We start from the raw sequence: 287,691 nt of genomic DNA on the forward strand, positions 1-287,691 counted from the left end.
ATTAGGTAAGTTTGCCTTTAAATGCTAACAGAATCAAATTTCTCTCCCCCCCCCCCCATCTCTACAAACCTGCACATAGGTTTTTGTGCAAGGAGATCAAGGGGTGAATGCTCAATAAACAAACATCTGAAGGAGCCCTTTGACTTTCAAACCTTACCTTCACAGGTCTTTTTTCTTTCCTTTTTACTCTCTTAGGTAGTGAATCCCAAAAAGAAAATGAAGAAAAAGAAATACAATAACTCAGGAACAGTGAGTAACATTGTTTTAATCTTGGCTTTATGTCACTAAAAAAATGTAAAGCTGAACAGTTTTAGGCTTCCCCTGAAGAACCCTGGGAAATGCTGTTTGTTAAGGAGAGTTGCTTAGAAGCCCCTGTTCCCGCACAGAGCTACAATTCCCAGAGTTCTCTGGGAAGAGGGGTTGATTGCTAAAGTACTCTGGGAATTGTAGCTTTTTGTGGGAAATAGGCGCCTCCGAACAACCCTCACGACTGTTAACAAACTACAGTTCTCAGGGTTATTTGGGGAAAGCTATGATTGTTAAAGTGGTAGCATAGCCCATTAAATATAGATTGTGGGTGGGGCCTCCTGTGTCCTGGCTATGTTTGTTGCGAACATATCACATATCTTTAGGCACCAAGCAAAAACATGTCTCTTCTCCCAGGCCTTTGGCAAATTAAACAGTCTATGGCCTTTTAAACTGTGGTGGGTATCACTTTTGTTTGTCACCATGTTACATATTTTTTTGTTTTTATATTGTAAACCTCCCTGTGCTCCTCGGACGTTCACTTCATGTTACATTCTTTCAGGTTACATCCCGCGGCGACCCGGAAGTACCAGAAAGGGTTACTTCTGGGTTTCACCACTCGCACATGCGCAGACGCACAAACTGACGTCATGCGCATGCGCAGAAGTGGCAAATCGCAATCTGCGCATGCGCAGATGTGTCGCTGCGGGTTGCGCTCTTTTCATGTTGTGAACGGGCCTCTGGAGCGGATCCTGTTCGCAACCAGAGGTACCACTGTAATGAATAATACCTTATTCACACCAGTTCTCTGCCTAAGAGCAGGGCCAGCCCCACCCATTGTTGAGGGTTGTAGCTCAGTTGTGGAGCACATGCTTAAAATATAGAAGGCCCTTGGTTGACCCAAGATATTGCTGCCTGAGGCAGCAAGATGACACTTCCCTCTCTCATTCAATGTATAGAAACTGTGTACAAGATTAGCAAGAGACTCCTAATGGCAGGGCTGTGGGTTCGAGTCCCATGTTGGGCAAAAGGTTCCTGCATTGCGGGTGGTTGGGCTTGATGTTCCTTGCTGTCCCTTCCAGCTCTATGATTCCATGATAGTTAAATCTTATTTAAACACTGATGATAAGAAAGCACCCTCCACCACACCTGAGAGCATCAAGTTAGCTTAGGGGGCACAGATCAGACCACGAGCCACACACAACTCTGACCTCCAACACCTCACTTCTACCACTCACAACCTACCGGGATCTGCTGCCTGAGGCAGCTGTCTCACTCTGCCTAACTACAGGGCCAACTCTGCCAGGTTTAGTCTTTGGCATCTCCAGCTTAGACCGAAAAAGAGTCCTGTCCAAAACCCTGGAGAGCCCCTGCAATTCAACCTAGATAATACTGAGCAAGATGGACCAACAGTCTGACTTTGTGCAAGGCAGTTTTCTACACCCAACTTCCTCTGCCTCGTATGTAACGCCCCAGCTTACTATTGCAACTGTGGGACAGGAAATAGGCAGGAGAGAGAGGCTATGGTTTCCCAGTTCAGCATCAGCACATTTTCAAAGCTGTGAGACAATTCTCCAAGTGATCTGGCAACTTTATAAAACGCGATTTGTTCTCCCTGAATTTAAGAAATTGATTTCCCATGGCAAAGGGTGGTGAACGTTGGTTTCAAACTTTTGAAAATAAGGCTACAGAATCCTCCTGGAAATGGGAGTTGTTTGGGGCTGGAAAAATCAAGGCACTCGCGATGTGGCCCCATGCTCACCAGTATCACCCTCCTGCCTGTAACTACTTCGTTGTTTCCTGTATAACAGCATCCCCATTTTTTTACTTTCAAGGTGACGTTGCTCTCGTTTGCTACAGAATCAGAGCACACGTTTCTAGACTATATCAAAGGAGGGTGAGTAGATTCTCTTTCTGCACACATTGGGTGTTTGGGAGGGGATACATGCAAGCAGAGGGCCACTGGCTGTTTCTACGCTGAACAAAACCGAGTGTCTTCAAGAGGAGTGTCAGGTCTGAGTGTCCTGTTTCACTCTAGAGATGCTGTACCCGCAGGATGTAAAACTATTTGCACACAGCAGACTGGGGATGAGGGAGAGATTCAATTCAGTTTGCATTTGAAGGCGAATGTATCAAATTTGCACTTTCTGAAACCATAGGCAAAGGGAAACACAGCTATCTTTTTAAATTTGCACTTCTCCAAATGCTGTGGTGCAGTTCTCCAGCCAAGCAATATTTACAAAAATAATAATAAATGCTATATATTTGGAGCTAGTGTGCATAAAAAGCAATACGCTAGCAAAAATAACATACAGAAATGGATTATATTAGGGGGGTCTGCTTGCAAAAATGTGTATGTTAGCCATTACTGCACATAAAGTGTGTTTATTACAAGAAATTGTCATAAACAATTAGTGATGAATTTTTGAGTGTGTTTTTTTAATGAAAAAAACACAAATTGCTGCAGAAACATGGTGAACCAAATTTTAGATACCAAAAATGAGATGCTTAAAGAACTGAAATTGACAGGTCCTTCTATTCCTATTGAAGACTGAACACTATGTATTATTCATGCTCTTTAATGTCATGATAAATTTTTCAGATTTTCAGAACACAGACTCTCGATTTTGAGCTGTGAATTTTTAAAGTGAATTCAAATTTCTATCTCAGAAGTGTTTCCATTAGAATCAAAGTACCCAGCAAATTGTACAAGCAGAGCAATCCTGAGCATGTCTACCACTAAGCAAGTCCTACCAACTTCAGTGGAGCTTTACTCCCAAGTAACAATGTATAGGATTGTAGCCTAACAAAATTTAATATATGTCTGTTCTTTCTGAAGAACAAAAGCTCATGTACTAAAAAAAAATACACTTCTTTGGACTATTTGGTGCTCAAAAGCAGAGAAATTATATTTGAATTCCCCAAACCACTTTTTGACTAAAACACAAGTCTTGCTGCTGATACCCAAACGTAGTGTACACAAACTGAAAACAGATTTTTAGCTGTTGATTTATTTCCACGTGTAAATTTCTCCCAATGTAACCTGTTTCAATGGGCTGTAGTGAGATCAAAATGGAGGATAAACAATGTACACAACCCTTAGTGACTTGGTGGAAAGGCAAAATAAAGGTAAAGGTACCCCTGCCCGTACGGGCCAGTCTTGACAGACTCTAGGGTTGTGCGCCCATCTCACTCAAGAGGCCGGGGGCCAGCGCTGTCCGCAGACACTTCCGGGTCACATGGCCAGCGTGACATCGCTGCTCTGGCGAGCCAGAGCCGCACACGGAAACGCCGTTTACCTTCCCGCCAGTAAGTGGTCCCTATTTATCTACTTGCACCCGGGGGTGCTTTCGAACTGCTAGGTTGGCAGGCGCTGGGACCGAACGACGGGAGCGCACCCCGCCGCGGGGATTCGAACCGCCGACCTTTCGATCAGCAAGCCCTAGGCGCTGAGGCTTTTACCCACAGCGCCACCCGCGTCCCACGGAAAGGCAAAATAGAAGTGGTATAAAGAACTATAGCTCCTCCTTCCCATGAAAAATAAATTAAATTGAGAGATTGCAACTAACACAAGCGAGCTTCACCAGTGGCGTAGCGTGGGGGGGTGCAGGGGGGGCCGGCCGCACCGGGCGCAACATCTGGGGGTTAGGGTTAGGGGGCGTAAATCCACGGGTTAGGGGGTGCAAATTATTTGCCTTGCCCCGGGTGCTGACAACCCACGCTACGCCACTGAGCTTCACCGCAGTGAGGTTTTGAACCCAGTTCTCCTCAGTTCTCCTCCTCAGATGGTTCTCTGAGCCATCACAGTGACATCTTCTTCTGTAACAGCAGTGTGAACTTTTAGTATCATGCCAGTAAATGTAAATAACCCTTCTACAAGCAGGTGCATTTTATATTCTCATGAGGTTAGGTGGAAACTTCTAGGGATTTGACCAAAAACCTAAAGGAAAGTGCACAGCCTGCAGAGCCAGGAAGTATATAAAATGCATCACAAAGTTCCACTGATGGAGTCTTTGCTAACAGATAAAATTCAACTGATCTCCCAAAAGAAATATGTTAATCTCCTGGGATGACAACCTTCTATGGGGGAACCAGAGTGGCCTGTAATAGAGAAACCAAAGCACATCGAAAATAAAGTCAACTGCTGCCGAAATCCCATAATGGAGAAGAATGAAAGATGGTTAACAATATCAATGTGCTGGGAGGGAAGGTATCTGTACTTGGGAAGATGCATGGGGAACAAAAACAGAGTCAGCCACCCATTACCTAAACATGTTGGTAATCTGGAAACTTGCTGCAAATAAGAAGGGCATCCTGGTCTGGAAAAGACCTTTAAGAGTAGAAGGCATGGCTGATGATTAGATCAGCAGAGATTGGGTCAGTACTATTTTCTGATTTCATCTTAGAGGATAGAGCCAAACTATTTACACCAAAAACGGCTGCTTGACGTAAGCTTCTCAGAATGAAAAGAAAAGAAAAATCTCGAACCAATTTTACAGCACTGTCAGACTCCTGGTGACCGTCTGTCGTGTCAACAATTCTGTTTGCCCATCCCTGACAAGTTCCCACATATTTTGAGTATTAGGAATTATGATTTCCAGGCAGAGCCGAGCACTGGTTTCTATTTAGACATTAGGCACTGGACGTGATGCTCGCCTTCAGATATGGGCATTTGTGTTGGCTTTGCCTGTTCCAGCCACCCCAGAGTTACACTAGTTCAGCATCCTCCTCGTGCGAGAAAGCAACACTGTCCAGTCACAAAAGATTCTGCCAGAGATCAATTTGCTCCTCTTGAGTGGCAACAGACTCTCGGAATCAATACAAGTTCATTCAGAGCACTTAACAACAATCAGGTTGTTAGGCCTTTATTAACTTGTCAGAAGAATTCCTAAAAGAACAAGATTTAGATTTGATTAAAAAAGAAAAGAAAAAAGCTTAAAGGTCACAGAGATTTCTACAGTTTATTCCGTAACGAAGCAGAGTCAGAATTGTTCATCAGCAAGCAAACACACGTTCCTTGAATTACAGAGCATGGCATTCCCATCCGTTGAAGGCCAGGGCTCTATTACCTCTCCCAAACAAGGAATTAAATGTGTTTCCTCTCATAACATTTTTATGGGCCGGAATTCCATCAATTACATCTCAAAATAAGGTATTTAATTATGCACCAGTTTCATAGCTTGTTAATTATTCCTTTCCTTTCTTGAGTTATCCGCCCTCTCACTTAGTGGGGGTGAACTGGGATTCCCAACAGGACTATTTTACCAAGCTTGTTTCATATATATATATATTTATGATTAGTATATACATTGCAGTAGTAGTTTAACAGTAAATCAAACATTTCAAAACTCGACTTCCTCCTCTTTCTGCAGTTCATTAATTTTTTTATCATAATTCCCTACATATATAAAGTTATATTAAATCCTTCTTTTATTCATCTATTTTCATATATCTATATTTTAAAAACTGCAGGTTATTACAATAGTCCTGCCAGTGTTTTTATCTGTCTGCAATTTGAGTGTAAATATTCAATATATTTCCATTCCTTTATAAAAAGTTTGTTATCCTAGTTTCTTATTCTTCTGGTAAGTTTTGCCATTTCTGCATGATCCATAAATTACCGGTAAGCTTGTTTCATTCACAGACTAGTGCTGGAGAGCCATTAGCCAGCTAGGCAAAGATTCGTTTTCTTTATTACTTCTTTTGCAATACTTTAATGATAGAGGGTATTTTTTTTATTATTAGTATTGAATTTACACTTAGGTCCAGCAATATGTCTATCAATGCCTGTGAGCCCGGTTCAGAGGTATTTATGCAGAGAAACAGTTGGAGGAGTTGCCTTCAAGTCCTGCTTTTGGACTTCCCAGTAACTTCTTAACAGACAATGTAGGAAACAGGACGATGGACAACATGGAGCCTTGCAAAAGCTGGGTTCTTATGTCCCTGTGTTCTTATCCTCAAATCTCCAAGGAAATACCATACCGTTGCCATTTAACTCCAACCTTCTTAAACACACACACACACCCTTTTATGCCCATGTTGCCTGTATGTGTGTGTGCCTGTGTATTATATATAGTGGCAGATGAGGATCACACTCCATGTATCTGCACTAGTTCTGGTACCCCAATGGATCTCAGCAACAAAACAAAAAGTCCTTTCCCACTGGCCTTGTCTCTGCCTATCTAACCAGAAGTTTAAAATGTTATCTTCCATTGACAGCCGCATTCTTTCATTACGGTGGTTGCACAACATCTGAAGGAAGGGTCTGTCATGGGAGCAGCTGATATTGACTGAGGGTAGGAGATGACAGGCTTGGAATCTCATCTGCGAAGGCTGCCAGAGAAATGTCTGCAGGCAGCTTTTTCAATCATCCCTTTTATCAGCACTAATGTTAGCTGTCCTCTAAACCACTGTTCTTCATCCACTGGGATGGAGCCCAGAAATGGGACTTGCTTCATACCAGTCCTAGTAAGACAAAGAAAACATAATGTATAACTGATGTGCTGTGCTGTTGACACAGTCACCTGACATTTATAACTATTGGTTTATCATCAGTTATTGAAGACAATGTAATGCAGCAACAGTGGAATCCTAAGCTGGCAACTCTGTACATGGTGGCAAACTAAGGCCCAGGGGCTGGATCCGGCACAATTGCCTTCTAAATCCGGCATGCAGACGGTCCGGGAATCAGCGTGTTTTTACATGAGTAGAATGTGTCCGTTTATGTAAAATGCATCTCTGGGTTATTTGTGGGGACTGCCTGGTGATTTTACATGAGTAGAATTGTGCTTTTGCAGTCATACCTCGGGATAAATGTGCTTCAAGTTAAGTATTTAACTATATTACTTCCGGGTTTCGCCACACGCGCATGCACAGACAGTCAAAATGGCATCACGCGCATGCGTGGAAGCGGCAAAACGCGACCCGCACATGCGCAGATGCGGGTTGCGTTCGCTTCAGGATGCGAACGGGGCTCCGAAAAAGATCCCGTTTGCATCCCGAGGTATCACTGTATTTAAAATGCATCTCTGGGTTACTTGTGGGGCATAGGAATTCGTTCATTCCCCCCCCAAAAAAAAAATTTAGTCTGGCCCCCCACAAGGTCTGAGGGACAGTGGACCGGCCCCCTGCTGAAAAAGTTTGCTGACCTGTACCCCATGGGCCAGCAACATGGCAGCCACGGGTACAAAAGTGTCAACAAAGGTTTTCCCTGGTGACCATCCCCACCTGCCTCCCACCACAAAATGAGCTTGAAAGAAGCCTTATTTAACCAGTAGAACAGTTACTTCAAGCCTATGTGGAATCCAAAGAAGGTTACATTGGGGAAGGGAGAGGTGTGGTGCCCACAACAACATATCCATTTTGCAAATGTGTCCACACCCCCACCCCCAAAAAAGGTTGGTGATCCTAGGTGAATACACTTAGGAGCCTAAAGCCCCATAGTACTCGGTTCCAGGGGCATAGCTAAGGGTTGGTGAGTTTGGCACCCAGCGATGGCACAGGGCCAGGGGCCCTCCAAAATAAACACCTTTCCACTCTGGCCCTGAGTAACTAGGAGCCTGCCTGCCCATCTGCATGTTCCCTAGGCCGCTCCTCTGGGCAGCTGGGCACATCTCCTCTCCTAGAGTGCAAGGGACAGGAGGTGCCAATACAGCTCCTTGCCACGGGCACAAGGGAGCCTAGGTACACCTCCGCTCAGAACACAGAACCATGTTGATGTGTGAGGATTTAGGCTACAGGTTCCTTAACAGTGAGCCATCACCCGGAAAAGAAGAATTTCATCTTTTTCAGCATTATGCTGTGCCTCTGAAGAAGATAAAGTGGCTGGGCTGTGGTGCGTACTGCATTCATGCCCTAGTTTTAAAATAGGCTCTGGGGAATAACTGAATTAAAAGAAAGATGTTACAAGGGAGCCTCTCAGCCTACTGACTTCCTGCAATGAAAAGCAGCATGTTTGGTCTGTGTATTAATTGGGGGTATTTTACCAACCCTCCCTTCTCATATGTCAAGAGCAACGGCACTCTAGCCAAGGTCCAGTGGCTCCAGCAGAGGACTTAGAGAGTTCAGTTTTGTTTAACCTTGGTCAAGTCAACGAGAACCCAGGCAGCCCAGCTTGCCTGATTATGGTTTATCATTTGGGGTATAAAATGTGTGTTGTAATGCCAGCTGAAAAGATGGCAGGATTTGGTCTAATTAGCCAAAAACTGTCCAGCAATGGTAGCTTTACTCACAGCTTCAGAAGTTTCTGGGACTTGGAGCTGTTGCAGTTGGGAGAAAGGGAAGCAGCTGAGAAATGTGCAATCCTCTTACTCTGGGTGGCCTAGAAGAATCGAGGCTCCACATCTTAAAAATTCCCATTTGGCTTCTGCTGAACTGATAAAATGGAAGTGTAGAGAACAGCTTGCCATGCGATTAGCTCCTTTGTTTCCCCCTGGAAAGATGGGATTATGTATGAAGAAACAGACTTCTGTTTTTCAACCTGAACGGTAGTAAAGTCACAGGGTTAGGGAGCAATCCCAAGCAGATGTAGTTATGGGGGGGGGTGCTGGATGAATCCCCCAGGTGCCAATAAGTGGATGCTCACTTTCTTTGCCTGCTGCATTCCTCCCCATAGCCTTTCTCCCCACTGCATCTAGCTCTAGCTATAAATTAACCCAGCTATGGAAAAAAGCTGAGGGTGGGAGGGTTAGGAGGAATAGGAAGAGGATGGATGGTTCAGCACCCCCATCCCTGTAATGATACTTTACTGTTTTGTGGTGATGACACATTTTCAAAGGCAAGAGCCTGCTGTTCTCACATATATTTGAGAGAAACCACATGTTGGCACAGATTCCTGAGAAGAAACATATCTGACACCACATGGCCGTGTCAAACATGTTTCTTCCCAGGAATCTGTACCAACGTGCAGGAACTGTTTTAACACCCAGTCTTGTGTATGTTTACTCAGAAGTAAGCCCCCACTATGTCCAGTGGGCTTTGCTCTCCAGTACAGTGCAAAAACCTAAACATTGTCTACATAGGCTGTTGAGGATCCCAAGGAATATGATGCCACTATCTGTTGTGTGTGCCTGTTATTTGGGTTGAATCCAGTATTAGTTCTGCTCAGAATAGACCCATTTATATTGATGGGCAATATTAACTTTTGTATATTAATTCCAGGGAGTCGTCTCTGAGTGGAACTTAGTTGGTTAAAACCTTGTGGTTTTATTTTTGAACTGTTTTGTTGTTTTAATAAAGAACTTTGTCCAGGTTGCCTTCGGGACCCCCCCCCCCACCTGACAGTGTGGGGTATTAGGTGGAGTCTGTGAATAAAATAAATAATATAGAAACATTGGTTGCTCACAAAGTATCTGCCAATTGCTGTGGCCAAGTGTGTGTAGAAGGCACATGGCGGCATAACCTGTCCTTTTGCATCTTCTCTCGACTCTAAAGAGAGAGATTCAAAAACTGAATCCAACTCTGAATGATTACAAAACGCAAGGTTTGTGGGAGACAGATGGACAGAGAAAGGAGCCAGGAAAGAGATGGACAAGGGGTGTTCTAGACACTCACTTGGGTTGGTCATTCCACTCAAAGGTTCTGAGCTAATCGAAATGCTTATAGATTTATCAGTCTAAGTAATGTGATGTGACATTTTTTCAGGACGCAGATCAATTTCACAGTGGCCATTGACTTCACAGCTTCCAATGGTAAGTTTTTTTACAGCAGATGTCTCGCAGAGCTGCTGTTAAGTTTTTGTTCACTTGATTTCCCAATGTTTAAATCATTCTTTTTGGAGATGCACGTATTTATTGAAGTTGTTAAATCTACAGTGCAATCTACAGCATGTTTTCTCAAAAGTGTTCATTGTATTCAATTGTACGTCTGCGTAGGACTGTAGCCTAGACGCATAATACCATATGTGCCTAGTCAGAAATAAGTTATATCAGTTTTGCTGCAGTTTACCTCTGAGTAAGTGTATTGTATCTTCAACTTTGGAAGGTGGGATACATCTTAGGAGCTTCCTCTGTTCCTAAGGCTTCATGCAGACCTCATGAATGCCACACTACAGCCTACCAGACAGTGAAGCAACTACTATTCATTCTCTCTCTCTCTCTTTGGCAGGGAATCCCTCTCAGTCTACTTCCCTTCACTACATGAATCCATACCAGCTCAATGCCTATGCAATGGCACTGAAGGCTGTTGGCGAGATAATCCAGGACTATGACAGTGACAAAATGTTCCCAGCACTTGGGTTTGGAGCCAAAATTCCTCCGGATGGGCGTGTGTCTCATGAGTTCCCCTTGGTATTGACAACCTTCCTTGGAATCAGCACTCAGAAACACCTTCTTATACTTTGCCTCAAATTGAATCCAGTGGCAGGCAAACGGGACCCATCTGCCAACATTCCCTGATGAAGGAAAAATCCCCATGTTCTCCTTCAGCAGGAACTTTTCACCAATAGCAGAATCCTTAAATCTTTTAGACTAAAATCCTATACACATTTGCTTGGGAGAAAGCATCATTAAACATAGTAGGACTTACTCCTGAGCAAACATGAATAGGTTTGCACTATACACCTTTGCTTTCTCATGTGATGGTCTCATCCTCGAAGGCTTACCTGGCAAGGAACATTTGAGAGTCCTGGGGCTGACTTAGATAAGTTTGGGGCTGGTTTCTTTCTCTCTTTTTGAAAAGTTGACATGAGCTTCAGATGCAAAGAAGAATCATCATTTTCATTTGCTGTTGCTGCCCCTCTAAATCCCAAGAGGCAGCTCCCTTTGCATCAGCGTAATATCTGATTGGTGACATTTATTGCACTCCCTTAGCTAGCAGTTCCTCTAGCCAGTGTATTGATCTCTGCCGATGGGCATCCACCAGCTGAGCCAAACACTGAGAATGGGGTGGACAGTGGTAGAGAAAGGGGGATGCAATGGGGGCAGTCCGCCCCGGGTGTCATCCCAGGGGGGTGACAAAATCCCCCCCCCCCGGGCATATCACTGCCCCACCAATCGCCCCCCGGGCGGATCACCCAGCCCCGTGGGCAGATCGCCCTGCCCCCTGGGTGGATTGCCCCGCCCCCGGGTGCACAGCATGTGCGCCACTCCAGGTGCCTGAGCGGCTAGCTCTGCTGCTGGGGTGGGGAATCCCAAAAGGGCAAGGATTCAGCCACTCTGCCTGGGGAAATTTCACCCTAATTGTCTCTCCCTTTCTCTCCTGCAGAATGGCAATGTTGACAATCCTCATTGTAGTGGAATAGAAGGTATCCTTGAAGCCTATCACCAGAGCCTCAAGACCGTCCAGCTCTATGGTCCAACTAACTTTGCACCGGTGGTTAACCACGTGGCTAGGTATGTCTCATCAGTGCACGGTATCGTCACAAAGCATGACAAGTGCTATCTGTGGTTGGAAATGACCCGCAGGTACTGAGAATGCAACTCCCATTCTTATCGGCATATTTGGATGGCTGATGACATTCTGGTAGCTTCTTACAAACCATAAAGCGAGATAACCAGCATAGCCGAATGAAAATGTGGGTTGGTAAAATTCTCCTTACTTCATAACCATGCTATTTTAAGCATCCTTTTCAATTCATTATATATCATTTCCCAGTAAGCTTTAACCTTACTACAAGACCATATGTCTTTCAGAATGTGGAGTGTTTAGTTCAGAATTCAGACCACTCTGACAACACTCCTGCCTCTGTTCCTAAATTCTCATGATCTCCTCCCAAAACTCAGGTACGCTGCAGCTGTGCAGGACGGTTCCCAATATTTCGTTTTGCTCATCATCACTGATGGCGTGATATCGGACATGGCCCAGACAAAAGAAGCTATTGTCAACGTGAGTAGCACAGGTTGGGGGTGTTGTCCCAGGAGTTAAGATCTGCCAACAAACAAAAGTGTAACTGCACCTGCCAGGATGGGGAGTAAAATAGTTTCAGGTAGGCAATGTAATATGCTAGAGAGTTAAGATCCTGGGATTTATTACAAGCCATGGGGGGGGGGGAATGTAGCCACAGCACAGATCCATTTTCCCACTGCAAAAAGGTCAAACATTCACTATCCTCACAGGAACTCCACATAGGAACACTAAATAGTATTTTTTAAAAAATTCTGTTCCTTCTTTACCTTGTAGCCATTTTCTGCCCTCATGTTAGCAACATGACTGATACAGCACTTCTAATTAGATTTAGAACTCGCATAGTGCTTAACTTAATTAGTAACCCCTGCACAAGCCTATAAAGTAGACCCCCATTTTAAAGATGAGGAGAACCAAATCTAGCACTAAGCCTAAAGCTTGGGTCTTTACAACTCACTCTTTTAACCACTGTGTGCCATCCTCTGTTATCTCCTGCCTGATCAAAACAGCTGATGAAAGATTAAGGGTGAGAGAAAATGACTTGCCCAAGGCTAATTTGCCCATTGCTCAGGCAGGCTTTGAACTCAGGCCTCCCAGGCAACTTTGAGTATCAGCTGGACCACATGAACTCACAGCAGCTTCCTATTTGCACCATAATTGCTTTAAGCATCCAATCACTTCTCTGGGCAATTTTCCTTTTATCTCCTCCTACCCATGCAGCCATTTTGACACTTCCATGTCCTGTGTTGTGGATGAGGGGTGCTCATTATTAAACTGTTCCAGCCTGGCCAGAGATCAGCCCCAGCAAAGAACACACTGATGATTACACCGTCTGCGTTTTTAACAACTAAATACAATCAGTGATTGCTGATGGGGAAGAGGAGGAAGCTTGATAATTGGATAAAAAGACAGAGTGTGTGTGTGTGTGTTAACAACAACAACAACAAAAGAGTTCCTGAAGGTGTTTGGCAGGCAAGCAGAATGGAAAGCACAAAGCGTATCACTGTGATTTCTTTAAATAACACAATGGCAAAGCCCATTAGCAAGTAGGAGAGCATTAGGGTCAGGGAGAGGTCTCAGAAAAGGTTGTTTCTATAAGCAAACAGAAGGGCTTAGCCTATTAAAATTGGAAGAGGCGGCTAAATAAATGAGGTGAATCTGCTCCCTTTTTCTATGGAAGCAGCAGTTCCTTGATAAATCAGTTGTGACAATGAGTTAATTCTGATTCCATGACTATGTTAGTTTAGCACCATGGAGTGTGAATTGGCTCCCGCCCCATCTCCCCCATGGCAATATTCTCAAAATATTTTGCTACCCATATAAGGATGAAGTGGCATTTTGTGCTTTTTAAAAGATCCAAAGTCTGCACGTATAAAGTGTGATCAGAGTTAAATATACAAATATGCTGCAAATGAGTGGGGGGTAGGGCTAGACTGGCAATATGCCATTACAACCAGCAGCAAACTTAGCAATGCATTTAAAAAGACAAATCTCTCTTCATTGTTCATACGGAATATGGGGAGCGGGGGAACTCAAAGTCCCAGTTCTGCTCCCCCTGGTGTAGTTATTGTGGCGATCACACAGGGTCACAGGACATTTCACCGTCTATTGATCCCTGTGCCACCACTTTATTTCTCGCTGCCACTACCCAGGCCCTACCTGGTACAATACTGAGTCCAATCAGGGTTAAATTGGAACATAAACTTCTATTTATTGCAGTTTAACAAGCGTTTGGTTTCATAAACGGTCTCAATGACAATCATTGGGTGCCTATCCAGACCTATAACTTCTGCTGCCTGCTCTCACTCACTAAACCACCTCTCAGATTTTACTTGTCTTCCCAGCTCCTAACTGTTCCTGACTCAGCTTATTTCGCTACCCTAACTCAACCTCCCCACAGACTCTATCCCAATTCACTCCCACTCCAACCAACCTCCCAACGAACTCTCCCCTTCACCCCTCCTAGAGCTGGTTTTATAGTCCCTCTGACTCCACCCTCCTGGGTTCTGATTGGGTAACCTGTTTAACTATTTCACCTCCAGCACTCTCATATGTTAACATCACAGTTATCACAAAAACTGATTTTTGTGAATCGCACATGAGGATCATGTTCTCAATATGGCTAAGAGTTGCACTGCCATGGCTTGCTGGACACCCCACTACTCAAGTTCCACATGTGAACATGTCATTGGGCATTTGAAATTCCACCAGTCATTATATAAATCAGATGTGGGAAAACCTTTTCCCCTCCAGATGTCACTTAACTACAACTCCCCGCATTCTTGGCCATTGGCCATGCTTGCTTGGACTGATGGAAGTTCTAGCTCAGCAGCATCTTTAGGGCCAAAGGTTCTCCTGCCTGATACAAATGAATAACTATAAAATTATTACACATATGTCTTTAAAAGGCCTAGATCACCATCATCTTCCACTTATAATTAGGACTGGCTTTGGTTCTAGCTTTCTTATATTTCTGTGCCAAAGGCAAGCAACAGCTGCTCTGTTCCCACTTCCCAATATTATTTACCTTTCGTGCAAATATTCATAACCAAGCAGTGCTAAAGCTAGCCCAGGGGTAGGGAATCTGGGACTTCCCAGATGTTGTTGCATCCCTGACCACTGGCTGTGCTTGCAACAGACTCCCCATCCCATCTCTGCCCCACACAATCTATGTCCTTTGCAGCTTTCTGTTTTGAATTCACGCTCTTGTTTTCTCTCATCCTCTCCTTCCCATATCAACCCCAACCCCCTGCCACACTCATCTTCCTTCCTTCTTTCCTGTTGACTCTCAGGCTGCCAAGCTTCCTATGTCCATAATCATTGTAGGAGTTGGACAGGCTGAATTTGACGGTAAGAACTTTTGGGCAAACAGTCATGAAATATGATGACTTTCAAATGCTTTGGCTGAAAGGCTGAATCCTATGCTCCTGCTACAATGGCAGCTGCTATCCCAGAGGTTAAGGCCAGTATGAGATACCGTTTTTTTCACTCTATAAGATGCACCAGACCATAAGACACACCTAGTTTTTGGAGGAGGACAACAAGAAAAAAATGTTCTGAATCTCAGAAGCCAGAATGACAAGAGGGACCACTGCGCAGCGAAAGCAGTGATCCTTCTTGCTGTTCTGGCTTCTGGGATAGCTGCGCAGCCTGCATTCGCTCCATAAGACGCACACACATTTCCCCTTACTTTTTAGGAGGGAAAAGGTGAGTCTTATAGAGCAAAAAAAACTGTTGTTGCGATCTATGCTTAGCCAGCAGCAAAACCAACAGAACCATGTCCAGCAACAGGCACTAATATAGCAGTGCTGACAGAAACACCCATAGCAACTCTGGTATCACCCACCCACTGCAGCTTTGGATACTAGCGGTGACACTAGATTAGCCATTCTCAGAAAGCAGAAAAACATATATTGTAAATAATACATTGATACCATCCAACCAGATCCTTATCTCCCCCATCTGGCTGAGTTTGGCTGGTGAGTGGGGCCACACACCTGTCAGTCACCTGACATCAGTTAATCCAATTTTGCCCACACGGTTTGGAATCAAGCCATGCAGGCAAAGGCACGGTGCTTTGCAAGCCCTGGCGTGGTGCTTGCATAGTGCTGTGTGGCATATTTTGCTCTGCATGGGGGAATGACAGTGCCTGCCAACCCCCTTTAGCCCCAACTGCATCTCCACCTGCAGAGGGTAAGTGGGCATGGTGCCAGTGGCAGAGGAAGCCTCTTGGGCACCTGGGGCGGGGCACCCAGGTGCAGGGTGAATCGACCATAGGTCAGAGGGCATGGCACCCTTAGTAGGGACAGAGCATGCAGTGCCCTTAGGGAAGGACGGAATGGGGGCACCCTACAGCTGGGGGGAGGCAGCAGGTGGACATTGTGGAGCCTGCAGGCACCTGAGATGCATGGCTCTGGCGCGCTGCAGGCCCTGCTGTGAGTGCCGCCTACCATTTTGTCACCCCCCCCCCCAGTGAGGGCACCTGGGGTGGGCCGCACCTTCCGCACTCACCCTTGCTACGCCCCTGCATGGTGCTCCTTTGCAAGCAACATCCATGCAGAAAAACCACTTGAAAAGAAGGGTGCTCCTTTGGGTGCAAAGGAGAGCCAGAAGAATTAACTCCACTTCTCTTTGTCAGGGGGACGTAGAGCAAAATTTCCTCCCCACCCTCCTGCTCCTGGCTGAATGCCCATCCCCAAAACTACTTTAGTTCTACAGGTGGTCCCCAGGTTAGCTCAGGGCAGGTGACCCTGATTCGGGACCCCTGCATCCATGACACGGGGCAGATAGGGGCAGCTGTGCCCTATAGTCACTATAGATTTGCAAATATTCCCATAGGCATTGAATGATGCATGATTAACCCAGTGTACCTTGGAAGTTGAACAGAATCCATTCCGGTTCAACTTCCAAAACATTTGGAAATCAAAGCTCAGCTTCTGATTGGCTGCAGAAGCATCCAAAAGCATGCAAAAGGCTGAAAGGCTGTATAATGAAATCAACGGGTAGAATGGTAAAGGTAAAGGTACCCCTGCCCGTACGGGCCAGTCGTGTCCGACTCTAGGGTTGTGCGCCCATCTCACTTAAGAGGCCGGGGGCCAGCGCTGTCCGAAGACACTTCCAGGTCACGTGGCCAGCGTGACGAAGCTGCTCTGGCGAGCCAGCGCAGCACACGGAAACGCCGTTTACCTTCCTGCTATAAAGCGGTACCTATTTATATACTTGCACTTAGGGGTGCTTTCGAACTGCTAGGTTGGCAGGCACTGGGGCCGAATGACGGGAGCTCACCCCGCCGTGGGGATTCGAACCGCCGACCATACGATTGGCAAGTTTTACCCACAGCGCCACAGAATATAACAGATTAATTATATCTTGCAGTGAGCAATGAGAAACAGACATTGATAGGGCCATCAGTAGAGCAAATTACAATACTCGAAATGAAAATTGAAGGTGGTTTTCCTGCTCTGAAAGAAGATAGTGGAGCTCTTTGCTCAAATTGCCTTTTTCAGATAATGCAACAGCTTATCAGTCATGGCATAGAGGAGTTTTGTTGGCCTCCTGCAGTCTTTTACTCCTTTGCACCCTTACTCATGCTATGTATTATTAACCCACCTTCCTTCCTTCCTTCCATTCATCCCTCCCCACAATGGACAGCCATGGTGGAGCTGGATGGAGATGACATTCGAATCTCGTCCCGTGGAAAGATTGCAGAACGTGACATTGTCCAGGTATGTTTTTTAATTAAAAATAATAATAAACCACAATCTGCCTTGTGTGCCAGTCTTGTTGCAGAACAGGCAAGAGCTGAAGAGCCTCCGTGCTTCAAAGCTGACTTGTGTTAGTCAGTGTGGGGGTTTTCAGCTCACTTTCAGGGTGTCAGGAGACCCAACAGCAGCTGTTACTCTGCTTTCCTGGCAGGCAGTGGAGACTTGTCCAGTGGAAGGAATGGCGTGCTGCCCCACCAATCTTGAATGTGCCCTCAGCCCACCCCCACCTGCCTGCCTGCCTGCCTGCCTGCCTGCCTGCTTACAACCAACCCAGGGGGTGGCACTGCCCGCCAGCTTCCTTCTTCATCTCAGGGTTGCCAGAACTCAACCAGGAGGAGGAAAACTAGGACAAAACCAGGGCAAGTTGGCTCTGCCTGTGGTTGGCTCTGGCTGGACCTACTGTTGCACTCCCCTACCTTCCAGCTCATGAGTCCTAATGGGACACCAGTCACCACTACCAGCAAGGTGGGTCTCTATTGCTTGCTGGGAGGGTGAGGTTGGTGTGGTGTGAACACACTAGCAGAGCCAGTCTGGCATCTTTGCACTGCACTGACTTCCCTGCCCATCCTAGTAAGCAAGAGCAACCCACCTGCTGGCAAGCTAGTATAATGGTTCGACTGCACCAGGCAAACCATTTCTGATCCTCACTGAACTGAATGTGCCAAGACAGGGTTCTCTGAGTTACATGGTTCCCTAGCTCCAGTTGTCTTGCATCACTCTGAATATGCACCTGGGTAGAAGAAAGAAAACAAGGCTGTCAGGGATGGGTGAGAGCTATTGCCAGGGCAACAGCTCAGTGACGGGGCATGTCCTCACATGCAGAACGTGCCAGGCTCAATATTTGGCATCTTCAGTTAAAAGGATGATAGGATAGCAAGGTGCCATGAAAGACCTCTCAGGTACATACTCCAGAGAGCTGCTGCCAGTCAGCCTACACTGGCCCAGATGCAATAATAGTGTATCTTGATACAAGGCAACTACCTGTTGGACTATGCTGAAATGGCAAAGCTGACCAGAAAGCTCAGAAACCAAGAAGACAAAAACCTCCCATTCAAGGAAGAATGGGGGGAAATTATAGTTTATTTAGGAGACCATTGTAAGCAGATGAAAACATTAGCAGGATTTGAATAACACTTATAATGTAACAAACACTATGGACAATATATATAGACAGAGAGATGTGAAATAATATGCACTTGAAAATGTTGACAGTAGGACCCATGGAAGTCTGGAGATTCAGAGAAATCTCTAAATATGATGATCTATATGGTATTGTTATAACTTTACTTTTGTAAAATCAAATAAACGTGTGTGGGGGTTTTTTAAAAAAAGATACAAGGCAACTTCCTATATTTTCTAATATGCATTTAATTCTGTAGCCCACCCCATCCTGAAGATCTGAGGTGAGTAACAATTAAAAGGCATAGCCTATCAAAAGAGTTTAACTTACCAGAGAGCAGCAAATTCCATTGCAAACTTGCTTCCCTGTCAAAGCTGGGGAGGTTTTGGCATGATCTCTGCCTGGCAAACTGCTCGAGTTTTGCCACCTGTGATCTTTTTATACTAATGCGGTCCAGCCTTCCTGGATGAGGGAAGTCTCTGTTGTAAGGCTATATATTGCCTTTTGAATGATTTGCCTTTCATGCCTTCGATATACTGTTCTCTCTCCCAGTTTGTCCCATTCCGAGATTACATTGACCGCACAGGAAACCACGTCCTGAGTATGGCTCGGCTGGCTAAGGACGTTCTTGCTGAGATTCCCGACCAATTCATCTCCTACATGAAGGGACGCGGCATCAAACCCAACCCAGCTCCACCTCCATACACCCCCACAGGCCACACCCTCCAGACAGAAATCTGAACGCCAGGAGAGGAAAGCAGCACTTGAGGGCAGGTGCCTACAAAACAGAAGTCACTGTCTTGGATCAGCTCTCAACTTTCTGCGGGCAGACTGACATCCGGGCAGTGACCACACCACAAAATGAAAATCTACAGTGTACTCTTTTCTGCAAAAAAATAATAATAATCCTCTCTGAGAGCTGGTTTACTGCTGCCATTCTGGCACACCAATGTGCATCGTTGGAAGAACGGACCAGCCGTGAAACCTGGGGGGGAAATAAGGGTTTTCATTTCATTTTGTTAAAGGACAAGCCCTGTTGTTGGCAAGTTTCCTCGTTTCCTATTTGGAGAGATCACCATGGTGAGAGAAATCCAGCCTGTCTTGGTAGGCCTCATAAGGAGGCACAGATCATTCATTTCTCTATGGTTTGTGTGATGAAGCAGCCCCTTTTTCCATGCATCTTCCCTTGCCCCACCCCTTAGAGCTGAATGATTTGGGGTCTTCTTCTTTTTTAAGCCCATGTATAGTCCAGCTGCCACCTCAAGTCTTCTGACACTTCTTCCTCGCTTTGTAATGGCTCAGCTTATGGATTGACCTGGCAGGCTGAATATTGTGATCAAGTGACCGTGTGATGTCGTCTCTTAATGCTGCTGGTGTTGCTGCTGTTCTTTGTACTGCATCCAGTCCCTAAATTGCTTAACCCCACCCCCTTATTCTTTGTAAATCTACTTTGACAAATATTTGTGCAGGCCTGGATTGTTTGTTCCCTTGCTTGTTTGGTTTTTGTGACTCTGTTAAGTCCCTTTTGCATTTTTTAACCCCTGGTTTTCAGCAAATTGCTGTCTAGATTTGATATCTGAGAAGGTATTATTGTGCAGGGCATGAGAGAGAGAGAGAGAGAGAGAGAGAGAGAGAGAGAGAGAGAGAGAGAATGGGCCTCATTTTTTACCTCTTCGCACTTCTGCCCATCAGAGTGATAACTTACAAGTGGTATCCTCAGTCAGGATGATCTTGAAGTTTGGGCTTCATAGAGTGTGTTCATAGAGTGACAGGAAAAGTTGCTTCCAAGGGTTATGTAGGAATGGGCATAGCTCCTGTGTTGCACTTTGGTATGTCCTTTCTTCATTTCAGCCTTTGCAGAACTTGGACCTGCTATATAAAAACTCCAGCTTGGCATGGATCAGAAAAGCTGCCTATAACTCTGAAAGCTGCTTTCCCCACCTGGAGCTCTCCAGATGTTTTGAGCTGCAATTCCCATCAGCTCCAGGCAGCACCCAATGAGGCTTGTAACTCAAAACATCTGGCAGGCAGCAATTTGGGGGAGGCTGTTCTAAAGCAGTGGTGACCTACCAGATGTTGCTGGACTCAGCTCCCATCATCCCTGACCATGCTGACTGGAGCTGACAGGAGTTGGATTCCAACATGATCTGGAGGACCACAAGGTCTCCTGCTGTGCTCTGACACAAAACCATACTCAGACTCCTAGAATTTTCCAGACTCTCCCCTGGAAAGCCCCTGGAAAGGTTAGTGGGGGTTTGTGTGTGTGTTAAAAAAATTGTTTATGTACATATTTATTTCAGTTTATACCCCGTCCTCAACTCAGGGCAACTCAGCTGAATTTAAAAGTACCGTACCTCCCATTAAGCCAAGCAGATCTTTCAATCATATCCCTTTTAAAACCAGAAATTCTAGACAAGTGCCCTTTTCTGATTCAATCATGGATGAAGCCCTCACCCATTCATTCATTCATTCATTCATTTCATTTATTTATTTCATTTATTTATTTCATTTATTTATTATTTCATTTATTTATTTCATTTATTTATTATTTCATTTATTTATTTCATTTATTTATTTATTTATTTATTTATTTTATTTGTATACCTCCCTTCACCACAAGATCTCAGGGCAGGTCGCAGAATAAAAATACAAGTAAATAATTAAAACAAAAACAAAATAACGCGCGCCCTCCCTTCCCACAGACACATTTAGAAAGCTGTAGAAAACTAATCAGCCAAAAGTCTGGTTGAAGATAAATGCTTTTGCCTGGTGCCCTAAAGTATATAATGAAGGTGCCAGGAGAACCTCCCTGGGGAGAGCATTCCATAGACGGGGAGCCACTGCAGATAAGGCTGGTTCTCGTGTTGCCACACTCCGGGCCTCACATGGAAGAGGCACACGAAGGCAAGAGTCCTGCCCATCAACTGCCCCACCTGCAGGTGTCAAAGAGAAGTAGAGCTGTGTGTCATCAGCATATTGCTGGCATATTGCCCTTTGCCACTTCCTCCTTATTCCACCACCCCTTCACCTGCATTGTCTCTCAGTATTCCAGATCCACTTCCCTTACCCCAATCACTAACCAACCGTACTACCAGGGTATTTCGTTCTCTCTTGCATATCCACCTTCCAGAGCAGCACTGATTCCCAAGGGTACGTCGGGCAGCTGCCACTCCTATGTGATGATAGGTAAGGAGCTCCTGGAAGCTATTCACAAATCTCCAGGGCAAAAATGGGGAACCTGTGGCCCTCCAGATGTTGTTAGACTACAGCTACCATCGTGCTTCACCACTGGCCATTTAGAGGACCCCTGGTTCCCTGCCTCTGGAGAAAGAAAGGTGCTGGGGAAGAAGATTGATCGCCAGTGAGATCCTGCTTCCAAGGCTAACTGCTAAATCATAGAACTGTAGACTTCGAAGGGACCCCAAGGGTCATCTAGTCCAACGCCCTGCAATGCAGGAATCTTTTGCCCAATGTGGGGCTCAAACCCACAAACCTGAGATTAAGAGCCTCATGCTCTACTCACTGAGCTGTTCTTGTTTATTAAGCTGAAGCTCTTAAGGATTCGAAGGGCTTTTTTTTATGTAGGCCAACAAAAATATGCTCCAGCTTCCATTTTCAAGTTTCAATCCTTATTTGGCAAGGTTTTTAAACCACGGGTTTCATGCATTTGTAAAATCACAAACTGCTTTCCCTCCTTCCCCCCCCCCCCCTTTAGCTGGTTGCTTGAGGTGTTCCAGGGATGTCTTAACTCACAGGGAGCCAGATCCCCAAACCTTTCTTAGCTATTAGGGATCGGATCTGCTCTGGGGCTGGACAGCTCTTTTGCTAACTGGAATAATGATGAAAGATGCACTTAGAAGTAGCCTAGCTAGTACTCTCCCCTCCCTACTTAAGAAGTTGTTGGGGAGCATACTAGGCACTTGCTAAGCACTTTCCAAATTATTCTTCTTATTGAGAATAGATAAATGCTGGCGGTAGCATGATGTGAAAGGAAGCACACTGCTTATGTGAGATCCTTAGATTTTATATTCCCTATCACCTTCCCCTTTCCTAGACTAACAGATGACTACACAATAGAAGTCAACAAGACTCTGGACAGCTGGTCAATGACTGCTTGCCAAACCTAGGCTCATATGTTGAAAATATTCCAAGTGAAATAAGGGGGAAATTTCCACTCTAAACAGACACACCACCGGGATCCTGCAGTACACTTTTAAAAACCAAGGTGCTGTATAGTATAGTATTTCCTCCAAGTGGCTCTCTAACCCACCTTTGTAACTATCAGGCAAAATTGGGACAAGATTCAGGTCAGTTTGGTGACTAGAATGGAAGGATAAATTTATGTATGAGAGCAAAGAATGATTCATTGTTTACCTTCAGGGCACCTTAAGCACTTCATGGGGCTTAGGGTTGTACTCAATGATAGTCCTATGCATAGTAGGCCCATTGAAATTAATGAACATGACAAACTGAGGTCCATTGACCTCAGTGGGTTTAGCCTGAGTAAAACTTAGCTGAATACAACCCCTACAAAGTTGTCGTCTTCTTCCTCACCACTTTAGCTACATTGGATTCTGTCTAAGTGGCCACTTCTAGCTACTTTTGAGATGAAGTCTTGGTTGGTTGGCTGGCTTGGCTCATGAACTGTTACAGAGCCAGTCAGCCAGCAAGTTTTCTAATACTCACCTGAGCTCAGTGGTGGGTTTCTGTTGGTCTTTGAGGAACTTCAGCTTTGCCAGTTGATAGTAAGTGACACTTAGTCTCCCTCTCTGGGACAGATCCTGTGCTGATGCAGAGTCAGCATCACCTATAACTCAACCAGAAATGATCACTTTTGGGGATGGCGTTGCTGTATTAAATTACTTTTCCCACATGATGAATAGCACAGACTCGGGGCAATCCTGCACTGGCGATGATCAATGGGAGCTTTGCCATTGCCTTTGCTTTGGGATGTGGATTATACTCTAAAACTGCAACCTCGAAGAGCGTATTGTCTTCCAATTTCCAAAAGAAGTAAGCGAGTGAGAATACTGTTTCTCTGCCTCTTTTGTCTTAGCAGTATTAATACATTTACCCCAGAAGCAGAAGCCTCCATACAGGAGACAGTGGGAGGCACATCTAATACGCTGTCTAGTTCTGCAGGAGCAGAGGTACCACTGAGCAGTGTTTGCCTGTGCTAATTTGTACCCCATCTGTCTGTAAATTATCACATCATCCCAAGAGTGACTGGGGAAGTGCTACATAAGCTATGGATTTGTGCACCATATCTCTGCCCACCCGTTGGGTGAAGCATGGCGCTGAAACTGCCCTGTTCCCAAGTTTATATGAGTGGATCAGCACGATGTATATACAGCATGCAAATGTGTGCCTACGGATGGAAGGGGCTGGCGAACATCTTGGGCACAAACACATTTAAAGATCAGGTAGTGGGTTGGGCATACCTGTTGAATCCCAGGCCTATTGACTAGGTCTTAGGTGGTGGAAACAGCAGGAATTCTCCAGGTGACCTAGTTTGAAGCCTGTTGTATGTACAGTCTATTCCCAAATCCAAATTTTCTCTGGCTTCTGGAGTTTCTTACAGCCACCCAGCATGTTCCATTTCCCCTCCTCCCTTCACGACTGTTTTTTATTTGCATGGCAATGGCCTTTCTCTCTTTTATGCTACCGTTTCCTGCGTTGAATGTCTGATGTAATATAGTTCCTATTGGACTGCCTTAAACTGAAATAAATGATTCCTTTTATTAAAGCACTGTGTGAGCTTTTATCTCGTGGCACAAATGATTTATTCAGGCTATTATCTGATGTCCCTAAATTAGGAGGACAACCTTGGGGGGGGGGAATCACTCTCAGGATGAAGAAATGTAGACTGTAATGTTGTTACATATATGCTGAAAAAGGAATGAAGTAATGGAAACTTTTAGAAACAAAATCTTTACCGATGAAAGATTGTATTCTCTTTCCCTATGTGAGTAACTGGGTTGTATAATTTATATATATACCCACACAACTTGTAACTTAGCAGTAATTGCTACAAAATACATGCACTCATTAAACGCACTCAGCTACATAAAGGTTACAAAAAGCAAGTACAGGCTACATCATTACAGAAGTGCATTCAAGCAGATCTTGAATCAAAATCCTAAAACCAAGAAACCATTAGCAGCATTTTTACAAGAACCACAAGAAGGGGTAGGGACTACTGGCGTGATTTAGACAGATGTAGCAGCCCCAGCTCCTTCCTACTCAGATTTCATTGAGTATGAACATCCTATGAAGGTCTACTCAGAAATAGATCCTACTGGGACTTAGGATTGTGTGCTTAGGATTGCAGCCTTGGTATCTAAATTTCAAATTCATTGCATTCCAGAATAATTTCCTACAAGAACTTGCTTTTGGCAGAGTTCTCAAGACTAAAGAAAATGTGGAGAAGATAGAAGACACAAAAAAGGGGGAGGAGCTTTGCTATAGAAATCTGATCGTCACAAAAACTTCAGATTCTGTTATCATTCACTACAGAAACAGCCTGTGTAGACATGTCAGTCCAAGTGTGCAAAGTACAATAAAAACCCTTTCAAGTCCTCATCTCCTTTTAATTGCATAATTAAATTTGGGGAGGGAAGTAGGCTGTATGCTGAGACCCTTCTACGTTCTGGGTCCGGAAAGTGCCAAATTTTAAACAAGGATTCAAATTCCTGGAATAGCTAGGCTTGCTTCCTAGTGAGGCGATAGCCTAGACCATTGAGGGAACAAAGGGGGTGGCTCTGTGCCAGACACCAAATGGATGGGGTCCCCTCCCTTGACTCACTGGTAAAGGTAAAGGTACCCCTGCCCGTACGGGCCAGTCTTGCCAGACTCTAGGGTTGTGCGCTCATCTCACTCTATAGGCCGGGAGCCAGCGCTGTCTGCAGACACTTCCAGGTCACATGGCCAGCGTGACAAGCTGCATCTGGCGAGCCAGCGCAGCACACGGAACGCCGTTTACCTTCCCGCTAGTAAGCGGTCCCTATTTATCTACTTGCACCCGGGGGTGCTTTCGAACTGCTAGGTTGGCAGGCGCTGGGACCGAACGACGGGAGCGCACCCCACCGCGGGGATTCGAACCGCCGACCTTTCGATCGGCAAGTCCTAGGTGCTGAGGCTTTAACCCACAGCGCCACCTGCGTCCCTGACTCACTGGTAGTTAGTTTAAAAAGAAAAAAAGCCAGAGTTGAGAGGGGAGAATTGAGCTGGAAGCTAGAATCAGGAAGCTGGGAAAGCAGAGGGAGACAGCCATGCCTGATTTCTGCTGGAATCCAAAGCTGTGGCTATGGGGGAAGCAAGACCTTCATGCTCCATCATAGGCTCAGGTTGTATGTGCAAATAAATCATGTATCATAAAGATATCACCGCTCCCTTATTCCAGAGGAAACCTGAACCCTGGGTAAGTGCCTAGGGCCCTTGGAAACTCGAACAGATCAGAGATTGAGGTGGCGTCATGGGTGTAGCCAGGGGGGGGGGCAGGGAGGGGCAGCCTCCGCCCCAATCAATAAAAATCACTAAAAATACATAGCAAACTGAGGTTCTGCCCAACCCCCAACAAAAACCCTGGCTATGCCCATGGATGACATACCACAGCTCCTTAGTGCGCTAATTATCAAACTGAAAACAGAAGTTGCAACATAAGCGCTCAAAATAATTTAAAAACTTGATTCCTTCATTCATCAGAAGACAATCCAAATGTCTGTTGTGAGGCTAGTCAGTTGTTCCAGCTCATATATGCTTATTCGTGATAAGCATACTGATTTTCAAAAACTGACCAATAGGTGAATTCTTTTTCATATGCAGACAAACAGTGGGAATATAACCTGCAAATATGTGGAGAGGAATCCTGCCCTTCATCCTAGTATGGATACTTAGAGTGGTTCATAAACTGAAAAGGATGAGGTGATAGAAATGCTTTGGGCATCCACCCCCAAGCAAAGTTAACATGGTGGAACCATACTGCTTTAAAAATCGATGCACCAAATTTGTTTGTACACTATAGCTAAGCATTTAAATGCTTTGGAGTCTTTCACTATGAAATTGAAAGCCATCGGTGGTTTTTGTGATTAGTGTGGCATGCCTAAGACAACTGACACTATATTGAATTCACACAGGCAAATGTGTAATTAACATTCAAAAGGCCTGTGGCTGCTGGCAAAGTGTTGTGTTCCAAATACTGTTCCTTGTCGTGCATAAAAAGTCATCTATTTTTCTCTCTGTTCTGTCTTTGCAGAATGCTAATTCATGCCATAAGAAGTGTACACCCCATTATAGTACTGGGAGGGAAGATGCTGAGCTCCTGCAGCCCATGGGAGCATGGAAAGGATAGGAAACAATCGATAAGGGCAATCATTGTCAGCTAATATCTGAAGCAAAGTCCTTTTCTTGGCATTCAAAATACCATCCACTGTTCTTCTCCCAGTAGAGAGCTGGGGATTCCTAAACTCATACTAATAGGGGCTTAATATTTCAGGTCTTGCATGATTTATTTAATGAGCATTCAGAAAGATCAAGGATTGCTTCCAACCACAGCATAATGTCATTATGTGCCAGATCAAGTATGATCTGCTGGAAACATCATGACCCTTTAATTGGTCCCAATCCACGGGGTTCCATGGGGAGCTTAGTGCATCTGTGCATCACCAGAAAAGCAGTCCACTTCTCCAAAATTCAGGGAGTGCTGTGTTAGTAGCTCTTGCAGAAGAAAACTAAATCAGAGAGTTCAGTAGAGCCCAGCCTTTAACCAAGTGCCAGGAAAATAGTTGTCCCTTAGTAGTGAAGGACCAATTAGAGTGGATTCACAGAACGAGGATTTCCTTGCCTTAAGCAACATGTTGCAGGCATCTTCTTCCAGGTTTGGTTCCCATTGAAATTGTAGGTCAACAGAAGGCTGGCAGAGCTGAAGCCTTTCACTATAAACAGAAACATTTAAAATCAAGGTGAAGTGGATGTGTGGCTGAAAGCAAACCCCACTGACTTCAGCGAGGCAGGCTCCCAAGTAAAGTGTGTGTAGGTTTGCAGCCTTAATCTCACCAACTGTGATTACATAAAGCTGGTTCCATCCTCAGCTTTCAAAGGCGTAAAGATTAATATGATAGTAATGATGATGAGATGGGGTGAGCTCCCGGACGGGGTGAGCTCCCGTTGCTCGGTCCCTGCTCCTGCCAAGCTAGCAGTTCGAAAGCACATCAAAGTGCAAGTAGATAAATATGTACCACTCCGGCGGGAAGGTAAACGGTGTTTCCGTGCACTGCTCTGGTTCGCCAGAAGCAACTTAGTCCTGCTGGCCACATGACCCGGAAGCTGTATGCCAGCTCCCTCGGCCAGTAAAGCAAGATGAGCGCCGCAACCCCAGAGTCGGCCACGACTGGACCTAATGGTCAGGGGTCCCCTTTACCTTTTTTAATGATGATGATGATTTTTTAAAAGTCGACCTACATGGTGGTCCTTAACAGAGGAGCCCACAACCAAGAGAGCTGATTAGGAACTGTAGCTTGGAGAAACTCTTCTCTTCAGCTGGATGTCCTCCAAGTCCCAGGAAACAGATATCTCTTCCCTGAGCATAGAAGAAGCAACAGTGGTGCAGCATCCCTTCATCCTGAGGTCCCAACCATTATAAACAATGCTAAAAAAACAGTATTTACAATCCCAGAACAAGGTGGGTCCTTATTTCATAGAAATCTAATGTAAAGAGATTAAATCTCTGGACATGCTAGGATGGGTCACCTTTTTCTGACCTCATTCTCCATCTCCCAGCTGAAGAGGGGAACATGCAGGCTGCCCAAGACACATCTGAAGAACAGGCAGCAGTCTTGGCAGTTTGACAGTGGAAGCAGATGCCAAGCTAGGCCACACCTCCTCCCTCACCAATATGCTGATTTTTGAGACTGGCCACACCCACTTCCGGAATGCAGGTTCCAATGGCTTTTCACCCAGTCCTTTTTTTATGCTTTGTGCATCCGCATCTAATCTTGACCCTTTCTATATATATATATATAAAATACTGATGTGTGCTTTTCTTTTTATAAATCTGCCAAAGAATAAAATCAAATAAGGATTAAGGGGTTTTCTCAGGACAGTGGAGGGCATGTGTGCTGCGACCCATTGGTGGTGGCACTTGCCCTTCGGCAGGAGGGGAGGACCAAAAATTGGGGGTTGAGGAGGGTCAGTCGCAGGGTGTGAGAAACATCCTTATTTTCATCTGAGAAGTGTTGGAGGTACAGCAATCCAACCACTGCCGCCACCCACTCTGATCTTGCTAAATCTGGTAGTAAATGATATCAGCAGAGTATTGTCACAGCTCTGTGGCTCTTATGTTCTGAGTGGTGCAAGAAGCATCACTGAATGCGCAAATGTGCCTTTCCTTTCCTTCCGAAGCGAGATGGGAAATGATGAAAAGTCAATCAAAATCATGTTGGCGTGCCGCTTGCTTACGTCAAGCAGATTCCTGCAGCGTTTCTTAAAAATGGCCCCTCTGCTGCTCTGCTTTGTGGCGTTCTGATTTATTATTTACGCCGAACAATGGGGATTGGATCAGAACAATTCAACTTGCTGGGGAAATTGCTGTGTAGTTATTGCTTCATTATTAGATTCTCTTGGTGATTAGGAGTATTGAGGCAGCCCCTGGGGCAGGTTGCAAAAAGCACTGCTTCGGAAAGGAAGGAAAACATGGCTGGGGATTTATATATTTAAATGCTAGCAGCCCATTTAAAAGCAGGAAAAGATGAAAAGCTACTGGAAAGAGGTGCGATAAAATAAAATAAATCTACAGTGAAAGTGCTGCTTTGTGCTTGGTCTTCCTCTGCATTTCCATAACTGTTTTCCATTTACAGCAATGAGCTCGCGAAGGAATTTTAAAAATGCAACAGCGACATCTACGGGACAGAGACTGACTCAGCACCATGTTTTTCAGCCCCAGGGAGAACCCCTGATAGCATGCAGAAGCCCTGTGGGTCTTTCAGTAGAGACTCACGAACAGGTGACTCAGTGGATTCCTATTAAGGGACCAAACGGTATGGCTGCCCCGTAATAATAAAATGTTATGCTATTTTTTTATTATTGGTTGTTTTTACAGATCTATTATAATGGATGATAAAGCTAAGCAAGATTACACAGGAGATTCTGACTAAGCATTAGGAAGCACTTTCTGATGGCAAGAGCTGTTCAGCAGTGGAAAAGACCACCTCTTCTTCCTTGGAGGTTTTTAAGCAGAGGTTGGATGGCCATCTGTCATGGATTCTGGAGCTGTGACTCCTGTATTGCAAGGGCTTGCGCTAGATAAGCCATTGGGTCCCTTCCAACTCTGCAATTCTATGATTTGCAATTAGGGTTCTTATACTTGTTCTACAGAGTAGCATATAATGCATGTCATCAGTGCTGTTCTTCAAAGCACAGTGAGTCCACATTGGTGTTTTGTTTTGTTTTGAAATGACAAAGTGCTTGGTCTGATTGAGTAGCCTAAGTTTGCCTCTAGCTCCCTCTTAGAGGCTGTTGACGTAGTTATTTGGGTCCAATCAACTCTGCCCATGGTCCTGGGGTTACCTGAGACCTCGTCGGCAAAGCAACTTTTTCAGGCTAGCCTGAAACTGATCAGAAAGGGAAAAGCAAATGAGGGGGCTTACGGAGCAGTTTGAATAAGCCAGAATGCTAGATAAGCCGGAGGCTACAAATCCTGCAGGAGTTTGTGGGAGGCTGTGGGTGGCCGAGAGGTATATCACCACTGAGCATGGTATCCACATCAGGATGAAAACCGCCAATACGGTCAGGATCATGACAGTTGCTTTCCTGTTGAGCCGAATGCTTGAGGATGAGTGGACCACCACCATCTTCCTGAACCAGAGGGAATGGACGATTCTGGAATAGCACAGGACCAAGAGAAGCACAAAGGGGAAGAAGGCAACCCCACCAAAGAGAACAAAATACAGGTATGTTTGCCTCGGCGTCATCAAAAGCGTACAGTATCGAGCATCTTCAAGTACGACGACTCCTTGGTGTATCCAGTTGGGGACAGACACAGTGAAGCCCATGAGCCACATGACCATGCAGAGAAGAAACCTCTGGAGCCAATTTGCTGGGAAGGAGCAGGTGGGATGAACAACTGCCAGGTATCTCAGGATGGAGGTGACCACCATGCTATAGAAGCTGCAGAACATGGTCCACATGGAAAAGCTCTGGCTGCTGACACACACAGCCAAGCCCATCTCCCAGTCCTCATAGACAAATGTGAGCAGCAGCACGGTGACATTGTAGAGGAGGAAGATCAGGTCAGAGATGGTGATGTTGACCATGAGAGTGTTGGTCATGGCAGAGATGGAGTTGGTGCTCCTGCTGCTCCGGAAGCCCTCAATCAGGACCAGCAGCATGAAGAGGTTGCCAGCAAAGCCAACCAACAAGATGAGGCCACAGAAAGAAGCAAATATGTATCTCAGCTGTGTCACTGTCAGGCCACCAAAGCTGTCGTCTGTCCCATGAGAAGAGGCGTTGAAAGTCTTGTTGGAAGCATGAAAGAAATCTTCGCTGGTTGTTGTGAGCTCCATTATTCCAGTGCGAGGATGAAACTGAGAAAATATGAATCTACAACAACAACAACAACAACATATCATTGTCCTGGCCCCTGAGTAATGTGTATATGTATATCAAAATTTGCCATATTAATGCATTAAACACAAATCACAGCAATAATAACAAAAATGATAGGCTTTCAGATGTATGTTTTAGATTCTGCACCGAGCAGGCAGTTGTATGAGATGAAGTGCCCTTACAAGTCCATGAGTCTCTGTTCAAGCACTGCTTTCCATTCATGCCCCTGAGTGGGTCAGCATCCCCATACTCCGCTGAATCTGAGCATCTCAGAAGAAGCGTTGGGAGTGTGGACAAGGTAGAGACTTCCTTCCAAACATGAGCCAGCATAAGGGCACATCTCCTACAATCCATTGTGATCATAAAGGTCACCACATGTCTCCACTCACCAGCTTAACCCATGGTTTGCACTGCAAAGGGACAGCAGAAGGTTAGCTTTGACACCAGTCACTGCCGAATCAAAAGATCAATCCCTCCCCACTACCACCACAAAGCAAAAGGAAACAGCTTTCCCCTTGAGTAAAATGTTCCTCCCAGTTCATTTAACAAGGCTCTAGGTACAGTATTCAGCTGCAATTGCTAAAGGGTGAAAGCTTACCAAGCCATTGTGTTTTATGGACAGACATCAGAGAGGGCACCAATTCACTTGTAAATCATTGCAGCTGGGTTGAGATAGAGATCAGTTCTGCAATTCCCCATATCTGTTCCCAGCAGATGGTGACTTATATTACTTTGCCTGGCCTGTGGGGATAAGATGTGTTCTCTCTCCCCCTCCCTTGTAGTCATTGTGGAGAAGGAGGCGGGGCTTGCAGAACAGAGACACAATATTCACATGTCGCAGCATGTGGGTGATCTATGGGTAAAGAGGGAGGGAAACAAAGAAGATATTTTAAGCTCTCCGGCAATACACAGAAATCTATCCCCCATGAAGATGCATGGTCCTTAGATATCTCTCCGGTATGGTCTGCAAGGGAGGTGGATATTAAAGCTACAGCCAAGACAAACCCACGTTCAGGAGATAAGCGTAGGTCTCCTGTACTTCTCTTTACCCACAGTATATGTTTGCATGTTCCGTGACTATCCCTGGTCTTCCTGGGTGGTGGAAATGGTGTAGGTAGACCCTAGTGTAGTCAATGTTTGCCACATGGTGTTGCACTACAACTTCCATCAGCCCCAGCCTACATGGCCAATGGTCAGGAATGATGGGAGTTGCAGTCCAATAACATCTAGAGGACACAAGGGTTACTAACATGTCACCTGTGGGCACTCTTGTTCCCTCAGGGTTTCCCCCCCCCCAAACCCTAAGAGTAGAGCACTTGACAATAGGGCATCCCTAACGCCCAGAGACACGATTTTTACATTGTGAGCGAATCATAGCAATTAACCTGAGTACTCTCTAAACAAGTTACCTAGGAACTGAACCTGCTTTAAGGAGATCTTGAATAATAATACAGTGCTCAAATAAAGGAATGTGGAAGCCACATCCCAGGCATGTGGAAGAGTGCTTCATGATCTTGTACTTACACTGTGAAAGAGGCATACACATCTCTCAGCTTTGTCAATGTTAGGTAAGCAAGGCCGGCCCTACCATTAGGCAGAAGGAGGTAACAGACTGATCTGTGTGTACCATGCAGCCTGCTTTGTGTCCCTTAACCTAGCCTTCTGCCCTCAGATGCAAAGGAGGATGCTTTCCTGTTACTAGTTTTGAAGTAAAAAACACAAAAACCTGGTGATCTGGGTAGCTGTTGTACATGGGATTGGGAGAAGTGCCAGGTGTAGTGGTTAGAGAGTTTCGGACTAGGAGCTGGGAAACCAGGTTTCAAGGGCCCACATAACCAGGAATATCACTTGGCTGACCTTGGGCAAGCCAGTATCTCTTACCCTAACCAGCCTTGCAGGGTTGTTGTGAAGTGAAAACAGCGAAGGTGAGATATAAAAATAAATAAATACTGTCCTGTGCTTCAGGCAGCAAAATGTCATGAGCTGGTCCTGGGTATGAGGACTCAGAGACTGACTGGGAGACTATGCAGTGACTATTTCACTTGTTGCAGTAACCACTAGCTAAATTTGCAAACCAAAAGAGTGTGGGAGTGCTGCCTTGCTTCAGGAAGCAACTGAAAACATTAACTTATCCCTTCCTTTGATTGTAGCCTTTGATTTTCAAAGTCCTCATACTTCACAGAAACTGTCGATTCCACTGAAGACTCTTCCAAAAGAGCATTTTTATTCAATGTTGTGATATGTGAACATGATACATCATTGGATAAATAATTGGACAGAGCTAGGCAGATAATCAGATATAAATATCTTTAATGGGTTTGACAGCCCCTTGTACTACTCCTCTGTAGACACAATTTTTGGGTCAAGTGATGATCAGAGAGTTTTTGGTTGCAACACACACCATATATTAAAATAACTCTTATACCACGTTAGCAGTCATGGCTTCTCCCAAAGAATCCTGGGAACTTAAGAAGTTAAGAGTGCTGGGAAATGTAGTCCTTTGAGGGGTTTCCTAACAACTCCCAATACTCTTCTGAGATAATTCCGGGAGGTCTCTTCTTCCACAAACTTCAGCATGAAATCTTACGAAGAGGGGTTGTTCCTCTCTCCAGGGAAGCTCACTGAAAAGAAATGGCTATTCACTTTTCCCATGAACAGCAATTTCAATTGTGTTGAGTTTGGCTCCTGCCCACACCAGCTCTATGCTCCAAGCTGAAGAGCTTCTATGGCAGACTTCTCAAAAGTAAGTCTCACCGAGTTCAGTGGGGATTACTCCCTGGTTAAGTGTGTATAAGAATGCAATCGAAACATGTCTGCCTAAGAGACAGCAAGCAGAAATATGTTTTAAAAACATGATTCCCTTTCCCCCATTTTTTTGTGAGAAATATAGAATTGGTTAGCAACCTTTGTAGGACTTTTGTGTTAGTTCAGAGTCTGATTAGTTAGTTCTCATTGATGTATTTACTATTGCATTTGTCTGGAATTTTTAACAGAAGAATTGTAAAAATAATTGTGCAGATTGTTGCTTTTTGAGGATGCTGATCATCTTCCTTAAATGCCTGTTATGCCCTTACAGAATCAAGGTACCCAGAGTTCATAGCTAGAAGCAATGACAGGTTTGAAATGCAAAATTGTAGTCTACCCACACACAAGCAATTTCTCTCCAAGCTCTGCCTATACATGAAATCCATTACAGCATAGAACAGCCTTCCCCAAACTGGTGCCCTCCAGATGTTGTTGAACTACAGCTCCACCCATCACGTCCAATGGTTAGAGATGATGGGAACTGTAGTCCAACAAAATCTGGAGGGCATCAGGTTGAGGAAGGCTTGGATAGAAGGTATAACCATTTGATACTTTGTATTGTAATGGACGCGGGTGGCGCTGTGGGTAAAACCTCAGCGCCTAGGACTTGCTGATCGCATAGTCGGCGGTTCGAATCCCCGTGGCAGGGTGCGCTCCCGTCGTTCAGTCCCAGTGCCTGCCAACCTAGCAGTTCGAAAGCACCCCCGGGTGCAAGTAGATAAATAGGGACCGCTTACCAGTGGGAAGGTAAACGGCGTTCCATGTGCTGCGCTGGCTCACCAGATGCAGCTTGTCACACTGGCCACGTGACCCGGAAGTGTCTGTGGACAGCGCTGGCTCCCGGCCTATAGAGTGAGATGAGCGCACAACCCTAGAGTCTGGCAAGACTGGCCCATACGGGCAGGGGTACCTTTACCTTTTTACTTTCTATTGTATTGAATAGGGTACTGGCATTTTTTATTTCTCCGTAACACCAAGAAGACAATCATTGTTGAATTGTCATAGGATATGCCATATTCTGGCATATAGTACAGAAGAGAGACAATGTGGTGTGGTTGTTAGAGAGTTGGACTAGGACCTTGGAGACCAGGGTTCAAATCCCCACTCAGCCATGAAACTCACTGGTTGACCTTGGGCCAGTCACAGTCTCTGAGCCTAACCTACCTCACAGGGTTGTTGTAAGGATTCAATGAGGTTGGGGAGAACCAGTGGTTTTTTTCTAGAAAAAGAGGTGCCAGAACTCACCATAAATGCCTCCTTTGTATAATGGCAATGGCACCCACCTGAGGGGTGTCGGAACTGAGTTCCAGGGAGTTTTGGCTGAAAAAAGCCCTGGGGACAACCATGTATGCCACCTTGTCCTCTGCAAAGAAAAAGGTGGGATATAAAGGCAATGGAAAAAAGAATAATGATAAGTTTTAAGAGAAGCTTGGTGTGGGAAGAAAAAGAGCTATATCTTCTTCACATTAGGGAGCTTCAGGTAATTATGCTGTATAGGATAATTTGGCTGTTAATGGTAGAGGAAAAATGAACCACACTCTTGTTTCTCACCGAGACCTCATTAGCCTATTCTACAAGTCAATAGATTTCTCAGCTCAAATATTAAAGGTTATTTCAGGGACTCTTAATTCCCAGCCCGGAAGCTTCAGCACAATTAATGTTCTCTCCAGTGACCCCTGTCTGTTGCTGCTACTAGAACCATTTCAGGTAAACGAACATGCAGTATTCCTTGGGAATGAATCTATGTCCAATTAATGGCACAAACAAGTCAGAAATCACCAATTCAAAGGTGTCGTTTGGTAGTCCAAACAGAAGGCAGCCCTTCTCTGCATGGATACGAGCTGAGTATCAGCTTCAAGTTATAGTTACAATATGTTATTGGCAGAAAGGAACTGATCAATAATGTGAATCAATAATGCAACATCAAAAATGCCTTCATAAGGAATTTTAGGAAAGGAAGCCCCTAGACAGGATTTAACATAAACTAAAGTTCTCCTGGGGTTACCATTTTTTTTTCTAGAAGTAGATTCAAATATTTTAAATGAGTGCAACTAATTAAGTTCCCACATATGATTTTCTCCTTATGGGCTCTGTGTATGTCACATAAAGCAGGGACAGGGAATCGGTGGCCCTCCAGTGCTGACATAAGGGATCCTTCAGGCAGGCTACAGGACAGGAAATAATAAATTCTTGTTCCACACAACTTTAGCAAAGCGTATTGTACACCTTAGTCACGTGCTACCTAACACTTCTATCTTACCCAAATGGATAGGACCTACTTGGCGAATTCCCTTTCCTACCCTCCTAAAGAGGTTCCTCAGCCTGGCCTGGAACTGGAAAGAAAGGCAGAAGCAGATCATGGGGTTAATGCAGCGGTTGGCAAAGGCCAGGAGAGAAGTCAGGTGATAAGCCAGGTACATAGGGGCTGTGGTTAGCAACTGGTCGTACTTGATAAAGAAAATCACCAGCCAATAGGGGAGCCACATGACGACCAGGGTCACCATGGTGACCAAAGCCATCACTGAAGCTCGCCAGTTCACTTGCAGGCTGGAGGCTGTGTGCATAGAGAGCCCCCTCCTAACCTTGAGGGCACAGATGATCCTCAAGTAGCAGAAAACCATCAGCAATGTGGGAGGCAGGAAGCCCACCCCTCCCAGGAGCTGCAGGTAAAGGTTGACTTCCTTCCTTGCCATTTGGTTCACGCAATAGGTCTGCCCCTCCACGTGAATGATCTCATAATTAATCCAGAGCGGAGTGGAGAATATAAGGCAGGTCACCCAGATGAGCCCGCAAGCGAGAACTATCTGCTTTTGGGAAATGGGCATCACTCTCATGGGGTGGAGGATCGCCGTATAGCGAAGCAGCGCGGTGGCCAGCATGCTATAGAAGGCAGCAAAGGAGACCCACATGGAGAAGCTGTGGTTGGTGACGCACAGCAGGCGGCCCAGGCGCCAGTCCCTGAAAAGGATGTTGCCAAACATCACAGGGGCATTGCAGAGGAGGAAGAGGAGGTCCAGGACCACAATGTTGAGGAAGAGAGGCTCCGTCAGGCGTGAGATGTGGCTGCCGCTCTTTCTTTGGAGACCTCGGAAAAGGATCCAGAGCAGCAAGCCGTTTCCGGGCATGCCCAGGAGGAAGAGGAGGACATAGAGGACAGCAAACACATTTCTGCTATAAAGGAGGAAAAGGTCGCTTAAGCCAGAGCTGGTGACATTCCCTGCACTGGAATTGGAGTCCATGGTAGCATCAGTTCCTTATTTAGTCTGTGCCATAGAATTTTCTAGCAGTCTGCCAGTCTTTCTTCTGTTCCCTGGAAACAAAGATATGACTTTCAATGCACTCTGAAATGCAGCATTTGGGATAATCATGGAAATGATAGTCTTGTTCAAAGCAATCTGCACTATTAAGAATGAGGAAGGAGCAAGGAAGGTGATAGGAGAAACCTGACTTTCTACTTACGGCTTGCACAGGAAGAAGAAAGTCTGCATGAATTATTTGAATGTCAGTGTGTGCCAACAGAGTCTTTCCATTTGTACTTTGTCTCTGCCCAGTGTTCCTTATTTAAAGTGCTCAGCAGAGTTCAGATTTATGGTGGGAGTCTTGCTTGTCAACTGTACTTGACCAAAGGGATACACACACACACTTACAGTCTGTCTCCTCCAAAGTTATGTGTATTGTGTGCCTTTGACACATAGGGAGGCATTCACTGCAATATATAAGCCATGCAGCATGCACAGCTGACCACAGCACACACACACACACCCAAGCAAATGGGCTTCTCCCGGGGTTTCTGTTTGTCAGAGGGGCATTTAAGTCTGCTTCCTTTGTGTTTGAACAAGGCACAGAGCATTTTTAATCTCAATACATTAACATTAGATGGGACAAAGAAACAAGTACCACAGTGACCAAAATAAATCAATAGATTGCATGGTGTTTATTTTTCCATAGGCTCTTTTGTTTGTTTTCAAACAGAAAATTCTGTCTTGGCACGTATGCCCACTTCAGTGGATCAGTTTTTGCTGGAAATGTTTTACTCCATCCTGTTACATTGGCTAGGACAAAAAAGCACCCCAATATAAAATTTAATTGGTTTTCTTGGGTTGTTGTTGTTGTCTCAGGGTTGTTTTGTATTACTTTGTGTGTGTGCAGGAAGATGCTATTTCCATTGCACAAGGGAAAAAAGCGGCTTTAACTACAACCCAGAATTTATGATTGTGCAAAGGACAGTGTCCTAGGAGGACTATGGTGCAAGTCTACTTCAATGTATAGCCTGCAGTGAAAAGTGCATAGGATTCACACCCCAATGTCTGGTTTAGGGGCCGGAATAACAAACATGGATAAATGAGCTCCTACTCAAGTCTCTTTTAGATCACCAGACACCTGCATTGCTAGCAGTGACCCAGTATAAGTGCTTTCCTCCATGGAAATACACCCATAAAGAATTTACATGAAAAGTGAAATGAAGAATCATGTGGGTCTTGCAGGAAAGGATCACAAGAAGAAGTCTAGATACAGGTTCAACAAAACATACCAGGACTGTGTATTCTGGGGACAGAGGAGCTATTTGCTATGCCTGAAGCTTGTAAGGCTAGTTATCAGAACAGACTTTGGTTTCACAACAGAGCCTCCATACAAACAGTCTTTACTTGAATTTTTATCCATGTAGTAAGATACAGAACAGGGGGTTTCACTGAGATCTTTGTAATTTATTGTAAAGTGTGCAAAGGACTTTCATTACTGGATTCTATAGAAATGTGAAAAATAAATATATAAAATGCTCAGATTATAACTGCCCTCCCCCTCAAAAACAGACTCCTGCATCATCATACTTTGAAAGTACAAGAACCTGGACCCAATCTCTGTCCAACAGATTTTCAAATCCAACATTTTTTTAAAAATATCAGATTCATTTCTGTGTCACCAATAGCATGTTGAGATCATCTTCTTTCTTTCCCGCAAAGAAATGCATCCTCTGTAGGACACATATGAAATGGCCCAGTGTGAACAATGCATCTGATCTCTACTGTTAAACATGTTTAGGATGGAGGGACAAGTTCAACAATCCGGAAGGGAAACTTTAAAACTAAGGATTTAACAATGAGAGGATCTGTGGAAGCAAAGGATCATACCTCACTGTTGATGTCTGAACCGGATACCACTTAGAGAACAAAGCAAGTGGATGTGTAAATTACGCTGGAGTCTGGAGCATTTTCCTTTTGCCTTGTCTTCCGTCTCTTTTCAGAACCTCTGCAGACTGACTTAGGCACACAAACACATACACCCCAAGTGGTTCGGATGCTCTCTTACTGATGCTGCCACTAAAGAAGACCTGCCTATCAGCACTCTTTCATCTGAGCACCAAAGGCAGCCAGCTCACTCAGAGAGAATCATTTGCCTCATCACATTGGAGCAGAAATCAACCTAGGATTAAGTGAGCCATTCTACCCCTCCATCTCTGCTGGCAAAACTTAACTTCTTGAAAATGAACTATTACTATTAGAATTAGTTTAGGGACCATCCCTTTGGGAACAGATTGATAAAAGGGCGAGGGTTCAGGGGCTTCTGCTGAGCAGACATGCACCATCACCAAGCATTTAAAGGCATCTAGGAATGGGGGAAGTAGCTGGAAAAAATATTAAATTCAGAGCCAAGTACCTTCAGGTATGTATATTTTTTTATACATGTAGTTGATGGAATAACCACATGTAAGCTGCCATTAGTTCTTTCTACAGAAGAACTTAGTACAGGATAGTACAGAAATGCAGTGGTTACGTAGAACAACTCACAATACAAGAAAGTACTGGAAAAACAAGTGGCAATGTGGGTTTGGGGATTACAGCCCCCCAAATGGTTTAATCACACTTGATCCTGTGTAGCCAATGAGCTCATCCTTATAATTTGGATCTGGCATTTGTTAATTCAACAGTGTCCACTTTTAAGGGGGGGGAGTGTGTGTGCCAAAAAGAGGTGCTATACTTTGGGGTGTACTTCATTTTTCCTTATGGAAAAGAAGGTCATTGGTAGGGCTGTGTGACGTAACCATTGCAGTACACATGAGCAATTTCCCATTCATTCTTTTGGTGCCATATTCTGTCCTTTAGAATAAAAAGAAACTCTGAAAAGGGCATCCTTTTAAAGTGGAAAACAACAGGCAGATTGCAGGAAGCAAACTTGCACTGTTGTGATAGAAGAGTGAGTTAGGGGATGGAAGAGGCATTGCAAAAAGCCGCTCAATCTTTCCCTCTCCCCTTAATATGGACCAGTTGCATAGCTTTTTTTCAGCCAGAACTTGCCAGAACTCAGTTTCTGCACCTCTCAAGTGGCCTCCATTGCCATTACAAGAGAACAAGGGAGGTGTTCATGGTGAGTTCCAGCACCTCTTTTTCTAGAAAAGTAGCACTGACCAGCTGTGTTCTGTTTAAATGTTTGCCTATCAAACATTTACAGTGCATGTGCAGCCAAAGGATTATGAGAATGCTTGTGATGGGTCCCCAAGTCTTGACCCCACATGGGCCACAAGATTTTAAAGGAGACGTTCTCAAATTACTCTTCCATTTTTCAAGTAGATCTATTTCTGTATTATATTTCAAGTCACACAGTTTTTGACATTATTAGTCACAAGATGTCTTGGAGGGCTGGCAGGTGGAAAGCAAGTCATGACATGACCCAGCCTGTTCCAGCCACTGGAGAGGTGCTAATGAAGGTCTTGCTGCCTGTTTTTGTTTCAGAGTGGATGTCTTCAAGGCTCACACCTTTTGCTTTTCCCCATGCACATGGCATGCTCTGAGCAAAGGTAAACTTGTTATGCTAACTTCACTCTCCTAGTGAAGTGTGCAAGTTTGTTTCAAACAAACTATCCAGGCAGGGTGTGTGTGTGTGTGTGTGTGTGATATAGTTTAGATACATAGACAGACAGATACATAGTTTAGTTTAGATACATAGACAGACAGACAGATAATAGGCAGGCAGATATAAATATAAATAAAAATCAGGTCTAAGTTTCAGGCACACAAAAAATATCTATTTTGTACATACAGCACAAAATGAAGATGGGGGGGCGGCGAGGAAGAACACCAGATAGATAAGAAAAATCAGAGCCAAGAATAAAACAAAAACAGCACATAAAAAGTGGGGACTGGCGAGTGGTTGGGTGGCTTGATCCTCAGAATGAGATAAGACATTAAGTAGCAAATATGGGTCTGGAATCCTTGGGGAGGCCTAACTTGCAAGGGAAAAGTAGCAGCTGCGGAAGGAATTAAAAATCTTCCCCACGTAGTGAAGTTTCCAACTTGATTTGTGGCATGCACACCTCTAAGAACCCTGACTGGGTGGCGTGGGGAGCTGAACAATATCCCCAGGATGTGTCACCCTTTCTCCACTGCTTCTCTTTGCATTGAAAAGCAGCAGCCCAGGTCCCCAGTTCCTCATTTGCCACTTTCTGATTCATTCTTAATACTCTGTATACCAGCAAACATATTCTTAGCACAGTACAAGCAACTGCTGTGCTACTGCAGAAATAGGTTAGGGTCTTGAGGTAAATGAAGGGCATGCCATGCCCTTAAGGTGCATCTGATGCCAGGAATTCACAGGTGCCTGTGCTGGGTGTGGGAAGTGGGTGTCTGGGGCGGGGGAAGAGAAAGTACCAGAGTCTTTTCTTAGCCCTCCTATCTGTGTAGGAAAACATGGAGCTAAGCTTTGAGTCGATGTTGCCAGCCCTTACTGTGGAAGAGTCTACAGATTCCAAAGCTTTGCCATTGAAATGGTCAGCAGCAGCTTTTACTTTACGCCCAAGAAAATAATTTCATGGCAGATCATCTTACTAAAACAGGTTGTAGAGTCAGGGAAAATGAAACTCTGCAAGGTTCAAAAGCACACCCTAGAGATATACCCAGGGCTGAATGGTCAAACACACACACCTTCCAACCTCTAGAACTATCTGGGAAATTGTAATGCAGATGAAACACTGCAGGCTGTTCACATGGGAAAGAGAACTGCAATATCTCCAACAGGGTAGCTGTTCGAGTGAAGGACAGCCAAGCATAAGGTGGCAAGACAGTCTTCTCACTGCCTCTGCTTTTCCCATCCATAGCCAGGGCAGAAAAGGCAGTGCTAGAAACCATAGAGACAGACAGGGGTTGCCTATCCCATTTTATTGTCAGAGACGGAAAAGGGAAGGACCAGCCTGCACACGCAAAGCCATTGAAGCCTTGCTTACTGGGGTTGCACAGTGACTTACATGTTCCGGCAAGATTTCACAGGACTGTTTGTGAGATCTCACTGGAACCCCAAACCCGCCACTTCGCAATTCTGCAGTAGCAGCAGTGGGTAGGTGGGGTACCTGCAGTGAGGCTTCGAGATCTTGCCAGAACCCATCGCGGCCACTCTTTGGGAGATGGTAGGATGCCCACAGCAGCGCTGCACCTTGGATTCTGCCACCCGAGGCAGCTGCTTTAGTCTGCCACATGAACAGGCCAGTCCTAGAGGCAAAACTACACCTTTACTTCTTATGTTTATCTCAGGATAAGATTAACCTATGGAACTCACTCCCACAGGAGGTAGTGAAAGTCTTTAAAAGAGAGTCAGAAAAAACTCATGGAGGGTAAGACTATCAGAGGCTACAAGCCATGATGGTTGTGCTCTGCCTGCAGTCAGAGGGAGAAATTCTTTTGAAAACGTTGCTGGAAACTATTCCAGTTCTGCTTGAGAGTTTCCCAGAGTCATCTTGTTGGCCACTTTGAATTTGATGAGCCATTGGCCTGATCCAGCAGGCTCTTAAGTTGCTCAGTGCTGAGCAGCAGACCTGAAAAAATGGCTAAATGATGTACGTTGCTCCTTATGATCCGTGTTTCAGCAAGGTTTCACACTCACAAGAGTAAAGGCAGACCACATAAAAGCCCAATTTTTGTCTTTATTTCTAACCCAAATATTGCAAATATACAGAAAAATACCAGTACAAATTTATAATATAGCCAGGCTTATTTACAAACTCTATACATGGCTCCTTTATTTTTCTTCTGCACCTTGCCTCAGACTGTACATCTTAAGAAATTATGGGTAGAGGAGTGTATTAGCTATGGCTTTTTGTTATGTTATATTTTACAGCCATTATGCACATGGTCTGGTCTGGTCTGCCTTACAGACACATCAGGGAGACAATGATACTTCAAAGCTCATGCAATGGTAACATTTCCAGGACTGCTTTGTCACTTAGGCAGCACCCTTAGAGCAGTGACGAAGATGCAGTGTCACCTACATACTCAACACTATGGAGGACAAGGCTACTGTTGTGTAGGGCAGCAAGTGTGTGACAGTTACAAGGACCTGGTTAGTTTATTGAGGTTTCTAGTTCCTTGAATGCTCTCACTTTATAAGCCAATGTGCCACAATGTATAGTGTCTTATGAGAGGGGAACCAACGGAAATGGAGCAATAGAACAGGTCATGCCCAGTAATGAACTCCCTTACCTAACCACCCTTCCAGAGATGCTTTAATAAACATAGAAAATAGGACATATAATAGGAAGAGTAAGTAGTCAGATTATGTTCTCAGTGAAATGGAAAAGGTCTTCACCAGCTACATTACAGGCTTTCCATCACAATCCCAGCCCAGCACTTAAAAGAGTTTCAACCACATCACATGGATAGTAAAGCGATTTGAACCTGGCTCTGCACAGAACAGATGTACACAAGAAGTTCAAATATGTTAAGAGCAGGGGTTTGGGAGCAGCTGTCAGACACAAGGTTATTGAGCCCCCTTCAGTTCCTGGTTGAGTTACTCTTATTTACATGCAAGTGTGCTTCTGTACCAGGTTTAAATGGAGTGAGAATAGACAAGAAGTGGAATAAGCTACAAGTGTCTTCCAGGGACAAATGTTCCTCCTTGCCATGTGTTCCTCGTTGGTACCTTCTGCAAGGGACAAAATAATTTTATACCAAGGAAGACAATGACACCCTGAGATATAATCAAATGATGCAGTGATGTAAGGGAGGAAGTAAGGGCCCAATAAAAAAGCACAGTAAAGCCAAAGTAACTGTGGGAAAAACAAATCCAGGACAGACACTTTATTTCATGTTTCTGACTCTCATTATTGCCAAAAAGAGGGGTGGAAAGCTCTGTGACTTTAGCAACATGTCCTAACCACTAGGGCATAATTGATAGCCACTGAATATCTAACAAATCCTGCTTCTTTGAAGAAAGGCAAGTTAAACTGATTAATGGTGGAAATACCCAACAGTCAATGCCTCCTGAAAAATTATGAAGCGTGGCATTCAAAGGGTAGATGCCACTATGGAGAAGGACCACTTCCAGACTGTCGCTGGATGACACTCAGCAGGTTGCAGCATTACCAGCAAGTTTTCCTCTGATAATCTTAGGGAAGTACTGGGGCTGGGTAAGGGGAAGGTGGTCCTTAAGCATCACACACACCAGAGACCCTGGGGAAAATATACTATGTGTCCCAGGGCTCCTCGTGTCTGGATGCATGTCCTAGCACCACAAGGGAGCAAAGGCAGCCTCAGCCTGAAGCCTCCAGTGAGACCTTCCTGGTAGTGCTGCCTCACCAGCAGGAACACTTGGGGAATAAAAGCAGAGTGGGGCAAGTTCCAGTATAGGCGTTCATAGCAAGATTAAGGGTACAGGTGGTATGTGGAAGGTATTCATACCCTGCCACGCTCCCAACGCAGGTGAGTGGGGAAACATATTTTGTCTAGGGGCTTATCCACACTTCCTCTTGTCCTGCTGTTTTCCTCCAGGGAAAACCACTCTTTAGCAATAGATCTTAACAAATGGCAACCCAACCCGAATTGCCATTTGTTGCGATCAAGCACAAAAGAGTGGTTTTCCCTGGGGAAATGCAGCAGGAAGTGTGGACAAATTGTGACTAATCACTCACCTATGCTGGAATAGAACAAAGTCCTAAGATAAATGTAAAAAGTACCACTGGGGACCAAAATTCAAGAAAACACATTACTGAATGTTATGAAGGTCTTTCAAGTTCAAACATGTCTCTCCAAGCATCTCAGTCCCTTCAAAGTAACAGAAGCCGAATATTACCTATGCCACGCACTGGCTCAATACTTTGTGTTTCTATGGATTCCCATAGTAAGAACCCCTTGGTTCTTACTATAATAGCTACTGGAGTGGGATGCCTCCGTCGCCAATTCACATCCCAACAGGCCAACTTTTAGCTACTGAGTTCAAGAAACTTAACTTACTACCTTCTCCAGGTTCAATTCATAATACCCTCTGTGAACCCAAAAAATATTGAGAAATAGTTATGATTCCACATGGCACATAACAGTCAAACTGTGTTGTTGAACAGAAGTCAGAAAAACATAGTAGCAAAGCGGTGCATGTGTAGCAACCACTGAACTACGTATAATCTAAAAATATAATGAAAATTAGAAACACTTAATAACATCATGGTGCTGCCGGTAGCGCAACAAAACTTTCCTTCAAGAACCTGATTTAAAGCAAACAATTTCTGTTCCTTCATAACATTCTAAACAAGTCATATTTCTGGAATATCTGTATACTTAGTCTTACAGTTGATAAATTTACCCCCACCCCCACCCCCATGCTTTTACTTTTTAGATTTATGGCAACACACATGCCGATTTCACAGTTTAGTTCCTTGGAATCGGAGAGCCACAGAGTTGCTTCTAGCCTTGGAATAATCTCTGCTTTGCACAGCACACATCTGCCCGGTTGATTACACTTTAGTGAAAACGAAAAGCAACCCTGTTTTGGCACACAGCCCCGGGATGCTGGTTAGCTTTCTCAGTCCCTGCCATAGCATCTCATTGCCCTGCTTGCTAGGAGAAGTGCTGCTTACACTGCAACAGCTTCAAAGCAGTGTCATCACAGTGTTGGAGTGGAACATGTCCCCCACCCAGGGATTTGGAGCCTTCTCCTAGTAGCAAGGTATGCTGTACCTAGTAATGCTAATATTTCATGAAATGTTGCTTTCACATTCCTATTTAGTTTTCCTTTAAGAGTTGGAAAAAGAAATCTGATTAAAACAAAGTTACATTTTTTTTAAAAAAAGGTTTCCCTTCTTCCTTTTTCAGAGCTGCAGTATCTCCCCCTTCTACACCCACCCACCCAAAGCAGTTCTTGCAGCCTTCTTGGTTTTAGACAGTTTGATGGAAGCAGTAGGAACACAAAATCCCTTGGATACGGAAAAGGCATTCAAATTAGAAGTAAAATGAACCGTCTGCATTCGTGCCCTTCTGTAGCAGCATCTAAATCCATGTGAATCCAATTCTAGTTAGATCTGCAATATCACTATTCCAGAAGGTCCTGGGAAGAAAAGAGGGATAGATAATACTTCTTGTTAACATTTGATGATCATGATTCTTTGCGGTTTTGCTGTGGCAAATACAACCCACTTAGCCCCCCAGAGATATACAGCTGTTTCTTTTTCAAAGTGACATAAGCCAAAATCACATGCTTGGGGTTCTAATTTATCTTTCTAACCCAACATGTACTGCTCAGAAAGATGCATGGTGTGCACACATACACATCAGTTACAATCACTTGCCTCATCAGAATCATCATGGTAGCCCGTTTTATTGGCCTCTGGTGTGTCAACGCCATCAAAGCCGTTCGCTTCCGCATGCTGCTGCAGGACAGAGTATCGGTGAACCAGAAACCTAGGGGCATGACAAACACACATGAAATGAACTTGGCCCTATGGGCAAGCATTCTTTGAACGGAAGTGAATATAACGTCCAGAGACTTTTGGAAGAACTTTCTATCAGTTGCTGCTGAGACACCATTTCTCTGGCTGTTTTATCTGGTCTAAGCAAATAAACATTGGGTATCTTTAGAACCTATATAGGATTTAAAACAAAAAACAAAAAAAAAACCTGGCAGTGCAACAATGCTACATGAATCCGTCTGTCATTTTGGGCTAAAGTGTCGTAGGTATGCAGCTGGCATGTAGTTTTATCTCTCCTAGCAAAGTTGTGGAACAGGTATTGGGATGGATGAGGGATGAAGGCAAGAATATAAGAGCCTGCTGGATCAGGCCAATGGCCCATCTAGTTCAGCATCCTCTTCTCACAGTAGCCAACTTGATGTCTATGGGAAGCTCAAAATCGGGCAAGACAGAGGTACTGTGGGCAGGCAAGCCTGCTGATCTAGGAATGTGTGACCAGGGTTGCCATGATCACGTTTGCAGTTTGGGGGTTCTCCTGGACTCAGAGCAGTTTATGGAGGTATCCATGACATCAGTTGTCAGGCACTCCTTATGGGCTGTGGTCAATTTGCCAGTGGCATTCCTTTGTGAAGAAAGTGGATCTGACTATGGTAATTCACGCCCTGGTTACATCAGATTGGGTTATAATGTGCTGTACATGGGTCTGCTTTTAAAGCCATTTTTGAAGTGCCAGCTGGTGCAGACTGCTTGGCCCCCATAAACAGCTGTAGTCTGATATAAAGCCTTATCTGTACTAACTACAGTGGTTGCCAATGTATTTTCAGGTCCAATCTAAAGCACTGGTTGTTAGTTTTAAAGTCCTAAAGCATTTGGGATCTGGTAATTTGAACAATTGCTTACACTTCTGTTTGGGCTCCAAGACCAGCCACGAAGACCTACCACTAAGATCTATCAGGTCGACAAACATAAGAGCACCTTTCAGGATGGCCCTGTCCCTGTGGAACTCCTTCCCACAGAAGCCTCTCTGGCTTGTTTTAAATGGGCCTTACTGACTTCACTATCCCAATCTGCTTTTAACTGAATAAGGTTGGTGATTTTATAGTTACAACTCCTGCTGTTTTATGTATGTGTTATGTTACATGGCTACTGTTTTTCTATTTTGAATTGGTTTCATGCTCTTAATTCTGTGATGGGAGAGTCTCTGGCACTGAAAGGCAGCATAAAAATAACTGAATGATAGTTAAAAGTAAGAATGATCTTGCCAATCCCTTCCCAAGGCTCACCTTCCTCCACAAACGTATTTCTTAATGATGACTACTCCAGCTACAGCAGTCATAAGCATCAAGCCTATTACAGCCAGGATGACTGGAGTGGAGTTGGAGGAAGTAGACTGTAGAAAGAAAAGAGAGAGATGCATTAAGATTTTATGACAAATTATTAGATCACTTCAATTACCGAGTCATTTCTATAATGATTCTCCTAGGATATTCTCCATACCTCAAGAACTTACTCTCTTGTCCTGCATGGATCACAGGAGGATTATAAAGATTTGGGGAGAGAGAATGAAACAGCTGATTTTGGAAAGGGTGAAATTTGACTACTTAGTCAAATACCAAACCACAGCTTCAGCAGCCAATTTGGAAAGCTCATTCATTTTACTGCTTGAACAGAGTCAAGGTTAATATTGGCAAAGCATTTTAAGAAAATCTGCTTCTCAAATATTAACTACAAATGGGCTGTTTTTCAAGCACTCTTTTTACATTGGTTAGATTACTCTCTTTCTCCCGCTCATATATATGGGCAGCCAGCCGCCTTTGAACTATATGCAGCCCCCAGCCCAATTTCAATTGACCCCCTGCATGTCATCACCGCAGGCCTCTGACAAGAGTGATCTGTCACTCTAGCACATTGGGGATGAAAAAGAGAAGGGGGTTCAGAGAGAGAAAAAGGGAAGATTCCACTCACCAGTGGTCTTCCCCTGCCAGCATGTGGCCTCACACAGAATAACCCAAGGATATATGGCCCTTGACAGGAGAAAAAGGTTGCCCACCCTTCCGCTATCTCTTTGCCCCACTACAGTTCTTTCTGCATTTTTAAAAACTTACCAGCTGGCTTGAGTTCAAGTAGTTGCTAGTGCATTTTTTCTTCAGGTCAGTCTCTTCACGGATGGGATTTTCCCCGCCAACACATTTGTCTCCTGGGATCTTCCGATATCTGAAATTCAACAAGAGTCTCAATAATCTATTATTGTGAAGCTTCTTTTATTAGTGACAGCTCTCAAAGCCACCTAAAATTAGCTAACCGCTTCATGTCCAAGCATCAGTAGGAAGTCGAGAACATGGTTTCACCATTGCCAGGCTGGGTATCCTCAAATCACCTCTCCAACATTCCCCAAAGCCATGATTCTTTCAGGGCTGGGCACCTAGAGGGGTATGCATGTCAAGTCTATAGGGCTGCTGTGGACTCCAAGAAAACATGGAAGTCACATGACATGAAAGTCAAGAATCCTCAAACAATAAATGCACATGTCATGCTAAATTATTTCAGCTGCTTCTGGTCCACAGAATTTATAAGCCAAGATAGTTCTATCTAGAGAACTATCTCCCCACCCAATACAGAATGAATCATCTTAAATGTATTACAGATGGCTATACTACATCTTCTACTGGGAGATATAGTGCCATGGTCACAACAGCAAGGGGCATATTTTGATTCTAAGGGAGATTCTTACTGTTCCAGAAACACAGCGTGTTCAGAGAGAGGAAGAGAATAATTTTATAGCGTATTTGCAGGGCATCAGAATATAGTCCTCTTCCCAGTAGACTACATATATCTGTTTTATAAAAACAAGTACACACAGGACCAAGCCATCTCCTCCATCTATTATAATCATAGAAAATTACCCGCTGGTCTTTAGCCGCTCTCGCTTCCCATATAGACAAAATTCTAGGTCATGCCCCTTCAGCTCTGGCTGCTCCACACACTTGGAATGGTTTTCTGGGCGGTAGTAGCCAAAATCACTGCATCACAAATCCCAAGAGTAGGAAGACAGACGTTAACAACCCACACACAGTATGAGTATCGACTCATGCATCACTTCATTATTGCTGCAACTAAAAGACCTAGTATGTGGTTGCTCAAACTAGAATTATACATTTTTGATGGTTATTCGGGAATTTGGTGATAATACTTCACATGCCTAGTTGTATCACTGGCCCATTATACTGACAGAACATTCAGGAGGAGAAACTACCCTATGATGAAGCATCCAGTTTCTTCAGGGGTGGCAAATACATTTCAGCCCAATAGATGCATTGAGGGTTAGCCATACTGCCAAGAGCCACATGCCAGCAGTGAGTGTGGTTGAAGTGGGTATAGCCAACACACACACACCAAACAGACAAGAAGACAAATGCTGATTAAGTTGGGGCTGCAGGGAGGAGAATTCCCTGTGTTTTTTCCTCCCATTGCTAGCTTGGGGGCTTTCCTTCTACCCTAGTGCTGTAATAGCAAGGAAAAGAAAAATGTCTTCAGGGTCTTAACTCTGAATGACACTGAACCATTGGAATACATGGTTCCCATGTTAGAAGACATTAGAAGAAAGAGAAAAGGCTTTAGAAGACTTTTCTGTTTCCTTCCTGCAGGAGCTCCTAAAAAAGGCACTGCACCAGAGGGAGATGTGGAGCATTTCAAAAAATTAAAAAGAGGTGCCAGAAGAAAAAAAGAGGGTTGTGGGTCACCAAAAATGGCAGGCCACAGGTTCGCCAACCCTGAATTATTTCCTACCAAGCATTAGCAATCTAATTTGCACGTATCCATGGCAATGAATGTGGCCCGGAATGGAAAGCAGATTCAGTGTCAACAATGAACCCATGCAAACTGAAAAATTAGAACAGAAACCCATTTCAGTGCTGCTTGATAAACTGGCTGTGAATGAAAATGTTTTTTTAAATATTCAAAAACCAACAGCAGGTGGGAGAAGATGATAGAGATATTGGGTGCTGATTCCTTCTAGGGCCCTCTAAAACAACCCCACAACCAGACTGACATCAATGTTATTACTGGTTTTGTACAGCCTCAAAATCTATTGTGAGAAATCCAGATTGATCTCTCCATTTCCCCAGCACTCAAAAACCAGTGCTAGGCTAAAACTTGTCCTCCAATTTTGCAAGGTCATTTGCCCTTTTGCAAACTGGGGAGCTGTTTTCTGCACCTTTCATCACTGCTACGTTTGTAGAAATTTGTGTGTGTGCGCATTGCTTGTCTTATTCAACCATATGAGGTGGCTAAGGAACCCTCTTTTCCCCATTGAGCTCACTTGAAGTAGTTCAGAACTTACACTGGCTTCCATTTCAACAAAACATCCTGGAACACCCACATAACTATGTGATGTCAGCAGCCATATGGGTATACCAGGAAGTACTGCTGGGATGTAAGCCAGCATACAGAAAGCTTTCCATGGCTGCAAGTGTGCACAAAATTTCAGCTTTTAAAAACAGCTTCTTAAAGCTTGGGTGTTCCAGGAAGTCCTGCCAAGCTGGAAACCAAAATGAGGTCCATGTTGCTGTGAGTGTGATGCTTTTGTTTACACAACATTTCAAGAGAAAAGCAAGGTGCTTTAGCCATCTAATAAGGTGGTGGTAGTGGAAATATCTGCTTATTCCCACCTTGCTCTTTTTGAAGGCATGCTCAGTTCACACATACACCGCCCCCTTGAGTGGTTTAAAAAAGAAGCCACTCAGGTTTGAGTCCAGCACTGTTCAAGACACACATTTCTTGCAGTAATTTGTGTACTCTGGAATATGGCTCTGCAAGTTGAAGGGATGCAAAGGCCATGTTCAGTCTCATTATTTTCAGGTATGAATTAATCATATACCAGCAAATTCAGTTTGTGCAGTTAAAGTGAATTTGGCACTCTTGCACAATAAACCTGCTTACAACCCCCCCCCACCCTGCAAAACATCCTGGGATTTTTCTGGTAACAAAAGGGATGGGGAAATGCACTGGAAAGTGTGAGATGCTGATGTAGTGCAGCATTATATCTGTGCAAATAAATCAGGATGAATGCTCAGTTAAACAGGTCATCAGAATGAGCCAGTACATGCTAGAGTCCAGTAGAACAAGCTACCAGCAACACAGTTCTGCTCCCTAATGTCTGCACTATTTTCCGTCTTCTTAAATTACACTCCACCCTTTTCGTTGTTCATTTTTCCACAGCTGAATGCTCCCCACAGAAGTTATTGTGAGGGCCTTTTAAAAGCAGCACACACAAGGAAAGCTGAACATCAAATATGACTATTTACTCCAAAACCTAGTGGCTTAAATGAGAAGCCATTGAGATGCAGCTTATTTTCATGATCAGTTCCCAGCCTGAGACTACAAGGGAAAAAATGAACAAGCAAGCAGCATCTGCTTAATACCCTGAACCACAAGAAGTCTCAGTAGGAACTTTAGGTCTAAAGCTATGTGCGCACCATACATTTAAAGGACATGACTTCCCCTAAAGAATCCTGGGAGTTGTAGTTTGTTATGGGTGCTGGAAACTGCAGCTCTGTGAAGGGTAAATCACAGTCACCAGGATTCTCAGGGGGAAGTCATGTGCTTTAAATGTATGGTGTGTACACAGCCCAAGTGTGGGATATGTTTATTGTCCCTGATGCTGCCCCTCTTCCAACACCCCAGTTCCTGTCCGAGAACTTCAGATCCTGCCAAAGCCAGATTTTGGATCTGAACAAACAATGAGTTTGTATGATTTCTTTTAGTGTGGAGGATTTCTGCCACTTTTGTCTCAAATAAATGGCGTAGGTATGTGCAACTGCATCTGTTTGTGAAAGATCTGCCTGCTTAAAAGCTTGCATGCTCCTTCAGCCACAGAAAATAGACCAGCATTAACCTGCACATCTTGTTATGCTGATAATGGAATCTGGATTGCAAAATGTGGCATTTCTTCTGAGAACCCCCAAGTTTCACCACATTTAATCAATGTTTAATCACTTGACTGCCTCCTTGAAAAACCTCACACTTATAGAGTCATAAAACCACAATTCTACATATGTCAGGAATGGGGAACCTGTGGCCATCCAGATGTTGCTAGGCTGCAGATCCCACTAATCATGCTGGTTGGGCTGATTAGAGCTGCAGTCCAACACCTGGAGGGCCACAGGTTCCCCATCTCACTACAGTGGTACCCCGCAAGACGAATGCCTCGGAAGACGAAAAACCCGCTAGACGAAAGGGTTTTTCGTTTTCTGAGGTGCTTCGCAAGACGGATTTTTCTAAGGGCTTGCTTCGCTAGACGAAACAGCTCTGCCTCTCCTGTAATGGCGACGGTCGCACACTCGCTTCCCCGCTCCTCCGGCTCCCTCCCACCTTCCTGCTGACGGCTCCTCCGGCTCCCTCCCACCTTCCAGCCGACCTTCCGACCTTCCGGCTGCCTCGCGCCACTGCCCACCACCCTCGCACGCTCCCCTCAGGAGCCGTTGCTGCCAATAGCCAGCGTTGCAGCCGGAGTCGCGCTCCTGAGCCCCACCGCCCTCCAGCAGCCGCGTCGCGCGGTGTCCACAAGGCGCGGGTGAGTCCAAGGACCGGCTGCAGCAGCTGCCCTGCTTCTCCCCACCCTCCCCGCCGTGGTGCTTCACAAGACGAAAAAACTCACTCTACGAAAAAACTCGCAGAACATATTAATTTTGTCTTGCGAGGCACCACTGTATTTCAGAAAATGAACTGCAGAGTCCGATTTAATATTTCAGTGAAGCTCAAAGGTGGCATGGTGGGAGTATGGTCACTCCCCAGGCCATTTCAGAACAGAAAAAAACACAGCCATGGAAATAGATTATGGGAGGAACTCTCCAAACATACCAGAGGAAGTCACCTAAAGTGCAAGTGCAGACAGATGGTTGCTTGGTCACAACGTAGTCTCGGCCATTCTGACAGAAAGAGGACTTGCGAAGGCGCAGGTATTCCTCCTTGTAGCCCAATATGCAGCCATCTGCAGGGTCATTGGGATTGCTGGAGTGAGCCAACCACTTTGTGTAGTCCTTCTCCATACCTAAGGAGGGAATAATCACCAGATTCCTGAGATAGCCAAAAACTACTAAAATTCTGTGGGCTTTTCTGTAGAATTCTGTGGTGCAATCAGCCACAGAACTCGGGCGGGTACTCTCTGGAATTAAGGGGAGCTGCCCTGTAGCTTTCTCAAGTGCGGCAGCCTTTGTGGGGGACAGGACATATCACATGGCTCCCCATGCCCCACCACCCTGTTACCCACTGCAGCAGAACAAAAAGAGGGGGGAGGGAGGAAACCTCTCTTCCTCCTCTGCTGCCAATTAAAGGTAAGGAAAAGGAAGTGAGAGGAGCATGGCCTGGCATAAATGGCTTTTTTTCAGAGAGGGAGAAGGAACAGAGAAGAAGGGTATGCAATATTTCTGAGCCCTTGCATTAGTGGGGGGGGGGCAATATTCCAAATTATTCTTGGAGAAAAGTTTTGCTCCCCCTGCCCACAAAGAACTTGAGTAATTTCCAAATTAATCTGAGGCAAGCTTCCTCATCTCTGGAGGAACTAACTTTTTTGTAGGGATTACACATGAAGAGGCAGCTAAAAGACCTGACCTGTGCATCCTCAAACACAGTATTACACCAGCAGCCTATTGAAGATGCTCTAATTCATAGGTAGACAAACTATCTGGCCCAATCGCCTTCTAAATCTGGCTCACGGACGTCCAGGAATCAGTGTGTTTTTACCTGAGTAGAATGTGTGCTTTTATTTAAATGCATCTCTGGGTTATTTGTGGGGCATAGGAATTATATTAGACATAATATAATGTTTGAAGACTGGCAAAGATTGTGGAAGAAAGGGGTCAAGTTCACTGTATGTACAGTGTTAAAGGAAAATATAATGAAAATGATGTACAGATGGTATTTGACTCCTGTAAAACTAGCAAAGATTTGCCATAACAGTGATAATCTATGTTGCAAATGTAAAGAAAAAGAGGGTACCTTCTATCATATGTGGTAGACCTGCCCCAAGGTGAAAGACTTCTGGGAGAAGATTTATAACGAATTGAAAAAAATGTTGAAATACACATTTAATAAGAAACCAGAGGCCTTTCTTATTGGAATAACAGGTTTGGAATTGCCCAAAAAAGATGTTAAACTATTTTTGTATGCCACAACTGCTGCTCAAATTTATTAGCCAAGAATTGGCAAACACAAAAAGTAGCAACAGTGGAAGATTGGCAGATGAAGATGATGGACTTTTCGGAGCTAGCCGGCCTTACTGGAAGAGTCCGTGACCAGAAGGAGGATTACCAGGAGGAATGGATGAAATTTAAAGACTATTTAGTTAAATATGTTAAGTTAATTTAATTGGAAAAGCTTGCAAATATCAGATAGGCTTAGGATTTAGATATGTAATGTGATGAATCAATATGTTTAATGCCAAATTGGAAAGAAAGATGTTAAGTGATTAAGTTAATTTTATAATAATATTGGTTTTGGAAAACCGTTAAAATGATATACACTGAAACTCAACCGGGGGATACGAGGAAGTCACTTAACAATGTTACAAAGATTGGCCTAAATACGGTGGAGATTTATGTTTCTTTCTTTGTTTGTTTAAATTCTATTTGGAAAATTAATTTAAAAATTTGGGGGGGGGGGATGGAATTAGTTAATTCCCCCCCCAAATATAGTCTGGCCCCCCCACAAGGTCTGAGGGACAGTGGACCGGCCCCTGCTGAAAAAGTTTGCTGACCCCTGCTCTAGTTGCATCACATTTTTAATATTCACAGATACAGTCAAGACAATTTGAAGACAAGCAGCTGGCTAACATTCTTATTTGTTATAAAGGAAGAGATTACTCACACTCCCTGTTGAGAAGATCATTAAAGTCAATAGTATAGGAGATCCACTGGCGAGACAGGAAGCTCTCTGTAAATCCCCAGATGCTAACATTCATCGATTTTGCTCCTGGCTCTGATGCCAGGCCAGTAAACGTCATAGGATCCTTACTGAAAACGTAGTTGTGCCAGCACTGCCCTTCGTCTGTGGAGAACCTGAAACAGATAAGATTAGGAATGGAGGTTTGGCATTATCACTGTGGTTAATTTAGACTGACAGAAATCCTAATGAAGCTTAAGGCAGCCACTCTCAAATACTGGGGATGCAAGATAGGTGACAGGAATATTAGACTAAACTACATGCTTACTTGCCACTTTGCAGATCAGAACCTTGGGTTCCGCTGTACTGTGTCCGTTTCTGGGCACCACAATTTAAGAAGGATATTGACAAGCTGGACTGTGTTCAGAGGAGGGAGACCAAGATGATCAAGGGGCTGGATACCAAGCCTTATGAGGAATGGTTTAGGGAGTTGGGTGTGTTTAACTTGGAAAAGAGGAGTCTGAGAGGGTGGCATGATAGCCATGTTTGAATATCTGAAGGGCTGTCACATGGAAGAGGGAACAAGCTTTTTTCCTCCTTCAGAGGGCCTTAGGACCTGAACCAATGGATTCAAACTACAAGAAAGGGGATTCTGACTAAACTTTAGAAGAAATTCCTGCTGTTAAGAGCTATGATTCCCTTGGAAAGTGGTGGACTCTCCTTCATTGGAGGTTTCGAAACAGAGGCTGGAGGGTCATCTGTCAGAGATGCTTTAACTGTGATTGTATGGGGTTGGACTAGATGACCTTTGGTGTGCCTTCCAAGTCTACAATTATATGACTTGACTTCTTTGCAAATGAGTGCCAGGAAAAGGTGATTTGCAATGGAGAAGTGCACAGGGACTTCTTCTGTCTGTTGCTTTTATCCTAGCTGGAATTCCAAACATATTTATGTCTGCCTATTCTGGCAGACGAGAGCTTGTTTTAAAAATGTCAATAGGGATAGAAATTAGAATAGATAGAATAGCGGTTCTTCTGAAATCACTCCTCTCAAGCAACAGCTTCGTGGTTAGGATAGCCTCCTTCCTTTCAAAAATTCTAAATTGAGAGTAACCCAGTTTCTTCCTTTACATCATTCTACAGCAGTGTTTCATAGACTTGGGTCCCCAGCTGTTGTTGGACTACAACTCCCAGCATCCCTGGCCACTGGTCCTACTAGCTAGGGATGATGGGAGTTGTAGTCCAACAAACAGCTGGGCCCCTAAGTTTGAGTAACACTGTTCTATAGGGATAGTTCCAGGTGACGTAACAGTGAGGAAGTGGGCACTGAACTTCTCATGTCCTCCCACCACAGAAGTATTAACAAAATTAAATTCCTGCATACTTAATCACATTGATAGGATGATCCGTTTGCTCAACAGCCACAATGATGCCCCCAGAATCCAGGATGGCATAGTGATGGGGTCCTTCAAGCATCCGTGCCCAGGTGTAGCCGCCATCATCCGAAATGTAAACATCTGGGTTTATTATTGAAATGGCATCCCCAACACTTCCTGCAACACAAGGCCATTGCCAATACAATGGAAATGAGTACACTACAGTTCTCTCCTGAAGGTCCACCACTTGTACTCATTCCTAGGTTCACCCACCCTTACTGGTAGAAGAAGGAAAAAACCAGATCTGTAAAACACAGAAACCAGTAGACAATCCCAAGTAAAGCCTCATCCTCTGCCAATTATCTTACATCGTATTATATGTGCATAAGGATAATTCATTACCGTGAGCAATGACAATTCCAACAGCATTGGGCTCAGACAGAGGAGCCATTGGTACATTCAGCTTCTGGGAGATGCTGTAAGATGCATGGATGTGAAGGCTGCACTGTAAATGTAAGACAACCCCAGTAAGAAAAGGAGGCAAAATGGAGAAGCATTAACATATTTGGTCTTATTAAAAGCAAAACAACCAAAAATGCTTGAATTTCAACAGAATTGCCACAAAGGAGAACTTTTACTGGTGCAAATCCAAGGCAAACTGAACCCAAGCTTCCAAGCTTTATTAGCTGACAAACTGTGTTTTGAATAACACATGGCCCAAGGCAGCTTCTTCCACACGTAAGCCTGTTCCCTTCTGTTGTTGTTGTTTTAAATCAGGCTGAATTACAAACTGTTTTCTGTTGCATAGTTTGGGCCCAGCTCACTGCACAAAGTTTGTTGAGCATTCCACTCCTCTTGCAAAACATCCCTAAAAATATGCTTTACTTTTAATTTTATTGCAAGTTAGATGCACTAACCACGCAACATGAGATAATACAACTATTGGTAAGCCGATTTCCTAATGAATATTTACAAAGGCTACAGCAACTTTAATACGTTTAATGCTATTTCAAGACCTATAAATTTGGTCTCTAACTATGATTTTGCACACCCTGTACCACCACACCCTAATCTTGCACTTGAGTCATACACTCAATTTACTAGGAAGCATAGTTTTCAGTAGAACCAACTTCCAAACAAGTAACTTAGAACTATAACTTGGCCTGACAATATCATCCTACATCCAATATATAAACATACAAACCTTTTCCTTATTTTTAGCGGTTGAGTCACATTTGGCATTTTCAGGTTTCCTCAAGTGCACCCACTCCCCTCCTTGATCAAAGGTAATCACCGATTGGATGGAATTATCTGATTGAGAGGAGAAAATGTAAGTATTTGTGCAATAAATTCTATACAACATACTTACTCTCTGAGTAAAACCCAATGCAGTGCTAAGTCTCGCATTCCATCAGTGCAAGGATTTTACTGTGAAATGGAACATTATCCCCCTCTCCTCCTCCCATATGCCCCCTAAATCTGTTCCATGGGTTTCCCCAACCCTCTGGATTATATCTGGGGAGGGTGTGGAGTAAGTGCTGAAGTGGGGGGGAATGTGGGGGGGGGGAAGAGCCCTGTAACACAAGTGGAAATTCTTTCACTAATGGGATGCAAAGGTTGAATGCCACCTGCTATAATTAAAAAAATGGATGCTGTCTTTTACTCCCATGTCATGTAGCAACATTCCAAGCATTCAAAAAGACAATACATCTTGCAAAAGAGGACCAAACACTTTGAAAACTGAGTAAGACTGCAAACCTAGTCCCACACTGCGCTGTTGAGACTCATTGGGTTGGCTCCTGCAGCACACCGGCTGAGTTCAATGTCAGGTCATCAGCCATTATTTCAGGGACAACCTTTCCAGTACTCACAGCTTGATATTAAAGCTCCAGCCCCTGTGTCATCTTTCTCCTTCAAATAAGACACTCCTGATTCCCATCTATAGGAACTGTCAGCCTTACAACACAGTTTAACATATGAGTTTGGCTTCCTTACTTCACTCTGACTGTCTAAATAGATTCAACCTGGGCTGAAACTAAGTAACTCTCTGGTATGCATGGGAAACATGTGGCTCTCCAGATGTTGCTGGACTACAATTCCCATCATCTCTGTCTCTTGACCATGCTTGCTGGGAATGATAAGAAGTGACTATACGAAGAGGCACAGGTCCCCCATCCCTGCTTTACAGGATGGGGTATTAACAGACATAGTAAGTACAGGAAAAGATCAATGCTGATTCCTATTAACTTCGTAAAAGCAGAATTGAGACCAGTACTGCAAGACAAGTGAACTTGTCTTCGGCAAACTAAGACAGTAACATGATTGTTTCCTTTAGTCAAAACACCTATGAGAAAACCTAGCTTCAAAACAAGCTATTTCAAACAAATTAGCAAACATAAGCATTATGGATCTCCCAAATGGATCTCCAAGAAATGCCTCAATTCCATCTCACTGAAAAGTTTCAGCTACTTTCCTAACAGATTCCTCAATCTTCAATTACAGCCAATCTAGAATCCATCAGTTCCCCATGACACCATGCAGAAAGTGAGTACTGACCCTCTGAGAGCACACTAGTGATGTAGATGCCTCGCAAGGAGGTCACATTGGTGAAGTCCGTCTCTCCCCCTGTGGTGGTATAGAGATGCCTTTCTAGGGACTTCGAATATATGATGCCTTGGTCATCAGAGGTGTAAATTGTCCCATACCCAGTATCTGCAAGAAAAACAATAGGTTGCAGGGGGTGAAGGTCTTCCAGAGAGTCCCTAAGGAACGGGGCTCTCATCTCAGTATTATCAACATCACCATTAATTTTAGATTACCAGGTCTAGAAAGATGGTAGGCCTATGCTTATGCCAATTTCAAAGCTGCCTAAAACTATTACAATAAACTGGATTAGGAAGTAAATAGGGACTATATGAAACAAATGAACAGGGCCACAGGGTTCTTGACAGAACAAGAGTGAGAACAGCGGGGTCTCAAGTGTGTGGACGCAACTACAACTGTCCTTCCCTAAGGGATGATCTGGCAGTCTCTTCACCAAGTGTATGATTCAAATGCTTTATCATTATGAGTGCATATATGTTATTTCAAGGATTAACCTTAGGTGCCTATATGCTATACAGTTCATCTTCACATTTTAAGAGCTGGTTCTCTTCATGAACCATAAAAAGTTTTGCAACCCACATCAAATGCATGTTGAAATTCAGAACTTTTTACGATTTTTAAGTATACACCACACCAAACTCCCTTCTCTCACCTCCAGGCTCATCTACATGCATGAATACCATGTCATCATTAGCTGCCAAGATAGAGTAAAACTGCTCTTGTCCAACTGAAGGAAGTTGTGCCATGTTCCAGGTTTCTCCATGATCCAATGACACATGGATTCGTCTTGTATTGCCCTAGTGAAGGCAATGATAGTGTTGTTGAATTACTACCACATCCTACATACTATTGGTGTTTATATAGGAGGTTATTCCTGACGGATACCAGAAATTCACACTACATAGTCTTGATAGTATACTAAATAAGTAATCCCCTTCAATAACTCGCTTATTTATCGACCTGATACTATATATTGGGATGGGAGCTGTAGGGGCACTTCCTCACTGCATAGTGAACTGTTATCTTTATTAAGGAGTGAAAACACTGAGTGGAATTTAACATCAAGCTCTTCCAGTCGTTCCATCTGTACAGGCATTCCAGGTTGCCATTTCTGCACTGTTTGAGGGTTTATCCTGACATCCCACCAAGCAAATTTTGGGGGGCACAGGAGTTGAGGGAGGGAAGCTCCGTTGCGCAAGTAGAAGTTCTTGCACAGGGTTTCTGCTGACAGGGCTGATTAAACTGAAAAATCAGTGGTGCTAAACCTTGGCCTGGATGCCTGATCAGTCAGCCACTTCTGGCCACTTCTACAGCTGGAGGGTCGGCCAAGGATGAAAATGGCCCTCAGACTAGAAAAAGCCACTTGCATTAAAAATGAACTAATATACATCAACATTCTTCAAATACTGGTTCCTTTGCTTTCTATCATAGAGGGGTGGGACCCACTGTAAACTAAACTCCTGGGGCCTATGGAAATAGAAAAAGAGAACAGTGAATTTCCTACCTTTTCTGTCATCACAGATGCAAAGAGGAAGCGTCCTCCAAGACCAAAGGAGTAGATTTTGCTTCCTATAGTCTTGAATGTCTTCCCAAAGTCTTTGGTCCTTTTCAGCTCAAGTAACCCAAGATCAGCTTCTTGTGAAAGAGGAAGTATATGAACATTGTCACGATTAGAGAGATAGAGAAGCCCTCTTCATGAAATACACACAGCAAAGAGATTTCATCCATTGAAGGGATTGCAAGGCCACACCACTGCCCCATAAGCCTGTAGTTTCCCATCCCTAAACCCCCCCTCCCCCGCAATGTCCCTGAAATGTCAATGAGTCTGGAAACTTGCAGCAAAAAAAAAGTCTAATTGCATAGGCTACTCTTTTGCAGGCATCTGTGGTCAAACATGCAGGGGGTAGGCCTTAGGGGCTGGACTCTGCAACTGCTTCAACATGTGGTGCCCTTTTCATGTGAGTAATGTGTGAAAGTGCTGTAGAGCAAATGAAAAAAACAGCTTCAAAGGCCTTATTCTTTAAAGCAGGGCCATGCTAGGTCCATTTGAGGTGCTGGCTAGCCTGCACAGTGCTGATCTTGTTTAACACATAGGTATGCTGCTCTTCGGTTTAGCAGAACTCCAAGGATGGCTCATAATAATAATAAAGCACAGTATCAAAATACAAAATAAAACTCAACATAACCCAAAATTTGAGCAACACCATCAGAAGAATCAGTAAAAATAACTGATTAAAGCCATCCAGCTTAGATTAGGGCCTCTGGTGAAGATTGTGTTATTTAAGCATGGTCAGTGAGAGAAGGTGTCCGTTACACATTGTGTTCCCAAACTGCTTAAAAAGGGTGAGAACCAGCACTTGAAGCCATTTTCAGAAATGGACTGTCCACAGGTGAGTTGTTAAAAACTAACATGTATCATTATTACTTGTTGTACTTGGGAATACTTACTACAAGAGCCATTCAGGAATGTGGTGAAGAAAATGGTCATGCCAGAGCCCCTGGAAAAAGTCAAGGGGAAGAACACTGAGAACAAAATCCTGAGAGCAAAGAAGCTAGCTAATTCAACAACTGGCAACAGAGAGCCACTTAATTGGAAAAGTCAGGGATGAAATCTGGGACCCTCTATACAGAAGGCAGGTGCTCTACTGCCAATCTATTGCATCTACTCTCCAAACAGCCCTGGTACCCTGAAGGTGAAAATGATCCAAAGCTGGAAAATTTAACACACAGCTACCAAGTTGCCCCTTTATATAGAGCTCTTCCTGCATATGCAAAGTGTTCAAGTACTGCAAACATCAGTGTATGCAGAAGGCATTACAGCAACTTTTCCAAAAAAGCACACAATACAAACATGACCACAAGAAGGGCTATTAGGGACCAAGAGAATTTCATCCCAAGGAGAGTTATCTTTCTGTTTTTGCAAGCAGCCAGCTCTAGTGTAATCAAGAGAACATTAAACTACTAACTCTCCCCGGGGAACATGTTTGTTTTTCAGCTGCTCACCATTTGGCCAGGCAAACATCTTTGTGTATTTCTTTCCATTTCTCACCAAAGGTCTTAGATACCCACAGGCTACCCTGAAAACATTAAGAAAGGATTATTCATCATCTGCTTAGCATTTTCAAGTCTGAGCTAAAAATATTCATTAAAAAATATTTTAGCCCAGATTTCCATTGAAAATGCTCAAGGTGGTTTACAATCCAACCAACATATTAAAAAATAAAATGCAAAATAATCGGTAAGGCAGAGAAAAGAGGCAGCAGAGAAAACATATCTAACATATCACAGAGAATAAGATTAGCAATTTGGTAGACCAATTTTTTGCCGGAAAATACATCTTTGCACAGCAGTGGAACACCATCAGAGAAGGGTCAAGATGTGACTCCCATTGAGAGAGTAACTGAAGTGTTGGTGAGCCCACAGAGAAGGCTCAGTTGTGTACAGCCAAGAACAACTCAGATGTTGGCGAGACATGGAAGAGAACCTCCATAAAAGATTTTAAGGACAGGAAAGCTCATATGGGAGAGGACAATCTTTTAAACATCCTAGTGTCAAATCATTTAGGACTTTAAAGTTCATTATCAACACTTTGAATTGGGGCCAGAAATGCAACAGAAGGCAGTAACAGTCTGGACACAGTTTCTTGACCAGCTGAGGCTTCCGTACTTCAGTTCTGCCACTGAGTCAGACTGTATCTCTTAAATAAGCTTGATTCACCTATATACAGAATCTCATAGTCCTGTTAGAAAAGAGCTTCATGTAGCCAATGCAATGAGTTTCATTTAAAATATACCCCACACTTTCATTATGTAACACAGCACTTAGGGCAAAGCAGTAAGTATAACCGTACAACTGCTGTATTGATGAGACAGAAACTATGACGCTGCCAATTACTACCACAAGGGGTCACACAAGAGCCAAGCCCTCCTGCCCACCCACTCAAATATACATTAAGAGCCTCTCCAGACTGGGTGAATTCTGCAACATGTCACTGATGCAATAATTGTGGTGGATTGATACTGGGCCATCCATCATTCCACTTTATTAGTTGTTCTGCAATGCTTACCCAGTATTACACCATTATTGCTGTTTGGAGCAGTACTCTTGGCACTACAGTATCATAAAAACAGGACAAAAACTAAAGCAAAACATTTGTGGTATAAAAGGTTACAAGGATTTCAACAGGACATTATGGGAAAAGCTGAAAATGAAGCAGTGTACCCACTCTAGAACTTTTTCAGGTTTAAACAGTATTGAAAGTGGGATCAGGGATAACAGCCCCAATACCATCGTAAGTCCAAATCATCATGAATGCATAATAAAAAGGATGTCTGGAGGAGCCCTAAATGGCTTCTTGGAGCCTAGATTCAGTGCCTGAATTACCAGTGAATAAGTGAACCAACAGCTCTATTCTTCCCAAATCCTTACCTCAATACTGAGGGCCAACAACAGATCAGAATTCTGAGGGTGATAAATTATTTGAGTTGAAGGATGGAAAGGAATATCTGTCAACTGGAAGTTCTTAGCAAAATCAGATGATCGAAATATTCTTCCTGTATGGTATGGTCTAGGTCTGTCCCCCGTCAGTATCACCTAGTCAGAAAAATAAAGATCAGTGTCCCTTCTCAACATATCTGTGCTTCGAGTTTATCACAAATAAAGAAGTCACCTGAAGCTATTTGAAACATTGCAGTTTTGAAGTTGGCAGAAACCAGAATAAAAATCCCAACTGTGTGGGAGAACAGAATTCCTCACTAACCCTTAGTGTTTCTTGTGCTTATGCTCCTTGTGCAAATTTGCTGTGCAAATTAGTGCAAAGGGACTGCTTCACTAGGATATGAGTGCTTAGCTGAACTCCATTAATTTTTTTAATACAATCTAAAAGGATGTAACATTTTTTCTCACATCCATCTGGAAGTCATGTGGGAATAAACCAAACCCATAAAGACCAAAGGAAACAGTGATGACCTGCATAAAACCAATAATGTTGGTGTAAACATTATTTCTGTTTCGGCAGCAAACTAACGAGTCCAGAAAAAGTAGTAGAAACCCTATAAACCACCACCAATCATTTGACTATTAGAAATATGTCTTATGCAACCTGCTTTAGGATCAAACTTTGTACAGCACACTACAGAATGTTCTGCCAAGGAAACTGAGCTGCTCTGAGGATGAGACTTTGTGAAAATCACACAGCCATGCCTAGAACACTGTGTGATTGCGCAGGTACTGTAACGGTTTGGTTTAATCTACACTACAATCAGGTAAACTGGAAAAAGCAGGTAATGGCTCCAACATGCAACCAGGAAGCATCAAGCAGGATGCTATTTCTCAAGTTCATATAGCAAGTCAGTGGAGAGTAGGGTGGATAGGTAGGTAGGTAGAGATTTTGTGGCAGAAATCTGTATTCCATAGATATGATATGATATGGACAACTAGGCTATATTGTGCAACACTGTAAACTTGTTAAGCAGCTGGAAAAATAGGAACAAAGCCCACATCCTACCTTCCCCGAATTTTCTGGTCCAATGGCCATTCCAAATTCTGTCCGGATGAAAGTGTTGTTAATGAGATCCGTAATGTCTACGAAAGTTTTCCCATAGTCTTCACTACAGTGCAAAAAAAAAAAAAGACATTGTAAGTGTAAAAGCTCCTCAGTACAGGATAGTTTTGCAGATGCATTTGTGTCTGGAGGCCTCTTAAAACAATAGAACACACCAAAAAAATGATAGAAGGGACTAAACCATTTTATGGTCACCCTGTGGAGGTCACTTAACAGCCCTCGTAACCTTTGTTTCAATAATGTGGTGAGCCTATGTTTGTAGTAAAGTTTCTGACACTCGCAAAGTTGTTGAGATTTTTAAAGAATTTTTCACCCAAACACCAGGACCATAGCACCATACTGTGGGCTTGCCATATTTCATAAAGTAAAAATCTAGGCACAAAAATTGTTGAGCTTCGGGAAAATCGCAAAAACAACAATGCTGATATGGGTTGCCATACCCCGGATTTTCTGCCTGGACCCTGCTTCCGCCTGCAGTGTTCCAGGTATGTCTGGGATATTCCAGATGTATGGCAACCCTACCATAGTAGCAACATCTGAACATGTAAAAACTAATACAGGATACCTGTGAAACAGGCAGGACAGCTTCTTCAGATGATCACAGTGATCTGGCTGGTGTTAAAGTAGTTCTTAAAGTAACCTGGTACTAGGCCATTTAAGGCTCTGTACACTAAAAAACAGTATCTTGTACCTAGCTGAAAAACGTACTGGTGGCTAGGACAGGGCTTTCAGCACTGTTGTAATATGCTGATGCAGAACTCTTCTGCCCAAAAGCTGGGCTGTACTAGCTGCAATTTCCAAACCAACCTCTGGGATAGGCCCACATGCAGTGCACTGCAATAGTGCAGTCCAGGGGTTACCAAATCATGCACAACTGTGGCCAAGTTATCCCTGTCCCAGAACAGCCATACCTAGCATACCAGCTGAAGATGGAAAAAGGTCTTCAGTCTTTAATTAGCTAGAACATTGCTGCTTATGCTCTGTTTTTTTAAGGTAACCTATTACTTTCCCTACTCACTTTATATTGAATGTTTTAATACAACTCCTCAAAATGGACACCTGCACTTCCTCCTTGAACTTTGGTTTGTAGACCATCTCCCCAGAGCTAACTGCCCATGCTTACAGCTCTCTGGCAACTTGTAAGAGAGTTAAACAGGAACGCGTTTGAGGTAGTGACGTAAAGCACTTCCAGCTTCAAAGCCAGGGAATCAATGGAGGTGCAAGGATGATCATTTATTAAAGGGAAGCCCCTCAGCAGAGAAAGTTGCTTGTTTATCGACAGCCAGTTACTAAAAATCCACAAAACAGCATTCAGTCTAAAAGGAGGAAACACTAGTGAAAGTAATCATGTGCTGGGGAACACCCAAGAGGGCAGAATGGACTTCGCCTGGCATCTACAAGAAAACAAAGGCAGGGCCAGGTAAATATTCCAAGGGAGGGACTTGTTCAGTGTGAAGCTCCTTGCTCTATATAGTAGCTATAATGTACAAACTAACCCTACAAGTTCCACATGTAACGAGCCAAGACTCCCATAAGAAGTCTTGGCCTCTTGCAAGACTAACTCTACCCAGCCATGCTATCCCTACACTTTCAGAAGCCTCGAGTTAGAGACCTGCACATGGCAAAGAGTGCCTAAACTTTTTCTAAACTAATAACAAAGGCTAGAGTCTTTCCCAGTTCTCTTTCTCAGGATACCTGGCATTTTAAATTTGTCACACTTTGTATATGTGAGCCATTCTTAAGCAGGGTCACTTGTAAGCCTATTCCAGCTGTCGAAATGGGCAGCAAAATTTGGTGAGTGCCTGAACTTCTCAGCTGCCCTTTACCTTTCCCAATGCTCCTGGGAAAAGGGGTGCCACCACTGCACACCACTCTTAGCAGATGCTACTCCTAGCCAAAGGGAATTGATCTTAAGACTTGCTGTCTGTGGTGCAACTGATTTTCTCCAGCTGCTAAAAAAGAGAAGCTCAGCCGCACCAAAGAAACAAGGAAGGAAAGATCTGTCTGGCTTCTGTCTGGCAAGGAACCACACCTAAAGAAAGTGCAGTTTGGACTGTGGTTCACACAAGCTCTATCCCAACAGGAAGCATGGGGAAAGATAAGAGAGGTGAGCTTTTCAAACCCTCTCAAGCTTCTTGACACCAGTAGCAGCAGTCAGTAAGGAGCTTACTCCTGTAGGATTTCCAACAGGCAGGCAGAAGGGGGATGGCTTATTTACAGTCCCTTAAGGCAAGCTAGATAATAAAGTAGCATATCCATTGCTTAAAAGGCAGCGATAACTGCCTCTGACAAAGAATACACCACTTAGTATATGACTTATTATTAAACCAGCAAATCCCTCCATGATTGCTCCTGGGCTTTTGGTCAGCTTGTGCCTCTTTACATGTCAGAAAGTTGGACTCTCCCAAGACAGGATAGACCTCAGGATGCAACACTGCCCACTTATTCAACCTGCTGTTCATCACTGGCTTTGTAAAGAGAGTGACCTGTCACTAGTTTAGAAGCCCTGTCCCTAACCACTGTACATAGGCAATGTGAGACTGCTCACAAATCCTCATATATAAGAATGGGCAGCAAACTCTTGGCTTCATTACAATGTGCATTTCAGTTCATAGACTTTCACAACACAATGCTCTCACCTTCTGTAGAGCTTAGACTGCCCGAAACTCATGATTACCAGAGGTATCTGAAATGTGGTCAACACAAGAATAACCTGGAAAGAGAGAAACCTGTTAGCAACAATAGTCTGAGAACAACAGCCAGCACGCACACTGTCTAAAAGCCAGGTAACCATCACATCCCAATAAGGACAAATTCACATATTTGGGGGTACATCACTGAGCTAACATAAGTTTACGATTTTAACTGGGTTTATTTTGGCATGTTGGGTTGATGTCATGCATATTTCATCACAAGTACAAATCACAACACATTTTTAAAAAATGTTTCAGAAACATTATAAACTTGTGTGGAAGGATTTATAAAGGTCAGCTGAATACACCAACATTCACTAGAATTCATTTTGCATTTATTTTTTTTAATGCTATGTCTTATCTTTGCAACTTCTTTTATTCTGTTTGATGACATTTTAGAAAAGCTACTTCTTAACAAAGTCACCCGTGCCTTGACATCCTAGCTTGAAGTGTCAAGGTGCTTTTTCCCTAAGAGAGAAAAACTCGCTTAATCCCTGGTACACATAATTGGCCTGACACAGGTTTCTTAGTTAATAGCTAATCTCTCTGACTATAGAACAATATAAAATAAAAGATGCTACTGTAGCCCAAAATTGTACCATAATCCCTTTGTATATCCGCAGCCTGTTAAACCTGGTAAGTTAGGGCACATCATATTGCATTTTGGAATTATCACACATTGTCATAAAATTGGATTCTGAATCCAATTTTATCTTGCTCTTATCATGTTTCTCTAAGGCTGTCATCCAAACCCCACTTACCTGGAAGTAAGCCCCAATGAATTCAATAGGAAATAATTCTGAGTAGCCATGACTGGCATTGCACTGTTAGCCATTAGGCAAGAAGCAGAAACAGCTAAACTTTAACCAAAAGAGGAAGTTTGCTGATAAATAGTTTACTTAAAAAAAAATGGACAGCTGGACCACTCTGGCAGTTCAGCTGAGATATTAGTTCTATTAGGCTTCCTTCTCCCTCAACTGACACCTGGTATCAGTCATGCAACAGGATGCAGCAGAGGGAGAAATGGGAAGCAGAAACCAACAATATCTATATAGTGCAATTCTTCAGTATGCCTGGAACATTGGTTGTTGCTTACACTTTCAAAGAGAGATGCATTTCTCTGTGCCGGATGTGAAGAAAGAGGCGGTGAGTACTTCCTCCTCCTCGGCAAGACTTCAGTATTGAAGCAATTCTCACCTCAAGTCTGGATGGGCAGTTAGACACTTCTTACCAAATCCAGAGTGAGTCACCCAATATACACAACACCTACACTGTGTCCCTTCTTCCTTGGCCATGAGTAGAAAGGTAATAGCTAAAAGAAGAACCCAAATGGCTTGCAACACCTACATCTGAAGAGGATCATTATTCATGACCCATCAAACAGGAACAACCCTACTTTTCCATGTGGGAAGATTAAAGTAAAACTATCCATTATTGAGAGTACTGAGTCATGCACTTGGAGGAATTATTATTTCACGTGTTGTGCTTTTGTTCCTTTCGAAATTAATATTTAAAAATCCATTCAACCTATCTGTATTACTTACCCCAGTGCTGTCACCAATCCAGGATAAAGTCACTGAGCCACTGAGATCATTGAAGACACGCTGTAAAAGCAATTAGAAATATAATTCAGTCCTCTAGTCTTCCATCCAGTGCCAGAAAGGAAACAGTCTCTCCCAATTTCCCCTTCACTCTAATCATGGTAACAAGCAGTTCCTGGACACAAATTTAGGATCTTTATAATCACATTGCCTCATATGTGCCCTATGTGAAAAATAATAGCTTACTGAGCTTCGGGGAACACAGCATACAACCCAGAAGCTGATCCAACAGCGTCTCTGTACTACTATGGTTTAGATTTAATTTCCTATGCAAGGGTTTGAGTGGATGAAATTCTCATAAGCAAATGACCCAAAATAAGCTCTCCTGGATATGTCTTGCTGGCATTTAATATATTGCCATATGGATCTTCAGTCCTTTTACTCAGGATATCACTGGATTTTTGCTGACTCCATAGAACTGGGGAAGAGAGTTCGTGCAGGGACTCCTCCCACAATCCTGTTCATAATAAAATCCCTCAAGCTGACATGTCAAGCAATAAGGAAGTGAGGTGCAGAATATAGTACTGTATATAGTTTTAGTCTCTGTAACCCATGAAGGTGTAGCTATCAGTGTAGAAGAGAAACTGGAAGCAGCAATGGCCTCATGGTTTTGTAGAGATTTCCTGAAACCAGTCCATGTAATTCTTGGAAATCCCTGAGTATGTATCCACCAGGAGCTTTTGATCACTTTGGTTACTCTTCTATTACAGTGGTACCTCGGGTTAAGTACTTAATTCATTCCGGAGGTCCATTCTTAACCTGAAACTGTTCTTCACCTGAAGCACCACTTTAGCTAATGGGGCCTCCTGCTGCTGCCGTGCCGCCGGAGCACGATTTCTGTTCTCATCCTGAAGCAAAGTTCTTAACCTGAGGTACTATTTCTGGATTAGAGGAGTCTGTAACCTGAAGCGTATGTAACCCGAGTTACCACTGTATTATTATTATTATTTTATTTATTAAATTTCTGTACTGCCCTTCATCCAAAGATCACATGGTGGTTTACATATATAAAATACATAATGGCTCATTGTCCTAAAAGCAAAACAAGCTGCACACCTGTTACTTCTAACATATCTGTTACAAGAAGCTTACTGTCCTTTCAGTGTACTCAAGGTGCCTAGCATGATTATTTATTCTATGCTATCTGCATGCCACTGCTAAACCAGAAGCCTGAGTTCAGAGTCACACCACACCAAAGAGTCTTGACAGCTCCTGGACAAGACCCTGGGGCCATTTAAAAGCTTTAACACCCTTCTTCCATCTCATAGTACTGTTGGACACCTAGAGCCTCCAGCAAATCATAAATATCCATGCGGTGGAAGGGCATTAATTAGGCATAAGTTACCCTAAAATAGAATGTCATTTCTTTTCACACATGTATTATTCTTTGACTTTGCAAAATTTTGATTTTGCTTAAATGTAGGTGAATGACACATTTAAATTAAGGCTTCCTTCACAGCAATTAAAAAATTACTCCAGTTTAAAATAACAACAATGGAGAATAGAATCAACAGAACTTACTAATGAAGCACCTTTGACACATGTACAAAAACAAACAGCATTATTCTGTCATGATGTAGCCAAGGCTCAAGCAACATGGTATGCCAAGTTCAGATTCTTTCCTCCATGGTTTGTTTGCTTTTAAAACTAAAGGAGCCTGCCAGTCTGAGCACATGAAAGGTGTGCTGCTTAACACTTGTCCTTTTTTAGTTTGAAATCACCTCTCCCGAACTACTTTTTTCAGGCAGAGGACAAAAAGGGAAATAGTCCCCATAGTTTCCCTTCCCCACTCCTCTGGGGGGGAAAGCAGCTTGGAGTGGGCAATTTTGAACTGAACAGTAGTTAGGCATCTCACATTTCTACTCAGATGCAGCCTTATATATGTATATATAAAACGCCACTAGACACAGATGAAAGAAATCACAGAACTGCGTTTACATTTTTAAAACTGCTTTTTAATTGTGCTTTTTAATTTAAAAAACAAAACAAAACTATTTTTATGTATTGGGAGGTTATTTGGCTGTTTCTGTTTATATTTTGATTGTGTATTTTGTGTTTTTATAGTGTAATTTTATTTTGTGAACCACCCTGAGACCTGCAGGTATAGAGCAGTATATAAATTTAATTAATAATAATGTAACATATACTTTAAGCCCAAGTTCCTATACAAATGACATCCATTGAAACCTGTGCCAGCCCCTGCTTAATAGGTCTAAATCACAACTAATCTTGCACTGTAAGGTTATTGCAATAGCACAGAAGAAGCTATTATGGTTGCAAAGAGATACACCCACCACAATGTGTGTCAAATGTTAACACAGAAAGCAATACAGTGCAAAATAGATCTTCATAGATGGCCTCACCTTAGAATTTTAAAAGCCACCTCAAATTAAGCTCAAAGTTTCCTGCAGTACTGTGAATGCCACAGTGCTTTGTTCACAGCTCAATAAGCACCTGGGACCCAAAATGTTGAGGGTCATTCCATTTCCAGTGATCAAACCTTTTTACCTCATGTCATCCAATTTTCTTAATATTTTGTGCACTTGTTGAATGATCAAAACTAAGTTTAAATCTAAAATTTTAATGTTTTATCTCATGCCATTTTTTTATTTATGAGGATTTGAAATTTCAAAAATGTGACAATTTTGGCCTTGCAAAAACCTTAACAGCTCAGACCACAACTGAGAGGCGTCAAAACTAAAAACACCAATTTCTTCATGAACTTTAATACAATATGTCACATGATGGACTTACTCTAAATTTTAATTTTAAAAATTTGAATTTTTTCAAGGGATTTAAAAATTAATATGATTACAATTTTTCAATGATTTGTATTGATTATTTAACATTTCTAAGAGCTACCTGCACAATTTCATCTTGGGATATCAATGGGATCACATTAAAAAAATATTTTGTACATACGGTACATGTCTGCCTTATTGGGTTCTATTTAAGATACATGGGTCCTCTTGGAGTAAGCTATAACAGAATATCACTATAATATTAGCTGCTTCAGGCATTTCTTTAGAAAGTTATTCAGTTAAAAGGTGTCTGAAAAGCTAGCCAGGCTGCAGACACTGCTGTAAACTAGAAAATAGAAGGCTGGCCAACCAAGCCCTGCCTTACCAACTGCATCACTAGGAGTATATACTAGAGCTAACCTTCAAAATCTTCCAATATCAGTGCAGATCTGTGAAAGCAGCCAAAAAGTATCATGAAAAAATATGTGTGCTAGAAATGCTGCTTTTCCAGGTCACATTGATTAGAAAGCAAACAAGATGAGCTATCGTGCTCAAGAATCCAGTTGCAATTGTTGGTTCCCAGGGGAAAAGAGAAAGGACAATAACTATTGCAGACCACAGTGTGTTTTCAAAAATGCTTTCCCTAGGGTCACATGCTCAAGTTTTACACAAATAAAACTGGGAGTCAAGTAACAGCTTGCCTTGCAACCTGTTAAATATTGAGATATCTGAAATATTCTGAACTTGAACAGCATTAGTTTTGAATTTAATAGCAGCTGCTAAGTTATCCATCACTATGAACTGGAAAGATCCTAATCCTTCAGTATTGAGAGAATTCTGTTTAAAGACTTGGAACAGTGGCAATGGATAAACTGGTGGAATATATTGGCTGTGTGATGGCAAGCAACACTGAAACTTTTCAAAAAAAACCTGCACCATTACTTCCACAAGCAATTATTTTGATATAAGAATTGACATCTACAAGGCTTGTGATGTTTATTCTTTTCTGTACCAAATCAAAGGTCAGTGGGAAGATACTAGAATATTTTCTAAATGGCATTTTACAACTTAGATATTAATATGCATGTTGGAGAAGTACAACGTGATGCAGTACCTCAGCTCATAGAGTTGTTGCGGTGTTTTATTTCAAAGAGAAGTGACAACTGGGTATGAGGTTTAACCATACACTTTCCCTTTATGACAAGGACAAAGGAACAACTTCACTTGGATGCATGTCCCTGGCGATCCAATATTAACTCCCATTTTTCTGCAGACAAACTGGGATGCTGGAGAGATAATGATCATTTTCAACCATAATGGAAAGCCATAGAATAAACACACAAGTCTTGAATTTCTCTTGTGGTTTGTGTGGAAACAAACCAACAGTCCTGATTCACATGTAGCACTAAGCCGATCACATGATCCGCATGCAACACAGTTTCTTTCTTTCTGGGTTGGTAAAGAAAGGAGGAGGGACAAGGGTGTGTGACTTAAGCAACATGTACCAGCACGTTGCTCATTCATAGTAAGTCCTAGTTTGTTTCAGACTATGGCTTACCGCAATATGCAAGTATCAGTATACTAATTTAACAAAGCATATGTTTTCTACTTTGGTCACACAGTAGCAATGTTATTTGCCATCTTTGAATTTTGGGTCCAAAAAATATATTTATTTGTGGTGGAAACCAACTATGTCAAATTCAGAATAGACCCATTAAAATCAATGGACCTAAGTTAGCCGTTTGTAATGATTTCAATGGATCTGCTATGAGCATGACTTAAGTTGGGTTCAACCCTTAATTTCTTTCCTACCCTTTCTCCCAAAGGAGATTTGCAGCTTATTCTCTCTCTGAAGGAAAGAAACCTTTGGAAACAACCCGTAATTCCAAACCACTTATTTCCAAATTATTTCAACCAGCATCTCTTTCAGAATGTTGTTTTCTATATTAGTCCTATTTCTGGCCCGTTGGTGGAGGAGCAGAGAAAACCATTCCTCCCTTGTTTTCCACCAAGTCTTCATATCTCTAGGTCGGACAGCAATTCAGCCATCACTTTCTCCACACAGTGAGGTAGAAGAGGCACAAACAAGTTTCAGCAAGGCTGGAAACTTCCCAAAACAAAGCATGTGAATCAGAGTCAGCTTGTATGGCCAGGGCCAGATATGGGCCAGACTTCCTTGCAGATTACTGAAATTATTTTACTTTCAAGGTACAGAGCAAAGTTACCAAAAACTGCATCCTGTAATGTGCTACGCACAAACAGCAATAAAAGAAAGAGGTAAGCAAAGAAACTGTATCAGCTATGAAAGCAGAACTGAGTGAGAAACTGATCATTAGATGCTAGGGGGTTAAATTACCCTTCTTAGCTATGGAAACATGGCTGTAATTAGTAACTAGTCTGAAGAAGGGAGAGGCTGCTAAGAACTATTTGTGTACAAACTGCTCCTTCAATAAAGGCACAGAAGGGGCAATGTCAATGCACTTCCATGATTCGAAACCATATCTGGTTCAGAGATATGTTTAGCGATGCTGAGAAGTGTCAAACTACTGACCGAGTTAAAATTAAGAATCAGCAGCACAGGCAAACTAAGAAAGAGCTTTCGGTGAAAGAAATGGAGCAAGAAAGAAGAATAAAGATAAAATGGATGTTTATTAATTGCACAATAACTTAGACACATTCATAAGCAGCATTAGCAGTGTGTGTCTTCTGTGATGTCAGAAACAATACCCATGTTACTGAACAATATTTTCACACTCAATGTCCATCACCACTTTACAGTCCAAATAATCTGGGATCTAAGCCTTTGCTATAATGGCTAGTTGCCTTCAGACAAACTGAGAATTGCTTGTCTATCAAAACATTCAAGTTAAACACTTGGAATGTAATACTTCAATTTAAAAGTGCTGTTTCTTTTCCTCCCATATTTTTACTAATCTACCCTTCATAAATTCAAAAATTAAATATGTCAGTACAAGAAAACTGAGTTCTTGTATCATTTACTCAAAATATTTCTGCACTACGCTTCAATCAAAAATTTCCAATAATAAATTAGGATGCTAATCTATTACTTACAGGTAACAATGGTCATTTCCATATGACCTGTTTATCCTGATTTGTTTGCACAAAACTTGCACAGAGAGGTTATATAGCTGGCATAGGCAAACTCCGGCCCTCCAGATGTTTAGGACTACAATTCTCATCATCCCTGACCACTGGCCCTGTTAGCTAGGGATGGTGGGAATTGTAGTCCCAAACATCTGGAGGGCCGGAGTTTGCCTATACCTGTTATATAGTATCTGCACCTTATTGGATATTCATTCTGATTTGTTTACGTGGAGGCTTTATGGAATTCAGTATATGATGAGACTTCACCCTGATTTGTTTGTGCGGTGGTAATATGACTTCTCATTAATTGATCATTATCCTTTCTCTGTCACTCTCCTTATCACAAAAAGTTCAGTTTTCTTTAAAGTGGGTTTGTTGTGCTAGTGCACTTTAGTCTACTTTAACTGAGCAAATCTGGTATGTGACAGAATCTCCCACAAAATACAGTCTGGAGGCGACCAGTGCCAAATTATCCCCACAAATCTGGAAAAACAAGCTCCTGCCAGACGTAATTACAGAGGGGCAACAGTGGATCAATCACATCTCAGAGCACTCGCTGACTTTCCTAACAGATATTATCTGACCCTACAGGTATGTTATCAGGAGTGTTGTGCCATGAACAATTTCATGTTGTGAGCCGCCCTGAGATCTAAAGATATAGGGCGATATACAAATTTAATTAATTAATTAAATGGAAGGCAGGTGGTTCTGTCAGTCCTGTTGGCAACATTCGAAAACAAATTAGGGAAGCTTCTGACCTAAGTTTGATACGCAAGAAATCAACTGGGCAGTTAAGGACATGTGAGGTCTCCCCAATTATATTTTCAAGAGCTGTCAAATCCATATGTTCCCAAACAAGATGGGTGTCAGCTGAGAGCACAGCACCTTTATTTATTTTTTACAATTTGCATCCCAAAGAGCTTTCAGCTTAGTGGTATTGGCAATTCCAGATACTTAAGTGATCCAGGAGTCTCCAGTTCTAGTAACCGATTCAGCAGGCTTCTGACCATGTTTTTCTGAAAGCCAACAAGTTAGACAGATGGAAAAATGCATTAAGCACAATTCACATCTCACTGTCTGCCTCAAAGGCTGTATTTTCATTCAAGACTTGGAGAACACCCACGGTATAGATTGTGCTGTTGCCTCACCACACTCATGAAAACACTCCACATAGAGGCAAAGTCATGTAAAGCACTTGGGGACCTAGTAAGATGGGTCTGTTAATGAAACTTGGGAAACAATTAAGCATAATAAAATTAACTTTAAGCACTAAAGCTAGTGAAAGGTTTACAGATGTTATACTGCTGGAACTTGGTAACCATCTTAAAGAAAGAATTAGAAATCTCACAGAAGGGAATAGGTTGCATTTATTCATGATATAGGAAAGTAGTTATTCTATTTATAATCAAGCCCACATATTTTTTATTATTTAACATATTTAATTTGGATTAGAAGATGTCTTTAACTAACCCCTATAAAGGATATATAAAATAGAATATATTGGTAATAATTGATTATTAATCATACTGAATTTTATTTTTAACTATTTGTTTTTCAGTTACTGACAAATAACAATGTGGAGTGTGTTGATGTGCAAATATGCACCTTAAATTTTATTAAAAGGTTAAAAGGCATTCCACACAGGAACTAATTTTCCCTCAAAGATGATTCCCAAAAGTACTGGAAGTTTTAATACTTTGTCCAGTCCACCACCAACTAACTTCCAACATATTACTTTGCTGTCAGGGTAAATAATCACTACCACTTTGAGAGTAATCAGCTCTCCATCACACAACCAAGAGACAGGCAAGGAGAGATGATGGAAATATGCATTTATGTGGGTGAACAATAAGAAGAAAGGAAATAGCAAACATCCCAATATTCAAACACTGAAAACAATCTCTATAATAAAGTGTCTTCCATTGTATGTATCCTATTATTGTAATTAAATGATGTGTGATCATGGACGTAGCAAAGGGGGGCAAAAATTATAGAAAAGCGCTGAAAGTACTCAATAAACTGAGGTTCCATCGCCCTCCAAACCAAAGCCTGCCCCTAAAACTTTAACAAAAGCTCAACAATGTTGGCTGCTCCACTGAAGAAGCCAAGAAGCACAAACAAACAGTGAGGGCACAAACAAACAGAACAAATAGAACTACACTATCTGGTTTTCCAATGAAGTTCTATCAACATATTTTCTTGGAGGAATATAAACAAAAGAGTAATTAGATCAGGGGAACTATGCTGGATGCCATCAATTGAAAATGAGGTATTGAAACAACCCCATGTTATCTATCGGGAAGGTTTCTGGTTGGTCCTCGTCTGGGGGCAATCGCAGCTCAGCGCTCGGAGTGACCAGCTTCCCAATGTGCATCTTCTGATTGAGTTCAAACTACATTTGTGTAGTTTCTGATCATGCTTGCTCCTCCTCCATAACTGTGGGCAAAGTCTGTTCTATGGATAGAGGTGTAGATGGATTATCTACAGTATCATACATATTGATTCGGCGTATAGGATCCAGTCCCTTGGTCTGCAAACACCTTTCTTGGTTGGGTGAGTCTCTTACCGGGGATTCCTCCTGTAGAAAGGCCAGTATCTCCTCTTTCCCAAATCTATCATTGTTTGTATTCCTGTTGCCCACGTTAGCAGGTTCATGGGGGTTTGCCCTAGGCTTGTTCAGGTCACGCATCAAATCTTGAATACTGTTTGTTATTTCTTCAATTTCCTCTACTATGGAGTTAATTGGGGTTGTGTTTATCGTTGCTCTTTGCTCAACATTCCTAAGGAGCGGAGATGTCTTTAAAGTAGGGGAGGTAGTGCTGTACTGTATTATTTATGCAAATTGATTTTCTCTGGAGTTAAAGATTGACCGGGACAAACCTTGTTATGTTGAGCTCGTATTTTGCACAATTTGTATACGGTGTCTGTTTGATAATGTGTGGTTTGCTATGCCTAATAAAGGATAACTATTTATTAACAACCCCATGTTTGCACCTAATAGTCACATATCCAGGATCTGAATCTTTATCAGCAATGGAGCATGCTAAACCTCTGCATCTAGTAGGAGAGTTTTCTGCAGGCCTTGGGGGTCTCCTGCTTGTGGGTTTCCTCACAGGTATCTGGTTGGCCATGATCTTGTCTAATCCTTATCTAAAAGCTATTAATGACTTGCTCAGTGCTAATTTGCCCAGGTTGTGGATGTGTGGGGGAAATGCTCTTATTACAAAGTTTAACATTTTTAAGTTTAAAAAAAGACAGAACTAGAACATCTCAAATTAAATTGAATTTAAGTAAGACTTTGCTTTGTTGCACTTATGCTAATTCTGCCTGCTACTTCTCAATAATAAACCACACTGAGACCTCCAGGTATCGGGCAGTATATACACTCAATAAATAACAACAGCAACTATGAATACAGTGGGGAAATTGTTTTAATTCCATTGCATGAAGCCAATACTCTCATCTGGTTTTATAATATTATTGCCCCTCCTTAGCAACACTAATTTATGAGGTTATATACTCTGGGAATTAAGCTGTATTTTAATCACATCACCCACTGTGGTACTTACAAGAACAGATAGTGTGCTGAACAGTCGAGTGACAGCAGTAATGCTACTGTGCTCCATAATTATGAAAGATTCATTTCTCTCCCACTGTAGGCAGGACTAATGTCTCAGTTCCTCACATTTCCACATGAAGATCAATGATCAAGTGGGAATTCGCAAGCGAAAACAACGGAACCAAAAATTAGAACAGAAGTCTTGCATTATTAACAAGTTCGAATACTAATTCAAATCAGATACTGCACTAAAAGGTACATTATAGGTGCTGAGAGACATAAATACTGCATCCAGATCACTGCAACCACAGTGAAGGATTACCTATATAAGAGAGCCCAGCAAGTTTATATGTAAACCATTTTGAGGTTTACATTCAAAACAGTATATAAATGTTGTGAAATATGTCCAAAATAAAATAGTAATATCTTTAGAAGAGTAGCTACAGAATGAAAGATCTACAACAAAACAAACATTTAAAGAATATTGTTGTCTTGGATTCTTTACACATACTGCTGATAACTCAGTTAACATTCAGTGAGAAAGGAAAATCACAACTTAGCACTTTATTTTGCCAATCACCACAACATTCGCAAAGCAGGGCCATTAGCAGCTCAGCTTCACAATGTTTCAGGGACACTAGAGCATATTGTAAAATCATGGAGCCTGTTTTAGACCCAGCAAAGATAATACTCGTCTAGCAAGGACTAGTGGAGGAATTCCTCTTCAGCTCTACTGAAACAAAGTACAGTACCCTATACTGCTTGCATGCAGCGGGGAGAGATTAGGGTTGCTGGAGTTGCGGTAAAGATGCTAATGCAAAGTGATGGAGTAAATGGTGCCTATAACATCACTACAAACCAGCTTCTAATATATTTATCTACTCAGAACATTTTTATTATCCGGTCAGTTATTTAAACTGTTTTACTTTTATTCCTTTTTCCTTCTTTAGATGTGTCCACGTTCCCCAGTGCTCATACCCAGAACTCCTACAATTAAATTTTCAGCCCTGCAACCTCCCAACAGTTAGTCCCACTCCCATCCATAACATGGAGGAAGGCAAGAACATTGTTTGGTAATACAGATAGCACTAGTAAAGTGCTAAAAGCACTAGTAAAGTTCCTATTCCTATAGGAAAGAACCTTCATCTAAAAGGCCAATAGTGTTAGAATAGATCAGCAAGATATCCTTGACCAGATTCTTTCGCCCAAACCCTTCATATCCAATGTGTGCCAGCATCACTCCCAATGCCTCAAATGAGGTGAGAGTAACTTTGAAGGTCATGTGATCAATGTGGAATGTAGTCCCCAGTTAAAAGTGGACACGTAATGGCAGAGTTCATAATCCATAGTATACACTATCGCTCCAAAATTTTCTATGGTACTGAAGGACAACAGAGATCACAGTACGAATAATGAGAATGTTTCCTGACAATAGGATCCCAGGGACAACCAGGGGTCAAAGTAGCAGCAATCTGTACTAGAAGCAAGACCAGGAAGCATGTGAGGACTTCCTCAGTCGGGGGGAGGACAAAAACCCTGTGGGAACAGCTATGCTGCAGAGAGTAGTAATCACAGAACCAGGAATGATGGTGGAACTGTCAAAGTGAGTGAATCCTCCATCCGGGAAGGGTTTGATCCTGAACTTCACCCTCAGTGGAGACATGTACTGGAGCTTCTTTAAGATCTGAGATAGTAATAGCCTGAACACAGCAGAAGACTGAGTAGAAACCATCTCTAGAGATGCTGGTTCTGAGATAATTCCCTTGCCCTTCTTCTTCTTTTATTTTTCAGTCATGCTTTCAGTGACAAATATGACAACTTATCATTGGCCATTCATTCCAATGTACTTGTGTCAATGTACTTGTCCAGCAATGGGGAAAGTTCCTCCAAGGTGAATTCCTAGGCTGATATCTTTACCAAGGTATGCACTTGGACTTCCACACCTGATGAGTCAAGTCAAAGCATCGGAGCAACTGTCTCCACAACAAGGTTTGGGAGAAATGTTGATACCAAACCAGTCCGCACTAAGTAAGACCAGAGGCACACTTGTTGTAGAGGGTATGCCAACTGCCACACCGGACAGTGTCTTAATTTCACTAGAGGAAACCACCACAGCACTTGCAACAGTCCACCAAGGCAGATTCAGCTGTCAGTAAAGGTAAAGGTACCCCCTGACCATTAGGTCCAGTCGTGGACAACTCTGGGGTTGCGGCGCTCATCTTGCTTTATTGGCCAAGGGAGCCAGCATACAGCTTCCGGGTCATGTGGCCAGCATGACTAAGCCACTTCTGGCAAACCAGAGCAGCACACGGAAACGGCGTTTACCTTCCCGCTGGAGCAGTACCTATTTATCTACTTGCACTTTGATGTGCTTTCGAACTGCTAGGTTGGCAGGAGCAGGAACCGAGCAACAGGAGCTCACCCCGTCATGGGGATTCAAACCGCCAACCTTCTGATCAGCAAGCCCTAGGCTCTATGGTTTAACCCACAGCACCACCCGCTGTCAGTGGCAAGAGTGAAAGGATTGAGATGCAGCAGAGTTATGTCACAGTGGAGCCCTGATAACTTGAGCCTCAGAATTCATCACAAGAATCGGCTACCAGAAGGTCATAGAAAGCCAAGACGGACCTGTCTGTGTGTCTGCCTTGTGAACTTTTGACAAAGAGGGAAGGTGTCACAATGTGCCACTCATTAATGCAAAGGTGGCAGCAGTAGTATCCAAATGAAGGAACTACTGCTACAAATAGAGCATTCTATCAATAAAATATTCATTGAGAGAGAGATCACTGTATCATAAGACTCCTGTCAACACTAACGGAAACACGAACAAGCACAGGGAATCACCAAAAGAAACAAAATGAAACTCATTGTAGACTGAACAAGAGAAAAGAGAAAGGAATCTAGATTTTAACTTTCCTCCTGGGGGAAAAAAAGAAAGTTTAATCTGCTGCAGCCATGGAGGAATTGAATGGGAATGCAAGGGCCATGGTCCTCCTGAGAATATGCCCAGAGTGCAGGCCTCCCACCAAAAATATTAATCATCTAACCCTAGAGCAAGGATGAGGAACCTGTAGCCCTCCAGATGATGTTGGACTCCAACTCCCATTAGCCCCAGCCAACCTAGCCAACGGTCAGGAACGAGTTGCAGTCCAACAACATCTGAACGGCCACAAGTTCCCAGCCCTGCTCTAGAAAGTCCTAGACTTGGCTGGGTATAAGCACAGAACCCATACATGGGACTCCACAGAGACCACAAAGAACAATCTTCTCTCCTTCTACTGCAAATATTTAGTGACCAAGATATGTTCAGCTATAGTTTCTTCCCCAGACCAGCAGAAGAAAATGAAATTATTTTAGACAAAACTAGTCTATCTTTTCATTTAGTCAACTGTGAGCATAACTACACCTTGAGAGGCAATAATGGAATCCCCAACCCTGCATTTGCCTTGTAATGTTAACATGGAAACAAGGAAAATGCTTAAACCTTCCCCACCCAATGCTTCTTCTTGGTTTCTGTGCTACAGCCAAGTCCAGGGCCAGAAGTAAGTTCAGCGTGGTGGCTGAGGTGGGGGTGGAGTGGGGAGAGAAAAAGAACCCCCCAATATTACCATAATGATCTTGGCAAATATGTGTTTCTCCAAGTGTTTGGTAACATACACTGCTGCCCTGTTTCTTCTACAGCACATTGGATAGCTATTTAATTGCAAGGAAGTTCAGCACTCCCAGAAACTTGTTCAAACCCTGAAAAACCGGTCTGTCCAACAAACTGAGCCAGAATCCATGGACACTGCCCATCTTATTAAAGGTGAAGCCATCATGACTTACAATTGTTTTGAAACTAAGGTTAGATTGGATATGATTGCAAAACGATTTCTAGGAAAACCAAGGTTGCTTTACATATTTAAGCACACAGCATTCCCAAGTATCTCTCTCTTAGATATACCGGTATGTCGCATTGCCATACGGACGACTTCTCATTTTCTTGTGTTTTCCATGTATTGTTTTGCTTTTCAAATATGGGACAAGGATGTTGCTCTAATCATTAGAATCTAATGCAGTAATGCACAGAATGGCATGAACTACATGATTTTCTTATTCTCTTCTTCTCTTCTATGAACAAGAGTAATGTCCATAGTATGATGTGTGCAATTCCATTTTACAGGAAAAAATGAAAGCCCCTGCATATATATATGCAACCCGTTGGATAGGAGGGGAAATGTTATTTCCTTTTAGATACTCTTACATAATGCAGTTTTAAAACCAAACACTTTTGCCAGCAGCATCAACACAAATGTTATGTGAGCTGACAGTATAAATGTCCCATGCTGTTAAGTATGGGGGTCAAAATGCACCTGGGAAGGCTGTTTTAATCCGACTTTCAAGGCATGTGCACATGTGTGACTGACAGAGTGCATGTCTTGCACTGAGTACATTATGGATGCACAGTCATACCTTGGGTTACAGGCGCTTCGGGTTGTGCGATTTCAGGTTGCGTACCACGCTGAACCCGGAAGTACCAGAATGGGTTACTTCTGGGTTTCGGCGCCTGCGCATGCACAGAAGCACTAAATCACGCTTTGCGCATGTGCAGAAGTGCCGAATCGCGGCCCGTGCATGCGCATAAATGACGCTGCGGGTTGCGAACGCTGAGGGGGTTGCAAACGTGCTTCCCGCATGGATTACGTTCGCAACCCGAGCATCCACTGTATTGCTTTCACACTGGTTACATTTGCTGCATGAAATACTGGCACTTTTCACAGGAGTCATGGCACATAGCACTGTCCTAAGCAGCTTTTGTATCAGTGACCATAAACGGTAGTTCTTACAAGGTTCTAAAACATTTTCTATACTGAAGTAGGTAATTCCCAAAACTGGAAGCTTCAACACTAGGACTCAATTCTTATTAGTTGCCTCTGCACCTGATGTTCACTAAACTATGATACAGCAAGTGTTGCTAGTTGCATTTGTGAAATGTCATTTGCCACTGGCGAAGCAGGGAATATTTCAGGACAGGTCTACACAAATCACCAACAGCTTTGCATCTCACTTCATTTTTTAAAAAAAGCAAATGGAGTACCTCTCTCTACAGAATCTGGTGAAGATATACTAGGCAAATAGCAAAAATCAAGCAGTATTTTGTTGAGACTGTGTGCAAAAGCAGGTTGATCAACTACTGCTCCTTTGTTATGGGCTGCTTCATGTGAAACAGTAAGCAAAGAACAAACCTTGGTGAGAGTTCATGGTTACCTAGAGAGTTCTAGCAACATGCCAAGACTAAACAAAACAAAACCCTAGCATTATGTACTGAGTTTTAGCTAAGTGCAGAGCTGCAGTAAAAAGGAGCAGGGAGAATCAAATCAGCTGTGAGCTCCTCTCCAGGAGTCCATGTAATTTCAAGAAGCCACAGTACAACTTACTGTGACATGCCAACCCTGTCTATAATAGATGGGCTCTCAGAGGTTAAAAGGGATGTCAACTGGCTTTTGTCAATATCTTTTTCCATTCCACTCCATTGGAAGAGCCATTAGTTATGCATTACAATCCCAATTTTGCTTTTGATCTTTTCACGTTTACAACAATATGTGGCAGGGGAACCAAACTCATACCTTCCCCACAAAAAGAATACTCTTTTTTAACACAAAAAGCCACAGAAAATTATGTGGAGAACATGCTGACCAGATACCACCATCTCTCTGGATTATGAAAAAAAAAAAGCACAGGTAATATAGAGAAAGTCAAGATGGGGCACAACAGCAACCCAACATGACTGAAAATGGCAACTAAAGTGGCAACATGAGGTTAGTTCACTGTGAAGTCATACAAATAGGAAACATTAATGCACAACTTTTGGTATAACTTACACTAGAATCTATACTCTACTTTCCCGTTCAGTTATTAAACCAACTTCAGCTTCATAGTATGGTATGACTAATCAGGGATCTAAAAATACAGGTAAGTTGCTCAAGTTTGACTATGGCTTTTATTAAAAACAGCTTTAGGGTCACATACTATGTAACAAAATGGTGTATTTCTATAGAACCGCCCTATTATGTCTACATCCCAATCCAGCAAAGAATGAGCATGAAAAATTGATTCCTTCTCCACTATTGTCAACAAGACTTAACAATAGTTTAGTACATGCACGTGAAGGATCCTTCACATCATTCAGAAAAACACTTATGTAAAAAAGGAAATTGTAGTTGGTTTTACTAACACACAGCAAAATAGCCAATGGAAACATTTTATGTTGAAGGAATTGGCTCCCTACCACAGATCAAAACTGATTCTTTTGTATGTCCCCATACAATACACTGGGTGATAGCCAGCTTATCCTCACTTACTGTCCCTCTGCTCTTTCCAGGCACAGTCCACAATTTAAAGCTCTGTGTCCAAGCACCCTTTTTTTGCTCTAGAGCTTTCCCCATGAAAACTCACTCTTTAAAGATCAACTGGAGCAAATGTTAATCCACGGAAAACCTGAATTGATTCTTGCACCGATTGAGCTTTAAAGAGTGGGTTTTTTCACGGAAAGCTCGCCAGGGGGTGGGGATGCTTAGACATAAGAGCATTTAAGCACAGACCTCTTCCTGGAAAGAACAGGGCAAAAGGTAAGTGTGGATAAGCCCCAACTCTTGATTTTAATGGGGCTCCTCTGAGTACATCTTAGTGGGATATCACCCACTGTCAGCATCTGAGGTTATAAGCAATCTTCACATATAGCATTCACAACAAAGTGAAATTATTATTAGGAGTAGAGACTTGTAATCATATTTGAATAATCACGCCACATTGCAAAATAAAATGAGCTGCTTGCAACAAGGGAATTAACAGGGATTCTCCTGATAAGCATACCAGAAGGTTCATTCTAGATTATATCAGTGAGAATTAGACTTAACTTATTGCGCCAAACATGTGCTCTAAACATCACAGGACCTTCTATATATGTGATAAGCAACTTTTCTCAAGTTAACTTTCAGAAAGCAGAACATTGTAAGGGCTATTGTATAAGACCAGCCATAAAAGGTTTGCAGGATTAGGTATTAGAGTGGCCTAACCTTTAGTTGGACTTTTTTTTTTTTTTTTTACTGTGCATGTATACATGTTGCAATGGGGCGGGGGAGGTCAGTACCTAGGAAGTTTTATTGGCATGTGTTTGTACCCAAGTAGAAATACAGGATTTAAGAATAATCACAACATTGACCTGGGAAAGGATATCTTTGAAGGAACAGCAGCATTTGGCACACTCAACACTCTTCTTGGACAGACACTACGCTATATAAAGTCCTCTGCTTCATATGAGTGATGCGGGGTACAAAATTTTCCACTGCTACATTTTTTCAATATAATTTTTTAATTTAAAAAATTTTTATTTAAAAATTCATAAAATAATTAATACAATACCAGTCAAACTAGATAGATTTTTACAGATGTAATTAGATCATTTTTACCAAGGAAATAAATATAATAGCACATTCAATGAAAGCAGTCAAAACTGTTATGAAAAACAAAATTTAAACAAGGTAAAAGTATGTTATTGAATTGCTTTGTCTTATCTTACAAGTATTTCAAATACAGTCATACCTCGGGTTGCAAACGTGATCTGTGCAGGAGGCACGTTCACAACCTGCAGTGCTACATCTGCACACGCACGTGATGCGATTTGGCGCTTCTGCGCATGACATCATTTTGTGCTTCTGCGCATGCATGAGCATTGAAACCCAGAAGTAACCTGTTCCAGTACTTCCGGGTTCAGCGCGGTCCGCAACCCAAAAACGTGCAACCCGCAACGTCTGTATGCCGAGGTATGGCTGTAAAAGTAATTTCCTAGCTAAATGTTGAATTTATGGAACGTAACGGGTGGCGCTGTGGGTTAAACCACAGATCCTAGGACTTGCCAATCAGAAGGTCGGCGGTTCAAATCCCCGCAATGGGGTGAGCTCCCATTGCTTGGTCCCTGCTCCTGCCAACCTAGCAGTTCAAAAGCACATCAAAGTGCAAGTAGATAAATAGGTACTGCTCCAGCGGGAAGGTAAACGGCATTTCCGTGCACTGCTCTGGTTCGCCAGAAGTGGCTTAGTCATGCTGGCCACATGACCCAGAAGCTGTACGCCGGCTCCCCGGCCAATAAAGCGAGATGAGTGCCACAACCCCAGAGTCGGTCACGACTGGACCTAATGGTCAGGGGTCCCTTTACCTTTAACATTTAAGCCACATTAAGTGCACTTTTTTGCATGTTTCCCCTAGTCAAATATTTCTGTCCAAATATATTTGGCTACTGTAAAAGCCATTTATCCAGTTCATAAGATTGTTTTTGAATTTTGGTGAATGAATGTAAGTGACGTAAAACACTAAATCGGATCCCAATCAATAGAGGCTTTTGGGGGTGGGGGGATCAAAAAACCAAAACTCCACATAAATGCGCTAAAGCCACTAAAGGAGGAGTATAATGGAATCTCTCCTGTATGTAAAAGTTCTTATGGTAATGAGAGTTTCAACTGTATGCACCTGTATGAGTGAAGGTCCCCAGAGATATGAAGAATACACTTGATCCAAAACTGGATCCAGAGGGCTGAAGATGAAATCAGCTTTTGCAATTCACTCCTTTTAAATGTGCAAAAGCCCAAAAGGAAAGTATCAGAGCCAAGAATGGCTCTCTATTCTCCAACAGGCACCATCTATTCTATCACAGTGATGACAAAACAGACACCAAAAGAAAACAATTACAGTACACATTATTTCTTGTGATGAGACACCAAATTCTTATGACACTTGTTTATTATAGAACCAAGCCTCACAGAAGCTTTGTACTAAAAGGGAAAAAAGCTTTGTGGACTAGAAGCGAATAACTTATTTCTTCAGCTAAGATTCTCAAAAAGATTGGTTTAATCAACATTCAAGAATTTCAAGTTGATGTACATTAGGTAACAAATACTAGTCTCCACCTTGCAAAGTTCTACTGAAGACAGAAGACATTAAGTTAACATTGAACACTCAATTCATTCCTGTTTGTTACATTTTGGCACAAGAGATATGAGAGCTAGGGAAGACAGAACTGGAGAATGGAGGTTTAATCTTGGGGTAGAGTGGCTGAAAGGAACAGAAGTAGGTGAAAACTACTATTGGCTACTGAATTTCACATTGCACCATGAGGTTTCAGGAGAATTTGTATCAACTGAGAAACATTTTTAAAATGTAAACTATCCTAAACCTAAGTGCCCAAGAGGGCAAGAAGTGTATTTAAATAAATAAATCCTGGGATCTTTCTGTGTATATGGCAGGTTCAGGAAACAAACAGCCAGCTCATTGTAAAGAATGCATTTTGAACGCATTCTCAGCAGGCAAGATCTAATGCAGCACAAATAAGCATCTGCTTGTACCATTCCCACTTCCTTGTCTTCTCCATTCTATTTAAAAAGAGAAATAAACAGTGAGGGCTTCTTGGTGCCTTGGCCATGAAGAAGTGTGAAACAGAAGTTTTGTTTGTTTTGAATTCTTCCTATTTCAAATCAGCTGTGAATACATAGAATGAGAACCTATAGTGTCTCTCAGAAAGGGTCTGGGAGAAAAACTGAACATTATTTCTACAATTTTGGATTATATATAGACCAGCTGTTTTAGATAGACCTTAATGCTCTGATAATGTGCATTAGTATGATTTTCAAATACCTTAGAAACATTTTGCTCTGTAAAATGGCCAGATGATGAATGCAAAATAAATAAAAATGCATGCAAGTAACCATAAAACTCTATAAAATAACTATATATTGGCATTCCTCTCATTCCACTTGGTGAGTGGGTGCTGAGTTGGAATAATCAGATTTTGTTTTACGTTTTAAATAATCAACAGTACTTTTAGGTTTTATGCGTTGTTTAAATTGTTTATTCATTCAATTAATCAGTGTCTTCCTGCTTATAGGATTCTCATGCTAACAAACTGTAGCACTAGACAGACCTGTGATGAGTTAAGATAATTGTACATGTACCTATGCAAATATGGCAATATAACAAACCATAAGCAAGACAGTCCTGTGTGGTAGGTGGGGGGTGGGATGCAGGGTGGAGTAGCAAAATGACAACACCCAATTATATTAGAAAAGCAGAGAACAGTTGGTGTTGGGCACTCTTCTTCTCAAATTGACACATTTTTTATCTTCATTTTACAAACAGTATCAAATGTTGAGGGGAAATACAGCATAAACTGCTACGTGGGGAAGACTATAACAGGGATTTAAACATTGCTAACAGGAAATGATCAGGGCAGATAAGATTTTCAGGTTCACCAAATCCAGCAGCATCCTCTTAATCTTTATTTCATGGTATCATTACATTTGCCCTGTGATATAGTAGTTTATTGCTTCTACCAGAGTTTTAGCTCATTCATGCAATATTATTTAGAACTACAGTATATAAACAGCACAGCAGCTGTTATCTATGTCTCAGGGAAAGGAAATATGGCCCTTTCCCCTCTTAGGAGCAATACATTTCAGTTGAAAAGCTAAGCTATGAGAAATCCACTGAGAAAGAAATGTGCATTGTCATTGTGATCAGGAACAGAACATGAGAAGAGGGGTAAAACTTATCCAGCTCCCCCAGCAGATTACTACAACAAAACTCCTGCTTGTCTGATGAGCTTATGAAACTCTCCCTATTTTCTGTGATTGGAGCGTTCTTCCTGATCCACCCAGATTAAAGTCTCTGAAGGAATTACAATTCACCACAATCAGCATAATCATCAGTTTATAGCCAAGCAGGTTAATTGAAGAAAGAGGGATGAGCACTCAAGGCATATGTAATGACTTAAAACTTGCTTCATGAGAAGTAAAAAAGTTTGCTGGAGATTGTGGGGTGGAAAGGGAGGGAGGGTTTGGCACTTTGTACTCTTCCACCTTTTTCTGCGGTAGTCAGACCTCCTTCTGAACACAGTGTATGGTTCTGGACACCAGAGGCGGATTTAAGGGAGCACAACCAATTCAGTCACACTGAGCATAGAGCTTCAGGGGTGCCACAGGGGAAGCTGCAACTATGATTTAGAATGGAGTGCAAAGGGCGGGGGGGGGAGCACCAATTTTTGGTGTTGCACAGGGTGCTGCTGAAATTTGAGACCACAACGTGGGCAACACCCCTCAGGAAGAATGTAAACAAAGTAAAATGGACTCAGAACAGGGAAACAAAGATGGTGAGCGGAATAAAGAAAACAAGTCCTGTTAGTTAAGGTTGAAGTAGGGCTGCCCTACAACCGGATTTTCCCAGACATTTCTGGGATTTCAAAGTTGGAAATGACATCCGGGGGGAATTTCCGAAATGTCCCAGATCACAATTTGGCATTTGTCTAAAAAAAGTTTGTCTAAAAACACCACAATTTTGGTGGTTTCCTAAAAACAAGCTCAACAATTTGGGGGTGTCCTGGTTTTTACTTTTTTAAATATGGCAACCCTAGTTGAAGGAACTAGGCATGTTTAGTTTAGAGAAGAGAAGACAAAGAAGACATGACAGCACCCTTCAGACTCACTGAAGGGCTGTCACATGGAAGAGGGCATGGAAGAGTTTGTTACTTCCCCAGACGGCAGGACTAGATCTAATTGGTTTAATTTACAGGAGGATAATATTTAGGTTCAACCCTAGGAAAAACTTCCTCACATTTTATAAAAAGTTTATCCCACCCCCTTTGAGAACCCTGTTAAAGCAATGAATTTATTGGCTCCAAAACACATTATGGGGCACAAAAACAAGAGGCTATAAGGCATGTAATCTACTATTGTGCTACTATTTATCACTTAGTGTTTATACAACAAGAGGCTTACCATTTAAGTAAGGCAAGGGGAATGGAGAGGAAAGAAAGATGTGCATGATTAGTTAAATGACACAGCTTATTTTGTTTTTAAACACACCAACAGAAGGAGCTAGGCAAACAACCAGTTTAAAAAAAAAAGTTCCAATGGTAGGGAGCAGCAAATGAGAATGCATGGAACTGGGAGGATATAATTTTGGTTTAACAGAATATAATTTTGGTTTAACAGAGGTCAAGAGAAAAGCGAAAAAAACATGGCAGTAGAGAGAAAAAGCAAAATTAATGGAGATAAAATGAGTAACATGGTCACAGCAACAATAAAATTATTGTGAGTTTAACAAAAGAAAGATTTGAGAGAAGAGGCCTAAGCAAAAGGTGTTGCAACTTATTAAAGAGATAACAAGAGTGAACACAAAATTATTGGTTGCATCAAGACAGAGATAATTGTGAATGTTATAAATATAGCCAAGATAAAAACCATGAAATTTAGCAGCTGAGTGAGTACTGGGAGAGAAATTAAGACTCCAATGCAACACCAAATTACAAGCTTGAGTGATATAAGAAATAGTAGACCTACCAAGCAGAAGAAAATGTAAAGCAGGAAAAAGAGAAAGGAAGCAGAAACTTGTTTTTTTCAGAATTCAGTTTTAAGAAATGCGTAGTCAGCCAAGGAAAATAAATGGTGATGCATAGTTAAGAAAGTAATGAGATCAAGGGGGAGGAATAACCAGTAACTTCTTTCTTTCTTAACAAAAAGGCTGTAAAGTTAACTTGAAGATTCTAAGGTTGTTGTGGTAAGAAATGATTGGCTAAAAATGAGGAAATTGGTTTGAGTTAATTGCCACTCATACCATCAATAAACTTTCTCTGAGAGCAGCTGGCTGGTAGGGATTAGTAAAGTCCAGTAATACTCCCTTTTTGAGACACATGACAAGGGAGCACACATTTCTGTTCCATCCAGATATTACAGAGTCCAATTTGGGCAGGTTGATATATCAGGGAACAACCCCAGCCATATTACTCATACTTAGGAGTCAGGCAACAAAGCCATATTATTTGGTTAACATCCATCTCCTACATCATTCTTCCTCCTAGTCAGGGGCAATTCACAAGCCAATTGCTACAACAAGAGTTATGTAATACTCATCACTCAGTGAAGCAGTTGTATGAGTGTTTCAGCATAAGCTCAACTAACAATTCAAAGGGATTTTGCCATGTCAACCCTAAATCCACTTTCAGCAGCTTTTAAGTTAGCACAGCAAATACTAGTTAAATTGTCTGCCAAGTCCATACGTGGTAGATTCAGGTGAACTGTTTATGCACCAGTATGCCCTGATTTATGTAGTCACTAAATGCAGACTATCAAGCAGAACTTGTTTATTCTGAAGGGAATCCTTGTGCAACAGACGACAAAACTAACAAGAGGCAGATTTTTGCAGGGCGGCCAATGAATATTTGCTGCAGAGCCAACTGAAGTTGAACCCCTTCAGAAAAAGTTCCACCATCTAAACACACCAATTTAGGGCTTGTTCACGTGTATAGCAGTGAGCTTTGGGGAAATGGGTTGGTGTCAAACTCTAGAAACTTCCTGCCATGCAACTGCTGCTGGTCACATGAATGTCAGCCCCGTATACTGAACACAGCATTTAACACAAAACGCAGTGGCTGTGTGCAGTGTTGTAAACTAGCCTTTAGTCTGTGAATGTCAATGATTCTCAGCTATGAAGGTCCCACAAATGTGGGGGGAAATGCTCTCAGGACCAAGCCAAATGAGGCAGAGGAGGCCATTGATCAGCTTCTGCCACATTTTAAAGCCTCAAAGCAGTCCTGAGGGTGCTCATTTGATTTGGGGAAAGTGGAGAGTCCACCCATTCCTTTTGCATCCTTTCTCCATCTGTCCTGCTTCACTATACCTATGCACCAGTCCCTCTCCTCCTTACACAACTACCTGGCCATTCTGCACTCTCACTTCTACAGGTGTGGCTCTCTCTCTCCTCCTCCCCACATATGAGCTGCATCACACCACTCCAACACAAACAGGCTTCTTAATGCTGCCTGCTTCCTCAGAGAGAGGTGGTTGGGCTCAACCCTCCTTTTGAGCAACGTTGTTAACCGGCCTGGGAGCCCTGTCCCACCCTGAAAAACTGCTGCTGCATCTTACATGGCTGTCAGCGAAACGCACTCTGCACATGTTCAGAGGCGCCGACTGTGAGAGTTCTGGGGCGCCGAGGCGAGGCCAAGGCTGACGCTGCCTCAGGTGCGTCTCCCTCCCCGCACCTGCGTCAAGGTCCAGCCCGCGTCCCTCACCTGCCTCCCCCCTCGCCGGCCAGAGCGACCCCCCCCCCAGCCGCGTCCGCCTTCGCCTCCTTCGCCGCTCCCTCTCTTCTCACCTGGTGGGTGCTGTTGCCCAGCACCTCCAAATCAAAGCCGCCGTCTCGCGGGCCACACACTCCCTCGGATTCGGCCCGCCGGACCCGCGGCGGCGCTCCGGCTCCGAAGCGGAGCTCGCGGCCGTAGAGCGGGGCCGCCAACAGCAGGAGAATCCCGGCGCGCATCCAGCCCGACGGCTCCATCTCTGCCGCCGCCGACAACAACCTCCACCACAGAAGTCTCTCCTCAGAGCACGGAGGCGGCTCACCCCCGCCGCCCCGCCCACCAAAGCCTCGATTGGGCTGCGCCGCTCAGGTATGCCGAAGCCATTGGCTGCGGGAGGTGGCACTCTTATCTCCCTTTCAGACAGCAGACAGCCTCTTCTGACAGCTACTCTGCCATTCGCGCAGCGACCCCAGCCTCTATTTTCTAAGTGGTTTACAGGGCTGCCAATTGCGGCGCAGCAGCCAATCCTGCCCCCACCTCCCTGTGGCCATTGGCTATCTCCTAACACCAGCCTCCTCCTCCTAATTCTCTAGCTGGGTAGCATCACCCCACTTTGGAGAGCACCTTGCCCATTGGCTAGCTGCCTACCAGCGTTTCCCCTTACAGCTCCTAGAAGTAATCTTAGCCTCCTCGCTGCTGTGCTCCGATTGGTTAGAAGAGGGTGGCACTAAGGCTTTTTTTTTAATTGGCGGAAATTCGATGCTGCTTTCGTCCTAGGGATTCTTGGAGTGGCTCGGAGCGTTTGGGATGGAGATTAAGACCAAGATAGGGAGACTTTTTTCCCCTAATTTTCACATACTGGTATTTGTTACATTTGCCCACTTATATGGGCAAGCAACTAGTCCTTTGGGGAAGGATTCATTGGGGGGCAAGGCTGTGAGCCATTCTGGATTTGAAATCCTCTTCTGCAGTTAAATCACCTCGCCTTCTGGACACCTGCTGGCCTTCCTAAAAGATATGCACAAAGTCCTACTGCCTTCTCAGTTTGGATCTCTGAGTCAGGCAATTTTTATGGCCATTCTCTTTCAGATGTGCTTTGAACGAGCACAGGGTCCTCGTTTGGTTTCTGTTGAAGACTCAAGTGAAAACAGCAAGCGAAAAAGCAAGGGTTAAATTACAGAAAAAGAAAAGGTCAGGTCTGTCACTTAGATTTTGTCATTTTTGAATGACTTTCTCTTCCACTCTATTGAGTGTTAAAGGATATTCCAAAGAAAAACAAAGCATACCAAGAGAAATGGTATTTAGATCCTTCCCAATATGCCTAAAATGTACAGTACTGCAAGACATGGGCTTAAAACCTACACCCATTTACTGAGGAGTAAATCCCATTGACTGAAGTGGGTAGATTGTGCTTTTAGAGTGTGTCTTTAGAGTTTTTAGAGTGCCCCAAGCATTTTAGAGTATATTTTTTTCCACAGTAGGTTAACATGGGTTGCTGCTCTGAAAGTTAGTATATTCTATCTTGGTGCATCCAGGATCCAAGTTCTTTATTCCTCCATGATGCTTGTTTTACTTCATTGTCTCAGCAGTATGGTTAAAGCATAATCCCAGAGTCAAAAAAGCACATACAGAACATTTTGAACACCCTTTCTCTCTCATTTTCCTTTTTTCAATGATAGAAATGGCTTGACTAAATGTGTGAAGCCCTAGTATTGGAACAGAGCAAAGGATACATTAAATATTTATTCTCTCTTCACTCCTCATTGCCATAGAGCCGGCAATTATGGCATTTTGCTAACGAGCAACACAAACAGGCACATGATGTTCCTTATACTGCTCTCACAGTACTGAAGGCTTTTTCTTATGAAGAGGAAGGTATAATGTGTCCTACTAATAAAAATGCAGATACATCAAAATAGCCATCGCAAAAGTATCAGGGCAGGCAGACACCTAGTTATGAGTACTTTAAAGAAAAGCAATGGTTCATGACACAGATGCCCTTCACAGATGATGCAGTATATATGTATTTTCTGCAACCAAGTTCAAAATGTAGCGTAAGTAGTGACTCCACATAATTAAAGCCTGATCTTTAGGACAATGGTATTGGTAAACTGCCAACACACCTCACTCAGTTAAACACAGTTAAGCACATTCCACCTCCATTAATAACAATGGAAAAGTACGTACTTAATTAAATCTTCCTTCAAACTGAACAAAGCTTATTTTGGCTGGATCATGTATCACCATATATAATTCAAACTAAAGGCAAAATGAAGTTTTAAGGTTACATACAAACGAAGATGTTAGAAACTGGGCACTTAATGATAGTTATCAGAAATGATAGATCCTTGCATTCCCGAATACTATTTTTAATGGGCTGGACAGTAAGGTATCCTTAATCCAAGTCACAGAGGAAACCAAGGCACAGACTTCATGAGATGCCTTCATTGAACCTTCATCTACTAGGTCTACTCTTGTTTGCAGGAATGGAAGTAGAGTGCTGCTAAGTAGTTGGATAGCCAGATGGAGCATCTACAGACTTTACTTTGACCCTCCTTTCTTTTACACAACTGAAGACCCAGGAACACTGCAGCCCTCCTAGCAAGCAATGGGTTAACAAGTGTTATAGCTAGAAATAGCTAGAAAGTAAAGGCTTCAGAGTATGAACAGGAAACCATCACATAACAGAAGCATTGCAACATGAATTCATGGGAGAGGGGGAAGAGTTGAAACCTACATGCAAGAACCACAAGTTGCTGAAATAGTGTATAGTTATTTCACATAAAGTATTACATAGCATTATGGACAAAAAAAGAGTGGAAATTAACCAAAGAAAACAGTTGTATATTCTGAATGTCAACAGTAGAGACAAATAATTTGGACAATTCAGAACTTTGCCACCAAATCTCCAAACCTATCAGGGTTGCAAGTGGCCACGCTATAGGATGGTAATCTTCTGAGGATTTTGATCACTTGCCCCAGAAAAGAAATACACAATTATATAATGTACCAGGTAAGTACAGCTGCTGCATCTGGAGTGCTAGGGTGGGGAGGTGGATGGAGAAAGAAGCACACAACCAGGAACAAACTGCCCTTACTCAACAGCTCACTGGAGGCAGTCTGGGGGGGGGGGAGGAAAAGTTAGGGAAAACTACAGTTGCAATGCCACTGCACTCTATTGCATTAAGTAAAGTCACTTGGAGAACCTTGAGTTGCAAAGGAAATATTAATTACATAGGGCAATATCCTACTAAACAGTTCCACTAGCACTTCTCTTGTGGGTCCACCCCCCCCCAACCTCCTAGAACAGATTTATGGGCCACTGAGGGAGAAGGAAGCCAAAAGTGCTTGCTCTAGCAGAACTGTTTAGCTAGATACCACCTATGTAGCAGCAGCAGTAGTAATAATATTCCAGAACTGTTAGGAAATCAGGAAATGGATTTTTTTAAAATGAGGGTTTTAAAATAAGGCTTTTAAAATGTTCCTGTAACAGTATCACCAGAAAAACAAGACTGAAAAAGAATGAAGAACAAAGATTACAATTATCTTTGAAAATACCTGTCAACCTTCTAAAGATGACAATGCATGAAATTACAGCTCAGAGACTGCTTGGTTGCACCCAGACATGGAGCATCCCAGTTACTATATATTGTGAGCCACAGAGTTTAATGGACCAAGTTGGGGATGACTGGTTGTATCCACAGATCACTATTTAGAATGGCCACTTTTCATACTTTATATTTTGTAGGATAGTCACTTTGAAATACAGATCCTTAGTATCTAAAGACTAAAAGTGTGCAATTTTGGCAACGTTGCCTTGTAATACTTATGGTGGATGCACAAGGGCACAAAAATTGGATATATATATATTCTAATAAAATTCAATACATCCAAAGTATTTTGGTACCTCTCGACAACAGCTGATGCAAAAATCAGCTGATGATCAAATAATGTCGCTAACTGAACAGATGTATTTGCTTTAACCTATGGCGACAGAATAAATGCATCTGTACAAGCAACCAAATTAAACTATACACTATAGAAAGCACAATTTGGCACAGGTGTTTTGGTTTGGTCAGCATCAGCTATGGACACCTAATATGATGTATCTAAAAATTGTCAAAATAGAAAGCAGGTACAATAAACCCTCAAGAAAATAGCATGTTCCATGTGTATTGGAGCATATAGTGAAACAGATCCTGCAGATATGGAAGTAGTACATGTTATCCTGTAGGCAACCAATAGCTGACCCAGGAAAATGAGGAAATAAAGCACCATGGAAAAGTTCAGCATCTTGTACACATAAAAAATGTGATTTAGATCAGTTAAAGAGTCCAGTATTTGACCTTGGACCAAGGACAAAATAATTGTTTCAAAAATTAGTGAGCCTCCTCATACCTTATTTGCCCATGTTAGTTTGCATTTGAAATGTGCAGGCAGGCATACCTACAGCTACATTACAGATTATTTACTTTCAGAGTCTCTCATGGGCTAAGGAGACACACTTTTCAAGATCTGACTGTAGTAGGCAAAAATTGAATCACTTCCGGTCATAGAAAGACAGATGAGAACAAAGTCTTGCTTTTTGGTTTGAGAGAAGTCATGGTATGATCACATGGTCTCTGGTACCAGCAACAGCGCCTAAAGCAGAATATAAAAAGCCTTTGTCTTTAGTGCCAGGGAAGGTTTTCCTTTTTGCACAGAGCAAACGCTAGATGAAAAACAACAGTTCTATATTCCAAACAGGCTTTAAAATGCACCCATTCAAGCTTATCCTGTGATGTATTCATTCTTATAGATAAGCAGAAGGCACAAACAGACTAGCCACCTGCTATGCAGGTCATTACCTAGCCCAGCATAGGCCTGTCCTTTTTCTGCTTATTGCTCATTAAGACCATTAACTTCTGCTCAGCCAAAGTATAGCCACTAAAGGCACACACAATCATTTCTGTGTTAATCTTTGCAATACTGTGTTCAGGATGCAATTACAGCTCTCATTACTGGCAAAATATTTTTGTAAGTACCAATGACTGCTAGGCAAATATTGTCTGCCAAGCTGTTAAATGAGACAGACAATTCTTAACTTTCATGAATGAGTAATCCTACAATTTCCCATTTTACCCAACCTGTTTGATATTGCATTGTTTGTTATCACAGCAGCTTAGATTACTCTAGCTTTGCTGATATGCATTAGAACAAAAAGAAATGAACAAGGGCATGGCACTAGGTTACCACGCACTCCTGTTCTAAAGTGAAAATAAAGCCAGTTGGCCACAGTATCAAATATCTAAAAAGCAAGTCAGACCAGATAGTTTATTAAATGAAAACTTTAAAAAATGAAATCAGCAGGCCTATTTGTCTGACAATTCAGTTCTTATCTAGGATAGAAGCATATCCTCTCCCATAGGAAGACACAAGGTACAAGACTAGAGCAATTCACTAGCGGCTAAATTCTGTTGACTCATTAAGAACATGTGTTCCCACACGAGGGAGCTATGTCATTTGAATGTCTAGAAATGGAGCTCCAGAAGTGGATTTTGAAGGCTACATGTCTGGGAGTTTGATTATGAATGCTGCCCAGAAAAGGAAGACAGCTCAGCACAGTAATGTTAGATTAGAAAGGTAACAGAAAATTGCCCCACGTAAGTGAAGTACTATACAGTAATCTTAACTGTAGTGAATAGTATAAATGCCCAGAAAGTTAGTATTTTAACTGTGCTACTTACTCAGGTGCAATCTTGCAATATGAAAAAGGGATTTGGGGGTCTAAAATGTTTCCCCACAGCATACTGTATCAGTGATGTTTGTCACTGTTGTCAGGATGGGAGGTGATTTAGTGTTGTTTTTTTAATGAACTGAATAAGCAGTCAACTGAAGTTAAGAGTCACATTCTGAAATACTACTGTAGTAACAGGCACCAGAGAAGGCAGCCCTGAATTTTCATTGGGATATTGTACTTCCACTCTCTGGTTGTCGCAACGTTTCCAGTTTGGTCCAGCACCAAGTTGAACCATTCCTCCAACCCCAGAACTTTTATTATAGAAGAATTGACATAAGAGTAACAAAATGATTTATTCTAGTTTCCTCTTACTGAAGATCTTTTATATGTACAGAAACTGTAAAAAATATTTTGAGCCTTTGTTTAAGAGCAGGCATACTTGCTGCTGAAATAAAGTTACGGGCACTGGAAAAAAACTGAAGAATCAGTTTGCTGTGATCAGGGAATGAGGCATTTGGAGAGGTTCTCTCCCTCATCAAATATCTTTGATGACATCTTCAAGTTCTTCTTTTGTGTACATGTGGAACTTCTTCCCAGGCTGCACTGTTGCAAGCTGCAAGGACAGGGGGAAAAGGTTACATATGCTTATGTACATTAAGAAGACATAGCACAAGACACAGCAGACAGATCACTGAACTCTTTTGGCTCATGGACTGTTCCAATCGAACACGTACCAGATTGCTGAACAGCTACCCTGTTTTCCCGAAAGTAAGACACCCCCCCCCCCCCAAATAAGACCTCCTTCCAGTTTTGCCTCTCACTGTAATATAAGGCTTCCCCCGAACATAAGGCTTCCCCCGAACATAAGGCCTCCCCCGAACATAAGGCCCCCAAAGCTACCGTAAGGCGTCTGACTCCTCTGGACTGTAGCGGCGGGCTCTGCCGCGCAGCTCCCTGATTGGCCGCAGCGCAGCCGGAGCTGTTCAGGCAGTGCAAGGTCTCTTTAAATCAGAGAGCCCGTGCCGCCACCTACTGCTCGCTCTGCCCTGACGGAGTCTGGCTGACTCACAATTAGACAATAAATGTGTACTGTATTTTTCTTCATGGAAAAATAGGACATCCCCTGAAAATAAGACCTAGCGCATCTTTGGGAGCAAAACTTAATATAAGATACTATCTTATTTTCAGGGAGACAGGGTATGTGAAACTTCTAATGTACTTTATTTCTCTGTAGCAGAGGCAAAACCAAGAAGCCTCTACTGAACATGCTTGGATTCAGCGGCTCCTTTATCAAAATGAGCATGATGGCTCTTATCAGGGCTTTTTTTTAGCTGGAACTTGCCAGAACTGAGTTCCAGCACCTCTCAGGTGCCATTCTAAGAGAGTATGGGAGGCGTTCATGGTGAGTTCTGGCACCTCTTTTTCTAGAAAAATAGTACTGGCTTTTATTGTGCAAAGCACTTGAATCCAGTGTTTGTAATTCCACCCCTTAAAAAGGGGGTGGGAAGAGTCATATGAACTGAATTTCCATGCTACTGGGCATTTCCAGGGACCATCATCCCCATTGTAAAGGAGATGGTAGTAATCTCCAGCACACAAAGGCGGTGCAGACCCTTCAAAATGTATGAACTGAAGCACAGTCAAGAGATGGCTCAAGGAGCTTGGCTCTTTATATATATATATATATATATGCAAACAAATATATATGCATATATATATATATATATAATATGCATATATATATATGCAAACAAATCAGGTAGGCTCTTAGTATGGTTATAACCCTCTAACAACCCTTCTTGAGGGCAGGTGATAGTGGTGCAACTCCAAAAACATCTGGATGAAACCAATATTATTAATTGGCTTGAAGCCCAGCTTTGGAACAGAAACTGCCTTGATCACTCTGGTACATGACCTATGCTGAAAAACAGAGACTGTGAGTGTGACCCTGCTGAAACTCCTAGACAATCAGCAATTTTCAACACTATCAACTATGATATCCTTCTCAGTCACTTGAACAAGCTGTGAGTTGAAAGAATGATTTTGTGGTGGTTTTGCTCCTAGTTGGTCAGAATATTCCAGAATATGGTAGTGATAGCCTCTTAATCATGATATAGAGTCCTTCAGGGCCCAATTCTGTTCACGAGCATTTAATTTTTTAAAGAAAACTGCTGGGTGATGTCCAGGAGGTGACACTCAACTCTATTTCTCTTCTTCAGTGAAGGCAGGTTAGAATGTGAATGTAAAAAGCTGCCTTATTACCGACTCAGAACATTGGTCCATCTAACTCAGTATCGTCTCTGCTGACTGGCAGCAGCCCTCCAGGGTTTCAGCTAGGAAACATTTCCAGCCCTACCTGGCAATTTCAGGATCAAGCTGGGGATTTTCTGCATACAAAGCAGATGCTCTACCACTGAGCTATTCTCCTTCTAGTCCACAGAACTACTTTTAAAAATACAGAAGTCTCCCCGCCTCCACTCCATGTTAGATGTGATCAGAAGCACATTCTTTAAAGCATTTCGTGCTTTTTAATTGCAGGGGCAGACTACGAAAGGGGGACACCAGAGATTTAAAGAGAAGTGCAAAGTGTAGCTAAACAACTTTTTCTCCCCCTCTCAAGATACTAGACACTTAGGACCCAGATCACGCGTTACTCACATAAAGGGGCAAAGTGTGTAAAAAGGTACTGTACCTTTAAGCCCACCCCCTGTTGTTGCATAGCTTCCCCCCTCCCCGCCACAGCCCTGCTTCCACCATCCACACCTTAGCATGGGCATCTAAAAGGGAAGCACTCACACATAGCTCTCTATGCATAGAGGCTTCCCTGAATCTTGCAACTCGTAATAATGTACATTGCTTCTGAGCCCGGGTTTTCCCTCAGTGCACACAAAACTTGCTCCCTGAACTTGTATTGAAAACTCACACTAGAGATTTAACATTGCTTCAGATCTTATTACAGAAAGACCTTGGAAGTCACACAATTTTCATTCCATCTAAAACTTGAGTGCCAAGAAAGCACTGCTGAGCAAAGGAAACTTCCTTCTTAAAGAAAGTGCATGATGGCAAACAGGCATGTTCCCTAGATAGTATAAAACATTTTCTAGAAGTCCTCACCACAGAAGATTTTAACTAGCTGCCTTAGGTCCCTTCAAGGGAAAAAGCAGGGTATTAAAATATAGAACAACAACACTCTGAGTTCTGTTTTCACTTTCAAAAAACCTGCCAGGAAATTAATTTCCAGAATCCCACAACAGTTTAATCAGGGCATTCATTCCCACAGCAATGGTCTCTAGCTTCTATAAAATTCAGTTATAGAAATTGAGAGAAGCACCAAGGTAGTGACCAATTCTAAAGAGCCTCTCAAAAGGCACCAAGATGATAAGAAGTTTGGGCTGCTATTATTTGGGCAAGAGGATGCAAGAACTCTCACTTCATGGCTAAAGAGTGTCAGAACTATCAAAGCTGCAGTTATAAGTATGAGATCTTTAAAGATGCATCTCAAAGGCATCTGTTTGGGTAGTGTGAGAACAGGATGCTGGACTAGACAAGCCACTGGCCTGATCCAGCAGGCTCTTCTTATGTTCTTATGCAAAGACATGAATCCCCTATGAAGAAGCAGCTATTAGCTAAGGGACATAATGCCTTGTAGTTTCCATACTGTAGATACAGGTGGAAAATGCTCACCTTTATCAAAAGGGCAAAATACATACCTCAATGTTAGTTGCATTCAGTTTCTCCTCCATAACTTGTTTTAAAATGACAAGGGATGACTTGATTGCTTCTTTCAGTGTCATTGACTGTAAAGGGAAGTCATGAAAGTTAAGCACTGGTGCACACATGACTACTTTAAATCTCTATACCAAGATTGTCTCCATATAGCAAACAATCTGCTTGTTTTAGCAAAAGCTAAAAGAGGTTTGTAATGGCACACAAGAATTTTCCTGTTCTTTTTGGTATGACATTGTATATGAATGCCTGGATAGAATAACTGCTCTACAGAGTGGTTTAGAATGAAGAGCTGGTATGGAATTAGCTATTAATCCTTTGTTAGAGAAGTATTAATAGAAATCTTTGTCCATACTTGCCCACAACTTACTACTGTAAGAATAACTTTATAACTGAGAAATGCAGTGTTCCATTTACATCAGGAGGCACCAGCTGCTTTACTACACCTTCATAACAGAAAGATTAGGGACCACGTGTCAATTGCAGAACTGTCATTCTTGTCTCTTTTACCTCTGTTCTTCCACCAGGGAACTGCAGTAAAGAGTGTTTTATGGGACAAAAAAAATCAAGATCTGCTTTTTTCAAATCTCATCCTATTACCTTGTGGTAAACTTCTTGCAGAGAGCTTTGTGCACCTTCTGAAGCTGATCCAATTGCTCTTGCATCACACTGTACAAACGTCCCAGAAGGGTCCATGTGAAACCTACACAAGAAGAGGCAATGGGGGATGAGTAGAAAATTAATGGGACAAGGAACTTTTCTAGAAGAGACACAGTAAAGCATGATACTTCAAGGATTAAGAGGTGTCTATAAACTTGACCTATTGTGATTCAGCAGCACCTAGAGACTTGAGCATTCTTTCCCCCCACATGGCCAAGGAGGAGGGGTGAAAAAAGGGTTTAATTTACCAATTTCTGGCTTGTTATGCATGAAGTAGGAATTGTGGCTTGAAAAAAAGTAGTCAACGGCAACACAAACCATAGTCAAACCATGGTTTATGAAGCAGGCTTGCTTAATAAACTACAGGAATTTATTTTAAAACAAGCTTCCTAATTTGAACATTAAAAGCTATTAGGAAAAATGGTATTTAATTCTGTGTTTTTTCTCCTCTCGGCCATACAGGAGGAGGAGAGGGGAATCCTCAAGCCCAAGGTTTTGCTCAGACTTACAGAAGCACATAGTTTAGAGTTACATGCAAACCAGTCATGGGTATGCATGGCAGCCAAAGTGTTAAAATCTCGATAGTTGGATTATTTTGATCTATAGAGCATTGTGTGGTGTTCTGCACAGAAACTGGCCTTTCCTGGCTCTCCTCCAGCAATTGATCCTGCTCCAAACAGCTAGTCCCAGAACCCTCCAAAAGAGCATATACAGTGGTACCTCGGGTTAAGAACTTTATTCGTTCTGGAGGTCCGTTCTTAACCTGAAACGCCACTTTAGCTAATGGGCCTCCTGCTGCCGCTGCACAATTTCTGTTCTCATCCTGAAGCAAAGTTCTTAACCCGAGGTAGTATTTTTGGGTTAGCAGAGTCTGTAACCTGAAGCGTATGCAACCTGAGGTACCGTGCGAATGGCATATTCTGGTTCAGGGCCATGTTATTCTTTAAGGAGCTACAAAGACCAACTATTTACTTAAGTAATAAACCACAAACTAAATTAAGAGTATGAGCTTTCACAGGACTGGAGTTTGATTCATTAGATGTTAAAAGGTCATTGCCTGTTTAAGGAATTGCCTGAAGGATTTCTATGTATGTTCCCAAATAAGTTACATTAAATGATGGACAGAACATTAAATGGCAGAACAAGAAATGATAGAGCAGTTATGTGGACCAAAATTTTCAAAGAGGCTATGGAGTCTCTCACGTTATACACCTCAATGGGAGAAAGAAGATGAATATTCCATGGAGGTGACTTCAAACTCCAGACAACTGTACTTATATTCCTGCAATAATTCAATCTGTTATAGCATTAGACAGAACAGACTGCACTTTAAACCACTCATGGTCTTTAAATAGTTGCTTTTAAAAAAACAAAAACAAATGGCAAAGAACTGGCATAAAAATAATGTTAACAATGGGGAATGAGGCAATGGGTGGGAAAGGGAAGAGAAGAGTACAAAAAACTCAAGTCTTAGTCAGAATCAAATGTGCAACCATTCTGAGAATGTATTTAAGGTATTACTTGCAATTTTAATAGATTATCAAGAGACAAACTGACTGATACAGTAAAATACAGTACAGAAGGTATTGGGGTGTCTGCTTGAGATGACTACTGAAAGATAATCAGACAATTATTATTTTGCAGATTTATTCTGATTTCAGGTTAATGCTAGCAGTATTTGCGAATGTTTTGAATATGCAAATGCTCTTGAATGCATGTTCCATATATTTAATTAAGAAAAATGTTTCAATAAACATTTTTTTGCAATTTTAGATTGCAACTCGCTTATCTTTTAGTGCACGTAATCCTTTGTTTTAATCACACTCTCAACCCTTGTTCATACTGCTCTCTCTCCTACAAAACTGAGGAAGGCTTGCTGCTTTAAAAAGAGCTTGCAGCTTTGAAGTATACAGTTTCTGGTTACAAATGCTCTCCCAACCCCACCTAAGGAATGTCATAGCAGACTACAGATATTATATTACCAATAGCTCTGCTAGTCCTTTAGAAAAGATTATTTGCATACTCCCCTATTCACTCTGAATGTTTACATGTTCAAACATTCGGGATTTATGCAAGTGTCACATTCTGTGTAACAATGTGCCACTTAGGCAACTCTGAGAACAGGAAAGGAGTAGACTTCCCTTGCACCCCGATCTTATAGATAAGGCATAACTACAATGGCATATGGTAGCCCGAGCCAACATTTGACTGTGACAAAATTCATCACATTATCCTGCCTGTCCATCACAATTGCACCATAAGGAGTTACTGAACTGCATCAGACATATTTAGGTTGCACTATTGTAGCTGGTTTGCACCGACGGAAAAAATATATTTAAAGCAGCTTACAGGGTAATAGTCTCCAACCCTGCATCAATAATATTGCCATTTATCGTTTCTATTCTGCCTAATAGCTTTTCACCGCTATTCAAACTTTAGTGATTATGACAGATGCTAGCATAATATGGCTAGGATGCTGCTGCAATATTCTGAATCATCTTGCATTATCAATCCAATGTATTGCCACTTATTTACTGATACGGTATCTCACAAGGTGGCAGATACCCCCCTTTTTCAGAAGGGTACCCCATTTCCTACCAATTGCACAACAGGTAGACACGCTGCACTTGAACATACAAAGAAAACAGAGTGAAAGAAGTAACGGGCAACTTACAGCTGTGGTCCCTTTTCATCAACTCCTCCAAAGAGTAGTGCCACGCCAAATGGCCTTGACTGGAACATAATCACAGAAGGATCAAGACTTTAATGGCTGAGTAACTGGGTAAGCCAATTGCCAAAGATGTGCATGCAGAATATAACTGGCACAAGCACCTACTCACCATAGCACCTGGATCAGCATCTTCTTCTCCAAACTGTAATGCTAAGTTGGACACGGCCTGTGTCACACTCTCTACAGTCATGATTTCATTGTATGTAAACCAGTGATTCTAAGACAAAAGAGCAGGTTGAACTCTGTAACATGAGAGTTTTTCCTTCACACACACACACAGAGCAAATTTACAACAAATCAAATAAAGGATCTTACTGTTACAATGAGCAATGGTCAATTTCTTCTGCTTGGAGAGCTAGCAAGTCATTGGCCCCACTCTATGGAAGCAGCTTGGCTAAGAAGGGCTCAGCATGCTGCCCCCCAGAAACTAAAATCCTAAAATGGTCCATAACCCCAATCCTGAGAAGACACTTCAGGATGCTGGGGCATCTTCTCTCATTATGCACTAGAGTCCTAAAATACTGGCTTTTGTTCTCGGCAGCACTGTTCCCCAAGTAACAATAATGTGTATCTCCGAACAGAACAAAGTGAGAGTGTGCTTACCAGGGAAGAATTACACAAACGTTTCACATGCCAATTTCATTGTGGTGCCACTAGGGAGTCACAAGGAATTGGGGAAAGAATTAATGTGATTCATGGGCCACCAGCTGGTTACTCCTCTTAGAACACCTATGTATAATATAGCCCAACTATCTGACGAAGGTGAGATACTGTACACCAACTCTACAAATTCTATGATTCTAAGATTTACAACACATACTTTCTTAGGATGCTTTTAAATGTCTCTCTAGCCACTGGGGCTGTTTTTCATAAACAGTTCCTATACAGGTTGGGAGATTATAAAGATCCAACCACAGCATCCTCTGGTTGGACCATTTAAACATCATCCCAGCCACAGAGAAGCCACTCATAGAGTGGTGACTCCTATGCAGTTAGGGGAATTAAGGCCCCTCAATCTTTCTTAACTACCTAGAAAGGATTTATACCACCACCTGAGCAAAATGATGGAGCTCATTGGCTAGAACAAAGAGGGCAAGAATAGTGTTGGATTGTTTCAGAGTGTATGTATTTTCTACATATTAAATAAGGCTCTTCCAAAAACACAATGATAGGTTACCCTGTTACATCTTAGACTCTTTTAATATTCAGGGTAAACAGGAAATAATATATTGATAAAGGAAGAACAAGAAAACCCTATGCTAACCTTTCAAAGTTAACCTTCAATTTTGTTTATTCCTTAGATAAAGACAGAGATTAAAGTTGCTCTATATTCAACTCTATCACCATGTTCTGCTAATAAATGACTGACATTAACAAAAGGAGGAGGAGAGAAATGCAACACGGATCAACATTTAAATGTTACCTGTGTCTCAACTCTTGCTTTGTCAATTAATGTCTTTGCATCAGCTATTAAACCGCTCATTGCACAACCTGTAAAGAGATACACAAACTTTAGTCAGCTTTGGATCCAATTTGCAAGAAGTAAAAAAAAAGTTTCAATTTCCCAAAAAACATAAAATCCCTATGAAGTCCGTAGTTTAACTATACACCATGTGAAGAAGTACTTTCTTTTGTCTGTCCTGAATAAAGACGCTTTGTCAACTCCCATTTTCAATGAAAAATTGTTGGCTTTTTTCATGCTTTGAAATCTGACCAAAAGGTCAAAGCCCCTGGATAGGTACTGCATATTTTTCTGGTTTAACTGGCAAATGCAAAGATTTAAGATGGCAAGCCAAACTATATGTGGAATCCTTCGGCTTTCTGACAAAGTGGCATTTAATTTTATTTTAAAACCTCATTAGCTTCTCAGATACACAAAGCAGACCCATGTCCATGAGAAGTTAAATGCTCACAAATATAGATAGTACAGAGTAGTGTGTTAGTCACTTTAATGCAGTGTTCGAAACTCCTATTGTTCTAGGAGCATTTTGCAACAGGGAATTGCATACGTGTGAGCAGTTTCTGAGTTCTGGGCGCAATTTTGTGCCTAAGATTTCAGATTAAAACTGCAGAGTGGAAGGAAAGAACCTTTTTCTGCCTCCCCACTTCCAGCTACTCTCTGCAGACTAGAGAAGAGACCCTCTTAAGCAGTGCTTTTTTCTAAAAACATGTTTAGGAGTACTCTCATTTTGACTCAAGAAAATCACCATTTTATAGTTCAAATCGGGAAAAATAAATACAGTACATGCGTACCCCCCAGAAAAAAGCACTGCTCTTAAGAATGCTAGGGGCGATGGGCAGGGGGAGGACTAAATGAACATAATATTTTAGCTTCAGTTCATTCATTTTCAGCTTTGTATTCTCGCTATTTAAAAAGTGTGCCTAGACATTCCATAGTTGTGCCCATAACTATGGGCACATTTATCGCCTAGCTTTCATACCTCAGTTTCTAACACTGCCTTCATGTGACACTAGAAATATGAAAATACCAGTGTTACATCTTCAGAGTTGATTAAAAACACAAACAATTGTCTGTGAACAGTAAAAAAGTTAATAGCGTACTAGGGAAAAATCCATACTGAAGAGATATTAATATTAAGCACAAGGAAAGGGAGGTATAAAAATGTAATGTATTTAATAATACACCCTAGTTTTCTACTGTGGTGTGTGCGTGCCTATGCAAGAAACTGTCTTGAGTAGAGGACAGGCTAACATTAGTGATCCAATCAGTGAGCTTCCAGCACAGAAGCTGGCTCAGGATCAAGCGTTTACATTGCAATTCCCTGCCCTCCAAGTTCTAATTTTGGGGACACACTTTCACTAGTGAGGTCAACCAGAAGCAAGTTACAGCTGCTGCTTCCTACTTCTGCAACTATGTCCTGCTGGCCTGGAGCCTGGAAAACCAGTGACCGCCACCATTAAATATTAATTCCCCACCAAATAAAGTCTGCACATAACTTTGTAGTGTGCATTACAGGATAATTTCTCACTAAGAGACCTGCAGAGGAAGGGTTTTATTCACGTACATGCTGCATCACACACTACATGATTTACTGTAGAAATATGTGAGATTTTGTGACCCTTACCTATATGAGCATCTATTTCTACAATTTTCTCAATACTGCTGGGTTCCATAAGTGGAGAGGTGATCCTCTTCTCCACAGCCAAGCAAACCCCTTCTGCTGTCTGAATTCCAATCGCTGTGGAACCAAGCTTTTTAAAAAAAATTGAAAGGAAGAGGAAAAGATTAGTACTACCAAACACCTTTGATATTTAGTATATCTGATCTATATACTTAAGAGATGCACATCTTAATGTACATAATTGGTGATAATCAGATTCAGAATATCAGAAAAAAATATAATCATGTTTTACCTACATATGTATTATTATTCAATTTATTATCTTCCCTTCACCATAAGGTTCCAGGGCGGGTTACAATAATATAAAATGAAGCATTTAAAATACTTAAATTACAAGCACAACTAGAGGGGGTCCTAAAACATATACAGTGGTACCTCGGGTTACAGACGCTTCAGGTTACAGACTCTGCTAACCCAGAAATAGTACCTCGGGTTAAGAACTTTGCTTCAGGACGAGAACAGAAATCACGCCGCAGCAGCGGGAGGCCCCATTAGCTAAAGCGGTGTCTCAAGTTAAGAACAGTTTTAAGTTAAGAACGGACCTCTGGAATGAATTACGTTCTTACCCTGAGGTACCACTGTATCTCAAGTGTCAAAGACCAGGGTAAAAGGGTATCTCTCCAGCACACAATTGAAAATAAATGGTTAAGGTGCCTGGTGCACCTCTATGGAGAGGGAATTCCACAACTTAAGAGACTGAAGCAAAGAATGTCCTCTCCCAGATCCCTCCCTCTAACTTCTGAAAATGGTGGAACAAACAAGAGCGCCCCCTCCACGGATAACCACACCTAAGACAATCTGTGGGGAAGGAGGCGGTCTTTCAGGTATTTGGGGCCCAAATCATCTAGAGGAGCTTTTTCCCCTTTGATAAAGATTTTTTATTTCATTTATACAAAACAAATAAATAAAACAGGGAACAATTATAACAACTCTATAGTAGGCACAAAGAGTAAGTACAGCTGAACATGGGTTAAATTACGAAATCAAAGTATGAAAAAAGTGAGAATAAATGTATCTTAACACAAAGAAAGAACATGGGCATTGTTGTGAACTGGTCTTTAGCTTACTATAAAAAAATTATAATTACGCAAAGCAATGCTAATATTTTATACAAATACAGTGGCTTATCTAAGATAAGCTTTCTACTGATATTACAAGTTAAATTTTCTCTGTCTGAACTGCAAAATAGCACAGTTAGAAGCACTCAGGGATTATTGATAATGCAGTGAGCAGAAATGAACTGGGAACAGTGTTTGAAGACATGTGGATTGCAAATGCTAAGACTTGCTCTGGCCACAGGGAGTCCCTGCTGGACTCTTAAAGCCACTAATTGTCATTACCATAATCTTTTAATGCTTCTCTTCTTAATGATGGAAGCATATTTAAGAGTAAATGTGGGATACTTAATGATGAATGTACAACTGTTGTGTCCTGATTCTAATAAGCCTGCACAAATATATTGTACTGTTTCCAAGGCCCAGTACAGCCCATCACTGCAAGGACTAGTGGATCCAGAATAGCTAGTTACATTAAGTAAGTCTGATTGTCTTTGTTCTTAGAAGGGACAATAATTACTGATTTCTTAAAATTTAGTTGCATGCAGAGCATGAAAGAAAGAAGTGTACTGTACACAGAACACTTCTCATCTAAGGTATACAGACATCAACTTTATTGCTTGACTTAATAGTGTAATCCTATTCAGGTCTCCTTGGAAGTAAGTTCCACTCAGTTAAATGAGACCTGCTCCCTTCTAGGTATGTATGTATAGGATTGTAGTCTTAATGACTTTAACATTTTAAAGAAACTCTAATTTTAGGCAGATTAATACAATTGAATAACACCAGGTTAGGCACAACAACAAAACCAAAGCAAGCACAGCTGCTCACAGTCTGTTCCATCTAAACTTCTGTGATCTGAACAAGCAGCACAAGCTTTGGATAAAGTTGCTCAAATTGTACACCTCACTCTGAAGCTACGGCTTTGAGAGTCCCCATTTCAACCCATCCAGACTTTGTTGATGACTTGTGGAAGTCATAATGATGATGATGATAATTTATTATTTATATCCCGCCCATCTAGTAGTTGGTAGTTCACCACACTTCAATCAGTATGATTTATCAGAAGAGTATGTGGGAACCCCAGCAGAGTCTTCAGCAGAACAGCTTCTTCCAGAGTCCCTGATTATGGGAAAAACTCCTCTCTCACACAGTTCAAAGCAGTTTTAGAAACTGGCCAGATGCCAGGCACATTTTGCAACTGGTGCGGGTCCAAGTGCAACCATGTGGAGATCTCTGGATGCCAGGTTGGCAACTGACATCTTCAGCTGACTAGCCTCTCCAGCTTTCTTAAGCAGGTAAGCAGAAGAGCTTATTTATTACATTTATATCCCAAGGACTACATGATTTACACACACCCCGCAGTCAATCCCTACAATCACCCTGTGAGGTAGGTTAAGAGGCTGTGCCTGGCCCAAGGTAACCCAGTGGGCTTCATGACCGACTGGGGATATGAACCCTGATTTCCCAAATCCTAGTCCAACACTCTAAACCACTTCCTAGAGTACTTCTGCTATGGGGCAGCTATTAAAATTAAGTAGGTAAATAAATAAATATGGGGAAAGCAAAATGTCTCTTAGAGAAGGATCTGAAATATTTTCCTTGAAGCTTGAATTTGTTTTATTCTGGATAGTTTTACTCGATGCTTTAATGTGTTGTAAACCGCTTTGAGATTTTTTCTTTAAAATATGAAGTGGTATAGAAATGATGGTGTCCATAACCTAGGTTTAAGGTGCCATTTGATGATTAGCTTATATATCTGAGTTCCTAACACTGATTCAAAGTAACGTGTTTATTGTCACCAGACATAAGACAAAGCTAAACACTATTATCTACTGTATACCATTCTTCTGGTCTCTGCAGTCAAGATACATGAGTACAGAGAGATCCATTAACACTATCACCATGGTAGCTAAAACTGCTGTGTAAAACCCACAGCCTCTTTCCGTGACTCTCACTGATTCTGAGTCAGACAGTGATAGAAACAAATCATGTAACAGGACAAGACATTGACATGGAGAAGGCCATAATAAAAGCAATGCTCTAGAAACTATTATACCCATCTCTACATGTAGGCATATTTCCTGAACCAATGGGAGAGTGTATGAATCAGCAAGTTATACATTTAAGCTTGCTGGTGTTGCTATGGTAACCCAGTGCACCTGGCACTCTTATCTCAAAACATCCAGGCGGGGTATGCTACTCAAGACATGAGACCATGCACTGTATAATTTAACCCATTGTTCACATTGCACCAACAAATTGAGAGGTGGTATTTACAGAAGAGACTCAAATGCTTATTGTACCTTTATAGCTTCAATGGCATATTCCACCTGGAATAATCTTCCCTCTGGAGAAAAAGTGTTCACACCCCTGAAATTGAAAGAAAAAAGTAAACTCAGAGCATAATCCTATGCATGGTAACTCAAAAGTAAGTGTTCCTACTATAACAACCTGAAAAAAATGAGTCAGACTCTTGGAAGTGTCAGGAAGTTTGCAAACTGAAGAAAATGGTGCTACATCCTGTAAGAAGCAAGAACTGGGTATGCTTCTTTCAGTGAGTGGGCAGGTGTGTAAGTGTTTAAGTACATTCGTACCTTGGAAGCCAAACGCATTGGCTCCCAAACAAATCAGCTCCCGAACGACTGAAACCCGGAAGTGAGTGTTCCGATTTTCGAACAAAAAAAATAATCTACAACCATGCTTGTGCATCTGTAGCAAAATCTACCAAGGGCCAGTGTAGGTTTTAAAGGCAGAATAAATCATTTAAAGTGAGTTGTGATTTCTATAACCACAAATGTTCTGTGCTACCTTGCATAAATGAGAGGCCACCAACCTCACCTGGCGAAAACCAAAAGTACCTAAAGTACCTTTCAACTTCATCTTGCAGGTTTGTCAAGCTGCAACCAATTTTCCAGGGGGGAAAAGATTTAAGCCAGAATTTGGCACTCGAGAGTCTTAAGAGCTGGAAATAAATATGAACTAAAACTAAATTTATTTTGTAAAGTGTGCACCCAAGGAATATTCTGATACTGTAAATCCCCAAATGTCACAGGGAACTGAGCACTGTTCATTTGTTAGCTGTTTGTGTGATGTTACCTAAGATTCAACAAATTAATTCGAAACGTTCTGCATAAGTCTTGTAAGTACAGAAGTGTTGTTTAGTTTCAGTTTATTGAGCATGATGAATCATTCATAACCTTTGTCAAATCGGTGCAACTGAAAGCAAAAGCTTGAAGACTCCATCACTATGACTAAGGAAACTTGCTGAGGCCTTGCCTCTGCAACAGTTCAGATATTACAAGGCTACCATTGCATAATACAAGTTCTGTCAGTTATAGATTGGAACAATCAAGAATTTTGCCAGCATTGAAGTACAAGGTTAACTTTGTTTATGTTTTTCTAAACAGCATACAATTTAAGGGACACAAGCCCCTTCACAACTCATGTTTGCCCATCACTGACAATGCATATTTAAGACAAACTGGACCTGGAGGCAGAGGGGATGGGGAGCAACAGGAAGAGGAGGTTTGTTGTGATCAGCCTACATTACAAGTGAAAATAATTGGAAACCTGTGCAGAGTCAGTAACACTCATTCTCTTACTGATGGAGCCAGTGCATTACTTCTGCAGGACGGAATTTTCCAATTTAGCCTTCATAAATGTCTGTCCTCCACTCCCACCTGGCTGGAGAAAAAGGAAGCCCAGAAGAGGAGAGCGGGGTTGCTTCCATCAACTTGCGTTGCTACTGCAACGGGCTTCTTTTTGCTGAACAGCGCGAGAGTGGGCACCCCAAGTTTATCGGCATCTTCTTAAGACCACGCCGCTTCCAAAGCGACTTGCCTTCAAGCGAGCGTGATGATGGCGCTTCCCGCGATCTCCTCTCTGGCAGGAGGTGGGTTAGGCGCCTGTTCTCAAGCCCGAGGCGCTTCAGTCTCTCGAGGGGAGCAGAGACTTACGAAGGCCACCCGCATCCCCGCCCTCCATGGACCCTCGCAGGGGGAGGGGGCGCCTGAGGGAGGGAGGGAGGGAGGGAGGGAAGGAAGGCGCCTCTAGCCGGCACCCGAAGGCTGAAGCAGGCAGGCCGCCCCGCAGTGACTCAGCCCCTGACTAGGCGCAGGCCGCGCTCCCTCACATCCTACCCGCACTCACCTGTCGTACTCCGAGCGAGTGAGAAACATGTTGGCGGCGGCGGCGGCGGCAGCTGCACCGGAAAAGAATTGAGCGCACGCGGGGCACGGAAGTTGCAGGTCCGAGTTCGAGCCCCCACGCTAGGCCGGGGATGGCTGCGGCCCTGTCAGCACAGAACCCGGTTTCACAAGCCACTGTCGTCCCGCGCATGCGTTGAACGTCACGCCGTACGCGCTGCGGCTCGCCGGCCAATCAACTTCTCGCGATGCCGTCGTGCTATTGGTCTCAGAAACACTCGTACCGAGCCCTGGTTGGCTGATGGTTGCCATGGTCTGTGGAGGGACCTCAGGCCCGCCCTTCCTTCTACAGTAGGGTATCAGCCACAGGAAATCTCCGAAGAACAAGAAGCATCAGCGGTGGATCGGAAGGTGCAACTGTAGTGCGCGAGGAAAATGCTGTTTTTACTCAACGCTTATAAGGAACAAGCTTATTCTGAGGGACATCAATAAACTCACCCATCCCAGAACTGGCAAAGTAAACTCATCCATCCCACTGACAAAGGCAGTCTTATTATGATTTTGATTTAAATTTATTCATCGCTTTTCACAGTGAAAAGTGACAAAGCGACTTGCAACAAGTAAAACAAAAACAAAAAAACACAGATAGCATACATATCGCATTAAAACAAAGCTCTAGATTCCCAGCCAGAGGTGTTTCCCAGCCTTGCTGCCTAATGTATTTTAAGCTAAAGATGCCAACGAGTGAAACTGGGACTTTATCCATGTGCTCTACTTATTCAGATACAGTACTGTACTGTGTCACACTGAGCTATGATAGTCTGCCAGCCCTGGATGTCCCCCCTCCCATATCTGCTCAGCTGTAATGGCATACTCAAATTCATCTTGATTCAGGGACTCTGTGAGGCTGAAGGATCCACAGTTGGGAATCAGGGAAAGTTGAATTCAAGGGCCACAGGCATAGTTCACTGAAAGAACTCAGAGTTTGAAGAGTATGGTAGAGAAAGCCAAAGGTAGCAGTAGACGAAGACTTTAAAATGCCCCTCACCATGACTGTTAAATCCTGTATCTGCAAGACAACTGCACACAATCATCAGCATCCATCCTTTGACCCAACCTGAAGATGCTCTGGCTGCTCTCCAGCAAGTAAGTCCCTTACTCTTTGCCTTACAAAATCTCCACACATGCCAAAACAGCTCCCACAACAGCAGCACCTAAAGTTCAATTGATTCAGGTCCCCTTCTCCACTGATAATGGCAAATGATCAATACCACATACCTTGGCGGGTGGCGCTGTAGTCTAAACCACTGAGCCTCTTGGACTTGCCGGTTAGGAGGTTGGCGGTTCGAATCCCTGCGATGGAGTAAGCTCCCGTTGCTCTGTCTCAGCTCCTGCCAACCTAACAGTTCGAAAGCACGCTAGTGCAAGTAGATAAAAAGGTACCGCTGTGGCAGGAAGATAAACAGTGTTTCCATACATTCTGGTTTCCTTCATGGTGTTCCATTGTGCCCAAAGTGGTTTAGTCATGCTGGCCACATAACCCAGAAAGTTGTCTGTGGACAAACACCGGCTCCTTTGGCCTGAAAGCAAGATGAGTGCTACAACCCCATAGTCACATTTGACTGGACTTAACCGGCCAAGAGTCCTTTACCTTCACCTACCAATTCCACATACCTTGGCGGGCGGGCTGGTGTTGTTGAGGCATGTGGTAACACAGCCATTGTTACGTCAGCCCCTTGCCCCTGCTAAGGGAGTTGCTTTTTTGCCTGGATAACAGTTCAGTAATTCATGAATAGTATAAGGATGATGCTGTGGGATCCCCCACTTTGGACCTGCAATGACCTTACATTTTGCAGCAGTGCTCTAGAACTAAGCAAAGAGACTCTAGATAAAATATTCACAACAGCTTGCTCAAAAAGGAGAGGTCTATCAAGTTAAATATGGATGAAAGGGATGTCATTGGAGACAGTGGGTCAGCTGACTCAACATAAAAAAAAAAACCCAGATGAAGCTTCTTGCAAGACTAAGGCACTTTCCTTTCACAATAATGGTGCTGGGATTAGGGAACTGGTGCTAGTGGTCCAGGTTATAAAACCCACGGTGCCTGATACCAGTTCTCCTATACCTATTCTGTTAGTACTGGACCTCATGCACCACCCACTTTTTTTAATGCACACATACATGCAAAAGTAAGCTCTGCTGAATGCAGTGGGACTTACATGTTAAGAACGGAAGAAGAGCCCTGCTGAATCAGACCAAAGGTCCATCCAGTCCAGCGTGCTGCCAATGTGTACACACTTCACCATGTGTATGTGGTAGAATACACTGACCTATGCATGAGAACTCACAAATGGCATGTTGCCTCTGTGTGGAACCCATCTATTCAGTCTCATAACGTGAACTCCTCCCGGAGTTTCTTGTGCCATCGTGTTCTAACTCCTGCTGCTGGCGACCTGCCCAGTTGGCAATCTGCCACTGATCCATAATGGGATCCCAAGTGACCATTTGAAAATTACTGCTTTGTAGGCTGATGTGGTGCATGGTAACCTGGTAGTTCAATGTGACTTGTTCCTGAAAACTGTGTATAGGTTTGCAGTCAAAGACTCCATTCCTTGCTCTCCCTGAAGCAAGAGACAAACCTTTTCTGAAACCCACCCCCCTTTGTGCTAATAACACTGTCTTGAAATCAAACCAATAGCTGAATCCAGATAATGAATCCAGATTTCCTTGTAGTACAGGACCCCCTGGTAAGATAGGCATACCTTCCAGAACAAGGCATATTATACCACTTCTGTTCAGTAAAATTGGCTCATCTTTGCAAAGCACATTTCAAAATGACAAGCCACCTTTTAAAAAATGTTAAAATATCCTATTTTTAAAGCCAAGCATTAATTTCATGGCCCAAGTTCCCTAAATATAGGAGGAATGCTGAGCCAGCCATAAGTAGAGCAGAGCAGGACTCTGTTCTATCACATAAGGAAATATGCTGGAGGTGTAAAGTCCAAGGCTTAAATAGTGATTCAAGAGAAGGAGGCTCACATGTGGGTTTCAGGTTGCATTACATACAAGCCTATAATAAAACCCTGTGCTGTCCAGGGTGTCTGCCAAACTTTAAATTTACTGTATGAAGAAGATGCCTAGAACACTAGCTGCATTTGCAAAAAGAGGTTAAGATCTAGGAAAGGGAGTGATAGATGTACTGTACCGGTATGTCGCTGACTTTCTGTGTCCTATACAGTACTAAGTCCTAGAGTAAAGTCAGGGTAGGGTTGCCACATTTCCTGGAAATTAATAGCAATCTAAGCCTACTACCAGGTTCTGAGACAGTGCAGCAAGTGACCCAGAAATAGCTATATACTGTACTCTCTCTGTACACAGAATGTTTGAGCGCAGAAAGATGTGAATTTGAGATTGTGATTCTTGACACGTGTACCTGAGCGTAAGTCTCATTGAGCTTCAGGATAGAGACATGATAGGATTGTCCTATAAATCACACATCATTATTTTTCAAGTTACGGTTTCCTTGTCTTACAAATAAGAGAGCAGGAATAGCCCAGTGGGGAACAGAACCTAGCATATTCTGCTAAATATGCTGGCAAGCACCTGCTTTAACTTGCTAAATTAAAGCAAGTTAACCCTTCTTGGGTTGCTGCTGTTCAATTAAACAAGCAATTGTCATTGTGCCTCAATTTCTGACTGGGAGGGGGCGGGGGGGGGGAATCAATAAGTAAGTGTTCAGTCCTGACCATTGAGCAAATTGAAATAATAAAATGGTGGCATTCTAATTGATGCCATGGCTATCCTGTTCTCATTCCACAGTAAATAAAGGTAATGTGGGACTCCTAAGGTTTTGCTGCTATGAATGTAACACAGCTACTCTTCTGCAAACCTTTTTCAATTCTCAAATGTGCTTTTAAAAATGAAACCTTTTTACACAACCTAACCTCAAACATTTATTTTTCAGGAGGATTCCTTAACATTCTGTACTCTAGAATATTTACTCAGGTGAAAGAGACTCTCACTGATGTATGTGGATTCACTTTTTCTGACCTTTAAATAATATTTGAGAATCAGGGGTGCCAACTTGAATAAAATATTTGAGGGGGCAGGTAAGACCCATCCCACTAATCCAACACAAGCCACAACACATGCACACCATCTGAATGGCAATGCTCATCAACTGGGGGGAAGGGGTAGCTCCTCATATATTTTATTGGGGGAAGAAACTTCGGCCCCTAAGAGTTGGCTCCTATGTTGAGAATCTATACCAATCTTAATGCCTGTGCACTATCTAGATCCTGTGATCTTCAGCATATCATCTAAGGCTGACAAATTCAAGTTGTTCAGTTTAAAGGGTTTGTGGTTCACAGCCATCCTAGGAGTGTGGTTGTGACAGGGATGTAATCACTGTTGTTTCAATCTCACAATTGCCTATTTATTAAGATGTTCTGCAATGAAACGGTTTTACTATGTTACACACAAACACACAACACTTTCCTAAGCTGTGAGAAATTTCAGAACATTTACAGGTTTTAGTTTCTTTTGAATGAGAGAGCACTCTAGGTGTTACTATATTTTTTATGCTACTATGTTCAGGGCTGGCATTAGTGGTCAGCTTGAATGGGCACCTGCTGAGGCTCATACATCAGCAGAGAGCCCGCTGCCAGCTCTCTGGCCTTGTTCATTTTCCTCTTTGATGTCTTCCTCCTCTCCAGGCATGTAAGCAGTGATTAAGTGTAAAGAAAGGAACCACAGCCTTGCCCTCTCCTTCCAGACAGCAGTGTAGACTGGATCCAAAGGAAGAGAGCAGTGGTGACCATGGCAAGGGAAAAGGTGGATCCACTGAGGGCTGAGTGGCTGAACAAGATTCCAGGAGTCTTGGCCCTGGTTTAACCAGGGTTGTATTTCCATTGGCAAATCAAGGCTTGATCGAGTCTACAGTGTCTTAGAAATATGGTGTATTCACCACCTGAGTTTGACAGAGGGAGAGTTCACAGCATTTACATCCCAAGAGAGGCTTGTCCTTCCCAGCAATGCAGCACTGGATTCAGAGGCATACTAAGCACCATTCCTGTGTTTCCCTGCAACAGCCTGCTCCTGCCAACCAACATGTCTATTGCCCTTCAGTCCCTGCATGGAGTTCTGTTCAGTTCCTGCTGCTCAGAAACCCCTGCTCTCCAAACCACTGTTGTAAAAGGACACCCACTCTTCCAGTCGTGACATCAAACCTTGTTATCTGGACAACCTCCCTCTGTGCTTGGCAGAGTTTCTGCCTGGTTGATGACTTCCATTGAGGAGCTAATGACTGGCCATCAGCACCATGGTTTCAACCCACCATCCCAGGCTGGCCTCATGAGGAAGTTAGCTCTTGTTATTCTCAGTCCCTGCTAAGTTCAGGAATGTATGAGTTTGCTCAAATTCTGATCTTTCACTCAGTGAAGAGATTATGGGGAGCTTGTCCCCACCTCCACCACTGCTGTAAATTCATAACAATACAAACAGCGAGGGAAATAATGGCCTGGCAGCCCAGCATACAATTTTATTTTAATTTTAACAACTTACACCCCACTATTCTCCATCAAAGATGGACCTAAGTGGCTTTCAGAGAAACAAAATCAAATATAGACTGCAAACCAGCATCTACTATAGTCCAGCAGAATCAATCCACTTGGTGCCTCTCTAAGGATCCTTCTTCCATTCAGCCGCATTGCCCAAATCTGTTTTTCTCTCGATAACTATGCTGTATCGCCCCCAAAACATTTTCTCTCTAACTCACATATACAAACCTGAAAACTAGTCTCAATCCCACACTAGCTAGTGGGTACACATGGACTGAGTTCCCTTCCAGATGTCATTTTTTATTTTGCATTCATGATTATTTGTGCTCATGCTGCTATCACGCCAATCATATGCAATCCTGCTTTTAATATAGTTTGCTCTCGCAACAGTTTTGGAGTGATCATGCTGCTTCATTTCCATTCAGTACATATCCTGTAACTGCTTGCTGAAATCCCCAAACTTTTTATATCACTAATGTTTTTATTTTTGGCCACACTTTTGTAGCCAAAAGTGTCTGTCTGTAGCCCCTTCAGCACTGAGAAAGCATTGCAGAACAAACTGAATGAGACGAAATCCACCACTAATACACTATTACTATTGTCTTCCAAAGCAGCTACTCTATTCCCAACTTAAGAATGGAAAGCGAAATACCAGTGGACACTCTCAAGGCAAATATAGAAAAATGTAGTATAAGCACTGATAACTGGGAAACACTGGTCTACGAGCGCTCCAATTAGAGAACAGCCTTTATCAAAGGTGTCATGGACTTTGAAGATGCTCAAACTCAGAGCAAAAAGGAGAAACAAGCTAAGAGGAAGGCACGTTTGGCAAACCCTCACCGTGATCAACTCCCACTCGTAAACCTATGTCTCCACTGTGGAAGGACGTGTGGATCCAGAACTGGCCTCCACAGTCACTTATGGACTCACTGTTAAGACTGTTTTCATGCAAGACAATCTTACTCGGCTATGAGTGATCTCCAGAGAAGATTGTGTCAGGACCATGAGGCCAAATATACCAGCAATAAAACACCAGTCTGAAGGAGACTTGCTAGAGCCCCGTCTGTCATGAGTTTTTGAAGGCACATCTTCCAGGCATCTTCAACTTCTCTGAAAGGATAGGATAAAAGTTTACCAAAGAGGGTCACATAACAGCTATTTATTCTTTTTATTCATACATTCAATCAATCAGTTTATATCCTGCCCTTCCTCCTGAAGGAGCCAAGGATGGCAGCTGTGACATGTAAATTATTATTACTGACAATAATAATATGGTGTATGTATTTGCTTTTTATTCCTAGTTACTGGTAAAAAGCTATAAAATTTTTAAAGCAAGTTTAGATATGTATGTTGCTGATCCTTCAGGTAAACAGGCATTGGTAAATTTTCCAGTGTGTGTAGATGATATTGTAATGCAGAAGAACTGTAAACTAGCAACTCTTTCAGTGCTAAATATGGTTTTGATTGTTGTATTTCTGGAGGGGAAAGCAGTTCTGGGGCAGAGAAAAATATTTTTCCACCAGCTTCTGCTATGGAGACAGGCAAGACCTAACACAAAACTGCTTCTTCTGACTGAAAATCTGTTGACATTGGCAGGCACCAATTAAACACAAGCAGCCTTTCCCAGCACGGACATGAAAGTAACTAGAACATGTTGATTTCTGCACAAAGCGAAGTTTGATAACAGAGCCCCATCCAGAGAAAAAGTGACAATCCAAATTGGCCATGCATTCTTGGGTGAATAAAGCTGCTGTTCAGGTCTGTGTTTCCTTATTGGAATGAGGCACAGTGGAGACTGTGATATATGGTTTATTTACACATATATACAACATCAGCCTGCGATGGAGGGGTTCACAGCATCAACATCAACACTCCAAGAGGGTCTTGCTTCTGCCATAACAACAGCTTTAGATTCAAATGGAAATCATACATCATTCTCTGCCAGCTGCTTGGCTTCTTGGTCATACAACGCCTAACTCTCCACTCTTAAGCTTCTAGTTCACGTTGCTTCTACCTCTTTACTCTAAGCTCTGGCTTTATCTCTTGAGAGAGGGGCCTCGTCCTTTGGCTGCCTGGCACACAGTCCTTTTGCTGCTTTGTTCTCTAAGTGGCCCATCACCCAGGCTATCACTTCGCGGGAAACTAGCCTGACTTAACTAGCTTTTAACAGTTGCTGAATCCAGGGATTAAAAATGCACACAATTTAGAGCCCCAAGCCTTAATTAAATTCTAGCACTAGCTAGATCTGGGGATTATAGTGGTCTGGCACACCCAAACTCATAACATTATGTGTAGATGGAAGTTTAGAAATGATTGCTATAATTTAAATAGAAATGCAGTGCAACTCACCATAGTGGGTAAGACTGACCAGGTGGCTTTTGTGTACCTGAGTCTGCTGTCCAGGTGCTAGGGTAGGAATGGGAATAATATATGTGATTGTACTAAGCTGCTAGCTGGGCTACTGAGCTGAATTCTGAAACTGCTGTAATTCTCAAATCTGCCCCAATCACTTTATCATTGTTCTCTTCCATGGCCCAACTGTATGTATACTAGGCTAGTGTTTTACATGACTGACATCAGTAGCATTTGCACTTGACTGTGGTAAATATTAACCAGTACAATGTACAAATTACCTGTGCAAATCCTCTGTACTAGGGCATGAAATCAATTGTCCTCCTGGCGCGAAATGGTGGCAGGAGTGGAATGATGATTGATTGTCCCTCTTTATATAAGATTTCTATATTGTCCTCCTTCCAAGGAGCACAGGGCAGCACACATGGCACACACACACACACACACACACACTGGTTTCATCCTCACAACAACCCTATGAAGTAGGTTAAGTTGGGAGTGGTGACTATCAAAAGTTTCATGAGTTAGGATTTAAAAGTAAGTCTTATGCACTTCACACCACACTGACTCAGTCTTGCAATTTCCCTATGGCATGGAGAGCCCATGGTAGGAAAAAACAAGATAATGAAAATAAGTAGTCAAGAGGAGCAGCCAAGGACTGAAACATCTGTGATAGCAGCATGTACTAGCACATTCACATTAAACTTTAGTTTATTTTAGCCATGGTTTAATGTGACATGCAATCTAAGTTTCTGTTGGATGCTAATGATGTATCTCAGGAAAATCCATAGTAAGTAGCACATGCAGCAAGACAGACCTGAGTGCATTGGTCAGGGAACAGTGTTTTTACCAGGAGTGATCTTGCTAATGTGACTGCCCTAGATAGACCCTCTTTAGATCAGGGAATGTGTGGATTCGAGAGCGCTTGATTGAAACAGTAATATGGTCTCAGGTTGACCACATCTGCTGCTCCTTCAGTTATGATAGGGAATGGAGGGGTTTCAGTGGGAACAAGGCCAAAATGCGAATTATGTATAAAAGCCTGCCCCGTTCATTAGTGGTAACTGTCCTCTATTTTCAAAATTCCATGAGATTAAGAGCAACTTCCCGTTTCATGCATTTATGTACAGCCAGCTATAGAAAGAACTAGATTCCACTAACCATGATATTTTATGATGTCCTTTGCCCGCAACTGTGAGCAGCCTCTGTTTCTCACTTGCCTTAACAAGATTAAATGTCACAGTTTTCTGAATCTAATAAGTATCCATCAGCAAATGCACCCTGGGTATTCTGAATGCCAAATAGTGGCTTTATGCAATGCCAGGCTGGATCTTTTCAGAGCGCAATTGGAAAACTAAGGTTTCATTTTTACAGGAGTACAAACCATTGCTCCTACCAGCACCAGCTTAGTACCTCTGAAAATAAAGTCCAAATGAACTGGCCAATCAAATCCTGGCCTGAAGTTGCTGTTTTATTAATAGAATGACATGAGCTGATACCAGGGAGAAAATAATTAACTCCGTTTGGAGAGAGACCAGATTGGCAGGCTGGTTGGCTGCTGCTAAATGGCAAGACTCCTCTGGTAGCTTTATTCTCAAATACTATATTTTGAACTGTCATATACCGTTTTGTAAAATATACCAAGCTGTATAAGCTGAGTTGGTGCTCAGCTCAACTTTGGATTTGCTACACTAGAATGTTAAGTTTATGGTTTTTTAGGCCTCCCAGAAAACCTTTGAGCTGGGAAATAGGCATATTTGATTTTTAAATGAACAGATTCATAGCACTGTTGTGAATTGGCAGCTTGCTGTGCAGAATCAGAACATCAAAATGCTTGGAAGACACACGTTGACATTTTAGGTGCCATACATTATGCAACATCTCACTTCCCAAATATTTCCAAAATTTAATTTTACTAGCACCATATAGGCACCACTGTCAATGCTCAGGAGAGCTGCTAGGAAAAAAAGATAGCAACCTTAGACACGCAGATAACATAATGTCAGCCAAATGGTAGTAGGTACAAATTCTGTACACATCAGAAACGTGAAGATCTAGGTGATAGGACTTTTATTTAAATAGCTTTACCTTCTCGCTGGCATTACTATCCTTTCATTTGTGCTAGGAGAACCATCCCGGGTGTGGGATGGTTAGTTTAAAGTTGTGGCTGTGAAAAACTCAGGCACCTCCTGCAAGTAAAGGAGATCCATTCATGGAAGCAGGCTTCATGCCCACTGTTCCCTCTTCTGTCTCAGGATCTGTGTAAACAGGTTTCTGATGCTGGATAAGGAACCAGATGTGCAGTGCTGAACACAGAGAGGGTGCAGATGTGCATCCAGATGTGCACTCCAGCATGGTGTGAGTGAAGCACATTCTCATTCATCTTATTAACATATTTAATGTCACACTGCTCATAGCTTAGTCACAACAATAAATGTGTATTAGTTTCCCATCTGTCATGCAGGACCCACATATTTGTCTTCAAGTTATTATGTTTATTTTTATTTCTGTTAAAGATTCTCTTCTTCTTCACGCTTCTGGTGCAAAACCGCCCAGAGTGGCTAAGAATAACCTTAAAAGCACAACTCCAATAAATGCAAAAAAACTTCAATAGTAACTTTTTAAAAAAATATATTTAAAAAAATCATTAAAAAGTAATAGCAGCAGAGATACAATAGCAAAGTAAAACATTGGAGAACATATTACCTAAAATACCTGGGCAAATAAAAGGGTTGACGCCGAAATGACACTGGATTCAGGGCCGCTTTGAGCCTCTCTTTGGAGATAAAAGACAAAGGTGACCATGATAAAAAAAAATACACCCTGCAAAGTCCGTAGTTAGGTTTACCTTTTATTAGGACTAACCCCAAAGGCACAAAAACATGACATCCTTTTGAGTTTTCCAGAACTCTTCATTGGGCAAGATGTAACACAAGGTAGTGGGACGAAGAAAACCACCCGCTTTGTGCAACATCTTCCATGTTGAGGATTTCAAGACAACACAAAAGCTTGCCACATTTTTGTGACAGAAGATACTACCTACAACTGAGAAGCCTCCTAGGCACCAGTCACTTCTCCAGGGTTACATACTTATTGCTAGAAAAACAACATGGGGTTGAATGATGAATCCAATGAAGTCGTTGCACAAGTGGAAAGACTGGCTCTTACAACAAAACTTCCCCTCTCTCTCTTCTCCTCCCATCTCTCCCCACACCTCCCCAGATCTGCTCCAGAGGGTTAGGGGAAACCCAGAGCAGATTTGAGAGGTATGAGGGGCATGTAGAGAGAGGAGAAGGAAAGGAGTTTCCCTTGCACAAGCTGGAGTAAGGCGTGTTGCTTTTCCTGCAACAGACAAACATGTCTACTCTACTGGAAATTCTGTATTGCAGAGGATTTTATCGAATGTTAGTCATACTCATGAGCAGAACCACTGTAATTAATGGACATGATGAACTTAGGTACAGTAATTTTAACACTTACTTGGATGCAACCTATTTTCCTAGCATTTTTGTTCCTGGTGTATATGAATACTTCCTATAGTTAGGCACGTTTGTTGCTATTATGACTGTAGTCAGCCCCACACCACCAGCGTTCATAAATAACAATAAAGGAAGGAGGGAGCAGGATGAATCCACTGGGGACGAGGAATGTACAGATTCATTCTGGTAGAGAGCTGTGCAAGAATATCAAACACCCCCAAGTCCAGCCTTCTTCCATTTGCGTCTTATTGGTCTGGGGGCACAGGAACGCAATCCAGCTAAATATTTATATCTGATAAGCAACAAGGAGCGCTGGCTGGCCCTCTTGGTTTGCATAAAAGTGAACAAGACAGACAACAGGAAGCCAAGGGTGGGAGCAAGTCACCTACATGGTTTCCTCCCCATCAAACAGTTGTGTGTTTTGAAAACAAAATTTCTTACTGAATTTTGTTAAGCAAACAGCAGCAGTACAACACGTTTGTTTAAAGGTCTGCTGCTTGGAGTTTAACATGCTTTTAGTTTAGTTTAGTTTAGTAGATATTAGCCACCTTTTTTTATATATATAAGTGCTACAGCTCAACTGAAACAACCAGGCTTTCAAAACTTCATCAGGGTTTGGTGGTCTTTCTGTGCCCGCACTGAGGCTGAGATCCTAACCCCACGTTACCTAAAGCACTGATTCCACACTGATTGATTTTACTAGAGCTGGAAGGGTCCTTAGGGCCATCTAGTCCAACCCCCATAACAATGCAGGGCTTACACCTGAACAAATATGGCTAGGATTGCGCTGTCAGTCAAGAAGCCCCACCAGCATGTCCCAACCCTCGAGACGAGTGACGCCGCTTAAGAAAGACTTCAGAGCAGATCCGGATCGCCTTCGCCGCCCGTCCCTTCGAGGGGGAAGGCGGAGCCGCCAGGCAAGAGGCTCCGCCCACAGCCCGCGGGGGGGGGCCCGCCAAGCTCCATGTGCGCCCTCCGCCGCGTGACGCGCTCCCTCTCCCCCTCCCCACCCGCGCCTCCACTTGCGAGTTTGACAGGACTTTCGACGGGGCTTTTTTCCCCGCAGCTCCGCGGAGGAGGGAGCAGCAGCAGCAGCAGGCGCCTCTGCAGCCCCGGCTCCCCTCGCCTGGACCACTCCTCCGTCCGCGCGGCGGAGAAGCAAGGAAGCCGCGCTCCCCGCAGCCACTGCCGTGCAGACGACCAGCAGCAGCAGCTCCTCGCCGAGAATGTCGGAGCCCAGAGCCCAGAGGGGGGCGGCGGCGGCGGCGGACAAGGAGTCCCAGAGCCCGGTGGTAGGGCGCCCTTTCTTGGCTACTTTCTCTCCCCGTCGCTCTTCTGTTCTCTCCCTCCCCCGCGCCCTCCCCCGCATTGTTCTCTCTCCTCTTTCCGACGCCCCTTCCCCTCCTCCTCTTCTTTGGGCTTTCCCTCCTGGCTGACCTGAACTCCCTGCCCTTGTTTCTCCCTCCTTCCCTCCCCCCCCCTTTTTTTTGCTTCCCTCGCCAGGCCCAGCTGCTCTTGGGGCTGCGTTGGGGGCGCTTGGAGGAGCCCCTGGGATTCATTAAAGTGCTGGAGTGGGTAAGTTCGGCCTCCCGTGCAACTTTTTTTTTGGGGGGGGGGTGCGAGAGAGAGGAAGGTGACGCTGCCGTCCAGCAAACGCGCTGAGAGACCAGGCCCTTGGAGATCAGGGGGAGTTGAAGAAAGGGGGCGTCCCTTCTCCGGCGGTGGGACCCTGCGAGCCGACTTTCTGGCTGCGAGCCGGAGGCGGCGTGCAGGGGCAGACTTGGGAGGGAGGGCGGGAGGGAGACGCCCGAGTGCCTGCCCTCTAAGGCAGCCCTTCTATGTGCAAGGAGTCTGGATTCGTGGACTGGGGTATGCATGGGAGCTGGCGTTAGCAGCGCTCACATTTCACTCGGGCGGGTTTAACCTTTCTGGAGTTCTGATCCTGCACATACCGCGCCTTAACTTGTCCCTGAGCTCACGGATTCGCTCTCTTCTCAGGCTTCCCAAGGGGAGCTTAGAAGCCCTGGTCTTATTTAGTCCCCAGTTTGGAGCCCAAGGGTTGGAGGGGCTCGGGGTATTTCCCTAGGATTAATGGGTCGCCAGGGAAATGCCCAAATTTCTGTCGCTGCAAGAATGAGAAATGAATGAGCCTTATTTAGAGCTAAATGTCTTATTGAAAAGGGAAGAGCCCTTGTTCTCACCTACAAGAAAAGAAAAGAAAAACTCTAAGATATGTACTTTTTCCTAAGTAGCTCCACAATAGTTGTAACACATGGAACCTGCATTTACTTTCACTAAATGCACATGTTGGCACAACATGACAGGTCTTTCAAGTGGATCCCCCCCCCCCCTTTTGGCCGAAAGGAGATGGTATGACTGACTCTGAGGTTGTGGCGCTCATCTCGCTTTATTGGCCGAGGGAGCCATTGTACAGCTTCCGGGTCATGTGGCCAGCATGACTAAGCCGCTTCTGGTAAACCAGAGCAGCGCACAGAAACACCGTTTACCTTTCTCTACTTGCACTTTGACGTGCTTTCGAACTGCTAGGTTGGCAGGAGCAGGGACTGAGCAACGGGAGCTCACCCCGTCACGGGGATTCAAACCACCGACCTTCTGATCAGCAAGTCCTAGGCTCTGTGGTTTAACCCACAGCACCACCCACGTCCCCACTCAATGGCTACCTGGTGTCAATACTTAAATCAAAGGCAGAGGCTTGATAGTAACAAAACAGAACTGAGCTGGCATCCATTTCATAAGAGTGCAGTCTTGGATAGGTTGAAGGTCAGTGTGGACACATCACAAATACTGAAGAGCATAAGAGAACCTTTTCCAATCTGGTGTCCTCCATCTACTTTGGACTTCAAGTCCCATCAGCTCCAACCAGCACAGTTCTGACTCTACAGGTGTTGCTATAGGACAGGGATGGGGGATATGTTGCCCTCCAGACAGCAGGCTCTGCTATTAGGCAGACTGAGGCACCTGCCTCAGGTGGCAGGAGCCACCAAGGCACCAGATGCGATGCTGGTATTGGCTGAAATTGCAAGAGATCTTACAGAGCGTGCAAGATCTTGTGCGATTTTGGCGAGATCTCACCCAAAATTGGCGCCAGTGCTCGCGTCGCTTCCACACCAGTGGGAGGGCAGGCAGAGAAGCAACACCAGTTGCAGCAGGTATGGCAGTGCCAAGGGCAGGCAGGGCAAAGGCAACATTTCCTGTTTCTCAGGTGTCATTGGACTACAACTCCCATCATCTCTGACAACTAGCCGAGTGGGTTGGGACTGGTGGGAGCTGGTGTCCAGTGATACCTGGTAGCTTCCCATACCTGCATCAGTGGGGACCTCATGAAAAAATTGGCCGATTAAAGCAGTGGATCATGGGAACAATGCAGCATCAAAGACTAATGACAACACAATGGCTTGCTTTCTGTGAAGCAGTATTAGTGTTCATGCCTTCTCCGCTGTGCAGTATTTGCCTACTTGGTTATTTTCTGTGTGCACCTCAATTTTTGTGAATATGGCTCTTCTCCCTATAAGCAACAGATTACATTTCACATTCCATTATGTTTTCTGGCCAACCCTATAGCTCACTAAGTCTCTATAGCCTACCTGCCTCTTTGTGGGGGAAAAATGGTGGTATAAATCAGTCTTAAGAGGTTTTCATTTTGGGGCATAGGCCAAAAACGTATGTGACTTAAAAAGAAAGAGGCATCCATTGATGGCTCCCCGTCCCCTAAAAAAAAAAAAAAAAAAAAAAAAAAAAGAGTAAGGGAAGCACTAGACTTGAGATCTTAAAATGGGTTTTGGATTCTTTGAATGGAATAAATAGCCTTAGTAGCATCCAATTATGCGGCTTGGATAATAATACAAATAGTTCCTGAAGGAGCATGGTATAATTAAATAAGTAGTTCTCCTGTGCTGTGTTAGGATCTCTTTTTGCATGTTCTCCCCCCACCCCCAATGAGTGTGGAAGCATTTGTGCATGGCTTGATCAGGCCATCTGTTGTGGTGATGGTACGGTGAAGATGGTGTTTTGCTCTATTGCAGCATCCTATATAAAATCTTTTTCTTATGTGTCCTGCCAATTTATAGACCTGGAAAACAAAGGGCAGGATCTCAGTAGAAATAGGGCCCATATCGCTTAATGCCTTTGTTTTCAGTTCAGTCCCTATTTCCTTCTACACTTCTTCCACATATTTGGCCCAAATTGGGTGTAGTTCAAATCTACACCAGTTCAGCATTTGGACTGTTGCTGCTTACTTTGTTAAGTTCAGTCAATTATGCTTGCAGCTTGGTCTTAGCTCCCCCTCCACCCCGGAAATAATGGATAATACTTTGATGAGTATTATAGTGCTGTCATGAACTGCTGAATGAATGTAGATCCTAGATAGGATTATATAGTTCTGGAGGGAGGAGTCGGTTGATATGACTGGCTAGTGAACAGACTGTAGGACAGGGGTCAGCAACCTATTTCAGCTGTGGGCCGGTCCACTGTCCCGCAGACCTTGTGGGGGGCTGGACTATATTTTTTTGGGGGAAATGAACAAATTCCTATGCCCCACAAATAACCCAGAGATGCATTTTAAATAAAAGCACACATTCTACTCATGTAAAAACACCAGGCAGGCCCCCCAAATAACCCTGAGATGCATTTTAAATAAAAGGACACATTCTACTCATGTAAAAACACGCTGATTCCTGGACTGTCCGCGGGCTGGATTGAGAAGGCAATTGGGCTGCATCCGGCCCCTGGGCCTTAGGTTGCCTACCCCTGCTGTACGATGACATTTTTAGCTTGGCACTTTATTCAGTTTCCACCAGCGATGTAGGATGGCATAGTGACCACTTCCTGTAAGTGTCTCTGGCCCAAACTCCCTAACCCAGGCCTCTTGGCTTCTCAGAAGGCAGGAACAAGTGTAGAAACAGAGGTCATGGAAAATAGTTGCTCCCTTGTGGAATAATAATGCATTATTAATTTATTTTTATTTTTTATTTATGCTTCCATCATAGTCCAAAATATGAACAGCTGCAGCCCTGGCCCCACCTCATTTGTTTGCAGATTTCACATAGGTTTCATTTTCCCTGCACTTGTATTTGGACGGCCGAGTTTTGAAGTTCTTCAGCTGTAGTGGTGCAACGAGAGACTAGCGCTAAAGCTATATCCCTTGCCTGCAAGTTCCTTTCATGTTTGAGCATTTAATTCTCAAGAATGCTATATGCAATGATTTTAGCAGCTTTGATCCTATCAACTGAGCTGTTGCTGGGCCTGTTGTCCACTGGTACCACCTAGGTGTCATAATGCAGCACCGATACACCAAAACAGGGGCAAGTGCTGACTCTTTTTGCTGTTGTTGTAATGCTGAAGCATCTTAAAAGGCCTAATCTAGTTTTGTATGGGCCTGTGTCGGTATGTAGACATACTTGGGCCTAATAGCAAAACAAAATACTGATCTCAGTGCATGTATATTCTTGGTTGGCATGATATGCTAAACTGGAATAACCCTTAGTTAGAGAGATTTTAAGTTCCAGACTTCTGCTTTGTAATGCATTGACATTTGCTTTTTAGCTGATTGTATTTAACTCTGGGTTAATGGTACTGATAATAAAAAACTATTAACATGTAGAGAACAACCGTTCTTTGGTATATAGTTTGGTGGTGAACTTGGACCAAATTACTTTTTGATTTTTATAAAAATTGACCTCTTTCAGTTGTTGTACCAGATAATTGTAGAAATTACCGGTAATAAACTCCCAAGATTCATTTTCTTTAAACCAGTAAGTTCTACCTAAGAACCTTAGCACAACCTGGATTTCTGCATAATTCAGCTTGACATTTATTTGTTACTGTCATTGTAGTGGAGAGGTACTTAGTACTGTGGAGGTTACTGATAACACACCCAGATGAGAAGAATATTTAAAAAAAAGAAAAAAACATATTTAACTATCTTGGGTTGTATTATATTAAAGATGAATAGTTCAATGAAAAGTAATATGTTGTCTGCTTCTCTCTCCCCCCCCCCCCCCAATTAATTGGCTAGCTTTGCACATGGATTGTGGCATTTATCATTGTGGCTTGCATGTGAGCTGATCTTAATGTTTTGCAAGACAAGCCTGGATGATTGTGATTTTTTTAGGTCTTGGATAGTTCATAGTAGTTGATGCCAGATGTGTTGTCCTGCATGATGCCAGAGCCTGTGCCACTGTTTGCTACCAACTAGGACACATTTAGTTCTAAACTCCTTTGCTTTTTCCTCCAGCTCTTTGCCATATTTGCCTTTGGAGCCTGTGGTTCTTTCAGTGCAGAAACAGGGGCTACTGTGAAATGCAATGAGAGTCCTAAAGAGACAACTGCTATCACTGTGCAGTTTGGATATCCTTTCAGGTAAATGGGGGTCTTACTGAGTGTTAATTTAGCAGATACTATGTGGAGCTGGAGACATTGTAGCTAAATACATCATGGTGCTTATGATTCTGTTTCTAGCACCTCATTTTGCCTGTGTTTGGAAAGGCTTCCTGAAAAAATGAAACTTAGTTGCAAAATTTCTGCTTGTACAGGATAACCTCCAGAGTATCCCAACTCTAAAATTCTGGGTTTCTAGGAAATGACTCAAAACATATTGGGGTGGTGGTGGTAGAGGGAAGTGTGTGGTTTATTGGGGTTAGGCATGCCAAGGGCTTGTGCAGGCTTAATAGGATTTCCCCCTAATTTACCTTGAACAACCGCCCTCAACGCAACACCTCAAACCATTTTTGTAAATTGTTTTGATTTCAGAACTGGTTTGCTGCAGTATACAGGGGCACCGATATGGAAACACAAACACAAAGTCCCCCTTGGGGTGTATGCAATTAGTTTTATGGTTCTTTGGGTCCTTCCAACGTAAGGGGAACTCTGCTAGATCAAACCAAAAGTCCATCTCATCAGGCAATTCTGTTCACTCAGCCCCCAAGCAGGACGCACACATAATTGCCCTTGTCTACTCATTACCCCCATTACCTGGTAATTAGAGGCATATTGCCTCTGATATTGGGAGTAGCATATAGACATTGCTACTAGAAGCAACTGGTAGCCTTATCCTCCGTGCATTTGCCTAACCCTCTTTCAAAGCTATCTAAGTTGGTGACTCAGAGTTGGAAGGGCTACTTTGTACTAGATCTCCCACTAGATCTTTGTTTGTTCTAGATCTTCTTTATTGCAGAAGCCTGCTGGCAGTGGTGTCGCTGCCACTTACTGGTAGGAATGAGGTGGTGAGGTTGGGGTTGTGAGGACATACCAGTAGGAGCCCTGAATTGCTTCTTCTGGTTTGTTCACAAACCATGACCTTGCTGCCTTCTCACCCCTGCCATTACGTAGCAGCATTGCTCTGCCTCTACCCCACCAGGCAAGCCACTCTTGGGTTCTAGTATTCTGAGAGAGGGAGAGAAATCTCTCTGCTTTTTCTACACCGTGCTTAATTTTATACATCTCTATTGTGTGTCCTGCTCCCCGGCCTTTTTCCTAACTTAAAGCAACCCCCCAATGTTGTAGGAATGTGCTCACAGAAGAATAGTTCTGCTAACGCGAAGTAACATATTTATTTAACCAATCAAAGCATTTACACACCACTCTTACAAATACTAAAATGCAGATTAATTAAAGCAACACGTTTAGTAACAGCAAATAACAAATACAGTAAAAGCATCAGCAATGAAATAGAATATATATTTGCTTTAATATGGACTATAACTCACCCATTGTTTGGAAGCTAGCAAAAGAAAGTAGTTACAGAATGCATCAGACCTGTTCCTTGCAAGTTCAAATGTGACTTTTTTGTTTTTAAATATACTGTTTAAGAGAACCAGAGAAAGACACTGTTAGTTTTTCTGACATGTTTGTCTATGTGAGCATCATAAGGTAAACAAACATTGCCATCAAGAAGATACTGTAGAACATAATTCTGTTAATGGGAATGTAAGGGAGAAGGCACCCTTAGATACATAGGGTTCAGCTTCTATCCACTTGTAAGAGACTGCCATACGCCTACCTATTTTATGTTCCCTTTTTGGACATAGGCTTTTTGACAAAATCAGTTGTCAGCCATGTTAGCAATGAAGAGAAATTCTTGTCACATTGCAAGATAAGTTAGAAAATGTGTTAATGTGCCATTTTTGGTGATCTGCAGAGAACCTCATGAGTGAACACTGCTAATTGGGATGTTTTTGCTTCTAAGCAGTGAGTTTGTAGAATTGGGTCATCAGTTTAATATTTCCCATAATTCCCTGTTGGGCATATCCTAATTCCCCCTAATTCCTTGTTGTGTTTTGAATGTGGGCAGCCCCATTTCCCCAGGACACCAGAACATATCAGAGGAGTCCATCTGTCCCGGGCATTTTCCCTCAGGTAAAAAGGTAAAGGTAAAGGATCCCTGGACGGTTAACTCCAATTGAATTAAACTATGGGGTGCAGCACTCATCTCCGCTTTTCAGCCTGAGGGAGCCGGCATTTGTCCACAGACAGCTTTTCCAGGTCATGTGGCCAACATGACTAAACCGCTTCTGGTGCACAGAACACACTGATGAGTGCCAGAGCACACAAAAACGGCATTTACCTTCCTGCCACAGTAGTACCTCTCCATCTGCTTGTGCTGGTTTGCTTTCAAACTGCTAGGTTGGCAAGAGCTTGGTCAAAGCAATGGGAGCTCACCCCATCGTGCAGATTCGAACTGCCAACCTTATGATTGGCAAGCTCAAGAGGCTTGATGGTTTAAACCACAGCGCAACCAGCCCCCATGTTTTCCCTCATTAGGTGCCCTTTAAGGCAAGTATCACCTTTTCCAGCTTGTCCAAGCATAGCTATTTAAAATGGACAGGTTCCTGATACTCCCTGGTTGCAGGCAATTTTGTTGCTGCAATGCCACCAAGGAGGAGATGAGGATGCTTTCCTCCCAACACACCAACACTTCTTGGAGGATTTCATTGGCCTTGGACTTGTTTCAGGAGGAGCTCTAGCCAGTGTTGTTTCAATTGTGTTTTGAGTTCCCCCTTCTTCCTTTTGTGTGTGTGTGGGTTTAAATGCATTATATTGTATTTCCACTGATACTGGGGTGATCGCTCAGGGCTGAAATGATAAGGAAGGAGCTTTCTAAGGGCATTACCATTGGAGAGTTTAATAAATGTTAAATGAATGGGTGCACCTGACACAATAAAATCTTTGTGCTAATAGCTGCTAGACAGAGGAACAGCAGATCAGAGTCTAGCACGAATTTGTCTTCTGCAAAAAAACCCACATTGACTGTCATTTACACACACGCACACACACACCTCTTCAAAATCACTGCTGAAGGACCTAATTGTGCATAGGGAAAGCTGTCTGGACAGCACTGTACTTGTAAATTCTCAGTGCTCTGTGATTTGTTTTGGGAAGGAGGGTTATGCCCTTCATAGCAAACTTAAAAGCTGCAACTGACTTGATGCGTCTGTCATCTGTTGAGAGACATATAAGCATGAGAAATATGTTTTTAAAATTATTTTATTTATTAAATTTGTATGCTGCCCTTCAATTGTAGATCTGAGGGCGGTTCACAGCATGAAAATACAGGATCAAAGCACAAAAGGCATAATAAAGACAAGATAGTAATGCACAGAAACCAATAACCCCTCCCTTCCTTTTTGCTGCTTGCTCTCCTCTTTCCCTTCCACTATCTATGTTCTGCTAAGTCCTAGTCTAGGTGGTGTTGGGGTTCAATGCCACTGCAAAAAACAAGAGACTGGATCAGATTGTGGGGGGCATTCATAGGTCCTTTTGCCATGCCAAATCAGGAGATTACCTTTCTTGGAAAGTAAGAAGCTAGCAATATTGAATGATTTGTATGTTAGGGATCTACCACAAGACTTGTCAGATGAGTACAGACATGGCCAAAGTTAGAATGAAATCAATCTTACACTCAGTGTATGTAGGATATGAGCATGGTTCTATCTCTGCAACTTTGCTTCCCTGCCAACATCTGATAGCTATAAATAGAGGCAAATCTGTGAAGTCTATTGAGATGCCTTTGACAAGAAGAACAAATTGGGAGGAGTGGTAGTGGTTCTAACAGAGAAAACACAGAATGAAGTATCTGGTGAATAGTCTCTTGGAATAATGAATTGTGTTGTGTATGAGTTGAGAAGCACTTTAGATGAATGAGGCTTTTGCTCTCATTCTCTGAGCTCTTCTTGCTGCTTGACTTCTAGATTACTATTTGTGTTTTAGTATACCACAGAACCCTGCTACCTTTTGGTTGGGGGTGGGGGTGGAATTCACACCTGTTCTGTCATGGCCAAGCCTCCATTGCAGGGAGCCCTATATACTTAGGTGTTGATGATTAAATTACTATCTGGACAAGTCCTTAGATCCTTCTTAAACTGCAGCCTGTGAGCTTAAAAATGTCTTTTCTAAGAGGTATGTTAAACATAAAAAGCTAGCGATTAGACAGACTTGGAAACATTAATTTTTCTCTGTTTAAGCCCCACGGTAAGTTTGCATTTTTCATTGGAATCATAGCTGCCTTTTTCTACCCTCTAAATTATCAGATTATTTCTGTGGGCTCTTGCTTATTAAAATAAGCAGAATAGCTTCACATAACCTGCAAACCATTTGATCTGCTGCAGATAAGCAGATTGGCTTTATAGTTCTTGTCTGCAATGTGGAAACCTCCTGATTTTAATGTCGGTAAACACCGTTTTATGTTGGAAGCTGTTGCTGAGGGCTCAAGCTACAGAACTTCTGACTTCAGTGCCAGCCTGGTTCAAATGGCACATGTGGGAAAAGGCTAGAGGCTATTTATATAATGTAGAGAGCTGCTGGTGCTATACCACCCGATAGCAGCTAGATGGAGAACTGTAATAGCTCTTCTTAGTGACCAAAAATTATATCCAAACAGCTAATATGCGCTCCATGCGCTTGATATATTTGGTCTCTTTGAAGATATGTATATTTGTACTACACTTTTACAAAGTCCTAGCCCAACCAATTTTCTCCATGAAATGAAAATTGCAATTCTGTGCATCAGCCAAGTCACTGCTTTGGAAAGCTGAGTCTTTGGAAAGCAGAAGGTGGAAAAAAACTCTGATCCTGCAAAGTGGTAGCTGCCAAAACAGTCCCAGTAAGTTTCAAGGAAGGAGGTGTCTTTCATAGATGTTTCCACCTTGTATCTGTTTTGGTAGGAATTTGGTTTAATACTTTTAGAGGAAACCTACAGAGTGTACCCCAAAGCTCAAGTATGTTATTAAAAACAGAGAGGTGCTATTTTTCTTTCTTTCAAGGAAGTGTCTTGTTCAAGTCATGTCAAAGCATCTCTACACATGTATCTTTTTGAAAGCTGTATCAGTACCCAAGAGGTTTGCTCCTTCAGAGTAAGGGTGAAATGTACTATCGCAGCAAGCCATATAGAGAAGGCACCACCTGTCATCAGGCCTTACGATAAGTGTGTTCTGATTAGGATAAGCAAAGATGCAGATATGGTTTTATTCCCCAATGAGAAGAGTGACATGATTCTATCCTGGAAAGGCTGGAGCTAGGCTGCGGTTGTTGGTTTGAGGTGTTTTTCCCCAGAGAGCTACAGGAACTTTGGAAAGGGGTTTGTTTGCTGTTTGGTGTGTGCATTCATCTCACTTTGATAAACAGGTGCTGCAGGGTTTTTTGTTCTGCTTCAAAAACCTTGCACAATCTATTTGACCTGAAGTGAGAGTGGGGCAAAATAAATCTCAACTACTTTTAACTCACTTAAAAGCTATCATCTGTCTCAACCTTCAGCCCTGTTTGTCAGAGGTAGCTCTGCACCAGATGTGCTAAGTCGTACCAAACATGTTTCTTTCTCTTTCCTTTTCATCCTGACCAGGTTGTACAAGGTTCCATTTGACATGCCAGACTGTATTGAAGGATCTACTGCTAAAAGGACGCTGCATCTCTTGGGAGACTTTTCAGCACCTGCTGAGTTCTTTGTGACCTTGGGTGTTTTTTCTTTCCTGTATACCATGGCAGCTCTGGCAGTCTATCTACGGTTTCACTCACTCTACAAAGAAAATAAGAAGCTTCCTTTTGCGGTAAGATTTCACTTTGGTCCTCTGCTCTTTGATGCAGGACCTAAACCCCGGAGAACCAGTCTCTAAAACACTCCTTGGATAAGAGACTCTATCCAAATAGGAAGTGCTTCCCTAAACTCTCTAATTCAGTTTATCCTTGGGACAATCCGGAGGAGCAGCTCACACAACCATATTATGCATTGAGTGGATCTGGATGGTGCCTGATATACAGTAGTACCTCGGGTTAAGTACTTAATTCATTCCGGAGGTCCGTTCTTAACCTGAAACTGTTCTTAACCTGAAGCACCACTTTAGCTAATGGGGCCTCCTGCTGCTGCTGCCGCACCACCAGAGCACGATTTCTGTTCTCATCCTGAAGCAAAGTTCTTAACCCGAGGTACTATTTCTGGGTTTGCCGAGTCTGTAACCTGAAGCATATGTAACTTGAAGCGTGTGTAACCCGAGGTACCACTGTACAAGTATTTTCCTGCAGTGCTGTAACATGACAAGCTGCGCCTTCTGGAATTCCTGCTTCTACCCAACTATTTAATGTACAGGAACCTTTACCCTGGTCACCCCTCATTTTAGGGTGGAATCTTGGGCCTTCTTTAGTTGGAACAGCATTCCCGCCCCGCCCCCAAATGGCACAAAGACTAGTTTAAAACTATCTATCTAATGCTGTCATTAAACTCCCCCTTGGGGTTGTGTGGAGCCACTTGAATTGTTATGACCCCATATCGCTTGCAGATCCTTTAAGAGTGTCTTAGGTAGCTGTGAAAAAATTGGATGTGGCTCTTTTGGCACATGTAGACCCACCATGTGAAGGGCCTGAGAGATGGAATGGAGCAATGACCCAACATCAAGGGCCCTCAATGCTTGCGTCTTTTGGGTGGAATAGGGAGGGCAGTCTGTTCTATGAGATGGAGCCATTGTGGTCTTCTCTGTTTTTTCCTCCCCCTAGGACTTCTGTGTGACCGTCTCATTTACCTTTTTCTGGCTAGTGGCATTTTCAGCTTGGGGCAAAGGTCTGTCAGATGTGAAAGCAGCTACGCGGCCTTCCAGTCTCATTGCTGCCATGTCAGTGTGTCAACTCAAAACTGCTGTATGCAATGCTGGGGCCACACCTTCTATGGGCCTGGCCAACATCTCTGTGGTAAGAGTTGTCTGGGGAGCAATATTGGGGGGGGGCGGGAATGCCAGAGCTTCAGCTGCATTGGAACCTATAGAGTATAGCTCCACTGATTTTAATAGAGCTTGGTTAGTTTCATACACATTCATAACTTCATACATTCATACCCTTTGAGTAACTTAAAGCTACAGGTAGTGATGTACCGTATTTTTCGCTGTATAGGACACACTTTTCCCCCTCCAAAAATTAAGGGGAAATGTGTGTGCGTCCTATGGAGCGAATGCAGGCTACTTGGCTTCAGCGATAGCAATGCGAAGCTGCCGAAGCACAGAGGGAGTGTTCCCTCTGTGGTCCGGAGGCTTCACGTTGCTTTCGCTGAAGCCTGGAGAGCAAGAGGAGTCGGTGTGCACCGACCCCTCTCGCTCTCCAGGCTTCAGGGATAGCCGCCTAAAGCCTCCGGAATGCAGCGGGAGGTCCTGCTGTGCTCCGGAGGCTTCGGGTTCCTTTTGCTGAACCTGGGAGAGCAAGACTCTCCTGGCTTCAGCAGAGAGGGAGAGCGAGGGGGGGGGAGGAGGAGCGCCATCCTGGTTCCTCGCACAGCCGTCTCGGCCCCGCGCCTTGCCCTGGGCGATGTCCCCGTGCCTCTTTCCTCCGCGGCGGCTGTGGCAGGGTGGGCTCTGGGGGGAAAGTGTGCGGCCGTAGCGGCGGTGACGGGGTGGAGCAAGATGTATAATGACACAACAAACAGCTACTAACTAATGGATTTTAACCTTTTTTTAAAAAATGCAGTTGGTATCGTTATTTCCCAAGTACATCTTTCAGAAGTCTTGCCCTTCTTGATGTGTACACCAATGAAGAACAGCCTGTCTGCATGTACTGAATATAAAGCTCCTGATTCTTTTTTAATTATGGGCATTTCACAGTTTTATTCAGCACTTGTAACAGTCTTGTCAAATCTGTACTTAAATAAGTACTGGTACAGCGGTTGCTGGTTTAAATTGCATATGTGATGGAGTACAGCAGTGTCTAAAATATATGCAACTTAATGATGACCTAACTACAGATTTCAGCCCCTGAAGAGCAGACAAACAGACAGGGCATCTGTTCAAGGCCATTTTTTAATGGATTAATTGATTCTAAAATAACTATTGACCTCATTTGGTCCTTGCCTTCACAAATGTGGATGAGAATCACCAGTCACTACTGTTTACAAACACTTACTGAAAACTAGTGAAAATTTGACTTTTTACTCTTTGTTGACCAAAGTGATGAAGTAGACAGAAGAAAATTAAAGGGCATTAAGGAAGAACATGTGAGCATACCAAGGTTTTGCATGGGCCTTAAAATTTGCTTTGTGTCTGCTTATAAAAACAATTAGGATCTGTTTTTGATTCTCTGTCCACTTCAAACTGTGATTCGGGTTTTATGCTGCTCTGTATAAAATGGAGCTCTGTGTTCCCCATTCACTCTTATGGGAAATCTAAAAATGGCTATAAACTTTCCCCCCCCTTTTGGCAGAAGCAGATGAAAGCACAGGAGCCCCTCCAAAGTGGATTAACTCTACCAAAACGCAGGCCCAGGAGCCTTTATAGGGAAAGTAAAAGGGTTTCACTTTCCTGCACAAGCCATACTAGGGCAATGCTTTTATAAGGCTAAAACACCAAAATCTAGTTATCTTTTGGGGGTGGGAGACGGTTTTGTCTCTTGTTCTTTCATACCTTAAAATAATTAAAAGGTGGGCAAATGGTGTATATTCTTGCTTGTACATTGATGAAAATATTAGCATCTTGACACTGGCCAGCTTAGCTTTCCCAGTGCTTGTTTGTGTTGGGATGCTATGTCCTCCAATAGGAGGTAGAAGGTGAGGCTATCCTTAATACTTCCTGCAGAGTGCTGAAGAGCCCCCAGCCACAAACAGAGCAGCAGACTCTCTCTCTCTCTCTCTCTCTCTCTCTCTTTGTGTGTGTGTGTGTGTGTGAGAGAGAGAGAGAGAGAGAGAGAGAGAAACGGAGTCTAACTTTCTTTTTAAGAAATCATTGTTCTGCTTTAACAACAACAAAAACCACCAAAAACATCCACAGCTCTTCAGTGCTCCAAGGTCAGCATTTAGACAAACTTGCTTCATGCAAAGCTCAAGGACCTAGAGTAGAGAAACATAGACAAACATAGGCATATAGGGCACTGAAAAACAGAGCAACATGAGGTTTTGTAACACACTGATCCAGCTTAGGGCATTTTATTGCTATCGCAGTTTGACTCTGAAAGGGTTAAAAGAGCTCCATATCAACCCAATTTGCCTCATTATTTGGCACCAGCCCAGAGTGGTTGCACTCCTCTACAACATACAGTCTGCTCAGATAGCTCGGCTACAAGTGCTTCTACATTAACTCTGCACTTCTCTCTTTCTTTCTCAGCTGTTTGGTTTTGTCAACTTTATACTGTGGGCTGGAAACTGCTGGTTTGTTTTTAAAGAGACCCCTTGGCATGCTCAGACCACCAACAAGGAAAGCTCTGCTGAACAAGGAGCTGTTGATAAGCAATAAGGAACCTCTCCTCCTTCACTCCTGAAGCCTCCTCTTCCCCCACCAGGAACAGTGCCTTGTCTCACGTACATGCTCATCCCATTTCACAGCAGGGCAGGAAATACGCCTTCTCTGCCAATTGTTGCTGCTGTCCAATAGTCATACTGGCATCTCTCTCTCCTGACTATTCTGGAATGCCTTCCTCTGGCTGAAATCAGGGGGTCCTCTTGTGGTCCTAGATACACAGACTGTACAAAAAAAAAAAACTCTTCTGCCTTCAGATTTTTTTACAAACATATATTATTGTGCATTGTAACATTGGCTACCACTAGTCCTAGGGTGTTTGGCATTGTTTCTTCCCATCTGCTTTTGACCACTTTATAATGAGAAATGCGGGTAGATTTGGATAACAGCATAGAGATAGCCAAGGCATTAGTGCTACAGAACCTGGGACGTCTAAGCACCTTTGAGAGTAAGTACACCTTCGACTCTGCGGCCATAATAGAAGCAGAAGCGGCAATATGCCACCGGGCTTAGCAGCAAAATAAAGGAGAAATACAAAGGGAATATTTTTACTTTCATACAATTGAAGGAAGGAGTGTGTTGTGTTTCTCTCTGTTGCATAATGGGGTATGAATGTGCTAAATATCTCTCTGCTTCTTTTAAATTCAGTTGGATGAAAGCTGGAGCTGCTGTTTGCCCACAGATGGGTTGTTCACTCTTGAGCAGCAAAGTTTTGGTGCCTTTATTTCTTTCCTCTCAGGTCATGCACAGATGTATACTATGTCCATACTGAGCCACAAGTGCTGACTCCCACCAGTATGAGCTGATCGGCAGCTTTTGGTCTCCATTTCCCTGTGTTTTTTTTGTGTATAGTGGAGGCAAACCCTTCCCCACACAGAGGATGTAAACCCTGGATACCTGTTTCAGTGTCTTCTGAGGTCCTGTTCTATTTTTAAAATGCAAACTTTTAAATATGAAAACCTAGAGGAATTTTTCTCAGCTTCTAGGATAGTTTAATATAAAACTTGGGCCCAAGAGGCTTGGGGCATTCGCTTCTGGTTGACAAACATGCAGGGGAAGGGTGGAATTCTGTACAACTTGTTGTTTTGTTGAGAATATTTGTGGTTAATGAGCTTAGTTCTGGCCTCTGAACACTCTGGTAACAGGAACAGATGAGCTGTCAAGTTTGTGGTGTGGATTGTTTGTCAGTGAATTCATGTATGCCACTATCTCGGGCCAACGCCCGTTTTAACTCTAGTGTGGCAGTAGGCAGCTGCTTGTAGATTTCTGATGGAGGCTTGAGGCATCCCAGGCCTCCAAGTGAAGATGAGAATCTTTAAGGAAGCTTCCAGTATCCCTGGATGTCCCTCTAGCAAATGATGGGACCACCAGTTTAGGACAGTATTAAATCTGACATTTTTAAATCATAGAAACTCTTTGTTATTGTGTATATGAAGCGGATACTTTCAGGTGAAGAGAGCTGTCATATTTTCTTCCATCTTTTGATCATGCCATTGACATAAACAAGGGACTGGAGCCTGGCCTGCCAATTACTCCAAACTCTACTAGTTGCCTATTTTCTAAAACTTATATGAGTAAATAGAAAAGAAGCACCCCAAATCTTTAGATCCCCGTACTTCCATGTGTCTAATATTGGATGGGGGAAACTAGTTTTTTGGGAGGTTGGGGTGTAGCAAGTTGCAGGGTGAGTTCTTCTATGCTGATTAAATCTTTCATATCAGACCTTGTTAGGTCTTTGACTTTCTCTTATTTCCTTATTCTCTTTCTCCTCCTTGTGCTGAGAGAGAGGAATTCTCTCCTGCAGAAGGAAAAATATTACTGGTGCTTCATGAGGTGTGGGACCTCTACGCTAAGAAGACCCTCTTTGTACATTTTGTAATTTTCTTCTTCCCTAGTTTAATTACTGCCCTTGCCCCAGCATTACAGAACAGCAGCCTTTATGGAATCCTCTGGCATGTCTGCAGTCAAGCCACAAAGACTGAAGCATACAATCATCCCTTGTGTTGCAGTGTCCAGATTTTCTTGCAACGTAAGGGCTGGTACAATACAAAAAGAAAGCTGACTAGCTAGAAGGAGGGCGGTTTTTCTCCTGTTTTCAGTCCAACTGTCTTTTAGGAGGACTTTCCCCACTGATTCTTTTTTAAAAACCACTCACCGAACATCACCATTCACACCATGTTTCTGGCCACAAGCTACTACTTCATAATAGTAGGCTTAGGAATCAGCTTCTGGCATGGTAGTGTGTTCCATAACTGACCATTACAGCCACTGTAGCCCTTGAGTGTACAAACAGATCAACCCTCCATATCTCCCCAAGTTAAGATATTTTCTAATTTCTTAAAGATTTGTCCAAGGTCCTCAGCTAGTGTAAATTGACAGTGCATGGTGCATACCAGCTGAAGACCTGACCTTTGTGTCTAAGCCGTGGGCAAAGCCTAAAGAATGCTGCTTCAGACATGGGAAATATTCTATGTAGACGGATACTAGAAGCAGGAATAAAGGCCTCAGTAATAGTTCCAGGAAAAGAAATGGTAATTGTCTACCATTGATCATGCAAATCACTTTCCACACGGCCCAAGTTCCTGTGAGTTTGTTTCTCTCTGTATTTATCTATAAATCCATGTATAAATCCAGCACAATTCAAAGTGTTGGTGCTGACCTTTAAAGCCCTAAACGGCCTCGGTCCAGTATACCTGAAGGAGCGTCTCCACCCCCATCATTCTGCCCAGACGCTGAGGTCCAGCGCCGAGGGCCTTCTGGCGGTTCCCTCATTGCGAGAAGCAAAGCTACAGGGAACCAGGCAAAGGGCCTTCTCGGTAGTGGCGCCCACCCTGTGGAACGCCCTTCCAGCAGATGTCAAAGTGATAAACAACTACCTGACATTCAGAAGACATCTTAAGGCAGCCCTGTTCAGGGAAGTTTTTAACGTGTGGTATTTTATTGTATTTTTGGTTTCTATGGAAGCCGCCCAGAGTGGCTGGGGAGGCCCAGCTAGATGGGCGGGGTATAAATAATAAATTATTATTATTATTATTAGAGAGATAATATATAGGGTAGCCTTGTAGCACTACATTTGGCACAGCACAGGAGAGGGCTGTTGGGAGCAGCTGAGCAGACAGCAGGTGCAGGATATTTCACACCCTTGTGGGTTTTCTACTTTTTTTGGATACACCCGATACATTGAAACCACAGTTATCCTGTATGACTAACTCTCTCAGACTCCTAGCTGCGTATTAGACGTGACACATCCCTCCTCTGTGATGGAGCCCCTACAAAACAGACTTCAAGCAGATGACTGGGGACCAGCAGAACTTGTAACTGGAAGAAGGGGAAGGGTCAGTCTCGGCTTGTACTAGCTTTGCATTTTGTGGCCTATGATTCCCCCCCCACACACACACATTTCTTTTGAGTAGGGGTGATAAAAGAGCAGGTGTGGAATCTGTACAAGAGCTCAGTGTGAGAAGTGGTGTGGTTAGTGATGCTCAATGAAGGGAATGCCAAAAATATACTCTGTCCTGTCCTGAAAATGCCACCATGTGGAGTAGAGACCAGCAGCCCTGGGCATGGTCTCCCAGTTCTCTCAATCATTTCCTCTTCTAGTGGCGGTATGTTGCATGTTTTTCTCCTTTCCTGACGATTGTTAGTATGGTTCTAATAAAGTGTCGAGAGAGTTTGCTCTGAGGGAGAGCTGACTTTGGGCTGGTTTTCTTTGTCCTTGCCTTCTGTTTCTACTTCGATCTCTTTTGCAGCCCGGTTCATAAAATACTGTTATCTCGTTGATTATTTATTGCTATGCTGGCTATCAGCTGCATGAAAGGTTTTTGGGAGCCCTCATTTCTTCTGCACCAACCGCAGGTGGCACTGTATACATTACACCAACATATGACATCAGTAGTGGTAAAGAAGAATAGGTCCTGTTCTTCTAGATAAATAACTGTCTGTACTCAGCTGAAAGCACAATTTCTTTTTCCACTGATAACTATGTTGGAATGATTTTAGTAGTCAGATCCAGAGATTTTCAAAAGCCACCAGAACTTCATCTGAGAGGTGAATAAACAAGAGATAGCCATTTACAGGTTTCTGTCCTACTCTTCCTCGGCGCTGGACCTATACGTGGAGGAAAGGCTATCTTTTCTTTTCCTTACAATAACTCGGTGGCATAGAGTGGTGGGAGAGAAGGAAAGACAAGGCAAGGGTCATCAAGGCTGAGTGAGGAGATCTGAACCAACGTCTTTACATTCTGCACTACACTGCACTGATTTTTCCACACACACAAAATCAAACCGAGAAAACGCCTACAAATACTGAAGTGGATAAATATTGTTGCTTTGTTAAAATAGGTTTAAATCTGTTTTATTTCTTTCCCTCTCTTGCTGAATATAGAATTGGGAAAGAGGAGAAACCGATTCAGAGCAACTGAAAAGTAACAAGAGAGGGGCAAGAAAGTTTGTAAAAATAAGTGAAATCCTCAACCAATTTTACCTCTGGTTTCTGGCTCACCAGCAGATCCATAACTACTCTTAAGTCGATCGGTATTATGAGGACTAGAAACTTGCTTTTTCTTTTTAGGTAAGAAATTTTAAGGATTCTGAAGGATTTTACAGATGCCATTGTAGATGCCAAATTCCTTTACTTGCGGCATAAATAGGCATCATGTATGTTATCAGCTTCCCTGCAAAATGGTTCAGATAATGCTGTGTTCTATTGCATCCTCTGTCTCCTGTTGCTTTCCAGGGAAATTTAGAGATCTTCCCTACCTCGGCTAATTTCGCTCCTGTGATGCCAAGAGCGTCAAGGGGAAACGATGACTGAATAATGAGAACAAAAAGAGTCTCATTGGCACATTGACAAGAAATGAGTTCTGATATTGATTCTATTGGGTCAGCTTCATTTCCATGTGGGAACTTAGGTTAGATTATGACCATGTCACAGTCCATTCAGCTGCATTCACAGCTGAGCTGGGTCTTCAGCCCAGGTTTCCCTGCTCAAATTCCCACATTCATTTTTACAAACTGGTTTGGAGCAGCATTGCTGTTTGAAAGAAGGGGGCATGTTATTTGTACAGCATACACAAACGATTGCAACGATAACGCATACACATCTAGCCTGATCATTTAAAATTTAATATCCATATATAAACATACAATTGCAACTGGCAATTGCTTATCAAGTGTGTAAAAAAATTATCCAAAGGTAAACAATTGCTGCAGCAATAGTTTAGAAATCAAACAATCCCAAGTTCAGTCACAAACATCAGCCTGGTCCCATTAGAAATGCCTAATATATCTCAGCTCCTATTAGCTGCTATTGTACAGCATACAAGTCTTCATCATCTTCAATGTACCGTCAAGAAGGATCACCCATGATTCAGATATACAAATTTAATATATAAATAAGCAGCGTTTTTTTCTTAAAAAAAAAAAAGTTTAGGGGTACTGTCATTTTGAGTCAAGAAAAGCACCATTTTATAGTTCAAACTGGGAAAAATAAATACAGTAAATGGACAAAAGTACAAAGATTCACAAAATGTTTAGGGGTATGCGTACCCCCAGAAAAAAGCACTGTAAATAAGTAAATAGGGTGTTGCTGCTCTCGTGAAGTTTTAGAATAATGGAAACTTTAGACGAAAGGAAAAGATTTTCTGAACAAAATGAGAGAGACTTTTTATATTCTGCATTTTTTAACTGACATGATAGCTTTATCCAATTTCAATTGTTTGTATGTGGCCATTCTATTACAGTACTGATTCGATTGAATGTGTGTATTATCAGGTAAATCTTCTGTGAGTACAATGATGTGTCTTGGAGTTGTATTTTTAAGGGTTTGCCCCATTACTTTGACCCCATGTATTAACAGTTAACCTGGAAAATATTGCTCACCTTTTAGCACTTGTTATAAACAACTGAGAGCTTGAGCTTTTGGAGTTTTTTTTGTTTTAATATAAAATTACGTAGTTTTAAACCCTGTGAAGATGATCTCGATGATCGTATTCCTGTGTACATACCTGCCACACCCAGAAGCAAGAAGGCAAATAAAAAAAAAGAACTACAGGTTTTTCAAATGCTGTGAACTTAAATATATCTGATTTAATATTTAGAGAATGAATATCAGGCTTTGTTTATACAGCTGCCAGCATGAAAGGAACAAGATGCCTGCCCTCCTGTACGTTCATGTGGCCTTTGAAAGTATTATCCGTGCCTTAAAAAGTGAAGATGTTGACATGTCCTTGCTGCTCCAGAACATTTAGACCATTATTGGCACCATGAGCTTCTGCCAGAAGGGGCAAAATCAAAATCTGAGCAATGCATTAAAAACCCGGAGTTCTGCTGAGGAACTCTATAACACTAACCTTGATTCTTGCATGTTCCTCATTGTAAAGGATATCCTGTTTCTGCTTTCATTTCTGGTTTGGGGTTTTTTTGTTGTTGTTGTTTGGTGGTTATACAATGTACAGTTTCCAGCATGCAACAACTGTATTATCATCCTTCCTAAACAAAGAAAAGGGGGTGGAGGAGGAAGAAGAAAGGAAAGGAGAACTTGACAGTATTATTTTCTACATGCTTAAGCCGTTGAGGTTGTTTCCATTAAAGACTAAGAAAAATATATCTTGCTTTCCTTGGTGGCTTTGCAACATCCTGTGTGCTGGTGGGTATATCTTCCTGCCTCCTTAAACCTGGGGCAGTTTGAGCTTGTGTCAACAGTGGCAAGGCGTGTTATTATCTTAGTTTGCTTTTCAGAATATTATCAGGAAATCAAAAAGTGGAGCAACGAAACAGAGGGGACTGGTCTCCTATTGTATTTGTGCACTTAGGGAAATTTCAGTCCAATGCCTGCATGGGGTGCCATTGCAGCTCTGTACCCAAGATTTATAAACGTTCCCTTTTATAGCACATTCGGGCCAGATAGTGTAGCAGAAGCCATCCTGAGGAAAGACACACAAAATGCTAATTACAAAAACCTGCCTACAATCGTGCAGTAACTCCCAATGTTTTTTTATGGTTTATACTCACACGGGTAGGTGTGCATAGGATAGTAGCTGTTTTGAGGATGAATTCTCCATTTGGATAATTTTGTCTTCTTCCAACTCTGTGCAAGGAAGTGACCAGGATTCCACGTTTAGCTGTAGGGCAGATTTATTTCAAGGCATTACAAAACTAGCAATTTAATTCCAGTGTCAGTGCCTTTCATAATAATCGCTAGCATGAAGTTTGGCATGCTAGGAAATTTCCTGGTTGTCCCATTTATATTGTTTCCAATATTTATATCCTGCCTGTCTATGAGAATTAATCAGGGAAACGAACATGTTCAATTTATAATATATTAAAAAAAAAATAACAACTATCACTAAAAACAAGCAGGTAAAAAAATCAAATCTTGTTTAAATGCAGCATCCCAAAAGGCTTGCTGAAAGGTAAACTGATGAAGCCAGGTAGGCCTCTCTTCGGAGGCTATTCCAAATTCTGGCAGTTCAACCAAAAGGCTCTGGCCTGTTTTGTCCACCCATGATGTATTTTACAGGAGGGGCAGTTGGGGAAGGGCTTCAAGTGATGCTTTAGATACTCTGGTTAACATGCTGACTTGCATGTTCTGCTCAAATCTGAAGTCTCCTGCATGATACTATAAGCCAGGTGCATCCAATAAAGTGGAAGGATGCAAGATTTGTGTCAGACAAAATAAGTACTTCACACAGTCAGTTAAACTGGATCTGGTCCTAGACAATGTGCTGATGGCCACCAACTTGGATAGTTTTAAAAGAGGAGTAGAGAAATTAATGGAGGATAATGCTATTGAGGGTTACTCACTATGACAGCTATGTTTTACTACTAGTGTCAATATCCCTCTGAACAAGCTGCTGGCAATTGCAAGTGGGGCGATTCTTGTTGCCTATGGGAAATTTGCAAGGAGGACCTGAGTGCACCTAGATGGCCTGATCCAGCAGCGCTCTTACGTTTCAAACCGTCCTCGTGTAGAGTGCATTACAGTAATCCAATCTGGCCTATCCGATTGTGTTCCTGAACGTGTAGTTTATTTCCGTCAGGCACAGGGTACTGCATAAGAACAGAGGGAGAGACTTGCTGGATCATTCCAATGGTCCCTCTTCTCCAGCATTCTGATTTCAACAGTGGCTGTGCAAATGCTTCCATGAGGCAAGGCTACGGTCAGGGCATGAAGGTCAACTGTTCTCCCCAGGCATCTTCTATTCAAAACTAAACTGCCTCTGAACTTGGAGGCTCCAGTTACTGTTGGTGCTTTATATCACTCAGAGACATTTCCTTTATGAATTTATGTAGCTCTCCTTTAAAGCTATCAGTACATATGGTGGTAGTGAGTTACAGAATCGTCGAGTTGGACCCTGAGGATTGTCTAGTCCAACCCCCTGCAAAAATGCAACTGTCCCACATGGGGATGGAACCTGTGACCTTGGTGTTATCAGCACCACGCTCTAACCAACTGAGCTATACTAGTTTGTTATGGGTTGTGTGAGGAAACACTTCCTATTGCCTACTCTGATAATTTACAGCTTGATTATCAGAAAGAAATCCACAGATTTTATGTACAAATGTTTTTCAACAGTCATTAGCAGGCATTTCTCTCATACAATCAAGCACACTTTCACATCATCCAATAAAATAAGTTTTTAAAACATTGTTATTGTTTCTATCATTTGTTGCTAACCACCCTGGAGCTGCTTTGGGAAGAAGGTTGGGATATAAATTTAAAACATCAAGGGGACGTTAGGCAGAAAAGAAAAAAGACGATGTGTTTGCCTTTTCTGTGTGAAATATTTTTAAACCTCGTAACAAACAAAAGAATCCCAACAATTAGGGTGTCCTTTGCCATGTGTCAATTTCCTTCCAATTTTCCAAACTGAATGACTGGCATTTACAGAATAAATATGACACAGACAGCACAATGAACTTTAACAACAAGAAAAGCAACCAGGGAACCCCAAACCAGAATGAAATCACAATACAAAATAATCTGAGGGGTTGTGGTTCATAGCAAAGGAGGGCATCTTATAGAATCACAAATTTATTATAGCATGAACTTTCAAGCTCTACAATGCATGTGGGTGTCCCCCCCCCCTTATTATAATGTGGTTTGTGTCGTGGCCAGAGGACATTGCGTGCATGAGTGTCTAAAAAACTGCTGCACTATCACCATCTCTAAACTGTGTGGCACGTTTTTAAAAGCATTTGTTACAATGTTAACCTTCCCGCAGCTTGCTATGAACTCTGACCATGTGCTTCATCCCCCGAAACCCTCTTCAGAGAAATTCAGTTTGTTCTTTCCGCAGGTGACTCCCGCTGCTGTTTAAAAGGCCTAACTGCAGGCTAACCCCATTGTTAGAATGTGGGTGCCTTCAAAAGACGTAAACGAAATAACATCTGTACTGAACAGCATTGTCTTTTGAGTTTCACGAGGTAATACAAAATGCAGCATTATATGCATTCTTAGTAAGAAGGGCAGGGACCTAGAGCAGTTCCTTGCACCTTCTGTGCATATAAGCAAGAAAACCTTCCCTGCAATGTAATTCTGGCATTCCACAGCGTTTTGAAGCCTATCTTGATTCATTATAATAACCTCTTAACGGCAGAAAACCTCACAGAGGAGATGTATTATAACTCTTATTTTAAATATTGGCACTGAAGTGGGGGAGATGGGGGGTTAGGAGCATGGATTTGGGAGAGGGAAAAATCACCAAGGAGCAGCAGCAGCAGCAGCAGGCCCTGTTATTAAACTCTACCACAGCCTCCTAAGCAGAGTGACATCCTGAAGGAGAAATATTGCCGTGCAGAGACTTTAGCAACAACCCTTACAAGGGAGAAAATATTCATTAGGAAAAGAGCAAAGTGATGGATGAATTCATTGTGCAGGCTGGACGGGAGGATGCTGGCTGGCACGCAAGATATTGATCTACACGTGTGGGTGGGGGGGAAGTCTGTGGAGCAGTGGAAAAGCTTTCAGGGATGCAAAAGGTTCCCTGGCTTGCAATTCTTCCCATACCCGTGGGAGCCTTCTGTCTCTGTGGCAGAAGATCCAGACCAACTGAGCAGGCCTAGTGCTCTCAGGAACAGATTGTTGTCGACCTTTTTAAGGGGTGGGCGGACCCCAAAGTTGTTGACCTTTTTAAGGAAAGGTTCCCCAGAGTTGTTGACCTGAACTTGGGAATTCCACAGATTTCACTACAGGGAAGGAGAGGCAAGAGCTGGGGGTGGGGGGAACCTACCCCTTCCTTTACTGGATAGAGAGTGGGACAGAGGAAAGCAGCGACGGAGAGGAGAGGAGGGTGGTGGTCAGGAAGCTGAGCCGGGGCAGAAATAGCGTCGCTCCTCCCGCCCACGCAGGCTTCCCTGATCCCCTCGAAGTGAGTGAGCGGGTGGGTGGGGCGGGACAGTAGCAGATTGTCCTCGCCCACGACCACACACGCAGCGTGCGGGGTGAGCGTTTGCAGCCCGCTGCATTTCACTACGCTATTTAAAGGGAGAAATAAAAGTGCACTTGGGCACAGCTAAGGACGGGTCTGGGGGGCGGGTCGCCAAACGCCTTGGGCAGACCCCATGAAATAATTCGCTCAGAGTTCAGCTGGGTCTCCAGAAAAGAGCATGGACTGAGTCGCAGGGGCAGCAGCTCTTTCTGCTCCTGGGTGAGGAGGAGAGTCTTTGCAAACGCTTTGGAGTTCCCTTCTGCCTGCTGGGAAGCCGCCCGAAAAGGGAGAGGCGGGGTCTTCGCTTGCTGGTGGGGAGCTTTGGCAGGGAGCTGCTGGGAGAGGCTTCAGCTTCCCCGACGAAACCGTTCCCACCCACCCTCTTCGGGGCTTGGGAGGCAAGCTGCACGCTCCGGCGTGCAGGGAAAACGGAGGCCGCAGGCAAAGCCGCGCAACTCCCCCACTCGCTGGGCCGCCCTTGCACTCTGGTGCAGCGCCCACTAAGCTCTATGGGAAAGACGTCTCTGAGCGCGCACCTTGCTTGGCAGGCACGCTCTGGCTGCAGTGCAGTCCCACAGCACTGATGTGGAAGTAAACTCCACAAGACTTATACTTCAGAGTAAATGCACTTAGGATTGGGGCGTTCACAAGTGCCTTAATCTTCAGTCATTACTGTTTCTCTATCCCATGGGTAGGCAAACTAAGGCCCGGGGGCCGAATCCGGCCCAATCGCCTTCTAAATCCGGCCTGCGGATGGTACAGGAATCAGCGTGTTTTTACATGAGTAGAATGTGCCCTTTTATTTAAAATGCATCCTTGGGTTATTTGTGGGGCATAGGAATTCGCTCATCCTCTTCCCCCCCAAAAAAAACATAGCCTGGCCCCCCACAAGGTCTGGGGGACAGTAAACCGGCCTCCTGCTGAAAAAGTTTGCTGACCCCTGCTCTATCCACACCTCTCCAGCTCCCAGCAACATAATTCACATGCCCTATATAAACTGTCTTGCTATGCATAGGGACTTTTACACTACCATGTACTGTGTGGCGCCAGCATGTCCCCAGCATGTTTATGTGTGGGGGAGAGAACTGCATGTCTACAACATATATTTTATGTTGCATATATCTTTACCCTCCTAGTGTGAAGAAATGCAAGGCACTTTTATGGCTAAAGGAGTCCTATGAGAGGAAGGAAGCATATTTTAAGCAAAGAATTACTTGAAAAGGACTGAAAACAAAGCAGCCAGCTATTACGTGTCTGTATTTCAAACAGTGTACAGTTCTGATGGTCCCATCTCAAAACGTAAATCCTAGAGCTAGGACAGGTACAGAAAAGATACCTGAAACAAGTGATTGACCATCACCTTCATGAGGAAAAGCAGTAGTGCCTGGGTATTTTTGGTTTATGAAGAGGGGGAAGTGACTGGATTTGGGTGGTGGGCACATGATTCTAACATTATTCATGATGTAGAGAAAGTGGATTGAGAGCAGTTTTTCTCTTTGAGAGGAACTTCAAACAGTACATAGTTTAAATTATAGAATTCACTCAAATAAGATGTAGTGATGGCTTTAAATGAGGGCATAGAGAAATTTGTGGAGGAAAACAGCCATTCATTGCTACTAACCATAATGGCTTTATATTGTCTCCAGCATCGGGGATGGTATGTTCTTGTATACCAGCTTCTGGAAATCACAAGTGAGGGGAGTGTTCCGCTTGCAGCCCTCCCATAGACATCTGGTTAGCTACCATGAGAAGAAAACATTGGCCTAGTAGATGGACCTTTGGACCAATCCAGTAGCGGAGTTACATTCTTACTGCTAGAAATTGCGGCCATACAACAGTGGTTGGCAGTAGATTCATTTCAAGCCGGACAAAATGGGGTACAGACGACTCTCAACTTACGTAAGGGTTGCATTCTGGGGCAAGTGCATAAAGCTAAAATCACAAGTAGTCAAAACACATTGGGTTCAATGGTGGGTGGGGCTTGCCAAAGTCATTTCCTCCACCCCCTTTTTATTTTTTTTTTGCCAAGCGTGTAAAGCTGAACGCACGCAAGTTAAGTGCGTGTAAGAGTTATCCTGCACTTCTCACAATGCATAAACAAACAAAATCGGCTTCCTCCAGATGGAGAAATGGCTACTAGCTTACATACCTTTAAAGGGAATTTGATAAACTCAGTAGGGCTCTGCTATTAGCTAACTACCGACCGCTAGAAAAACAATCTCTTGACTTCTAGCAGCTAGCGGAACCTCCAGGGTCAGAGGCAGTACATCGGAGTCCTGCCCTCATCAGCTGGATAGCTCCGTGGATTAGCGTGTGGTGCTGATCATGCCCGGCAGGCACTTGGCAGCCGCTGTGGGCAGCGACGCCAGACTGCGAGACCCTTCGGTCTGCTCCATTTGGCTTTTATTCTGTGTTTCTCGGGGCGAGACTCCAGCGTAGGCTCAGAAGCCCGGGCATCAACTCGGGCCGTTTTCTGCTCCCGGTCCTGCTAAAATGGCTGGCGGCGGAGGACGGCGGGAAGGCCGAGGAAGGGAGGCAAGGATTCGAACCTGCCACTCTCGCGCCCCGGGCCTTTCTGGGACATGCGCAGAGCGAGCGCGCCGCGGGTTGCGAGGACTACGTTTCCCGTGGTGCGCGGAGCGCGGGGCGCCTGCGCACTGGGCCGCGGCCAGCGGGGAGGGCTGCGCGTTCCCGTGCGGTGATGGCGGTGCGTGGACGCGCGGCGGTGGTAGCAGCAGCAGCAATGGCTGCTGTGGATCGGCGGCTGCCGAATCTCGATGACTTCGCGGGGCAGAGCTGGAGCGCCTGGGTGGAGAGGGCCGGGCCGCCCGCTGCCGAGACAGGTGAGCGCGCTCGCCCTGCCCGCGGGCCCGGAGGCGGCGGCAGGCGGCGGGGAGCAGGGGACCCTCCGTCGCCGTTTCTGCTGCCGCCGCCGCCGCCGCCGCCGTCGAGCTTCCTCCCTCCCTCGCCTCCCATCCTCCTCCCGCGCCCCCTCCCTCACCCCGCCCGCCCCAAACAAAGGAGCCGCCGGGTCCTAGCGCCGCCTCGCTTCCCGCCCGGCGGAGCCTGCCTTCCTTTTCCTGCCGCTTCGACCGGGTTTCCTAGGATCTCTCGATCCCCCTAACGGGATCCCCTCTCCCCCAGCCTGATTTCACTAGGGGCATGCTGTGATCAAGGCAGGATCTTTGTCCCACGCGTTTCCCAGCTCCTTATGTGCTTCTCGTTCCTACTTTGATCCCTTATTACACGAGCATGGCTTTTTTTGTGTGTGTGTGTTTTTTAAAGCCATATTCGCAAGATTCCCCGGACTTTTGATCTCTTCTGTCATCGAGCCCACGATTGTCTCCGAAACATGCTATGTAAAGGCTGCGTGACTTGTCTGTTTATAATTTATTTATTACATAGTGATCTCACCAGGTTTCCTAACATTTGCGCCTTGACTCTCGTGCACCTCGAGCCCTCATGTCGACTGCTTCCATTTCACCTGGGCATTCTTTCTTCCTGATCTCCACATAGTCACTTTTTCTGTTTCCCCCCAAATAATACGCACTCTTGAGGTGCCACTGGAACACTTGTGGGCAGCAAGCGTTCTTGATCTTCTGTGACTCCCTGGATAGTATGGGTCTTGGTCATCTTCTAGGTGACCCCTGACCACTTTTCTTTTTCTCTTCCTCCCCCCTTTTTAACCACATTTTCCCCATCGGTCTTGATCTTTAAATCCCGTTACAGTTTTCCTCAACTGATTCCTTTCAAAGTGCTTTCAGCAACCCACCGTTTGCTGTTCTCCCCCAGCTGTGCTGCATTTCTGGATTTCCTCTTGTTGAAGTTGTTCCATTTCCATTAGGATCTGTGCCTAGGCCTTTGAAACTGGTCCCCGCCCATCCATCTGCTTTGCCTTCCTTATATCTTCTCTTCAGTCTTTTACATAAAGCTCTTTTTTGTTTTGCACTGTTGACCTGGCCACTCAGTTTACCACTCGCTAGGATCTCCCCTTTTCTCTTGGAAAGCTGCACATCCTCCTCCCTGACATCCTGATTCAGCATCCCTATGCTCCCCCCCCCCCCCCCGTCTAGTCCCTTGCTCTGTTGCCCTCCTTTACTAAGGGGGTGGTGGTATATCTGTATGAAAATGGTGGATGGATGGATTGGCCCCTTGTGATTTTTGTCCTTGGAATCCTAGAAACCGCTCGGGAGCACCTCCCTAGAATGTTTGACTTTCTCAAGTGCAGCCTGATGGCAGACTCTAGAAGGGGCGGTGAGACTCAACGGAGCTGTCCCTGGTGATGCTTTTTATATTGTTGAGCTTCTCCCATCCCCCTCCATTATCTTCCCTTTGCACTTGATATAGTTAGTGCTTCGAATGTTTCCTCATCTACTTCCAGCTCCAACAGAGTTTACATAATGACTCCTGTGTTTTCAGGGATTTAAGAAGCAGGTTGTAAATTGTCCTTTGCAGACAGCTTCCTGTTGCTGTCTGAATGGATTGTTTTTATTTATTTATTGCTAATAGATATGGAATGGTAAGGATTTTGTACATGGGGGCGGGGGGGAAAGCGCTTGTTTAGTTTCCACCTTTTGCCCCCACCCTGTCTCTTGACAGGTTGTGGTATGGGATTAATTGTATGTGCGTTTTAATTCAGTTAGGTTTTTTTTCTGTTTTTTTAAAGAAAGAGGGAGATTAATGTTCTTGGCGTCAATGCAATTTTTTAAATAAAAAAACGCAGAGCTATTTTGGATTTCCGTTTTGTATTTTGATGCTGAAACAGTTGATGCATTGTAACAGGTACATCTTGTCTTTGTGAGGGCACCATGTGGTGTGAAATCTATTAAATGCAAGTGGAGTATCATGTCATGGTTAAAGCACAGGAGTCAGGACTTTGGGGACCAGCTCTGCTACTTGCTTTCACACTGTTAATTTGGAGACAAATCAGCCCCTTGTGCCAGATCCCTCCCCACAATTGGTAGCATTTGATCTGCATCGCAAGGAGTTTGCAGGCATTTCATGAATGTCTGTGAGCGTCAGGTCAATGCGCAGACAGAAGGAGTTACGGCAGCCTTTGCCAACCTGATGCCCTCCAGATTTTTGGCCTACAACTCCCATCAGCCCCAGACTACACAGGGAGTTGTAGTCCAAAAATCTGGAGGGTACCAGCTTGGTGAAAGCTGAATGGGGGGGGGGCATTAGTTCTGAATCCCATGTGTTTGATTTCTTATATGCATGTTGGGATTAGGTTACAAACCACATCATTCTAGGCATTTGCTTACACACACAAACACAGCATAATAAGAAAATGGTTCTGCTATAATGAAAAGCTTGTCAACATTAACATGTTTCCAGGGAAATATCACTGATGTTGTGATCGAAACTATAATATAATTTGGCATTGGCAAGGATTTGGCTTCTGGAACTGAAAACCAGGGGTATCTCTTTAACAAAGAATTTGGTGATTCTGTTTCAAAGTCCATCTTGGGGCGTCTTTCTTTGAAGCTTTGTGTTCCCAACTAGCAGAGCAGAAAAGCACATGTGAAAGGTATATGGAATAGAGAGAGCTGTCTCTCATCCCCTATCATGCAAGTGTGCCCCCTTTCTGCGTGCATATACACCTGGGCATGTACAGAATTCTGGTGGGCTGTGGATATTTGAATGCCACCCTTTGGAATGGGAAAACAAGAGTTTGTAAAGCAGCCAGTCTCGAGTGGAGTTGAGAAAGCCGCGTTTCTACCCTGCACATTGTATTTTGGAAAGGAGTCAGGGGATGGTGCTGTGTGCTTGTCATTGTCTTCCAAACACCCCTTGATTGATACGGATTGGCAGAGCAGTTCTGCTGAAGCAGCAGGCAGTGGAGTCTGAGACTCAGCAAGTCCACTACTGTATGTTTGCAGAAGCCCTGGAACATCTGCCATGTTAGCTGAACTGATTCTTAGGGATCCTTGTTCTCTTGGCAACTTTTAAGACCTGGAGTTTTAGGGCAAATGGAAATGATTGTTCTTAATCTGCTCCCCTATGAAACTCATTGAATGACCTTGGGCACGTTGCATGCTTGGCCTAACCTTTTTCCACAGGGCTGTTGTGAGGATAAAATAGGATACCCCTGCACATACCTCCTCAAAGCCTGTATACATGTATAGTAAAAAAATTCAAAGGGGGCAGGACCATGCATGCTATGTTTATTCTTATGGGGTTTCGAAGAGGGGAAATCCTGATCTACAGATTTACTGGTCCTAGTGTCCTGTCTGCTGAGGCTTGCAGATGGATCTTCTCTGTTCTGGGTCACAATGTGACCTACATAACACTACATGGCAAGTTTGAGGAAGCTGCGACTGGAATAGATGCTTTTCCTGAGCTCTTTTCAAGCCTATTAAGGCCTGCAGTCCTAAGCATGCTTACTTCCTAGTAAGTCTCATTGCATTCAGGTTGATTTGCTTCTATGTAAGCGTTACTTCGAATCATGTGGTAAGGGGGGGGGGGGAGAGAATGATTCATCTTAATGTGTCTAGATGTCATGGGTTCTCAATAGCTTTGTTGGATGATGGATCTGCAAAGGGTTATTAGTGTTGCTGATGGGATTTCTTTTTCTATGTATCTATTAGGGTCTGATGTGGAAGAAAACGGTAGGAATGGGAGCAAGAAGCTGGATGCAATGACCCTCATTAAAGAAGGTAAGAACAGACTTCTTTGAGTCTGACTTGAGTTGTAGAGACCTCTGCCCTGTGTCTGGTGAATGCTTTGCAGAAGAGAGAAGTGCAAGGGCAGCTGGGAGTTCTGTGTGTGTGTGTGTGTGTGTGTGTGTGTGTCTGGAGTAGCAGTCATTGCATTCTCACACAGCAAGTGACCCTTAGATGAAAGCATCCTGACAAAAGCAGAAGACAACTATCCCTTTTGATTGCTGCATTCGCACATGCCACCAAGGGCTGGCATTCTGGCCGCAAGAGCTAGTCTGTCTATTCCTTACTAGAGCTCAAAACCTTGCCTGGGTCTTGGAATATGATGGATGAAGTGTCTCGTAGTTCATCAGGAAATTCATACTCACCCAAGCTTAGACTTGAATACATTGCATCTTCTATGACCCATGAATGAGTCTGTGGACTTTGCCTTGAGTCCTGTCGTGATCCTCTGCAGCCACCCCCACACCCAACATTTAGTTATAGGGATTTAGCAAGCGTTTCAGGATAACCAAAAGCTGCGGAACTTTCACATACATGCTTCTTTGCTTTGAGAACCCTTTGCCTCTATGGTTTCTAGCAACATGATGTTAAGAGACATCCACAACAAAAGGCCCTTGGCTTTCCACCCCTTCCTGCCCACAGCCTCTCTCCTGATCAGCCCATATGACCTAGACCACAGTGTGTCACAAAAAGCAGCCAGAGTTGGTGCAGAGCAATAGCTGCTGATGGACCCGTGCAAATGAGCCGAGCGGCAGAGAAGAGCCACACCATGTTTCTGTCTGTGCCGCACCAGCCAAATTCTTTTCTGATCTGGAATATCAGCCGTGCTCTGGCCACCAGCAGAACATGTTCACCAGCTCATCGCAAAGAAAAGATTCCAGGTGCGACTCCAATATAGTAGGGCGGGTGAAGATGTGCTGACTCTCCCCATTCCACTCTCTTTCTCTCTCTCAATGATTGTTAGGGGGGAAAGACCCTGAGCCACCATCTGTCTACCCTCAATCAAGAGATCAGAAAGTCTCTTCTCTCTGTGTGTGTGTGTTTCTCAGACAAGTCTTGGGTGGTGGGGGCAGGGTGGAGACTCAAATGGAAGGTCCTGCTTGCAGCAGAAGGTAAGAAGGGTCGACTTCCCCAAGGATATCAGGTCTTTTGTGGGACCCCTGCATGGTGGCCTGTATTTTTCCTAAATCAAATCGGTCACACTAACTCCCTCCCTGGGCTTTTTCGGCAGAGCCCTTGGAAATGTGAGCTGCCACCTGTCCTCTCCACTGAGCTCCCGAGCCAGAGTTTCCAGATGAGCTTCTGCTGGGCTTTCGTCCTGCTCTTTTCTGCGCTCACTCTCAGCCCACAGTTAGTTTGAGCCTTGCCCCTCCCCGTCTCTCCCGACAGCTCCCCTCCCCTGCCCTGCTGCCCTCGGTCTTTTTTCATTGCTTCCCAGCCTGTCTGTGTCTCTTTGTTTTCCCTTTTTTCTGCCACCCCAGCTGTGCTAGGAGGTGGGGCTGCCTCCTGACAAAGTTGGAGCGTGTGACGGCCCCATCACCCAAGGATAAGCGATTGTTCTGCTGCCTTTTTGTGTGTGTTTGCTAAAACGTGAGCCCACGTCTCAGGCCTGGGAGAAGTGGGCTGTGCCTGAACCAGCAGGCTGGATGGGGGAGGCTGCCTTGCCCAGTGGCTGTTCTCTGAACTAGACAGCCATTTGCGCAGATAAGTCTTGACATAAGTCACATGTAAAATAATTGTCTATATCTTTGCTTGTGCAGCTCGGTGCCATTGGAGCGTTGGGCTGCCAGTCAAGCGGTTCCCCCAATTCACATCTAGGTGCTGCATTGGCTCCGTAATATACCACATGCTCTGCTCTTATAAGAGTCCAGTATGAAACTCCTTGTATCTGTGCTTGAAGAATCTTGGGGAGGCAGCCAAAGAGGGCTTTGTTTGATGGAACAATGGTCTAAGTCTGTATAAAAGCTCCTTCTGGCATTATGAATGGATGACCTGCTTTGCAGTCAGTGTCTCCTTGATCTTTCAATCCTGCATGACAAGCAGCCTGGTACTTATTCCCAGTTTGCAGCTGGGAAAACTGAGGATGGAAGTGTGAGGCATGCTTCGTGCCACCGCACCAGACAGCTGTGGCAGGGATGCAAACATGTGCCTCTCAGCTCTCTTCCTTTCTAAGCTACCTGGCGGACTTTTCTTCTTGTTCCATCTTTTGTCAGAATTAATGGTGGGGTGTTGTTACCGCTATTATTTGAAGTGTTTCTGAGCCTGAAGAACAGACAAAGTTTCACGGGGCTTCTTCCAGGGTGCTCTCTCATCACTCGCCTCTCTTGTCCTTTCAGACATGTCTATCTTTGGTCACTGCCCAGCTCACGATGAGTTCTACCTGGTGGTGTGTAACCACTGTGGCCAAGTGGTCAAACCTCAAGCCTTTCAGAAGCACTGCGGTAAGCGAAGCAGCCAAAAACTGCCAATTGAATTTCTGTGGCCTCTGGATGGAGAGCTGTGAATTAGGGCTGCTTGCTGCCGCCTCAGGCACCGGCCCAGTGGGTGGTGCCTGGGCTTGAAAGGCCCTTTTCTGTTTTCCTCCTGAAAATGGGGGGCGGGGCGGGGGAAGAGGAAGGTCGTCTTCCCTTGAATTTCTTTTCAACCAGCGAGGAAGCCGCTGCGAGGGCAGCAAGCAGCCCGAGAGATGGAAAGGCAGGATTCTGGTCATGCTAGGGTCGCTTCCGATGTCACAACTTTGCCCCTTAGGGAATGAATGTGGGGAGGCAGTTAGGAAAGGGTCGTACACACATCAGGTAACTTGAGCTGCAGAGAAGAGCCCTAGCTCATGTGTAGAGCATCTGCCTTGCCTGCTGAGCAGGTTCAGTCCCCAGCATCTCCAGGTAGGGCTGTGAGAGTCGCCTGCCTGAAATTCCAGGGATCTGCTACCAGTCAGTGTTGACCATTCACAGCTAGATGGGCCTTTGGTTTGACTCGGTCTGAGGCGATTTCCTACCTTCCTGTGATGTCCCATCTCAAAAGGAGACAGGCCATAACTGAGTGGCTAAGCTTATGCTTTGGGGAGAATGTCTCAAATTGAACCTCTGGTTGACTCAGCCTTCCCCAACTTGGTGCCCCCTGGATGTTTTAGCATAGCACTCCCATCAGCGGGGGAGTGGGCACAGAAAGGACCTGTCCAGAGGGCACCGACTTGGGGAAGGCTGCCATAAAGGGTAACAGGTACAGGATCTGGCAAAGATATCTCTGCCTGAAAACCATTGCCCTGCAGATGCGTCATTTCTGCTCCAAACAGACCGTTTGTTCCTTCTCTCCTCCATCCCATCCTCCCAACAGACTTCTCTCCATTCAGCCTTTACACTAGTGACTTAGGCCCAGCCGTTTTCTAGCTGCTTCTCCTCCCAAGTTCTTAAAGCACAACGAAGGAAATCTAACATTAGGCAACCTCCTCTCGCCACCATCTGTGAATGATTTGTCCGTATCCAGACTTTTTCCTTTGGCCTGGTGCCCTGGGGCGGGGGGGGGGGAGCAGTAATCTCGCTGGGATTGTCCAAGGCCATCCGCCTGCCTTTGAAAGGGGTTGTTGAGCAAGAAGCGGGGAGAGCGGAGGGGCTGGAGATGGACTGCTTTAGCAACTCACCCTATGGAGCACAGGGGGGCGGGCAATGTACAGTCTGACCTCCTGCCAAGGAACCTGCTAAGAGGGTGGGGTAGGCTGGTATTTGTGTCCCAAGGCATGGCTCGAAGGTGCAGGATGCCGCAGCTGTGCTGAAGCCAAGCAGGTCTAGGCCTGGTGAACATCTGGGTGAGGGAACCCCATCCACACCATCTTGGAATTCCATCATGGGAGAAGAAGCAGGATATAAATGAACTGTGCTTCTTTAATTTGCCTCCGCAACTTCCCTTGGGCTTTATGAATCAGGCCTTGAGGAACAGAACAGCAACACATAGATGGTGGTGACAGCTAAGATTAGGCAGATTTCCAGCTGGTCCTGATTGCCCTCTTTTGGACCCTCTGCCTACTTCCTGGTGATTGACTATGATCAGGTTATGGGCCTCTCTAAGTGGGAAATGGCTATATGAGAGAGTAGCTGCTTGGCTGTCTGCTACCCACTATTTCGAGCAGGTCTTGGAAGGATGTATTTTTGGAGCCCGCCTCTCACAGTTCTGTGGTGCAGAAAGGATTAGTTCCAAAGTGCATGACTTGGTAAATTGGAGCTAGGAAGCTCTAAATGTGAAGTTCTGGATGTAGCCACTAACTTTGGTTCAGCAAGTTCCCAATAGAACGGAGAGACGGAGGTGTGGATACAGTTTTCTAATAACAGTATGGGGCTTCTGGAGCATTGCCCATGAAACCTTAAGGGGATCACAAATTTGGCACTGAGCACTATTTGCATAGTAAGCCTCCAAATTTCGTATTAGAAGAAAATCCATAAATTGGGTGCTTTTGCTTCCCATTTCTGTACTCCAGGCCAGTACTTGCCATTTGTAGTATGATGGCTGCCATCCAGATTCCCACATTGGCTAGTTGGTTGCAATATTGTCAGTAACAGCATCTTAATTCCCACCTAGAGAGACGACATGGACCTCCCAGCAAGCTCTATGGCCGGGTGCAGACCTCTTCAAATTTACAAAAGTGCCATGCGGTCAATGGGCGGTCCCTTGCCAGTGGAGGTCACGGATCCACCAAGTCCTGGCGGGAGAGGTCCCAGGGCTCCTTCAGTCAAGCCCAGCACACGCCTGAGAGGACAGACAAGATGTCAAAGGACAACCTCTGGTAAGGAGAGGTTGGGTTTGTTGGCAGGGGACCTTTCTGAGCTTTAGGATACAGAGCACAGCCCAACCAATTCTTCTTGGGCTGTATAGAATCTCACTCCAATGCTTTTGGGGGAAGCATCCCAGTGCTGTGCTTACTGGGGTGGCTGGGGGAGAGGTATTGGAGAAATTGCGCCCTTCAGAATGGCAGGTGCAACCTGGTGTAATTCTCCATTTTGTAAGATGGTACAGGGAAATCTACATGCAGCTCTAGGGATACTAAAGTTTTATTATCTAGGGATGCTAAAGTTTTACTTTTTGTTCTTTGTATAAAAAGATAAGGGCTAAATTAACCTCTAGACCTGTGAAGCTAGAAGTAGTTTTTAATGTGTGTGTGTGTGTGCGCGCGCGCAGACACATAGATGGGTCTAAATGAATCCTATTACTGAGGTTATATTTGGGGGAGTGTTTTTATGGATTTTGATAAGTTGCATCTGGTTATTTTATTTATTTGTTTGTATTAAGATGCCTTCTCCAAGACTAAAAATTGCAACAATAAATAACAAATCTAACAAAAAAGAATCTGAGAAGCAAGAGAAGGAATATAATCTGTTTCCCCCGATTTAATGTCCCCTTGATGGTTTTAGTCACTTTTAGTGACTCTAGGTTTGTTGTGGAAAGCAAGGCAGAATTAAGCAAACTTAACTAGTTAATTATAGGGTTGGGTCTTGCTACTGAGGGAACTGCAGTCTATTTCTAGAGTCTCATGAGGTCAGGTGGCCACCACAGTGGAGTAATCCTGGTTTAAAGGCTGCACTAAAGTTTAAAGGAGTCCCCTTCAATGCCCACTACTGGGGCATCCTTGCCGATGTTAGTGGAAGATGATCTGAAGGCACTTCAGAGCTTGCTTTCTTCATCTTGGTCTATTACTGATGGCCAGACACATTGTTGTTGCAGGACACTGGGAAGACCTGTGAGATTTGGCCATTGGTGCCTTCCAAGATTCGTGTGGTACCAATGTGGAAACTGCACCTGCTCTTTTCTTGTCTTTGCCTCTCCTTTTATTCACTCTGTCTGTTTGGCTGGCATCTTAAGGCTCCAGTTTTCATGTTTGGAGCACCAGCCCAGCTTCTTCTAATGTTCCTCCAGACACTGTTAGTAGTGTAGCTAGAACCCAATGCGATGAAGACGTAAGAGTGGTCAACTGAAGTGGGAGATGACGAATTTTTCCGATGTTTCTGACTTGTGGCTCTGCTTTGCTCTCTTCCAGTTTGTTTGTGCCTGTTGTGAACCTAGAGAAGATCTCCAGCCTTCCAAAGTCAGACAGCGATGGGATCAAGGCCCCCCCAAAGCTTTCTGACTCTGCCACCCCTAGACAGTCTTCTGCCAGCTCAAAAGAGATACTGGGCAAGCCCTCCTTAGTGGCATCACCGAAAGAACCCCTGACGTCAGCCAAGGCCAGTGGCAACTCCATCATACCCGCTGACAGCTTGAGCAGGAAAATGGAGAATGCTCCTGTCTTGGGAGAGAAAGAGACTGGTGCTGTGAAATCTCTGAAGAAGATGCCACGTGAGTACCGTAGTATCCTGTAGCTGGAGGCAACATAGCACCTAGCCTAGGCATAGGGGGTTCCTTCCTGTATTCCATTTCACAGCAGAGCAGTCCTGGCTTCTGATATCGCCAAACGGTTTGGTAGCATTTCTGCACATGACATTATCTCCAAATTCCCCAAATTCTGGAAGAGTGGGCATCAAAGGGAATACTGCCTGGGCATGCCACACCCCAAAATCCAGGTTCTTCCGAGCTTCCACTGGGAGAAAGGGTGGTTTACTCCCCAGAGGACTAGGATAGAACATTTGCATTGGACTCTGAAGTGCACCAGACTCATATCTCTGGATTCTTTTATCTGGAGCATGCTTTTGATTGATCTCCCTTGTTGGGTGGGCTACTTCGTTGAGCGCCTAGAGTGGGGGAAAGGGTTAGCAGAAAGCCAAGCTGCCAGCTTGATAGTCTCTAGCCAGGTGTATGTACCAACTAGCACCCTTTTTTTAAAGGGGAAGTAACCCATTTCAAATTGAAGCTGGGTATGCATAGCCAGTATGTCAGATCCCTCTCTTGACCAGGTTTGTGCACTTGGCCTCCAGGTGACTGGGAAGAAGGGGAACACTGTGCATAGTCTGTGACTTGGGGCTCAGTTGACCAAGGGAGACAGGAAGAGGAGTTTCCTGCCATCTTTTCCCCCCCTCACGACCCCAAAGTATTTGTCTTCCCAGGACGATAAATGCTGAATAAGAAGAGAGCCACCCACATCGATGTAGTGATTGCTAAAGACACAACTCCTCACAGGATGCCCATAAAATAAAATTAAAAAGCAGCAGGAAAAGAAATATTGTTGGACAAATAACCTGTTTGTGCTATTCTGACAGCAGGTGTCAAGAGTTCCTTGAAAAATGGAGTTTTTGAATAAGGGCTTCCTTGAAGGATGAGAGGGAAGCTGAGGCACTGCAAGGGGGAAGGCATAAAACTAGGCCTCAAGAAACATAGGGGGGGGGGCAGGATGAGTGCCTTGCCTTCTGTTTTCCCGTCTGCATCTTAATTCTGTGTTTTGCTCCCACAGGGAAAGAATGTGACCTGAACAGGCAGTGTGGGGTGGTGAACCCCGAAACCAAGAAGGTTTGCACTCGGTTACTGACCTGCAAGGTATGATGCTTCATGTGATGAAATTGGCATGAAATGGGGGCAAAAGAGTAGTTCAGCATAAGAAAGAGTTTTGACCAGCTTTTGCTCCCCCCCCCCCCAAATTGGGCCTGTTCCTTTGCCTGACAAAGGCGCCTTTCCATTTGCCAAATCTGGAAATTTGGAAGGCAAAAGATTTTCCATGCTGAGAAATGCTTCACCTGTTCAATGGTGGAAAGAGGCCCCTCCTGTGTGTGTGTTTCGTAGTGTTCCCCTCCCTGGTCAACACACCCTGCTGGAGTGCCCGTGGTCAGGGGTGGAGGAAGGGGGGTATGTGGGGGTGGTTCACCCCAGGTGTCACCACTCAGAGGGGTGACAAAATGCCGGGTGGCACTCACCGTGGGGCCTGCAGCACGCCCGAGCTATGCATCTCTCCTGGGATTGACGTTGTGGCTTGGGCACCCACAGGCTCCGCGCTGCCCCGAACGGTCCCCCCTGCCGCCTCTCCCTCAGCTGTAGGGCGGCTGAGTGGGAGGAGACAGGCAGACTCCTCGGAGGCCCCGCGGAGCTTCCTGCCCCAGCTCGCCTCGCCCCGTGGGCGGCTTGCCCCGTCCCTTGGCGCAGGGTGCCCAATCGGCTTGCTCCGCCACTGCCTGTGGTTTTCCAAGGTAGAGAGGCCTTTCTGCATAGCCCGTCCCCTGCTGCAAGCATATCTTCAGTTCTGGGTGTTGATGTTCATCATGTTGTTGGGCTGTGGCTCCCACCATAGGAGCTGGAGCTGATGGGAGTTGCAGTTCAAGAACATCTGGAGGTCACAAAGTTGGCTGCCCTTGGTCTGCCAGCTTTATTCAGGTTCCTGAGCCCTATTGGCTGCCTACCCTCCTCTTAAGACTGTTGTGAGTTACTGGAAGCAAGTTGCCAATGAAGGAATTCTGCATTTGCAAGAAGGCTAGTGTGTGCTGTGATAGGGCTTACCTGTTGCTGCGCCATCAACATCAGTCTACCAACATAGATGCCTGCTTTGTGGCTTTGTCTCTGGCTGCTGTCAGACATAGGAGCAAGACTAGGTTCTAAAAGAAAAAAAGGTCACCCTATCAAGTGGAAGCTCCTGACTTTCAGTAGCAGGTGTGGGGAACCTTTGGATTGCCAGATATTTCTGAACTACAATTCCCATCATCCCTGGCCATTGGCCATGCTTGCTAGGGCTGATGGGAACTGTAGTTCAGCAGTGTCCCAACACCTGCTCTGTAGAAAAGTTCAAGTGGAAAATACTTTGCTGTAAACCCAGGGACAGGGAATCTATGGCCCTTTAGCTGTTGCTGGACTACAGCTCCCTTCATCCCTGACCATTGGCTGTGTTGTCTGAGGCTAATGGGAGTTGGAGTCTGGAGGATGGCAGGTTGGGGAAGAGTCACCTAAGGTATAATCTGCTGGAAAGCTCTTAAATAAATGGGAGCTGTGCCAGAGCACTGAGGATGGTCTTGCTCAGCTCCTGTACATTGCAATAAAGCGTGCTCAGGAGAATTTCCCCGGGGGGAATTGTGCCTCTCATCTCTCTCTGGAAGGCAGCCAGGTATCATATATAGGTGGAAAACTTTGTAGCTTCAAGTTAACTTGTTTGAGGTAGTCTTAAGGCTCCATATAGACAGCTTTGTATTCTCACAGCCAGCTACCCCGTGTGAAGAATCGGAACTGGGGTTTCTCTGTTCCAAACACTCAGGACACTTGATTCAGGCAGAGGGGATATTGGGTGGGCAGTTTCTGAGATACATGCTATAATGAAGCGTTACTAGTAAAATCCAGGCATTGCAGAAGTTGTAGCCAGGACAGCAAAACATAAGCAAGCTAAACACAGTGTGTCAAGTCATCCCCATGACAACACTGGGTAATTTCACAGTGTGCTTTTGCTGCAGCCACTGTAAATAATGTTAACCTTTTTGATGATCAGCTGCCTTCTACCCATAAGTCAGATTTATTCCAGGTGGGCCTGTTTAAAATCCAATTTAATAACTGCATGAGCTCTTGTTTTCTGCCCAGTGGTTCATCCAGCACTTGTCTAAGAGCCAGCCGCTTGGATTTATTGAAATGTTCAGTGGTTGAGAGCACCACTTTCCCCATTGTAGCACCTTAGTGACCACGTGGGAAATTTCTTATTCGAAAGCCACCCACCATGTGACAGTCTCTCCCATCCCCCGTCAGAGCTTGCCTTCTCATAAAATAGGCTTGGAAATGGACTTCTTCTCTGAGGTTGTTGCTTTTGTCATGCTCTGGTCCAGTGCTATTATTCTAGAAAAAGAACTCGCCACGAACACCTGCCTTGTGCTCTTATCATGGCAAAGGTGCCCACCTGAGACGTGCTGGAACTGAGTTCCGGCAAGTTCCGGCTGAAAAAAGCCCTGTTCTTGTCACACCTCCATAAGCGAATGTCGTGAAGTCCTGCAGCGGTGGATGTGCTTGTCAGCTGATGCCTCTAACCATTCTCTGTGCCTCAGATTCATTCTGTCCACCAGCGCCGTGAGGTGCAGGGCCGCGCCAAGGACTTTGACGTCTTAGTGGCCGAGCTGAAGGCCAACGCCAGGAAAGGCGAGTCCCCCAAAGACAAGAGCCCAGTGAGGAAGGAAGCGCCTTCTGAACGACTCTCGCAGGACTCCTCGTTACTCTCACAGCCATCGCTGGTCCTGCCCAACGCCTCTCTTTGCCGAATAAAGCAACCCTACTCCCACTGTGCACTTTCCAGGTAAAACAAGGGCAGATAGTGTCCCAGGTTAAGCACGGGAAGGAAGTTGACTGGGTAGTTTTCTAATTAAAGTTGCCTGGGGGATTTTTTTGGCTCAACCACAGATGTGGACAGGACCTCGGAAAAGGTGGCACTGTACCACCTTCTGTACCACTGCAAAAGCAGACTCTATCCACAGATACTCAGTATCTACTGTATGTTTTGGAAGTGGTTTGTTAGCCATGCATTTGGATACTTCTTAAGATATAACCAGTTTTCGTACAGTAGTTCCTGCGATCAAGGAGGTGGTTTTTGTTTATGTTTGGATGCAGCAGGGTGCCATTTTGAATCAAAATGGCAGACTGAATCTTTCAAAACTGCACTAATTTTGAAGTTTCTTAGAATTCCTTAGCAGCAAGGGACATATGGCTGCTAGTCCTAGTAAGGAAGCCAGTAATATCTCTGCCACAGATTCAGGAAACTCTCCCCTTGAAGAGGGCTGTAACCTCCTGTGTTGCTTTTAGGTCTAGGGTTTCCTCAGAGAGTGAGTCCGATGACCTGCCTACCACCTCTAGCGAAGTCGACCACGGGCTCTACCCTTTTCCAGCACCCAAGAGCACCGGCCGGGTTTCGAGCGAGGAGAGTGAGGATGACGCAGTGGATGATTCCCGCAAGGTGGACTGCCATTATGCAACACGGTCGCCACGCCCCCAGGCGGTAAGTGCCAGGCTAAAACTGGTGTGGCTCTGTGAAATGGGTCCTTCATGCCTTTGGAGAAAAATGCTTGCCCCGAGTCTTGCAAGAAGAAAGCCAAGGGGGAGGGGAATGTTGGATGCTTGGACAAATGAAGCTGCTTTTATACCGTGTGAGACCACTGGTCCATCTGACCCAATGACATTTAGTAACAGTTCTCAAAGGCTCCAATAAGATGTATTCCTGAGTTCTGAGATCTCTTTAACTGGATACAACAAGGTCTAAACTCTGTGACCTTACACATGCAAAACAAATCCTCTGCTACTTACCTATGGGTTCAGTCCAGGATAAGGTTCGTTGCCCTTGTTCTGTTGATATCAATGAGACCCAGGTGTGAACGGGGTGGGGTGGGGTGGCGGCGATGTTTTGCCTTCCTTTGCTCAGGAGATGAGGTGGGCAGAAGAAACAACTCTAGAATCATAGAACCATAGAATCATAGAACTGTAGAGTTGGAAGGGACCCTGAGGATCATCTAGTCCAACCCCCTGCAATGCAGGAATATGCAGCTGGTCCATACGGGGATTGAACCTGCAACCTTGAGTGTTATCAGCACCATGGTCTAACCAACTATCCAGCTATCCAGGCTCTCTTGGTGTTAGCATCCCATCCCCATTTGCAAGAGGTTTCAGAATGTGCCGTTTGCGTGATTTAATATCCTTAATGCCTTTTATCCCTGCTTCCATCTCCCCACAACAGTTCTGCACTTTTGGAAGCAGGTTGGTGAGCCCTGGATGTTACGTCTTCAGTCGACGGCTGGATCGGTTCTGCTCTGCACTCAGTTCCATGTTGGAGAGACATCTCAGCTCACACATGTGGAAGTAAGTAATCCTAGGGGGAAGGAGAGAAAATCCTGTGATGAATTGTGGCATGTTAATGCCCCTTGCAAACAGCTGAAGATGGGCATGTGTTGTTTGCGCTTAATACTAAGCTATGGCTGTTTAAAATTGGGTTTATTAAACCATAGTTTGTTTGATCACCCAAACTCTGCCCAGCAGCTTAACTATTGCTTGTTTACTGCCAACATGTCTGAAGCCATTGTTTGTTGTTGGCTTATGAACCTTGGTTTGGTTTAGCTATGGCTTGGTGTTACTGTCCACCCTTCTGAACCATGGTTTGTTTCACCACCCCACCTCGGGAGACAAAAGCAACTGGAAAACGAACCAAATTTCAGAGAAACAAGTTTGTATGATTGTTTGTGGGTCAACTCCCAATTGCCTCGGTCCCTGCTCCTGCAAAGTGCAAAGTAGATAAATAGGTACCGCTCCGCCGGGAAGGTAAACGACGTTTCCGTGTGCTGCTCTGATTCGCCAGAAGTGGCTTAGTCATGCTGGCCACATGACCTGGAAGCTGTACGCTGGTTCCCTCGGCCAGTAAAGCAAGATGAGCACCGCAACCCCAGAGTCGGTCATGACTGGACCTAACGGTCAGGGGTCCCTTTGCCTTTACCTTAACTTCCCGGCACTGACATTGCTGCTGTTTACCAGGACATAGTAGGGTAGCGGTGAGGTATAAATATATTTAGAATGGAGGCCACAAAACATAGTATTTCGATGAGATATGGTATTTTGTTGGAGTGTGGTCCCCCCCCCCCAACCTTTGCATGCCTGTCCCATGTGTTTATCCATTTTTCTGTTCTGATAGGCACTCCAGATGCTGTTGGATTCAAATGCCCATTACCTCCTGACCATAGGCCATGCTGTCTGGATCTGATAGGAGTTACTGAGTCCAACACCACCTAGAAGTTCCCATCCTTGTGTTCAGAAATCTAATCCCCCTGTTACGGAGTCAACTGACCTAGTTGATTCATAAATTGAGATCTCCTTCCTTTTATAACCTGCCTTTGCATCAGATTATCAGGCTGGTTCATACTAAAACAATGAAGTAGCCAGTGCATAAAGAGCTAAGAACAGCAACTTTATAAATCAACATTAAAAAATGGATTGTATTCCAAGGGTTAAAAGGGGGGTTGCTGGCACTTCTGATCCGTGCCGCCTGCCAAGCCCTGTGCGCTGTTGTTCGCAAACCCTGACAATCATCAGGGCTTGCAAAAAGCCACACACAGGGCTTTGAAGCCACAACAAGCAGCCAACTGTCGGGGCTTCAAAGCAGCTCGCGCAGTGTGCTTATGCCTGTCTCGTTTTAATTTCAAACCACGCAGGTGAAAATGGGTCACCTGCCATTACCGAGGTGTCAGGTGACTGACAGACGGGTGGCCCCATGGGTGTAGGGGTGAGGGAGATAAGGGTCCAGCCCATTCCTGCATCCTGCTTACATGGGCATTATTTAGAGATGCAGCAACATAGGGACCTGCCTTACACAGAGGCAGAATCCTGGGCTGATCTCGCCTGGTATAGCACTCTGCACTGATTGGCTGCCTTAGTCCTTCGGGGTTTCAGGCAGGGCTGTTTCCTAGATGGCAAGGATTGGACCTGGGACCGTGCAGACCATGGTGTCTGAGCTTCAATGGCCCCTTCTCTCTGGCTTTAGAGCTACAGCAAAAGAGCACTTGGTCTCTTCAGAGGCTTTTTTGAACCATTCACTATCACCCACGCTCAGGGTTTGTTTGTCCTGGTAGTGGAGGACGACTTGCCTGAGGTTTGTCCCCGTGGCAAATGTTCATCCGTCTCCCAGCTGCATCCCACATGGGACTTGCTGGACCAGTGGAAGTGACAGATTGGGTGTTTGCATTTCCTGCATTTCCCCCATTCCTTATCTCTTCGGCAGAAGTGGTGCCTAGAGAAGGGACATCTGGACCCTTGGCAATAGCTTAACGACTGCATTCGTATCCCTCCTTTTTCTCCAAGGAGTTCGAATGAGAAACAACAGCATGCTTCTTGTGTGGTTGGCGGCGGGGAGATGGGAATGTAGAAAGCCTCCCCCCCCCCCCCGCCGCCCAGCCAGATCCTATGTTACTTTACTAAGAAGGAAGCCCCACTGTGCTCACTATGACTCCAAAGCGAGCCTATGCTTGCAGCTGAAATCCACGTTTGACATCCCTCCCCCTGCAAATGGACGTAAAATGTGGATGTGCTTTTAAGCACCTATTAAGCACCCGTGTAAAAAAGAGCAGCGCATGCAATTATGTTCCCAGTCCACAGCTTTGCCATCAATCACTCTGCACACGGTTGCCGCCGAGAGAAGCATTGCCTTCCTCCGGCTGACCTCGTAGCCGTGGTGTTTTGTCAGGGCTTCTGGTCCCCCTCGTCTCCAGCAGGTGGCGCTGGGCTGTAGGGTTTGACGCCGCCGCATCCTTTATGGATGGCTGCACTCATCTGAACAAAGGGAAAACAAACACCCAGGTTCTGGTGAAGGGGAAAGAGGAGGGAGGGTGGTGGCTGCCTGCGTGTCGACGTAAGGGGTTTAGAACGGGGTAGCAACCCGAGCCAAAGAGGGAGGCTTTGGATTTGAGAGCGGCAGGGTGCAACGTCATATCTGGAACCTGTAAAAACAAGGGAGCCCATGAGGATTCTGGTTTTACGATACAGCATGGAGGGCAAAAGGAACAAGAGCTGAGGGTTGGAGGGCTTTTTCCAAAGTCAGATCTTCTTAACTATCTCTCTCCCTCCCCCCCCCCCGCCTTTTTATTGGCCCAACCAGAAGGATCCCTCCCGCTGCTGACCATCCAGTTCTGTCCACGCCACCCCCTGTTCTTCTGGGCTTCTCCACATCCAGCACTTCTCAGAACTGCAGCTCCTCCCTGGTGTGTAGCCTCCCCCACAGCCTCCCGGGCAGGACCTCGGTGTCTTGCGCGGCTTCAGCCACCGTGGCCTCCAGGGACAGCCGCAGCCACCACAGCATGAACTATGCAGTGGGGTCGCCCCACGCTGCAGCCGCCTGCAGCCAGTCGGACTGCATGGGCGGGAGCCAGTCCATCACCTCCCCACTCCCAGCCAACACCCCTTCGCCGTCCTTCAGCAAGTTGCCTTTGACCAAGGCCAGCAAGTCCTCCAAAGCCAAGGAGGCGGCGGCTGGCGGCGTGGAGCCAGAGGCCTTGGCCCGGAAGCGCAAGCAGTCTCCTGGGGCCCCCGCTAGCCCTCCGTACAAACAGACCTGTTTCCTTGATCTGGGCAAGAGCAAGGCAGCTGGCTGCCAGGTCTCCCACCCGCCCGCCAAGGCCAAGCCATCCATGATCTCCTCCTCCTCGACTCTTTCCCTGAATGGAACCGTCTCGGCCGGAGCCAGGATTAAGAGGGTCAGCCATCTGGACTGCAGGGCTCCCGGCCACGTCCCAGTCAAAGCGTCGCAGCTGGAGAACCGGGCCTCCTCGCTGAATGGGCCAAAGGCACTGCAAGCCAACTGCATCTCGGACGAGGAGGCCAAGCGACGCAAGAATACAGCCACCTACTGTAGGCCGATGAAGGCCAGGCACTCCCCCTCCCCCTTGCCTTCCTCTTCCTCCTCTGACTTGGGTGGCTCTGTCCGAAGGAAGAAGCCAGTTGTCTCCTTGGGATTTGAGGAGAAGCAGAACACAATGAAGGTACGTTCTTTGCACATTCTCCTTCTCCTTCTCCTTCCTTTATCTCTCAGCTTTTCCACCAAGGAGCTCAACATAGTTCTCCCCCTCCTCATTTCATGCCCACAACAACCCTCTGAGGTAGGTTAGGCTGAGAGACAGTGGCTGACCCACGGTCAGTGAGTTTCATGACCGAGTGGGGGATTTGAACCCTGGTCTCTGAGGCCCCAGTCCGACACTCTAACCACCACCCCACACTGGATCTTCTGCCTCCAAAGGATTGCGTCAGCTGCCTTTTCTCCCTCGCCAGAGTTTTGACACAAAGTCTACCTACACACTTGTGTTTACTGCCGCAAGGTTGACTGCTTCATAACTCCATGACATGACATATAATGGTCCCCAGAAGCTAATAAATTTATAGCAACACACGCACTAACTCTGTTGTGGTCCATATGATAGGTTTTGGGTAGTGTTCAAGAGAGTGCGTTTAAAATGGTGTTGGGTAAGGAACGTTCAGCAGTGACATTTTGTTGTGTCATGCTCCCTTTTGTAGCTTGTTGGCTGACATTCTCTTTATGGGGTCTGTGGCAGATAGTTCGAAGGAAATGTTGGCCCAGTGTGCAGCCGCTGTGTGGAAAAGTCAAGGTCCTTCTTAGAGCTCCTTAGGAAAGAGGTCATAGATACAATTGCCAGTATTGTAACACCTTTATAAAGATCTATGGTGTGACCACATTTGGGGTGAATGGTGGAAGAGTCAGCATAGACAAAAGGGGAAGTATTTCGCACAGTTCATCATAAACAGGATAATTAACTGCCTCAATATTTGATGTCAGCCAACTTTGATGGCTAGAAGCAGGTTTTGTTCAAATGCATGGAGATAAGGTTTCCAGTGGCTTCTACTCAGTATGACTTTGTAGTTCCTCCTTCCTCGGAAGCCCATTTGCTGGGGAACAGGACTGCAAAGTGGCTATACTGTTCCCCTGTTCCGCTTATGGATTTCCCATAGGGAACTACGTGGCCATTGTAGGAAACAGGGCAGCTAGGTTAGATAGCTGTCTGATCTAGCAAAGCTGCTCTTATGTTCTTACAATTTCTACAGCTGTATCCTGGTGTGTGAGAGAGAGCAGTGCCTGAGTCAATTAACCCTTCAATTGATTGATCAGTAAGGGCCAATTTCCATCTGTGGGTCTGAGATCTAAGTACCCAGGGATGTTGTATATGTATATGTTTGTGGTTGCTTTGATTCAGGTGTGGTGGTGGAACAGGGGGTGAAAAATAAACCATTAAAGGCAGGCTTTCCTATCAGTGAGCTTAAGCTTTGGTTTATTAGATTATATGGCACTTAATAAATTTCTATACCACTGAGTAACAAACCTGTCTCAGCAGTTATCTCATACTTCTTTCATTTATTAATACATGCATCTAATATTGCTTCATGGAAACATAATTAAATTTAAATAAATTTGCAATCAGTTAAAAGGCAAATGATTGATTTAGCATTATTTCATTGGTGGACCAGTTCTGATTTTTATCAAAGCCTTAGGAGTGAGGCCACTGGTATCCTATGTAAAAAATAAATAAATGCACGGTAAGTGAGTTGATGCTTTTATTCAGCTAATTTGAAATACTAGAAGTATTCAAGCTGCATAGAAGACCTTTTAACTGCTTGGGCAGAGGGTGGAAAAGAGAAATAATATATTAGCTAAGAGTGACACCTTTCCTCCACTTCTTTAGTCTTAAGCAGCTTCGCTTCCTAGCATGTAGATGCACTGATTTAGCTTTACCTGCTGAATAAATTCTTGCTAAGCTGCATTAAAGGAGACAGATCTCCTGGGTGGGGGTGGGGAGCGGAGGGAAAGATGCCAAACCCCAGCTAGGAGCACTTTTAAGATAAAGGGTAGAAATGTTTAGGAAGGAGATACGATAATTATATTGAGGCTATTTGGGTTTTGCTCAGAGGGACAGTTTCCACGAATTCCCCAAAACGAAACTGTAGTGATGGAGGGAGTACAAAGCAAAGCACGAGAACACAGGAGCCCTGCTGGGTCAGACTAAAGGCCGATCTGGTCCAGCGCTCTGTTCTCATAGTAACCAACCAGATGCCTCTGAGAAGCCCACAAGCAGGATGTGAGCGCACCAGCCTTCTCCTGCGCTTGTTTACCAAGAAATGGAATTCAGAGGCATAAGACCTTCAATCCCAGAGGTAGCCCAGAGCTCTGATTCCTACAAGGCATGGCCAACGTTGTTGTCCCTGGTATCTATCAGCTAGCAAGAAATTTCCCCTGAAGGCGAAGTTTCCAGTGGACTGAGAACTGTTGATAAGACTATGGATGAAGAACGTGTGGCCTTCCTGATGATGTTGGACAACAACTCCCCATCGGCCCCAGGGAGCATGGGCCAGTGGTTGGGGATGATGGGATCTGGAGTCCACCAACATTTGGAGGGCCACGCCGTCCCTACCCTGCTGTTGAAGGATCACTCTCCATGAATTTGTCAAATTTGCCTAGCAGGAGGCTGTAGCAGCCTCTGGCCTTTCTAGTTCCCTCAGGCACCGCTCACTTGGCTTTATGCAGCCACCTGGGGAGGAGCTGCTGAGAGATCACTCGCATGCCATTGTGATGCATCTTAAAATGGGACTCCTGCTTTGATTCATTCTTGCAGAACCCTGGATAGCACATGGGATGATGGGCTCCATTTGCATTATCTGGGGAATTGTAATTTCCAAGTTCCTTTATTAGAACCTCGGCACATCTAACCGTGCACCCGCTGCATCAGGCCAAAGGCTCATCTAGTCCAGCATCCTATTCTCACAGTGGCCAACCAGATGCCTGTGGGAAGCCCACCAACAGGGCACAGCAGTATTCTCCCACTTGTGATTCCCAGAAACTGGTACTCTGTGGCGGCCAGTCTTCGACAGTGGAGGGGGGCAACGTAGCTCGCATGGTGCCGTGCAATCCCACACAAATCTCTTTCCCCCAATTAATAAAAGGTTGCCATGTCAAATACCCCTCTAATTAAGTTAGAAGCATGGCTGCTGCTCTTTGTAATTTCAGATAGGTGCTGGTTGCAGCCCTGGCTGTAATAGACACTTTGCTGTGAATGGTGCTACGTAAACTGTCACCCTCTGCACTGACACCCTCTCTTCTCTCTTCTCTTTTGCAGTCAAAAGCGCATTAACAGCAAGTGCCTGCATTCTGCAGAAGGAGCCAACAGCCTGAGAACTCTGCCCTGGGTCCGACTCAAAGCCTCTTTGCTTTTTTTATAACTTTATAGTATTTTTTTAAAGGAAAAAAAACCCTCTAAAATACCTCAAGACTCCTCCTGTTCTTTTCCTGCTTAATTTTTTTTTTTTTTAAGGGGCTGGGTGGGATGTGAAGGAGGAGAAAGGGAAAACTGAACACAAGGGAAACCGATAGAAATGCAGCCAACATGCGGCGTGTAAATGCGGTTGCAGGTGGAATGGCCGGGAGCCGTTTCAATGCCCTTAATGAAATGGGGATGTTTTCTGGCAGTGTGGTGGTTCAAAGAGAAATGGGTGCTCCATGAGATGGTGAAGGCAGGGTGGGAGCCCAACGCTGAAAGGGTTTGTGAGGCCATGCAGACACCCTTGGCAATCTGCTTAGGGGGGCCAGGGGACATGAACCCAGCTCTTCACATGCTCCTGAATGGCGATTGCCCGCATCCCTGCTCCACTCCCCTGTGCTGATTCTCCTCTGCCATCCCACCACTGCTGTGATTCTGCGCAGTGGCTCTCCCTATCTCTCCTTGGCCCTTAAGTCCTGCTTTCTATTATGCAGGAATGGGGAACCTCGGGCCCAGGTCTCCCCTAGCTCCCAGCCAAACCCCTAGTGGCCCTGATTGGAACCATCCTTGAGTCTTTTTGCCTGGTGGGAGGGTATCCTTGAACTTGGATAATGCCTCTTGCTTCTCTGGATAGAGAGGTGTGTGTGTGTGTGTGTGTGTGTGTGTGTGTGTGTGTGGAAGCCAGCCTTCTGCACAGAGGCAAATCATTCATTGCTCTGCTGACTTTTACTTCCGGCCCTGATGGCAACGGATACCTCAGAGGTGGATTCAGGGCAGCACAGCTGGTTCCGTCGTGCTGGGCGCTGAAGCCAAGGGGGAGTCACAGGGCATCACAACTGTCACATAGCAAGCAGAACGGAAGGCGGGGGAGGGGGGATTTTGGCCTTGCGCAGGGCACCGCTGACCAGATAAATACCTAGGACAGAATGTGTCCCTCAAGCCAAATAAAGCTCCCCACTCCTTCTCTTAGGACTAGAGGAGAGAGAAGCAGATGTCTTAGCGAAGTACTAGAATGTTTTCGGGGGACGCGGGTGGCGCTGTGGGTAAAAGCTTCAGCGCCTAGGGCTTGCCGATCGAAAGGTCGGCGGTTCGAATCCCCGCGGCGGGGTGCACTCCCGTTGTTCAGTCCCAGCACCTGCCAACTTAGCAGTTCGAAAGCACTCCTGGGTGCAAGTAGATAAATAGGGACCACTTACTAGCGGGAAGGTAAATGGCGTTTCCGTGTGCGGCTCTGGCTCGCCAGAGCAGCTATGTCACGCTGGCCCCCGGCCTCTTGAGTGAGATGGGCGCACAACCCTAGAGTCTGTCAAGACTGGCCCGTACGGGCAGGGGTACCTTTACCTTTTAGAATGTTTTCAGACAGCATGTCGGGACTTCCGTTCTTCCACTTAGCCTTCAAAGGGGTTCTCCTAGTACAGTGGTACCTCGGGTTACGAACTTAATTCGTTCCGGAGGTCTGTTCTTAACACGAAACCATTCTTAACCTGAGGTGCGCTTTCACTAATGGGGCCTCCTGCTGCCGCCGTGCTGCTGGTGTGCAATTTCCATTCTCATCCTGGGGCAAAGTTCGCAGCCTGAGGCAACTACTTCCGGGTTAGCAGAGTTTGTAACCCGAAGCGTTTGTAACCTGAGACACCACTGTATTTTATTAGTTAAATTTGTATCCTGATATTTCACCGCTCAAGGTGGCTGGTGCCTATAGTGCAAATACAGCAATAATTAATTTTGCAGTGGAGGTTAAAGGAGAGGTGCTGGTTTCTCAGGCAGGACGCTGGCTGTTTATTAAGGATGGAAAATGTGTGAAGCCCAGAGCCACTTATTACATCCATCCTCTTCACCAACACAAGGGGCTTCTTCTTCTTATGCTTTTATTTGGTGGCAGGTACCCCCCCCCCTCCTCTAAATATGAATCCTCCATTTGTCGGTGGTACAATTGGCACATTTTTAACTACACTTAGGCTACAAACACACCATACATGAAAAGCACGTTTCTCTGCAAAGAATCCTGGGAACTGTAGTTTACCCTTTGCAGAGCTACAATTCCCAGCACCATTAACAAACTAGTTCTCATGATTCTTTTGGGGGCGGGAGGGAAGTACAGTGTGTACATAGCCTTTTATAGGCCTCATTGGGCTGATTCTGAGAGAACAGCCATCCTCTCATGTGCCTACTCTTCCTCCCTGAGGGGAAAAGACACCCACATTGCTGCTGGTAATAATCCTGAGGTGTAAAACACACACACACACTGGGAAAAACTTGCAAGGCCCAAAGAACTCATTGGGGGTATTACTTAAGCACCTTCACTACATTCTTGGTTCTGGCTGCTGCTAGACACCATTTTATGGTTTCTGAAGTGATGTGAGATGATGAATCAGAGATTTGAGTGTCACCTGTAAACTGACAAAGGAGAGCTCTTCCACAGCTTTTCAATCGGTGTCTGGCCATTGTGGGGCACTGCTGAATGCCATAGGGTATGGTCAAGAGATATGGGGCAGTCACTGTGGCCAAGCAGCCATTTTGCCCCCACCCCAAAGACAGCAAGATGAGATGTGCCACAGAATAGTTGGGACTACAGCAACTATCAGTCCAGTCAGCATGGCCCAAGGGTCACAGATGATAGGAGCTGTAGTTCTTCAGCAACACCTGGAGGGCCACAGGATTTCTGATTAGGTGCAAAAGTGTGGTAAGATTCTCCACTTGGCAGGACAGATAGATGGCCAGTTAACCAAGTGACAACTCAGTGTATCTGTGCATATGAGCACTTGGGAAGCTGCCCATCTATATTGCCTTGCCAAGTGGTTAGAAGAAGCAGACCAGTCTCCTGTTTCTCTTAATCAGGTGCAGAAGTGTTAGACAATTCTCACCATCTGGTTGGTCAAGATATGAGGCCTCGTCGGGTAGGCAGCAACATTTTCTGGGCCCAGGGATGCATTTTGAAATCTAAGAAACTCTTGTGGGTACCACAAAACACGCATTTCATTGAAGAAGACTGGTGATGCTCAGGTACTCCCCAAACAAATGAAACAGTTTTTAAAAGCAGCCATCGTGCCTCTCCGCAAGAAAAGACAATCACCCCAAACAAAAACAGCTCAACTTTAAAAATAAAATTGAGAAGGGGGCTGAGTGGGTCACAAGGGAAGTGGCTGAAGGTGCTGTGGTGCATATGTGCATCAGGTTGGGGACTTCAGGCCCACATCCATGCATTGGTATCTTACTGTCTGTATTCTCCCCACAGTATGGAGGGGGAAATAACAAGATGCTTTCAGCCAGATCCCATGCATTTTTATTCCTAAGCATGCCAAGCGTTGCAGCCTCCATTGCATGACAAACTGCCCCAGACCCACACAATGCACCCATTGGTTGTGTGAAGCAGGCCTCTTATGCCGCCTTTGTGCATTTCCCCTGCTGTGGCTTTAAAGCTGGTTCACAATTTGCATTTTGAATTCTGGTACAAGCCTTGTTTGAAGAGCAAAATACACGTGTGGAGTTGTCAATTGCAAACGGCGGCATGCGTTTAAATGGCTACTTCTGCAATCAACATGAAAATGGCGACCAGCAAAGAATTAGACTTGTGCTTCAGTATTTGTTGTGAATAAAATCTAGCCATTTAAATTTATTTGTGCCATTCACAACTGCTAAGACTGCAGGTGTATCTGGTACCTGTTGTATTTGAAAGTGCAGATTGGCTGTTCTACCATAGACTTGTTCCATGTGAGGCCTGGAGCTTCCTGACAGAGACTTTATGTCACTAATGCATCATTAAGATTCAGTTTTTCTATTCCCTGTCGGTACATGGCCACACACACCTTTTTTAACCTTAGATTTTTCAAAGGTATTCCACTGCCTCTCCCACAGCAGTGTGCAACCCTTGATGACCTGTTTCTGTGCAATGTTTCCTGACTGCTCCCTCAATCACTACTCTCTTTCCCTCCACCACATGCATGCATATAAATCTGTACTTGCTTGCATGCACCTTAAACACACACACACACACACACAGAGAGAGAGAGAGAGAGAGAGAGAGAGAGAGAGAGAGCGAGCGCACCAGGAGAAACATTACCAATCCCTAGTTCTCATGTATTGCCAGGAGGGAAACTAAGGCTTGTGCTTTGGAGGAGCTGAATGGGAAGGGCAACATCAGTGCTGTTTTTCATAAATACAGAGGTCTTGCACAGGACTGATACCCAGTTATACTGCAATTCTGATAAAGAGGTTTTATGCAATACCTCTTGTGTTGCTGCCATATCTTCACCACACACATTACAATCTTCCCACAACGCTTCAAAAAGTGCCTACGAGCTCCCACACCAGCAGTAAGGGCAGTTGTAAAGGTAAAGGTAAAAGACTCCTGACAATTAAGTTCAGTCACGAATGACTCTGGGGTTGTGGCACTTATCTTGCTTTATTGGCCGAGGGAGCCGAAGTTTGTCCACAGACAGTTTTTCCGGGTCATGTGGCCAGCATGACTAAGCCACTTTTGGAGAAACCAGAGCAGCGCACGGAAGCGCCATTTACCTTCCTGCTATAGTGGCACCTATTTATCTACTTGCACTTTTTAGCGTGCTTTCAAACTGCTAGGTTGGCAGAAGCTGGGACCGAACAATGGGAGCTCACCCCATCGCAGGGATTCGAACTGCTGACCTTCCGATTGGCAAGCCCAAAGCTCAGTGGTTTACACCACAGCACCACCCGCGTTGTGGAACAGTGGGTGGAACACTGCGGAACAGTTGTAGAACAGGCTATTTCTATTTAACAAAATTTCTGTACAAGAGGAAATCCTGATAAAATGGGGGGGGGGCGTTTACAGGCTGGCATTTTTATAATGTCAATCTCACTTGGACAGTGAAAAACCCATGTGCATAAGAGGCACCGATCCCACAATAGTGCTCTTAGTTCTCCGGTATCTTCAGAATGGAAACCTGCTTCCCCCAAAATTGAACTTTTGGTGACGGGGGAATGCACTGGAAAGTATGGGATATTTGCTTGTTGTAATTTTGTCTAACCTCCCCACAAACAAATTGGAATGAATGCTCATTAAATATAGCCTGCCCCACCTAGCAAGCAAATCAGGTTTGAATGCTCAGGGTCCTCTGGAAACAGCCACACATATAGGGCCGTGCATTAGCAGAGCCCCCTTTCTCCCCATGGTCGCATAGCTACACCAGGAAGTACTTTCTGACCGTAAGAGCTGTTCAACAGTGGACTGAACTCTCCCGGAAGGTGGAGAGAGTCCTCCTTGGAGGTTTTAAAGCAGAGGTTGGATGCCTATCTTCCAAGGATGCTTTAGCTGGGACTCTTGCATCACAAGGGGTTGGACTAATATCCTTCCAACTCTATCCTTCCTAAGGTGAGAAATTGCGGAATTTCCACCCTACTTGAAAACGACACCCTTTCCCCTAGAAGCCTTACTCCTTTGGGGCCTCAGTCCAGTATACCTGAAGGAGCGTCTCCACCCCCATCGTTCTGCCTGGACACTGAAGTCCAGCGCCAAGGGCCTTCTGGCAGTTCCCTTGCTGCGAGAAGCCAAGTTAAAGGGAACCAGGCAGAGGGCCTTCTCGGTAGTGGCACCCGCCCTGTGGAACGCCCTCCCACCAGATGTCAAAGGGAAAAATAACTACCAAACTTTTAGAAGACATCTAAAGGCAGCCCCGTTTAGGGAAGCTTTTAATGTTTAATAGGTTATTGTATTTTAGTGTTTTGTTGGAAGCCGCCCAGAGTGGCTGGGGAAACCTAGCCAGATGGGCGGGGTATAAATAAATTATTATTATTATTATTATTATTATTATTATTATTATTATTATTATTATGGCGGGGATGGAGATGGGTTGCGGGTGGGGAGAGACGAAGCCTGCCCCAGGACGGAGCCGCATCTGCTGCCTGCCCTCAAGGCGAAACGGGTGAGACCAAGTGGTCACGCCGCGCCCACGGTGGCTCTTTCCCGATTCCCTTTCAGCTCCCCCCGAGAGACCCGCCCCGTGGCCTGGGCTCCGCCTCCCTCCCCGACAGGTGTGCGTCGCCACCTGCAGCAAGCCGCACCCTGCCCGCTCCTTTCCCCGCCTGTAACAACAGCCCAAGGCGGAAGCGTTCTGCAATGTCAGGCGCCCCGGCGAACGCGGAGCGGCGCACCCTGCGCTGGCTGCGGCGGGGCTGCGGGGTCCTGGCGCACCTCGCCGCGCTGGGCACCACCGCGCTGCTGCTGCTGCTCTCCAGGCCCGGCACCAGTGAGTTGACTCTCCCTCCCGCTTCCATTCCCAAGGCAAAGTAACGGGACGAAGGGGGGAAGGGCACCGGTTCCTCTCCTGGCCCAGGATGCGCCTTGGAAGACGTGCGCCACGGCCACGTTTTTAGGGTACCCAATTGCTGGACCCGATGGCTCGCTTTCACAAGGTTAAGCGGCTCTTGCGCTGGAGCTTCTGCTCCCTGCGTTTTCCCCATGGTTAGGCCTGCTCTGAGTCGACCCACTGAAAGTAATGGGCTTGGCTTTAGCAGAGTTGAAAGCTTTAGGTTCCCGTTACCTTTCCAGGCTACACACAGGAGGGATTCTACGATCTTTGCAAGAAGGAGAGGTCGATGATTGATGTAAAAATGAGCGGACTGCAAGTGATTTGACAGGGTGGTTGAAGGGATGTTAACAAGGCGACTACACACACAGGCAGGAGACCTGCCACTATCACCACCGAAAGAAGCATTAAACAAATGTGCACACAGCATTGGCTTGGCTGTAGTAGCAGTTTAGCCAGATGTCCTTGCTCCATTTGCAGTTTCACACTTGTGAATGGACAGCCAACCCCCAGACACAATTATTCTCCATACTGCACCCACATTTGAATAATGCACAGGTAATTCTAAATGGAGCTTTGTCTAAGTAGTTCACCTGAAACAGTAATCCCAACCCAGCTTGCTTCAAGATATCCCTGTCACTTTCTGCAATGAGCTCAAAAACTGTTGGATTAAAGATTTTACACCCTTGTATAAGCCACTTTGTGGAGCTACTTCAAATGTTATTAACCTATGTAGTAGTAGTAGTAATAATAATAATAATTAATACATACATACATACATACATACCAGTTAGGTGTATGTAAAATTGTGCAGCCCCCATATTGATTTGCATGTGTAGCAGCAGTGTGCATCTTTTCACTGATTATTGTGTGTCTATGCTAAGCTGAAGCCATTTATGGTAAGGTTACCAGACATCCCCGTTTCCTAGGGACAGTCCCCAGATTTACAAATCAGTCCCCTGACAAAATCTATTTCTATTTCTATATCTATTTAGTAGGAAGTTGAAAAGTGTTTCCGTATTCACTGAAAAAAATCTGGTAACCTTAATTTATGGCCTCTGAATGCTCCACCTTTCCCCCAAGGAGCTCAAGGTGGCATACATGACTCTCCATATTAACCTTGCAACAACCCTGGTTGGTTACCCTGACGTACAGTGACTGGCCCAAGGTCATCCAGTTAGCTTCATGACTGAGTGATTGGGGCTAGAACCCCAGTCTCCCAGGTCTTAGTCCAGCACTCTAACCACTACATCACAGTGGCTCGTATACATGGCAGGAAAAAGGCATGTGCTTAACTGTTGCATATGACAATACCTGTATACACATGTCTTTTCCTACATGGAAATACAGGAGTTCATAATATTTTGAGGGGGATACAACAGCTAGCTGGGGCTTTGTATTGTAAGAGGGCAAGGATATCCATGTTCTGGCTTTCTAAAATCCATGACTGTAACCTCATGAAAGGTATTGGACTTAAGCTTTTAACTGAGCAATTCAGTCCCATTTACTTCAATGGGAAGCCAAAATTCTGGGCATAATTTCCCAGCTTGCTACTCTGTCTGGCCCATTTGCATAGTTCAGTACAGCTACTCAAGCTTGTTCCCATATATTTTAACATAGCATTATATTCTGCCTAGTTTTCTGCAATCATTTAAATGCTATAGCTGCCTTTTGTAATTTATTAATAGCCAGTGTGGGTGTTTTTGCGAGTCCTTTCTAGTGAAGTCTGGAATGGTTTTTTATCTTCCGTTCTGGCTGCTGGAAGTCTTATTTTAGAACATGACAGCTCTATAGTACATAATGGATGTTTCTTATTTCAGAATCCAGCAGCTTCAGTGAACTTTATAGGGCAGTCACACCAGATCTCTGCAGGCTCTTGTTTTTGAAATTTTGATCCGGCAGTCCTATTGTGTCTGTCTGTGTTAACATAGTTTGGCATTTTTTTTAGGTTTGAGCTTTTTATACATGCTTTTAATAACTGGGCATGAGTCAACCACAGCTAAGCACTTTGAAATGGAGAGCTTCCATTGGAATTAAGCACATGCATAAGTCTTCCACTAAAATCAACGAGGCAATTAATATGCAATTACAATCTGATTCCTACTGAGTTTGAGTGGTTCATGCTGTATCTTAGGAAGATTGGGTAGTATTCAGCTAAGTTTTTTTATTCAGAGCACTGCTATTACAATCAATGGACCTAACTTAGCCATGTTTATTAATTTCAGTGGGTTTACTCTGGGTAAAACTTAGTTGAATATCACCCCTTGTTTCTCCTTAACTAGAAAGGAATAGCTGAGGCCTGCCCATTGGGAAAAGTCTTTTCCTCCTTCCAGCTTTTGAATTAGAATATCTTTCTAACCCTAGTCTTAATAGAACAGGAACATGGGGGGGGGGGAATCCACCTACTATAGAGCAGAAGTTCTAAAGTTTCATATGGTTGGAGAAGTCTTTGTATGCTCACTGGACTTTTTAAGAAGCCCTTCACTTCTGCCATAGAATCCCTGACTGTTGCAAAGGATGCTTCAAGGGACACAGTCCACAGATACAGGATTCTGGCTAGGCCTGCACAAATTGAAAATTCATTTTGTGTTCCCTTGTGGGTGCTTATAGCAGGGGGAGAGCAGTAGCAGTGGCCATCGTGGGCAAGATGCCTATCAGGAAAGTTTGTTTGCCGCTACAGGTACTGACTTTATATTGAGGTGAGTCTGAAAAGTCCAGATCAGGTTGGTCCAAGCTATGGCAAACACTGCCTCATCTGATACTCTTGCAAGAAGCATTAACAAGAATTCCTTCCACATGTCATATGTTTGGAAAACTTGCAGTGATGAGCAATATACGTGGATAGTGGTTATGATAGATCAGACTTCCTAGCTTGAAGGGGCTGCTGCAATCAAATCTGTTGTTGAAGTCATGTTTGTTTTTGGACTGGAACACAGTTTTGGCTAAGCATTTTCTCTCTTTCTTATAGGTTTGTTTTCCTGGCACCCTGCGTTCATGTCAATAGCAGTAAGTTGCTTCCTGCTTATTCAGTACATCTGAGGAATGTTGTCTGTTTTTGCCTAGGGAGAATATAGCAGAAAGCCTAGAGATGTGTACACACTCTAATCTTTTAGAGAGGTGGAAGGGCTTCTGTCCTCCTTTCGCAGCTGACAATGCACACATTAATTTCTCCCTGTAGTGAGCCTTTCAGATAAACCTGTATTTGCAGTGCCTTGGGAGGTACTTGCTAAAATCCAAAATGCTCTCCAGAAGCTCTGCCAGCACTTCTAAACGGACATGTGTTTTCGTTGTGGCTATATTTCAAGCACGTTTGCGATAATGGCTCCAATAGGACTCTCTTACACATGCTTAGTGGGGTTTTCTTTAAGGCAGAGATGGGGAATCTGTGACCCTCCAGATGTTGCTGGACTTCCATCATTCCTGGCCAGTGGCCCTGCTGACTATTGGGAGGCTACATGTTCCCCATCCTTGTGGTTTCCCCCCACGCTTTTACAATGACATACTATGGCCAGCATCATTCTCCTTGTCACATCACCCCAACCCCCGAAGTCTTTTCACTTCTGACCTCGAGTCACTTTTCCCCTTCATGTGCTTCTTGGGTATGTACTAAGTAAATGATTATGTTACAGCATTGTGCTGAGCTGTCAAGCTATCAAACAGAATAAAGGTAAATTGGGGAGGCTATTGTTCTTGCAATAACATTTCTTTTTGTCCTATCCTATTCTTTTTATCTGCTGTAGCGGATTGGTGTTTGTGCTTCTTTTAGGAAAGAAAAAACTCTGCAAAGCTTTCTGTATGCTATTTCAATATTTAATAATAATAATAATAATAATAATAATAACAACAACAATAATAATATGCATGTGCCTTCTACTGCTAAAGAGGGGACATCTCCAGAGATGCCTCTCCTCTGACAAAAGGAGCAAATTGCCTGCCAAAGATTTTCTTCCCCTTCCCCACAGCATTACATATGTACAAGTGGTGACACCACTAGACAGAAACTGCTCCCACTCTCCTGAAAAAGTGATTAGCTGTTCGTAACCTAAGATTGCACATGCCATTTCCCTAGCAGATAGTCTCTGTACTCATAATACTGAACTATATTCTAGTAAATTGTTGTGTTTAATTTGTGCATTATTTTTTTACAAGCCACCTTGGAGGTTTCTTTGGAACTGAAAGATGGGATTAAAATGGTCTCATAAATAAACCCCAGACTGGAACCATCTAGAGTCTTGGCAGCTAGTCTGTTGCACGCACTTGCAATAAATAACTTTTCTTTTGTTGCAAAATGGCACCTCCTAGCTTGGCCCCTTGAATCTTCCTTCAGCAGTTATGCTGCATCTGAAGAGTCAAATATGCCTATCATTGCCAAGAATGAAAGTACTGCCCTATATCAAAGCTTCTCTGTGAACATCTTGCTCTCAGCCAGGAGCCAATAACGTTTGGATTTCAAATAAAGGCCACAACGTCTTACGTTATGCAGCTTTTAAAAGAAGCTGTGGATTGGTAAGGCAGGTCAGTATGATAGTGACCTGTACTTTTGATTCAGCACTAAAGTGCATACCAAGAAGTAAAGAGAAAGTGTCATGGGGGAAAAACTGGTATCTTTCCCCACCCTGTGGGATGTCCACAAATCTCAAGAGCAAAGCTAGACGTGTAGGGCTGCACACTTCATGCAGATCCCCCAGCCATCTAATTCAGGCATGTAGAGGAGCATGGCTGAAAGCCCACCATGACTGTAGACAGCGCTGTGAGTGCATATGCAAAGGATTAATGTTATGTGCTAGCAATGCCTTTACAGAGCTGTTGCCATAAAGCTGTACTTCCCAGTGTTCAGGGAGCTGTGATAGTTAATCCAAATTAAAACTGCTTTTAAGCATACACTGTAGATGTACATCTCATTTCTCTGTTCTTCCTCTGCTGGAGGAAAATGAGTTATTCCACTGCAGGGCCACTGTGCAAATAGCAACAGATAGGTAGTTTCAATGGTAGGTTGACCATATGTTTTCTTTAAAAAGGATGCAGCCAATACATGCCAGACTTGGCATCTTGACCAATCCTCAGATCTATTATTATTATTATTATTATTATTATTATTATTATTATTAGGCCTAATAGGTGAAGCAGTAGCAGAGCCCAAAATTGTCCAGCAAGTTCAGAACCAGCACCAGGCTTTGGAGTGCCAATGGGAGGATGCCCCTCCTCCTGGTCACTGCCAGTCCTGCCCATTTGCTTAGCCTCTCCCTATGGACCCAATCTGCACAACCACCCCAAGGGAGGATGCATAGTAAGAGAAGGATGTTGCTGGTAGGTGAACCAGCAGGGACAGCAAGGAGGAGGAGAACCACCTGGGCCAGGAAACCTCAGGGTCAGCAGCATTCCTCTGCACAAGGATGTCAGCAGATGCCCAGTGGTGCTAACTCCCAATGCCAACCCTGTGCAACTCTTCTTGGTATGTTATAAGCCCCCCTAGAAAACACCAACTCATGAGACCCGTTTATGTATTTGGCAGAAGAGCTCCCCCTGCCACACCAGACTGTGTCAATTCAGGTTGCAAATGAGAAGTGTGTTCTGAAAAATGAACAACACTCCCCATCATCAACACCCATACCTGGATATAAGAAAAACAACATGCAGGGGAGAAGGCTGGGCTGAATACTTTCCCCTGAACTGCTAGTCATAAGTGTACAGGGAGTTTACTAGCTATTGGAGCATTGCAAGCATGCATTATTTGACACTTGGCTGCCCTGAGTGGTGAATGAATGGAAGGTGTAGGGTATAGCTCCACTTTTAACTTAAAAACCATCCAGTCTGCAGTCTGAAGTGGTGCCAGTTAGGAAGAGGCTTACTGCCTGCTATGACTAAGTACATAACTGGTTCCAAAGCTTTGGCTGTGCTTCTGTGCTTGTTGTTTTGAAGATTATTTGATTGGGAAGGTGACTCGGGCTCCACTGCTAGGTTGCTAATGGGTTCTTGTATTCCCAGTTCTGCCTGTGCCTGACGGAAGCCATCCTGATCTTCTCGCCAGAGGGCCTCCTCTTCTGCTCCTGCTCCCACAAAATGAAAGTGCAGCTGCACTGGACTGCCCAGACGCTGGCCCTTGTGGCTGCCACACTGGGCTTGGCCTTCATTGTCTCCAGCAAGAACCGGAGTGAGCTTCCACACTTGGTCTCCTGGCACAGTGTTCTGGGCCTCCTGACTCTCCTGGCAGCTTGTGGGCAGGTCTTGTGTGGATTCTGCCTTCGCTTTCCTCGGCTGCTGAGGATCTCGTCCGTGGGTCGCCTCCGGCTCGTCCACATGACGTACGGACTGATTGTTTATCTGCTAGCCACCTTCACTGTGGCCCTGGGCATTTATTCTGACTGGTTTCAGGCCCAGATTAAAGGGGTGGCTTGGTACTTCTGCCTGGGGTTACCTTTCTGTCCTGCTTTGGTTATTGTGAAACAGATTACTAGAACTCGTAAGAAGAGACAGTACATTTGAGTCTTGGATCCCATCAGAACCCACTGGAATCAATATCTCATCCCCATTGTTTTCTCCTATCCTTAGTATTTATAACAGCTGAATTTAGCCTTCTGTTGACACCTGATTCTGTGTTTTGTGTGCTGCGCCGTGTTTTGTCAAAGTGACGTTTTGTTTTGTTTTAGGTCAAGTACATGCTAATACTAGGACTCCAGCATTCTGGAAATATGCTGATTCAATTTTCCAGCTCATTGATCAGGTGGACTCAAGTGCTTGGCTGAGCCTCATGCTTGAATCTAGGGTGCTTTTCCAGAAAACAGGATCAACAACTTGCTGCCTGCATGTTTGCAGTAGGACTTCATGACTACTGTGTCTTCGAAAATAGATGCATAGAAGCAATGGGGTTGGTTTTGAGCAATGTTTCATAGTTTCTTAGATTCTGAAATGCTTCAGTAATTAGATGTGTAGCCACCCACAAGCTAGGAACTTCATGAGTTATACTCACCTGGTTTCTGTGCTTCTGGAATTGTTCTTCCCTCACCTGTCCAATGCCTGTGCTCTCCTCATGGTGATTCACTCCCTCACCAGTTCCTTCTTTCTTTTTAGAATCATAGAATTGTAGAGTTGGAAGGGACACCAAGGGTCACCTAGTCCAACATCATCATCAGCATCATCATCATCATCATCATTATACTATACACCACCTTTTCTTGTGGGGAGTGGGGAGTTTCAAAGTCTGGGAGCAGCCACTGGGAAGACCCTCTTCTGTGTCCCTATGAAGCTTGTCCTGGAGGGTGATGGGACCAAGAGAAGAGCCTGCCTGAAGATATCAAAACCCAGCCAGGCTCCCAGAGTGGCTTATATATTATCCATTAAAACAAGACAGCCCCTGCCTCAACGCTGCCTTGCAGGCCTACAATCTTAAAAAGAATATGCTATGCCACACAAGGCAAAAAGGATGTGGAAGGAAGGGGGCAGGGAATCAAACTCAGGCACCAGTTCTTAAAATGACTAGCTGGCTTCATTCAAGACTAGGAGGTGCCTGGGGGAGCTTGTCTTTCAGCAGAGCTGATGGAACGAGCTTTGCCTCCCATCACTCCCACTGATGACTCAACATGAGAGCGCTCTTAGACCTTGTTGCTTAAGCAGCTGAAGCAGCAGATAGCTTGGACCTCAGCTGGGTAGGGCTTTATAGGTCATATCCCATACATTGAACTGTCCCTGGAAGCAGACCCACCTTATTTCTGTGATTGTAAGTTGTTTCAAATTGTTTTTAAGTTTTAATTGTAACCTGCCCTGGAACCTAAGGGTGAAGGCTGGGTTGTTGTTATTCTTAAGGAATGATGTGTGCGCGTGTGTTATAGAAGTTTGAGGTCACCGCTTCACTGGAACATGAAAGAGCAGGGTTAAGTGGCTAGCCCAAAATCAGTCAGTGAATCAATAGAGAAAGTGGAAATATTTTGAATACCTCTAAGCATGTGCAGGGCAGCCTCCCCCTGCTGGGAGCTGAGCAGCGGCACAGACTGGCTGCATGGATTAGTGGCAGAGCACATTATGAGTGTGCAGAAGGCTCAGGTTCGATCCCTGGCTTCTACACATAAAGGGATCAGGCAACAAATCACAGAATCATGGAGTTGGAAGGGACCACGAGGGTCATCTAGCCAACCCCCCTGCAAATGCAGGAATCTTTTTCCCAATGTGGGGCTTGAACTCACAACCCTGAGATGAAGAGTCTCATGCTGTACTGACTGAGCTTCTGCCCAAGACCCTGGAAAGCGGATGTAAGTCAGAGTAGATAAACAACAACAACAAACCTATGGCTACGTGAAACATACTCAATAAACACACAGGACGTAACCGGGTGTGATTTTGAATAAATAAGGTATACTATTCATTGTATCAAATTGTAGGTTTCAACGGAAGTCTCATAAAGTTCAACAAAAAAAGCAGAAGACCCAGTGGATCAATTCATTCTCTAGTCAGTTCATGCACAAGGTCCATACATGTATAAGTATCTATTCCACCTGTCTGTTCTTAGAGTCCAATAATCCACATGAAGGGTTGTTGCAGTTCCACAGAATCCTTTCACAGAGTCTAAGACAAGGATTTCTGGAATAAGCTAGTCTGAGCTGGAGCTAGCTGGACAAATAACCTGACTTGGTATAAGGCAACTTCCTTTATTCCTAGACTTACAGCAATGGCATATCTCACACTCGGCTTAATGTACCACCTCTGTTGATAGTGAGCTACATAGGGAGAAAACATGCATTCTCTTCTCTGGTGCACAACAACCCGCTCTTCACCTCCCTCCCCACCCCATTTGCTTCCATCACAAAATTTCCACAATTTCCCATTTCTTGTAATAACTAAGCTCTCCCTCAAAAGTAGCACCAAGCCTGCGCTGAATACCCATCGCTCGACACCGAACATCAATTTCCTGCTCTCCAAATATTCATGTTGTTGATAAACTAGATTTCTTACCTGCCCTTCAGGTGCTTTTGCCTGGCTAGAATGTGCCTTTGAATGGTGGCAGTGCCTCTTGCTTTCCTGAATGCAGAGATGGGGTGGTGTTAGTGCAGAAACCCTGTTGTTCGCATAGCTGGAATGTGGTCTATTGTATGAAGTTGCATCGGTAGGTTGACCAACTTTTGGACCAATCAAATCTGTTGGACCCACCCACCATTAGCATGTGGCCACCAGAAAGTGGTCCATGAGGCAATGCAGTCCTTTGGGTCCTCATCCCAAGTGTGCAGTTTAGCTAACGGAATCTATAATAGCCTCCGCTTCTGTCTTGGGGTCGGTTAAGAAAATTCCCCAGGGGTTGGTTAGACAAATTCTGGAGCTGCATAGTTTTCCTCCACGGCTCAGAAATGTTGTTGAGATTTCCCCTCTGACCACTAGTGCCTTTCAAAGGCCTTGGAGTTTTTGCTACGTAAGCAGCCATTGCTACCCAGGCTATAGCCTGTGCCATCACATGTGGCACACTATCTTTTTTCATTTAAAGGAACTATTAGTAGGGTGCTACTTTCTTAGGTTTCTTGACCTGACTCACAGGTAAGCAGCTGGAACTAGGCTTTTATGAAAGACAATTTTACTTGGCTACGAGTGATCGCCAAAGAAGAAGAAGAATTAGAATTCCTGGTTGAGGCTTGGGAATACACACTTGCTGCCAGGATTTGCAGTTTGGTGGATTCTTTGTGGTAGAATTGGACTAAGTATGGTAAGTAAAATTTTGTAGCCAGGAAGAAACCTTTACTAGGGTGGTCTTTGTCATGCAGCAGGTTTCCAGATGAGAAACTGGTGGTTTGAATAAGAAGCTGTGTGGAAACAGCGACAAGCACACAGAGTTCAATGAGATTGAGTGTTTGGGTGGGGGGAGGGAGGCTCAGTTAATTTTATTGTACACAGGTTGTACATTGACAATAAAGGTATTATTATTATTATTGGAAACGGGGGGGGGGTTAAAATCCAAATCTAGCTTTTAGGTACAGGTTATAGGTTTTCTATGCACATTCACAAGACAAATAAAACACAGATAATCATTTTCTAAGGCTACCATGTTATTTGGTCAATATTTTGCACAATAAATTTGTTTCTACTGTGTTTAATACGTTCTAGGTGTCTTTCCTTAAGGGTTGTGTACAGTGGTACCTCGGGTTAAGTGCTTAATTCGTTCTGGAGGTCCATTCTTAACCTGAAACTGTTCTTAACCTGAAGCACCACTTTAGCTAATGGGGCCTCCTGCTGCTGCCGTGCCGCCGGAGCACAATTTCTGTTCTCATCCTGAAGCAAAGTTCTTAACCCGAGGTACTATTTCTTGGTTAGCAGAGTCGGTAACCTGAAGCGTATGTAACCCGAGGTACCACTGTATATCTTGCAGGAATTTCATATTTTCCCAGCATTAAACAACATTTTGCATGTAATGGTGGCAGGGAGCACAGCTCTGGGATTTCTTTCAGGGCAGGAGTGATGATGTCATCTGCCGGAGTGCCAGGGTAATTGACCGACCCTCCTTGCTCTGATCAGTGAATGAGCTCAGGCTTCTCCACACTTACTTTTCCTCCGTACTTTCCAGGCATGGTCCACGCTTTAAACCTCCACGTCAGAACACTCTTCTTTTTTTCTTTTTGGAGCTTTCTGCCCCAAATCCCGCTCTTTACTGCTGAATTGGAGCAAACAGCAATCTGTGGAAAATCTGAATTGTCATTTGTTGTGTTTCAGCTTTAATGAGCAGGTTTCCAGGGTGAAAAAAGAGCACTAGGGGAGAGCCTTAAAGTGGAGGCCTGCGCCTGGAAAGCACGGGGCAAAGGCCAAGTGTGGATAAGCCCATAAAGTCCTCTTTAGCTGGTGGTGTGTATTACTTCACTCACTTCCTTCCAGGTGTGGTAAGCCAGCCCTGCTGCTTTTCAGGGCCATTCTGATTCATTCTGCTGAGTGGGTCTCTGAACCTCTGCCCCAAAGTCCTTCCTTGATGACACTGTGCTCTCTCCCCCCTGCATTTAAGACACACCTTGGGGCTGTTGTTATGAGCCTATTATGACGAACTTCTGCTCTTCAGAGGTCACCACCACATCATTGTAGGCAGTGCTTGCTATGCTATGTAGAAGGTGATTACCCAAGTGATCTGGGTCACTGCTGGCCAGTTTCTATAACTTTGCTAGTGATGGACAGTCCTAGATCTTGCTGAACCAGCAACAAATTTCAGCCACCCTGGCATTAGGTTGGTAGGACTCTGGAAATGGAAAAAGGTGTAGCTCCTCTGATTATAGATGTTTCAGCTGAAAACCTAATTCACTCTCCTTTAGCAGCACAGTAACTAAAATGGGTAAGGATTACAGGTGAAGTAGAGCAGAAAGAAAACACTTTCCACGTCTTCATTCCCCAGCAAGCTTCTGCTCGCTCTGCATAGTAATGTTGACACCAGGGTGTCTTATTTCTCACACCAGGGGCTCTTTCCTATCCATCTCTGATTTGCACATTTGCTTCTGATATTTATCTTTTGCAGCTCCCTGCTTCACACTTTCGTTTAGCTGCCATACCTGTTCTTTGGGAAAGAGTGCTCTTATCGTTTTATCCCATCTGCATTTTTAGCCCGTAACTGAGATGGTTTTTGTATTGAATTTCGAGAGAGTGCTCTGAAACAACTAAGTTGACAAGTCCTACTGAGGACCAAGTCAGTCACATGTGTACCCTTCTTGGCACACATTTCAGGTGTGGAGGCGTGTATGAAATATGTATAAGTGCATGCATTCAGGTTTGCAGAAAGGAGTATGTGTGAGTATAGTTATCTTTTTATAAATGAGCCCTTGGAGCTGTGACTGAAATCCTAAACGAACTTAACCTTAGAGAAACAAGTTTGTGTTCTTCATAGACATGTATAGGATTGCATTGTGAACTTGACCAATCTAGATGGGACCATCTAAGAAGGAATGGATTTCATATGAGGATGCAAGGAATGCCACGTGGATTGGGGCGGGGGGAAGGAATGCTGCCTTTTGCAATCTAGTGCCATCCAGATTGAGCTAGAACTCCCCGTTGGCATAACCAATGGGTGGGAGTGATGAGAGTTGTAGTCCAAAACCATCTAGAGCAGCGGTTCTCAACCTGTGGGTCCCCAGATGTTGTTGGACTACAACTCCCATCACCCCTGAGCTCTGGCCTTGCTAGCTAGGGGTGATGGGAGTTGTAGTCCAACAACATCTGGGTACCCACAGGTTGAGAACTGCTGATCTAGAGCATGGGTAGGCAAACTAAGGCCCGCGGGCCAGATCAGGCCCAATTGCCTTCTGGATTCAGCCCACAGATGGTCCGGGAATCGCTGCATGGATTGCCGGCGTGTGCGTTCTTTCCCTCTCCCTCCCTCTCCCTCACATGGCAGCGCAGCCTCTTCCCTCCCTCCTCCTGGCTTCTCCCTGCCCTGCCTAGAGGAGGAAGGGGGCTGGGCTTTGTTGGTGCCAGCAGCAGCAGTGCTTGAGCGGCTGCCATTTTAAACAGCCCCTCTCCGGAGCCCTTTCGCATGCCGCTCATCGCCCCACCGCCAGCCCCTGCTGCTCGCAAGACACAGATGAGCAGCCACTGGGGCTTGTGGTGCTCTTGCATCATCATTATTTTTCAAAATATAGTCTGGCCCCCCACAAGGTCTGAGGGACAGGGGACTGGCCCCCTGCTGAAAAGGTTTGCTGACCCCTGATCTAGAGGGCACCAAGTTGGGGGTGGCTGCTTGATGGAAAAGTACCACTTTCCAGGTTAAAGCAGCCTTCATAGCTGAGAGAGGAACCAGCAGGTGCTTGAAAGCAGCCAAGAGTCCAGGTTGGGTGCAAGAGAAGGAAGCTCCCTCACAAATGATTAGAAGAGAGAAAGCAGATCGATGAAAGCCCCTGGATGCGAGTTGCTAGGAGTCTGAGACAAGAAACTCATTAATGAGGGAAAATAATATATAGAGATGTTGGGGGATAACCCTAAGTAGAACAGAATATAAATAAAATCTGAGCAAAGATGGCACATTGGGAGGTGCTTTGTTCTAGATCAGGCATAGGCAAACTCGGCCCTCCAGATGTTCTGAGACTACAACTCCCATCATCCCCTAGTTAACAGGACCAGTGGTCAGGGATGATGGGAATTGTAGTCCCAAAACATCTGGAGGGCCGAGTTTGCCTATGCCTGTTCTAGATGCTAGAATGCCAAAGTCTACCAAAATGCAGGGAACAAATATGGGGGGTGGGGTTTATGTTTGAAGGTAAACATTTTTTGTGCTTTTTTTTTGTTTAAGGTGAGGTGGAGTGGTTAAAACTTTAGCAATCTGAAATGCCAGGATACCCTACCTCTAGAAATGGGGTTGCTGTTAATGCTACTTTCCCTGAGATGCTTGATAAGCAAATCTGATAAGTGGTTTACCTCAGTGTGAAGAGCTGCCACTTCAATAAATGAAGGAATGTTGGAAGACCCCACACTACTGGCTACTTCACAGGTTGGTAGAAAAACAATCCACGCAATGCAGCACTGGGCAACTGTCAGCTCGGGTACCAAATCTGTTTGCAAGTGACTCTCCAGTAGGATGGATGGGAACTAAGCTGTGCTTTCGTTTTTGTAGCATACCAGAGCTCACAATGAGAGGCTCTGCATTTGAAAACTGATCACGCGTGAAACATGATTGACAGTCACATGGAAACAACTTTAGGAAAAACAGCACCTGCCCCTCACAAGCCATTGGGGGCATTCTGTGTCAAATGGATCTTCTTGGAGCCAACGCATGGCAGATTGTGTTATTGCCACCTCATTAGTGTTGCTATCCTATAATGCATGTCTGCCTCTGCAGTATTATATATATGTTGTGCTCCTCAACTGCCACAAGGGTTGGCAGCACTGCCTGAATCCAGAGTGATGGTGCCCCTGACTGTATTAACCATATTAACCCCTGAATCCCCAAGAGTAGAAGAACCACCCAGTGCATGATTCTAATTTAGAAATCCACAAGGGGGAGCCATTTGCAAAGGCTTCTTATAGGCAGCATTAAAAAAAATATATCCCAGTAGAAATAATTCACAGTGGAAATTGGATTCTCTGTCTCTGCTATATCCTCCTGCAGTTGTTGTGAGAGACACTCCATATAAATTGTGTTAATTGGTACAGGCTTCTCCAAACCTGAATGCTCATGCAAGTCAGATGTGTCGGAAGCAGTTGCAGTAGCAGGTACTACAGAGAACTTAGTTGTCCAATTTACAGTTTACAGCATGAGCAGCAAAGTAACTTTGACATCTTGTTGCCACCAGGGCAAAATAACCTTTGTGTCCTCTTGCTTGTATTGCAAGCAAATATTACATTTTTTTGTTGGCTGGATCAAGGAGCTTGTCCCGGCAGTAATCATGTAAACACGTCTTGTTACATTGGGGAGGAAGAAACGAAACATTTTAATATGGGGTAACCATTATAATACATTTTCTGCAAACACAGTTGCAGAGTAAATAAATGTGTTAACAGCAGTCTTGAACTGCTACTAGCCTTTGGGTAAAGTAAAGGCTTTCCTCAATGGAAACATGTGGGAGATTCCACTAAACAGTACAGTGGTACCTCAGGTTAAAGACGCTTCAGGTTACAGACGCTTCAAGATACAGACTCCACTAACCCAGAAATAGTACCTCGGGTTAAGAACTTTGCTTCAGGATGAGAACAGAAATCACGCAGCAGCGGCGCAGCGGCAGCGGGAGGCCCCATTAGCTAAAGTGGTGCTTCAGGTTAAGAACAGTTTCAGGTTAAGAATGGACCTCCAGAACAAATTACGTTCTTAACCCGAGGTACCACCGTACAGGCAACTCCCAATATATGCAGGGGTTACATTCCAAGGCACTGTGCATTTGAGTGAAATCGTGTATATTTGAAACACAATTGAAAAGCCTGCAAACACCTCATTCTACCCTCGCCCCACCCATTTTGTGATGTTTTCGGATCACTTTCAGGTGTGGACGATGCATGTGTATGCAGTTGCGCACATATAAAATGCAACAGTCGCTGCCTGTATTCAAACGCCATGACTACTCTTTATCATGGGATATAATGGAGCCATCTTGGAGATACAAGTCCTGTTGGATAAAGTTTGTCATGAACACTTTTTATTTTGGGAATATCATGCTTAATTTCACTGAAACAATTCATATGAATAATGGATTTTTCTAGGAAAAGAGGTTCAGTAACTCATCATGAATAGCTCCCTCATTCTCTTAGAATGGCAATGGAGCCCATCTGAGAGGTGCCGGAACAGGGAGGGTGCCAGTCTGACCTCAAGTGGGGCAGAGTTCCACAAAATTGGACTCACAATACTTAATGCCTGGCTCCTCATGGGTATGAGCTGTGCATCTTCTGAGCCATGAGGCAACACTATCAGTGACTCCTCCCAACGATCTCAGTGACTATCCTGAGGTACCCTGGACCCAAGAGCCTTGTCACTTAATACAAGAACCTTGAATGTGGCCTGCAAAGTCGCACTCCAGCCTGCAGGAACACTTGGGGGGCAAGGCAGGATCTGTGAGGGGTGTAGCCTGGGGAGGACCAGAGAAACCTCACAGTCTACATTTGGACCGTGGGCTTGAAGTTCCCCAGGCCTAGTTTAGTGGGAAAGAGCTCCTTCTTGGCTAGTGGAGCTCTATTCCCCCCTCGGTTTATTGCATAGCTGTCAACTTTTCCCTTTTCTTGCGAGGAATCCTATTTGGAATAAGGGAATTTCCCTTTAAAAAAGGGAAACGTTGACAGCTATGGGTTATTGGCTCTAAAAGTTATCTGTGTGAAGCGACTGACATTTCAGAACAACGCACTGCAAGATTGTTAATTCCCCTCCACTATATGAAACATGTTCCCTAGTTAGGCATCCCTAAAATATATTTTAGAAAAGCTGCAGAAGCCTTTCAAGATGGGTACATGGTCCTGAGGGAATAACATACCCAGTGCATTTTGTGTTTTCGATGTTCCTCACAGCGCTTCACAGATATTTCCGTTTCCCACCACCGCGCGCACACCCACCCACCCCTACAATGGGCTCTGTTTTCTCTCTGCTCCTCTCTGTGGCCTTGGCCTGCCTGGCAGCTGCCTCCCCGTTGCAGGATGTCAGATGGGAGCTGAGCTGAGCAGGCCGCATGGTTAGCCTGGGTGGATGCAGTGACAGATGGCCAGACAATGGAGCTCAGCAGGGCCTTTCCCATAAGTGACTGGTGCTTGCCCATTAGCTTCTTTTCAGTCATTTAGCTCTGAATTAAAGCTGCGGTGCTTGGGAGGCCTCTTGTGTTTTTGATCTTTTGCTCCCTCTTGTCTGCGCTGCCTGCCTTTCATCAGCCTGGTAGAGTCCTGAGTGGTACTTGAAGGAATTTGCTCTTTCGTGGGGGAGTTATGAGCTGCTTTCATCCACATTCGGGAAGGGGAGGAGGGCACTGGCTCAGATGCTTTGCCTTCCCTTCCTTTCAAATGCAGTTCTGGACACACAGGGCATCCTGCTTTCTTGGCCGGTGATGGGACCCCTCTCTGCTCTCTCTTCCTAATGAGATAATTCCTGCCCAAGGCCACCTGATTGTCTTTTCCACAGAATTTATAGACAAGGCCTTCCCTGATGCTCTCTCCCAGCTTTTTGATTGGTGTGCCTTTTGAAGCCAAGGGAGAAGTAGCTCTCATTCAGAGGGGCAGTCAGTAGGGAATCTGGAACATGGTGATTTAAGGCCAAATCACTGGAAACTGATGGGGACGTAGTGGCATACCTGACAAAGGTGACATACCCTCCAACATGCCTCAGATGAAAATAGGGACATTTCTCACTTCCACATCAGCCGACCCTCCTCAAACTCCACCCCCCCCCCATTTTTTGTCTCCCAACCCACCCACAGAGCATTTCCTGTCAGAAGAAGGGTGATCCTCCATTAGATTTTAACCCTTGCTAGATCCAGGAATTAGAAGGGACTCAGGCATACAGCCTAGCCCCACCCCCAATTTACAACTAACTGTCTGTCTGTCTGTCTGTCTGTCTGTCTGTCTGTCTGTCTCTAATCCACCAGGAATCCCTGGATTCATCCATCCCATTTCTCATACCAATAGGTTTCACCAGTGTGTTCAGAATGTTCTGTACTTTTAAGACAGAGGTGTTTGCTGGGTCAAGTATGAAGTGCATTACTGTGTACAAAATACATGTTTGTCCCGTATGAGAGAACTGGATACAAGTCAGGGCAAAAATAATTGCTTTGGGTCACAAGGGTGGTAACACTGGGAACTGGCAAGTGCTGCTGTGTGGAACCTGAGCTGACTGCCATTGACCTGTTACCGCCACAAGCCTGCAAACGTTCCTGCAGCCTCTTTCAGTTCCACAAATCAGTGTCCATGGGAAGTTTGCGTGATTGTGGATGTCAGTCAAGCCAGTTGTCCTGTTCCACACCTTTGCTGATCTCTGTGCATGTGGTAGAGAGCAAGCTTTTGGGGTTCTTTATTCTGAGGGAGAAGCAGTGGCTCCCCGCTTATGGAATGCTATTCCCAAGGAGGTACATTTAGCACTGTCATGATCTACTTTTAGGCACCAGACAAAAACATTTCTATTTAACAGGACCCTTGGCTCTTAGTTTGTAGGGTGTCTAGGTATCTGCAACTTCTTTCAGCAGGTGGAATGTGCCTTTTATATGCATAAATGTGGTTTTGGATTTTTCTGCTTGGTTTTTCTTTATTAATTGGTTTTAATATTTGCATTATTAATATTTAATATTTGCTATATTTTGTAAAGAAAAACAATAGAGATAGATAGATAGATAGATAGATAGATAGATAGATATTTAGATATTTAGATGGATAGATAGATGATAGATATATAGACAGATAGATAGATACATGATTGATTGATTGATTGATTGATAGATATATAGATGATAGATTAGATAGATAGATAGATGATAGATAGATGATAGATAGATGATAGATAAATAGATAGATAGATAGATGATAGATAGATAGATAGATAGATAGATAGATAGATAGATGATAGATAGATAGATATAGATAGATAGATGATTGATAAGTAGATGATAGATAGATGGCAGATAGATGATAGAAATAGATAGATAGATCAATAGATAGATGATAGATAGTCTTCACCTGTTTTTGGCTGCTGTCGTGTTCCTTCTCTCTGCCTCTCTGTCAGGCTTTTTATAAGAAACCTGCTTCTGCAACTAGAGAAGGTGGGGAGTGTTTTCACTGTTCCTTTGGGAAGGAGGAGTGTGACAAAAACTTTAAGTAAGTCTATCTGCAACCTCAGACTTTTGCTTTGTTTCCCAATCTGCCTCCTGGTGTGGCCTGTTTTGCAGAAACATGTCCCTTTCTGTGGGGCTGAAAGACCATCTGTGTGAGTTTCTTGCTCAGTATTTTTGCCAGCTGATCCACAGCTGCTGAAAAGCTTTGCCTTAGAAGGGGATTTTGGAGCACCAGTGCCACCCGGAGGAAAGTTAAGGTATCTTATCTGGGAGTAATGTGTACTGCATTGCTAAAAGCAGCCCGTTTCTGAGAAGGTACCTATGCATGCATTTTATTGATTGATTGATTGATTGATTGGTTGGTTGGTTGGTTGCATTTATATCCCACCTTTTTCTCTAAAGAGATCAAGGTGGCGTACATATGGTTCTCCCCCTCCTCATTTAATCCCCACAACAACCCTCTGAGGTAGGTTAGGCTGAGGGGCAGTGACTGGCCCAAGGTTACCCACTGAGTTTCATGACCAAGTAGGGAACAGAACCCTTGTCTCCCAGGTCCAACACTCTAACCATTACATCACACTGCCTTTCCATTTATTTAGGCACTCTGGATCAACTAGAGTAGAAGACAGAAAACCTCCTGGACACCGACTCATCACAATCCATCTACACGGGGTATCCATTACATTCCTGCGGGTGGGTTTGTGGCTTTTAGCGAATAATCATGACAAGTGATATGGGAATGTGCTTTCCACTCTTGCACAGAAAGGACCAGCGAAATGAATTTTCCTGTGAATCAGCATGTGCCTGGAGCTGTGCGTTGTCGGAGCCATATTGGTTGTGAATAAAATGTTTGGATGGAATTTAGCTCCAGAAAACATCACAAACGGGAGGCACCAATTTAGCAGCCTTGTGACACCTGTGTTTGTCTTTGAGAAGCAAGCTGGCTAGCCAAGCTTCTACTGCCTTCTGCAGAGGACGTTTCGGCAAATTCTAGGTACAATACTGTATTCTAATATATACCATTAAAGGGCAGGTTCTTAATTCTCTTTACAGGAAGTCAGTCAATGCTTTCTAATTCACAAGTGATCTCTGCAAGGCTTGACCAGTCTTAAAGTCCAAGTGGTAGCATAAAGCTCTCAGTCAGAGAGGATAAATTAGGTCTTAATGCTTTAACTGAGAGTTATTATCCCATTCATATGGAGATGAATCTAAAGCCCTTCTAATACCTGTCTATGAGCTCAGAGGATTTTTCTGCAGGGACTCAATCCTAGTTTAAAGCAATGAATAAACTATTGGCTTCGTTCTTAGAATGCCCTTGTTACTAGACATCTTACAGTGATCTATTTTCCATCAGTCTTCGTCTATCAGTTTGCAGCTAGCCAGTGAACCAATTGCTGGGAATTTTCATACATTAGTGCCAACTTAGGTGCAAATATATGCTTCCAATCTGTGTATACCTGTGAAGTTTTCACACTCTTCCTTTGTCCTGTTTGAACCACCTTTTCATCTGTTGGGATGCCTTTTCATTAAATTCTCAGACCTACCTGGCCCCACTGCAGAAACCACGGGTGCACACATCACATGGGTGTGTTCACGTGTATGTACAAAAGCCAACATAGGACCTGTTTTCGAAAGCCATGAGCTATATTTATTTATTTCTACTAGGCTCCAGATCATTAGGCTGCCCCTTTCTTAGTGGCAGGGGTAGGATATAATCTCACACCAGTAAATTCAAGTCACACAGTTATATAGGTGATTGTGCAGCAAACCCACTTTCCCAAAAGGACAGGTTTTTGTGATAAGAAAAGTGATGGGGGAAATGCAGTGTGATAAAACATGCTTTGACACATCATCATCATCATTTAAACTCCCCACAAATGAATTGGAATGAATGCAATATTAGATAGCTGGTGTAGTTTAATCTCCCTGAAAGCAATTCAGGACGATTGCTCAATAAACAGTTGTCTGGAAGCACCCTTAGCACCCCTGGAGCAAAAAAGGTTAGTGCTTAAAGATGTTAGTGTTTGAAGTTTAAATAACTTAGGCCCCAAATATCTGAAAGACCACCTCCTTCTGTACAGACCCCCTCAGATGTTTTGTGGAGAGGGCCTTATTGCTCGTTCCACCACCCTTGGAGGCTTGGGACCGTGGTGATGCAACAGAGGGTATTTTCTGTGGCAGCCCCTAAGTTGTGGAACTCCTTCCCCGCAGGCGGGCATCTCGCAGCATCATTATACAGCTTCCAGCAAATGCCGAAGACACACCTTGCTATCCTAGTTTTTCCCCACTCAAAGTGTGTATTTTTAGGATCCACCTTGTTGTTGCGACTGTAAATTGCTTTGAACTGTTTTTAATATTGTGCTTTAATGTTGCAACCTCCCTTGAACCTTAGGGGAAGGGGTAGGTGGTTATTCTCAGAAATGAAACGGCCATTACCCTCCTTGGAGAGCCTGCTGGATCAGGTCAATGGTCTATTGATCTGTTGACAGGTCTGTTCCAGTATCCTGCTCTCTCACAGTGGCCCCGCAAGCAGGACTAGAGCACAAGAGCAACTCTCCCCCATGTGACTTCCAGAAACTGGTATTCAGAAGCATTACTGCCTCCAGCCATTAAGGTAGAGAGCATAGTTATCCTGGCTAGTAGTCATTGATACTCTTATCCTCTATGGATTTCTCCAAGGTCATCACTGCCTCCTGTGGGACTGAGCTCCATAGTTTAACTATGTGCTACATGAAGAAGTACTGACTTTCGTCTTTTGTGCATCTCCCAAAGTTCAGTTTCTTTATATGTCCACAAGCTCTAGTGTTATGAGGGAGGAAAAACTCTCCTCTATCCAATTTCTCCATGCCTTGCATAATTTTTTTTTACGTTGCCTGACTCGCCTCTTACTCTTTTGGTAAACTGAAGAATCCTGAATGCCGCAACCACTCCTCATAGGGGAATTTCACAGGTCCATTTTGCCTGTTGCAGAACACGATAACTAAGGTTGGTGTTTGCTTGTATGAATTTCCTGGGATCTTTCTTTAAAGATTTCTGTGGGGACCCTGCTGTGCATGCCCAGGAAAAGGCAGTGGAGGGTGGTAGAGAAATGGTTGGATGGAAGGACGAAACAAAAAACCACAGTCTGGATACATCCCATCCAGCTCTGCCCACTGGTGTGGATGTCAAATGGCAGAATGCCCATGAATGTTGTCAGAAAAGGAGCACGTGAATATTCACGTTCCAGTTGTGCAAGAAAAACTGGATCTGAAAGACCAGTTTACAGTATAATGCCCTTGTGTGGAAGCACCCCAAGATTATGAGAGGGCAGCTCCAATGGAAACCCCTAGCCATGTGCAGTTGAGGTGCATTTTCACAGCACACACACACACACACTGCATACAACAGTACTATCTTCCTTTATATAAATGCCTGAAAAAGATGATACCTTATTATGTGCTGACAACTTAGCCTATGGCAACATCCAGCCATGAATGCACGAGTGGACCCTTCAGCGAGATTGGTTACTGTCTGCTCAGATCAATCTCTTCTGTCCAGCCAAGTGGGGAAAGGAAATGCTTTTTTTTCTGAACGAACTTCATTAGTGGCTGTTCATACCTTACTGATGGAAAGCCCTGGCGAGCACAATAGTCTTTCATGCTTGAATGAATACAGCCACCCCTTGAGTGAGCATTGCTGTCCGCTTAGATCAGGTGTTTTCTTTCTACATGAGCCTCTTGCTCTCAAAGGATTGCACGTTTTGAATAATGGAAACGATTTTGCATGGCCTTATGCTATATCCAGATCTAGCCTTGTGTCTCTAGGTTCAGCTTGCCATATTTTACTTGCTCATAGTTCTATGCTATGTCAACAGGTGTTGCATGGGTGGCGGTGGAGGAATAATCTGGTAGTGTGACTGAGGAAATTCTTCTCAGCAGTTCTGAAGGGCACTGAGCCAGAGAAATAGGCAGCAATCCCAGATTTGCAACACAGTAAGCCGAGTTCAGATATATGAAGTATGGTGCCCACTATCCTTAAACAAGGATATCGGAGAGCTGTCCAGTCCTATTGGCCTAAAGTAATAGCAGGTGTCAGGCAGAGGACTTTCAGAGTCCACACCTGGGAGGCGTGCTGTGGATTGCCTGCGCTCTGCCATTGATACTTTAGGGCTACTCTATAAATTCATTGCACTTCTGGGACGTATGTGGTGTTGAATCTTGCTAGCTGAGGCTTGATGGGCAACACTTGTGTGACATGCATGAGAGAAGCTGCCATGAGATCCACATTTGACCCTAAAAAATAAAACATGTGCTGGATCACTGCTGATGTGCTCTAGGGATGCCAGATCTGCACCAAGAGAGAGCAGTCAGCCTTTGGACCAAGGAGGACCCTGGTGTTTGGTCTATAGAAGGTATGAGAGTGGGTGAAGAGAACCATCTAATAACACAAGGTGCAACAGCCATTCAGGCCTTGAGTGTTGCAGAACTTTTAAAGGGAAAGACATCATATCCAGGTGAATGACCCGCAACTCTACTCTTTTCAGCTCTCATGGTCTGCAGATTTTGACTGCAGCATCAACTGAAAGAGTTTTGCCTGATTGGGCAGGAAAAACCTGAACAATCCCAACCCTGGCAGTTTTTTCCTCTCTGCAGTGCCACACACGATACGCCACGTCCCAAAGCATCCCTCTTAGCTATGTTTAATTCTGGTGAAAGCTTACTGAAGAGCCATGGCCAAGGCTTGCCTCTGTGTTCGGGCCCAGACTGAGAACGCCGAAGTCAATATTCATCATGGTGGTGGAAAATGGGGGAAAAAAGAGACAGATCCTTGCAGGTGCATATTCATAAAACATGTTTTATTTTCACCTATGCCTATGCTGGAGAGTACAGACTCCTCAACAGAAATGCAGCCCAGGTACTCTTTGGGATTGTTGTCTCTGCCTGGAACAGATAAGCATGTATGTATCATCTGCAGGTTGGAATAACATTTTGCTTGACCTGCAAACCACAGAATGGGGGGAGTGAGAGATGGGGCCATGCTGTACTACAAGCATTGGGCAACCTTTCTTGGTGGTGTGAGGGGAACTTTCTTTGCTGTGCTGTACGGATTCAGAAAAGTGCAGTAAAACAGTGGGAAGCCTGCCTTTTGTTTTGCATACGTAAATACATGCATCCCTAATCTTGTTCTTGCCTTGCCCTCCCTCCATTTTTTTTAAAGGGGTGGGGGGTGGGGATTTCCAGTAATCTCCTAAGAAACCATCTGCTGCCAGCCATTCTGTCTAGGCCCCAGACTCCCCCTTCATCTCCCTTCCCAAGCATGTTTGCAGCTGCACTGCACATTTGTCATGCTCACGCATTGCCTAAGGCACCAGGAATGGTGAGCACATACAAAGGTTCCTTTAAAAAAAAAGGATTGTGCTGTGTGCAGCTTGACTTCTTCCCACTGTGCTGACACTCTACATTTGACCTTATCAGTAGGGCAGACAGATTCAGGGCAGATTCACGTTTGACCACTGCAGATCTGACAGCGCAGCTCTCATCCCCGAAGTCTCATTCAACTAAAACCCCTCATGATGCTTATGTGGAATGTTGGTAGCTGACCCAGGCGTGGGAGCAGGCAGGCAGGGGAGCCGACAGCAAATGAAACCAGTGGTGGCGATTTGCATATCTTGGTTTAAATAGATGAACCTTCTAAAATAGCCTAACATTCAGGAGCCTTAGAACCCACAAAGATGGCAATCATTAATGAGCAAGCCAGAAGGTCAAACTAAATGGGGGAAAGCCTATTTGTTTTCTGCTTGTCTGAAGGAGCGCACTGCATATTATGGCAGTGGGGGGAATTCACTCACATTCTCTCTCTTTAAACAGCTAGGAAGCGGCACCAAGGGATTATTTTCAGTTAGGATTGAGCACTTTATGCTGTTTAACAAAAGTAAATACCAGGCCCAGTGCATGATCCTAAGGAGGACTTCAGTACCCACAACCATAGCGGAGCTATTTCTAGCTGTGTTCCTTATTCTTACCTCCACTAAATATATATACTCCTTTGGATGCCCTATCCAGTAAGGGAAGGAAGATATTTCTCTCCTGGCAGCTTAGTGTGGACTCAGAGCATATTTAGATTCTCAGCAGGGACCCTGTGGCACGTTGCACACAGACAGCAGGCACAAGCAGGTGGTTTGCTGAGAGGCGAGTGGTTCTGGCACCCTGTGGAGAGCAGGCAGAGCCTCCCTTTCAGCAACCAGCCTAGAGCTTACAACAGGGAAACCATGTGGGTGGCATCCACTCGTGACTGTGCCAGTTTCGATGGAATAAAAAGGTTGCCTTAGTGATGAGGCGTAGCAACATCCTCCTGTAGGACAGGAGCAAAAAGAGCTCCTTTCTTCACTGCTTTGACCAAGAGGGTGCAAGGAGTCACCTGAGCGGTCACAAAATAGGATGGGGGGGTCCTGCCACTCTTAAGACTTTGGCCCCCAGCCCAGTCCCTGATGGGTACCAGAAGAGGGCAGCTATGAAATCAAAGGCTGAGAAAAGCTCAGAACTAGTTTTACTAGGATTCAGCACGTTGTTATATATCACCATAGCATTGCCATGCCAGGGTTAGGGTTCATGGTGCAGGAATACCACCAAACCAGAGTTAAGCGCAGGAGAGATGGGAGGGAGGTTTGGATCCAGGGCTCAGAGGTGGAAGTCTTACATCTGCACTAGACCGTTGATGTGCTTTGAAACAAGTAGTCAATGGTCCAACCGGCTTCTCTCTCATGCTTACCTACTGCCAGTGAGATCAGGTAATGTTTGGGTTGGTCCCAGTGGCCTTTCAGAAATATCTCCTCCCAATGGTGCTAGCTCTGGGTTTCAGGAAGGGGATACGCTTGGACAAGATTGTCCCTGCTGCCTATTTGTCTGTTGTCACACCGCCACCAGATGGAGAGTGCAAGGCACACAGCAGATACTGCTCCGTCTGCTCCCTCTTGCCCTTACGCACATGCTCTGAGTGGGCAGGAGAACAGGCAGTGACAGCAAGGGGGAAGAGCGGTAGGGCCAGAAGGCTCAGAAGAAATGGTGTGGACCTCAGCAAGTTCCCAACAATGTCAGCTCCTGACAACCAACACTGGCAAGGTTTCCTTCTGCACATTTCCCTGTGATCAAGCTAAAAAACACAACAACACACCCCAATGAATCCTTGTTCATAGCCCAGTATGAGCTGTTCATGTCACACGTGGTGGTACCTCAAACTCTGGGCTCCTTGCCTCACACTGCCAAGGGTATTTCCACACGAAGAAGTAAATTTGCCAAGATCAAGGTCAGTGATATGGAGATATCCCAGAGTCCTCTGCTCTGCTTCCTCTTTGGTGGACCAAGGAATCCTGGGAAAGCATCACAAGGGATTACTCTATTAACGAGTATGAGTATTTATGGCTCTTCAAAGAGGAACAGGAGTGGGAAAGGTTTGATGAAGCAGATTGTCCATGCAACGACAATCCTACTAGTCCATGTCCCTTTTCCCTAGAAAGGTTCTGAAGGTTAGTCCTGCTACTCACACAACTTAAGCACCAAGCTTTTCTAGCATAACATTAGAGGCTAGGAGGTGTTCTGAACAGGGGTTTAAAAGTGTGGGTACCCACACATGCTAATTCGTACTTGCACACATGTGCATACTGAAACATAGGCTGCTTCATCCTCGCTTCAACTCATGTTAGCATTCTCTTCACCCATCTCCAGTAGACAAGAACTGGGCAACTGGGCAGCTGAATAAGAGAACATAGGCTTGCATGCAAAAAGTCCCAGATCTAATACCTGGCATCTTTCATTAGCAGATATCAGATACCAGGTTTGGGGAAAACCTTTGTCTGTGTCCTTGGGAGAATCCCTGCTGGCCAAAGTGGATAATACTTGGCTAGTTGGACAGATGGTCTTATCCAGCTTGAGGCAACTTTGTATGTCCCCTCCCCTCCCCATTAAATGTGGTAGATACATGGCTGTGCGCATGAGAGAGTTGACACTGCTGCATCTGCACTATGTATCTGTGGCCCTTTGGCCATATGCTGATTGACGTCTGTAGGGATTCAGGCTGCAAACCCTTCTCCCTTCATCCCATCTATAAGAGCTCGCAGATGGGGAAGGCAGATAGCTTTCTGCTATGAGTGCAATCTGTGAATTTTTTTCATTATCTGCAGCATGAATCTTTCCAGCCCAAGAAGCAAAGGGGTTAAGCAGCAGTGAAGTCAACAGGTAGCCAAAAGGAGCTCTCACGTTCCCTGAATGCCCCCACCCCCGAGAAGTATAAGAGCTTCACAGCTATTAAATGTCCTAGCATGAATAAATATGTTGCCTATACTGTTACAGTACAAGGTCATCAATTTTTTTGTATTTACATCAACAGCCCTAGTTGATATGTTTCCTCATCCAGCAAACATGCACAGGGAAAACTCTGTCCTGTCTTTTGCTTACTCTAAAATAGTTCTGATTTTGCACTCGGTGTCTGGAAATTTCAGAAAACAGATTGACAGAAGAGATCTGTAAAGGGACGAAGGGGGTCAGAACATGGCAACCTACCACGGTTCCAGCTGAGCTAGAGAGAATTCAACCACAGATTTATAAAAATCAGCTGTCTTATTGCTAAACTTTCCCTGCTTTCACCATCCTCACATTTCATTCATCTCATTCTATTAATTCCTCAGCCTCTCCTTTTTCTCCCTCTTCTGGCTTGCAGGCACCTCACTTGGACTGCTGCTTCAATTAGAGGGCATCTCCATCCCAATAACTTGCCAGAGAAAGCAAGAAGCCCCAGAGCGAGTCAGTTAAGATGGGAGATTTGCCTCTGACAGCTGACTTCCATCTTCACTTTGGGCTCTGGTTGTTCTTGGGCGTCTCCCTAACTGACTGATTGCAATGAGCCTCAGGGCTGTGAGCAGGGTTCATATGGCTATAGCACAGAGCTGTGCTCTTCAGGACTTATCGCTGCTTTGGACCCATTCACAAATTTGTGCAATACATTCTTATGGCTTATAGTGTCGCCCCTGCACGCCAGCCCTGAACTCTCCCCTTTCATTTCCCACTTCAGCCAACAGATAAACTGATGGAGCCTGAATGCAGATCAAAGGGAAACCTTTGCAAGGGGACCATCTCAAGGGCCTCCCCCCATCCTTGGCAACCCCAAATGGCTTTTCAAATCAACCCATTTCCAATGGAGCATTCTGAGTTGGACAGAGCAGGTGGGATTCAGCCTTCTCTGTTAGATCCCTTGAGAATAGGTGCAGGGTTAAGTCCCCCGCTTTGCACAGGGACCTTCTCACCGCAATTGCTTCACCTCCAGTGAAGTCATGCCATCTGCCCCACAAAGAGCACAGTCAGTGCAATTCCAGATATTTAATACAGAGACTTATCTTGAATGCTCAGTCGTTCTCCCTCTTCTCTGCTGCTTCTACCCCCACTGCCTGAGTCACATACAGTGGTGTATGTCACAGGGCGAGGCTCAAAGGCAGCACATGCACATTTCGGGAAGGCCTCTCTTTGGGTGGAAAGGTTCCTAAACATGGCTGTTGACGGGAGCTGAGCGGCAACTTCATTTCAGCTGCTTTCCCCATCAAGCACCTGGAGGTTGTCAACCACTTGGTCTCCTAAAGCAGGGTGAAGAGGCTGCCCAATGGCTTTGGGATTTCCAAGATCTAGACAGCCTCCCACAGTCTCCAAATTTGCCGAAGTTTTGCAAGGATGGAGAGCTGCGCTCTGGACCCCCAGCTTGACCCATTGGGTGGCCACAGTAATGGGAATCTGCCAAGCAGGCTCCGGAGAGGGGAAAGCAGGAGATCTGGGACATGCCACGCCACGTTCTTGTTTCTGCTGCGTCTTGGAGCAAGCAGGATGGGTTTCGGATGAGTGGGGATGTGGAATCCCACCTTGCCACCTCCCAAGGCTGTTGGTTCCCTTCTTGCATTTGGGTGCCACCAAGGTTAAAAGGTTTGGGTTTAGCTCCTTTTATGCTTTAACAAGAGCTTTCCTAGCAAAGAAAGACTGCATAACTAACCTCTCCTCTCTACTATGTTTCTTTAAAAATTCAGTTTTTATCTCTGTCATAGTCCCACCAAAAGAAAAAAAGGAAAAAGGGAGAGCAGAGGTTTCCAAAACAGGTCTGCCTGCTTACTAGAAAAATTATTTGAATTATGTCCTGAAAAAGCCTGGTAATGGTGGGAACCTCCGTTTTCTGTAAAAATAAATAAATAAATAAATAATTGTTTGTAGCAAGAGTTTATATATATATATATATAGATATAGATATATAAAAAAAATATTATTGAGCCATTTTAAAAAAGTCAACTTCCCCCACCCCACTCCCACAATACCGTGGCTAATTGGGGTTACTGCCATCTCTGGAGCTACTGTGGAGATGAATGTGATTTAATTTGCATGAAGGTGAACAAAAATCTTGGTTTCTAGGCCCACTTTGTAACATCCGATGGAGCAGGCTACCACCTACGGAAGCTTATGCCACCCTAATATTGTTAAGTCTCTGAAGGTGACACTGCCATTTCTGCTGCAGCGGATGAGCCTGGGCTGCTCTTCTGGTATTCATACCTGCACAGAGACTTGGGAGGAAAGTCCCACCCAGGAAAAGTAAGCAAAAGCGACAGCAGGATGCAGGAAAACCTAGTGAAGTCTGCTGGACCTGTGGCTGAGATGCTCACAAAGGTTCCCATGAGGGCGATCTGAAAAACCATGTCATTCCAAAGAAACGGAGGGCTGAGGAAAGACTGTGCTTCAAGAGCAATATTGGGAGATCAAGGTTTTCGACACTGGACTGTGGGCTCGACGGGAGGAAAGAAACAAAGCAATGCCATTACATACTGTGGCAGGTCGAAGAACGGTACCAGAGAATAGTGTTATGCCTTAAGGGATGTGGCTGCATCCTCCGTCTTGTTTCCCGGTGCCAGAACAATCACAGCAGCCCCACTAATTCAGCCCCTGCCTTATCCCTGCCGGATCCTCTCCCGCCTTCGCCCTGCGAGGCCCCCACAATGGGCGTGTCGGAGAAGACAGAACTGACAGAGTCCGCATCCGACATCTTCCGCTCTGCCTTCTGGGACCCTTTGGCCGCCTGCTTGGGGGAGCTGTTGGCTTTGCATTTGCCATTCTGGCCTTGCGCGTTGCCAGGCGCCATGTGCCGGTTCAGCCCTTCCTTGCCCCCGCCGGTGTTGTGGTTGGGCGTGGTGCTGAGCACCGAGGAGTTGATGCTGTCCTCGCGCTGGCTGGCCTGCTTCTCGCCGTTGCGGCAGCAGCAGCGGCAGGGGGTCAGGTAAAGGTAGATGAGCACGAGGATGACGCTCAGGATGCAGCCCACCAGCGTGGTGTAGGCGGTGTTGAGGGTGTCCGGGGTCCCGTGCAAGGAGTAGTTGTGGACCGTGACGTGCACATAGAGGGTCTCGTTGAACACCTGGCTGACCGCATAGCAGGTATATGGACCCATGTCCTCCACGCTGATGTTTCTGATCTGAAGGCTCCCGTTGGTCAGCATGGTCATGGAGCTGTTCTCGCCCTCCTGGGGGACACGCTCGTAGCGGGGGGTCAGCCACTCCCTGATCACCACCCCTCGCTGCCTCGTGTCGCAGTTGATGATCACCTCTTCCCCGCGATGGACCTCCAGCACTTGCTCCTTGAACTCGCTGCAGTTCAAGCCCCCTGGGCCACTGAGGCTGGAGATTTTGATGGTTTTGCTGTCTCTCTGGAGGAAGCACTTGAGCTCCTCCTTGAAGTCCGTGGCGGAGCTCAGCTGCCGCTTCTGCCAGTGGGTGAAGAGCTCGTAGAGCGGACACTGGCAGGTGAGGGGGTTGCCGTGGATGTAGAGGCCGTTCTTCACCCAGGCCGGGAGCTTGTTGACCTCGTCCACGGAAATATCCTTGATCTTGTTGCAAGAGAGGTCCAGCAAGGCCAGCTCCGGGAAGCCCCCCTCGTCCTTCTTCAGCAGCTCATGGGGGAAGCGGCTGATGGCGTTATGGCTCAGGTACAACTTCTGGAGCTTGCTCATCTCTTCAAAAGCCGTCCGGTCAATCTTGGAGATCTTGTTGCTGTAGAGCAGCAGCACCTCCAGCTTCACCAGGTGGCTGAAGTGGTTCTCCCCCAGCTCCTGGATGTTATTGGAGGAGAGGTCCAGGTACTTGAGGTGAGGGACATTGGTGAAGGCCTCCGTGGAGATGAAGGAAAGGCCGTTGTGGCTGAGGAACAGGGACTGCAGGTGGCGAAGCGGGGAAGGCGCCCACTCCGCCCGCAGGCGCGTCAGCTGGTTGTAGCTGAAGTCCAGGGCAGCAGCGTACGAGGGAAGGGGATGGGGGAAGACACTCAGGTTGGCCTTGGAGCAGCTGATGATGTTGCTGGCGCAGACGCATTTGCTGGGGCAGTGTGCCGCCGAGCCCCCTTTCCGGGCAAGGGCCAAGCTCAGCAGGAGCGCCAGCAGCCAAGGAGCGCCCCTGCAAGGTTGCGCCAGGCGACGTCGGGGCACCGAGGCATCCTGACCCCACATCGTCAGGCTCAGCCAGGGAAGGTCACGTCCCTGTCACAGAGAAGCAGGCGGGCGGGAACCATCGGGGGGAGCGCAGGGTCCGACCCTGGCGGCGGCGGCGGCGAGCGCGTGCTGACCGGGGCGATAGGAGGCGGCGCGCCCGCGGGGCTCATCCCCGGAGCCGCGCCTGCGGGATCCACCTGCTGCGGAAGGCGAAGGCCGAGCTGGCGGCGCCCGCTCCCTCCAGCCCTGCTGCGGAGCCGCCGAGCCCGCCTGGCGCTTTCCCGCCGGCTCCTCCCCTGCTCAGCATGTCCGCCGCGGAGCCCTGCAGGCGGCCACGCGGTGTTGCATTGCACCAAGCGCACAGCCTCCCCGAGCAGCAGCAGCGCCAACCAACCAGCCGGCCGGCCAGCCACTCACTTGTTCGCCGGCCCACGAGCTCCTCTCGGCTGCTTCTTCCCGGGGCGCTCAGCCCATCCCGGCTCGCGGGGGCCTCTCCTGCCCGACGAGGGCGCGATCGGGTCGGAAGGCGAAGCAGCCGCTGCTCTGGACGGAACCCGCGCAGCCCCGCCGCCGCCAAGTGGCGAGGAGGGGTTGCCCAGCCGGGCGTAGTGCTGCGCTTCCCGCTGGAAGTGCCCAGGGGGGCTTTTCCCGGTGCTGGATGGCGAGGAAGGCGGAGCCTCAGGCTTCCGGTGCGGGGAGAATCGGCAGTGAAGTGGAAAGCCCGACGAACAGGAGCACCAGCTCAGCCAGGCTGCTAGAGTGCAAGGAGGGAGGGAGGGAAGCTGGCTGGCTGGCTGCGCGCGCGCGTCTGTGCGCGCGTCCAATGAGAGCCTGCGATGCTCCTCCTGTACACCAGCTCCTGGCACACTCACACCCACCCACAGCCTGTCAGCAAAGGAGGCTTGGCCCCGCGAGACACAGTTACTGGAGAAGATTGCTGCCCCCTGCTACACGCACACCTCCCTCTCTCTATAGCAACGTGCAAGCAGCTGTGTGTTTTGGGGGGTGGGGTGCCGGTGATGTGTTCCCTAGATCTGCGAGGGGAGGCCAGTTGGAAAGGTGCCCCCTGGCCCTTCCGCCGGGTCCTCCCCGCCTGCGTTGCTGGCCCCGAGGTCCTCTTGGAAACCTCTCCTTGGCAGGCGCCGGAGAGATGACGAGCGAGAGCAGCCAGCGCTCCCCTCGCCAAGGCCGCGTCTGCGCGCTAGAGGAAGGGATGCTGCTGCTGCTGCTGCTTCCTCCTCCAGAAAAGAAAGCCGCTGCCCTTTGAATCATGCGATGATATTGTTTTGAGAAACGTGATATTTATTGAGGGTGGACGGTGGGGGGAAATGCAGGAATGAGGAAGCGCGCCTCGAGTCCGGCTTAGATGCTGCCTCTGAAAGCGCGAGTTCGAAGGGTTGGAGGCGAGCCACCCAACCAAGGAAGTGGGGCAGGCTTTGAACCGGCGAATTGGTGGCGAAGAAACCCCCGGCAAGAGTATTGAAGATCCAACGCAGGTATTGATGCTGCAGGAGGAGCGCAGGAAGCCTGCGCTGCGACGGGCTGCGTTAACGTGGAATCTACACACATATAAAACCCGTTTTGAAAATGCTTGTTTTTAAAGCGTTTTTAAAAATACAGTGAATTTTCCATAAGGCTCACCATCACCATCTAGTGTCACATTGTATATTGCACTTAAGGTAAAGGTAAAGGGATCCCTGAGTAAGTCCAGTCACAGACGACTCTGGGTTTGCGGTGCTCATCTCGCTTTACTGGCTGAGGGAGCCGGCGTTTGTCCGCAAAAAGCTTCAGGGTCATGTGGCCAGCACGACTAAGCCGCTTCTGGCTTAGTCATACCTTGGAAGTCAAATGCCTTGCGAGTCGAACGTTTTGGCTCCTGAACACTGCAAACCCGGAGGTGAGTGTGACGGTTTGTGAATGCTCTTTGGAACCCGAACGTCCAACGCAGGTTCCAATTGGCTGCAGAAGCTTCCTGCAGGCATTCAAGAAACAGGCATGACACTTGAATTTAAAAAATGGGGGGGAGGTAAGCCCCGCCCTGCATAATCGATCACATGACATGGTGTACGCACACCATTTGAATGGCAATGTCCATCAACTTTGAGAGGGCCCAGCCCCCTCAAATATTTTTATTGGGGGGGTGGAGGCTGAATGGACCTTGGCCCCTAGTGGTTGGACTAGTATTCAATACAAGAGTTGCCCCAAGTAGTAAATCTGCTTATAAGGGGGAATACTACCCCATCCAAACTGGGGGTTCACCTATTTCTAAATAATTTAAAAGATACCTGGAATTTTCTCCTAGATAACAGGCAAGCATAAGGGTGAGGTGAGAGAAAGGGTTAAGGCTGTTTTCGCAAGTGATGCTTAAAGTGAATTTGCATGCCCCACATTTACAATTCAAATCTAAACCTTAACATTGGCTGTAATTTCTTCATTTCAAGCCACAATAGAAGGCGTATCTGTAGTTACATTCATCCCTTTCTGCTATCTTTGCTTTTCAGTCCTTCTATTCTTTTTTTACATTGTCAGACCTCGGCCTGACAGGTCTGTGGGCTACAGACCTGTCCTTTTTCTTCACATTTTTGCTTAAACTGCAAAGCCCTGGGCACATAACACTATATACGCCAATAAGGAGAGCCGAGAGAGTGTGCATTCAATTTAAAATGGTGTTTGCCTACTTTTTATCCCTACTCAGCAAATCCAGGGCGTATTGGGGGGGGTAGTTTTGAGACCAAAGGGTGTTGCAAGGCCTGCCTCTCCCTTTGTGTCTTTTCAACATACATGTACAAAATGTGTCCCTTCGGACATGCAAAACAACAAACACAGAGCGACAACAACCACAACCACAAGTGTCGTGTGTGATCCTCCTGCCTGTGGTGGAATTGCCTACAGTGGCACACAGTGGTGTCGTACAGCGGTAAATGTGTATACTCAAATGCAATGTGTAAACCAGCCTTTATCATCTCTTGAAAGCATCAGGATTTGCATAGCAGGAAGGAAGATATGTGTTATCTCACCGGGTGTTTTCACAAATAACTCTTGAGAATGCCTTTCCAGTCTGGAATGTGTCATGAAGGCTGAATATTGTTAAGAAGGTACAGAAGGGAGAAGTGAACTATTTTAAAATGGAATGCTCTTGTCAACCAGGCTCCTTCATTTGATTTACAGATGCTGAAAATGCAAAAAACAAAACAAAAAAACTTACGCGCAGTGTGCGAAATGGCCTCCCTCTCATTACACCGAGACTTCCCATTCCAGCTCAGGAACTGACAGGTCTTCACCATAATAATTTTCGCTGCCACAGCTTCTGAACTGAATTTAATACAAGCGCTAGTAGGCAAAGAGCAGGTGCCCTATCTTGTACCACATACGAAACCTTCATCAGCATTTATTATTCATCATGCATTTGTTAAAAGTAATTTATTGGCCACCTTTCCAGTTTGCCTAGAGCAGTGTACAAGAAAAAGGAAACACTTACAAAAAAAATCTGCAAAGAACAAAATAAACCACATGGATAAAGCAAATATACCAGCCTGGTGATCTGGAGGTCAAATGGAAGTTGTTTTGCAAGCCCTATAAAAGGCGAATAGAGAAGGAGAGTGACAGACTTCATGGTGGATGCTAGGCTTGGTGCCAGACTTTAGTGCAGGGGTCAGCAATTTTTTCAGCAGGGGGCCGGTCCACTGTCCCTCAGACCTTGTGGGGGGCCGCACTATATTTTGAGGGGGGGGGAAGGAATAAATTTATATGCCCCAAAATACCGGTAACCCAGAGATGCATTTTAAATAAAAGGACACATTCTACTCATGTAAAACACGCTGATTCCCAGACCATCCATGGGCTGAATTTAGAAGGCGATTGGGCCGGATCCGGCCCCCAGGCCTTAGTTTGCCTACCCATGCTTTAGTGGCTATTGTCATGGTGTTACCAATGGGACCTGATCCAGCACCAACTTGGGGCCCTGCCTGGTACTGCTGCCCTCAGAGCCCCAGGTGGTGTGGTGCGGCTGCTGCTGCTAGTCACCTCACTGTCTCCTCCCCACAGATGTGTTTTCCTTCTGGGGTTTTACTATGGAAGCGGCACTGGTGCTTGACTCTGCCTATAATTGGAGGCTGCCAGAGCCTCCAGTATACAATGTCTGGTGTCAATATTGTGTGTTGTTTCTTAGAAAATCTTTAAAAAATAAATAAATCCTACACACTCAGTGGAAGGAGACATTTTAGGAAGCTCCTGTCATTGTCATGGGTGTGGCCAATCCTAGCTATATCTACTCAGAAGTAAATCCTACTGAATTCAGCGGGGCTTATGCCCAGGTTACTGGGATTAAGGCTGCAGCTAACATGGTCCTATCACCAGACATATGGTGGTTGGTCACTGTGAGAACAGGATACTGGACTTAGATGGGCCATTGGCCTGATCCAGCAGGCTCTCCTTATGTTCTTATGATATTGTAATAATTCCTCTCAGCATCTGCTACAAGGGTTTTTGCATGTACAGCATGTACAAATGCTTCGGGTTACAAATGTTTCAGATTACACTCCACTAACCCGGAAGTTGTACTTCGGGTTTTAAGAACTTTACTTCAGGATGAGAACAGAAATTGCGCGGCGGCAGCGGGAGGCCCCATTAGCTAAAGTGGTACCTCAGGTTAAGAACAGTTTCAGCTTAAGAACGGACCTCCGGAACAAATTAGGTTCTTAACCAGAGGTACCACTGTATAGCTTCTCCCCCTTCTAAATAGGAAAATTATTAGCAGATTCTCAAAATCTTTGTGGTACTATCTCCAGTTGCACATTTAAATAATATATATATAAATCAATATTTCCATTATGGGAGATTGAGCAGAGGGTGATGAGAGAACCATAGATTCCCAATCTCTGTAAAAGATGGGTATTTAAATTGCCATAGTCTAATGCCCCAGCTTGTCCTTCACACTGGGTGGTGATTATCTTCATTTTAATCACTCCAATGGACTCCCAAAAATATTTTAATAAGGAAGCACATCTGTTGACCGATGATTCCCTGTATGAAATCCTTGCTAATCTTTGCTGTCCCTTGTAGACTTTTGCAATGGAGTGTCTGACTGAGGAATTAAATAAGCTCACACCGTCCAACAGACAGCTGGTGGTGGTGCTCTGATGACCCACTGCTGGATAAATCTGCTAAACGGATAAATGTGCATATATGTGCATGCCACCTACCGGTGCTGCTGTGCATACCATGAAATAATCTTCTTAAATGAAACACCCGGCAGAAAGATAATTGAAGTGGTTCCCCTGCACTAGAGGGCTGAAGACTGAATCGCATTAAGAGTAATTGCTAATGCCTGCCTGTGTGCGCATGCTGTGTCCTGGGAATTATTGACTGGAAGTCCCAAAAATCCAGTTCACTAGTAATCATCTGAACAAGCAACGTGAGTGGTTCTTGCACAATAAGCCACACTTTTATGTGTGAACCACCCAGTAAACTTTTTATTAATAAGACATATAGAACTATTGTATGTAACGACCTCAGCCCAGTGTACCTGAAGGAGAGTCTCCACCCCCACTGTTCAGCCCGGACACAGAGGCCCAGTGCTGAGGGCTTTCTGGCGGTTCCCTGACTGCGAGAAGCCAAGTTACAGGGAACCAGGCAGAGGGCCTTCTCAGTAGTGGCACCTGCCCTGTGGAACGCCTTCCCACCAGATGCAAAGGAAATAAGCAACAATCTGACTTTTAGAAGACATCTGAAGGCAACTCCGTTTGGGGAAGTTTTTAATGTTTGATGTTTTATCACATTTTTTATATTCTGTTGGGAGCCGCCCAGAGTGGCTGGGGAAACCCAGCCAGATGGGTGGGGTATAAATAATAAATTGTTGTTGTTTTTGTTAGCATTGCACAGACAGTAGGATATTAGACTCTTAATCTCAGGGTTGTGGATTCGAGTCCCATGTTGGGCAAAAGATACCTGCATTGCACAGGGGGTTGGACTAGGTGACACTCGTGGCCCCTTCCAATTCCCTTCTATGATTCTAGGTAAACAAATACCACTTTCTTGTACCCAAGACAATGATGGGATCACTAGGAGATCTTCTAGGAGCAGTTAGTGATATTACATAGAGCTTCAGGATATCAGGCTATTAGAGAGCTCCTGGCACTCATGATGGGGTAAAGAAGGACAACACAAACTGTGCTGGATGTTAAATTTCTATCAGAGCAGTGGAACCTTCACAGCAGCCGTGCAGTTCCTCTGACCATATTAAAGTGCCATGCAGCATGCACACAGCTGTGAATGAACAGTGAATCTTCTGAGACCAGATGTTCGGAGCCTGAGAACAGACAGCAGGAGAATGAAGAGCACAGCTGCTCATTCACATAAAGTGATCCACATGATATTAGCAGACACTCTTGTCTGCTGAGTATCCCGTTATGTGCACCTGCAACTAAGCGCTGGTAATCTTTACCTTCCTTTACCTCTGCCTTTCTCTTCCTCTTTTCCCCCGGAAGTCGCTCTATTCCTTGGCTCTCTGTCCTCTTTTTAGCTGCAAATTTTCCTGAAGTTCTTTAGTCCAAAATGAGAGGGGAGAGAAGTAAGGCGGCAGAAATAGGAGAAAGAGGTTTTGGTGACTGACGAAAAAAGATCTCCAAGCTGAAAGAAAGCACACCATTTGAATGAACCATACATAAGCCCCCAGTATCATCACCCCCTCCTCCTGCAACCCACAGTCCCCATTGCCACAACAGGACACTTGCCAAATAACACAAAATCTGCCGATTGATTTTGTGCTTCCAGCTGAATCATTCTGATGACTTAAGGCCTGCAAAGTTTTATGAGCAAAGCCTCCAGGGTGGTTCTGAGGTTTAGGAGACCCAGGAGGATGTTGGCAAAACATAAAGGATTTGTAGGCAAAGATTTTAGCAAGAGTGTTTCAATAAAGCTTGAGCCACTTGAAAACAAATTATTTGCCCCAACATAGCTCAGACTTGAGGCCATTTGTTTCACAGTTCTGGTTGCCTCACCTCAAAAAGAACATTGCAGAGCTGGAAAAGGTTCAGAGAAGGCCAACAACCATGATCCAAGGGATGAAACAATTTCCCTATGAGGAAAGGTTGCAACACTTTGGGCTTTTACATTTAGAAAAAGGGTGATGGGGGCACATGATGAAGGTGTATAAGATTGCGGAGAAAGTGGAAAGAGAAGTATTTCTTCCCATGAGCTTGGAGCCATCTATGAAGCAGAATGCTGGAAGAAAAGAAAGTACAGTGGTACCTCTGGTTAAGAACTTAATTCATTCTGGAGGTCCGTTCTTAACCTGAAACTGTTTTTAACCTGAGGTACCACTTTAGCTAATGGGGCCTCCTGCTGCCGCTGCACGATTTCTCTTCTCATCCTGAAGCAAAGTTCTTAACCCGAGGTACTCTTTCTGGGTTAGCAGAGTCTGTAACCTGAAATGTCTGTAACCTGAAGCGTCTGTAACCTGAGGTGCCACTGTAATTCTTCTTACAGCCCATAGTTCAGCTGTGGAATTTGCTACCACAAGAAGTAGATGGACACCAAGGGCTTTAAAAGAGGATTAGACAAATGGCAGGATCCCGAAGGACATGCTCTATGGGGAGCTAGCTTCTGGCACCAGGCCAATTGGCCGACCAACTCCACGCCACAAAGACGCCTGCCAATGTGACAAGAAGGCTGGCAAGATCGGCCCTGCCATGTGGGTATTCCTTGCAGATGACCCCAATGTCTGGAGACAGGCAGTCAAGTTGTGCATCCATAGCAGTGACCAGAGGAGAAATGACCGCTAGGAAGAGGGCAGAGAGAAGAAATGCCATGGTGCATCTGCAGCAGCACAACCAGATGCCTTCATCTGCCCCAGCTACAACAAAACATGTCTCTCCTGTATCAGTCCCTACAGCTTCAGAAGTCGCTAAAACCTCCAACAGCTTGGAGGCGCACTCCTCCACTGTCTGCTGAGACAGACAGAGGCCAGCCAACCAGATAAATGCATGAAGCTATCAGCGGCTTTGAGCCCCAATGACCTCCATGCTGAAGGCAATTTAGCCTCTGAATACCAGTTGCTCAGAATCCTAAGTGCGGCTGCACTCAGGACTTGTTTCAGGGCTTCCCAGAAGCATCTGGTTGGCCACTGCGAGAGCAGGATGTTGCACTACATGCACCTTCAGCCTGATCCAGCAGGGCTCTTTTTGTGTACTTAAGTAGGATGCTTAGCACAGGCTCAAGGTACCCAAGTAGGATGGGAGATCCATTGATACTGTTTTTATTTGGTCAAGAAATACTACTGTGTGAATCATCCCAGTGTAGAGGCCTTTTTCCTGTTTAAAAGCTTCAGGAGAACTCTGGGGTCCCGCCAGCCCATGTCTCCTTCAGATCTTTGTGTCCTCCTTTCCAGGAGATGGCCTCCAGTTCTCCTCCCATACTTTCTTCTTTGGCTTCCTGTCTTCCACACACCCCAGTATTCCTTCTCCTGCTTTTCACCCCCCCCTTCTCCTCCCGCTTTTCTCTCCCTGTACTTTCCTTGCCCTTGCTCTATATTTTCTCGTTCACTGTCTCTTGCACTTCTCTGTCTCTTTCGATTTACACAGACGCCACCCTTCTTCTTTCCCTGGCACCTCCTCCTTTGGGGCTCTGCACCCACCCCCCATTTCTATTCCCTCCTCCTCCTTTGGATTCATCTACAATCCATCCTTTCCTTTTCTCTCCTCCCCCCACCCCTTTATCTCTCCTCCGCTCTCAAGGTCACCCTTCTCTGCAGTCTAATAAATGTCACTTTCTCTAAGGCCTGCCCTGAATGCGAGGATTTGCCTCCAGTGAAGCAGAACAAACTGAGATGAGAAAGCCATTCATCTATATTGACTAAATCCATCCCTGTTTGAGGGTGGGTGGAGGGAAAAGCACAGGGGGTGCCATCTGGGAAGCTTTAGGAATAGGAGGGCACATTATCTTCAGAGCCCAGACTGTTTACCCCTCCTCCCCAAGCTTTGGGTTTGGATCCCAGCCCCGTAGATCTTTTCCTGCTTTCTAAGCTGTTTGGATACCAAAGGAAACCCCTGGGAGTCTAGCTCTGCCTGTTGTTCATCGTGTTATGTTATCAGCAGGCTCCTGATTAGTGCACAGAATAAATAACAGTGAGATAATTATCTCCCTGATCACCACTCAGCTGGAGCAAAAGAATCTGCCAGAGAGTTGGGATAAGAGGAGAACTGCTGTGCCTCTCCAGGGGACCTGTGCATTGCCATGCTAAAGTTTCAGAGCACTGAGAGAAGGCTCTGCCTTTTTATCCTCCCTCCTCAGAGTCAGTTCCATCATCCACAGCACAGCTGCATGGGACATTTTTACTGGTGTGGAGAATAAATAGATGGGCAGAGCCAACGGTGGATCTTGGCCAGCCTGCTGCCAACCACCATTTAAAAAACAACAACAACACAATAATTAAAGAAATATCCACAATATTGGGAGTCACATTTTAGTCTAAATTCCATGTTGGGCATCCTTCAGGATTCCCCCCCTTGGCCCAAGTATTAATTCAATTTCAGGAGTGTAAGTGGGTGAAATGAAATACATTATCTTTCAGGTGAAAAGATCAGGGTAGAGAAAAGGATGTTCAGACACATTTTTGAATACTTCAGCAGGTATTAAAATATTTTTTAATCTCTGTACAGGAATCCCTATTCCTGCATGTTACATTTTTGGCAAGAAAATAGGTATTCTGCGCTCTCTCTCTCTCTCTCTCTCTCTCTCTGTCTGTGTGTGTGTGACTAGTGACAGATAAGGAGAAAGTGCAGCTCAGCAGGCAGGATTAGAGGATGGATTATGTAAAGTTAACAGGGACCAGAAATTACAGGAGGAAGAGTTAGTACATTGCTCTCCATCCCAACCCCTCGGCTAATCCCCCTGGTGATCAAAAACACGGAAATATGCTACCCTTGACTGGGATGTGAAAGTTGGCTGGTTTTACATCGAGCAGATGAATCCAGAGTATTAGAAGACAACTAATCTGAACTGCAGTGTAACCTGCTGGGAAGGAAGCACCAGCATGAGACAGCGCGGGGAATTTATTTGGTGTATCCTTAAGCACCACTGAGATTCTGGCTGCATGAACAGGTTAGGGTGTGTATGAGACTGTCAGCATCCCCTTGTGACTATCAAGAGTAGCTCTTTTTTTAAATATTCAGTGTAACGTGGACAAGGCAGTGGAACTTGTTGCATGGAGCAGCTACTGCTCCACCAACATTTAAACCTTTTCTTGCTCTACGTTTGAGGACCAAACTACAGTACACATGTATATTACTGTAGCCCAAGGGTGGGGAAAATTCAGGCCCCAGGGACTGAACTACTATGAAACTAATGAAGCTTAAGAAGCTTCAGGGACCCAATCCCAGAGGAATCCAGAAGAGACTTTAGTCCACATTGCTTAAAATTTTGGAGTTGAGCAGACCCAAATTAAGTCACACGACTCAAATTGATTGATTTATTTTTTTGGTATATATTTTAACAATCCCCAAATTTGAGTCGGTAGCACAGATGTTGTAAAGGTGGAGCGTTACGGTATGTTGGCTGTTCTACTGTGACTAATGTAATTGTCTTCCCTTTTTAACAGAGGTAAAGACCCTAGAGAAACAACAGTGAGTTCACAAAAGTACTTAAGTGAATTCTCAAAAACGGAAAGTCATGGAAAATTTGTGGTGGTCTGTTGTAGAACAACCCCATTGAAGAAGATAAGTGGTTAGCCAGACCTTGTTGCTGGTTGTGAATGGGCCCCCCAAAAGTAGGTCCACGACTGTCAGGCCCAGTGGTCAAATATGGCCCTCCATCCAAGCTTCTTCATCTGAGTCTTGAAACTCCTCCACGGCCCTTTTGCCCTTCCTAGGCTACACATCTCACCAGCCCTGCTCCATGCCCTCCTCAAGTGGTTTTGCCTGGCTGGAATGGGTCCATAGAATCACATTCTATGAGATATACCAGCAGGCTTGGGGAAATCGCAAAGTTTGCAGAAGTAGAGAAAAATCCCAAGGAAGAAACCTCAGAATGGTGCAATGAGAACTAAGTGTTGCACATGCTCAGTGAGCTTGGTATGCTGAATGTTGCAAGGGGAGTGGAAAATCGGAGAGTGAACGGAATGGAGCAATATTCGGAAAGAAGGTACAGCCAGCTGGAACACAGTGCCCTTGAACTGTGGCAGAGATGGGGAGCCGGTGGCCCTCCAGATGGTTCTGGACTCCAATTTCCAACATCCCTGACCATTGACCAAGCTGGTTGCGACTGAATGGAGAGTCCAATAGCATCTGAAGTCTGGAGAGCCAAAGGTTCCCCATCCCTATTTTATATGCTGTCGCAGAGGTAGCCAATCGTATGTCGTCAGGCTGCAACTCCCCTCTGCTCCAGCCAGCATGGACGGTGGGAGTTGTAGTCCAACAACATGTGGGAGGTCAACACATTGTCGACCCTCAAACTATAGGCAGCAGTTCCGCCTTATTCATTCTCAGGGATTTCTGCTTGGATAAACTGTCTTCTGACTATCCTTCTAGGTTGCCATTTGGTTCTCTTGCATTTGGTTCACACAAGGTATATTTTACTTCCTACAGGGAAAACAGGCCCATTCTGCTCTAAGGCCTGTGTCTGGCTCCTCACCATTTGCCTGCTCCACGCCTGATAATGCCTCTGGTGCTCACAAATGAGGAGGCCCTGTTATGCCATAATTCTGCACTTGGTTGAGGGTTCCCCCCCCCAATCACTGAATATTTAAGCTGCTTAGTGTTCCTTTTTAAACAGTCACTGTCTGTGACACTTTTTTTTTTTTTAAATGGTCTTCAGTCCCATCTTAAGCAAGGATTCTGTTGCACCCCTCCTGCGCGGAGCCGGTTGCCATGGCAGTGCTGCATTGTTACTAGGTTGCTGTCATCTGTTTTCAGGATCCTGCTGGGTAAAACGGTGTTGATAAAAAGGTACTGGCTCATGTATATATAAAAGGAGGGCCTCAAGTCAGCTCCATCTTTTAAGCGAAGAGGTGAAGGTACAGAAATGGGCAGGGGGCGGGGCGTTCAAACAAAACGAAAGGGGCCTGAAATGCATGTGTGGGAGAGCGGATGAGAGTCTCTGTCAAATTGTTCTTGGAAGTCATTTAGGTGTTAGCGACTGCTGCCTGGCTGGCAGAGCGGGGAAAATACCACAGCCTCAAGCTCTCCTGTGCAATCCGGAAAAAAACACTTTCACACTAGCATTAGGATTTTTAAAATGCTCCTAAAACGGCTGCAAAGCTTCTGCGCCAAGAATAGTAAGGATTGGTAAGCAGGTGTTTGAAGAGCCATCACTCACAGTGCTGTTGCGGGTTGATGTGATGGAACACAAAGCCACAAGTCTCCTTTCCTGAGGTATTTTCTTTTCTGTGCAATGTACATCTGGAACTGGACTGACCCAAGAGTTACAAAAAGTCTCCTTATGGCTGAGAGTCACAGCTCTTGCCTCTGAACCAAGTTGTAAAGGTAAAGGTACCCTTGACCATTAGGTCCAGTCGTGGACGACTCCGGGGTTGCACGGAGCTCACCCCGTCATGGGGATTTGAACTGCTGACCTTCCGACCGGCAAGCCCTAGGCTCTGTGATTTAGACCACAGTGCCACCCACGTTGTATCTTGGTGTAATAAGTACTTTTCAGTTCTTGTTTAGCCTCCTGATTGGTGTGCCCTCTAAGCTTCCTATGACAACCCCCTTCTGTTTCGGTCTTTTGCAGCCAGGCGAAGGCTACGTGCCAATACGTTGCTAGTGGGGGCTGGAGGCCCAGGCCCACCATTACAGCAAGGATCCTTGCCCCTTCAACCTCCCCCACCCACTTCTAGGGGTGCAATATTTCCTTCCCTTTGCAAACCAATGGAGACATTGCTGACTCCATTGATTTACACGATTGAGAAGGTTCACACCCAAAATTAGCAGTCAAATATAGAATATAGAAATCAAATTTCAAATCTTGTCAAATCAAATACTGACACCACACACAAAATATATAGTCACCATCTGAGCCTTGGGTGAATCTGTTGAATAAGATTCGGCACTAGTATTTGCAGAGACTTGCTGCCCAGGGGCGGGGAAGAGCAGGGCGGGAGGGAATTCATTTGAGCTCTGTTCAGGTTTATATTCCAACTACTGTACTGCAACCTTCTCCTCTTGGCACTAGCTCCAAATTGGCCCAGAAGTCCTTGCTAAATGATAATGCTTCCTTTCCTCTGGATTTCCACATCCTTTCACCACTCATTTGCTCTCTCCACTTATTTTATCTTGCCTATAGTTGGCTGCAGAGCCTGTTGGCTGCCCGCCCTTCTTGTAATCACTCCTTTAGGTCCCAAAAATTATATTCAGCAAAACCTTCTTTCTCAAATGCTTGCTATTTTCCCAAGGAGAAGCCCAGTCTACCAAACTCTCCCCAGCAACAACATCACTATTTTTCCATCTCTGCCTCCCCACCCTCCTGCTCCTCCTGCATCACCAATTATTTTGCAGCAATCAGAAAGGAAAGAGAAATAGGCACCTTCTTTTCTCCTACCAGTTCAGAAAGAATTGTCTCTCCACTTTATTGACTGGGTGGCAGCCTTAGCAATGAAAAACAACAGCCACAGGAAACCAGAATGACCTTCCAGAGCAGAGCTGCTTCATCCCAAGAAGAAACAACAAATGCTAATAAATGTAGGAGGTTTGCATGGTGCTGTGTCTGCTTCTAGATCCTTGCTAATTTATGTTTTCATGTACATATAGTTTGAAGAAAACCTCATTGCTCTAAACTGAGTCTCATGCTTGCTGGAATTTCTACAGGTAATGGAGACTTAGTCAGAAGTGACTACATTTGCATATAGAATATATCAGGGGTGCCAGAGGGCCAGATTTGATGAAGTGAACATGTGTGAGGGCCGACCAAAGCTGTTGAGCTTTTTTTAGGATTGAAGTTGTTTTAAATGCTCCTAAAACTGCTGAAAAGCTTCTGTATCAAGAATGGTAAGGATTGGTGAGGATTTTACCCCAGGACATATACTGCCACAGGGGCCGGATTAAATCAAACAGACTTTGGACATGCCTGGAATATATAGTTGGTAACTAGGATTTCAATGGTTCAAAAATGGAGGACTTACAGAAATGAGAGCACTATGATACATGTGCATATTATTCAAGAATCAAAAAGAAAGTATGTTTCAAAAATACTGTTTTCACTAACATGCACATTCAATGGATGACCAGTTAATTAATTAAAACTCAAGAGTTAATCAAGTAATATTTTTTTTAAAAAATCAAGTTGCAGCTCTAATGATCAAGTTTTTGCTGCTGCGTTCTTCCTAAAATGGCATGGCTCTTGGTCAGCTATGCAGAAAGCAACAATGCCCAGTGTTTACTTCAGTGGTGGCCAAACTTGGCCCGCCAGCTGTTTTGGAACTACAGTTCCCATCATCCCTGACCGCTGGTCCTGTTAGCTAGGGATGATGGGAGTTGTAGTCCAAAAACAGCTGGAGGGCCACATTTGGCCACCACTGGTTTACTGTATTGAACTTCTCTAGGGTATATTAGATCTGTTTGGGAGGTGGTGGTGCCATTAACTTGAGAATGGGTCTCACCGAGTGCTTCAACAGTCCCTCTGCAAATCTTTCAGGAACTGGATGTTCTCCAGCATCACGTCCAAGTCTCTACACTTTATCCACTCTAGGGACTTCAGTCTGTGCTGACGGTTGCTTCCCACTGTTACAGATGCCTTTAGAACCAGAACAGGTTATGCAGTCCTTCAAACAGACAGCTTATTCCTTTCAATAGGAACTGCCATGTAAAAAGATGTCTGTTTTTTTAAAGACCACTACCAGTGCTATCACATCCAGCCATTAATGCAGATAGCTACCATGCAGGTATTCCTGTGAGTTGCACCACAAATTGAATCTAAGCAAGGTCTGATTTTGCTGCCCCTCATCTTGCTTCTCCTGCTCCAACCACATCTTCACAAGGCTACCATAAATCCTTGCAGTGACTTTGACTTAGGCCTGACCACCCTTATATCCAGAAAGAGAAATAATCACTAATGTACTGCTTTGCACTAAAAATCTCTGCCCAGATAGCAATGATAGGTGGGTGTGGAAGTTCCCTCTGCCTGCAAAAGTATCTGTATTAATTTCCATGGCTGGACCGGATCCTGTGTGCAAAGAAAGAAATGCAGTTCAGACCCCTCCTCTACAATTCACAGAAAGGACCCTATAGAAAATAACTGAACTGGGCTGCATACGTTTGGCTCATGCATGTGCAATATTTATGACTGAATCAGTCATAAATGCAGAGTGTTATCACATCTAGAGTGAGGATACCCAACATGATGCTCTCCAGATGTTGCTGGACTGCAACTCCCCTCACCCCTGACCTTGCGGTTGGGACAGGAGTGTTGAAGTCCATTAACACCTGGAGGGTACCAAATTGGCTACCCGGATCTTGATACTCTATTCAGTTATCTATCTCTGGAAGTCAATGAAAGGTCAACATTTTAGATGTGTGTGTGTGTGTGTAAAGCTTAAGGCATCCAACCACCAAGCTGTGACATAACAAGCTTAAGGGGATGATCACTGCCGATTACAGGATTCTAATTAAATGGAGTATCCAGCTTGGGTGTGGATAATTCCTGTTATGTAAAAAAGACACCCACTCCTGCTTACCTCTCTCTCCCTAACCTCTTTTGTAAGCTAGAGTTGCTTTCCAGCAGCAGGGGTGTTATTTTTCAGCTGAGAAGGTCAAGACTGACTTTCCAGGATGAGCCAGACACCAATATCCACAAGAGATCAAAAGGTGCAGCAGCACACAGAGTTGCTTTGCAACCTCATTGACAAGGATACGAGACCTTTCTTTCCTTCACCTCTGGGATCAGGTACTCTCTGGAACTAAGGCCTGTTCACGTGATCAGTTATCCCGAGAAAATAATCATTGGACTTTCCTAAACCTTAAATCTATTTACATTCCAAAAGGTGGGCAAGCTCAGGGGCTGCGGAAGTGTTTCTTTTTCCACCCAGAGCAAATTATCATGAATCTTAACGACAGCAGGGTTGTTTCCTCTGAAATGCAGAGGTGGGCACAGTTTGTGGTATCTATAGCATAGAGCAGGGGTCTTCCAACCTTCTTGAGCCTGGGGACACATTTGGATATTTAGGAAACGGACATGGGCAGCACAAAGTACCCATTTCATTGGAGAAAAACTGGTGATGCTCTGCTCAGCCCCAAAATAGGCAAAATCAAAAGCAAGTTAAACACAGGGGGGAAAACAGGAAATGCTCCCCTAGATAGACACCCCCCATCCAACCAAAAAGCCAAAACATCTCATTTTTAAAGAAAGAATAAAAACTAGGAGGGAGGCCAGGGGGCCATGGCAAGATACCAAAGACATAGAGATGCACAATGACCCGTGAATAAACCAGGATAGTCAGCAAAGGGCATGTGAGTGAAACACAATGGATTTCCTTGTTCATGTAGGTAGGGCTGTTGTCTCAGGATTGTTCTCTGAATTTTCATTGTGTAAATTAGCACTGATCTACACAGGAAGCTGCCTGTCCATATAGCCCAATTTTGTCTGCTCTGACTGCCAGTGACTCTACAGGGTGTCAGGCAGAGGGTTTTTTTCTAGCCAAATCTTTTAATGGGAGAGGCCAGGGATTGAGCTTGGAACCTTCTGCATGAGCTCTGCCACTGAACTATGTCCCCCCCCCCCCCACGTATTTTTAAGAGCAACTGGGAATTGCAAAGAGCAAGAGGAAATCATTGCAACTGTTAATCGAAATATCAAAGTGCTTTCATTATAGATTAAAAATAATGTATGCTTCCTCTTATTATTGTTATTATGATGGACAACAGCATTAGCTCTCCACCCCAGTTGAACTTGTGTGAGCACCAACAAACAGGCAAAGAGCTCTTTCCAATTTCTTCTCCCCAACAGAAACTCGGGCAAAGGTCCAAACTAAATGGTTTTTAAAAGTATCAACAGCAGTTTTGGGGGGGGGGGCAGGGGGATAGGTAAACCTCTCTCCAGACCATGGGTCCAGTCCAAACTAAGGCCCTTGCCGTAGCTATTGATACTCTATAAATATCCTCTGAACCAGCATTTTCTCCTTATATTATGGGGTATGGTTATACTAAGTCTCAAAAAGCAGCTGAGGTGCAGAACAAACATAATTGCTATTCTCATGGACAGAGGGAGGGATGCAGTTTGTTTGTGTGTCCACAGAAATTGACTGACCAATGAATTTGAAGGCGAGGGGGCCACCATTTCCTAAGCCCTGGTGTCTTACTTCAGTCATGGTACAAGGTTTGTGGTGGCGGCAGCATTTCCCCTTTTCCAAAACAAAAGCAAAAATCCTGTCCTTCTCTTTAGCATTAAACATCACCACCCCATTCCTACCACTGATGTTACCTCTATGCCTGCAGAACCAAAGCACTGAGGGTACATCCTATGGTCCTTCAGCAGTGTTTAGCCAGCTTTAGAATGGCATCCAGCATAAATTTATAGCACATGACTTCCCCCCAAAGAATCATGTATATTCCCCTGCATGGAGCTACAATTCCCAGTACCCTTAACAAACTATAGTTCCCAGAATTCTTTGGAGGAAGTCGTGTGTTGGACGTGCTTCAAATGTACAGTGTGGATCTGCCCTAAGTTGCATGGCAGGCCTTTCGCCTATCCATATAATAGAAAAAGCAAATTGCATTAGCTAGAAAGGTTTAAAGTTCCTTTAATTTCATTTAAGGCCGCATCTCTAACTTTGTTTTTCTCCCTCACCTTCTAAGAAATTAGACATTCAAGAAAGGGACCTCTTTTAGTTAATTAATCAATTACACTGATGCTTTTGATCATCTTAAAAGGAACCTTAATAATTCAAACAGCAATTTTTAAAGAAAATTATTTCTAATGCAAGTGCTTGGAAAAAATAGCAATGACTAGCACCATCTTAAAAGAGCATTCTAAAAAACAAAGGCAGTTTTCTTCAGCATTGCTTTCATGTGCATGCAAATTATATGCACATTTAATTGGTTAATTAACCAACTAAAATGCATGCAATTAATTGACTAGTCTTTTTATTTCTAATGAGTTCACAGCCCTAGTTTCCTTGCCTAAACACTTTTGCCTGTTTTCCCAGGTAAACAAACTCATTGTATGAAGCATAAAATATCCAGACATGACAGCCAATCCAACCACATTGCTTAACACATTGTGTTATCAGAAGAAGCTGCCCTCCAGGTATTTGTACCGGGGCAAAAAACAGCCATAGTGATAGGATTCCAGAGTGGGACCACCACAGTGCAAAGGTTAAATCTTCACTCTTCCCTCCCCCACTTCTCACTGTCCTGAGCCCCCTGTCTACCCCATAACTAGATACAGCGTCCTCTAACAGAAATAATCAAACCATTGAATTTCAGACCTCTAATCAGCCTGACTTGCAAACCTTTGATCAATGGTTGCAACCAAATCCCAGAAATTAAGAAATGGCAGGAACTGAGCAGCCACACCCCACTCATTTAATTCTTGCCTGACTGCGTATAGCAACCTTCTTTAACCTGGTGCCCTTTAAATGCTATTGGACTGCAACCCCTGCCACCCCAACCATTGGGCAGGCTGGCTGGGGCTGATGGGAGTTGTAGTCCAAAACAATAGGAGGGTGAAGGACGATGTATGGCCTCTTGTGACATGTTTGCAGAGAGTAGAACAGGGGTGGGGACCCTTTGGCCCTCCAGCTGCTTCTGAACCAGTGCTATATTTTTTTCAGAAGAAAGGTGCCAGAACTCACCATGAGCACCTTCCTGTTCCCTTATAATGGCGCCCACCTGAGAGGTGCTGGAACTGAGTTCTGTTGAGTTCTGGCTGGGGAAAAAGCCCTGTTCTGAACTACAACTCCCATCAGCCCTAGCAAGCAGGGCCAATGGTCAGGGATGATGGGAGTTGTGGTTCAGCAATATCTGGGGGCCCCCTAAGATTCCCAACACCTGGAACAGAGAATGGACTCCTTTAAATGAGCCTGCTTCTAAGGTGGGGAAAGGAAACTACCACTCCTTATCCCTGGATTTTTTTTATAACTTTCCATTCTGCCACTACTTAATTCCACAGATGGAAGTGAATTAAGAGCCCATTCCGTCTCAGAAAAATTAAAGTGCCATCTTAAAGCAGCCTAGAGTGGAAGATCTGCAGCGTTTTCATGCCCGGCAGTGCTTTGTTGCTCTGCAGTCAATTGACCTCCGAGTTATCAGTCTTCCCTCTCTCCAAGAAGTGTGGCTCCCCACCGTCAGGGGTGAGAGGAATGAGAAGGGAAGAGAGCAGGTTCCCTTCCCTTCCTCTGGGCCACTCTGCGCCTTCACAGCTGCTGGGAAATCCATGCTGAAGGAGATTATGCAGGTCCTTCCCACAGCGGGGAGGCACCCATGGAGCTGTGAGGAAAGCTGTCAAGAGGGTGCAAAGAGGTGGCTGAGGGGGGAAGCACAGCAGCAAAGTACCGCAGGAGGGAGGGCGGCAGAGTCTTTGCAGCAGAGGCCTGCAGCTGCTGTGAGCCTCGCCAACCAGTAATTACAAGCTTCCACTCTCAGCTCCAAAGAGTACATAGGCCGCCTAAGTAGGAGGAGAGGTGCATGAGGGAGGCCTGCAGCTCCCAGGGATAAGGCTGACAATTCCTGCTGTCTTTGCTTCACAGAGATGCAGGCTGAAGAGAGGGGCAATTATAGCCGGGACAGACAGCAGGGATGGGGAGTGCTTTGAGGCAATATAAGGGCTGGTTGTGTGCCGTGCACAGACAGAAATAACAGCTTGTGTGGGATGGTGGCAGGGGAGTTCTACGTGTTATAAGAATTTTAAGATCATATATATGATGTTAATAAATGTACCAAGCAAACACATACATAAATGTATAGACCACACGTCTGAGACCCACAGAAAAGTCCTGAAACCATTTTCTCCCTTCCAAATTGACCTCAAATATTTCTCTACAAGGTCAAAGGAAATGGGCAGCCTCCCCATTGGCTCTTTGCTCACAAATCCTGTCTCAAGGGCACATTTGAGATATGAATAGGGTGAGCCTGTGACCTGGATTCAGGAGTTGAGTAGTTATCATAACAAAAGGATGCCCAGGTAATCCAATCAAGTAACCTAGCAGACAGGAGAGAAAAAACAACGCACTCAGATTTCTATTGTAGTCCGCCCCTTCTCTGATGTATTAAGGGGGTGGTCTTGAGCTACACCCCTTCTGTAATGTAGGTATGATGTATCTGGGGGGTGGTCTTGAGCTACCAGGTAGGCAATTTCAAAGTCTTTATAAGGCTTTGCACACCATTTTTCTGGGTCCTCCTACTTTCCTGCATGTGAGGGGAGCACCCTGTTGCAACAGCTTTAATAAAGATCAGGCTTACTAGCTGCTTTGCTTCTCAATATTCTCTGGATGGCCTTTGTTATTTCCTCCTACCGATGGAGAACCTACAAAGGACTCTATAAAGACTCTTGTGTACCCCATAAGGGAAAGGGAGCAGTTTTTGTTTACAACATACGACATGAGGTAAATTATCATAAACTACTCTGGAAGCCATGGAGACATTATGGCTGGTCAGTGGAGGGGGGCAGAGGCAGGGAGGGAGGGTCTGCATGTGGCAGCAACCTCCTCCTGGCTGCATTTTATCCAACAGGGACTGGTTCACAGCTTCCGACCCACAAACGATGTCCCCAATTCAAGTCTACTTTCTCCCACCAAACTCAAAGCGAGTGGGCTTGAATCTCAATGACTCAGTCGATGTGTTTATTGTGGGAGGCAAACTCCAGAATCCCTTCTGTGGTGCTTTTCTTCTAGAAAAATAAGTGCCGCTACTGCGTACCCTTGAGTACCCCCAGAAAAAAAGCACTGCCCTTCTAGGTTGTTTTCCTATAGTGTCTTATTTCAGAGATAAATGTGTGCTGCATAGTTTTGTTATATTTTCAAGGACACGAGAAAGCTTCGATGTCTTCCAAAATAGTATGAGGCTATCAGTCAATATTCTGCTTACTCATTGCGGTCAATAACTGTACGGTATCACTTTTCCTTTCCACATCCCTGTTCCTTTCCTCTCCCATCATCTGGACTAAGTGATTTATTTTTATTATTACCATCACTATTATTAAACATTTAGACCTTCCTCTATCTTGCTTACATACAAACAGCAAAGGACAACAGCCCAGCAAATTAAAACAAAATGTAAAAGCTAAAGCAAAACATGACATAGTTTGGCAGTAGCTGCCTGAGGTTCCCTGCCCACCTGAAAAGCCTGTATGTGTGGGATAACCAGCCTCATATAACCATCATGCTTAAGTCATGCTTAATGCATGAAGGGGTTAATATTACAGAATAAGCTGTCCTGCCAGGCTTAGCCTAGGTCACTTCCCCTTACCTTGGGAGGAAATGGGTAATCAAACCTATTGTTCATCCATCAGTGTCCCTGAGAAGCTTAGTGTGTGCAGATGTTTGAGTTGGTTGCCCCAGCTCAACTGTATGGCTCTCACAAGACACTTGAGTTCCTATACCAATAATTTAGGAACGTTCACCACTTTGTAACTAAGCTAAGTTTTACTGCCTGTGCAACTTTTCTGAAGCACATGATTCTGGCCTTTGGAGAGTTTGTAAGTAAACCATTTTTAACTTACCAAACCTGTGGCATTTTCCTATGCTGGGGAAGAAGTTAACTTTGGAAATGAACTTTTAAATGGGACATTTTGGAACTCACTTAGAAGGGCATATTTTAAAGGTCTAACAGCCTATATTTTCATGCTTTACTTTGCAGCATACTGTATTCTGTGGTTTTAAATCTCTCTGTCTCTCTCTGCAGCCCTATGAACAGATATGAAATTCTGCTGGAGCCTGTAGAGATGCCTTGGCATGAGAGGCAAATCAGATTCCAGGAAAGATCTGATTGTGCATTCAGTGAAAAGACCTGCTAGCTGAGCTTCACTGTCTTGTTGTAACACTTCATTGTTTTTTCCTGCTCCTGTTAAACCTGCTAATTAAATTTAGAGCTGACAAAAAGAAGAAAGAGAAGAAGAAACCACTCTGGAAGCCATGGAGACATTAACAGTAATCATCCCTCCTCCACTCACAGACAACTCCAGTACAATTGTTTCTGACCAGGTATACTTTTTATATTCAAATGGGCACTCAGTGCTTCTTTCCGCACACTACACACAACAAGCCTCAGCCACACACAACTCACAGTGTTACCACACACAATAATATTTACACATTGGGATATTTCCACTTCAGCTCCATACTGCTAGGTAGCTCAATTTCAGTGCTGTCATCAAGGCCAATTAACATCACAGGAGGAAACTGAAGCTCCAAGAAAGTATCTTCAAATACCTGTAACTTGACAGATGGTGACATTTATAGCCTTGAAGCAACAAACATTTGCCTTGGGAGCAGACCCTATTTTTGCCATTTAGCTTTTCCAGCACAATTCATACCACCAAAACGGTATGTTGTAGATGTGGGCTGAATGAATTCCACACTAAAATAATCGCATGACTTATTTACAGCTAAGTCACAGAACTAATGGTCAAACCACACATTACATTGAATGTGCATGCACTTACAATTCTAATAGGAGAGTGCTCCCTTTTGCTATTGGATGGTTGGGGTGCATGATCAGCCTGCTCCTCAGGGCTTTGCAGTACTCCTTCTGAGCTATTGAACATTAGTACCTATATGAAGGGACGCGGGTGGCGCTGTGGGTAAAAGCCTCAGCGCCTATGGCTTGCCGATCGAAAGGTCGGTGGTTTGAATCCCCGCAGCGGGGTGCGCTCCCGTCACTCGGTCCCAGCACCTGCCAACCTAGCAGTTCGAAAGCACCCCCGGGTGCAAGTAGATAAATAGGGACCACTTACTAGCGGGAAGGTAAACGGCGTTTCCGTGTGCTGCACTGGCTCGCCAGATGCGGCTTTGTCACGCTGGCCACGTGACCCGGAAGTGTCTCCGGACAGCGCTGGCCCCCGGCCTCTTGAGTGAGATGGGCGCACAACCCTAGAGTCTGTCAAGATTGGCCTGTACGGGCAGGGGGTACCTTTACCTATATGAAACAGGACCTGCTTAAATGCATTAAGCAGTTGACTCTTCAGATACTGTCCATCCTTCTCTTTCTGAGGTGGACATAAGATCACCTCCTCCACCTTAGTTTCTGAGCTGAGTTTGCCAACTCTTTACTAACAGCCAACAATATTAAACTGATCTCAAGCGTGTGTTCCTCAAGAGTCAACAATCAGCGAAGTAAATAATAACGTCCAAAACTCATGGAGGAAGCTTGCTTCGCTGACCAAGAATGGTTGGTAATGTTCCACAGGGCCAGCCCAATACATTTTTCTGCCTGAGAGAGCCAGTGTGGTGTAGTGGTTAAGAGCGGTAGTCACGTAATCTGGGTAACCGGGTTCGCGTCTCCGCTCCTCCACATGCAGCTGCTGGGTGACCTTGGGCCAGTCACAGTCTCTCAGCCCCGCTCACCTCACAGAGTGTTTGTTGTGGGGGAGGAAGGGAAAGGAGAATGTTAGCCGCTTTGAGACTCCTTAAAGGGAGTGAAAGGCGGGATATCAAATCCAAACTCTTCTTCTTCTTCTTCTGAGGGAAAAGGACAAGATGGCACCTTCCTGTTTCTCTCACAGGACTGTCAGGTGAATCTTACTCAACAATGGTAATGGGTCAGCATCATCCACTATACCTGAGGGCAGGTGACTAGCTTAGGGAGCGTAAGGCAGGCTGCATGTCACACGTAGCTTTTTCCTCCGATGGAACAGAATGACCAGGGGGCTCAGAAGGAATAGACTGGGTGGTTGCTGCTGTTCCCCCCACCCCAGTATCTGCTGCCTGAAGCAGCTGCTTCACCTCCCTAATGGATCTGATGGTTTGTGTTTGTCCTCCACTTTTTAGCCACCTACTGGCATCCCTCTGGTGATCAGGATCAAAAATGAGACTTGTGAAGCTGTATTCTGTAGCTCTCTCTTATTCATACCAATGCGCGCACACACACTGTGGGTCCATCCTGTGGAAAAGGAACATTAAATGCTTCTGGTCTCCATGAGGAAATTGGTTCATCAGAATCAAGCCTCAAATGAGGACTGCATATGCCAAGCTTCATTGAGCTTTCATTTTAAAAACAGGATCAGTCCCCCAACTTCACCTGCCCTTTGCAAGCAAGTCACAGCTTCCTAGTAGGTATGTCCCCATGTATCTACTCCAGAGATGCCCTCTATTTTAGCCACAGCTCTCCACATCTTTGCTCAAACGTTTTTGTTTTTTGGTCTACCCTAAAATGTCTGTAATTATGCCAATACAGTGATACCTCGGGTTACAGACGCTTCAGGTTACAGACTCCGCTAACCCAGAAATAGTACCTCGGGTTAAGAACTTTGCTTCAGGATGAGAACAGAAATCGTGCTCCGGTGGCGTGGCAGCAGTGGGAGGCCCCATTAGCTAAAGTGGTGCTTCAGGTTAAGAACTGTTTCAGGTTAAGAACAGACCTCCAGAACAAATTAAGTACTTAACCCAAGGTACCACTGTATACAGTCAATACATGTTCATTGGGATTAACAGTGCACTTTGTACTTCCAAAATGGCATCTGGGGTTCACTTGGTCCAGTGTATGGCAGTGTCAAGTGATTCCTCAAATGCATTTTATTCATTTCAAGATCCTGAGTTTAGATCAGCCCTTGAACCAAGTAAACTGGAAGTGATCCAGTTCGGATATTGCCAAGATGAACTGAGTTGTGTGTATACTGACCTCTGGTGGCTAGACGGCCAGAAGAAATATAGATCTGGCACTTAGCATCAAGCAGATAGTTCAAGGAGAAACGTTCATGTTTAGATCTGGAGCTGCGCTTTCTGATTTGTGCAGGAAAAGGACCTTGGGGAGACTCGCCTTGTGATGTCATCTAAAACTGTTGGCTTCTGCCATAATACATTGTCCCCCTTCCCTCCCTTTCCTTATACAGAGTCAGTGAAGGAGATGGCTGCTTGCCTGCAATGATAAATCACACATCATCATGATAGCTGCCAAGGGAAGATGTTACCTAGAGCAGAATTTCTCATTCCATTGCAGAAGACTCAGATTGAATGTGTCAGTTCATATTCTCTTGCCTCCTCAGACCCTGGCCCTTGCCAGGATGATGGTGGCTGTGGGGAGGGGAGATGGGTCTGATACATGGGTACATGAGCCCTATGCTGTCTTCAAACACTGGAGGAGTCCAGGAATTCAGGACAAAGAACTTTATGGAAGGCCATGTAGATTCGCCTTGAAGATCCATGGGGCAGTACCTTCCCCATGTGCCACTCAGACAACAAGAGATCCTACATCACTCAAGCAACATGGCCAAGGTAATAATCTTAGCTCTTGCCTCTTGCAGCTTTCACCAGTTTGATTGCCTTGTGTCACAAATCAGGCACCAGCATTACTTGTCAGCACTCCAGCCCCCCCCCCCCCTCAGGCCCTCAGAGCCAGTTAATGCATTCAGCAGAACCAAGTGGTGAAGCTTTAGCTGGCTGTTATCACTTGAAGCTGCAGTTCACTTGGAGCTACTCTCCCAGCATTAGCAACAGATCACTTTTGACAGTGTAATAGCTAAAAGGTCCAGCTCCACACCCACATTGCTAGCTGGTAGTGTCTGTAAGTACTTTGCAGTTGCTATAGCAAAGCCACAAGCTCTTAGCAACAGAAGGATGTGCTTTGATGTGCTCTTTGGATGAGTCTTCTTGTTGGGCTCTGTAGAGAATGGATCTGGATTTATGTTCCTTTGCCATATAGCTCGGTTTTATTTGGCACTAAAGGTCTGGAATTCCCTGATTTGGCTGCCCTATGTTTGACCTAAGGAATTCAAAAATTTCTAGTCTCTGTTGCTGATAGGTTGATGGCTGCTGTTTGTTTGCTTTATGCTAGAGCTGCAGTTTGCTACAGAGATATTCTCTGAGAGCTTCCACAAATGCTATAGGTATGGGTGGGCAAACTTCATGCTTGCAGACCCTCCAAGTGTCCCTATTTTCCAGGGACGTCCCTGAGTTAGAGAAGCTGTCCCGGCTTCTGATTTGGCCCCAGAATGCCTCACTTTTCCTTAGGATGTCCCTATTTTTATTGGAGAAATGTCAGAGGGTATGAAGTCATCCGACCCCCGAGCTGTCTGAAGGCAATATTTTTTAAATGTTTAATGTTTAATTATGTTTTTATATATGTTGGAAGCTGCCCAAAGTGGCTGGAGCAACCCAGTAAGATGTGTGGGGTATAAATAGAAAAATTATCAATATGGAATGGGATGTCCCTTTTTTCATCAGAGAAGTATTGGAGGGTATGGAATCTCAAGAAGTATACTTTGCTGCTAATTGTTTAATTTGAACAATTTACTCTGCATAATTTATCATTTGCAAAGAATTTCAGTTTCCTTTGCATTTTGCTTCATCTGCATCTAGTGAACCTCAAAGTCTAGCCTGGATAGGGTTGCAAGTAGCAAACTTGGAATTCCAAAAATAAAATAATAAAATAAAATAAAATCTCTGTATTGCTGCATGAATTGCATATTCCCCATGCAACTCATGGGAAAGAAACTGCAGGCAGATGTTCAAAATGGGCATCCCTAGAGAGTTTGCCACTTGGAGATGCCTGGGAAGCAGAGCTTTCTGAGTTCTTTACTTTGTCTCTTGGGTTTCTCAGTTGTGGGTAGCAAATGATCACACTAATTTATTCTTGTGCTTTCAGGAGCAAAAAAGTACTATTATTCCTGCCCTAGAAAAAGAAAGAGAATATTCCTGCCCCATAGGCAGGAGACAGGTATTAATTGGAACACAGAGGACTGAAGCAGCAGAAAGGCAGGGGGAGAAAAAGAAGCGGGGAAAGACAGGTGGGCAAAGGGAGATTCTTCAAGAATCCCCTTTCCAGTTCTCTCCTCCTGGCCTACATGACAGAACATCCCATTAAACTACAAGGCTATGGTTGATATTTGAGGGATTTAAGCTGCCTTGGTGGGGGGGAGTCATTGATTCATAACTAGGGATATTATTTATTTTGTTTTTGTATTTAAAAAGATAAATAATAAATGCCAGTGGCATTTCCAAATGAAAAGCAAAACAAAGCCAGATTTTACCCTTAGTGCGAAACTAGTGGACTCCCCTCCCAGGCCTCTGTATTGGAGAAGCTGGAGCTCCTAAGAGGGTTGAGGCCTGTCTCCTTTTGCTGCCCCTGAATGGGGCAATCTTAGGTGATGATGCAATGAGAATGTGCCTCTGATGATGCTCGGAATCAAGACCTTCCCATTCTGGCCATCCTAAAGGCAGAACTCAATGGGGCTTATGTTTGAGTATATATATAGGATTGCACTGTTAAGCTTAGAGGGTGTGCCCAACAAACTGTGCCAGCCTAACCTTGCCTACTCAGAAGTAAGCCCTATTGACTTCAGTGGAGCTTGCTCCCAGGTACATGGAGTTAGGATTGCAGCTTGCCCCATCATAATAAGAGGAAGCCTATTTAAATCAATGGATTTAAATTAGGTAGTAATTAGTACTTAAGGTACTACTTTTGTCATAGCTCACCTTCTCCCCCAAATATAGCGCGACAAAAATGAAAAAGGGTTACCCTATTGCCTTCAGACTACCCAAGCCTAATAGTCATATAATAGACCAAACCCCAAATCTAATGCGTGGTCATACTTTTGTCTGAGTCAATCGAAATGTCACGGAGCAGTGAGCCAAGCCTTTGAGCTCTGTAGACCCTTGCATCGGTAGGAAATAAAAAGTGAAATACCCTTTTTTTAGTCTGAAATACTCTGTGGCATAGACTTAATTAGATTAACTTCTGCTAGGTGCTAAAGGAGATCTTCTAGTTGCACTGAGGGTTACGGGATAATGAAACAAAGAGGGCTGATCTTCCATTTTCTACAACTGATGCGCAGGCTGTGGTTGTGTTGGGTGGACAGGGAATTTCCTAGGCTAGGAGCCCAGTTTTGGAAAGAAGCCCCTTTTGGAGGCTGCCAGGGAGATGCTCAGCTGAGCCAAAACGGCCCCAAGGCTGATGCATGCTGGCTGAAGAGTGACAGCAGCGGGCGGCGGAGAACATCTGGCGCAGGAGGGGAGCAGTGCCCCCACTAGCACCGCCTGCCCAGCTTCCCTGGCTCAGCTGAGTGTTAATCAAACACCAGCTGCTCCTGTAAATTGCAGGCCTGGCAAGCGGCAAGGCAGCTTATAGTACAGACTGGTGCTGGCAGGCCTGCTGAGGATCAGCCCAGCGGTTGTGGATCGAAAGAGACGGAGAGAAAACAGAGCAGGGGAGGAGGAGAGAGAAGCTGGCTGACATAGCACGGCCCATTCCTGCCTGCGCCCTGAGAAATAAAAGGGGACAAAAAGGAGGTGTCTGGAAGCTGCATCAGTCTGTTGCAGTGGATGTGTGGACTCTGGTGCAGGAAAGTTTATGTCTCAACAAATCTGTTAAGTTTTTCATGTGCCTCGGGAGTTATCAAACCTGACCCACTTCCCGTCTTTCCCTTTCTGCAGAGCTTGGACAAAGAGTCCAGGAAACTGCCTGACATGGAGTCAGACCACAGAGCTGTGTAGGATGGCTCTGCAATGTTTCTCCTAGTTGGGTATTGAACACACAAAGCAGTTCCTCCGCCACTGAGCTGCAGCCCTTCTCCATATGGGAATGCGGCAGAAGGGCTCTGGCGACATCAGCACCCCCCCCCCCCCCATAGAGAGCACTTAATCAAAAGGCTTCAAGCATGAGACAGGCCATTAGTGCAGCAGTCCTTACAATCATGTAAGGCCAGCCAGTAGGAGGATCCCCACAGTGCTGTTGTGAGGGCTGGACCTGGGAGACAATAGCTTGCCTAAAGTCATCTAAAAGTTACTTTATGGAGGAAATAAACTGGGGGACTTCCAACTTACACTCCTGCTCTTAACTACAATTTTCCTCTCAGTTGTTCAAACTTAAATGTTTAAAGGCCCCAGCCCTACATCTGTAAATAAACGAAGCCTTTCCCAAAGCATTCTCAGCTAGGTTTGTGGGGCTTTGTAGGGCATGCCATTTTAGAAGGTGAAATGTAATTTTTGCAAATTTCTTCAGTGAGGGGTCTTCAAAATATGGTTTCGGGTGTGAGGAATTTAAATATGCTATGATTTCCATGATCGGACACCATTTAGCTTGGCAAGTCTACTTTTGATGAAGAAGCACACAAACTGCTTTTGTAAAACCAAAGAAATTTTATTTTAACTGCAACTATTTGACAATCATTTCTAATGATTTCTATGTAATTTTACACACATTTTATTAACCAAGCAAAGCTAAATTATATTCATTTAACCAAAATATCTTATGAATTCCCAAGTCGTATTACAATCTTTTCAGCACCACTGATTTGGGGAATTTGAAATATATTCAACACACCCTGCAATATCTTAGTAATATCCAGTTTCTGTTATTGGGCCAGTAGTCTGGAGCTTAACTCCCTGCACTGCTGCCAAGAATATGGCTGAACAGCCAGTCTGTCACAGCATGGCCACAGATGGGGACCCCTATGCCTGTGTGCCAGCTTCTTAGCAAAAAAGCAACAACCTAGCATCAACACCTCCCTGCCAAAACAGTTGGCTTGTTTGGGGGTAAATGTCCCTTGTGACCTAGTGGGATATTGGAGGCTCGTCACACAAAGGGGTTCCCTTGCCAGGCTCAAGGGAAGCACAAATCAGCTCTTAACCCAAGGCCTGTCTGCAGATCTCCGATGCTGGAAGGATATGCATCTAAGGACAGCTGCCCACACCAGCTTGAATACCCATTATATTTGATGCCACATATATTAGCCAGCCAAGCACAGTTGCTTGGCTTTTACATTTGGTTATAACTGGGTACAGAGCAGCTTTGCCACCTTTTTAAAAATGCATGTCTTCCCCCCTCTTTCTCTTCTTCCTTGCCATATACAGTGGTACCTCAGCTGATGGAGGGAGGAGCCTGGCAAAATGGATGGTTGCCCTGCACCCCTCCTTTTCCCTCCTCTGTTGCAGCCTGAGATAATGGCTACTGACTGATGACATGCAAAGCAACTATAAAAATAATGCCTTTGAGCATGCACAGAGTACATGTACAGTGGTACCTCAGGCTACAGACACTTCAGGTTACAGACACTTCAGGTTACAGACTCCGCTAATCCAGAAATAGTGCTTCAGGTTAAGGACTTTGCTTCAGGATAAGAACAGAAATCGGGCTCCAGCGGCACGGCAGCAGCAGGAGGCCCCATTAGTTAAAGTGGTGCTTCGGGTTAAGAACAGTTTCAGGTTAAGAACGGACCTCCATAACAAATTAAGTACTTAACCTGAGGTACCACTGTATACAGGGACTTGACTCCATTCTCATATACCCAGATTTCATCTGAGCAACACAGCCTTTCGGTGTCGAGATCTCGAGGCATAGGTGCCAACTCCCTGGGGCCCTGAGTGCCCGAGCACCCACAAAATTCCCCATGAAGGGGTCGGGCAGCCACAAATTTCTGCACCAGGGTGATGCACGCTGCATGGCACCTATGGCCCCAGGCACCCATGGTCGCGGGGGCCAAGCTGGCATTCCTGTCTTGAGAACATACAACAGGGCTGGCCAAAGACATTTTGCTGCCTGAGGCAAAGGACAAGATGGGGCCTCTCCATTCCACGTACAGAAACAAACCGGACTTCCAGCTGAATCTTACTTCAGTACCGTCGATCGAATAGTGTCCCACACTTCACCTGAGGGATGTAACTTGAAGGACAGGTCGTGTGGCACTCACAGCACTGTGAGGAACTGCTGGTGAGTTTGGAAAGAGCAACCTGCTGTGCCTCAGCTTCTGCCAACTATGGCAGTTGCCCCCCTCCCCAATGACAGAGCTTTTCCTGGCCCTCATGACATCCTGTCCTCACTTGACATATTACTGAAATCTAGTTTTGGGAACGCCACCCCCAGCTAAATCACATAACAGGGCTTGCATTAGATTTAACTTTATTCTTATAATTCTGGCGAGGCCTTACACTTAACAAGATCTCTGTGTGCTGTAGGGATCCATCTGGATGTCAATGGGAACAACGTTTGCTGCTGAGGAGGAGGAGGAGCTGTCTCACATCCCTTATTATTTCCCATGAGGATGCAAGAGCAGAGGGTTCTGGTGGAACTGGCCATTAAATACTTGCAATTGCCTGTAGATAAATCCTGCTGAAAATGCAGCAATGCTGCCCTCTTGTGACTTTGAGAATCAAGTGCAAGGCTGGAAATCTGAAAAGGAAGTTTGCTCAGTCATTGCAGCGGCCAGAAATGCCCTTACTCTTGTGTTTCCTCAACAGACCAATCCCAGGTACAATAGAGTGGTCACCTCTAAAAGGGCCCATGCGTAGCTCTACGGCAGAGCACAAGCTGTGCATGCAGAAGGACCCAAGTTCCACACCTGCATCTTTTGCTAAGGGGTCTCAGAAGCAGGGCTGGGAAAGAAAGACCCTTGCCTGAGCCCCCTTGGAGAGCCACCGCTCCCTAGATCAGGGGCAGTGGCGTAGCGTGGGTTGTCAGCACCCGGGGCAAGGCAAGTAATTTGCGCCCCCTAACCCGGGGCAAGGCAAGTAATTTGCGCCCCCCCCGCACTGTCCCTCCCCCAGATAGTCCCTCACTCTCTCTCCGCACCGCACTGCACGCCTGGCACCCCCCCCTCCACAGTGGGCGGCGACCCGGCAGCTCGGATCGGATTTGCACAGCCAGCACTGCAGTGAGAGAGAGTGAGTGAGCCAGGTAGGGGCAGAGAGCTGCGAGTGCGCCCCCCCAGATGTTGCGGCCAGTGCGGCCGGCCCCCCTGCACCCCCACGCTACGCCACTGATCAGGGGTCAGCAAACATTTTCAGCAGGGAGCTGGTCCACTGTCCCTCAGCCCTTATGGTGGGCTGGACTCTCCCTCTCCCTCTCTCTCTCATAGCTGTCAACTTTTCCCTTTTCTTGCGAGGAATCCTATTCGGAATAAGGGAATTTCTCTTTTAAAAAGGGAAATGTTGACAGCTATTATATATATATTATTTTGATACAAACCTCAACTGCAAAAGACACATACAACAAAAACCATAATAACACAATTTGACAATTCAGATTTGGATACTCTGATGTACCTACGACTACACCTTTTTCAACAATATTTTCCCACCTCTGTCTCCTCCTCCTACTTCCCACCACTATCCACCTTATTGCTTAAATATTCATTCCAGATTTCTTCATATTTATCCATTCTCATTTTGCGTCGACATGCAAATCGTTTGTATGTAGCTAATCTGTCCATATTATCAATCCATGTGCTCAATGGAATCTTTTTGCGGCTCTTCCAATTCATCAAAACAAGATTTTGTTGCTTCTAATATAGCTCAGTACATCCATTTTTTTTGACCCCTTGAAATCTCCCACGTTTCTGGAATATAATTTAGAATTAAATTCAGTTCCCCTAAATAACAATTTCTTTTTATTACTCTTGCTATAAATATCCTCACCTCGCACCAAAATGATCTTATCATCGGGCCGGACTATATTTTTTTTGGGGGGGGGAGGGGGGAATGAACGAATTTCTATGCCCCACAAATAACCCAGAGATGCATTTTAAATAAAAGCACACATTCTACTCATGTAAAAACACCAGACAGGCCCCACAAATCACCCAGAGATGCATTATAAATAAAAGGACACATCCTACTCATGTAAAAACATGCTGATTCCTGGACCGTCTGCGGGCCGGATTGAGAAGGCAATTGGGCCGGATCCAGCCCCCGGGCCTTAGTTTGCCTACCCATGCCCTAGCCTAGATGGCTCCCTGGTCTCTGAGCCAGCAGAAGGCAGTCTTGTATGATCACCATGTCTGCTTTGACCCTCCTGAGCCATGACTCATGGTAAGATGGTTGGCAATGATAGTACTCACATGGCCACACAGCTATCAGCGTTTAAAGGTCTCTTGGATGTGAGTGTGAGCATTCAGGGCCGAGTTCAGCAGCAGAGAGGGTGCTTTGCTTGCAGAACCTTCCTGACATCATCACCAGGATGACCCTGCCTGAAATCCTAGTGGGCGACTGCCAATCTGTGTAGAAAATACTGAGTTAGAATGCCCGATGGTCTGATTTGGTGCAAGGAAGCTTCTTATGTTCCTAATCCCATTTGTATGGGGAAATCTTTGGGCAGAAGATGACGTAGCCTAGCATGGAAAAGAAAAATAATTTCATCCCCAGCTGTTCCTATGCTTGGGTCTTTCTGTTATATCCACACACAGGGCACACAGTAGTAGGTAGAGTAGGGGTGTGTGGAGTTTCAGAGCACTGGATTCCATGCCTGCCTTCGCTGCTTCTCACGATCTGTACAAATAATAATAATAATAATAATAATAATAATAATAATATACCCCGCCCATCTGGCTGGGTTTCCCCAGCCACTCTGGGCGGCTTCCAACAAAGTATTAAAATACAGTGGTCTGTTAAACATTAAAAGCTTTCCTAAACAGGGCTGCCTTCAGATGTCTTCACATGGCCTTCCAGCATCAAAAAAAGGAAACCCCCCTTTTCTCTCTGCCTACCTTCTGCTTCTTCCAGGAGACAGAAAATAAACACAGACCTATACATTCCTGTGCTATAAGAAGGGTAGGGAATGTCAGGCCTGGGGGCCAATTGTGGCCCTCCAGACCTCTCTGTCTGGCCCTCAGAACTGCCTCTAGGCCACACATCCTCTCTCAGGCCATACCACACTCTGGCCACGAGTGCCATGAGGAATGTGTCCTTGAACTCTGATAATGCTCTTTGCTTGCCTGGATGGTGCATGGAGGGTGTGAGAGAAGGTGTGCAGAAAGCAGCCTAGTGTATAAATTTTAAAAAAAAATTATATATTTTTTGCTACACCCACTTTTGCCTCTGACCCTGCCCACCACTGGCATGCGGCCATTGGAAGGCTGCCCAGAGATGAATGAGACCCTTGGTGGAACAGGTCCCCATCCCAGTGTATGCATGCCTGTATCTATATATATATATACACACACACAAATATACATGTTATGTATGTACATTACTGCAGTTAGTAAGGGGCATGCTGCCAAGTGGTGCTTTTAATGTCCAGAACTGGACGTATTTCCCTGTTCAGCGGTTGCCCTGGAAACAACAGGTGTCAAGTGCTATACAAATCCTCCAAAGGGAAGAAGTTCTGTCATTTGTTCTCTCTCCCCCACCATAGAAAATAACGTGACAGGCTACATCTGTAGGAGGTCCCACTTTCAGTGCGATCCTAGCCACGGCCACTCAGAAGTAAGCAGTATTGAATCCAATGGGGCTTACACCCAGGTAGATTAGGTCAAGGATTGCAGCCCAAGATGGCAAACCTGTACCTGGGCTGTCCCATTGCAGGCTGCAGGTAGAGGTTCACAGGCTTGAAGGCTCCTTCACACACACACACACCACACACACACACACACACACACACACATAAATTCTCACACATTTCTGGATAAGGCTAAACAGGAACTCTTCTATCCGAAAGTATGGGTTGTAGTCAACTAAATTTTATCCAGAGTGGACCCATTGAAATTAATTTGCATAAGTTAGTCATGGGCATTAATTTCAAAGGGTTCTGTGCTGAGCAAAAGTTAGTTGAATATAACAACCCATTTTCAATATGTAAGGGGTGGCTCTCTCTGTGTGTATTTGCATGGAGGAGTATTCACTAAGGAGCCCAGACCCTCCAAGTGTCCCTATTCTCCATCCTGGTTTCTGGATTTGACCCCAGAATGTCCCACTTTTCCTTAAGCTGCCCCTATTTTCATTGGAGAAATGTTGGATGGTATGAAGTTATCCGACCCCTGAGACATCTGAAGGCAATCCTGTACAGGGATGTTTTTTTAAAAAATGTTTAATGTTTTATTATGCTATTACAGTGGTACCCCGGGTTACATACGCTTCAGGTTACATACGCTTCAGGTTACAGACTCCGCTAACCCAGAAATAGTACCTTGGGTTAAGAACTTTGCTTCAGGATGAGAACAGAAATCGTGCTCTGGTGGCGCAGCAGGAGGCCCCATTAGCTAAAGTGGTGCTTCAGGTTAAGAACAGTTTCAGATTAAGTACGGACCTCCAGAACCAATTAAGTACTTAACCCGAGGTACCACTGTATATATGTTGGAAGCCACCCAGAGTGGCTGAGGCAACCCAGTAAGATGTGTGGGGTGTAAATAGTAAAATTATCATTATGGAATGGGATCTCCCTGTTTTCATCGGAGAAATGTTGGAGGGTATGTGAGCCCTCACCTGCAATTTAAAGTGGCACAGTCTAAGCACAAGTTTACCACTTCAGTGAGAAAAGGGCCCTAGACTGTCACTCATCCTGAAGCGGTTGGCTGATGATGCTATTAAGTTTGCTGGTAGAACAAATCCTTCTCTTCTTAGGCTGGGGCAAAGTACTGGAGCATATGTACCCATAATGTCAATAAAGCCCCCTGTGATAAATATTTCCAATGACAGGAAAACATTAAACTCAGGCTGCTGCTGAATCTTAAATTGCAAAATCCATGCCATGTCCACTGTGTTCTTGTACTCTTCCCCCCCCCCACTTCCACGCAAAGACAAATCAGAATTCACTGCATCTCAGCTATGCAACAGGTCCTTTAAGTACAATTTATACTAGTGCCAAACTTCTCCACCCTTTTGTTAATGGTGAGCTTGGGTACCACTGCACCTTTGCCCACAAATTCTACCAGGAGTGGGTACTGCATCAATACTACACACAGCTAATACTAGCTGCACACCGGTTTTAACCCAGTTTAGCTGCTATTCTGTATTGATGTGAGGATTCCTGTCAAAGGAGCCCTACCACCCTTTCACAGGAGTAGAGTCCCCAAAGTTTCTGGGTAGGAATCCCTCCTGACATATAAATGAGCCCATGCTGCCCCCCTTTCTGTAGTGTAAAGGTAAAGGTACCCTTGACCGTTAGGTCCAGTCGTGGACGACTCTGGGGTTCCCTCTATAGGCCGAGGGAGCCAGACAGCTTCTGGGTCATGTGGCCAGCATGACTAAGCCGCTTCTGGCGAACCAGAGCAGCACATGGAGCAACACTGTTTACCTTCCCGCTGAAGTGGTACCTATTTATCTACTTGCACACTGACGTGCTTTCGAATTGCTAGGTGGGCAGGAGCTGGGACCGAGCAATGGGAGCTCACCCCGTCGCGGGGATTTGAACTGCCGACCTTCTGATCGGCAAACCCTAGGCTCTGTGGTTTAGACCACAATGCTTCTTATTGAGGGTTATCTGGATGCTGGTGACACAGATTGTCTTCTGTGTCAAATAGCAATGGAGGTCTTAGTTTTCTCCCAGGACTGAAGCACCGGGGGGGGGGAGTTAAATGCTCCCTCCTGATGCGCCATGATTCCATTCTTGACCACCTCCCCATGGCTGCTATTTTGAAAGTAAATAAAAACACCACTTACTGTTAAATGATGCAACATGCCAAACACACCCACCCCTTAGCAGGTGGGAAAGGAAGGAAGGAGGTCTCCAGATAGGCATGGAATATATGTATTTATTGAGCAAAACACATTATCAGGAGCACTATTGAACCTGGTATGTCTGCTATCTGGTACTGACTTGCAACAGTTTGCAGATACCAGATTGAAATTGCTTGCTCAAGAGTTCCCCTGAGGCAGAACTCTGTTTGAAATGCATTGTGGGTCAATAAATATTGTTCTTTGTGTGCCTGGAAACTTCCTTCCGTTTCAGTGGTGCTTTCCTAATTTCCTTTCCTTTCCCTTTAGCCAAACTCTTACTCAACTGAATTATAGGACTCCAACTGGGCCAAATCACAGGTAAGAATGATGGGACAGTGGGCAAAACTCACCAGAGGTCAATGCTAGTGCACTTTTCACTGTCCAGGGCCCAGTTCTGGAATATTGAGTTATTTAAATAATGTTCATCCTGCTCTTCAACCAAAAAATCTCCTCAAATATCATTCTGTATTGCAACACAGGGGCTTTGTTTTTGTCACACTTCAACCAAAAAAGGCTTCCCAAGGGTCTTACGGTTTACTAAAAAAATAAATCCCAGTCACTGCCCTCAGACTAAAAAAACATGACACAAGAGAAAAATGGATTGGTAAGGAGGAAGAAAGAAGTAAACAAGTTATTACCATGGCAAATAAGAGAATGGTTGAGCTCATGTCTTGCTTGCAGGCTTCCCAGAGACATCTGGTTGGCCACTGTGAGAACAGGATGCTGGACTACATGGGCCCCTGGCCTGATCCACCAGGCTGCTCTTCAGGTGGAGAAGATCAAGGCAAAGAGGCAACAGAAGTTGCTAGTTTCTTAGCTGCAACGGAGTGGTCCTGCATCCCTCCTCTGCTGCAGCCTGATGTAATGGCTCCTGCCAGGTGACAGCTGATGGAGGGAGGAGCCTGGCAAATGGATGGTTGCCCTGCACCCCTCCTTTTCCCTCCTCTGTTGCAGCCTGAGATAATGGCTACTGACTGATGACATGCAAAGCAACTATAAAAATGATGCCTTTGAGCATGCACAGAGTACATGTACAGTGGTACCTCGGGTTACAGACGCTTCAGGTTGCAGACGCTTCAGGTTACAGACTCAGTTAACCCAGAAATAGTACCTTGGGTTAAAAACTTTGCTTCAGGATGAGAACAGAAATTGTGCTCCGGCAGTGCGGCAGCAGTGGGAGGCCCCATTAGCTAAAGTGGTGCTTCAGGTTAAGAACAGTTTCAGGTTAAGAACGGACCTCTGGAACGAATTAAGTACTTAACCTGAGGTACCACTGTATCAGACTAAGGGGTTAGAAGTTGTGACTTCTGTCTGAACCTCAGCCTCAGCACCTCTCTTTTGACGAATTAAGGTCTGTGGGCTCCATTCCTGCTTTCTCTGGCTACTGATCCCTGAATATGCAAATGTACAATATTTGTTGCAAAATTCTCTGCGCCATTTAAAAGCAACATTTTCTCCTCAAAGTGTATAAAAATATACTGGGTGTTCAATATACAACATGCTAAAATGTGTTTTCTCTTTTCCTTTCTTGTATTTGAGCTGTCATATTACTGAGTCTTCATATTATTATGAATTTGGGGTGGGGGCATCAGTCTGGATGATGCCTTGTACCCTTTCTTAACTTGTGATCCTCCAAATGGGGTAGCATCTATAAGAGGAAACCAGCCCAAACAGTTCCTCTGTTCAGGTAATGACTTGGTCTGGCTAGTTAAGTACCGTGATTTACAAGTCCAAAGAGGTTGCCATAGAAACAGATGGGCGGGTCTTTCCCCACCTGACCGAAAAACAATAGATGCAGAAATCTGGAGAGAGATACATGTTTGCTCTGTGCTGGACTCTGGGGTTGCTCTGGAAAGCAATAGGAAACAAGATGCTGTGAGCTCAGGTTGTATATATGCATAAATAAAACCATATATCCTAAAGACATCACACTCTCCGCTGACCTTCATTCCCAAGGAAAGTGAACCTGGGTAAGCGTAGGCACCCCTGGAGTCTAACCACTCAGAGAATCCATTCTGGAAGTCCGTTCAACTTTCAAAACATCTGAAAACCAAAGCGAGGTTCTGATTGGTTGCAGGAAGCCAGACATTCGGCTTCCAAAAATAATTCGCAAACCGGAACACTCACTTCCGGGTTTGCAGCATTTGGGAGCCAAAATATTTGAGAACGAAGCGGTTCGAAAACCAAGGTACGACTGTGTTTGAATTTAAGTTCTTGCCCCAGCACTGAAGTGCTTGTACCACTCACAAGAAGCCCTCTTCCATTTGCAGGAAAGCAATTAATCACCCCTTTTCTTCTTCCCCATGTTGCTGCTACAATAAATTACACAGTTCTCCCCCCTGCATTTTCCAAATAAATGAACGAACAATGCATCAAGAAACTCTGGACTATGCTGCAGGGTTGCAATACATACCACCTCCTTCGCAGCAATATTAGCAAAGCAACTCTGGGGTGCTTCGCAGGGCAAATGCAGCCTATCCTTCCTCAAAGGCAATGCGACACTTTCTCTGCAATACTGGTAGACTAAGGTTGGTCTTTATTTGAGTTAGCAGGGTAATTTTGTTCAAACGTTAACAACGAGGCTTCTTCATCTTCAGGTGACCCAGTTCCTGAAAAATGACCCTTGTAGCTGATGTACAAGTTTGGTCACTGTGCAGCTCTCCATTTTTAAAAGAATGACCATAAAAAGAGCCTGCTAGATTAGGCGAATGGCCCATCTAGTCCGGCATCCCATTTCCACAGTGGTTGACCAGATGCCTGTGGGAAACTGACAAGCAGGACTTCAGCACAAGAACACTCTTCTCTCCTGTAGTTTCCAGAAACTGGCATTCAGAACCAGCATGGCTAGTAGTCATTGATAGCCCTCCCCATCAACTGGTCTACTCCTCTTTTCAAGCCATCCAAGCTGGAGACCATCAGTGCTTGCTGTGGGAGTTCCATAACTTAACTATGCACTGCACAAAGAAATGCTTTCTTTCACCTGTCTCGAATCTTCCAACTTTGAGCTTCACTGGATGTTCTAGGGCAGGGATTCCCAAACTTGGGTCTCCAGCTGTTGTTGGACTCCAACTCCCATCATCCCTTGCTAGCAGGACCAGTGGTCAGGGATGATGGGAACGGTAGTCCAAAACAGCTGAAGACCCAAGTTTGGGTGACCCTGTTCTAGGGTTATGAGAGAGGGGGAAAACCTTTTTCTATCCTCTTTGCCATGGGTGACCTTTCCACGCATACCTCCAAAGAATTGCCCCAAACAACCCAACATTTTTGGACGGGAAGATTGATTCTGGGCAGTACATTTATGCATCGTATTAGATGTGCTGTTTCGGTGTGACGGAGAGTCATGTGGGAGTGTGCAATCGGCTTCCTGTGATGAGCACAGAGTGTCCCAAGGGAGAGATGGCACCTTCTCTTTCTTGGAGGAACGCTGCCTGTGCACCTACACCCTGCCCAATAAGTCTCCAGATGGGATCTGACACAGGAGTCCTTGAAGGGGACAGGCAGAACATGTCAGGAGTTCAGCCTACACTCGAGTAGGACCCTGGTAGAGACACATGCCCGACTGGCATGTTCTCTCCCTCCTGGTCGATCGTTTGGGAGCTTCATGAGCTTTCTTCAGCCCGAACATCGCAGCGACCAATGCCAACAGGCACACTTTGGGATCCGCAGAGTCTTCGCAGTTTGCATGACAGACCTCAGCAACTCAGCATTTTGGCTAATCTACTGTTTTTACATATAAACACACACGGAGCACTGCAACATGGCTCCCTCTCTCTCTAGCATCAGACAGCAAAGAGAAAAAGAACAAAAGACAATAGTCCCACTTTACGGAACACAGTAACACAAATATCCTGTCTCCGTCACTTCCCACTCTGTGGAGTCAAAACATACACCGTTGTGTGATAGACAAAAATCCCATGACTGCAATCATGGAGCAGGAATTCTAACAGACCAATCCACTGTCAACAGCGCAACCAGCATTGTCCCTCCCCCACCGGAGCAAGTGAACCCTGACCGACTCCCAAGGCAGTGTAGCACCACGGAGCTCTGCCGAGATTCAGAGAGCAACATGTGGTCAGCTGTGTATGAACGAACACTGGCTGCAGAAGGATGGATGTGCCCCAAAAGGAGTAGCCCTGGATCAGGGAGAGCCATTCCCACCCCCCACCCCCTGAAGAGGCTTCCCTGTGTCTCCCTCTTTCCGTCTCCTTGTTAATATCCATGCTATAACTAGCTCTCTGTCCCCTACTACAGTTTTGGGAACACAGTTCATCTGAGGTCCTTCTGTTCTAATCTAGTTTGGAAGGATTTATTTTTGGGTCCTTGTAACCTAGCAATGGGGACACGTGACCAGTAGTGGCTGCCGCATGAATATGCATCGTCTTCTCCAGGCAGAGATATCCTCAGTCAAAGGAGGCTCTGCTGGCAGCTACAAAGGATGAGAGGCACTCAGCCTCTCTCTCTTTCTCCCCCCCCCCTTTCTCTCTCTCCCCTTTGGTGTGTCAGCAGCTGCTAAATGTCTGCCCGTGTGGGTTGGTTAGGGTGGAAAGGAGGCTGAAAGCGCAGCAGTCTCTGGCTGGCCACTGCTGTGGGAAACTGGCAGCAGCTCCTGGCTGGTGCTATTTTTGTCTCCCTGAAATTAAAGGAGATGATGCAGGAGAAAGAGAAGGGACAGATATAAATAAGCAGCGGCATGCATCCCTAAATAGCAGCCTCGGTCCCTTGGGGAGAGGCCACAGCACAGCGCTACACGAGTTGTGCTTGGCACGTCTCAGGTTTTATTCCTCGCTGATGCCTTTGTCAGCCAAAGTTGCACAAATAGGGTTGTGGATAGTTCATCACAGCACGCGAGCACAGGATTTGGTCACGCGTGCGGAATTTATCTTCCAGAAAGCCTTGGCTTTCGTTTAAGAAAGGAGGTGGGGGAGAGAGAAATCTCTCTGGTCCCTATGGTAGATGCAGTAAGACACCAAGATAGATGTGCGAGGTTGTGGGTAATGCCTAGGAAAAGCTTAGAAGATGGCAGCCAACTGAGCAGGACTTTGATGGGGGACGGGACGGACAACTACTACCATAGTGAACTCTGCACATTCCCAAGTTCACAGCTTTACCAGTTGTTCAGTGTAACAGACCTTGGATGCTGTCAGACACATAAAATCTACTTGTAATTGTGCTGGGCTTAACAGTCTTAACAATAAATAACTATGGCATTTTCACACACGAGCCTTAAATTAACTCCTCAGTTCCTCTCTGCCGGAACACTGAAGCAGGCACTCATGTTTTTCTTTGTTCTGATCAACGCAGAAATAAACTTGTAAATAATGCTCTCCTGAGTGCATCTTTCGCTGTGCATTATCTGCTGATAGAGCGTGCACGGCTCTGGAATGTGGCAAGCTATTTCTGGAGCTCGTGTCACTAATTGCTGATACTGCGTGTCTGTGGGAGATCGATGGACGTCCGGAGACGACGTGGAGTCATGATGGACTTTGTCTCCCTGGCAGTATCCCAACAGTCAGAACGGGAAGGTGATGAGAGTACCTCTGAATACTTCTAGTTGGGTTTATCTTTTTAGAAGCATCTTTTGTCTGTTGATGCTTATAGCCCCTGTGTGGGTGTGACCAAACTCTGGGCACTCTGGGCAGCGTCCAACTTATATAAAAACAGAATGAAACATTAAACATTTTTTTAAAAAAAACCTTCCCTATACAGGATTGGGACGCGGGTGGCGCTGTGGGTAAAAGCCTCAGTGCCTAGGGCTTGCCGATCGAAAGGTCGCGGTTCGAATCCCCGCAGCGGGGTGCGCTCCCGTTGTTTGGTCCCAGCGCCTGCCAACCTAGCAGTTCGAAAGCACTCCCGGGTGCAAGTAGATAAATAGGGACCGCTTACTAGCGGGAAGGTAAACGGCGTTTCCTTGTGCGGCTCTGGTTCGCCAGAGCAGCGATGTCACGCTGGCCACGTGACCCGGAAGTGTCTCCGGACAGCGCTGGCCCTTGGCCTCTTGAGTGAGATGGGCGCACAACCCTAGAGTCTGTCAAGACTGGCCCGTACGGGCAGGGGTACCTTTACCTTTATACAGGATTGCCTTCAGATGGCTCAGGGCTTGGTTAAGTCCATACCCTCCAACATTTCTCCAATGAAAAATACAGACATCCTAAGGAAAAGTGGGACATTCCAGAATCAAATCAGAAACCGGGATGGTTTCTCTAAGTTGGGGACATCCCTGGAAAATAGGGACACTTGGAGGGGCTTGGTTGCGCTTGCTGGGGCTGATGGGAGTTGTAGGCCAAACAGTTAGAGGGTACCAGGATGACAAGGTGGTGTTAAGAATAACAGAGACCACATCCTTAAGTGAACCTCTTAAAGAGAAGGCTTTCTTTGGAACTTTATCATCCTGCTGCCCTCTCTGTTCCAGATATAAGAACAACATTGTAAGGGAAAGAATATACCTTAGCCTCAACAGAGTGCTGCTGAAGCACCAGATTAAAACACATACCATGCAGTGTGCTTCAAAAGCTTGGTAGGTTCATTTTCAAACAAAAAGGGCTCATTGTTCCCATGATTTTTGTACTCTAATGGCTGAGCTGAGAACACTTTTTGGTTATCCATCCTTAATGTGTTACATCTATGTGTTCTCCTTCAACCTAAATAAGCCAGACAAGCAAATTCCGGCACTACTGAATCCCGCTACTGAAATTTGATCATCAAGGACTCATAAGAGCTTTCTATAATACCACTCAGTGCTGCAGTGTAGTGGAGGGGGGTTGAGGGGAGAGAAAAGGAATGCATTTAAGCAGTGCTATTTTTCTAGAAAAAGTGCCAGAACTCACCATGAACGCTTGCCTCTTTCTCTTAGAATGGCAATGACACCCACCTAAGAGGTGCCGGAACTGAGTACTGGTGAGTTCCCCCATAAAAAAAAGCCCTGGATTTAAGGCAATGTTGTTTGGAAAGAGAAGGATTAAAGCGAGAGAGGAGAGACAGAGCACAGAGAAGGACATGGCTAGAACATTATATAGAAAATGCCCCGAGCAGTCTAATAAGCCAGAATAGCAGTGTGATAGGCCATCTATATATACGGAAATTCTACAGATATTCCACTGATTTTTTGTTTTTCTAAGAACTCCTGTTTTGTGGGATGAAAAATATTTGTCTTGAAAAACAGAAACCAAACAGAGAAAACATGGGAGAGGGATGCTTTGTTCATGGTATTATGTAGAAGCTCCATAAAAAGTGAGTGAACAGCAAATTCCCAGTGTGGAAGCTACCTGTAGCAGCTTTGAGCTCTCCATCCTGGACTTGTTGTGAGGGGGGGGGGAGGATGCAAAACTTTGTGCAACATTAAAGATGTCGAAAGCTTCCACAGCTAAATTGGACAAAACGCTTTGCTCTGTCTCTTTTTTTCCAGAGATTTGCTTAAATATTAACAGAACTAAATTTTGTTAAGTTTGCTTTCATATTAACAAAATGTAATTTTCATTTTTTTATTTTATTTGCATACCTTATTTATATTTTTGAATGCTACCTCTTAACAAACATTCTCTGTGTTTTAAAAAAATCACAGTACAATAAAAGCAGGACAAACTCTTTGCAATGGTTAGAAACTCAGTAGAATCCCATCTGGCAGATATTATTATTATCAAATTTTATTTCATTTACAGTGGGTTGTGATAATAAATATTGCAGCAGTAAATAAACTTCCAAGAAATATACTATCCAAAATCGGGAACAGATTCTTTCTTCACTGGAAACAGTAAATATTTTTCTATTAATCTTTGCTAGAAAGAATGTTGCACAGCTAATGCTAATTTGACGTTTGTTCCAAGATGGAACATTTTGTCTTCTTCGGTTAATGCATATTTGGTGGGGGGTTTGGGATACTCATCCACCTGGGAAGGTAGCCCATCTAGGAGAAGGAAAACTCTGGTCCTAAACCTCTGCTTCCTTGCAGGACAGCTTCAAGAGGAGAAAAGGCTAAGGTGTAAACCCTACAAATCCAGAGTGGAGTCCCTAAAACGGTTGGATTGTGCCTTGTACACATCTTTTCAAGCAACTCCTGCAACCAAGCTGGTACTAAATGTATTGCTCTGCTTTCTTTTGGACCACATCAGCGAGGCCAAGAGCAGGTTATTGTCCACTGGACCTCCATATGCACTGCCCAGGTTTGCTTCCTGGGGAAGCCATGCAGCAGTCTGACTTCACCCTGGAGGTGCTCTGCAATGTATCTTGAGACAGAGGGATGCCAACAACCTTAAAATCAAGGTGTTCATTCATCACATATACTCAATGTGCCAATTCATTAAATTCTAGCCCGTCTGTTTTACTATCCTGGAACTGGACTCCTTCATGGTTCTGTCTCATGGAACTCAGGAAAGAGAGCTTCACAACATCCTACATAGCAAACACACAATGGCAAAGAGAAGTGCAGCCTCAGGAATGTATGACATTTCCCAATGTACAAAAATCATGCTCTTTTGAGTTGTTAGAAAATGCAGTATCCTAAGGACAGAAGTGCAACCTTGAAGGGGGGGAAATGAAAAGAAAAGGTACATTTATTGTACACTCTTGTGAAGACTGTGCGGAAAGGAGATGGTTGCAATCAAGGAGTTGGTGCCCAAAGTGTCGTCAGGAGCAGTGCTCTGCAAGAGAGGACATATCTTTAAATAGGTACTGTGGTACCTCGGGTTAAGAACTTAATTCGTTCTGGAAGTCTGTTCTTAACCTGAAACTGTTCTTAACTTGAAGCACCACTTTAGCTAATGGGGCCTCCTGCTGCCCCCATGCCACTGCTGCACGATTTCTGTTCTCATCCTGAAGCAAAGTTCTTAACCCAAGGTACTATTTCTGGGTTAACTGAGTCTGTAACCTGAAGCGTCTGTAACCTGAAGTGTCTGTAACCCAAGGTACCATTGTAATTGTGCACTGGAACAGTTCAGCCAGTGATGATATGAACACAAATGGAAACAGCAAATGTTGCCTTAGATGAGGGTTGGTCAATATGATGCCCTCCAGAAGATGTTGGACTACAACTCCCTTCAGCACAAACCAGCATGACCAGACCCGGGTGATGGGACTTGTAGTGGACCAACATCTGGAGGGCAGCACTTTGGCGAATTCTGTTGTGGAAGTGGGGGGATGATTAACAAAATCAATCGTCCAGGCAAACTGGGAATATCCCCTCACTCACACAGTTTAGGACATTCAACACTTTCCTTCGGCAGAGCTTCTTTTTCTTTGAGAAAAATAAGTGGCTCACATAAATGTAAACTAAACTCGAGCAATAAAGAAAATGGTAGCAAAATAACATAATGAGAGAAACTAAATACAATAACATGAGGCGAGTCTGAGGCAAGAAACAGGAAGAGGCCATTGGTCCCGGAGCAAAACACATAGGTGCCGCCCACCAGATACCACACATTCTAGTGATCAAATTAGGCCCCAGTGTTTTTTCTTACAAATTCTGCTTTAGACAGTTTTGAACTGTGGAAAGTGGCACAGCCTTATACAGTGGTACCTCGGTTTATGAACTTAATCCATTCCTGAAGTCCATTCTTAAACCAAATCCATTCTTAAACCAAGGCGCACTTTCCCTAATGAGGCCTCCCGTCGCAGGTGCCCTTCCACTGTTCTGCTTCCATTCATAGACCAAGGTAAAGTTTGCAAACCAGAACACTACTTCTGGTTTTGCAGAGTTGGTAAACTGAATAGTTTGTAAACAGGACTGTTCGTAAACCGAGGTACCACAATAAATTAATATGGGTGCTGAGACCAGGATTTGTAGCTGTGGTTGGCCTCCGTCTGTCTCAAGAAGCAATGGTGTGCATCTCCGGAGGTGAAGTCAAACCCCTGGAGAATCACAGCACCTGCTGTGGCTGCACAGACTTGTAACTGCTGCCTCCTATGTTGTTTTTGCTGCATTAGCAGCACTGGAGTGACCTCTCTGGGATGCAAGCCTGGGCAGTGTGTGCTAGCCAGAAGACCCATCCCCTCGGCCAACTGATGTGGTCCAAAAGAAAGCTGAGCAATATGTTTTGCACCAGCTTGACTGAAGGAGTTGCCGGAAAGAGGCATACAACCATCTTAAGGACGCTAATCGGATTTCTGCAGGGTTTACTCCCGAAGATGTTCCGCAAGGCAGCAGGTAAGGATTTGCAGTACCATGAAGCAAAAAGAGCAACAACTTCGTTGTTACATTCCAGAGGGTATGTTATTTTCCTGTCTCTTATTAAGAAGAATGAACTCTAATGACACTCCATGGGTGTGTCATTGTGATTTTTTTATTTCAGCTATAAAAACGCCCAACGCCAAGGGAACGGTTAGCAACTGTGGTCAGAACAGGATCCATCACACAATGTCTTTGTCTGGTGTTAGGAAATGCTGCTCTCATTGGCAGGGCTGACCCAAGGCATTTTGCTGCCTGAGGCAAAGGACAACATCATGCCTTATTCCACCTACAGAAGCCAGCTAGACTAGCAGCTGAAAGTCACTTCAGCGCTGGCAAAGGGACAGCATCTTCCCCTGAATTTGAGGGCAACAGGATTGCATGGCACACACAGCTCAGCCTTTCCAAAAGTTGGAGACGCTGCCCCGCCTCAGCATCTGCCACCTAAGGAAAGTTCCTCATTCTTCTTAACGGTAGGGCCAGCCCTCCCATAAGCTGAAGGTGCTAGATTTAATGGTCACACTTCACTGGATAATTTTCCAAAAGGACAAATGGTTCTGATTTATGAAAGTATTCAAAAGTTTGCTGCTTCCATCATTCCCGGTCATGACTGCCAGGAATACAGCTGTACAGAGGAAGTAACTACTGAACTGACACATCCTTGGATTCAGCCACTGCTTTTCAGCAATGCTTTGCTCGAGTGGAGAGGCCAAAAAATAAAACAGAAAATGTAGGATTGCACTCATGTGAGTTGCTGCCAGGAAACTGCAGCTGTAACCAGGAACCTGTCAGGTCGTATGTCTTCACTCCCAGAGATGCTCCATCTGCTCTGTGTAGAGGAAGCAGGATATGTTTGAATCCAGCCTTTGCCCCACAGCATTAAGCAGGGGCCAAGGGAGCAGAGCTGCCCTCACCTTTTCAGAGCTCCAGCAGAGATTTTGCCATGCAGGTGTGCCTGTGTGAAAATCTTGGCTTCAAAAGCAAATTCATAGCGCTTGTGGTTTGCAAAGAGCCAGCACCTTCTGCATAGTGTGCCCCTGTAACTAAAGGGAAGAAGGGAGAGAGGTGGGAAAACTCCACAAAACATTGGGCAGGACCACAGCGCATCCGCTCTGCATGCAGAAGGCTGAAGTTTCAGTCCCTGGCATCTCCAGTTAGGTCTGGGAATATCCCCAGTCTGAAATCCAGGAAAGCCATTGCGAGTCAGTGTTGATAAAGCTGAGCTAGATGCACCAACGGCCTGTATTTCCAGAGGCAGTTTCCTCTGTTCCTCGGTTTAGATTAGTTAAAGGTAAAGGTAAAGGTACCCCTGCCCGTACGGGCCAGTCTTGACAGACTCTAGGGTTGTGCGCCCATCTCACTCAAGAGGCCGGGGGACAGCGCTGTCCGGAGACACTTCCGGGTCACGTGGCCAGCGTGACATCGCTGCTCTGGCGAGCCAGAGCCGCACACGGAAACGCCGTTTACCTTCCCGCTAGTAAGCGGTCCCTATTTATCTACTTGCACTCGAGAGTGCTTTCGAACTGCTAGGTTGGCAGGCGCTGGGACTGAACAACGGGAGCGCACCCCGCCGCGGGGATTCGAACCGCCGACCTTTCGATCGGCAAGCCCTAGGCGCTGAGGCTTTTACCCACAGCGCCACCCGCGTCCCAGATTAGTTAGATTAGTTGTTGATGATTAAATAGTGGTTTCTGAGAGCTACAGCTGGATCTTTTTTACTTACAGTAGTACCTCAGGTTAAGAACTTAATTCGTTATTGAGGTCCATTCTTAACCTGAAACTGTTCTTAACCTGAGGCACCACTTTAGCTAATGGGGCCTCCAACTGCTGCCACACCGTTGCTGCATGATTTCTGTTCTCAGGTACTATTTCTGGGTTAACTGAGTCTGTAACCTGAAGCGTCTGCAACCTGAAATGTCTGTAACCCGAGGTACCACTGTATTTGTATAGAAATTTCCATCCTGCCCTTCTAATACCTATGCACTGCTCAGGGCAGCTTGCAACACCATATAATGAAGCAATGCATTAAATAAAACTACAACAGATATGACAGAGACAGAGATCACAGATGAAATACAAGCTGGAAATGAAACATCAGGTACTTAGCAAGGCAAAAATCCTGCTAATTTTTAAAATGTCTTCACGAACCAATGAAAGACAGCCAGAGAGGGGATGCTTTAGCCGCCCTCGAGCATTTCTAAAGTTGGGACTTTGTATCCCTACTTACCCTTTTGGAATATCAGGCCATGCACATGGAAAACCTGGAATCCTGAAACAGGAATGAGGAGGCTTCTAGGACCCAGAAGCTGACACACTCTCCAAGCTTCTGGCTGCCTCTCACCCTTCACTGCAGTGGATCTGTGCATCAGCTACAGTGGAGGAGAAGCAGCAGAGAGGTACCCAGTATGCTGGAAGCCTGCACAGGGAAGGTATGAGAACTGAAGTCTGGATTAGAGAGAAGGGAATAGGCAACTGTGTAGCCAGGCAGCAGCATGCAGACTTCTAGGGTAGGTTATTGCCAGTGCTTTCCTATCACCCAGGTGCCTAGTATGTGCTGTTCGGTGGAAGAAAAGCATATAGCCAGTCCATTCTCCCCAAGAAGCTGAGATGGATATAGACATAAGCACCGGGCAGGCGAAACATGGGGACTCAAATCTATGTATGCACTTAAATGGAAAGAGCAACGAGATCCTGAGCTTTGCAGATAGGCTCCTTCTTGCATGTGAAACTAGGAGCTAATCTGCCAGCAGTAGGGCAGAGGAATGAACAGGACCAGCCTTGATTCCCCTCCGATTGCAAGATCCTTGCTCTCCTCCCTCCTGGCACAAGCTGAGGCCTACTGGCAGTAAGGTGGGTCTCCAAGCACTGGACAGGTGGGTAGCTCAAGGTAAGGAGGACCCAGCAGGAGGAGGGTGTGGGCAGCAGGAGCAGCAGCCTCCTCCTCCCCCAGGGTGGGAAACTGTCTGTTGATATTTCCATTGGAAGAAATTAAAAGTCCAGCACTTGGGAGCTCTTTGTCTTGCAAGGCTGAAGGCAGCACAGCAGAAACCCATGTGAGCAGGAATTGGGGAGGAGGGTGTTGGTCTATGTGTGAGAGAGTGGGTGTCTCTTCTAGACAGAGCAGATCCTGTCGTGTGGCTATATAGAGCTGCACCTACCTGTGTAATCGCTTCTGAATCAGGAGGCATGCCAGGTAAGCATTTCAGAGATTCGGGCCGTTCATTTCCTGAAATATGGAGCATACATGTGGAAGTGTGAAGTATGGGAATGAGGGAAACCTATGATGTGCAATGATGAGATAAAGAGCAGTACTTTTTTTCTTAAAGGGGCATCCTATCAATGAAAGGTCATCTGGCAATTCGAGTGAGAAGGCCAAATGTCTGTGGTTGGACGTAGATATGCAGTGGGATACAGACTCTTCTTTTCATGGTCTGATCAGGGCGGACATCACAGAGCAGGCTTGCAGCTTCCATGCCTCTTTGCTCTGTAGAAGGAAGATGCTGCATGAGACAAGAGAAGAGATGGGGAAGAAGAGGAGTTCAGTCATTTTAGACCTGGACTTCATGGTCCCACAGAGCTTTAGACAGCAAGGTGTCGCTCATTGCTTACTTCGAAATGTGGCAAGCCAGCTCTGCTGTGTTTGGGGTGGGACCAGTGGCATAGCAAGGGTGGGCCAGGAGGGCGGTGGTCCCAGGTGCAAATTTTGGAGGGGGCACAACCAAGTGCCCCCATGACAGGTTCCTTCATCAAGGCTGGAGCCATGGGGAGGTAAGCCAAGCCCCAGCTGGGCCTTCAGGGCTTGGATAGTGGTGGCACCTGCTACTACTTGTGGCCAGTGAAGCAACGCCCACCCACACCTCACCCTTGTGCTGGCTGAGAGGGAGAGAGTGCAACAGTCACCCAAAGAGGAGGGCAGGAGGAAGAGGAAGGCAAGAAAGCACTGCCTGAGTCATGTGCATTGCCCAGAGTTGCAAGGACAGGAGGGTGAGGCAACACAGTGGCGCTCCTGGCTGAGCGTTTCTCTGACTTATCTCTGCTCCTAGGTTGGGGCTTGTTTGCAAGGACAGACACCCTTGCTTAGACACTGGCCAGCAAAGGGACTGATTGCTGCCCAGGGCAGCACTTGCCCTGCTCCAGACACCAGCAACCCACGCTACGTCCTTGGGTGGGACCTCCTGTTCATCCTGCCAAGTGGGTGATGAAACGTCTGCCCCAAAGTCCCCCTCTGATGGCGATGCTGAAAGGAATGAGGAGCTGCCACACCGGGCAGGATCTGTCCAATAATGCCATGTCCCCCAAGTGGTCATTGCAACCATGGAATGCTTCAGAGGAGCACTGAACTAGGTGAGCAGACAGCAGACCACACACTAGACATGCCCTTGCTTCAGCCTTTGCTCCAGGATGGGTGTAGCAGAGCTAGGCTGAACACAGATGACTTTGCTTGCATTATTTGGGATCAAGTCAAAACTATTATCACCAGACAGGTGCTTTTTTAACTTTGATCCCAGCGCTATGTTTCAAGCCCATTTGTTGAGTTGGTGTGCAGGGGGAGGGTGTTTTCTGGGTTGCAACACAGTCCTTGAAGTTTCCTGTTTCTATGCAACTCAGGAGGGTAAGTCGTGCGCTCTTATGGCTCTTGATATGGATTTGAGGCACATGGAAATCCCATGTGTGGGGGCACAGAAGAACTCTTGGGGTCAAATGGATAAGGAAATCTGTTTAGGAAAACTGAACGTTTTACTTCTGAACCAGATTCATTGGTATAATGGTTGTGGCACATCCATTCCTTGGTCAGGATTTCCAGAATGCCCTGGACTAAGCATAGGCTAGTCTATCACAGGACTTAAACTAGATTGGCAGGGCAAAGGGAATTCTGCAAGGAAGAACTTCTAGGGTACTTCCGGACAACCTGTTTATTGAGCATTCATCTTGATTTGCGTGTAGAAAGACAAACAAAGAGTTGTCCCACACTGTGTTTTCTGTCCATCACTTTCCTTGATACTTATACTGTAAACCGCCCTGTAACCCTTAGATAAAGGGTGGTATATAAAATTAATATAGCATCATCACAAGACGTCTACACTTTTGCAAGACCACCCTATCACCTATAATTGTGCAACCTGAATTTACTGCAATGCGATCGAAGCACACCCCAAAATAGCAAGGAAGAAACTTCAGGATAAAACTATATCTCCAAAGCTTAGTCTGTAATGAGATTCTTATTTCTGAGTGTCTCAGGACTCTGAACACAAATATTAGTTCTCATATCAGTTGTCTTCTGTCTACAGAATTCCTTATTTTTATTTTATCCTGCTCATAATGACCAGCCCCACTGGCTCACTCTGCTTGATGGAGGTTTGTGCTGAGATTTTATCAGCTGACTTAAGATTCCCACCACATACTTTCCAACTGCAGATGTTTTAAGAGTGCTAAATTATTATTGGGGGGGCCTGATCCATAACTTGAAAGGGTTGACTTGTTTTCACTGGCTTTAGAGAGGCTGCATTGACTGAAACAAACGTAATTAATCATAAGTAGATTGTGCATCGGTCTGTATGTGGACCCACTGTTGGCATGAGCTTCATTTATACCTAATTCCACAGCATATTCTCAAATACCGCCCACTGGCCTAGTAAGAGCACTTGGCTTTCTTTTTCTCCTCCTGTTATCTAACAACTTCAAGAGTGGCAGATATATCTCATCTTGAACTTCTGAAAATTATATTATTCGGGAGTTAATTTTATGACACATCAAAATTAAGATGTGTGGCATTTAATATATAAATATGAGTAAGCTGGGTGGTACGGCTGTTTTGAAATGAATAACATGGCTAGAGCATGTGAGGCTTTGTGTTATTTTATTGTTTTCGGTGGATGTATTTGTCAAATAAGAAAAAAAAATCAATAAAATGATGTTAAAAAATACCCAGCATGTTTTTGTGGGGTTGTACAACCCCATAGATTTGGCTTTCACTAACCATTTGATCACTAGCATGCTATGTAGACCTACTCTTTGCATGTCATGTAAATGGTAGTCTGCTTATTTTGATCTAACAGTTCACAACTGTAGAGCAAGTATACGTGGAATGGGGTGGACCAGCTAGCAGGTTGGCTTCTTGCTCCCTGAGAGGGCAAATGTCCCAAGAAGGACAGTACTGAAGATGCAACTTATGACAGATTCAGAGTAGGTCAGCCTTCATGGGAACCTGAGAAATTTGGTCCCCCATCCCTAACTGTACTCAGGTGTGCCATGCAATCAAGGCACATCACTATAATATTAATTTTTTTATTTATACTATGCCCATCTTGCTGGGTTATCCCAGCCACTCTGGGCAGCTCCCAGCACATATAATAAATCATCAAACATTAACAACTTCCCGATAACAGGGCTGCCTTCAGATGTCTTCTAAAAGTTGTTTAGTTCTTTATCTCATTGGCATCTGATGGGATGCTTTCCACAGGGAGGGCTATGAACCCCACAAAGGAAGTCCGTAACTCAAACCATTTCTGCACTATATGTTTGATTCTATACGAGTTGATGATTCAAAGCACTACTATGCCACTTTAAAGGTCATGGCTTCCCCCGAAGAATCCTGGGAACAGACTTTTGTAAAGAGTGCTGAGACTTGTTAGAAGGCCCCTTATTCCCCTTGCAGAGGTACAATACCCAGTGTGGTTTAATAACCAGTCTCTCTTCCCAGGGAACTCTGGAAATTTTAGCTCTGTGTGGGGAATAGAGGTCTTCTAACAAGTCTCAATGCCCTTAAACTACAGTTCCCAGGATTCTTTGGGGAGGGGAGCCGTGACTGATTAATGTGGCATAACAGTGCTTTACTATTCATGGTACAGATGTGGCCTCAGGTGGCATGGGATTATATCCCTCTGTCCCCAGGTGTACATGGTGTACACACTTATTGCTCACAAGGGTGAGGCAGAAAGGGTGCTATGCACATAAAAGGAGAATTTTGCATAGACAGCTGACCTTGCAACACAGATAGAAACCTAAGCTAATACTCCTCTGCCTAGAACCCCAATAGAGACGTCGCCTTGGAATTCCAAACAGAGACAGCCAACTCCACTCAACAGCTGGGGTATCCAGGTCAGAGTTCTGCCTGTAGGTAAGCAGGGAAATGCTGTGATAATGTACTAACTGCAACAGCAGCAGCCTCCAATATCTCCCCTCATCCCGTTTGCCATGTGCGAAGACTGCATCTCATCCAAAGCCTCTTGCTCTAACCCTCCAGTTGCTGATCTCTGCTTGTTGCTTGCTGATTCCATGTCTCCTCTTGCTCTCCACAGGCATAGTGGATGGGACTGCCCCATCCCATGCAGGCTGTGAAGGAAGTCCAACAGCACCCGTCAATATACTCACACCAGACAGGCTCCTGTGCCCTGGCAAGCTCCATGGCCGCTGGTCAGCCAACAGGTGATGCTATCTGTAGTATGGACACCAAGCTGTGGGGGACACTTTGTCTGCTGTCCTGCAACTGCCCTCCGCACAAGAACCCTGCTGGAACAACTGACCATCAAGGCCAGATATCTGTCTTTACCTTTCAAAATCTGCCCCATCCCTGACTGTGCAATAAACACCACTACCATGCTGTGTGTGTTTTCCCTGTGTTTGCTAGAGGTTGGGGGGCAGGGGCCTTGCAGACTCCCCCCTCTTGCATGCAGCTATCTAGTTTGCTGCATGAGAAGGGGCAACTTAGCCAATCTGTGGGTAGGTGCAAGAAGTGGGGCAGCTTAATACTGACAAGGGAGAAGAGCACATGGTGGCAGCCAGATAACCAGCCAAGCAGGACAGCCATGATCTGGTGCACCCATAAATGTCCAAGGGGGAAGTTCCACCCCCACCCATCTTGTCTCACCTGCACAGGACGCCTGTGCCACACCCATCAACCTAGAAGAACATGTTGTGGAAAGAAAGCAGAATACACCACTAGCAGGCACTCTGCTGTAGAACAGCTGCAGGAACTAGCCCTCCCAGCTGTCCTGGGCTTGTGGCGGAAGCAAAAGACAGGTCAGGACCCTGGACAGCTCCCAGTGGACCTTGCTAGTTGATAATATTCAGTGGATCCATACCATATGTTTAAAGCACATTGCTCTCTCCCACCACCACCAAAATAATCAAGCAAGCAAGCAATTAATCAGTCATGGGAACTGTAGTTTACTCAGGTCAGGGTACTGGGAGCTATAGGACTGTGATGGGCAAACTATAGTTCCCAGGGTTCTTTGGGGAAGCAATGCGCTTCAAATGTGCTTTAGATATACCGTGTGCTTGTGAAGTTAGCCTCAGTCAAGAGCTGGGACCTTCTGAGGCATTATGTTTTTTGACAAGGCCTACACTATAGTTCCTCCAGGAGCTGGTTGTCCAATTCCACAGGTGATGACTTCCATGCTGTGTAAACAAAGGAAATGTTATTGAGGGAGAAGGTCCATCCTCTTGAGTCTGAGGAGGGCAGAAGAGTTAGGTCCTCTGGCCAGAAGGGCCCAGGGGGAGATGCTGAGCCTTCCATGCACCTATATTTTCTCATCATTTGTGTCTTCCTTAAGGTAATGTGGGAGAGCAGGTTTGGGGGCCGTGACATTGGCCTACCCATTTGATATGCCCCCTCTGGTCCACACCTGTGCATTGCTGATTTCTTGGCCTAGCAGAGGATCTGAGCCACAGTTAGTCTCCCCCAGACCTCAGAGGTTGCTTTTTGAACTGCCTTGGTATATTCATTTTTATTGCTGCTTGGTTCTATGCCTTTATTCCACTACACACCTATGATTCTTTAATAGGGCATTTTTCATTCTACCTATTACAGGCGGCGGGATTGAACTCTGCTGCAAAGGAGCAGCCATGTCTGTATTTGCCCTCACTTTGTTCATAGAAACAAAATGCTATAGACATCCTGGGCTTTCAGTTGAGGTCAAACTGTGGTATTATTTCTGAACTCTTTCATAGTCTGACCTCTTTCATAGTGGCACTGTTTTAGTAGTGTGGGGTAAGATCTGATGAGTGGAAACAACATGTTTATTGGTCAAAGAAAGTGAGATGTAAAAAGCACTGGAGCACTTCTAGAATGTCTTTGCTTTATTGCATTCTCCTTATGTATCTGGTTTTAAACGATCGCCGTTGTTTTGTGATTTATGGATTTGTGAGTCACTGTGAGACATTTTCTTCTGGAAACGGACAAATAAATGCAACATAAATAAAGGGGTGTGCAGGAGAGATGGCACAACAGCCGTGGGAGGGAAAGGCTGCTCTAAATTACAGATATTGAATGAATGCTCCCATCCCAGACCTGTAAAGCACGTGAGTGCTTATTTAGTAAAGTGTTTTTAAAAATGTCATGTGTAAGCTATCATAATTTGCATCATAGGCGCTATCCAATAGGCCAGCACATGGGCCATTTGAAACATGGTGGAAATCTCAGTACATCCCTTAATTAACTACAGTGGTACCTCACTTTACGAACTTAATCCATTCCGGAAGTCCCACTACCGGTGGCCTTCTACCGTTCGGCTTCCATTCGTAGACCAAGGAAAAGTTTGCAAACCAGGACACTACTTTGGGTTTTGCCGAGTTCATAAATCAAATTGTTCGTAAACTGGTCTCTTCTTAAACCAAGGTACCACTGTACTTTCCCCCCTTCTTCAATGCCAGCATCATCACAAGGACTAGTGCTATAACATGAAAATCACAGGTGGCATGTGTGTGCATGTGTGCTAGTCCAGGCTGCTAAGAAGGGCTCTTTTAAGTGTTTATAGTTTTTTCTCTTGTAAGGGGGAAATTAGAATGTTGCTCCAGCACTGTATTATGAAATCCATGAGATGTAGGTTAGAGCTCTGGTCAAAACAGCCTCTATCTGCATTGTCAAAAGAAGGAGAAAATCAATCTCAGGGCTGATATTTCTGCTTTCCCTCTACCTTTCTGTGAATTATCTGAATGGAGCTCACAGTCTGAGAACGGCTGCAATAAGCACCTATAGGCCTTGCATAACCACTCTCAGTAATGGTGGTAAAACTACATTTTCTCAGTAGCAGCAAATTGCAGTTTGAGGTATAGTGCTGCAATAGAAAAGCAACTTGGTGAGGGAGACACCTGGATCCCTTGTAACTGATGAGTAGAAATGGCATGTTCATTGGTCAAAGAAAGGAGCTGTAAAAAGCCCCCTAGGAAAGGGGTCTCATAACCTGCTCTGAGCTTAGATACCATCAGAACTAGGGTATTTCAGATGCAGTTAACAGCAGGGGTTGTAAGTGCTATTTCAATGCTAAGCCTTTGCAGTGCATACCTGCAGGATTACTCAATCCACACTGGTCTCTGAAAGCAAATAAGCTTCCTTGCACAGTACCCTGAAATGTGGGAGCAAAATAAAAAGGTCTTCCTTGTTGTTTAGGGATTTATCAAAGAACCACCATGTGAACTTAACAAGACCTATCTCAGGACTTTCTCTTTGGCTGACAAAGCCATTAATCTGTAATTTTGTTTCTTCGTAGGTGCTGACATTTGCCTGGGGGAAAGGCTGTCATGAGATGCAGCAAAATGAGACCCTTCTCCATCACGAGAACCAATCCCATGGTCCTCTTGCATTGCCATGATATTCTATCTAAAGAAGCACAATCAAAATGAGGTGCAAAATGGCTGCGTTTAATTAAGAACATAATGGCGTACAGAACTGAATGGCAACGGGAGACATAAGAGCCCTTTTCCTGCTCTGCTCTTAACACGGGCAAGAATGTGATTCCAGGGTTTGGGGTTGCTCCTTCTCCACGGCCACTGTCGATTCTCTCTGATCACTCCCTGGGGACCCAGAATAGGATGGGTGATGGACTTGTGAAGGGAGGTGCTATTCTCCATGGAGCCTTCTCTCCCCACCCAGTGGGTGCGGAATTCCGCCAGGATCAGGAGGCTGCTGCAGACAAGCCAGAGCTCTCTGCTCCTCAATTCCAGCCTCGACACCAAGACCAGAGATGTGGCCTCTGAGTCGGTGGGCCTCTTCTTCATGCTCTTGATTGACTTGACAGCCATTGTAGGCAATGTAGCCATTATGACGGTCATCATCAAGACACCTGCACTGAGGAAGTTCGTCTTTGTGTTCCACCTCTGCCTGGTGGATCTCCTGGCTGCCGTCACCCTGATGCCTCTGGCTATGCTGTCCAGCTCAGCCTTCTTTGACGGCACGGCCTTTGGGGATGCCATATGCCACATCTACCTGTTCTTGAGTGTCTGCTTCATCACCATGTGCATCCTCTCCATCTCGGCCATTAACGTTGAGCGCTACTACTATGTGGTGCACCCCATGCGCTACGAGGTGAAAATGACTGTGGGCCTGGTTGTCTGTGTCCTGGTTGGCGTCTGGATCAAGGCTGTGGTCATGTCCATCATCCCTATCCTGGGCTGGCTCTCCCAAGACCGTGCCAGTAGTTCAGCAGCCTATGGGGGACAGAGCTGCACCTTGCAGTGGAGTCGGAGTGCCTACTGCAAATTCTTTGTGGCTTTCTTTGCTCTTTTCTACTTCCTCCTACCTGTCCTCATCATTCTGGTTGTCTACTGCAGCATGTTCAAAGTGGCCAGAGTGGCTGCCATGCACCATGGCCCACTCCCCACTTGGATGGAGACCCCACGGCAGCGGTCAGAATCCCTTAGCAGTAGATCCACTATGGTGACTAGTTCAGGAGCCCCTCGGACTACCCCTCAGAGGACGTTTGGGGGTGGGAAAGCTGTCATCATCCTCCTGGCCGTGGGGGGCCAATTCCTCTTCTGTTGGCTGCCATATTTCTCCTTTCATCTCTACTCTGTGCTGAGCTCCCATTTCCCCGGCCGGCAGACAGAGAATGTGGTTACTTGGATTGGCTACTTTTCCTTCACCTCCAATCCTTTCTTTTACGGGTGCCTCAATCGACAGATCCGAGGAGAGCTGAGCAAGCACCTCACCTGTTTCTTCAAGCAGCCACCAGAGGAAGACCTCAGGTTACCCAGCAGAGAAGGCTCCATTGAGGAGAACTTCTTGCAGTTCCTACAAGGGACAGGTTGCAATGCTGAGGCCAGAAACACTCTTACCCATCCTAGCCCTAAAAGGGACCAGCCGACCATTGATTTCCGGATCCCAGGTCAAATTGCAGAAGAGACCTCGGAGTTCCTGGACCAGCACATGAACAGTGACATCACTGTATCCGACAGCTACATCAGGGCTGCACGTTCACCCAAACCTGAGTTGTAGCTCTTTTTGCACTTGACAATCTAGTTTCATTGGTGTGTGAAATAATGCAGAACATAACAGCTGATGAAGGGCGGGGGAGATTGGGAGCACTTAATAAATACAGCAATGGCATTTGGGAACTTATTGCTCCAAGAAACAGCTCCTACTAGTATCTCAGTCATTTCATTCCGTTTGATGGTAACTGCTCTCCCCACTTGCATTTCAACTCGTTCTTAAGGGTTGGAGTCAGAAGCAGCCTCATGTTTCAAGAAGTTTCCATCTGTCTCGGGGATGGAGAACCTGACATCCTCCAGATGTTGCTGGACTACAACTCTCAGCATCTCTGACCACTGGCCATGCTGGCAAGGGCTGATGGGAGTTGGAGTCCAGCAGCATCCATCCATACGCCCTGCCAGTTTACAAAAATTTATTTGATAGCTGCCACCTAGCAATGTTATCATTTGCTATGAACTTCTGTGTGGGGGAAGTTAGCCCTGTTGAAGAACAAAGGGCCTGCAAGCAGGGCTCCCTCCCTTAATTTATCTTCTGTTAAGCTGGTGTCCCTTAACTCAAAGGATGGAGTGAGGTTGCCCATTGTTCTTGGGGCCCCACATGACTGAGCCATGCAGGGGTGGATGGAGGCAGCTGTGGCAGAACAACTGACCTTTATGATGGAGGAAGATTTTAAAGAACCATTTTAATGTCCTACTACGAACATTTAGCTATGTATTTCCTTTCCGTTGCTGAAGTCAGTGAAGCACGGGGCATGTGCTCTATGGCAGAAAGTGAACCAGACACTGGCAATCTCAAGGTCAGCGACAGGAGCCAGGCTTTGCATCACTTGACCTGGGTCTTCAGTCATCCAAAGCCACTGACTTCTGTAAGGGAAAGTAAATGCCACCTGTCTTACTGAGTTTGCTAGTTTGAACATGTAAGGGCTCTTGCAAAAGATGGCTGTGGTGTGGAGGCAAAGGGTCTTGATGCATGGAGCATGCAGAGGCCCACTGCCTCCTCTCCCTAGCAGCCTGTCCCACTAGACTCCCCATGTGTTTCTGTAGGGGGTGGAGTGGGAAGGCATGTCATGCTGGTGGACCAATTGGGCTGTCATGTACATCTGCCTCCTCCATCTTGGATCCTCAAATTCTTGTCGGACTACAATTCCCATCACCCCTGACCTTGCTCCCTGTTGGCTGTGGATGATGGGTGTTGCAGTTCAACAACATCTAGGAACGCAAGCTTAGCAAAGGTTTTATTGATGATGATGATGGCCCAGTACATGTAATATTTCCCAGAATCAGCAGGGAGCCTGATCATTAACTGCCTTCTTCCTCCCACACAGTCTACCAAGCAACTGATTAAAGGTTGGGCCTAGGGGTCTTGCTGTCTCCAGACTGCAAGGTGAATTGAGTGTCATAGTCCCTCAGCTCCCTATCTATTCCCTACCTCCTGTCCCATCCTTCACACCTCCTGATTAAGATTGATGTTCCGCTTGGGATGCTTCCAGATGCAGAGATTTGTGGGTGAGTGGCATGCTCACCGATGCCCTGCTGCCCATCATCAGCTTGGTTCTTTACAGATGTTTTGGACCACAACTCCAATCAGCCCCAGCCAATACGATTGTGGTGGCTGGAGCTGATGGGGCAGGGGTTGTAGTCCAAAGCATCTGAACGAAATCAGGCCAGCAGAAGCTGGACTAGCAATTGGCAAAGCAGCCACAGTTCCAAGACACTGGCAGTTTTAAACACACACACAAACACAAACACACACACACACGACACAATGCTTCCTTCTTAGAGGCATTACGTCTGATTTGGCACCACCAATTTTGTTAGAAGTGATCCTCCTAGCAATACAGTTCAAGAGTGGTCAAACTAGAAGTGATGCTGTCAGACTTGTTTGGAGGTGGCATTGACAGAGGTACAACATCATTCCATCTCAGAATTGAATTGGAAAACACCTAATAAACACAGGCCTTTCCCCTGCATCCCTGCTCAAATTAAGCAATGACTTAGAACAGCTTTCATCCTACTGCCCCCCTTTTTTTCAAGGAACTTGTTGCTCCCTCCAGCCTCCCTATTGAGGGGGCCTTGGTGAAAAGAAAGGTGTGTTTGTTAAACCCTGCCCACCCACCCACCACACTGCAAACTTTTTGTTTAATTCCCTAGTGAATTACTTCTAGTCCAGCTCTATTGGCTTCTGACCACTGATCAACAACAGTTTTCTACAATCTAGGCCTCTAAACATCATATTCTAAGGTGGACTAGATGGGGATAACCTTCTGGGCCACAAAAACACAGAGATGCACAAACACACTCCATAAGCACCCTGAAACAAGCAGAAGCGCTGGCATCTCAGGGAGTGTGGAATGGGGATGACAACCGCACCCAAAGCTCGTGATGCCTTCAGGCACGCCTGCCAAACCCAGTAGACAATGTAAGGTCCTGTGACGGTGACCAGAGGGAATATTTTGGTGGCCTAACCATCTCTGCATGAATGTGATTGTACTGTGAGATACGGCATCTTGCATTCTAGTAAAGAATCTGGTGTTGTTTCTTTTTCAGACTCCACAATCTCAGCTTTCAGTTTACATATATAGATATACGGTCCTTACAGCTGTTGCATAGAAAACGTAGGGGGTGGAATTCAAGGTTGCCCTATTGCAAACGTTCCATCTATGCAAGCATATCAGCTTGCTGGAAAGGAAAATCCCCTCCCCCCTCCTCCTGCATGTTCTTGGGGTTCTCTTGACTCCCCCCCCCCCGGCTAATTAGAGGAGGGAGGAAAGGAGGGGACATTCCATTGTGCGAGTGGAAGCCCTTCCCCAGGGCTTTCATGGATGGTGTTTGTTTGGTGAGTGGTACCCATGGGCCCTGAGATCTAAAGGCTCACAAACCTAAAAGGGAATGGACAGGGCAAGGATCAGGGGACCTGCACATATACCAGCTGGGGCCTCCTTGGCTCACTTCTCCCTTCCATGTGCACATTTATGTCTCCCAGTGACACATGCGCATTCTTCTTTCACGTCCTCTACCACAACACTTTCTCTTCAACGGTTCAGACAGGGCGTGGGTGGAGATCCAAATACCGCAATTAGAAAACTGTGTGTGTGTTGTGTAAAGTTATGCCCATCTGTCCAATCTACAGAAGTTTCTTTAGGCGCAAATGTGGCGGGTGGGAGGTAGGAAGAGGTGAACTTGCAAAATTTGGTCTATCCCTACCCAGAATTCTCAACCTCTTGGCTAAGGTGAAGTCTTCCCATCATGGAGATTTTGGGGCATGTCCTCTGCGTCATGCTGGTGGTCACATCTACACCATACATTTAAAGCATTCCCCACCCACCCCCCAAAAAATCCTGGGAACTGTAAATTGCCCCACCAGAGCTACAATTCCCAGCATCCTTAACAAACTACAGTTCCTATGAATTTTTTGTTTTTGGGGGGATCATGTGCTTCAAATATATACAATGTATGCAGGTGATCAATTGCACAGAAGCGGCTCTCCCTCTGGCCTGCACCAAAAGTGCCACCTGCTATCACACTTTCCCACTGGTTGACCCCGCAAGAAAAGGAGGGACAGTTGAAACCTTGAGCCTCAAATAAAGCGATTATTTATTATGAAATTTGCTCCCTGCCTGTGTGTGAGTAATGGGCTCTCGCCTTCTGAAACTTGAGCGAAGGGCTCCAGCTAGGAAAGCGGCTATCCTGATAACATCGTCCAGATCTGATGCTGCTCCCCCAGCAGTGTGACTTGAAGCTGGCGGTGAGCATTCGTTTCTTTTTGATCTGCAGCCTGTGGAGTCCTATTCTAGAGGAAATTATGTTCTCTCTCTCTCTCTCCATTGCCCTTTCTCTCTGCAGTGTTTTGCAAGCTGCTGGGTCCCAAAGGAGACTTCTACTGGGTACAGCCAGAGGGAAGCAGGGAGCGTTGAGACAGAGGAAGGAGGCACACCATACATTTCAAGCAGTATGCCACTTTAAACAGTCGTGGCTCTCCCCAAAGACTCTTGGGAACTGTAGTTATCCAGGATGCTCTAAGTGGTTAGGAGGCCCCCCTATCCCAATCACACTTGCTAGAGTTCCCAGTGAAGAGGGATTGATTGCTAAACCAATCTGATAACTGTAGCTCTGTGAAGGGAATAGGGAGTCTCCTAACAAACTACAGCACCCAGAATTCTTTGGGGGAAGCCATGACTGTTTCAAATGGTATGATGCTGCTTTAAATGGATGGTCTGACTGGGGCCTTGGCTGAGATCTAGGATGTGTACATTTCCCATTATATCAACAGCCAATTCTTCTCCAGCTTTTGTTAGGCAGGAAGAGAGTTATAGTTTCTCTAAGTTAGGGATGGGGTGGCAGTTAAATGAGTTCCTCTAGGCCTCCCTATCTGGTTCTCAGGACTCTCCTCAGGTTATGCCCCATCTCGCCTGACCACAGCTCTTAGTGGCCTTGCCATGCTTCCTCCTTGAGTGATTTTGCCAGGCTGGAATGTCTCGTTGAACTGTGTTTAATCTTGCCTCTTGCTTGCTTGCCTGGATGGAGGATGGAGAGATGTGTGTGTTGCGTGAAGGTTGGAATCTACATACATATTAAAAAACGCTGTGAAAGGTGTTTTCTTTAAAAAAAAAAACATTTTGAAAAATACATAGAATTTTCCATAGCTCACTATTGCCATCTAGTGTCACATTTGTATATTGCACTTTACCACACATTTAAAACATTTTATTTGCAACTGTGTAGCTGAGTCCAAGGTGTCGTAACCTCCATTTTTTGCATTACTGGAATGTAACCTACTGTACAAAGTTAGGATTCGCATTCATCGCTCCACACACTTTCGCCTCTGGGCCACCCACCGTTGTCCTGCAACTCTCCAGTTATCCTCTGGGAGGATGGAACCATCAAACTGAAAAATATTCTCCACCTGCATGGTTTAAGAAAGTTGTACATCACCCTTCATACAAATATATCCCAGGGCATGTGATGCCACAAGTAGGATTTACAATAAAATGCAATTACATAATGAAAATTGTGCAAAAAGCAGAATTAAAACAAAAATGCCTTCTGAAAGTCACACCATCGGAATCAGACATCAGGATGGAGAACTCAGTTACAGTGTTTAAAACAGGGGTCAGCAAACTTTTTCAGCAGGGGGCCGGTCCACTGTCCCTCAGACCTTGTGGGGGACCGGACTATATTTTTTGGGGGGGAAATATGAACGAATTCCTATGCCCGACAAACAACCTAGAGATGCATTTTAAATAAAAGGACACATTCTACTCATGTAAAAACATGCTGATTCCCAGACCGTCCGTGGGCCAGATGTAGAAGGCGATTGGGCCGGATCCAGCCCCCGGGCCTTAGTTTGCCTACCCATGGTTTAAAATATAGCTTCCTTTTTCATCAGATCTAATAAATCCCTTTGATTTAAGACACCCGAGAGAATAACAAATGCCTTAACCCCGTGCCTCAAAAATAACAAATAGGTGCCTGATGACTTTCCCTGGGGACACAGTACCAGGGACTTGTTGTTTTTTGCTGGTACCAATAAAAAAATAAAATCTTTTTTTTTATGTCAGCCAGTGGCCTTTCACCTTATGGGCAATTTGTGGCCTCTAGGATCCCTGAAGAGATACTCATACTCTACCATGCAAAAGGTCAGCCACTACTCTTTGATCCTGGCTGCCACTTCCCACCCTATTGATGACTGGGGGCAGGGGGAGGTCAGGATGATGGGCAGATTTCCGCTTGTAGGATTTACCTTATTTTTTATTTGGTTTATTATATTTATTTGTTGCTTACCTAAAAATAAAATTGTTTAAAAATGTCCTTTTTTTTTAAGCCCATACAATAACAAATTTAAAATACATCAGAAGATAAAAGAGCATTATGGACTAAAAGTGCTCATCCTTCAGCGACCCTGAAGCTGCACTCTCCTGCATCCCTCCAGCTGTTCTTAGTAACTCAGAGAAGGTTTGGGAGCCTTCAAGCTTCCAAGAGGTCCAAAGTTTAACCTCAGAGGATGCTGAGCCATGGTTAAATGCCATGAAAGCTGAACTTGATTCCTTAGAGAGGAACAAGACATGGGAACTAGTTCCAGGCCTGTCCAGGCCACAAAGGTTTACAAAGTTCAGTTATTGCAAAAGTTTTTCAGCGTTAACTTTATGCATTTTTTTAAATCACCATGGTATTTAACAAAAATATCTTATGTCCTTTAGAGGAGAAATTGTGAACTGTAGAATTTTAAATACTCGTCATCATCCTTGGCTTCACTCAATTTTGTATATAATACCCTTCCATTTTCTTCTAGTTGTGAGGGTGGGGGAGGGGGCTCACAAGTGGAGTAGCCGAGGGCCTCTCTTCATCTAAATCCAGCCCTGGATTTTGGAAGGGTGAAAAACAAATGGGAAAGATTCCTATTAACTGGCTTCTTGCGCCCAATTTCACAGCCCATTGTTCAAGCCTTCAGGATAGACATAGCTTTTCATTTGACACAGGGATAGGCAACTGCAGTCCTTTAGGCCTCTCTGCCTGGCCCTCAGCACCCTTCCCAGGCCACAACACTCACAAGCCCCTCTCCATGCCCTCCTTGAGAACTTTAGCTTAGATGGGATATATTCTCTTGCTTGCCTAGTTGAAGAGTGGAGAGGGGTAGGTGTATGTGCAGAAACCTTTGCTTTTCGTGTGGCTGGGAAGTAGATCTATTGCTCCACCCACTTTTACTTCTGGTCATGTTCACTCTGGCCCCATGTGGCCCCCCGAAGATGGTCTATGAGGGAATGTGGCCCTTGAGCTAAAATATGGGTTCCCCTCTCCTTCTGTAATGTTACGAATTCTAGAAAGCCCCTTGGAACAATACAGCCAACTGTTGCCTATTAAACACTGTGAGATGCACCTCCGCCTTTTATTCTGATGCATTTAGATGTTTACAGGCTTTCGCTACCAGAATAATTGTCCCCTGCTTCACATTCTGAATTCTGAATCTGAAAGAAAAGCAGGCCTCAGGTGTGTGGGCTATTTCTGGCTTTAGTGCTTCAACACAGTCCTTTGTTTGGAGTCCCTGCTAAGAGGCAACAAAAGCTCTGAAAGGACTACAGGCGAGATCAGTCCACATGCATTCTGGGTTCCTTACTGTAGTGATTCATAAAGCTTGCATGCAAGAACACCACTTTCACTTGCTGGTTCTTTGCGAAGTCCTGACTGCTACATAATGTGAGGCTGCTTTCAAAAGTGTCTGAATAGAAAAGACAGTGATGCAGCTATATGGAGTGCACAGAGTGATGGGAAAGGGGAAATGTTATGTAGCAGCAGTGCAGTAGAGGTAGAGGGCAGGCCTGCGGCCTGGGCAGCACTACACTACAGCATGACCATAAACTTGTACGTTCAGCCACTGAAATATACACCCAATATGTAGCAATGGAGATTTATATTACTGCTTTATGAATAAACACTGTGTTTTATGAATGGGCTCTGTATTTTCTGAATTACCTAAGAGCCACCAATAGGGAGCTCTAGAATCTGACAGCTAACCAATTGGGTACTACCAAACAGCGACCCATATTACTGAAAACAGGTAACCAGCAGGGAATGCTTCAGCTCAGCCTTTGCACTGTTGACTGAACCCCCCCTGCTGTGCAGATAATGGAGAAAGCTCATAAATTGTATCCCTTCTGGCATCCTGGCCAACTCTATTACGCTCGTGTAAACCCTGGTGCACCAGAAGCACAGAATAGCAGCAAATAAAATCCACTCATATGTCAGCAACTGATAAGACTTGTCAACCAGTTCTTCCAAAGTCTTCCTAAATTATAAAGCTCCAATATACAGGCCAAAAGAGAGCAGGTCTGGGAAGAGCGAGGCATACAATGGGAACCACCAGTGAATAGGCCCTGCTCCGTGTAACTCCTGCCCTGTCATTTAATAGAGTGCCCACTTGCCCTCCTTCTTGACATGGAATGCTCTCTATTGGAGTCTCCAGGTCCAGTACAAAGACCATAAGAAGGGAGAGCAGGGACCTTGAAGTTTCCAACAGCTGTTAATCAAGCAAGCAAGCAAGCACACAGATCACCTTTGTCACAGTCAGGAGGCCTATGTCCTGGCTAGGCATGCACCCAATCTTGTTTGTCCTCAGTAACCAAAATTATATTATCAACATATACAAGCAGAAAAGTTGTGACGGTGTGCGATGCTAATTATTTCCCCCAAGAGTTAAATGATAACTAATCAGAGGCAGCTATAGGAGAGCTATGAGATTCAGGTGAGGGTCAGATGACTTGTCAATCCCAGCAGGTATATAAGAGGACGACCCAGCCTGCCCAGGACGCAGTAGGGTCTTAGGAAGCCAGGAAAAAATTGTTGGGGAGCTAGATTAGGCTTTCGACCTGAGAATTAACCACCTTTGCCCTAAGGTCAGTTGCAGACTCAGTTTCAGTTGTGGAATACTTCACAATTTGGCTTCACTTTACACTTAGATGGTACACCATCCAAAATTAATCCCTTGCTTTGCTAATATAAAAAACTGTCATTTTCCTCTTCTGCTATCTGCCTAACCAGGAACCTGTGTGTGTTTCCTATATTGTATGGGACATATCTGGATTACAAACCAAAAATGGGGAGTAACTCTTGCTTCTGGATCCCAGAATCCTTGGTGTGTACCCTGCTATATGCAACACCTAGCAGAGACTTTATTTAGCTGATCTCCAGATTAGAACTAAGCCAGCTGTTGCCAATTTGGCACACTCCAGATGTTTTGGACTACAGCTGGCTGGAGCTGATGGGAGTTGTAGCCCAAAATTTCTGGAGGGCACCAGGTTGGCGAAGAGTGAAATAAGGCCCCATCTGCACTAGACATTTAAAGCACCATCATACCACTTTAAACAGTCTTGACTTCCCCCAAGGCATCCTGGGAACTGTAGTTCATTACAGTTGTTAGGAGACCCTCTATTCCCCTAAGAGAGCTACACTTTGCAGAGTTCCTTGGGAAGAGAGATTGATTGGTAAACCCTATGGAAATTGTTCCATATCCTGAACTGATTTTTTTGTTTCAGACATACTACGTAAAGGACACTAGAGGGCAATAGCAGGACGTGTTTAGCTAGCAACTTCCCTCTTTGGAGAATAAATGGTGAAACTGTAGTGGCGGCCTTCATTTCCTTTGTGGCAGCTGTTCTAATCTAGACACGTAGGCAATATGTATCCTTCCCAAGCTTCGCTTGTTTTCAAACCTGATGTTCCCTTGGGTGTGTTTTATACTGCAGCATTCTAGGAGCATTTGGGGATTATATAAAACAGTGAACATGTAATTGCCCCAAAGCTTGTGATGGCAATTTTAATGCAATTTTATTTTGCAATCATTTTTCGTTGTGGTTCTCAAAATGGGAAGTAGGCCTCCTAAAAGAGGAAGAGGGAGGTTACCTGGGTAGGCGCAGGCTTCTCTTTCATTCAGACCTAGCTTAGGCTTTGCATGGTTGGACCAGAAGAGAGAGTAAAGGGACCCCTGACCATTAGGTCCAGTCGTGGCTGACTCTGGGGTTGCGGCGCTCATCTCGCTTTATTGGCCGAGGGAGCCGGCGTACAGCTTCCGGGTCATGTGGCCAGCATGACTAAGCCGCTTCTGGTGAACCAGAGCAGTGCACGGAAATGCTGTTTACCTTCCCGCCGGAGCGGTACCTATTTATCTACTTGCACTTTGATGTGCTTTTGAACTGCTAGGTTGGCAGGAGCAGGGACCGAGCAACGGAAGCTCACCCTGTGGCAGGGATTCAAACCGCCGACCTTCTGATCGGCAAGTTCTAGGCTCTGTGGTTTAACCCACAGCGCCACCCGCGTCCCTTTGAAGAAAGAGTACCTCTGCCTAAAACACAGATTAACCTCGCAAAGCTGCAAATCCTCATTCTGCCCCATGTAAAGGGGGACTGGGGTGCAACTGAAAGGGCCAGGATGTTTGCAGGTGGGAGAAAGCAAAGCAGATGAGCTATGACCAACTGTCTGTTGGACAGAAGTTCCTTGGTGCAATGAGCTCTTGGTGCAATGAGTTCATTCCCTTGAGATGAAGGTGGCTGACCTGCAAAGGTGAGCAAAAGCAGGGAGGTTGGTGGATGAGGTGTTTGGGGCTGTTGTGTCTCACCAACAGGCAGATAGGTCCTCTACTGTCATGGAGAAGGAGGGTCTCGTAGAAAGAAAGTGTCCCTCTGAGGAAGAAGGAAACGATCCCTTAGTTGCAGGGCTGGCCCACCAATGAGGCAGGGTGAGGTAGCTGCCTCAGGCAGCACCCAACAAAAGCAGCACTGAAGAGGAAGAGGAAGCAGTGGCTTCTCTTCCACCCCCAGAAGGGCTGCACCAATGTGTGAATGTATGCAAGGCTTGTATTTGCATATTATGGATGTAGGAAGTTAGTAGCCAAAGCTAGGGCCAGAATAATGCACTTCTGGCTACCAGCTGAGTATTATACGTGCAAATCACGAAAATGTCAAAGTCTGAAAACCATCCAAGATACACAACTTCACATAGTCTAGATGGAGCAGGCAGGGCTAACACAGCTAAGTGGGACTATTCCTGAGTATATCTGCATAATCCCATCTTTATGGGGAAAGACCCATCAGATTTGGGATATTCATCAAGCATACCGGATAGCTCAGTTGGTTAGAGCATGGTGCTGATAATGCCAAGGTTGCAGATCCCCATAGGGGACAGCTGTATCTCCTTGCATTACAGGGGGTTGGGCTAGATGACCCTCAGTGTCCCTTCCAACTCTACAGTTCTATGATATAACTCTTAATAAGCTGCACTGGTGAGACAACTCGACATGCTGATGGCATCTATTTCACACCCTCTTCAATTATTTCACAGGCTCTCTTTGTCTTCACAAAGACCCAGGATGAATGCAAGGATTTGTTCTTTCAGACTGGTTCTGTTTATGTTGTTGTCTGCAGATCCACACTCTAAGGCACACTCAGGAACAGATTTGGCAAGAACACAAAAAACAATCCATGTCTTAATGGATTGAGACTTAAAAGTAAGTCTCATTGATATCAATGGTGCTCTTCAAGCCCGGGGGCTAAATGTGGCCTTCTGATCTTCCCTATCTGGCCCTTAGGACTCCCCCAGGACACACCCCTCACTGACCCTGCTGGTTGGAATATGTTTTTGAATTCTGATAGCATTTCTTGCTTGCCTAAGTTGAGGATGGAGTGGTAAGTTTGTTTGGAAATTGGCTTTTGGGTGGCTGAAAAGTAGCCCACTATAGAAGGGGGGGGTTTGCATTAATTGCTCCACCCATTTTGTCTCTGGCCCCTCCCATCACTGGCGGGCAATGCCTTGGAAGGATGCCCACAAGTGAATGTGGTCCTTGGGCAGAAAAAGGTTTCCGTCCCCAGAAGTATAGGATTGCTGCTTAGGTTTATTTTATTTTTTTGCTGAAGCCTGAGCTATTTCAGAGGTATTGTTTTGCTCTGCTTTCTGTTTTCAGTATAACTGAATAATTTTAGGTGACTCAGACTCATGGAGATGCGGAAGAAAATCATTTCACTGAGCGATTCATATTGCTTTGTATCCTGTTTTGTAATGCTGTCTGACTTCATCATGATAACCTGTGTGCACTGTATACAGCTGACATCTCCACCGCACAGACACCCTTCTGGGTGCTCACCAAGGCCCCTTGCCCCTCTTTCTTTATTGATTTACTGTATTTAGTTTTAGGTTTGCCTAAGGGGACTGCTTGTTTGTACAGGGGTGCTTTCTTGTATTTTATTTGTTTTGGGGGAGCATATAGCTGTTTTTCTGGTGTGGTGGAATAATTCTGAGAATCACTGGTCTTTCTTCAGTAAAATGGACACTTATCGGTGTCCAAGACAGATTTCAAATGTGTCCCCATAGATTCAAAAAGTTTGAGGATCCCCGGTACATAGTATTGTAGTGGAGAGATGTGACATCATATGAATGATTGATTTTTAATAAGTAAATAGAAACATTCATATGCATGCCATTAATAAAAGATTGGGCAACAGCTCTTAAAGCATTTATTAGAGAGTTATTTCAAGCCACTACCAGCTTCATCTGAAATATGGAAATTATGAAATACAGTATAGACTGGCTGTAAGCGCACCAATTTAAAATATTAATAGTGATAAGCATGATATCATCCTCAAGTCTCAGCCCTTCCTGACTGCCTGAAATAGAAAGATTCAGCCTGAGTTTCTCCACCACATCCTTTTTTAAAAAAGAGGGACAATAGCTGTGAATTACGCGGGTGGCGCTGTGGGTTAAACCACAAAGCCTAGGACTTGCTGATCAGAAGGTCGGCAGTTTGAATCCCTGCAACAGGGTGAGTTCCTGTTGCTCGGTCCCTGCTCCTGCCAACCTAGCAGTTCAAAAGCACGTCAAAGTGCAAGTAAAGGCGGGAAGGTAAACGGCGTTTCCGTGTGCTGCTCTGGTTCGCCAGAAGCAGCTTAGTCATGCTGGCCACATGACCCGGAAGCTGTACGCCGGCTCCCTCGGCCAGGAAAGCGAGATGAGCGCCGCAACCCCAGAGTCAGTCACGACTGGACCTAATGGTCAGGGGTCCCTTTACCTTTACCTATATTTGCATTTGCATTTTAAAAGTTAACAACCAGAAAACATCCACATTTTTCACACACACTAATTCTTGAGTTTGAAAGAGAGTGAACCCCTCTGCCTTTAATTATTGGGGTGGAAGTGGAGACATATTGCTGACAAACCATTGCAGTGAAAAAATGACGGGATTTCACAACGTTTTCCTATGAACAACCCTGCTGTTTTTACCCTGAAACACGTGCGCCACCGGCCAAGGAAATACCAGTTGGTATTGTCTTTCTCATGCTACAGTCCTATATTCCAAGGATGAGAAACCTGTGCCCACCCCCCCACCCCCGATCCTGATGGGACTCCATCAGGTCCAGTCCTTATGGCCAATAGTCATAAGGTTTGTAAGATAGTCTACAATACATGGTAGGTGTGATGCCCTGAGAGCTGTCAGCACCCACAAACTACAGTTCCCAAGATTCTTTTCGGAAACTAAGCGGCATAATACAGTACTCCTTTGGATCTATGATGGGGGCCTTAGTCAGTCTCCCCGCGCGCCCCTTAGTGGGAGAGGGAGACGCGTCCTTTGACTACATTTCCCAGGGTGCCTTTCAAGCTCTCGTCAGTGGCCCGTGGAGAGGCGGAAGCTGGACGGGTTTCCGGTGCCTCTCTCCCCCCGCTCCTCCGCCCAGCTCGTTCTCCTCCCGAGTCCGCGGCCGTTGAGGAGAGCGAGAGGTGCCGCCCGCCTCTCCCGTCCTGTCGCCGCCGCCGCTATGGGCTGTACGCTGAGCGCCGAGGACAAGGCGGCGGCCGAGCGGAGCCGCATGATAGACCGCAACCTGCGCGAAGACGGCGAGAAGGCGTCCAAGGAGGTGAAGCTGCTTCTGCTCGGTAAGGAGAAGCGGGCGAGGAGGGTGCGGCCGGGGCCTGCTCCGCCGGCGGCCCCGGGGTGGGGCGAGGGGCAGAGGCGGGGGCAGCCGGGCCCCGTGAGGAGAGGACGAGGTGGCGGTTCTCTCTTAACTGGGCGCTCCCCGTTGGTGGCCCGGGCTGGCCCTCCCGTGGCTCCCGGGCACGTCCCGCAGCTTACTCGCGAGCAAGAGGGAGCGAGGCGGCCCAGCCCAAGAGCTCCTCTTGGTGCAGCTGCCGCTTTCTGATCCAAAGGACTTTCGTATGTTTTATTTTTTTAAGGCCCTAAGTAGTAAAAGTAAAAGTTCTGCAGGCTTAAGGCTAGAATCCCAGGAAGTCAGTCGCGACTAAACTTCGTGGGAGAAGATCCTAGGCCTTCCCCAATTATTTTTTTAAATAGAAACCTTCCGATCAGGTTTAAGGAAGTTTGAAGGATGATGGTTTTGAATGGTTGTGCAGTTGCCCCCCACTCACCCACTTGCAGTAGACCTTGAGGAAGGAGAACGGTCTACCTTTCACATCTCCTTGCTGTTTGTTTCGTGTGTTGATAAGGGTTTGTTCTGCATTTGTGTTTTAAAGATCCCTTTTCCGACCCTCCTCCAGGTTTTTACATTTGCAGAAGTACCTCTCTCAAAAAATGAAATGAGAGAGAAACAGATTCCTAGAACTAGTATGTAGGCAGTATCTGATGCCAAGTGCCTGCTTGCTCCTTTTGCTACTTCTCTAGAAGCTTGGAGGAAGAGACCCCTGATACCTTGGACAGCTTGCCCCTTTGCCATGAATGTCAGAAAGAGGGTTAGCCTCAAGCTGTTTGTCTTGTACGTATAGGGGACAGTGGAATGGTTTCTCTAGCAAAGAGCACAAGGATTACCTGTCTTCTGTTAGTGGCATCTGGCAAGTGTACTTGATATTCTTAGTATTTTTCTAGCCCCCCCCCCTCTTTTCAGCCAGAACTTTTTCTCCTGAACTTTTTTTTCTCTGGTGGTGCATCTGAAGACCTATGTTAGATAACAAGTGGCAGAAGTTGCAATTGCATCGCCTTTTCATTTGTCGGTTTTAAGTCACTGAGGCCACATGTCATTCACTTCAGTTCTTTATTTCATTAAATTAATGAATGTAGCCATTGATTTCTTTAATTTCAGGCTTTTAAATTAAAGCAACCAAGAAAAAGTAACAAATGACCCAGTTCTTAAAGTACAAAATCTTAGATTTTCAAAAACCTAAAATAGAAATCACAGCAGGTGTGATAAACAAGAAATTAAAAATAAGCATTTTATAACTGCAGGTAGCTTCCAAACAAAGTTTTTAAAAACTTGGTGATGAAGTTCCTTATCAATGTTTTCTAAAGAAACTTAATGCTCATAGGATCAGGTAGTGAATGACTGGAGGACAAGAAAGCAGAGGATAAGTTTTCTTAATTGAGAGAATATAAACCTGTTGGGGGGTTCACCTAGGAGTAGGTGTTTAGCTTAAAAACAACCATGATGTCCAGGATAAACAGCCATGTTTACAGATAATGGCAGATGGTATGGTATAGTAGAGTACAATCCTAACCAATCCATGAAGAGTTTCTAAAGAGTTTATCCAGATTTGTTGGTTGGAAAACTATGCTTTATTTATTACCACATTTTATTGTGTGTTCTATTGTCTTTGTTCTTAAAAAATGTTATTGTTTAATGCGCTTTTATAGTTTAAGGTCCT

The 287,691-nt window shown here is 44.8% G+C and overlaps 11 protein-coding genes and 2 long non-coding RNA genes across 30 annotated transcripts in view; 7 read left to right on the plus strand and 6 right to left on the minus strand.

Annotated features, from left to right (window-relative positions):
* The window catches only part of CPNE5 (copine 5), a 129,314-nt gene extending 105,097 nt beyond the window's left edge, over positions 1-24,217 (plus strand). Inside the window, exons 13-21 of one of the 4 annotated variants that reach the window (XM_083445763.1) lie at positions 196-249; positions 2,082-2,143; positions 9,889-9,935; positions 10,351-10,532; positions 11,449-11,576; positions 11,967-12,069; positions 14,880-14,937; positions 17,239-17,312; positions 19,024-24,217. In XM_083445763.1, coding sequence (XP_083301889.1) covers positions 196-249; positions 2,082-2,143; positions 9,889-9,935; positions 10,351-10,532; positions 11,449-11,576; positions 11,967-12,069; positions 14,880-14,937; positions 17,239-17,312; positions 19,024-19,212 — 897 coding nt within the window. In that variant the 3' untranslated portion in view covers positions 19,213-24,217. Of the gene's footprint in view, positions 1-195; positions 250-2,081; positions 3,376-3,746; positions 3,833-3,991; positions 4,727-9,888; positions 9,936-10,350; positions 11,291-11,335; positions 11,577-11,966; positions 12,070-14,879; positions 14,938-17,238; positions 17,313-19,023 lie in introns of those variants that run through there. The other 3 variants (XR_014512561.1, XM_083445764.1, XR_014512562.1) reach the window with 3 other exon arrangements.
* A 5,812-nt stretch (positions 24,218-30,029) lies between these two features.
* On the minus strand, positions 30,030-30,854 carry LOC310680264 (allatostatin-A receptor-like; the record flags this gene model as incomplete). The annotated part of the gene is made up of 1 exon (XM_083446641.1): positions 30,030-30,854. The coding sequence occupies one exon, from the start codon at positions 30,852-30,854 to the stop codon at positions 30,030-30,032; it is 825 nt and encodes a 274-aa protein (XP_083302767.1).
* A 5,127-nt stretch (positions 30,855-35,981) lies between these two features.
* LOC310679469 (galanin receptor type 3-like) lies at positions 35,982-37,115 on the minus strand (the record flags this gene model as incomplete). The annotated part of the gene is made up of 1 exon (XM_083444674.1): positions 35,982-37,115. The coding sequence occupies one exon, from the start codon at positions 37,113-37,115 to the stop codon at positions 36,108-36,110; it is 1,008 nt and encodes a 335-aa protein (XP_083300800.1). The 3' UTR covers positions 35,982-36,107.
* Positions 37,116-42,764: 5,649 nt separating this feature from the next.
* On the minus strand, positions 42,765-93,193 carry SORT1 (sortilin 1). Of its 3 annotated transcripts, none has more exons than XM_083445694.1 (20): positions 92,834-93,193; positions 69,194-69,253; positions 67,596-67,669; positions 64,900-65,002; positions 63,822-63,986; positions 62,397-62,470; positions 61,842-61,891; positions 60,898-61,025; positions 60,046-60,190; positions 59,346-59,501; positions 57,994-58,100; positions 57,192-57,294; positions 56,798-56,966; positions 55,400-55,590; positions 53,396-53,585; positions 49,441-49,557; positions 48,643-48,751; positions 47,821-47,927; positions 46,418-46,529; positions 42,765-46,176 (listed from the first exon to the last, which is right to left on the minus strand). In XM_083445694.1, exons 1-20 carry the CDS (start codon positions 93,014-93,016, stop codon positions 46,162-46,164), a joined length of 2,358 nt encoding a protein of 785 aa, XP_083301820.1. In that variant the 5' UTR covers positions 93,017-93,193; the 3' UTR covers positions 42,765-46,161. The 3 variants fall into 3 exon arrangements, with proteins under 3 accessions (XP_083301820.1, XP_083301819.1, XP_083301821.1); XM_083445693.1 differs by having other exon boundaries at positions 60,898-61,028; positions 92,834-93,101; XM_083445695.1 differs by lacking the exon at positions 92,834-93,193 and adding an exon at positions 88,448-88,451 and having other exon boundaries at positions 60,898-61,028; positions 69,194-69,256.
* Positions 93,002-96,266, plus strand: LOC310679986. Its single transcript, XR_014512589.1, has 2 exons — positions 93,002-93,128; positions 93,849-96,266. It is a non-coding gene; the product is annotated as an uncharacterized lncRNA (long non-coding RNA).
* Positions 96,267-98,812: 2,546 nt separating this feature from the next.
* Positions 98,813-114,152, minus strand: PSMA5 (proteasome 20S subunit alpha 5). The gene is made up of 9 exons (XM_083445922.1): positions 113,946-114,152; positions 112,100-112,166; positions 108,682-108,808; positions 107,019-107,086; positions 105,705-105,812; positions 105,539-105,597; positions 102,805-102,907; positions 102,189-102,275; positions 98,813-99,091 (listed from the first exon to the last, which is right to left on the minus strand). Exons 1-9 carry the CDS (start codon positions 113,972-113,974, stop codon positions 99,014-99,016), a joined length of 726 nt encoding a protein of 241 aa, XP_083302048.1. The 5' UTR covers positions 113,975-114,152; the 3' UTR covers positions 98,813-99,013.
* An 11,964-nt stretch (positions 114,153-126,116) lies between these two features.
* SYPL2 (synaptophysin like 2) lies at positions 126,117-144,738 on the plus strand. Its single transcript, XM_083445847.1, is given in 9 exon segments — positions 126,117-126,283; positions 126,285-126,438; positions 126,441-126,622; positions 126,834-126,905; positions 131,584-131,708; positions 137,182-137,386; positions 138,327-138,518; positions 140,909-143,673; positions 144,078-144,738. Coding segments are annotated over 8 exon segments (1,200 nt in total). The 5' UTR covers positions 126,117-126,142; the 3' UTR covers positions 141,038-143,673; positions 144,078-144,738.
* Positions 144,739-144,932: 194 nt separating this feature from the next.
* Positions 144,933-154,041, minus strand: LOC310679975. Its single transcript, XR_014512575.1, has 3 exons — positions 154,019-154,041; positions 153,091-153,208; positions 144,933-148,160 (listed from the first exon to the last, which is right to left on the minus strand). It is a non-coding gene; the product is annotated as an uncharacterized lncRNA (long non-coding RNA).
* Positions 154,042-154,125: 84 nt separating this feature from the next.
* On the plus strand, positions 154,126-176,791 carry ATXN7L2 (ataxin 7 like 2). 4 transcript variants are annotated; one of them, XM_083445709.1, is made up of 11 exons: positions 154,126-154,312; positions 158,060-158,128; positions 160,471-160,575; positions 162,704-162,908; positions 164,157-164,455; positions 165,504-165,586; positions 168,055-168,299; positions 168,803-168,995; positions 169,728-169,849; positions 172,629-173,508; positions 176,647-176,791. In XM_083445709.1, exons 1-11 carry the CDS (start codon positions 154,171-154,173, stop codon positions 176,659-176,661), a joined length of 2,358 nt encoding a protein of 785 aa, XP_083301835.1. In that variant the 5' UTR covers positions 154,126-154,170; the 3' UTR covers positions 176,662-176,791. The 4 variants fall into 4 exon arrangements, with proteins under 4 accessions (XP_083301835.1, XP_083301832.1, XP_083301833.1 ...); XM_083445706.1 differs by having other exon boundaries at positions 154,127-154,312; positions 172,632-173,508; XM_083445707.1 differs by lacking the exon at positions 154,126-154,312 and adding an exon at positions 154,543-154,682.
* A 6,087-nt stretch (positions 176,792-182,878) lies between these two features.
* On the plus strand, positions 182,879-193,138 carry CYB561D1 (cytochrome b561 family member D1; the record flags this gene model as incomplete). Its single annotated transcript, XM_083447766.1, has 3 exons — positions 182,879-183,008; positions 186,037-186,074; positions 189,054-193,138. The coding sequence occupies 3 exons, from the start codon at positions 182,879-182,881 to the stop codon at positions 189,549-189,551; spliced, it is 666 nt and encodes a 221-aa protein (XP_083303892.1). The 3' UTR covers positions 189,552-193,138.
* A 12,910-nt stretch (positions 193,139-206,048) lies between these two features.
* Positions 206,049-214,877, minus strand: AMIGO1 (adhesion molecule with Ig like domain 1). Its single transcript, XM_083447211.1, has one exon. The coding sequence runs from the start codon at positions 213,725-213,727 to the stop codon at positions 212,150-212,152; it is 1,578 nt and encodes a 525-aa protein (XP_083303337.1). The 5' UTR covers positions 213,728-214,877; the 3' UTR covers positions 206,049-212,149.
* Positions 214,878-262,712: 47,835 nt separating this feature from the next.
* Positions 262,713-272,711, plus strand: GPR61 (G protein-coupled receptor 61). 9 transcript variants are annotated; one of them, XM_083445806.1, is made up of 4 exons: positions 262,713-263,248; positions 267,660-267,786; positions 268,237-268,380; positions 270,849-272,711. In XM_083445806.1, exon 4 carries the CDS (start codon positions 271,208-271,210, stop codon positions 272,570-272,572), a length of 1,365 nt encoding a protein of 454 aa, XP_083301932.1. In that variant the 5' UTR covers positions 262,713-263,248; positions 267,660-267,786; positions 268,237-268,380; positions 270,849-271,207; the 3' UTR covers positions 272,573-272,711. The 9 variants fall into 9 exon arrangements, with proteins under 9 accessions (XP_083301932.1, XP_083301929.1, XP_083301926.1 ...); XM_083445803.1 differs by having other exon boundaries at positions 267,660-268,380; XM_083445800.1 differs by lacking the exon at positions 268,237-268,380.
* A 13,002-nt stretch (positions 272,712-285,713) lies between these two features.
* GNAI3 (G protein subunit alpha i3) overlaps positions 285,714-287,691 on the plus strand; it is a 22,624-nt gene continuing 20,646 nt past the window's right edge. The window contains exon 1 of one of the 2 annotated variants that reach the window (XM_083445869.1): positions 285,714-285,975. In XM_083445869.1, the coding sequence (XP_083301995.1) occupies positions 285,858-285,975 (118 nt within the window). In that variant the 5' untranslated portion in view covers positions 285,714-285,857. The remainder of the gene's footprint in view (positions 285,976-287,691) is intronic. The other variant, XR_014512568.1, reaches the window with a different exon arrangement.

This window comes from Podarcis tiliguerta, assembly GCF_965153285.1.
Source record: "Podarcis tiliguerta genome assembly, chromosome: 6".
NCBI classification, from domain to species: Eukaryota; Metazoa; Chordata; class Lepidosauria; order Squamata; family Lacertidae; genus Podarcis; species Podarcis tiliguerta.

What these genes read in the sequence shown, in the direction of transcription:
- AMIGO1 (XM_083447211.1), bottom strand. Translation starts at nt 213,727, where the DNA reads ATGTGGGGTCAGGATGCCTCGGTGCCCCGACGTCGCCTGGCGCAACCT.
- SORT1 (XM_083445693.1), bottom strand. Translation starts at nt 93,016, where the DNA reads ATGGAGCCGTCGGGCTGGATGCGCGCCGGGATTCTCCTGCTGTTGGCG. An exon ending in CATCCTATCAATGTGATTAA is followed by an intron (nt 55,591 to 56,797) that starts GTATGCAGGAAT and finishes TATCTGTTTCAG; the next exon opens with GTTCTCCACAGACGAAGGGC. An exon ending in ACTTGAACTCAAGCCAGCTG is followed by an intron (nt 47,928 to 48,642) that starts GTAAGTTTTTAA and finishes TTCTTTCTACAG; the next exon opens with TCTACTTCCTCCAACTCCAC.
- PSMA5 (XM_083445922.1), bottom strand. Translation starts at nt 113,974, where the DNA reads ATGTTTCTCACTCGCTCGGAGTACGACAG. An exon ending in AAGCAAGAGTTGAGACACAG is followed by an intron (nt 105,813 to 107,018) that starts GTAACATTTAAA and finishes CTTTTGTCTTAG; the next exon opens with AATCACTGGTTTACATACAA. An exon ending in GATGAAAAGGGACCACAGCT is followed by an intron (nt 102,908 to 105,538) that starts GTAAGTTGCCCG and finishes CTTCTTGTGTAG; the next exon opens with GTTTCACATGGACCCTTCTG.
- GPR61 (XM_083445803.1), top strand. Translation starts at nt 271,208, where the DNA reads ATGGAGCCTTCTCTCCCCACCCAGTGGGTGCGGAATTCCGCCAGGATC.
- ATXN7L2 (XM_083445709.1), top strand. Translation starts at nt 154,171, where the DNA reads ATGGCGGTGCGTGGACGCGCGGCGGTGGTAGCAGCAGCAGCAATGGCT. An exon ending in ATGTCAAAGGACAACCTCTG is followed by an intron (nt 162,909 to 164,156) that starts GTAAGGAGAGGT and finishes GCTCTCTTCCAG; the next exon opens with TTTGTTTGTGCCTGTTGTGA. An exon ending in CTCAGCTCACACATGTGGAA is followed by an intron (nt 169,850 to 172,628) that starts GTAAGTAATCCT and finishes TGGCCCAACCAG; the next exon opens with AAGGATCCCTCCCGCTGCTG.